At 38.6% G+C, this 288,358-nt stretch overlaps 7 protein-coding genes and 1 long non-coding RNA gene across 15 annotated transcripts in view; 2 read left to right on the top strand and 6 right to left on the bottom strand.

Annotated features, from left to right (window-relative positions):
* Window positions 1-12,447: 12,447 nt before the first annotated feature.
* LOC128534462 (uncharacterized) lies at window positions 12,448-20,958 on the bottom strand. Its single transcript, XR_008361470.1, has 3 exons — window positions 20,842-20,958; window positions 13,341-13,445; window positions 12,448-12,507 (listed from the first exon to the last, which is right to left on the bottom strand). It is a non-coding gene; the product is annotated as an uncharacterized LOC128534462 (long non-coding RNA).
* A 7,135-nt stretch (window positions 20,959-28,093) lies between these two features.
* On the top strand, window positions 28,094-70,574 carry atp2b1a (ATPase plasma membrane Ca2+ transporting 1a). Of its 4 annotated transcripts, none has more exons than XM_053508322.1 (23): window positions 28,094-28,212; window positions 31,815-32,017; window positions 40,196-40,623; window positions 49,044-49,241; window positions 49,392-49,649; window positions 49,897-50,022; window positions 51,121-51,282; window positions 54,051-54,089; window positions 57,420-57,575; window positions 57,717-57,931; window positions 58,196-58,438; window positions 58,568-58,809; window positions 59,497-59,734; window positions 59,821-60,000; window positions 60,094-60,181; window positions 60,275-60,381; window positions 60,482-60,673; window positions 62,084-62,297; window positions 62,720-62,931; window positions 63,015-63,122; window positions 64,181-64,369; window positions 64,765-64,851; window positions 67,797-70,574. In XM_053508322.1, exons 3-23 carry the CDS (start codon window positions 40,431-40,433, stop codon window positions 68,130-68,132), a joined length of 3,783 nt encoding a protein of 1,260 aa, XP_053364297.1. In that variant the 5' UTR covers window positions 28,094-28,212; window positions 31,815-32,017; window positions 40,196-40,430; the 3' UTR covers window positions 68,133-70,574. The 4 variants fall into 4 exon arrangements, with proteins under 4 accessions (XP_053364297.1, XP_053364300.1, XP_053364298.1 ...); XM_053508323.1 differs by lacking the exon at window positions 28,094-28,212 and adding an exon at window positions 31,672-31,690; XM_053508325.1 differs by lacking the exon at window positions 64,765-64,851.
* A 3,590-nt stretch (window positions 70,575-74,164) lies between these two features.
* Window positions 74,165-85,682, top strand: mest (mesoderm specific transcript). Of its 3 annotated transcripts, XM_053508386.1 has the most exons (13): window positions 74,165-74,325; window positions 76,057-76,236; window positions 76,345-76,424; window positions 78,420-78,497; window positions 78,878-79,014; window positions 80,063-80,121; window positions 81,101-81,141; window positions 81,246-81,316; window positions 81,544-81,645; window positions 82,167-82,243; window positions 82,694-82,757; window positions 83,454-83,605; window positions 85,337-85,682. In XM_053508386.1, exons 2-12 carry the CDS (start codon window positions 76,086-76,088, stop codon window positions 83,569-83,571), a joined length of 978 nt encoding a protein of 325 aa, XP_053364361.1. In that variant the 5' UTR covers window positions 74,165-74,325; window positions 76,057-76,085; the 3' UTR covers window positions 83,572-83,605; window positions 85,337-85,682. The 3 variants fall into 3 exon arrangements, with proteins under 3 accessions (XP_053364361.1, XP_053364360.1, XP_053364362.1); XM_053508385.1 differs by lacking the exon at window positions 85,337-85,682 and having other exon boundaries at window positions 83,454-84,793; XM_053508387.1 differs by lacking the exons at window positions 74,165-74,325; window positions 85,337-85,682 and adding an exon at window positions 75,250-75,355 and having other exon boundaries at window positions 83,454-84,793.
* copg2 (COPI coat complex subunit gamma 2) lies at window positions 84,833-99,298 on the bottom strand. The gene is made up of 23 exons (XM_053508384.1): window positions 99,156-99,298; window positions 98,585-98,637; window positions 97,001-97,081; window positions 96,843-96,914; window positions 96,663-96,742; window positions 96,494-96,569; window positions 94,851-94,943; window positions 94,679-94,765; window positions 94,417-94,574; window positions 93,654-93,787; window positions 93,344-93,411; window positions 91,388-91,576; window positions 91,185-91,280; window positions 90,333-90,576; window positions 89,427-89,502; window positions 89,192-89,295; window positions 88,958-89,083; window positions 88,767-88,835; window positions 87,286-87,597; window positions 85,917-86,014; window positions 85,676-85,814; window positions 85,364-85,462; window positions 84,833-85,267 (listed from the first exon to the last, which is right to left on the bottom strand). The coding sequence occupies exons 1-23, from the start codon at window positions 99,190-99,192 to the stop codon at window positions 85,137-85,139; spliced, it is 2,622 nt and encodes an 873-aa protein (XP_053364359.1). The 5' UTR covers window positions 99,193-99,298; the 3' UTR covers window positions 84,833-85,136.
* Window positions 99,299-102,477: 3,179 nt separating this feature from the next.
* Window positions 102,478-110,402, bottom strand: ucn3l (urocortin 3, like). Of its 2 annotated transcripts, none has more exons than XM_053509046.1 (2): window positions 110,330-110,402; window positions 102,478-103,130 (listed from the first exon to the last, which is right to left on the bottom strand). In XM_053509046.1, the coding sequence occupies exons 1-2, from the start codon at window positions 110,330-110,332 to the stop codon at window positions 102,714-102,716; spliced, it is 420 nt and encodes a 139-aa protein (XP_053365021.1). In that variant the 5' UTR covers window positions 110,333-110,402; the 3' UTR covers window positions 102,478-102,713. The 2 variants fall into 2 exon arrangements, with proteins under 2 accessions (XP_053365021.1, XP_053365022.1); XM_053509047.1 differs by lacking the exon at window positions 110,330-110,402 and adding an exon at window positions 103,479-103,598.
* A 197-nt stretch (window positions 110,403-110,599) lies between these two features.
* On the bottom strand, window positions 110,600-222,796 carry col7a1l (collagen type VII alpha 1-like). Its single transcript, XM_053508693.1, has 109 exons — window positions 222,567-222,796; window positions 220,692-220,790; window positions 218,265-218,485; window positions 210,286-210,466; window positions 208,486-208,645; window positions 205,385-205,478; window positions 204,706-204,879; window positions 204,339-204,502; window positions 203,789-203,918; window positions 202,756-202,872; window positions 202,450-202,605; window positions 199,824-199,940; window positions 198,621-198,767; window positions 197,834-197,953; window positions 197,047-197,205; window positions 192,806-192,919; window positions 192,537-192,686; window positions 186,252-186,392; window positions 185,867-186,013; window positions 185,649-185,768; window positions 183,881-184,027; window positions 182,669-182,896; window positions 182,085-182,224; window positions 180,492-180,615; window positions 180,234-180,377; window positions 178,428-178,615; window positions 177,493-177,570; window positions 177,384-177,401; window positions 177,250-177,276; window positions 177,100-177,168; window positions 174,576-174,656; window positions 174,439-174,465; window positions 174,180-174,224; window positions 172,402-172,470; window positions 172,163-172,258; window positions 171,382-171,408; window positions 171,247-171,300; window positions 170,479-170,550; window positions 170,155-170,214; window positions 170,039-170,074; window positions 169,909-169,953; window positions 169,791-169,826; window positions 168,760-168,804; window positions 165,884-165,919; window positions 164,453-164,488; window positions 164,328-164,360; window positions 161,667-161,738; window positions 161,516-161,575; window positions 161,396-161,431; window positions 159,289-159,369; window positions 158,961-158,996; window positions 158,752-158,796; window positions 156,283-156,354; window positions 155,950-155,985; window positions 155,055-155,084; window positions 154,851-154,883; window positions 154,239-154,310; window positions 154,108-154,152; window positions 153,362-153,415; window positions 152,941-152,973; window positions 152,641-152,706; window positions 152,353-152,397; window positions 152,221-152,256; window positions 152,098-152,124; window positions 151,934-152,002; window positions 150,921-150,983; window positions 150,719-150,736; window positions 149,575-149,601; window positions 149,445-149,483; window positions 149,315-149,350; window positions 149,065-149,199; window positions 148,172-148,255; window positions 147,876-148,055; window positions 147,435-147,542; window positions 145,281-145,325; window positions 143,749-143,856; window positions 143,390-143,443; window positions 142,429-142,482; window positions 142,284-142,340; window positions 130,525-130,593; window positions 130,368-130,403; window positions 129,772-130,272; window positions 129,557-129,592; window positions 128,594-128,620; window positions 128,441-128,500; window positions 127,480-127,605; window positions 126,536-126,607; window positions 126,389-126,424; window positions 124,797-124,856; window positions 124,629-124,673; window positions 124,414-124,449; window positions 123,882-123,917; window positions 123,723-123,779; window positions 122,828-122,899; window positions 122,301-122,372; window positions 122,086-122,121; window positions 121,914-121,994; window positions 120,318-120,371; window positions 120,114-120,167; window positions 119,954-120,016; window positions 119,798-119,860; window positions 118,256-118,372; window positions 117,715-117,792; window positions 117,575-117,628; window positions 117,440-117,488; window positions 116,529-116,699; window positions 112,508-112,573; window positions 111,587-111,760; window positions 110,600-111,450 (listed from the first exon to the last, which is right to left on the bottom strand). The coding sequence occupies exons 3-109, from the start codon at window positions 218,341-218,343 to the stop codon at window positions 111,437-111,439; spliced, it is 8,802 nt and encodes a 2,933-aa protein (XP_053364668.1). The 5' UTR covers window positions 218,344-218,485; window positions 220,692-220,790; window positions 222,567-222,796; the 3' UTR covers window positions 110,600-111,436.
* A 28,205-nt stretch (window positions 222,797-251,001) lies between these two features.
* On the bottom strand, window positions 251,002-279,786 carry lrguk (leucine-rich repeats and guanylate kinase domain containing). 2 transcript variants are annotated; one of them, XM_053508828.1, is made up of 20 exons: window positions 279,562-279,786; window positions 278,141-278,239; window positions 277,014-277,095; window positions 276,757-276,857; window positions 274,425-274,506; window positions 272,371-272,495; window positions 267,163-267,252; window positions 266,991-267,071; window positions 264,750-264,836; window positions 264,221-264,327; window positions 262,439-262,558; window positions 262,171-262,267; window positions 260,466-260,579; window positions 258,574-258,775; window positions 258,295-258,417; window positions 256,008-256,132; window positions 255,787-255,875; window positions 253,322-253,390; window positions 252,076-252,233; window positions 251,002-251,771 (listed from the first exon to the last, which is right to left on the bottom strand). In XM_053508828.1, exons 1-20 carry the CDS (start codon window positions 279,715-279,717, stop codon window positions 251,569-251,571), a joined length of 2,310 nt encoding a protein of 769 aa, XP_053364803.1. In that variant the 5' UTR covers window positions 279,718-279,786; the 3' UTR covers window positions 251,002-251,568. The 2 variants fall into 2 exon arrangements, with proteins under 2 accessions (XP_053364803.1, XP_053364802.1); XM_053508827.1 differs by having other exon boundaries at window positions 264,750-264,881.
* Window positions 279,787-287,714: 7,928 nt separating this feature from the next.
* exoc4 (exocyst complex component 4) overlaps window positions 287,715-288,358 on the bottom strand; it is a 163,617-nt gene continuing 162,973 nt past the window's right edge. The window contains exon 18 of the mRNA XM_053508669.1: window positions 287,715-288,358. This exon is cut by the window's right edge and continues 878 nt beyond it. The gene's annotated coding sequence lies outside the window, so the exon portion shown is untranslated.

Consider the following 288,358-nt stretch of genomic DNA (forward strand, 5'->3'; position numbering starts at 1 on the left):
CACACAGCCTCACATATTCATATGTTTTATACAGTATACTTTAAGATATTTCTCCCATGTACTTTCATTACACACACACACACACGCACCATCAGTAGAGACACACACATACTATATGTACACTGAGTACGACTATACACTGTGTTTTTCCAGCATGCTGAGTTGACCCTACTCTCATTGCAGCATTTTATACTTATTAATATCTATTATTAATATCTGTTAGAAACATGAGTTAGTTCCTGAGTTATTTATAAACTTATTTTGTTCTCACTAGCATCACAAGCGATATATTTATTCTCACACCATCATCTTCCCTTTACTTGCTCTCTCTCTCTCTCTCTCTCTCTCTCTCTCACACACTCACACACACTCACACACAGCAGCTCGTTAATGGCTTTCACATGAAACATCCGCTTATTCAAACACGCTATCGTTTCTATAGTAACTCATTCACAAAGCCGCGCAGGCCAGACACTCCACATAAAATGTGTGATTGAACAAATAAAAACGAGTATTGATATGGTGAGGTTTTCTATTAGGAGATGTCTGTTTAGAAATTTATGGAAGGAGTCTCCAGTGTTATGGCTTGGACACGGGAATGTACGTTTAGTGGTTTCGCTGAAACATGGCATGTTATTTTTCTACAAAGGAAGTGGCTGCTGTTTATAGCTGCTGTAACGTAAATGTAAATTCAGTTCAATTCAATTCAATTTTATTTCTGATAAATTTTATTTCTGACAAACCTTGCATCCTTTTCATCTGAAACACACTTTAAGTTGAGTTTGGAGAGTTTGGAGACAGGGTCAGTGGTTAATGTCGGCGCTCCTTCAATTAACCACTACTGTAGAAATGCCCACAGTCTCCTCCCTCTGACCCATTTTTCGGCGGCAGGATCATCAGCGTGACGGAGGACTAGATGGCAATAACTATTCTCATCGGGCTATTATGTCGGAGCTAGTACATAAGTCTTACACATTAACGTCTTTCAAAGGGCCGCATTTTAATACTGTAGAGATATACTGATTCGATTTACATTTGATTCAGTTGTGACACACACACACACACACACAAAAAAAAATATGCCTGCTGGTGGAAAATTAAATTGACAGGGAAGATGAAGTGAACTATCCAAACAAATATTAGCTTTCAGAACAACTGACCTCACGATGCTACATCAGTGCTGAGCTAGCAGCAGATCAGGTGACCACGGCCACCAGCTTCTCGTGTGAACTTAATGTGAAGTCAATATGCAAGAGTAGTCTTACATGTGATTGTTTATAAAACAAAAAGTATTTTTTCCCACTTTGCTAAACAAAAAAAAAATAAATTGGGAATAAATTAGCAGGATACGCACTTCTCCAGGCACCACTGAGTAAACAGTACTACAGTATAAAGCTACGGTATATTGTATACTGTAAGGGTTTATAGAAGTTACATCATAGTCGTTACTATAAAGCTTCCATAAACTGTATTACACGTCATTCTCGAAACATTCTTGGTAACCTAAACCGTCTCATCACACCGCTTCACTCTTCCGCACATTTTGGCGCCATGGTGGCTCAGTGGTCAGCATTGTCACCCCGCACCTCCAGGATCTGGGTTCGATTCCCGCCTCAGGTCTGTGTGCATGGAGTTTGCATGTTCTCCTCATGCTGGGTGGGTTTCCTTCGGGTACTCCGGTTTCCTCCCACAGTCCAAAGACATATAGGTTAGACTAATTGATGTTTCCAAATTGCCCGTAGTGTGTGAATGTTGATCGGAGGTCCTACAACAATCCGACAAGATCAGAATAAATACGACGGTCACCTTTGGCCTCCACTGTCCCTAGTTAGACTACAGGTCTCACCCACAAGTTGATCATTGGTTTCATTAGGAACTGTGAAGTCAAACACACTATACACACTACAATACACCCCGGTCCTGTATGTAGTGTATATGCGGTGTACTTATAACACACTAGATCCTTTTCAATCAGTGTGTGTTTGCAGGAGACGGCTCTCTGTCCAAATCTACAACTCTCGCTTTCTGTCTGTGTGTGTGTGTGTGTGTGTGTGTTGCTGTTCACATTCACATTCACATTCACACATCGCCCCAGTGAGAAGAACAAATCACCACCGCGAGGATTACGGGAACACATCCCATCCCACTAGCAGTTATTAAGCAGCCAACCCCGGCGTTCTCAGCAGTAAGAAACCACTGATAGAGGATCATGAGTGACCGATTTAGAAAAGCGATTATTTCTTTCTTTCTTTTTTTTTTAATATAATTACACTGGTATGATCAAAACATATACTGTACTTTGAATCACCTTTGTTATATAATAAAAAAAATTTTTTTTTTGTCCAAAGTCAAGATTTGCCGGTGCTCAGGATCTGAACATTATTGTGTAGGTTTGAGATGATGTTCAATGCGAATTCAGTTCTTTCGGTGTAGTGGTTAGCACTGTCGACCTCTCCCCTCCAGGGTCCGGGTTCAGTTCCCTTCGTGGATCTGCGTGCATGGAGTGTGCATGTTCTCCCCGTGTTTGGTGGGTTTCCTCCGGGTACTCCGGTTTCCTCCCACAGTGCAGAGACATGCAGATTAGGCTGACTGGCGTTCCCAATTTGCCTGTAGTGTGTGAATGAGTGTTTGTGTGTGTCCTGTGATGGATTGGCACCCCGCCTCATGTCCCAAGTCTTCTGAGAGTCTTCTGAGTCTCCGTGTCCCTGTATACAGGATGAAGCAGAATAAACGATGAGTGAGTGAGATCTTTTGGTTGGAAAGTGATTATGATCACATTTGGAAATCTGCAGCTTTGAGTGTAACTATCACAGATCTGTCAGCACCCAAATGATTTCTAACACCTCCAGTACAGTACTGTGCAAAATCTTCAATCTCATTTCTGCATATTTTGCTTCTAAAGAGCCAGACTTTCTTGCATTTGGCGTTTCTTAGGTTTTTTTCGGTCCCTGTACTCCAGCAATTTTAGAGAAATGTTTTTAATGTTTGTTAAGCCGCACTGTGACCTAAAGATCATTCAAGCATGAACCCATCTAACTTAAGGCCTGAATCAGTGAGAAACAGGCGCGGATGATGACACATGATCAGGTGATTAGTATACTGCTGATGCTGAATGATGAGAGGGGAAATGAGGTTGCTGCTGTGGTTGTAACATAAAGAATGAATTTTAAAATTGTATATATATATAGTTAAAATCCATGATTTGAGTTAGTTCCTGCTATCACTTACATTATAGCAGCTATAAACAGTTATTTCTACAAGAGACATTTTAACACTAGAGACTCCTTCCTTTAGTTTTACATTTCTTTTTATAAAAAAAAAACACGCAGAAATAATTAAATAAATAATAGTGCTGTGTCCAAATAATTGTTTTAAGTAGCTGAATTAAAAACAAGATTTCATGTCCAGAATGAGTTTTTGTTTTGTTTTGTTTTGTTTTGTTTTTTGTCTTTGAAGTGGCCTCTTGTCAATCATTCTATAGACACGCCTCCAATCCACAACTACGTCCTCATAAAGAACTATAAGGAAAAGTTTCACGTTTATAGAGTTGTAACAGTTGAAGCCTGATTGCACTGATATCATGACAGTTGTTGCTAATGGTAACCCTGTTAGCCTGCTATCGCCAGTTAACCCCCCCAGTTAACCCCCTTTAACAATAGGTTTAGGGGCGGAGCTTTGTGAAGAATAAGCTAGGGCTCAGTGAGTAAAAAAAACATCAATTCAATTTATTAGAACTCGTGTCTTCTTAGGGAAAATGTTACTCTACCAGTCAAAAGTTTGTGCACCCTTTAAAGGTCTTCATTTTTACTATTCATGTATAATAAGGAAGAACACATCTTAAATCACGCAGTGACACAAAGTGACAAAAAAAATGTTTTGCATTGAGGAAAATCTTAACAGAATTTTTTTATGCTTTTGACCTAGAAGTGTTTTCTTAAATCTTCCCACACACACACTTCCCTGCTCCTAAACAAAATTTCGTTCGCATGAACATTACATTTCATTTCACTGTTTACAAATTTCTAACCAAAATGTCTTTTAGGTCTTGATAAGTATCTGTTCCCACAAGGTTGTGACCCGGTGGAGGATAATGATAGTCGTGAGAAAAATTAATGCTGTCCGTACTCAGTCTGTGTAGTCTAAGGAGACCCGTCATTCTGCTCAAATCCCTTATTTCAGGTTCAGGTTGCGGTGCTGACGCGTCTAACACTCTCAGGGTGGTGCCTAATTTATATTTTGGGTTCAGCATGTTGGTGAGGGCATGAATTAGAGCTCAGTGTGTAATTTTAATATTGTGTGTGTGTGTGTGTGTGTGTGTGTGTGTACAGAATCTTTAAAAGCAACATGTGTTAACGTATACAGTTCCGTGAAAAGGTATTTGCCCCTTCCTGATTAATTTTTGGCATATTTGTCACACTTAAAAGATTGAGATCACTCACTCATACCGCTATACCGCTTAGTCCTGTATTCAAGGTCGTGGTGGGCATGGAGCCTATCTCAGGAGGACAGGGTGCCAAGTCATCACTGGGCATGGATACTACAAGCAACTTTGGAACACCAATCAGCCTAGTCTTCATGTCTTTGGACTGTGGGAGGAAAACCACCAAGCATGGGGAGAAAATGCAAACTCTTCACTCACACACACACACACACACACACACACACACATGGGAATCGAACCTGGACCCTGGAGGTGCAAGGCAAGATCTATTCACCTTATCGCCAGTTTTTAAATGATGATTTCATGTTAAAAAAACAAACGGTCCCTGTAATTGCTCCTTAAACCTAATAACTGGTCACTGTGTCACTCTGGGCAGCAACAACTACAATTTTGTGCAGAATTTATATTTATGGTTCCATCAATTATGGCAAGTCATTCAGGTCCCAAAGCCCCAGACCATCACACTACCACCACCATGTCTGACTGATGGTCTGATGGTCTTTTTATGAAATGCTGCATTAGTTTTACACCATAGCTTCCAAAAAGTTCAACTTGTGTCTTATCAGTCCACAGAATATTTGCCCAAATGTTCAAGACTTTTTTTTGGTTAATGTGAGACGAGCCTTTGTGTTGTTTTTGGTCAGCGGTGGCTTTCACCTTCCCATGGACGCCTTTTTAGCCCCCCAGTCTCTTTCTAAGTGTTGAATCATGAACACTGACCCTAACTGGGGCGAGTGAGGCCTGCGGGTCTTTAGATGTTCTTCTGTCTTCTTTTATGAGCTCCTGGGTGAGATGCTGTTGTGTTCTCGAAGTAATTTTGCTAGGGCGCCCAATCCTGGGAAGGTTCACCACTGTTTTAAGTTTTCTCCATTTCTGGATTAATGGCTCTCACCGTGGCTCGCTGGAGTCCCAAAGCCTTAGAAATGTCTCTGTAACCCTTTCCAGGCTGACACTGTACATGTCAATCACATCTGTTTTTAAATTTCGGTGGATCCTGTTGCTTTTTGAGATATTTAGCGTGCTTCACTTCGTCAGACAGGTTCCATTTAAGTGACTTCTTGATTCAACAGGACTGTGAGTAATCAGGCCTGGGTGTGGAATTCAAATCAGCTTTTTAATAAATCATATTTCATTTTTGGTTTATTAAGGGGGGCAATTACATTTTCACGTAGGATCAGGTAGATTTGTACAGGTTGTTTCCCCTGATAAATGAAATAATCATTTAAAAACTGTATTTTGTATTTCCCCGGGTTATCTTTGTGTAATATTAGAATTTGCGTAATGATCCCAATAATTTAAGTAGGACAAATATGCAGAAAAAAAAAAAAAACAGGAAGGAGCGAATACATTTTCACAGCACTGTAAATGATACAGTCTTTATTATAAAAGGAAAAAAATCTGATTTATTTTTTTATTACATCCTCAGGCTCGGTCAAGCGTGCCTGGTATTAGTTTTATGATACATTCTTACAATAATTCATATTTAACCTGTCGTTCACCCTGACACCGTGTCGAGCACTAAGAGACGACAAATGACAAATCATCCTTCATGTGTTTCTGCCTCCGGCTCACCGCAGCCTCCTCTATCCCAGGGTGTGTCTGTGATTTAATTTTAAAGTCATCAAACCCAAGGGCGATGTCTCATCAGTCAATGTCACGGCCCGAACGTCCAATCAGGGGGAGACCTCGCTCACGTCATGCCTGTATGGATTAATCTGTGAAGCGTGCTTCGTACAGTGAGATTCATCTCACTCAGCAGGACCGCACAGCAACATCACTCTGGGCCGACACACGGGGCGAGAGTACAGTCGGTGCAAAAATGTCTTCCCGTACAGGATAAGCAGCAGAGAGGATGAATGAATGGATTAATGGAAATACTGTAAATATTTATACTGTACATAATTTAAGGGTGTGCAAACTTTTGCACTCAACTTTCACTTTGAAGTTTCATCAAATCCGATGGAAAAATCTGCCCTTTTTTACTCCAGATTTGATTCATTTATAAAAGTCAGCAATCTGAACTTTGAAATGCTGTTATTCTTAGTGGTGTGTATCGAATCAGTGACTCTTCCCACCATGGAGCCATGAGGTGATGTGTGTGTGTGTGTGTGTGTGTGTCTATCCAAAGCGAGTGAGAGAGTTGGCACGGGAGGCACGGGCGTCCTGCAGAGGAGACTTGCCACTGCTTCTTCCTCTGACCTTTCTCTTAATCCCTCCTCCATCCTTCTGTCACTCCACTGCTCTTCCTCCGCCGCTAGCCGCCTCTCGCAGCCAGTCCGCTGGGTCACGCTGTTTGAAGTCGGACATCAGAGGCTCTGAAAGCACCGTCTCATCCTGCATTGTTCATCCGCTGCTGCTTCATTATGCATTTCATCGCCGAACACTTAGCTGATCACGCAAGGCCAACGCGTATTAATATACACACACTTACACACACACACACACATCTTCTCATTCCTCTGGGAAGTCTTCAGTAGTCCATGTCCTAGTCTTACACTTTATACAGTAGCATGCACAAAACCCGATGTCAGTTACAAACATTTACAAACATGCTTTAGTATAAATGATATACTTGTAATATCTGGTCTCATAATAATGCCTGATCAATCATGTTTACATCTAGAATAGTTATTAAGATATGATTGTTCAGTACATACTCTGTGTTGACACTGTATTTTCTTTTAATCAATAATTAAAGCCCAGTGTGTGGCCCCAGCGTGACTCCTAATGAATACACTGTGGCAGTGTGGAAAACTCACTATATCATACATAATGCATGGTTTATATATTAGGAGCTAGTCAGCATAATGCAAATGAGAGTGCTGCTTTGGGTTTAGGTGAAATATTCCTTTAAGGCCACCCAGACTCGGGCGCCTGCTGAAGCTCATCCGCCGCTAACTCCTTCTGTTTTATTGCTCCTTTTCCACTACATTAAGCCCGGTTCAAAATATTTGAATTCGATAAATATTTATTTGTACTGTTTGCACAGGACGCGCTCTAATCAGAGGACGGAGAGACCGGCAAATAAACTGGAACCGCAGTCTGTCAAAGCCAAGGTATCTTTTAGAAGTCAGGACGTTTGGACCCTAGACGTGAGCCACTAATAAAAAATAAATAAATGAATATAAAAGGATTAAAGGAATTTAATTCGGGGATTGAAATTAAAATGTTTATAGGTGCTAACATTCTGCATATGTGTTATACGTTCTCAAGATGTGTGGCACAATAACACTCACTCTGTCACTCATCATCTATACCACTTCATCCTGTGTGCAGGGCCGCAGGGGGATACAGGGGTATACGGAGATAGAGATAACGATAATTATAAAAAAAATAAAATGACCACTAGCATCTTTATCAAGGGTCTGATCACCAGGTTTATATATATATATGTGTTTATATATGTTTAGTGTGTATATATAAAATATGCAATATGCAGTGAAATTGATTGATAGTGACCCTAAAAGTGAAAACCTATTTATAAGAAATAAATATAAATGAATAAAAAATAAATACAGTAAAAAAAAAATTAGCTAGGTAAAAATAGAGTAAAAATATATATAAAATTACTCAGCAAAAAAAGAAACGCCCCTTTTTCAGGATTGTGTATTTCAAGAATAATGTTGTAAAAATCCAAATAACTTTACAGATCTTCATTGTAAAGGGTTTAAACAATGTTTACCATGCATGTTCAATTAACCATAATCAGTTAATTAACATGCACCTGTGGAATGGTCGTTAAGACCTTACCAGCTTACAGAAAGTAGGCATTTAAGGTCACAGTTCTAAAAACGCAGGACACTAAAGAGACTTGTCTACCGACTGTGAAAAACACCCACAGAAAGATGCCCAGGGTCCCTGCTCATCTGCGTGAACGTGCATTAGGCATGCTGCAGGGAGGCATGAGGACTGCTGATGTGTCACACCAGGAACACACAATCCCTCCATCAGTGCTCAGACTGTCCGCAATAGGCAGTCCATGAGGAGGAGATGCACTGCAGTACTTCAGGCAGCTGGTGGCCACACCAGATACTGACTGGTACTTTTGATTTTGAGCCTCCCTTCATTCAGGGACACATTGTGAAACATTTTTAGTTTATGTCTTATGGTGTTGACTCTTTCAGGTTTGTTTAGGCTTCCCATGTTTTCCAACAAATCTGAGCGGTTTTTCAGTCTCAATGGCTGGTTACAGACGTGTGGAATGCAAGCCGATCAGTGCTTCCTCCTCTGCCAGAGACCCAATGGATAAGAGTCTAACAAGACTTCTTTCTCCTCACTGAGTTCACTGATTAGGAATGGAAACAAAAGGTTCCTCCCGGAAACTTGTTACGTCATTGTTACTAATTACACATACATTACATAATTCACTTTATTCCAAGGAATGTTTACATGGCTAATATTTATTTATTGAACAGGTTATCGAAGATGTACACCGCCCTTCTCGATCAGGCCAAAATGTTCAGACTGAAGTGTTTACATGATGCCTTTTTATACCGATTGGTCTGTTACATCATTATGATTATTAGAGGGATATACAGTAATAGTCCATGTATGTAATGCAGGCTTGTGAATGGCAAATTAGTTTTAGAAATGGAGGATTTGATATAAAAAAAACATTTGCCTGGTCATGTAGTTTTTACCCCACGCTCAATCAGAGACCGCTCCCTCTTATTTTCCTCTCTCCTTCTCTTTCCACTCCTCCCTGATATTGATGTGGCCTGTCATAAAGGCACCGTTATTCACTTCAGTTTATAGTTGCTGGCTCTTCATCACTTGTCTGCTTTCAGACCCTCTGGCCTGTTTCGTTTGAGGAGAGGTTGTTGTTGTTGTTGTTGTTGTTGACTTTGACAGAAGTCAAATATGAGCTAAAAGGTAAAAAGCATGATTAAGTAAGGTTAAGATGGTTAATAAGGATGGTTGAATAAAGGAGATAAAATAAGGCTGGGAATTAATTAGGTCAAGGAGAGAAACAAACAAACAAACAAATAAATGAATTGTTTTTATTTACCTGATATAAAGCATATAGGCTTTATGTTGTTTTAATAAATCTCATTGTTCCTTAAAGTGGAGTAGGACGTCACGGTGTAAGGCAATATGTTTTCAGAAGTTGCACTTCTACTCGAGTGGAAATTTTTTCAGTACTCTTTCCATCATTTGTCCGACCACATCCTCAGGTTACTCACCGGCCTCATGTATTATTTGTAGGCTTCTCCATAATGGATGAACAGGTACAATGCACACTGCTCCAGAAGCCCCCTTCAGCCCAGCCTCCTGACCCGTTCCACCCACAGATAGACACGACAGTTCCACTACACACCCTGAGCGATGCGCTGCAGAGATATAACCATGATTCATCTAGTAACAGCCGTTTGAAGAACCGTTCTACAGTCATGACATCAAATGTCTGGCCTCGGGTTAGCGGCGGACGCGCATGACATTTAATGAAATGCAACTATTTCCTGTTCGGCTCCTCTGAATTACTCATAACCGCATCTCGATTTCTCCCATTATGTTTTTAACTCTAACATCTGGAAAAATTAGGGCCGTGTATTTATTATTTATTTATTTATTTATTTATTTATTTTAAGACAGTAGAATTACTCATGCATGCTGGTCAAGACCGAACATTAGTTCCACAATGAGTGGAATAATTGAGTCACATAACTCTGAAAAGTTTTTTCTGAAATGCCACTGGGGTCATCTCAATCATTTCTAGCATTTGCCTTTTTATCTACAAAGGAGAAAATCCCATTCTGTGCCACGCCCACGTCTATGTTTGTAGCCTAATCTCGTGATGGAGAAAACAAGAAAGCTGCTTCTTCTTTTTTTTTTTTTTTCCGGTTTCCAGATCAGCATCACTCTACATCAGACTGTCTCATCACCCGGGGTTAAAGTGACTCACAGAGTTTAAACACGCGCCTCATTGTTGTCTCTCCCTTCTCTGCTAATCTCTGTCCATGCTAATATCAGTGGGAAAGAAACAATTACTGATTTGTTCTATCACTTCCAGTCCAAGTGTTTCGTTGGATCAGTTTAGCAAAGTGTGTTAAGTAAAAAAAAAAAAAAAAAAGGTTTATATGGCATCGTTGCTGGTGTGTGTTAACAAGGAGGCTTCAGACTTCAAAGTCTTGTTTTCGGACGTGTGCGTCAGGTAGAACAAAAGTTATCATTACTTTTATAAAGGGTCAATTTGACCACTACAGGAATATGGGAATGACATCGCAAAAATGTAGAGCTCTATTAGCTCTGATGATTATTATTATTATTATTATTATTATTATTATTATTATGATGCCCTGTATATGTTTATTTAAAAAACAACACGACAAATAATGGCTAAATAACGAATGCTCTGAGCTTTAAGGCCTACACGTTGTCAAGTTTAATGTCAATGATTATTTAACTAAAATAAATTACATGTTTAATCTACTTATCCTTATTTTATTAGTTTAACCTAAACATATATATTTTAACCACAGTTTTCTTTCTGATTTAATTCTGCTCTTAATTTAAATATGTTGATAAATGTGTCATTTTGTTTTTAGTTTTTTTTTAAGAATGTGCACATCCTACCAGATACATAATCTTTCATGTTTTGTTTGTAATAATGATGATGAGGAGGAGGAGGAAGAGGAGGAGGAGGAGGGTGCCCATTTTATCTGCTTTCTTATATTATGTGCAACATTAGAAAGTGATCTAAATCATTTTTAGTTCAATTCTGTCAATAATAACAATCTTTTCTTAAAATGTAGATGCCAATGTATATTATATTATTATGTATATTACATTAATACTGTTTGGTTTGTTTCCAGATGGCACAGTGGTGGAGTAATTAGCACTGTCGCCTTGCACCTCCAGGGTCTGGGTTCAATTCCCACTTGAGTGCATGAAGTTTGCGTGTTCTCCCTGTGCTTTGTGGGTTTCTTCCTGCAGTTCAAAGACATGGCGATTAGAATAATTGGTGTTTGCATAGTGTGAGTGTGTCCAACCTGTCTTGTCCAGGATGTAGCTAGCTTGTGCCTTAAGTCTCCTGGGATTGGCTCTAGGCCCCAGTGGCCCTGTATATACAGGATAAAGCGGTATAGAAGAAGATGAATGAATGGATGGTTTCTGTTTTTAGACAGAAAAAAAAATCCATATTCATACAACCATGGTTTACTTTAGTAAAATAAACATAATGTCAATATGTAAAAGCTACACAAGGACAGTCTTATTTATTTATTTATTTATTTATTTATTTATTTATTTATTTATTTATTTGTTTGTTTGTTTGTTTGTTTGTTTTAGTGTAGTTTTTTTCTGTTTGTTTTTTTAGTTTAGCTGCCACTCTCTGAATGTTACCTGCTCGGTCGGAGGATAAATAAAGCTGTTAAGTGTATTTTGTTCATCTGAAACTGTTTCAGACAAGATGAAACCAAATCTACATGCAAGTGCACTTTGTACAGCCGACTCTGGAAGAAGCCTTTGTTTTTTGTTTAGTTTTTTTCCCCCCTTGCTTTAATGGAAAATGCATGCAGGATTTCTTCCCACAGTTAATTTTGTTGTCCTTTGAAAAAGGAAATGAAATTCGGTGTTTTCGGACACGAGCTTGCATGCTGAGCGCTCTCACGTTCGCTCGGCTCGTCCACATGAGTGCGTTTTAAGAGCTGGTGCATCCTTAATTAGTGTAAGCAAAGTAAATATGATATGATGTAAGTAGTGCAGAGTAAATATGATACGGATTTTACATATTTATTGCACTGATTTGTAGCAATATCCTGGATGAACAAAAGAAAGAACTGGGTAGTGATAAAGAAAGGGGTAGTGATAAAGAAAGGGGTAGTGGTAGCTCAGGTGGTTGATGTTATGGGATGCTGATCGGAGGTTCTCGCCTCGCCAGGTTGTCACCGTTGGGCCCCTGGGGAAGGCCCTTAACCCAGTGCCTACTGTATGTAAGCATCACAAGAGGAAACGGGACCCACTGACGTAAAGGATGATCCACGAGAACAGAGTAGAGTGATCTTCTAGGGATTCCTAGAAAGCTGACCATTTAAATCATGGCCTAGTCTTTATTTGATGAGGATGGCCTAACAAAAAAAAAGAGAAAGAAGGAAAAGAAATGACACCAACAGTATGTAAGTGTTGATGTTTTTAATTACTAGGTGAAAGTAAAAGATACCAGTCATGCAACCCTTAATACACACACACACACTCCTTGTTACAGTATGCTTTAAACCAAACATGGCATGGATCAGTTTATACATTTTAAGCAGCTGTGCTTAAGGAAAATAAAACATCCAAGAACCCGTTGTTGAGAAGGGTAACTGTCAGGTGTCCACTGACACCAAATACTAACTAAATATAGTCATGTTTTTCTTTACAGCCAAAACCTTCAGCTGCTGATGATGAGCAGCTCTCAAGGCACCTCCAAGCTCCTCTCATCGTTCCTGCCCTTATTTAGCAAAGACCGTTTTCTCAGCCAGGGTTCTGGGGAGTGTACTGTCGCTTCTGCCACCTCTTCACAACATCTGACAGCTCTGAGGCGCTTGTTTGACAGCAGGAGGCAAACAATTGTTAGATTCCAGCCGAACTGCGTCACAGGATCCAGGAACTGGCATTTCAAGGCGGCCCGGCTCGGAGCGTTTACGTTTGCTGTTGCTGTTACACTGATATAGGAGAAGGTACGCTGGTATAGACGAGCCATAGTAACGTTTCAGTGTAATATGAGCCCTGGGATTCATAGGCTAAAAGTAAGGGTGCGCTTAAATATGGAACAATCACACTGTTGTCCAAGAGCGAGGTCGGTTCAGTCTGCCTTCAGCCAACTCGACTCCATGATGTAAATCAAACAGTCCTAATAGAAAATCAAATAACAAAAATTTTCGCTCGGATTTGGACTAAAAAAAAAAAACAATGATACCTAATAGGTGTGGGAATCAAACGTCCATGCGTTTTCATATCTCTTTCCTTCAGATCATGTGAATCTTCTTGGCGTGAACCCAGCACCTTCTGACATTCGTCCCGACTGAAAGGAAGCACAGAAATAAACAGATTTTTGGCAATCCCTGCTTTCTTTATCTTCCTTCCCAGCTTAATCCATCCATCAATCGCCATCAAAGAAGTCTGTTTGAAAGCTGTGCTGATGAAGAGACGTAAGTGGGAAAAAGAAAAAAAAAAAGACTTTAAAAAAAACCTGCTAAAAATAATCAGAAGTTCATCATAATTCAGAGAACATGCGATGGTGGAAATCATTTCCATTGCGTACTAATTGTTTGACCTGCTTTAGCTCTTGAGGTACGTGACGCAATTTCAGCTTTTCCTCGGCCTTGCTAAACTTAGAGTCACCTATCTTTAGGCTTTCTCACTTACTGCAGACTTGCTTGCTGCTGTAGCGCACTGAAGCATCCAGACAGATACTACGCCCTAAATAGGTTTTGATTAATGGATGTATGTCGAGATGTGCGGCTACGATAAACAGGTAGTCGTGACTATGAAATGCATTCCACCTTGAACTATACGGGATCAGGTGGAAGATAGTAGTGAAAGTATACCAACACATGAAGCGATTATTCTTCCCCTGGCTTTTCTGTAAGTCTCGCATGTGGCTGTCCTCAATTCACTTCATGTACATTAACAGGTCAGTTTGTGTGTGTAAGGTGTAATAAGATCTAAGGACGTCTTTATTGTCTACTTTTCTCATCCTCAATCAAAGGGCTTTCATTGTCCCAGAGGGAGTGTGTGCTGAGGTTTGTTGATAACTTTGTGTGGTGTGATATGTGTTTAGCTCCACTATATGGACGACGGTATTTCCCTAAACCTGCACTGACATTGTATCCGAATACATACACTCTTATATGGAGTCGGCCTCCCTTTTGCAGCTGTAACAGCTTCCACTCTTCTTGGAAAGCCGTCCACAAGATGTTGGAGTGTTTCTGTGAGAATCCGTGCCAATCATTCTGTAGAGCGTTTATAAGGTCAGGCACTGATGTTGGACGAGAAGGTCTGGCTCACAATCTCCGTTCCAGATCCTCCCAAAGGTGCTCGATGGGGTTGAGGTCACAGGGCTCTGTGTTGGGGCCATTCAAGTTCTTCCACACCGAACTCATCAAACCATGTCTTTATAGTCCATATATATATAAAAAATCTCCACAGTCCTGGCTCCATTCCCGTCTCTGTGTGCATGGAGTTTTTGGTGCTTGGTGCGTTTCCTCCGGGTACTCCGGTTTCCTCCCACAGTCCAAAGACATGTAGATTAAGCTAATTGGCATTTCCGAATTGCCCGTAGTGTGTGAATGAGCGTGTTTGTGAGTGTGCCCTGCGATGGATTGGCACCCTGTCCAGGGTGTACCCTGCCTCGTGCCCTAAGCCTCCTGGGGTAGGCTCCAGGTTCTGGATGAGTGAGTGTCTCTTTCTTTCATGTTGCACCATGTTAAATTTGACTGCAATAAATAAAGCTGCCTTTTCAGTCCTTATTTTTTATACCTTTTCTTAGACTTAAAGGAAAGGGCTTGTGTTACACAGTAGTAATTTAGACATTATTAAAAAACACACACACACATACACCGGAGACTTCCGTTTAAGACAAATCCAGGAACCTCAGAGGCATAATTTGCCCACGGGTCATTTTTACCGCCTGAATGAAGCACTTTAGAAAACGTATTCTCTGCATAAATGCAAACTTTTCCAAACTAAATATTATTGTACTGTAACTTAGGACCCTACATACAGTACAGCCCAATGTGAATGTTTTTCAGCTTTCTTGTTCTCTTAGTTAGAAGTAGGAAAAAGTTGCTTGTGACAGGGTTGTGGTTAAACTTCTTCCTAGGGTTATTTTTCAATTGGTTTTCCTTCTCGTCATACCTTTTCCTACAGCCTTTCCGCTGGTTGTTGACTACATGCTCACTTAATGCTGCACTCATAGTTATGTAGCTGTAAGTGTTGTGGTCTGCTAAACCCAGACAAGCCACATTGTGGTCAAAAAGATGATGAAATAAATTCTAGGTAAAGTGCACACAGGCAGATACAGTAGATTATTCTAGACAGTAGATAGACAGTACTGACTATCAACTGGTTTTATATTTATATATACAGTATATATATTGTCATCTGCGACCATATGCAGGATTACAGTATGTATATCTAAAGAAGATGGCATAAAGTAAAATTTGATTCTGCATGTATATTAAAACTATATATTTATTTTGTAAATTTGCTCCCCTGGACATAATTAACCTTTTGTTGTACACAATATGTCCATTATTCTAGTATTCTACAATTCCGGGATATGCCTTTATCAGCTTTGAACATCTGGATTCTGATATTGTTTTGTCTGTTTTTCTTGGCTCAGTTCCTATAGCTTTACATGATTGCTTGGAGGCTTTTACACGTAGCTGACACTTTTAAGTCTTGCCACAGATACTCAATCAGATTGAAGGCTGGGTTTTGACTGGACAGTTCCATCATATTCAGATTCCCTCTTGAAACCTTGAGCAAGTTTTCTTCTAGGCTCTGTGTTTGGCTTCATCCATCTTTCCCTCGACTCCAGTGATGTCCATCGGTGGCTTTCCTACAAACCTAGCATTATGTATAAAATTTCTGGTCAGGATCCAGGTCCAAGTTTTCTCCTTAACAGCTTCTCCAATCTGAGCTGCAGATCTGCCCTTGGTGTATGGTCTACATTTCTGAAGTTCCCCTCCTTAAACACTTGCTGATCCTTGGTGGATGGCTTTCTTTTGGCAACCTTTTAGAATGTGTGCTACATTGTGTTTATTTTTAAAAGTCAGTTTAATGATGGTTTCTAGGATGTTCACACTAAACACTGATTATTGAGGCTGATTAATACGTCCACAATATTGACTTGTTTTTTTTCTTGATTTGGATCAGGTGTATTAATAATGAGATCACATGACACTTTAATTCCACATAGGTTGACCCCATGAAACTAACCATATGGTGTCTGATTAAAACTTTACCATTTCAGTGTCATGGGTTCGTGTGTAGACTTATGGAATATAATTTCCACTGAAGTCAGTTTCAGTTCTGGGTTTGGAACACTACACAATGTGGAAGTGTTCAGTAGGGGTTAATAATGCACATATGCAAAAAAAAACAAACACTGTAGATCATTCAGTTGAGTTTTTACAACCGAGTTATTAAGCAGACTTCTTCTGCCCTTTCAGTCGGGATGTGTGCTCTCTGAAAAGTAGGCTGGCCTGTTTTTAAAGATCTTGTCAGCGGGTTAAAAAGAGCCATGTGAATGTTTTTCTCTTATATTGAGGCAGGAAATTAATGATTTGCCACCACATATGAAACATCATGGCCAGAACGTGTGTAACTTGAGCTCGCCCCTAATATGCTGTCACAACTTCATACTTAATACATGGCCACCAGAATTCACTTACTGCGACATGAACTAATGGTATATCCATGCTGCTGCTTGAGTGTAATATAATATTACCATCATCTCCATTGCTCAACTGTTTGACTTGGTTGCTGTCTCTGTGTCTCACTCAAATTAAATTCAGTTACCACAAGTTAAGTAATTTGAGGCTGACGATATAGATTTTGAGAAACATGGCCTTGATGCATAAACCCATGGTTATGCTTTGTAAAAAATAGGATTTGAACATTTGAGGGCATTGTGTTATAGAGAAATAATCAATGACTGGGTTGTTTGACACTTATTATGTTACTGAGAATCATTACAAAACAAGAATATTAAAAAGACATTGGAGTCTCGTTACAGGACAACAGCTATACACTTTTCTTTTTAAATATGACGATGCTTTTAAAAAAAAAATTACAAAAAAATTCCTGGCTCAGTGTGTAATGATTCAATCTACTTTTGGAAAAGCTGTCAGTTCAAATCCCAGCCGTGTTGATGTCTTGAGCAAAGCCTTTCTCCCTCTCTGCCCCAGGGGTGCTGTATCATGTCTGACCCTGAGCTCTGACCTCAGCTTCTTAACACGGAAAAGAATTTTACTACACTGTACGCATGAGGCTGTCTGGATGACTCTGGGTCCTCATGAATGTTCTTGTCTACATCATTTTTTTTTCACCTTTTTCACCACTGGCTTGTTTATTGGGGCTCCATGTCTGCATTCAGCTTTCTGTAAAGCAGCTGTTGGGAAATGTCAATTGTTAAAAGAACTATGCAAAAAAAAGTTATTGAATTGCATTTTCCCCAAATCAGGAAAGGGGCACCTACTAAAGTGTTTCCTCTTCCTTTGTGTACTCTGTGAACCTGTGTGAAATAGTTAAGATATGGGAACTAGGAACTGCTGTGGAAACTTTAAATAGTGCCGTTTTCGCCAAACTGCTTATTGTTGCTAGATACTGTATATAATTTCTCAGGCCTTTTGCCTTAGTCCTTATGGCATCTTATATCATTCTGAAAAGGAGGGACACCGATTTTTATACTATTCTAAACACTATCCTACTCTATACACTATGCTATCCACCATATTACTATATACCATACTCTACAGCATTCTATACTACACACTACATCATTCTGTACACTATATACAATATCATTCTATACACTATACTACTCTATACCATACTCTATACCATTCTATATAGAATGCACTATATTATTCTGTATACTATACACTGTCATTTTATACACTATAATTTTCTATACTATTTTATACTATACACTATATCATTCTACACACTGTACTACTCTATACAATAGTATATAACATTCTAATTTATTCACTATATCATTATATACACTATACACTGTCATTCTATACACTATACTACTCTAAAAAAATATACTCTATACCATTCTATACTATGCACTATATCGTTCTATACTACTACATATCTGTACTACTATATACATTACTCTATACCATTCTTTACATTTACGTTATCCTTCCAAACATAGTCCATACCATACATTGTACTATAATATCATCTGATATACAACACACTCTACCATTCTGTATGCTCTTTTATACACATATTCACTACACTACACTACATTACACTACACTATATTGTACTATACTACACTACATAACACTACTGTGTACTACACTACATGACTGTATACTATGATATACAATACCATACTACACTACACTACACTATACTATACTACATTATATTATACTATACTGCACTGCACTATACTACACTAAACTATACTACTGTATACTATGACATACCATATCATACAACACTACTGTATACTACACTACATTACTGTATACTATAATATACAATACCATACTACACTATACTATACTATACTATACTATACTATACTATACTATACAATATTATACAATACTGCACTACACTACACTATACTAATGTATATTATGACATACCCTATAATACTACACTACACTACATTACATTATGCTGTACTATACTATATACTATACTACACTACACTACTGTATACTACACTACATGACTGTATACTATGATATACAATACCATACTGTACTATACTATACTACACTATACTACACTGTACTACACTACACCATACTACACTGTACTATACTATACTACACTATACTAAACTACACTATACTAAACTACACTATACTGTACTGTAATAAACTATGATATACTATATCATACTATACTACACTACACTTTACTATGCTATACTATACTGTACTATACTATACCATACTACACTATGCTACACTACACTGTACTGTACTAAACTATACTAAACCATAATATACTACACTATACATTATGTCATTCTTTATACTAGACTATGGTATAAAATAGTATAGTGTAGCATTCTATACACTATACTACTCTGTACTGTACATGTCACTATTATGTACACTATACTATCTACTGTATAGTGCATATACTATATTACTGTATACACTATGCCATTCTATACACTATACTATACACTATGTTACATTCTCCTATGTGATCCATTGCTTTATACACTATACTACACTACAGACTATATTTAACACTATACTGTCCCCAACACTAACACAATGCATTTTATACTAAATGTGTTAAAACTCTTTGGAGTGCTGATACATAAAATTAATCAACAACTGGGTGGTGTGGTGAGACGGTGACCAGAGCTACTGTCACCATCTCAAAGTCTAAACACATGAACTTGCAAAGTGTTATTTATTAAAGAACATCCCGTCATACTTCATACCTGTTTATAGTTACATTCCATGAGGCGCTTTAGTTCCTTTTAACACATGCAGTTAGAAGTAGTTGTTTCCCCAGCAGAAGCTGAACCATTCCCACTAATCAGGTGGGAGAATGCAGAAGCGCTGCTGTGTAATGAAGTATAGCGGCACTTGTTTATGAATTGCTAACTTTAGCCATGAAAGATATGAAAGATACAAGACGTATGGTGTAATTTATGAAATGATTAAACCTAGCAGCAAATATTTGTCCAGGTCCATCAACAGAAAGACCAGGGTTTTTTTTCCCAGTGAGACGCACAGTCATGTGACACAGAGAGAAATTCGCTTGATAAACAAAAATGAAAGAGAGGATCCAGTAGTTATTATATTATTATAAAAAAGATCTATTTTTTTCTTTGCTGTCACGCCTGTCTCTCTATTGCTGCTGGATATCTGGAATTTCCTTCAGGATCAATAAAGTATCCATTTATCTAATGATTATCCCTGCTATGTGTGACGTGTGACGTGTGCCCTTTTGCGTTCACGCTCTCTGTTTGAGAAACCTGACAGTGCCTTTAGGAGCAGAGACACTGTTTCCTAAAAATGTGTTGCAAATGAACACACACCGTGTGTAATCAACTGAGATTACAGCTCATGGTGGGAGAACCTGGTGACGTGGTGTAATAGATGATTAATTACAATAAGTGATGCGGTACAGTGTGTGTGTGTGTGTGTGTGTGTGTGTGTGTGTGTGTGTGATGGGGAGGGGAGGGTGGCATGTTGGCGGTGGTGTTGCTTTACTGGGCCAAACGTTCTGCCTAGATGAACAGCTAAACAGTGAAAAAGCGATCTGTAATTATAACAGTTACAGCCCATTTAAAGGTGTCACCTCTGCTAACCTGCGAACAGCACACACACCACACACACACACACACACACAACCACAGACACACTGTGTATATGCATGTGTGTACATACTGTAGTGTTTGTGGGTGGCTAGACAGACAGACAGACAGACAGACAGACAGACGGACAGACAGACAGACGGACAGACAGACAGACAGACAGACGGACAGACGGACGGACAGACAGACAGACAGACAGACCAAAGACCAAAAGACGAATCGTAACATGATGCACCTTCATAATTACAAACAATATATTTCAGAATGCCTTGTTGTCTGTCTTTTCTTTCCAATGTCTTCTCCTTTTCACACACACACACACACACACACACTGCATGACGAGTTTTCATAAATAGCATGCAGGTACACTGACCTTCACAAAGAGGCGAGTCTCCTCCGTCAACACACACTCGGTGAGTGTAAACAGTAACGTCGGGATGGAAAACATAGTGTGGAAACAGAGGATGCTGTTGGGCGGAGTGCAGCGGTCAGGGTGCGAGTCGTCCTTAAACACATATACACACCCACCCACACACACGCATATGCACATACACACACATACACACACACACAAGCCCAAGCACACACATGAGCACACACATATAAGCACACTGGCCACTTCAGGTGAATTATTACTGGCGAGTGGAAACTTGGCCTGTCGAATTGAGCACTGAGTAAGAGCACGTCTGTGTTTCTGCGTCTCAGGCTTTAAACACACTCACAGGCTGTGATACAGTGAGAGAGAGAGAGAGAGAGAGAGAGAGAGAGAGAGAGAGAGGCTGTCTGCTGCACTCCGTCTCTTGAGCTGGTCTTGGCGAGCTTTGGCTATAAATTCCAGGAGGAGATGGAAACACAAACATGCCCTTACACAACTCAGTCCAGTGCTCTCTCTCTCTCTCTCTCCATCTCTCTCTCTCTCTCTCTCTCTCTCATTCTTTTCTTTTCATTTTCTCTCTAGCTTACTAGTCCTCCTCCTCTCAGTTCATATCTCTCAGTTTCCTCCACAGTAACGCTTTCTCGGTATCATGATCAGCCCTGCCCCATCCATCCTTTATCTTGTTTTTTTTGTTGTTTTTTTCTCACCCAAACCTCGGCCCCACCCGGTTATCTTTTCGCTCAAAGCTCATGATGTGTCAAAGCTTATGACAACCCATTTTCACTCTTCACGTGACTATCACTTCTTATTTTTTCTCCCCCCTCTATCGGCAAGACAGCCATTAAAGGAGATCTATTTCCCAGAATTCACTTTGTAGTCATTTTTAGACATTCAGAAGGGTCTACAGTGTGAGTGTACAAACAAAACAAAGAGAGAGAGAGAGAGAGAGAGAGAAAACATTCATTTTTCCACACTAGGCAGCTGAATTCCTTCCTAATGCGACCTCATATAAGAAGAACCCCCCAGCAGGTTGTTGCTAGGTTTTGCTGTTCTTTGGAGACTTCTTCTGGCTCATTTACATAAACACTGAAACAGCATATTTGGAGAAGGAGTGAAATAAAGGAATGAACAAATGCCTCATCTGATGAGTATTTCAGCTGGAGCATCAACACACATACTCTGGACATAATATTATCGTAATTACGCTTGTCCAATGGGGCTGTTGAAGTAATTTTTTTTTTAGGTTGGGTTGGGTGGTGTCAAAATCCCGCGCCCAAACTGTTCATTGTGTTGTAAGAGGAAGAAAAGACTTTGAGTTCGCTTTTTGGGGCGGTGAGAGTAACATTGCATTTCCTCAATTTACATCACACCAATGTGTTGTTATTAATGAAAATGGTTTTTTTTGTAATATAAAAAAATCCAGTTGTTTTATTCCTCTTATACCACAGCTTTTTGTCAATGCAAACAACATTTTAGATAGATAGGTCGTCTGTCCTCCTTTTGCAGCTATAACAGTTTCCTTTTTTTTTGTAAGGCCGTCCACATAATTTTGGTGTGTTTCTGTGAGAATTCATGTCCATTCATTCTGTAGAGCATTTATAAGGTCAGGCACTGATGTTGGACGAGAAGGCCTGGCTCGCAATCTCCGTTCCAGTTCATCCCAAAGGTGTTTTAATGGGGTGAGGGTCAGGGCTCTGTGTTAGGACTAGTCAAGTTCTTCTACAACAAACTCATCAAACCATGTCTTTATAGTTCTTGCTATGTGCCCTGGGACACAGTCATGTTGGAATAGAAAAGAGTCTTCCACAAACTGTTAAGCATAGCATTGTCCAAGATGTCTTGGTGTCCTGAAGCATGAAGATTGTCCTTCACTGGGGATAAGGGGCCGGATTGATTGAAACACCTGAATTCAATAATTAACAGGTTTAGCCTAATACATTTATCCGTATAGTGTAGATGGATGGACGGATGGACGGACGGACAGAAAGATAGAACTTAAAATACTGCAGGAGTAGAAATATAAATAATAATCAGATATGTATCTGTACCTAAGATTAATAACTCAAACATGGACGCATAACGGTCAGCACTGTGGTCCTTCCCCAGTCCAAAGCCATGCAGATTAGGCTGATTGGCGTTCCCAAATTGCTCAAATAGTTTGAATGAGAGTGTGTGCCCTGCAATCTATTGGCACCCCGTTGTATCAGCTTGTACCCTACTGTACCTGCTCCTGTCCTCCACAGCCCTGTATACAGAATAAAATGGTATAAAGAATAAATAAATTAATGAACTTAAATTTGAGTATTTTTTTTTTTTTTTTACAAAGACGGTGTAAAATTGCATGAAACAATATAGATGATGATGATGAGGAGGATGAGGAAGAGATTAGTATTTGGTTTAGTTTTTGACGTAGTTGATGTGATGATGGAGTTACATCTCACAATGATAGATCTAGTATAACTATAGTAGAACCTGAAAATAATTCTCTCTCTATTCTCTATACTGTCCTCTTTCTCTCTTATGTCTCACTTCCTCTCTCTCTGTCTCTCTCTCTCTCTTTCTCTCTCTCTCTCTCTCTCTCTCTCTCTCTCTCTCTTTCCACAGCCATTCTTTTCTAAGCTTTTCTCGAATAAAGGAAGTCCTGTGCTGACATGCTGAGCTGGTGGAAAACTAGCTGAGTGACCAGAGGAAGCAATAATGCAGCATGTCCTGCCTGATATGGCCCCTTTGTCTTGCGTAAGCTTGTGTAGCCGTGTTCACAAGTGTGGTGTGTTAGCGCTTCCTCGTCGCTTGCTCAGTAATAATCTCCACTTCACGTGATCAATAGACATACCACGACACTCAGCGACGTCGACCCCAGAGAGCACAATGTGTCCACTGAGTCCGGGGTCACATGGTGTCGGAATGTGAAACCAGCTCTATTCTTGTCACAGAACGCTCATTCAGACGTCGCCCACCCCGAAATCGTTCGCTAAATAAACACCGCTATCTTCGATCTTGATAAGACACGTCACGAGGCTGTGGCCGACGTCTCTGACTTACTGTAAGAGGGAGTGAACGTGTCACAATGCGCCAGGGCACGAGCAAGCGTTAGGGTTTTTTTTTTTTCTTTTTTCTTCCATATTTAATTTATGGTGATGAAGATATGAAGAGAAAACTTTTATTCATTCATGAGAAAAAGGATTTTTGAGAGCGTGATTAGATCTTCATTATGCACGCTATTTAACCTTTGTAACCCGGTTTTATAACACTGAATCTAAGATAAACTTAATCATTTAATCATTTGAAGATGTAATTATTCTAGATCAAATAAACGCTTTCTTTGTTGCGTTTTGTTCTTCGCTGGCTGATAGCGTTGAGGGGTTTTTTTCTTTTAAAGATAGGATTATCAGATACACAAAGCGTGATTAGCTAGCATCCGTGCTAATCACATCAGCAGATTAGCCTCATTGTAATGTCTGACTGAAAAAATGTTTCTCTTAAATGTCTTTTTAAAATGAATGATTTACGATGAATTTCACTCGTCGTCTATACCGCTTTATCCTGTATACAGGGTGGCTGGAGCCTATCCCAGGAGACACCCTGGACAGGGCACCAATCCATCACAGGGCACACACACACACACACACACACACACACACACACTCTCTATGGGCAGTAGGACGTCTGGATCTGTGGATGTTTTTTCTTGAATTATCTTTTTTCTTTTTTCTTTAAAAACCGAAGATGATTTTTAAACCAACAACACAACAAGACCTAAGACCACTGGAGTTCTTTATGGGAATCGACCTGGAACCATCTGAAGCATTTACATTTACATCATTTGGTAGATGCCTTACCCAGCACAGTTTATATTTTATCTCGTTATACCTCTGAGCAGTTTTGGGTTAAGGGCCCAACCGTAGTAACTTTGTTGGTGCTGGGGTTTGAACCTGGGACCTTTTGATCAGTAGTCCAGCACTTAGGGAGGAAATCACTTAAGCATGGAATGATAACATTTCTGACACAATAAGAAATCTTCTATTCAGTATATACACACAAGACTGTCAGAAACCGTCAAATAGTGCATTTTGTTCTACTTTATACTCTTGAATAGATTTTTCCTATGTGTCCAGACTTTTGGGTCACACTGTACAGTACAGCGATGGCCGAGAGTCTTAACGCAGCAGATCAAATGTACTGTATTATACAACAGCTGGTTTTGACCAAGCAATCTGATTGACATTTTATCTCATTATACAGTACATCTGGGCAGTTGAGTGTTGAGGGTTGAGGGTTGTCCAGTCATTAATTACTCTAACAGTCGGTCTCAGCGTGGGTGAGAGTAGGTCTGTACAGGCCACAGTACGGAGAGGGAAGCAGCTGCCTGACAAAACTCACATTCACATTCATAGTCACAAAAGCACTTCCAGCAAGAACACACAACTAATGTGACTGATTATGTCATCTTAAACAGCATACTGTCTGCGTACGTAGTAATCACTCGTGATAATCGTTCCGAATAGACCCTGAACCGTCCATGATCTTTTAGTACAGCAATGCTGATATACATCACTACAGCACTCCATGTCGTGTGATATTGCTTAATCATAACTCTCCCTCTCTTCTTCTCTCTCTCTCTCTCTCTCTCTCTCTCTCTCTCTCGCTCTCTCTAGGCACAAAGCAGGTGATGTCACTTATCAGTTCTCACATTTCTAGCTAAACAGTTAATTATCTAATTTGAATCATTTCATTTTAATTAATGGATGGAACGAATATATGGCAGGACTTTTACTTTCTGAAGCCGGGGTGTCCATCTCCGCTCAAAAATTCGCACAAAAATCAGGAATTTTTAATGGAATTCTGGACTTCTGGGGCAAATTCCTGTACATGATCTTCAGGAAGCGATGGAGCTGGCATGGACTGAGAGAGGGATGAAGGAATTTCATTGCATAAAATAGCAGATCATTCTTATTATCTTGAATATCATGACTTTAACAATTTGAGAATGTTGCTTAAAAAATAAATTTCCCTTTTGTGAAGAAGTTCTTTATTGATTATTTGATTGAAGATGGTTATTATCAAATATGTCACATATTGTTAGAATGGCTTCGACTGGACAAATGTGCTGTTTTTTTTTTTTCCAGAACCTGTTGGATATTTTGTTTCGATTTTGATAAAGTTCCAGGTGATTTATCTGGAGCACACGCATACCTATGTGCTTGCTTTACTTCACTCAACTTAATTCGCTTATTATAATGTCAGTAAGTCACACATGGTGTGTCAATCACAGAATCACACACACTTGGGTTGAATTTATGGATGTGTAGGAATGTTCTGAACTGCAAAATAAAACACTCCCAGAAATGTTTCCACCATAACATTTATGGTGGAATAAATGGTGGGAAATGATTATTCAGCTGGAAGAAGGGAAAAAAGATTCATCTTTAACGAGCCTTAAATTGTGCTATAAAGGATGTTGCATTTTTTTATCTTTTTATTATAGAGCTATCACGTCTACAAGGTAAACCGCATCTTCGTTCGTAAAAAAAAAATAACCTCAGAGAACAGCCTGCCGGTGCTCGTCTCACTTCCCCGAGATACGGCTTTTATTTGAACCGCTTCTCCATAAACATGATCGAGAAGGTCGGTGGACTTTGGTTTTTAGTTACTCTGCTTGAAATGAGATTAGGACCAAAGGCGTGAACCATAAAGCACTTTGTCGCTCGCTTGATGCGCGTAATCCTCTCAGTTTGTCACTGACGAAGTGTCCGTGTGTGCTCATGTCCATGTGTTAGCTCTATAACGCCACTCAACACCCAGATTAAGGAGGAGCCCCTTACACGGGCAAAGCGCCAGCTGGAATATTGGATGATGGTGATTACATTTATGTGAACTGGCAAAGCCGTCCCAGATGAGTGAGGGGAAAAAAAGAATAAAATAAGCAGCCTGATGAGTGAGGCGCTCTTTTTAAATAGCAAGTGCATAGACTGTGACGAGTGATGTCCACTGACACGTCATATTAAACGTCTTTTTAAAATTTGTGTGGGTTTTTTTTTTTCTTTTTCTTTTTTCTTTTTTTTGCACAGATTATGAAAGTGACTCAGGGTATTTTCCGTTGATGATGCGGAAAGAAAAACCCGCCGAGCTCGGGTACAATCAGGCATGGTCTCCTGAAGTGCCCGTGATTCTGGCTGTCATGAAACGTTCGTGTCAAACCCCAGAGAGACTTGAGGTTGTGGTAAACTCTAACACGTGGGGAAATGTCAGAGGACCAGCCGTGTCATGCAGGAACTCCAGAATGTGTAATGGGTTTCTCTTAGAAATCAGTAAAATGAGTAGGGTGGTGTTGTTGTTGTTGGGTTTTTTTTGTTTTTTTTTTCTTTTAAGTGATTCAGTGTTTCCTGACTAAACGCAAGCAAACACTGTACAGTACAGAAAAATTCTGGTATGGGTGTGTGTTTGTCTGTAGGGTGGCACAGTGGTTAGCATTGTCACCTTGCACCTCCAGGGTCTGGGTTCGATTCCCACCTTAAGGTCTGTGTGCATGGAGTTTGCATGTTCTCCCCGTGCTTGGTGGGTTTCCTCTGGGTTCTCCGGTTTCCTCCCAAAGACATGCAGGTTGGCATACGCAACTTGTCTGTAGTGTGTGCCCTGTGATGGATTGGCACCCCATCCAATGTGGGTGTACTAAGTCTCCTGGGATGGGCTCCAGGCCCCTGGGACACAGCATACAGGATAAGGCAGTATAGACAATAAGTGAGTGTGTGCGTGTGTGCTTTTTTTGTTTAATTTTTTCTTCTGTTCAGCACTTACAGAGCATGAAATAATCTTACAGACTCAACATGCTCTCTGATTAGGCAACATTCTTATCTCTTCTTATCTTAAAGCCCTTAAAGCCTCTTTTTTATGCATTACATTACCTCATTCGGTTTCCTATGACCTTTATGTATAGGAATAAGTTCCCCCTTTATACTCCACTGGAGCATTTATTATTTATTATCACACACACACCCGTGTTTTTCCATACTTTATCCATTTATAGCTGCATCCGATGTCCATGTGGAACGACAAGTTACTTACATTATAGCAGCTATAAACAGATGTTTCCTCGCCTTTGGACGGAGAAAACACAACCTACTGTACAAACTACCTTTGTCCTGAAGCCTTTCCTGGCCAATCAGAATGAAGAATTTAACAGTGCTATGGCGTACATAGTTATAATGTGCGATCACAGCTCTGGAAGGCAATGCTATGTGTAAGACTCATAGTAACGATCCTAAAACAGATCGGACGAGACGCGTGCGGCTAAAACCCAGCCCTCTACACCTGAAGCATTCGCTTAAATACAGCTGGCTGGAGATTTGCCTGTGGATCGTCCTAACGAAGGTATGCTGGTTTGTTAATTCAAACTTTTTTTTACTTTGTGATGTTACTCTGTGTGTGTGTGTGTGTGTGTGTGTGTGTGTGTGTGTGTGTGTGTGTGTGTGTGTGTGAGTGTGGTGCACTTCTGTGCAGTCGCTCTCCTGGCTCGCTGCTTTGCATGAACATCTGCTTGAGCTCTAAAAGCTCCCAATAAAAGCATCAAAAGGAGAAAGTGGCACAAGTAAAAATAGCTCCCTGATGCTTTAGAGATTTTTTGGCAACTTGGCGGACGGGCTTTTGTGGCTCAGGAAGGCCTACTTTGGACTTTTAGATGAATGTGGTGCTAAGGAGGAGGTTTAAAAGCTACCGACATGTGCACCGCGTTCCAGCCAGGCCTGTGTACTGTATCCTATGTGCTACATTTACATGATGCTTACTGTATATTCAGACTCACTGGCACTTGATTGCAGCTTCTCTGTTAAAAATCCGAAATCTGTTTGGCTAGAAGGTGTTGATTAATTCTCATTAACGGCAGCTGTGAGAGTGGAGCAGCTGCAGATCACAGGTTTATACAGAATTTAACATACAGTGGCATGATGGCAGAGCGGTTGGCACTGTGGCCTTTAGCACCTTCAGGGTCTGGGTTTGATTCCCACTTCGGGGTCTGTGTGCATGGAGTTTGCATGTTCTCCCCTTGCTCGGTGGCTTTCCTCTCACAGTTCAGGAAGGTTAGGCTAATCGGCGTTCGCAAATTGCCCTGTAGAATAACAGTCAGACGTCAAGCTGGCAACCCTGCCCCTTAAGTAACGGCCACATAGATATGAAAAATTGTAATGAAATAGTTTTTTGAAGAATATCTTTGTTTTCTTATGTAACGTTTAGGTAAGGAGTCTCCACTGTCAGCGGTTTGTAATAGTCAGCAGTAAAGCTTTATTTTTAAGGTTTGCGTCCTGTGTTGTGTTCTCGTCTGTTTAACACACACAAAGAAAGAGGTGAAGTGTTTAATCCTAACTGTAGGAATTTTTCACATTTTTTAAAAGTTTGACATGGTGTTGTTTAATGATATAAACATAAATAAAAGCAATAAAGTTCAGTGGTGCAGTAGGAATAAAAAACTTTCTGTGATAGGAAAATACTCACACCACCTTGTTGTTGTTGTTGTTGTTGTTGTTTTCCTATTTGCCAGGTGCAGATGAAAAATGGAAAAATGTGGGTTTTTAAATGCAATGACCTACTTATGTGCCGCTCTCTGACTGTTTGCTGGTGATACTTGAGACAGTAGACCACTTCACGCTTAGTGTGTGTGTGTTTGTGTGTGTGTGTGTGTGTGTGTGTGTGAGTGTGTGTGTGTGTCAGACCAAAAAAAGATGAGTTAGCCCTGACCAACATGTGCCCGCCTTTGTAGTCATCAACTTAAGAGCCCAGAAGAGACGGGAAAACCCCCATTTGCGTTTTCACTTTCAAGTGCATACCACAGCGCCTACACTCTCAGTCCTAACTCATAAGCTCCAGTTATAATAACTTTCTATTACTTTCCAGACTATAGGGTTAAAGCCTAAACTCTTAAATATTTTGGATTTACTTACATACTTACATACAGACTTGCTGTTTATAACCGTGTTAGGTTTGTTCAGATAATCTTTAAATTTATTGGCCTCATGTCTAATTACTGACTGTGGGCCGCTGTGTATGTAGGCCAACATGTCAGTCAATCCATTTGTGGGAAGAAAAGAGGCCACAAGATATCATTTGGTGGTGGAAAACTCTCAGCACCGCAGTGATGCTACTAATGATATTTAAAGACTTTTGTGTCAATGCAGGTATATCTAATAGCAAGAGTTTCCAATGCGTCTATATTAATATATATAAACCCGGTAGAAACATGCAAACTCCATGCACACAGACCCCAAGGCATGCACCGAACCCTGACCCTGGAGGTGCCAGTTGACGGTGCTAACCACTAAGCCCCCACTGTGCCACCATGCTATGCTGAAGTTAACACTTTATGATCGCTCTCATAATATCAAAGCTCTGTTTAATTCTTGTTGTTTCTATAATCACACGTGAAGAGACAGTTATTTAACCTGTATAGAGGGCTTTAAACTTTCTGCTTTCTTTGTAACCTGATAAGCTTAAGGAAGAAAATAAAAAAAGAGATTGGTGAGGGACCTACTTTTTATAGCTGTTAAAATGTCTAAGTGATAACTGAAACTGAAATGTTTTATTTAAGAATGACAAACATAAAAACACAATGGAGTATGTAGAATAAAACAGTTCAGGGCACAAGCCCCTTAAATATTAAAACTGTTAAAATTCATGATAGTGACACTAGCTCAAGAAGCTTAGAAATAAAAAATTTAGTCAAAAGTATGTGCGCCCTGAATGTCATACTTTTATATGTTGTTTTTTTAAATCTGTTGAACAAAGTTTAAAGCAAACAGTTGCATAGAATAATTTGGTATACTGTAGTATTTACAATTTCCATGGGCATCAGTGGCACATTGGTAGTTGAGTCACCTACTATATGGAAGGCCTGGGTTCAATTCCCACCAAATGCACAAACCTCAGTTGCTGCAGTGCCAGTCCCGTGGCCGGATAAAATGGGAGGGTTGTGTTAGAAAGGGCATGTGGCAAAAAACCCGTGCCAGGTTGTTGTATGGATCGGTCTGCTGTGATGACTCCTCGATAGGGGAGCAGCAGAAAGTAAGATCAAGCTTCGTGAAAACAGGGCGTGTTATGGCTGGACTGAAAGAACTGGAGTGTTGTGCACAGAACCCTGATCTCTACCCCACTGATGTTAAGTTCTTATTTGTCACACATACATTACTGCACAGTGGAATCCTTTCTTCACATATTGCAGCATAGCTGGGGGCAGAGCACAGAGTCAGCCATGATACAGAGTTCCTACAGAAGACAAGGATAAGGGCCTTGCTCAAGGCTCCAACAATGGCAACCTGAGCTGCCATTTGGGTATTCAGGCATCCTGAATACCTTTAGGATGAACTGGAACACTAGGCCTCCTTGGCCAAGATCATTGTGTGACATCACTGTTCCTCATGGCCATGTTTCCCAAATGGAGTGAAAAGTCTCCACACAAGAATGGAGCTTATCATAAGAGAACAGAGAACAGTGTGACTAAATCTGGGGTGGGACCTTAAACCAACCTGACCGCTGATAGTTGAATGTCCAAATACTTTTGACCAGATAATGCATGTGCAATGTAGGTATAAATGATTCCCTGTGCATGTACAAGGTGCAGTGTATTTATAGCTAAGTAGAAATTTGCACAGTATGTTTCAGCATAACGTATTAAAATAAGTGTTACTTGTGTGTGTGTGTGTGTGTGTGTGGTTCTGCCTGCACAGCGCCATCGAATCAAGATAGAAAATCTCTACGTCATGGAAAGAGTGACGTCGGCTTTAATTAGCCGCTGGGGAAGACTTGTCCCAGACTGTGGGCGGGGCTTAGAGAGCCGGCGCTGACTAGTGCACGAGCTTCATTTGTATATACATTTTTTTCCATTTTTTTTTTTTAGTAAATAATAAAACAGCATTTTACGAATAAGGTTTAACTGCGTAAATATTAAAATAAAAATATATATATCCTTATAATTCTATGTGTTCCAGAGAATAAGGGGTGACGTCACGGTTTCCAGCAGCGACAGATATCTCGGCTGAGCCAATAGGGAGCCGTCCTCCTTGACGTGGGTCACGTGTTCCACCGCGACGTTCAGCGGTGGGCGGGGCCTCGCTGCAGATTGAAGGAGGAGGTTGGTGGTGGACAGGCTGCCTGATTGCGGCTCACGGAGACTTGGGCGAACGCCGCTTTGGTGAGTGTCTTATTATATAAATATCTAGCTATTATAATTTATTTTTAATCATTGTCCATCGTTTACATTTTTGTACTGCTGCGTTGGAAAATATTTCTCTATGCAGCTTTCATTTATGAGCAGTTGGTTAAGGTTTATTCTTTATTTTCCTCTATCTCTTTCTGTGTACATACTGTATATATATATCCACCTCAGGAACTGTTTCAGCCCTTTCTTTAACGTTAGCTAGCCAAATTGGCTAGCACTGGGAACTAGCTCATAGTAACGACCAGGCAAATAAAGTGAAGTGAATAGGCTAATTGTGTTTAAAAGCAGAAAACAGCAACTACAAAAAACTATCCTCCGGGTAAATAATTTAAGAGGAAGGATTATTTTTCTTCTCATTGAATTAGTTTTTTTTAGCTAGGTTAGTTAAGTGCGGCTATTAGTATGAGAGGAACCGTTGGGAAGTAACCGTTAAGTCGTTGGGATTTAAATGTTTAAAAAAAATAATTAAGACAAAAAAAGAAGGCAACTGCACGCGATTCGAGTGCACGCGCGTGGCACACCAGGCTCGCGCAGCATGATGACAGGTCAGAGAGAGAGCTCGAGCTCATTGCATTGTTGCGTTTTAATTTTTTTAATGATACATATATGATCACATCTCTCTCTCTCTCTTTCACACACACACACACATTTCTTGCATATCGACAGCGACATATCTAGACCTGGGCTAGATACATACATAGGATAGGTGAGGCACCCCATACCCCCCCCACCCCACACACACACCTCCCTCCCCGCCTTGAATCTACTGTGTAACGGCGCGTGCGAGATAGATAGATAGATAGATAGATAGATAGATAGATAGATAGATAACGGGTCATTTCTTTCTTGTTTTCATTTAAAAGTATGAAAATGCATGAATAAACAGCAAAGCAGGAGTGTTGAGAACAGTGTGTGTGTGTGTGTGTGTGTGTAAGTAGATGTGTAAATTTGGACCGGCGAGCAACTCTTGAGATGAAGCTTCTTAATAGCAGTAAGGCAGGAAGGCCGATCACCTTAATTATGATCATCAGAAGAGCTTTTACATGTCTAGTCTTCATAACTTGCATGATGACTGTTTTTAGGGTTCTGCAGCAATATAAGGTGTTAGCTTAGCTGGCTGTCATTTGCTGTGCTGTTTCTCTCTCTCTCTCTCTCTCTCTCTCTCTCTCTCTCATTCTTTCCTTCCTTGCTTTTTCTTGGGCATTTTAGCTTGTGAACAAGCAAGAGATTAAAAACTGCTTCAATGCCAGATGAAAGCTGGTGAAAATGACATTAGAAAGAAGTTCTAGACCTCGTGCATCATGTTGTTCTTGATCAAGCTCATGCGGTGGGCTTGCACAAGGTTTAAGGTCTTCGGTGTGTGGAATATAGCACAAAACCTCGTTTTGGTTTTGCATGCTGCTCCTGATACTAGAGTTGACTGTTACAGTGTATACACATGGTCTAAGTGTGTTAATGTATAAGAGATAACGCAAACATGTCCACTGTCTGACTCTTATGTTATTCATTATCAATTCAGTTGTCAGCTTCGGTAATATTCCTTAGTTTTATACTGTGATGTATGTGCGAGAAGACTCATCATCTAGCACACCTGATCGAACTTTTTTTTTTGCGCCGATTGAGTTCATGCAGAAATAAAATGCTGTGCAGACTCCTCATGAGCAATCTACATTGATATGGGTTGTAGTTCAGTAAGTAGATCTTTTCCTCTCAGGGTTTTTTTTTTTTCCTTTTTCCCCCCATTTATTCCCTAATGATGAAGCTGAATCCCTTGACTTTCAGCCACATGATGAAACGTTGCCGTTTTAATAACCGCAGGTTTGCACCAGCGTTATGAAATAAACTTCACAAGAACCTACAGTCTTTAGACTTTTCCCTTTCTGTCACTTCGCCTTATAAATGAAAGACCGCCTCCGTGCAAGTCTGATTAGATAACTGTGTAATGCAGTAATGGATTCCGTGTTGGTTGTCCTTGGAAATGGCAATTTGAAAAAAGAGTGAAATTTTGGAATGTCGCTAAATATTTTATAAAGAGTTTTTATTTTTCCTTGTTGGTGGTTCATGGAAACAGCGTCACCAGCAGAGAAGTGCTCCGTGCTATGTTGATTAACAGGCCAGGTCTGCGGACTTTGTGAAATTCAAGTATCACTGTACGTGAGGAGCTGCGCACCGATGGAGACTGCGTCACCGCGACTGAGGGCATAGGTTCAAAACAGAAACGCATCTGGTCAAAGTTCAGGAGCAGTGTGACAACACCGCTTTTCCACTTTCTTGTAGATGTCAGTTTAATCAGGGACACAAAAGAAAGTCAAAATGCTTCGGGCAAAAAAAGATACTAGAATATTTTGCTTTAGGATTAAATCAGATGCTTATTAACGTGCATCATGGTGTGTATGTTCTTTCATCAGCTCTGTGGTGTAGTGAAATACACAAGGTAACTTTTCCACTGCAGAAGGATTCGTAAACTAATACACAACTCCATCTTAGCTCGCATCACATTACTGCATAAAGGATGATTTGTAAGGGATGATGTATACCTGATGGATAAAGGTGCAGCTTACTCGTATTCCAGCCACTGTTATTTTAGTAGCGTTAAGGAAAGTGTGCTGCGTTTATACTCGACATGCTTTAACATAGTATTACTGTTATGATATATTAAATGCACGGAATGTTAACATTTATTTTATAAGTCTGGTCCATCTTACTTTTTTTTTACATGAGGAAGACCTCACATGAATTGCCAATTTCAGCCTATAGAATTTGCTCTTCTATTTTTTTCTTTGTTTACTATTTTGGGTTAAGTAAACATTGCAACTTAGGGTCAGAGGTCAAATCGAAATCTAAGAGATTCTGCATGCCCTTTCCTTATAATATGCATAATTTGTTTTGCTTTTCTTAGATGTCTGTATGTTATTCATTCTCGTGGAACTAACGAGCGCCGACTGGTCGGTCATAGCTTACTCGAGAGGCATTAGTAAGCTTTTCAGAGTCATCGTGTTAGCCATGAACTCTCAGGTCACGATTTTGATTATGTCAGTATGTTGGATAAACACACTTAAACACACATGTATCATGACAGGCGTTCTGCTAAGGTGATGTAGGTTCAGGAGACGGTAATGCTCAGGGGGGCTTGTGAAGTGTATACCTGCTGTGTTTTTGTGAATGAATGTCGGAATGAATCCGTTTAACTCTGGAGTGATGTTTGAAGTGGAATAGAAAGAACTAGTAATGCAGCAGGTGTTACAGGAGTGTGTTACTGTTACACTGATGTAGTAGCTAATGACATAACCCCTGACATTTTACCCAACCTTTTTCTAGTTGTTAGTTTGGTGTTAGTTTGACACAAATGAAAATAATCACATTTTTAAAGTAAAATTATTATTGTTATTATTTTTTTATTTCAAGGGCGTTCATGCTATCTTTGCACAAACATCTCTTTTGACATCAATGTATATATTAAAGCATTACATCAGGAAAGATGGTGAGCATATTAAAAACTTGTGAGCATGTTAACAAACTAAAAATCATAACCTCAAGAATCAAGTGTTTTATTGCACATCCTTATTAATTACAGCAAAACAATTCCGGGAGGTTAGGGGGTTTGCTTGCATACACATACCCAATAGCTAATCCTGTAATTGACTGATAAAATGTAAAAAGATTTGGTTTGGGGGAGCTTAAGATAATCTGGCAGGCGAACTACATGAATAACATATCAGCTAGCACATTAAATAAGTGTTAAAAAAACAAAATGCATGAAGGTCTGTCTCGGGGGGCTAAGCTTTCAGTCTGTCTCCACCCCTTTTATTGCTAATTGCTGTGTCGTGAACAGGGAGGTTAGTGATCAAGCTAGCTCAGTTGTTATATCTACAGTAACGTCAGTATTGGAAGCTCTACTGTACAGTAACGTAACCGTTGTAAACCACAAAGACGTGCTTTAACAATTCTTTTTAGTTGTATTTCTTGTAAACGTTATGTCATGGTCACTGTGCATAACTTTTAATAAATTAAGCTAGCTGGCACATTTTAGCTAATCATCCACAAACAAAACAAACAAAACGCTTTTTCAACCAAAAGCCATTTAATCCTGATTACTGTGTTCTCATTCCAGTTTAATCTAGATGTCCGACCATGCAGAAACGTTCAGCTTTCAGGTGCACATTTATTGTCCCAACATCATTTGATTACAATCCTCCTAACGTTGCTCATGCATCACCAAACTCTTGTCTTTGCTGTATAACATATAAGGTAATGCTGCGTTGTGAAGAAGCAGCAACCTCCATGCACCTCAGTCAGCCAGGCTCTGCACTGTATTTTCCTAAATGCGATCATAGGAGTAATCCCATGAAAGAAGCAGACTGTGTGTGCGTGTGTGCGTGTGTGCGTGTGTGCGTGTGTGCGTGTGTAGAATAAAATGGCGATGAAGCACATTTTCAGTAATTATTATCAGGAAAGAAAGAAAGGCGCAGTTCAAAGTGTCTATCTTTAACAACTTCTTTTTTTCTCTTAATTTCTAATTGAAATGTCAGACATGAAAATGCTCCAAGGTTGTTTGATGATTAAGACCAACAGTTCTTTCTCTTCCTCTCGGTATGAAATCTTCTCCATCCATCATCATTACCTTTCTGATTCCTGCTTCGTTGGTCTGCTGATTCGTTATACACAGTATATTTCTGTTTTCTTTTTTGGAGTCATGTTTTTTCCCCCTCAGCACTCCAGTGTGTGGATTTATTTATAATTGCTTGTAACGTTTGTTTCGAATGACAAAAACAGCCAGGCCTGAAGTGTTCACTTTGAGTGTCCTTAACGCTTCTCTATTGTCAAAGGAACACAGATAAAAGGTGGAAAAGCAGTGACTCGCCCATCACCACAGTGAGGAAGCACCCTTATGTTATCTCGCTTTGAAATTAATTTGACGTTAAATCCATTTGTCCATGTCTCACCGTTAAGCAAACGCATAAAGAAAAATTCGGGACAAATATACATTACGAGATTAGTGTAGAAGCTGGAACTAATTGTATGTTTCTTCTTCACTAAATGCCTCGTTTTTGTGCACAGCACTGTGTCAGATCCCATTTTGTCACAGCAGTGTTCATGCAGAAACGTTCTTGCTTCTGTTGACAAGAACAAGGTGTAGATGGTCCCCCCAAGTTAATTCACATTTTTCACTCCCCTTTTGCTGAATACCTGTTGCAGGTGTGTTCAGGAGAAATCTACGTGTTGAGTTAGGGTTTCAGAGGGAAAGAGCTGCACACTGTGAGAGTTGCACGAGTAAGTGTGAGAGCGCTCTGGTCTTACTTGTAAAACACATGCAGGCTACATGAGTGCAAGTGGGAATCATGTAAAGGTTTGGTTGATGGAGGAAAACTAAAGCTGGTGATCAGAAAAGGAAGTAATTGATTAATCAAACACATTAGCTGTAATAATGCAATAAATCTGATCAGGATGGATTCTAGTGCATTAGAGGTGCCTAATTTGATGTTCTGGACTTGAATGTTTGCATGTTGGCACCGATGGTCCACAAAGACCATGGTTTGCAAAGCTCTATGTTTTTATCTGGAAAGGTTTATGCGATGCTTGGCAGTTATGTTCATCCCAAGGGTTAATCTCCTTGCACTCGAAGTTTTAAACTTGAGAAACAAGTGGTGTTTTATCTAACCGGTCAGTTAAGCTGGTCTGCTGCCCGTCCCTGCATTTGCTTGTAGTTCAGTGTGTTGAGGGGTCCTGTGGGCGTGTCCTATCTTTCCAGGTTTACTACAGCATACTGATTGATTTCCTTCCAACGGTACATTTTAACGACTAAGTACTGTTAGTTCCTGTTCCTGTTTTTTTTTTTAATGCAAAATTAACAGCTTCATAGTGAATACATTTGTGACACATTGTGTGTGAGTGTGTGTGTGTGTGTGTGTGTTTGTGTGTGTAACAAACAGGTTGGTTTAGCTGTATATCTAAACCAGTGCTTTATGTTTTCCTTCACTTGTCCTACCAGTTAAAATCTCTAAAACTGTGCCTACATTGAGATTTCCCTGCTCCCTCTGGAAGCAGTGGAGCATGTTCATGTACGTACACGGGTACATACACGGGTGCATGCACGCACACACACACACACACACTCTTGTTAAGCAAATGACACTCACTCCAAGGGGTTTCTAAAGCATACAGCACAATTAGAACAGACACCTCTGCTTTGCAGATAGATCGTGCCATGACTTGCTTTAGCTGCAGCCTCAGTTGGGGTCAGTGACGGGGAGGGGGGCGACGAAGGGGTCGACTAGGTGCTGCTAAAAATATATCACTGCCTGTGACTCCAGTGCAGAGGGATCCCTGGAATCGCTGTCCTTGACTTGCATACACAGAGCTGGCACACACGCACTGTGGGTTCATTTGCTAAGCCAGGATGCGTGGGGGGTTTTTCCGAACATTTTCTTGCACCAGCTCTGACGAATCCGAATCGAAATGTGGCACAACATGCGGGATTACAGGTTATATTTTATGAGTCCTTTCGTGTACTTGTTAAAGCTTCCTAGTCCAGCGAGGAAAGGGTAAACCCTAGCATGCTGTTGCTCAGCCACGTACCATCCCAGCTGTTCTTTAGCTGTCCAGTCACAATGATTTTCTGCTGTTGTGACATCTGACCTGCCTTGCAACTTGAAACTGTTAGCGTGGAGCAAATGTTGGCACCGCATTCACTTTGGCTGAGCTCAATCTCTTGTCCAAGTTTCCCTGTTGGCACATCCAGCACAAAGTTTGCTTTGATTTACACCATTTAATCAAAGATGCAGCCTTTTTTAAATTTTATTGGTTTGTTTGTTTGTTTGTTTTTAAAGTAGGTTTACTATGTTATTGCTTACTGCAGCCTGGCTCATTTAATTATGATGAGACAGTCGCATAGACAGGAAGCAAAGTAGGTTGTTTGTCTGATGCATGCCACTTTTGCCACACAAGGAAGTGTGTTTCTTTAGCAATGGACCTGAGAAGTGCTTTCAGCTTATCTGTGAAAAAAGGCAGGACACCTTCATCAGGCGACAGCGCTTTATGTTCGGGTCCTGAGATGCCATGAGAAGGATGAATGAAAGCGTTTGAAGTATTTATTTTATCATTCTTTTTTTTTAGGTAAAGAAGATGTAGCCAGATGACTAATAATAAGCGAAAGTTATCAATGAGGTCTCTGTACTCATCCAACATGTGGGCGCTTCAAGCTGCCTTCTCATTTGGATTTTAGCTACATGGCTTGCGCAAGACCTCTCTGGTAAACAAAATGCACAGATAAGATAATACTCAGATTCATGGCACATGTATGACGCTTGTTATCATGAGTGGGGGGAATACTAGCAATACTTGTGTCAAATATGTAAAATATCCTGCATTGCTGCATCAGTAGTCGTTTTTCATTTTGATCGTGAAAGACGTTAACATTCTGGTTTACTGAACTCTCTCGCACAGGCTTCTCTTTCTGGGCAAGAAGCAGAGTGAGGGTCATCAAGTTAATCACATTAACCATTGTTTCTGCTTCTTTTCCACTCTTTCCGAGGCAAATGAAAATGATGGTTCAGTCAGGATTACTACATAATAATGAGCAGGATGCAGGATTCATTCCAGCTGTTATTCTTATAGACTTAAATAATTAATCATGCTTACAGGATCCATGGACAAGTAAGAAATAAAACACATGACTGTACTGTTATATGAACCTGATTGCTACTGGGGTGGGGTGTGATAAGGCACTACGTGCAAGCAGAGTGCTGCTACCTAGTTCCAGTATAACTCTGATAACTGCATTGTTTAAAGTTCAGGGACACTTTAGATACCTAAAAGGTTTCTTTATTGGAATGTAAGCTCAGTAGAAATAGCACACGGAGGTTGTTTTTGTTGTTTGTTAATGTTGAATTGGTTGCACAAAAGTTAAACTAAAAAAACAACTTGATAGTGTATAGGGTTTTTTCCTCCTGTGCAAGAGTAGGTAGTGTGTCATGTTGAACCTTAGCCAGTGACCTGGTGTTCCTACATTGTATTTATTTTTAGGTGTAATGGAATCTTTCTGAACTTTAGGTGTTCAGTGTTTCACTTCATAACAACCTTGTGTGGTTCTACACACTGTCCAGTTGCAATGCATTGTTCTAACCTCTGCTCTCTCCCTCTCTCCCTCTGCAGATTTGTATGGAGTGTGTTCTGCGAGGCTCCTGTCAGCATGAACGAATGAGCTTATGCAACAAGCTGGGGGGAAATGGCTTTTGAATTGTCCCAGTCCTGCCACGTACAGTCAGTCCTCCTCCTCCTCCTCCTTTCCTAAAGGACGTCAGCTGTTTATGGGAACTACTGGCATCGGTCTCCTGAGGATTTAGCTCTCCTTTCGGGACTCCTTTTTTTCTACCCCCTCCACAGCGACATGGCTAACAACTCGTACAGCGGTGTGAAAAACTCCGTAGCGGAGCCCAATCACGATGCAGAATTCGGGTGCTCGCTTAAAGAGCTGCGCTCGCTCATGGAATTGCGGGGGGCCGAGGGATTACACAAAATCCAGGATACTTACGGGGACGTTAACGGACTCTGCAGCAGACTGAAAACTTCACCTATAGATGGTACATAAGCTCTTCTTACCTAATGTTAGATATAAGTGAAAAAATTGTAAAGCAACGAGGGTTATATTGAGTCTGCAAAAGGGTAAGTGAAGCTTTTATTTGTGGAGTGGAACAAACCGGGAAGTACAGCATTCAGTAATGAGAGTGCCAATAGTTTTGGATTTTAATCACTAAGATCAAGATAGAATAAACTATTACATACGCTCAGTCATGCAGCAGCAGTAAGTTACAGCTGTGACAGCATGGTTTAAGAGTGTGTGATGTCCTAAGTAACATAACCCCCCACACACACACTGCTTGTCTCCGCCCCCTCGGTGTACCTGCTGAGATGCTGAGAGAGTGAAACAGTAATAAGCACATAAGCATCCACCCGCGGCAGTTTATTCTCTTCTCATAGACATTGTGCTTAATCATAGGCATGACCTCCACTGAACTGTGGCGGGGGGAGGAGGGATTTTCGGTTTGATCCTAGATTAAAAAAAATAATAATAATCATCCATCACTTCCACAGCTGCTTGATGTGCAGGCTTCATTGACATCACACTCCTGCACGGCCTTGTCAGTGATTTTTGGATTTTCGATAAATATAATAGAAGACAGGAAACCCCTCAAACCAATCCAGCACTTTTTTTTTTTATAGTAACAGGATGAATAGAAATGCATCCTATGCAGGTGTTAATAAAGAACAATTAATAATGTTCTTTACACAGCCTACTGTTTAACATTTTCAGAATATTTTTTTTTTTCTGTGAGGTACCTTTTAAACGTATATGTTTTTTGCTGAATCCTAGAAAAAAATACTTCCATCACAGATTTGTATTTTATTGCATCCCTCCAACGTTGAAAACCTGGCTATAGGGAATATCCGACGTGCCTTCGTGTAGCTGGGTTCATTGCAATTTTAAGCAGAATACATGCGCTATAGCTTCAGAGCTACTTTAGATTGCTGGAACAGTGCAAGTGCAATCAATCTCTTTATTACCTTCACTTTGGGTGAATTTGCAAAAATTAAATGGTATACAATTCCTAAATTGTGTTAAAATATTCCTTAGCTTTTGAGGTTTTTGTGTGTGGTTTATTGCAGTACTTCGACTTATTGGACTGACAATTGGCAGAACAGAAATGTTATCTCTTTGTACGAGACATAACATTTAAACAATCAAGTACACAATTATGAAATACTTTCAGTAGTTTTTAATACTTTTAAACCTTTAAAAAAAATGTGTCTGCTTGAAATAAATCACAGTAAACGGCAGTGCCCAGACATTTGATGATTCAGAGCTCGGCTTCTTACTTTCTTACGAGTAACCTGGAGGATATGTAGAGCATGACAAAAAGCAATGACATAAGCTGTGGGTTTAGCGAAAGTGCATTACAGTAAGTCACTGAGAAAACCTGTTTGGAAAACACACTACCGATCCATCCAAAATGCTTGTTTGTGTTTGGATGCGCCTCCTGTTGGTTATTTTGTAGACACACTGAAGGTCACCGTATTTCCTGTAGAGCAGTGGACTGTGTGTGGGAGTGGACTCGAGGAGTAATAAATCGATGAAGGAATGATTTAAATGTCAAACACAATTAATAATTAGAGACTTAACAAAAAACAACTAATCCTTCCTAAGCCATCTTTACAATAAGACAGCGCCGGAAGTGGTCAAATTAATTTATTTTGTCATCACCCGATTGCTAGCATGGTTTTATTTTGCCGTCATAAACATTAAACGCCACAATGTTTATTCTGTTTATACAGAACATAAAGAACCACGTGTTTTGATTTGTTTGCCCTTTTCCTTTTTTGTAAACGTTGTATTAGGTTTTAAAAATATATACATGCATATATGTAGTAGGATGTGAAGATTGCAGTGAGCCAGATCCCAGCGTCCCATGCTGCTCCCTTTCCCTCGCCCAAGAGCATACTTATGAGAATATATTCTCAGTGCACTTCTCTTGTTAACTAAAGGTAACCTTAATTACGCGACAGTCCATGACAACATGCAACACTTGTGATTTAAAGTCCCAGTTATTAAGCCTGGAAACCTGTACACTAGAAAGTCATGTGAACTTGGGCTTGTTCTGTCACTTTAGCACTACGGCTGCACAAGAGCCAACCCCCCCAAACAAAAAAACAGCAGCATCATTATTATAATAATAATATTAATTAAAATATCCTTTAGTTAAAAAAAATATATATATTAAATCAGCATGTGATAACCAATTACATCCCCTTTCAACAAAACCCTAAATGTAAAACTGTTTTACAGCAGTGTTGTCATGGTAACCTGTTTCTCAACCATCTCATGCTGATTTCCTCTTTTTATTTTTCTCTCTTTTTTTTTTCCCCGCACCACTTTCATTCTCATTTCCCACACATTTCAATAGATAGTCCCAGGCGATTTTCATGATTATTAGTTAAATTTAAAAAATGTTTCAAGTGAGATTGTACGTTTTGATTTATACATATTTATTATTTTAATTAAAACATCAATAAAATTTATTTAAAAAAATCAATAAAGCAATCAAGCTATTTAAAAGTTTAAATCAATACAAAGAATCATTCTTAATCTGATACATGGCTTATACACCTTGCACTAATCTCAAACCCCCTCCTCTCCTTCTAATGATGATGCTGTTAGTATTTTTGCACTGTACTTTTAAATTTATCTGGCCTTAGCAGATAGTATAAAATAAAATATTGACAAGAAGTACATTTTCCTTTTATCATCTTCTGGTCAAGACTTTAGAATTAGTTAAAAAAAATTTTTTTTTTTTTTTTTTAGAATATAAAAGATTTCTAGATTTGTAATAGAATTGGAATATTTATCTTTTCCTTAAATTATTTTAAATAATTTGAAACTAGTTAAATCTTAAAGTTGAAACTTACTGTTCAAAATGTTTTTTCTGTCTTACTTTTTTCCCCCCGAAGCATCTGTTTAAGATAAGAGTCGATTTATACTTAAGACATTGCCAGTACCTGCTTGGATTCCGGTGATTATGTAACCGATTCTGTCGTTCCATCCCCTGCCCTAGCAGTGCTCTGTCTGGGTAATTGAGCTTATTTTAAAACACTCAATCATTTATTAGGTTTTTATCTTTCTCAAAACTTCCCAAAAGAAGCCTTCCCTGAGCACTGACCTGACCCGACGTCAGGATGACTGGTACAATTTGCACTGATGCTTGTAAAGATCGTCTAATTTGCATAGGAGTATTTTAACTTGCAAATGCGAGCAAAGCGCTCATACTGTACAGCTCCCGCTTGTGCCTGGGCTCCCGGGGTGTGATGTGTCCTTATGAATAGATGGTCTAAACTTAGACGTTGAGTCAGAACCGAGTTCTGTAGAAGGAGAAGCGTTCTGCAGGGATGAGACATCTGTCCTGCTCTGCTATGTCACGCTGAAGGAGAGCCCGATTTGAATGCACTGCTGGGATTAAACAGATCATAGGAAATAAAGCAGAGCTTCTTGCTAGACAATTAAAAAGGGATTTCTGCACAAGTATGTTGGTTCTAAGTTTTATACCAGGCTTTTCTCCGTAAATTGTGGGACTGTTTAAAAATCACGGTCAGTGTTAGGACTTTCAACCACTAATTATTAAAGGTGATGCTTTACCTGCAAAAATAAAAGCCTTATCTTTTTGTTTTTCTGTTCATTTCTAAGTTATAAGAGCAGACCACATGATTGAAACGTTTTTGAACAGCCTGTACAGGTATATGACCAACCACGATTCAATTCGATTCACGTTCACAAATTAATTTAATTTGGTTCTCCGAATATTATTATATTATAACACAGACATATTAATGATAGAAACCACTTTTCAGTGAATTAAAAGTGGTGTCCGATCTGGGCACAATGATGAGTTCTGTAGCACCATCTGAGGTGTCATTGTAACTGCAGATAATGCTCCAACATCGGATAGAATGTCCACCTTCTGTGGTGTTTCTCAGGTGCTGGGGATTTACCTGTAACACATGTTCGTTGGTGTTATCCAGAGCTATCCGTCACTTCACAAAAGCAGAATATTCCCGGTAACGGTGCAGGTCCTGTGTATTTTAACACTGTGTGTTGTGCAGATTGGGATTCTATGTCTACAAGATGAATCGCACATTACATGCTGTAGGCTGAACATGTGCAAATCAACAGACATGCCACACCCATAAGCATTACACAAACTACTACACCCTCAGGTTATGGGCTTCAAGCCTCGGGTTATATCATTTTAATCCAAACAGTGGTGTCCAATCTGTGGTGGTAATGTTGACCAGTTTAATAAATTTAATATCCAAAGATCCACACTGTTTAGTAGTTTCTCTTAAGGTGATTGATGGAAAGAAGAAAGAGGTGAAGGAGTAGAAAGACAGATTGTGAGAATGATGGGGGGGGGGGGGGGTAGGGAGAGAGAGTGAGGGAGAGTTTTGACCCAAAATCTGTCCCTGGACTTCTGGGAAAGTAGGTGGACACCAGTAGAGTGATCCAGCGGGGTTTTCTGCAATCAGGCCACAATATGTGTATACTTTGTATATACACACATGCAAACGAACGCACAACACCGAGACAGCATGAAAAAAGAGACAATAACAGGCTATAGAGCCGAAAATGTATGTAAGAATACAGACTTGTCTCTCAAATGTTCCACAACATTATATTAACCAACCGTTATTAGTTCAAATGCAGAGGTGTCGGTCACTAATAAATTTGGCCCCAAGCACTATGACATCAGCCCTATGTCGTCAAATATGTGTTAGGTCTCTTTTGTTCCTATAAGGGTTTATATTTTCTCATCCACCATCCGGGGCTTTTGGGCGTCTTAAGCTTTAAAACTCATGGAAATTGGCGGACAGATTGGAATCTACTGCTATTAGGATTCCTAAGAGACTGGGCCCCGGGCGTGGCACGTCATAATGTTATTGGTATGTACCGTTTAAATGTGTGTGCCCACTGTCTTTCTGGTGCTCCCGGGTGGCAATCACCCAGAGTGCATGGGCCCGCTCATCGTTGCTTGCAACTATGTTAACACATTGTAATCTCCGGCGTACTGTTATATGATGTAATGCATGCTCAGGGGTGTGTTATTCTTTCCTTATACCACATTCCTACATCTCTGGCACTAGTGCTGCATGTGAATCAAATGAGTTGGGTGTATATTAATGCATTTGTCCAGATCTGGCGGATCGTCGACATAATATTGTATGTAAGGAGTCTCAAGTGTCGGTGGTATGAAACAGTCAGGGAAGTCTTGAGGACTGAGACGTTTGCAGCTTATCGTACAATAATGCACGACTTGCATGAATGTTACTTCTATCAAAAACATAAACATGTAACAGAAGGTTAGTGTTTAATTTTTATGCTTGGTTCTTGTGTACAGAAAAAGATCTCTTGAAGCTGATAGTTTTGTACTGAATAAGGCAAAAGTCGAGCTCTTCTTGGGCTTCTTCTGCATGCTTTGTAGCACGGGGCTGGATCTCCGCCTGAATCGAATCTATTTGCAGGACCTATCAGTGATTTGAATTACTAGCAGTCCGGGTTGTCTGTCACCTTGCTTTTTAAACCATAATTACTGCCTCTTTCACCCTAGCGGGAATGAAAATATCCTCTAGGGTACACTGCGAGAGTCCTGTATGCAAATCTGACTAAATGGCACGGAAACACAAACGCGTCGACATGCCTGGGGTAGGTTTGTAGGTTTTCAGTCTTGTCGTTTGCTGGGCTTTAATCTCTCCCGTCGCTGATGCAAAAACATTAACGGAAACATCTATCACATCTTTCAACTTCTTGTGGCAAGTGCAGATTGATGTTATTGTGATTAGTGCAGCGTAAAAGGGATAACTTCATTACCTCTGAAGTTAAAGCTGCACTGGCACCCCCGGTTTAGCTTCTGGAAATTTATTGATTTAGGGGGAAAAAATAATCCTTCTCTCCCTGCCTTTTCTGGCTTGTCAGTCTTTTTACACATCTGCACTTTCCTGGTTGTGAAAAGGTCATATGTCGTCGGTGCAAGCTAATTAATCCGACTAGTAAATGTTTGTGTGTTGATAGATTGATTATTATATTGATTGATTGATCCCAGGGGGAATCTCCCATGTGCATCACACCACAGTAAAATACGCAAATACTTCTTTTAAATATAAGATTTTTTTGTAAACACCGTAACATTACAATGATGATCTTTCATTAACATTTAATAACATACAGGGACATTTAAGAACGGAGTTTTCACATCACATCATGTCATGTCAGTCAATTTTTGCCTGAGCAACATCGTTCTGTTACTCACACAATCTCTCTCTCACACAGAACAAAACCTGTGTGAGAGAGAGAATGAGCACATGACAAGTGAAACCATTCTGTCACTTGTCATGTGCTCATATAAAAGACAGTGTCTAAATATGTAGTAAAAGTGTGTGTGAGAGCATGGAATGAGTTTGTGTTTACTGAGTAATGAGAAGTATCATCATCCTCCTCCTTATGACAATGGACTGTGCTGACTCCACCGCCAATCTGTCTAACATGCACGCTAAAGTGCACACACACACACACACACACACACACACAGACATTGTGATTGATCAGCACCAATGACTCATCTGTGTTAGAGCTGCTGGAAAGTGTGAATAGTGCAAAATCTCCACCTGGTCAACACTTCCTAGTACACGTCTCATCCAAATAGTGAGGGTTTAAATTTTTTATTTTAACATCAATTAGAATAATAAAGTAAAAAAAAAAGGACATTTCACAAATCTATCTCAGAAAAGTCTGTTATATTGACGAATCATCCAGCCCAAGGTAGAACACAGGTGGAGCAAACAAAGGTGACTGAATCACATGACCATGCTTCATTCACAACTTGGTGGTCAAAGAAGAACCAAACGTCCCCAAAGGGTTTTTAGTTTAGTGAAAAGGAAGTGTTTAATATCTTGTGAGGGTCGTGACTAAGTACTAAGTGGCAGCAAAAAATAAAAAATAAAATCTGTATAGAAAAACATCACCAGTGTATGTATCTGGACTCCAGTGATAAGTGGATAAGAGTGTGGGGTTTGGTGAGAACCAGAAGGATAGAGAATTACAGACATCCAGATGAAAATCAAAGCCAACTGTAAAATAGTAAATTATCCCAGTACCTTATGTACGTTTCATCCTGTCTGAATACCGCTTACAGTCAGTTTATTAGCTCTAATTCGATTCTGAGTACTAAGACCACGATATGAACAAAAAGCTAAACACAAAAGGTGTCGAATAAGGTGTTAAAAACCAGCTTAATATTGTTTTTGTTATGCTTTTTTTTTATATAACAGTGGATAATAGTAATACAAATATTTCTCCTCTTAAAGCACAGTGCAAATAGGTGAGTTCATAGGCCACATTTATTAAGATTTAAACACAGGAGGAAAAAAAAAATAGAGAAAGAATGTACTAAGAATCTACTACTTCAAGAGGACCACAACTGGCTGACGTTTTGTCCTAAACCTCACAGTGAGACAGATGTGTTGTTTAAAAAAACAAACAAACAAAAAAAATGCTTTTTTCTGGTTGCATCCTTGTGGCTCCTCTTTTTTCAGTGTAATAGCTGAGAATGTTTGGTTTGGCTGTGTGTGTGTGAAGCGTGTGGTTCTAGCCTAATGATCCCAATCGTGTGGTGTCATATACACAAGTCTGCAGCATGCCGTCCTCAGGCTTCATTTCCAATTGTTACATTAAAGTGTCTGTTTATTGCATAAGTTAATTTAGTTATGCATAACAGTCCAATAAAAAAACAAAAAAAACAAATCTAGTCTCCCCTCTAGGCAGTGATGCGAGTCGACACCACGTGCCTGGCTGTCTGTTCTGCAGATGAGTTGTACGTACTAAAGATGTCGAATTTCTCCTCGCTGACGTTTGCTGACTGCGGCCACATTTTATCAACCGATTTTTGTAACCATACAAAATGTGTCCTATACATTTTAAACAAAAGTACTCTAGTATGTATATATATGTGTGTATATATATATATATATATATATATATATATATATATATATATATATATATATATATATATATATATATATATATATATATATATATATATATATATATACTGACGCAAATTGTAGGCCGTAGGCAAGTCTGACCCGCAGTCAACAAACAGTGGAAGTGATGCGCAAACTCGTTAGCTGAGTGCAATATGTAAATTAAAGCATCTGAGCCATGATATATATATATTTTTTTTAACAGAAACACTTGAACCAAAAGGAAATTTGACTAAATAAAAAGTCTCTAGCGATGTATGAAGGCAGTGGCTCTCCAATGACGCCAGATGTTAATCAAACTTAGCCTTGGTCTTTGCTGTTTTTTTTTTTTTAGTTATTGTACTTTAATTCCATACCTATCCATCTGATATCACTGAAAATGTAATGATTTTTATTTCTTGTCTTTCTTTTTTTTCAGGTTTAAGCGGGAACCCTGCCGACATCGAAAGCAGAAAATTAGCATTTGGACAGAACTTTATACCTCCGAAAAAGCCAAAAACCTTTCTTCAATTAGTATGGGAAGCATTACAAGACGTAACGTTGATTATTCTAGAAGTTGCAGCCATAATTTCATTAGGCCTTTCTTTTTATAGACCTCCAGAATCAAGTGATAATAGTAAGTACCTTTTTTTTTTTTTTATAAGTTTCAGTGTAACATTTTGTAATGTTTTAGGTTTTATTTCTAATATAATGTAGAAAGCAGTGTTTTTTTTTTTTTTGTTAGTTTTTTTTTTTTTTTTGCTAAAACTGTTTTGTGTGTGTATAGACTGTGGGGAAGTAACAGGAGGCGTGGAAGACGAGGGCGAGTCAGAAGCAGGATGGATCGAGGGAGCAGCTATCCTCCTTTCTGTTATCTGTGTGGTGCTTGTGACTGCCTTTAACGATTGGAGTAAAGAGAAGCAGTTCCGTGGCCTACAGAGCCGCATTGAACAAGAGCAGAAGTTTACAGTGGTGCGCTCCGGGCAAGTCATTCAGATCCCTGTGGCTGAGATCGTAGTCGGGGATATTGCACAAATCAAATACGGTATGTGCACACATTGCACAGCTGTGATGTAAATATTTATTGTAATGTAACGCAACCGAAAGCTGCCGTACGCTTTATTATGGGACATGAGTGGTGACACGGCAAGATTAGCCAATCATGGGCATCTGCGAGTTCATGTATGTGAAAGGGGTGCGTTGAATGTGTTATGCCACATCGTGATGCAGAAATCACCCTCTGTATGACCGGTGAACTTCTATACAGTTTGTTTGTTTTTGTTTTCGTGCAGGTGACCTCTTACCTGCCGATGGCGTTCTCATCCAAGGGAACGATCTTAAAATCGATGAGAGCTCTCTGACGGGTGAATCGGACCATGTGAAGAAACTGCTGGATAAAGATCCTATGCTGTTATCAGGTACAAATTACTGCTGCTTCTACAAAATGTAGATGACTTTGGAATCATCAGTGTGTTATTTATAGACCAACACTTGTGTTAATAAGTTTAAAAAAATGGTGTCGTATAGTTTTCTGTTCTGTCACACCATCACTGGATAAATCTAACAGGCCTGTGACACTTTACGTAATGTCTAAGGTTTTTCCATTTTAAAACCACAGGATTACAACATCCACAGGTTGAGATATCTGTTGCCGAAAAACGCCTTTGTGTTTATGAAACTTAGTTTGGTCATTTTGGATGTTCAAGGTTGCCGTCTTATTAGGGGTTTCTTTTTAATTATTACTCGGCAAATGGTTCAATTATCAATTTAAATATGCTCTAATCATTCTCTTCATTTATATTCCAATGCTCTGTGTACAACATTTATTTTGTTAACACAGGCATGCTGAGTGTCTATACATCAAGTGGTTATCTGATGTAAGTCATAGTCAGAGAAAAGGGGAGATTTTGCCACTTAATGCAACCTAAAATGTTCTCAATGCCGTTTACCCAATCAGCCATAAAGTTAAACTCATTGTCTGGGTATTACAGTGGCACTTGTTGAGGGGAGGGATATATTATTATTTAGCAAGTGAACAGTCAGTTCTTGAAAGTGATGTGATGGAAGCAGGGAAATGTTCAAGCATAAGAATCTAAGTGACACCAAACATTGATGATGAGACAATGGTTGAAAATTATTTTAACTGTTGTTAAAATGATGAAATAGGAATGATGCTAACATGTGCTAGCTAAATGGGAATTGCTTCTATATGGGAAAGTACACTTTCTTTACAATCCTCCGAGTATTTTTCTATCACTTTGCTTTGATCCACGCTGTGAGCCTCTGTCAGACTTTGCTTTTAATCAACAAAGTGAACACTTTCGAATCCCAGATCAGTCCAGTGCTTCATAAATAGCCACTTCTTTGCGTTGTACAGTCCAACAGACAACCCATATTTAGATGCCACTTACGCAGAAATCGAACACTGCGTGTTTGTTTGTGTGTGCAAACATTTTTTGTTTATCGTACTTGCGACCAAATGGCATGCCCTCACCCATGCGTCGTCTTGTGTACAGGTACCCATGTCATGGAGGGCTCTGGAAAAATGGTCGTCACTGCCATCGGTGTCAACTCCCAGACCGGAATCATCTTCACATTACTGGGGGCAGGAGAGGACGACGACGACGACGAGAAGGAGGAGAAGAAAAAAGAGAAGGAGAGGAAGAAGGAGAAGAAAAGTATGCTAGCGCTATTCTTTGGTGTCCTTCCAGCCTCTCTGGCAGTCTGACCTGTTTTAAAATAGATCGGCCATGTTAGTCTGTGGCCTTTCAGTGTGGCGGGGCAGCAGCAGTGTTGTTATCCAAAGAAAAACTGTTATCTAATTTGGGCGTGTCAGCTGTGTAAGGGGGAGAATACACAATCTCTATCATGCACACACACACACATAATCACACACATACACACAGAGCTAACAGGACTGCACTAATGCCTGACTTACTGTGGGTTAGAGTCATGTTTGTTTTATTTCCTGCTCAGTCAGGCTCACTCGCCATAGACAAACACTCTGGCGCCGAGTCTCTGGCCATCCTGATTTAAGGCCGTATCGGTGAAGTGCTAGACGCTAGGGTTGCCAGAACATATATTACTGTTTGAATTTGCATAAAATTTGCAAGTTTAAAAAAAGGCAAACAGTGCAAGAGCTTTTTTACATTTGAATAGTTAAGTTTAAGACAAGGTAAATTTGCCTTAAATACTACAATACAGGCGGTTAAGAAATAACATTTTGACCAGTTACTTATATTTATGCACATTAGGCAAGATGAGTTAAAAAAACACATTTAGCCAAAGCAAAAATTTAGTCGGTCGATTAATTTCTTTGTTTAATCAAGAAAATGAGATTTATTTATTTATTTATTTATTTATTTTTAAGAGTATGAAATAGAAAACCATGAATCCAGCAGTAATCAAGTAATTTCCTCTGTAATATCTTCCAAATCAGCGCTAGGGTTGAACATGCACGTTTTTATTATGGAGGAAAAAAAGTTTTTCAGAACAAAATTGGCATGGTGTATGATGTTTATAAACAAACAAATTGACGTGTAACTTGACACGTGCATCAGAAAACCAGTGAAGTGGGTGGAGTTTGTTACAAGTCTTGTTACAGCTTGCATGTTGCAGACAATACGGAGGTTGAGAATGGAGAAATAGTAAAACATTTAGTGAATATTTTTGTTATTACAGAGGTTACTCTAACCAAAACTTTGTGTCTCCCTGTAGTTTCAACTTAATGCATGATGAAATTACATTATAGTCATGATGATCAAGTGAATGATCCTGAATCATAAAGTTTGTTTAGTAGGGAAGGGCAATTCCTGTGTCACCACACTGACTCCAAAATCAGTAAATAAATAAAAATGTTGCTGTTACATCTATAATCCTGCATTCTTAATTATTCACACAATGTCAGGCAGCACAGTATCCTGTGTGGTAGGAGCTAATTATTTTGCTAAGTTTGTTTAGAATTGCAACAAATTGGGATATATTATGACATAATTGGAATGCAGTACAGAAATAATCTGCAACTCGGTATTACAATATCGTATTGGGTAGTCCCTGGTGATTTCCATCCCTGGTATCTAGCATTTTCTGTTTTCATATTTCCAAATATAAGATTTTAAACCTATTACTAGACATTTATTTCACAGTCTGTTAGCCGGTGACTTTCTAGGAAATTTTAAACTAGTGAAAAAAAAAAGTTTGTTTTATTGTAATGTGTATATCTAATAGTTACTATAACTTGCTCAGTATCAAAATCAAAAGGCTTTTTAAGGGAATAGGCTGCACAGTTAATCGCATAAAAACCTAAATCACGATGTCGAACCATACAATTATTTGATTACAAAAGGCTACAGTTTATTACAGATAAAATATGCTTTTGTCAAGTTTTATATAATAACAATAAATTTTATTTTTATACTGTATATATTTTGCTGTAAATCCTAAATGGTGCATTCAATAGCTGCCCATCACAGTTTAAAACAAAATTGCAATATGTGAAAATAATTGCAGTGTGATTTATTGATCAACTCATGCAGCTCTATAAGGAAGTATGACGGCACTACCAGACACCAAGCAGTGCATAAATGGAACGTTATCATTTGATACGCAATGTTCTCAGCGTAAGCCGTCATTCATTCATTCAACACCACAAAGAAGATCACATCAGTTACTTGTAAACGCTACTAATAAACATTGTTATTTGGGTTCGTCTTTATTTAGATGCTTAAATGAACTATTAATTTCTTGTATAATTTAATGCTTCGGATTGTTTTTTTTTCTTTCTCTCGCTTGCTACAGCAATAGAGGTTTATAATGAACTTCCTTAGTTTGTTTTTTACCACTGCTAATCAGCAGGGACCAAATGGAGCTGAAGTGTTTCTCTTTGTGTTTCTCTTTGTGTTTTTTTTTTTTTTTTTGGTTTTGTTTTACTTTTGTTTTACTTTCCCCGTGCCCTCCCCTCTCTCTTTCTCTCTCTGTTCATCATATCCCCAGTTTAACATGTGGCAAGGATTTCTGCTCCATTAGCCAGCAGCTTTTGTAATGAATTTCAGCAGGATTGTGTCCTCACGTGTTTGCTGTTTCACTGAATGCCCCTGGACCTTGTTTTTGTTCATCGAACGCACATATCACTGCTGCTGCATGTGTGCACACAGGCGTGTCTGTGGCCTGGCCAAAGATTTTCATCCTGCATTAAGGCTCCAACCGTTATATAACCCCCCCCCCCCCCCCCCACACACACACACACACATACACCAAACACAAACACACACACAATGTTTTTTATATATATAAAACCCTAAGTACTGCCTCTCAGTCTATTAAATCAAAGATAGCATTTGCATAATTGGAAATAGGTTTAAATGGATGCGGCAGAATAATCTCAGGCACAGCGTGGGACTGTTAAATAAGTTTGAGAATGTTCCTGATGTGCTCTTTCTCTCGGCAGACAAAAAGCAAGATGGCTCGGTGGACAACAGAAAGAAAGGTGAGTAACCTTATTGACTTAACTGCATAATGAGCTTCATATTGGCTTAGCTGGCAATCTCTGAGGTGCTGCAGCTTGTGTTAAAACCATTGCCTTAACCCATTACTTCTATCAGATAGTCATTAAAGCTGTCCTGCGTGTGTGTGCAAGTGTGTGTCTGTGTGTTGCTTTGTGAGGTACAGCATGCATACGATTGAGTTGAGCTTTAATGATATGCTGCGTTTCACAAAGCAGGCACCTTTGACAGATGAAACAAGGAACCTCTCCTCCTCCTCCTCCTCCTCCTCCTTCTTTTCTGCGCAGACTATAATGGGATTTTAGGCATGATCAGAGTTCACATTTAAGTAGCTTTTTGAGCTGCTCAAGCTATGATGGATTAACTATAAAGAGCTGATGAGCATAAGAAAGAAAAAGTAGAAAGTTCTCTCATGATCGGACTCACTCTTTGTGTCTAGCTTTGTGCCGTCATGTTCAGAATTCTCTATCGGCGGAACATTTACAGGAGACTTCAAGTCTCCTCGAGTTCAACGATGAGTCTCTTAGCCGCAGTAAAACATTTAAATGGTGCAAATGTTTTAAAGAAGTATCCTCGCCGAGGTGGCTCAGTCATTCCTGTAAAACATTTAGCAAGTGGGACACCTGACCCTTAAATATCAACAGATGACTTGTCACCAACTTGCCAAAGAGATGCCTCTGTCTGTGGGAACTGTACTGTACACACAATCATTCACCATCACCACTTGCACATTATTGTCCTGACTTCGCTCCACGACATTTCCACATGTTTGGGCCATTAACGGAGCTCCTGGTGGGCCAGCGTTTCAGGCATGAAGCAGGCAGTCCGATCATAAGGGAACTTCCTACCTTGATGGTATCCGAGTACTTGTGAAACAGTAGGATGTGGGAGTTCTGTTATTATGTACAATCAAAAGTCCCAGCTTGACTTAAACGCCACTTGTATGAATATCTTAATGATGTAACCACCGTGACACTGACTGGGGGAAAAGCAGTAACTAAAGATGGACTCAAGAAGCAAAGAGGGAAGGACGGTATGTAGAAAGGAATGAATGTTGGAAGGAAGACAGATGAACGATGGAAGAAATGATTAACTGAAGGAGGCAGTGGGGCAAGGAACGAACGAATGAAGGACGGAAAGGAAGGAATGAAAGATGGATGGGCGAAGGGACAAAAAAGGAAAGGATAAAGGAAGAAAGAAATGAATAGAGAAAAGGGATATAGGAAAAAGAACTGAAGGATGAAGGTGGGAAGGAAGGAAAGAAATGAAGGACAGGAACAAGGAGCGATGAAGGAAGAAGGGAACAAAAAGAGATGAAGGGGAGAAAAGAAATGAAAGGCTGAATAAAGAATGGAAGAGATGAAAAGGGAAAGAGGGGCAGGAGGAAAAATATAAATAAAGTAAAGGAGCCAATTTTGTAAAGAAGAAGGGAGGACTGAAGGAAGGAAGGAAAATATGAATGAATAAAAGAAGGACGTGATGAAGTGAAGGAAAGGAATGAATGAATGAATGATTGCCGTAAATGGCCAGTGAGGAGCTTTACCACGGCCATGTTAGTGACAGTGCGCGTCAGTTGTCCCTCAGCAGTTAAACCAGAGCGCTCGGCTTCCTTCTGTGAAATATCCTGCCTAGCTTCATGTGATTGTAAACTGAAATGGAGGCTCTGCTGCAGGAGCCGTGCTGGTTCATGTTTCCAGCTGGACAGAGTCACTGATTTACAGCGCAGCATTCAGTCCGTGCCTGCATTCAGCAAAGCTCGGTCACATGCTTACATACCCTACACCACCTGGAACACCTCGAGAGCGAGGCAGTGCTATTGTCTAACCTGAAGTACATACAGCCAAACGCTCGTTTCCCCTTCATTACATTGTACACGCACGGTTTATTCTCCATCATGAGCTTGTAATAATCAGCTGCCTTAAATGCATAATCAGTCACAGGGGAGAGTCGTGCTAGAGCAAACGGACGCTAGTGCCAATTCAGATAACAGCCAGTCTGTCGTGTGTTATTTGTCTGGATTTGATATCGACGCAAGACCGTGCTGTGTAGGCTGCTGAGCCTCTCTCACTTCCACGCTTGCCAGGAGTGAAGTCTAATGCCTCAGACTAGGATTGCATGGAGTAGAGAAGCGTTCTGCCACAGCAGCAGACGCACACACATGCACGCGCCAGCATTTCACCTTGCATATCTTTAGACTGCAGCCACTGTGCTTGAATATGTACGTTACACAGGGGTTACTGATATCACTGACGTATATTTATATATATATATATATATATATATATAAGGGTGTGTCCATAACACTTTGAGCTTGTATTCAGGCCTGAGACGTTTGCTTTGCGCAGATTACTGTTTGACGTGTGTAGTTATAATGATGCATATTCCCGCGCTCTTTTTTTTTTGTTTGTTTGTTTTTTAAAGGAAAACTTTCATTTTTAGAAAGCGATAAAAGACCGCCCTAGTTTCTCTGCACCTTTTGTGAGCGCAGCCTGTCTGCTAGTACCGAGCACAGAGGGACCCTGCAGTCATTCTCTCCCACACAGAGGCGAGACCCATTATACCCGGTGGTCCCGAGATGCACAAAAGCATGCTGCACAGCTGGACCTGAACCTAAAGCCCTTTTGAGTAGCCAGCCACACAAATGGAATAAAAGTAGCTCTTTAAACAAAAGAAAGGGAAGTGGAAAGGAAAGTAAAATGCAAGTTGCAGTCGTCTAGCAGGAGCATGAGGTTGTAGATATGTGCTGTATGGAGGTGCAAAAAAAAAAAAAAAAAGTTGCACCCTCATGATCTTTATCATTACGAACAGGGAAATAAACTCGCTCTGTTCTACTCTAATGTCAATACAGAGAGGGTTTAACTAGCTCGAGGCACTCATTTGTTTTTGTACGAGTAGTGAAGACGCGGCTCGTTTCACTGATATTGAAGGTATAGACAATATATCGATGACTGCATACAATCTAACTCACTAATTAACTGTGTTAGACAATTATGAGAGTATGGGTTCACACACACACCATGATGACATTTCTTCTTCTCCTTCGGAGCCTATTTTTAATTTAAAGAAAAGATTTTATGCACACTTTAGGTTTAAACTAAAACACAAGTATGAACACGAGTTGAAACACTTGACAGATAATGACAAAAAAGATTTACCGCTCCATGTAGATAAAGTGATAGTCGTGAGATTAAGTACAAAGTGCCAAGATAAAACCGTGCCTGTGACTTTTACAGTGATGGTTTTTATTATATTGTTTTTCAAATACATTTTAAGCCTGCCTCTCTCTCTTTTTTTTTCCCCCACCCTATCCTCAGCTAAAGCCCAAGACGGAGCTGCAATGGAAATGCAGCCCCTGAACAGTGACGAAGGGGCCGATGCAGACGAGAAACGCAAAGCCAACTTGCCCAAAAAAGAGAAATCAGTCCTCCAAGGGAAGCTGACTAAACTAGCAGTCCAAATCGGCAAAGCAGGTCAGAGCATTTTAGTTCTCGTCCTAATTACCAAATTTCATCCTTCTCTTCTTTGCTGTGCCTGTTTTATTATTATCCTTTTTTTATTTGAGGGGATGGCACTGGTTTAAAGGTGTGCTTTTCTCATCTCTCTCTGTGCAGGTCTGGTGATGTCTGCCATCACCGTCATAATCCTGGTGGTGTTGTTTATAGTGAATACCTTTTGGGTGCAAGGCCTTCCGTGGGAGAAAAGCTGCACACCCATATACATCCAGTATTTTGTCAAGTTCTTCATCATAGGCGTGACCGTCCTGGTGGTGGCTGTCCCAGAGGGTCTGCCTCTCGCCGTCACTATTTCACTGGCTTACTCTGTCAAAGTATGTCCCGTTATGTAGCTATTTGGCCGATTTATAATATATGTTGCAGACCACATTCTACAGCACACGTTTGTTATGATATTTTGTGTTTGTTTGTTTTTTTGAGAATAGCTTGCCATAACGGTTATAGTGACTGTTCATGCAAGCCTGTTACATGCCAACAGATTTTAGGATTTTAGGATTTCTCTTAGTTAATCTGGTCCTTGCCCTGTCTAATCCTGTTCCTTCCCCACCTCCCACTATCTTTTTATCTATTTTTTTTAGAAAATGATGAAGGACAACAATTTGGTAAGGCATTTAGATGCCTGCGAGACCATGGGCAATGCTACTGCCATCTGTTCAGATAAGACAGGCACTCTGACCATGAACAGGATGACCGTGGTGCAGGCTTACATCGCAGAGCAGCACTACAGGAAGGTCCCTGAGCCGGAAGTAATTCCTGCCAGCACCATGGACCTGCTCGTCCTGGGCATCAGCATCAACAGCGCTTATACCACCAAGATCATGGTGAGTACACCTGCATCCATTGTGTAAATGACTGATTTCGGTTATTCTTTACTCCTCTTGGACAGGAATTGGGGTTGACCAGTCATTTAATCTTTTCTCTTTGTGGTTTTTGACCCCCCCTCCCCGTAGCCTCCTGAAAAAGAGGGAGGTTTATGTCGTCAGGTGGGCAACAAAACCGAATGTGCCTTGCTCGGCTTTGTGTTGGACCTCAAAAAAGACTACCAGGCAATCCGAAACGAGATCCCAGAGGAGAAGCTCTATAAAGTTTACACTTTCAACTCTGTCAGGAAATCCATGAGCACCGTGCTGAAGAACGCTGACGGAAGCTTCCGTATGTTCAGCAAAGGAGCGTCGGAAATTTTACTCAAGAAGTAGGCATTTCTTTACCTTAAAGCATCTTGTCATTTTTTTAAAAGAAAAAAAAAAAGAGAGGGGTTAGGGAGATAACGATTTGTTATTATTAGGGATGCACCGAAATGAAAATTCTGGGTCGAAAACGAAACCGAAATTTTTGGATGCACTTGGCCGAAAACCGATACCGAAACCGAAAATGGCTTCATTAAAAAACGTTTAAAATATTTTCTTTTTGTTTGTATTGAAAAAACTACAAATTAATTAAGCAATCAAACTTTTACTGATAATAAATAACAGTAATAAGGCTGTTTAACAATAACAAAACTAAATAAAATTTCTTTCTGTAACATATTGCAACTTTGCTGTCCTCATCTGAAACTTTGAAGTGCTTCCAAACCGCCGACATACTCCGTGTTTGATGCGTAATGACAGCGCGAACGAGACAGGAGGATGGGAGAGGCGTGGCGACAATTTCGGCTTTTATTTTCGGCGCTTTCTTACATTTCGGCGGCCGAAATTTCAGTGCATCCCTAGTTATTATGCTTACTAAGCAGGTCAGATGCTTTTCCTTTCGCTTTAAAAAATTTTTTTTTAACCCATGGGCCATGCTATTAATCATTTCCCCAGATAAATTATCTACATGATGCCTCTTATCCTGCTGTTTCATAACTATTTTTCCCCTGTACTGCTCTTTCCCTATTTAGATGTTATAAGATCCTTACAGCCAGTGGCGAGACCAAAGTGTTCCGTCCCAGAGACAGAGATGACATGGTGAAAAAAGTGATCGAGCCCATGGCCTCTGAAGGCCTGAGGACGATATGCCTGGCCTACAGAGACTTCCCCGCCTCAGAAGGAGAACCGGACTGGGAAAACGAGGCCGATATACTCACCAGACTCACCTGCGTGTGTGTGGTGGGCATCGAGGACCCCGTCAGACCAGAAGTAAGACCCTCTGGTGTTTGTTAGATTTTTCCTTTTAGCGCTAGTTTAAGTCTGCGTCCCGTCTGACCCGGGTTCCTCTCGATCAGGTCCCTGATGCTATTAAAAAGTGCCAGCGTGCCGGGATCACCGTACGCATGGTCACCGGCGACAACATCAACACAGCACGTGCCATAGCAACCAAATGCGGCATCCTGCAGCCCGGAGATGATTTCCTCTGTCTGGAAGGTAAAGAATTCAACAGGAGGATACGCAATGAGAAAGGAGAGGTGAGATAAACCGCTGCTTTTGTGCTGCACACAGAGAGAGATTTTAAGGATTTCTTGTAAAATCCTGACAGACATGACATGCTCATTTTATAGATAGAACAGGAGCGGATTGATAAAATATGGCCTAAACTTCGAGTCCTGGCGAGATCTTCTCCAACAGACAAGCACACATTAGTTAAAGGTACTTTTTTTTTTTTGTTTTTGTAAAAAAAAGAACCAGGATAAACCAATGATATTGTACAGAAGTGTGAACTTCCATATGTTTTATTTTTAGGTATCATCGATAGCACGGTTATAGAACAGAGACAAGTAGTAGCAGTAACAGGAGACGGTACGAACGATGGCCCTGCTTTGAAAAAGGCTGATGTTGGATTTGCTATGGTACAGCAAACACTTAAAACGTATAACACAGACCTACTTCACAAAAATGTAATGCTGATCCAGACTTTTTTTGGTTTGTTTGTTTGTTTTGTTCTCTCAGGGCATTGCTGGGACAGATGTAGCTAAAGAGGCTTCTGATATCATCCTCACTGATGACAATTTTTCCAGCATTGTTAAAGCGGTCATGTGGGGCCGCAACGTCTACGACAGCATCTCCAAATTTCTGCAGTTTCAGCTCACCGTCAACGTAGTGGCCGTGATCGTGGCCTTCACTGGAGCTTGCATCACACAGGTACTGTTTGAAACCAGCATGAAAGAGGATGCCATGTGGGATAAATACATAGATACAAACAGGTTTAACAGATGAAGTATCGAAGAAAGTTTGTAAGGCTTATCTGAGCAACTCTAAAATAATAGGTTAGTAGAATGAGACTGAAACAGAGGCTTTCAACTCACCTGGGAGTGAACTCGTTTCCAACTGGAGCAGACTAAATTAGCAGTAAGCTGATGGCATGTCATTATTTTGCTGGTTTGTGTTGCTGTCAAAACTGTATACAATTCCAGAAATTGTATTTAGACCACGAGTGTACAGTCTTATTTGGAATGGTCCGGTGAACAGGTCCAAGTAAGGAACCAAACCTAAACCAAGACAAAGATTTGCTCCTGTGTAATTGTAATAAAGAGCTTACTGGATAAGATTAGACTTTAGAGTGAAAGTAAAAAAATTAATGTATATTTTATACACATAGTAAAACCGAAAGTGTCTGTACATTAAAGATATTTTTCAGAAAAATAATTTGGGGAACGTAGTATGAGTAATAGGACAGATGGTTTATGGAATTTTTGTCTGTCTCTGTGCTTGTGCATGCATTACGTAAAAGCTATTGAATGAATTTTGCTACTTTGAAGTGTAAATAGATACATCATAAAAAATCAACCTTGAGAAGACTCATTGGTTCATCACAAAATCCAACAAATGGCGCTGTACTTTAAAAAAAAAAATTATACACGCTCATGAATGTGCACTTGAAATGTACTTATTAAACGTGATCTTACAATTTCATTCTGCACACTTTATAGTAACACATGAGAATATAAGTTCATTACAAAAATTCAACAGATGGCGCTGTACATTGTTTAATCTGTGCTTATGAGTGTGCAATTACATTCCTAGTACATTTCTTCTACTCTCTAAAGGGGTCTTTCTTTCATTTCTCATTTTATTGTTAGAACATTTCATGTCTTAGAAGGGTGAAACCCATTTCCCCACATGAGTCTTTATAGTCTTCATCTAGATTTTATTCCTGATACCCAGCTAGTTGTTGTTCTTGCGGGGCATTATCATCCAAGTCACTCTGAAGTATTTTTATTTTTGCTGCTTCGTTGTTTAGACTAGTAATGTTTTTATCCATTTGGTATTGCATGTTTTTTTATTATTATGAAGTCTTTTCTATAAAATAGTTTCCTCTTGATTCTTTTGTAGGTCTCAAAAAAAGTTAGTTCTTTTTTGCATATCTTTTCATTCTGTACCCAAAAGTTCCCATATGTTTCTAGAAAATATTGCAAGACAATAGTTTGATCACTTCAATGAATGATTGTTAATTACCAACTAGCAATTATGTCTTTGATCTACTGAGTTTTTACCGTACTTATTACTTTATTTTTTTTGTTTGTTTGTTTTTGTTTTTTCCTCGTCCCTCAGGATTCTCCACTGAAAGCCGTACAGATGTTGTGGGTAAACCTGATTATGGACACCTTTGCCTCACTTGCTCTGGCCACCGAGCCTCCCACGGAGTCTCTGCTGCTGAGGAAGCCCTACGGCCGTAATAAACCCCTCATCTCCAGAACCATGATGAAGAACATCCTGGGCCATGCTGTTTACCAGCTTGTAGTTATTTTCACTCTGTTGTTTGCAGGTGAGGACTAACGTAAAGGACAGAAAAGCACTGTTGTTACTGGGGTACGTTTTTAACCGAAAAAGTGAACACAAGCTTACCTGTGCTTCCTCAGGGACATGTAAAAACATATAAATTTAAATCGCTGCACTATAATACATTGGCTTCATGTGTCTCTGTGCATGCGCGCACACACACACACACACACACACACACACACACAGGGAAAACACCTGTGTATCACAAAATGACAATTATCACAACTCTTGTTAAGATTTAAGTAAGATTAAGATTATTGTGTTGACTTTGGGAACACTTCTGTTGTTAACACTTTGGCTAAAGCTTGAGTTTGTAGTATCTTTATTTTTTATTTTTTTTTTTCAAAGATTTATACAAAGCCTAAGTCAACCTTACCTTTTTTTGTTTGTTTGTTTTTCTCCTAGGTGAAAAGCTGTTCGATATAGACAGCGGACGCAACGCCCCTCTCCACGCGCCGCCCTCAGAACACTACACCATCGTCTTCAACACCTTCGTGTTAATGCAGCTCTTCAATGAAATTAATGCTCGCAAAATCCACGGTGAGCGGAACGTCTTTGAGGGGATCTTCAATAACCTCATCTTCTGCTCTATCGTCTTCGGCACGTTCGTCATCCAGGTGAGTGTGACTAACCAGACGTAGACAACACGAGCAGTTTAAGGAAACGTTGACTCGGCTAACACTATCCATTTCTTTTCTAGATCATCATCGTACAGTTCGGAGGCAAGCCCTTCAGCTGTGTGGGTCTTACCATTGACCAGTGGCTCTGGTGCGTTTTCTTAGGCTGTGGCTCTCTGCTCTGGGGTCAGGTAAGACCACAGGTTTTAAAAAATGCATCACTCTGTGATTAACATGTGAAATTTCGAGTAAGAACGTCAGACAGGCATGATTTTTGAGCAGTTTGGCGTTTCCCTGTCATGCATGTGGATCAGGTATGTTTGAATCCTGCAGTAGTGGATCACTGCACTCTTGTGGCCAACCCCTAGAATGAAATCAGGCGAAAAACCAAAGTGGATGATGGGAAAACTAACTGAAGTTAAATAAACAAATGTTTTGTGTCCGAGCCAGAAATTCACCCTTTATCTGTATTTATGTTCTGGTGTGTGTTTATAGTGTCACTTTGGGTTGGAGCAGTAGTTCATATTCTGCAGAAATAATCATCTTACGGATAAAAGGCTACACAGAACACTTATTTCAGCTCACTGACTACAGCTTTGGAGCCAGGGTATTTTTTTTTCAGAACAAAGCTGCCAAATGGCAAGCATTTATCTTTTTAGGACATGAAAATTTACCTGATAGGTCATCAAAGAAATTAGCTATTGCTATGATTAGCTTTATTACTCAAACCTGTTTAGTGTTTTTGATTGCTTATTTAGTCTGTTTAATCTTTTTTTAATCTGTTTTCTGTCAGTTGCTAAAATAATCCACCTTGTTAGGTTTATTCAGCAGAGTCAACTTCACACGTTCATTTGTCAAGTCTACATTGGAGGGTTGTTTGGTTCGATTTCATCTCGCACTTTAAAAGCAAGACTGTTTTGGCTGAGCGGCGTGTGAGGCGTGTAACGTCCTGATTAAACGTATTTGTCAGAATTGCACAATAAAAAAATTAGTAAAACAATGAAAGTAAACAAATTGTGCATAGAGATCACAAAACCACAGCATCAGCACTCAGCGAATCATTGATGATCATAAAAAGAGGAAGTCGAAAGCGTTCCATAGTGTGTGTGTGTGTGTGTGTGTGTGTGTGTGTGTGTGTGTGTGTGTGTGTGTAACTGAGCTAAAAAAATAAAAGACTTTAAGGTGAAGCTTACTCACATCATCTCTGTCGAATTGATTTGGTTCATTGGCTTTCTCTGCCCTCGTGCAGATGATCTCCACCATCCCGACCAGTCGCCTGAAGTTCCTGAAGACGGCCGGTCACGGAACGCAGAAGGAGGAGATCCCAGACGAGGAGCTGGAGGAACTGGAGGACCTGGACGAGATTGATCACGCCGAGCGCGAGCTCCGCAGGGGACAAATCCTCTGGTTCCGAGGCCTCAACAGGATACAAACTCAGGTAATTTTACCCGAGATGTCTGCGTACACACCCTATGTGGAGGAAAAAGCAGGATAGGTCCCAGTACACTCTATGCTTTCTCGACAGTTGATTAGCCTTTTCTTACTGAGAACTTTACAGCTCTGTTTGATTTCTGGTGAAGTAGCTCTTCTGATTTAACCCATCAGGATAAAAGTCAGCAAGCTTATAACACTGTCTTCCATACAGTGCCTTTTTTTTTCTTCATGCTGCTACTACCTGTCTTCTCTTTATATGGGTGCCCTTCTTTTTCTGTCCTCCCTCCCCACATTTCTTATTCTCTCTTTCTCTTGCTGTTCTCTCTCTCTTTTTCTCTCTCTCTGTCTCTCCTTATGCGTTCTTTGGGCCTTCCTGTCATGCTGTGTGGTTCCTTGCAGATGGATGTAGTGAGTGCGTTCCAGAGCGGCACTTCCTTTCAGGGGGCCCTCAGGCGTCACCCCTCGAGCTCCAGCCAACAGCACGATGTAACCAATGTTTCTAGCCCTACACATGTAGCGTTTTCTCCTGCCACTGCCTCCTCCAACAAAGCTTCTGCCACTGTGGGGTGTGAGTGCGTGTTTCTTAGTGCATGACAATTAACATTTCCTCCTTCACTCGCCTAACGTTCTACATTCTTCTACAAACGTCCCTCTTTTTTCGAAAAAAAAAAAAGAAAACAAAGAGAAACGTAAACAATGCGTTTACTGTCCACTACATTGCTTCTAAATCTGAATGCTAATATTTATGGAGATATATCTGTGTGTACTGTTCTGAGGCCAGTGGGGCTGAGGTCTCTGTCTCATTGTTCTGTTTGATGGCTTTGGCTGTTTTTTTTTGTTTTTTAAATAAACAGTGTGTTTACATTCTAACAGATCAACATTGTGTGTGTTGCGTCTGCGGCCGCTGCTGTGCCTCGGTGCCTCTGCTGGGCTCTGTGACAGCTATGTTTGTAAATATTTTGAGTATATGCCCATGGTCACACACACACACACCGACATCCAGCTCAGTCACAGTACTGCAAAAAAAATTGGCCTTGCTTAGAGGCTGCGTGGGATTGTTTTGAACTTATTGTGCTAAACAGTGTTTTTCTTCTTCCACTGGAGGTCTGAAGCAGGTCCAGGTTCATCTCTTGCCGCAGACGGGCACATGTTCAGTAATCCATTTCTCACCAAGACTCCAGGGGGAGTACGGGTGTCTGCTTCTCCAGGAATCAACGTCCTGTGTTGTCTTCTTCACTTATATCTCTCTCCTGCCATCCTGCCTCTTCTGTTTCTCATTCTGTCTGTCTTTTTTTTCTTTTGAGAGATCATATCAGTGATTAACAGATCAGATCAGTTTATAACATTTTGGTTTTAGTATTATCTTTTATATATATATATATATATATATATATATATATATATATAGATAGATAGATAGATAGATAGATAGATAGATAGATATACACACAGGAATATACTGTACAGAAATGACATGCACGTGACAAATGCCATACGTTTTACACACATACAAAGATGACCGCCTCTCGATTTAGTACCACCATTAATTTATTTATTTTTTTTTGAGCCGGAACAAATATGTAACAAAATAAGCATCATACACTTTCAACTATGTCACTGCTGCCCAGAAATCTTGTTGTATTTGTGGGAATTTTAACAGCACCCCCTTTCGGTACTAGAGAGATTGCAAAATACATCCCACACAGATGTTGTCTTCTCATTACGTACGCTAAGGTATTCACATACACCCGTATACAGTATGTACTAAACTACACTAGCGCCACTCGCTCCCGGTTTTACATAAATCTAATTGTTATCACTTTCACTCTTTCTGACTCTTATGCCATTTTATCCTGCAAATCATTCACAGCTTTTTCACAGGCCATCAGGAACTTCTCCTGGCTCCCCAGCGACCACACTAACACTGTCTGTCTCTTAGGTTTCCCCCTGGATCGTCGGATGTGGGATCTGAACGCTGATTCCTGTTAAAGCCATCTAACGTGTAGATTCTTTATAGGCAAACAGTCCCTTAAATAACTCCAAAGTGATGCAAAAAAAACAACAACAAAAAACAACCAAACCTGACTCTGACATGTTCCTCCTTTAGATTTTGTGAAATGTGTCATGGGCTATACTCAAAGGTTTACTTCTGTTAAACAAAAAGGTAGCACTGCTGAGCATGGGTCCAGTCTCTCTTGTCTGTTTGTGAAATTTATTTGTGTTGTACAGCTTAGACCTGCTTGGCTGCTCAAAGTTTCCGTATCGAAACATAATCAGTGATTTAATGATCAGTAACCTTCCCCCCCAACACCTCCACCCTGCCCCTTTCACCCCATCCTACTCACCCAAGCATGTCCAGATCAATTAACCTCTCAAGTTTAATGTAAATTACTCTCTGTCTCTCTCTCTCTCTCCATTTGTCATATTTCTCTCTTTTGCTCATTCTGTCTTTTCTTTCCATCTCTTTCTCCGTTTCTCTCTCACTTGCATTTTGAATAATTGCACACTAGCTATGCGAGATTTCCGACACTACTATTACCACTACTGAGAGAAGATGTTTTGAACATTTGTTTTTCTGACCTTTGTTTGTTTTTACACTTTTGACTGACTTAAGAGTAAAAAGAAAGAGACAGTTTGTCTGTCTTTCTCTCTCTCTCTCTCTCTCTCTCTCTCTTTCTTGTCATTTGAGCTTGCAGTAATCTGACAATCCGGTTTGACTCACCACAGCCTGTGTGTCTCGTCCCACCCTTTTACAATGAAAGCCGGGTTTACACTGTATGGGTTTATAAAAATGGGAATAAAAAATGCCACGTCGTGAAAAATAAATCTTCACCCATTTGGGAGTGATGATCAGCTGACATCCAGTTATTGTAACATGCTCAGGGATTCAGCACCATTCGGACCAGCTCATGCGTCTCAAAGTCAGCAATAGGACGACAGAGTGTAAGAAATTTATTTAAGTGAGCTTCAGATCTCCCACACATGCTAACAGACTAAAAGATTGTTCTAGACAGATATTGAAAATAAAAGTCCTGAACATTTTTTTTTTTTTTTCTTTTTTGCTTGTTTTTTTTTTTTTTTTCAAGCAAAATTTCATTCATAATCTGGCCTAGAAAACACGTTATCTGACAAAAAAATAAATAAAAGAGCATGCTGAAGATATTTGGATCTGACTGTACAGTGAGACAAGTAACAGACGGAGGATTCTTTCTGCCCGCAGTGTAAAACCGGTTTAAGTTCACCTCAGTAGCACGCAGATTAGATTATTTGGCCGCCTGTATTTAAAATGCAAAGTGTGAGCGTGTTTTTTGTGATTTGTGCCTGACTTGTGTGGTTTGCACCATTTCTGTATAAAGCATCGAATCTGACTGTGTGTGTGTGTGTGTGTGTGTGTGTGTGTGTGTTTTGTATGCCCCGTGCTTCCCCCACAGATCCGAGTAGTGAATGCATTCCGCAGCTCCCTGTCACCTTATGAGGGGCTGGAGAAGCCCGAGTCGCGCAGCTCAATCCACAACTTCATGACCCACCCAGAGTTCCGGATAGAGGACTCGGAGCCCCACATCCCCCTCATAGACGACACGGACGCCGAGGACGACGCCCCCACCAAGAGAAACGCCACCCCCACGCCCCCTCCTCCTCCCTCTCCATCGCCAAACCAGAACAATAACGCGGTGGACAGCGGCGCCCACCTCTTCTTAGACAGCAGCAAGCCAGCCACGCCCTCGGCCCCGGCGAGCCCCATGCACAGCGTGGAGACGTCCCTCTGATCGGCTCCGCCCTCTTTCCTCCCTCCCTCCCTCCCTCCACACCCACCCGCCGTCTCTACAGAGACCTGCGCTCGCTCGGCAGACTCACAGGCGAAACGGCCGTGTGTTATCTGTGAGCTCGACTCGAGCTTGACTGAAACGAGAGCCAGCGTTCACCAGAATGTAGGGTGTGGTTGTGATGATTTATTACCATTTCTTCTTCTTTTTTTTTTCTTTTGTTGATGTCTTATGTTGTGCTCAGCATCCTCTCGGAGAGGGAAGGACTCCACATGTTTCCACCTCTGCGTATAAAATATTCGTCCCCTTTGTGATAAACTGAGGGATTGTTAATTAAGATTGAAAGTGACCTGTTTTTTTGTTTTTTTTACCGTTGTTCTATTATTATAATTATTATAACTATTTAATTATTAATTCTCAAATACAGCAGAGACGATCTGTCTCTCCATGACTTGCAGATGATTAGCTGTAAGATTTTTATTTTTCCTAAATCGTGGTGTACATTTCTTTCTTCGGCCCTAGATCACACCCAGGTTAATTTCTGCTCCGTTTTGGCTGTTCATATTTCTTAATATTTATGTTTTTGTTTTTTGTTTTTTTTCTTGAAAAAGGCAGGTCTGTTTACATAGTTTGTAGATACTTTTTTTTCTCTCTTTCTCTTTGTTGGTGAAGGAGCTTCCTGATGCAGAAAACTGGGGACAAATTGAAAAAAGAAATGACAAAAAGAGAGTAATATTTCAGATACTGCTGTATTTTCAGGAAAAAAAGGGTGTTTCTATGGAAACCAAACTATTTTTGCCTGCAAGTTTTATTTGTTATATATTTGTGGATATATTATAGAAATCTTCTAGCCAAAATAGATAACACTAAGGCTTGTATAGCAGCGAAGAGGAGCGTTGAGGTCCGGAAAGCTAGCGCGACCGAGGACAAAAAGGGCGCGCAGGCCAGCCGGTACCTCCTCCTCCGTCAGTACATTTCCTTAGGCATTTACTACTGCGTTTCTTCAGTTTTAAAGCTAGTTTATCAACGCTTTACAAGGGACTGCGTCGCGTTTCCAGTTCATCACGATCACTCAAGAGTCGCCGTCATGGTTTTAGAGACTCTAGGTTTTAGATTACATCAGCTCGAATTGGGAATAGAATTTATTGCTAAGACCAAGAGAGAGTGACTATTCATCAGAGTTATTGTCCAGATTGTAATTATTATTATTATTATTTAATTTTTTTGTAAGTCCACTGGTGACATTTTTGTCCCTGAGATTTGGTGTAATATCACAGATCTCAGGCTTAGAGGGGAAAATAATGAACTAATAACCATAAAGGATACAACGAACGCAAAACACTCATCATTATAAGTGAAGAATCTTTTTTGTTTGTTTGTTTTGAAGTAAATGATTTGTTTCACAATTAACATTTTAAATCCTCATCTAATTTTTTTTTCCACTTACGGGGGGGAAAAAACTACAACTACAACAACATCAACAGCAGATTGTATTCTTTCTTCATCTTATTCCAGAAATATTCTCATCATTCAGAAATATTGCTGCGTGTGACTTGGCTGTGGAGTGTCAGGATCTGTCACCTGAAATACTGGAACGTAAAGGAAAAAAAGGATTTTTAAGGGAAAAAGAAAAAAACACTTGGACATAACGGGGTCTCTGCACAGGGTACACTTACCTATTTCTCAACTCCCTTTGGAAATTTTGATACCTAACATACGAATAAAGATTTCCTCTGTATTTTTATGGGACATAAACATCTTTTGACCTGCTGAAGCAGACCTTGAGGAATTTTACACAGTAATACACAGTGCAGCAGCAGCTTTTCAGACAAAGGCTAATGAATCCGGTTCTGCTAGGAATCTTATATTTCTCAGGGTGGCGCTAATAGTACGAACCAGGCTTTAAGAAAAACACCTACAGTCAAATACTAACACTTTTTTATGTTCTAGATGATTAGATTTTTTTTTTTGTTTTTTTTTGGCTGTTGGTTTTCTCCTGTAAGGGAAGAAGGATGGAGAAAATCCAAAGAAGGAAAAGGATGTGCTCTTTAAGTCAGCGCATCCACATTTCTTCTTTTTTTTTTTTTCTAATTTATTATTATTAATTTGTTCCTTGTGTTTAACAAATAAATAAAAGCAGCTTGAGTTTGCAATTTAGTGAAGAGATGTGGAAAGAAAAGAATCCATGAGTTTATTCTGTAGCTTCTTCCTGTAACAGGGATGAATGTTTTTTCCATCTGTTTTATGGAGTTTATTATTATTATTATTATTATTATTATTATTATATATTTTTTTTTATTTAACATTTGGAAATAAAAGTAATTCATGTCTGTTTATCTGGAGAAATGTAAATGGTTATTGTGATTTCAATTTACATTTGAAACTTGTTGAGTAACGTGTATGGTTTTTAAGAATTAAAAGCGACAAGTGAATATTTAGTCCTAATCTAAAGGCCATGTTTTTCTTCATATCCAGCTCGGATCAGCTGACTGACTAACCAGCTCTTTTGAAGCTTAGATTTATGATCATGCAGATGAAATAAAGATCTTTTTTTTTCCCCTGTATCTTTGGAGATATAGAGAAACACAGTGTTTGTTAGACCTGAATGTATGCATCTACACATAACATCCACGACACTAAAAAAAGTGTCTCCCCTAGGTGAAAAAGTGAATTTTCAGATAGGATCGTAACACTATTTTTTATAACACTTAATGCTTCTCATCTTCTAATCTATGCTTTGTTTTTTTGGTAAATATTCATACAGATATTATCAGATAAAAAGAAACACATTTGCTTAATACATGTCCTTTTATGTCTGTAGTGTCGGAACTTTTTTAATTAAAATGTTTCAACGGTCTTAACTGTCATTCAGATGAAACTTGGCCGATAATTTTACACTGAATACTTTAATTTAAGCAACAGTTTTTACAGGTCATATGCTTCAAGAAGCTCACACCAATTTTAATATCAATACTCAAAGAAATATGAATAATGTGCATTTTAAATGATTATTGTTTGAAGTGGGACACTATAACGCTGAAAAATGGCTATTTTGGGAGCACATATAAAATCATCTCTCCAAAACATCTTTCTCACGTCCATGTTGCATAAACTTCAGTAGTAGCTCCTTTGGTAACACACATTTTTTGTATTATATGCATAACATCAACAAAAAAAAAAAAAATAGCACCAATACTGTGTTTTATCCAACATGAAAATTATAGATTTAATTTTTTTTAAACAAACATTGTGTTTTTGTTTTTTTCACTTGATCAGGTAAGAAAAAAAAAACCCTCAATGTCGCAGTTTTATACTTGTGTATGAAACACATGACCGAGCAACAAGAATTTGGAAAGGTTAAATAAACTGTGAAAAGGATTTTACACAAAAATGGAGAAAGAGGACAAAGAAGACAGTATTTCATGTGTCTGGTAATGAATACAGGACAAGAGAACAGGATTTAAACTCGACAGAAGAGAAGGGAGATGACCAGAAGGTGGCAGTAATGCAATGTAGTGGATGCCAACCGCCGGTAAACACCAAGAAGACAAGACGAGAAGAAACCCAGGACCTGTGAATGGCTTCGACACAGAGCAGCTGTCCGGTGCCGTCCAGTCGGACAGGCCGGGACGGGCCGGGCCAGACTCCACTCCGCACACATACAGTATCACTGAGTCTTGGGCCCCGTGACCCTGTCTCCAGGTCACCGGTTCTACTTCTTTGAAGCGTCTTTGGTAGGTACAGTACCGACCGCTGCATACAGGAACACGTCCCAGAAGACCTGCTGGTTTCTACTTGCTCTGACCCAGTTGTCTAGACATCACAATCTGGTCCCTGTGACGTGACTCAGATCCATACACTTGCCCAGTTTTCCTGCTTTCAACACATCAACTTCAAGGAGTGCTTCACAGGCACCACTGTACTGAAATACAGTAATCACTGCTTTATCCCTACAGCTGACTGGAACGGATGGAACCGCCGATTGGTCAGTAGCTGTTGATTGATTAAACCGGTCCTGAGTGCATTAGGCCACTGCCCCGCCTCCATGAAGGGGTGTAACTCGGCCTCAACAATGTTTAGGTGGGTGATGTGTGTGTTAAAGTTACATCATCATGAATGGCATACTAAAGCAAAACACATTTGTGTATAATCAGCACGGTGACGTTGTGGCCCCAGGGTCGAGGATTCCATTTCTTCCCAACTCAGGTCTGTGTATGTGTGTGTGTGTGTGTGTGTGTGTGGAGTTTGCATGTTCTCCCCGTGCTTGGTGGGTTTTCTTCTGGTTTCCCCCCACAGTCCAAAGACATGCAAATTAGGCTGATTGGCGTTTCCAAACTGGCTGTAGTGTGTGTGTGTGTGTGTGTGTGTGTGCCCTGTGATGGATGATCACCTTGTCCAGGGTATACCCCGCCTCGTGCCTCCTGGGATATGCTCCAGGTCCCCCACGACCCTGAATACAGGATAAAGTAATTTAATATTACCACATTATTATCAAAATATTATCAGATATATCAATATAACATATAGCAATACATGCTTAAAAGTTTAGTGTGTATACATTTTTTGGGTAACTATATATATATATAAATCATATCACAATACTCCAGATACTTTGAAGGTATGTCTTCAAATAAAAGATACATAATACATAAACTGAGTTGGTAAAGCTACATAAAGAAAAAAAAACATTGAAAGTTTAGATTTTTTACATCCATACCTCACTTCTACGCAGGATCAATAAAAAAAAGATTAAAAAAAAAGATGTGTACTTTAAATATTAATATAATTATATTAATATAATATATAATTTTAGCTTCAGCTGCAACACTGCAATCTCTCTCTCTCTCTCTTTCTCTCTTCATGTTGTCTGTGATTTAGTTGCTCAAACTATAAAGTTGCACTTTGATGTCCTACCCTGGCCTGGAGTTAGGAGTCAATCCAAAGAAGAGTCGATTCCTTGCCTCCATCTGAGGGAGAAGAGTCGACTCCGAAGCTTTGGACTGGGATTGGGTTATTAATGATCACACCTGATTCCACTCAGCTACTGAACTGATCTCCAGGTTTGTTGGTTCAGTGTTTGAGCTGGAGAATCACTAACCTGTCCAGAACACACACCCTGAGGACAGCACAGGCTGAGTGATCACTTTAATTGCAATATCATGATGACTTTATTATTATTATTATTTTAATTATTGGTGAGAGTAATCTTCTGAAATGTTGCCTGGTGATGGGAGTCTCTTCTGTTCACTAGACCACAGTGTCATGTTTCCACTAACATGTTAAACAGATTAGTTTATATAGATACATATACGCTTTTATAGACAGACAGATACATACAGTACATACTTCATTTACCCTGGGCCACATTCCAGATAGAAGCGATGATGTGAAGTAGATGTGATTACAGACTGTATATCTTACATGTGGTCAGTATTACTGTACACAGGGGAATGTGAGAGCTGACCAGAAGTTACTACTGCAATGCTAAGAACACAAACACTGCAAGATATAAGAGAAGCATAGAAATATTTTTATAAGGAACAATCATTTTGATTTGAATATTTTAAACATAAAACAATATAACAAATAAAACATAATAATAAAATAAACAAGCAGACAAATATGTTTGAAAAGGAGTAGGAAAGAGTATAAACTTATTTAATCCTACCCCTTTTGACTGCTTGACAATTTCAGTTAATTTATGCCGCACATAGTACACACACACACACACACAAATATGTGTATATATATATATATATATATATATATATATATATATATATATATATATATAAATAATTTCACTTGTATTAAGTAAAATTAAATTAACTGCAATGCAAACTAGATGTGCAATTTAATGTAAGACAATAGTGCAAATAGTGCTCATGTAGTGTCCTAGTCTAGGCCCTGTGGAGTGATTGAGGGCTGGACCCACACTGCATGTGCAGGATTATTGTGTAATGCGGCATCCGCTCCAGCAGGGGGCAGCGGACAGCTGTGTGCGCTCAGGGACAGTCGAAGTGAACTCGAGAGCAAAAACAACAACAAAAAGCGTTACATGTGAGGAAGGACGGACAGGAGGAAGAGCGCGAGAGAGAGCGCGCGTGAGACTGAGTGAGTGAGTGAGTGAGTGAGTGAGTCTGCTCGTGCAGCGCGACTGGAGGAACTCAGGGTCATGACCCGGAACTCTTCACCTGTACGTACTCTACATCCCACCTGTATATACTGTACACTAATAATGTATAAATACACAAATCTATGTGCATATTTATGTAGACATGCGTGTGCATACACATACATATATATGTGTGTGTGTATGTATGTATAAATATATATATATATATATATATATCATATTCATGTATGTACAAAGTCAATGAAAGTTAATACAGAAAACCTGGTGACCTGAGTGTTTGGGTCTGTAGGCAACAGTGCATGTGAGTGATGAGTGCTGGTGTTTGTTTAGTCTTTTATTACTTTCGAAGAGATAATAATAACAATAACAATATTAAATTCCTTATATGGACAAAGTCCTATAGATCCAGACTCTATAACTGCACCGTCACACTGATATCAGGTATATCTCAATAATATTTCCTACTATGAAATGACTAGAAATCAACTAGAAATATCATGATTCAGATTGTTTGGCGATACATTTATTCATGTAAAGAGTTACAGTATGTAATTCCACTAACTAATGATAAATGTGATTTGTTTTTAGACATGAATTCTTTAAAAAGTTGATCTGAGTAAGATGTGTCTAGAAATGGGATTAATAATCAATCCTGCTATAAATCTAAATAAAGATTGTTATATACTGTAATAGGAAGGTATGTACAAGTGTATTGTCATTGCATAGTACAAGTAATCAGCACCAGATGCAGTTTAGCATCATTATATATATACAGTATATTCATATACGTCAAAAAGACGCTAGATTTTCCCAGATTGTATTAAAGAGAGTTTCTATACAAATGTGCAGTTGTTCATCATTTCATGTCTGCACTCTTAAAAGCTGCTTACGTTAATCCTGGCACTTAGGAGACATACCAAATCCCAACAGCACCCTACAGAAGTGCACTACATGAGCCGTTACTCAACAGCTTCAGATTAAGTAGAGCGCTTCTGAGTAGCGATGTCGGGATGTTCAGTTCAGCCAAGCCTTTATTCGTTACACTGCACAGGCGAAAAAAGTCACCATGTGGACTGAACTAAAGAAAAAGGTAAGAGCCTTCCATTAGATAAATACTGCAGTGATTAATATAGATCAGCTTCAACACATTGTTTAATCCTAACTGACGCAGTACGGAGCTTTTCATTTCTTAAACAGCCATATCAGAAGATATATCCTGTGGTCTTGGCAGTGATGTTCCTCTGTTTCAGAAGGATTAAATTATTGTCCTGCATCAAGCAAAGAAAACAACTAAGGAGGTTGCTGAAACTATTAAAATTGTGTTAAGAGCTGATGCACATTATTAAAACCTAGACAGATAGTGGTGACCCATCATCTTTGAGGAAGAACTGTGGACGGATTTTTTCCCCCCAAATAAATGTGAATAGAGATCAGTTAAATGCTTAGAGAAATAAAATCATAAAAAAAAAAAAACGATCCGTGTTTAATAGTGAGAGTACCAGCACTTCCACACGTACGATGCAGACAGAACTCAAGGGATCGGGACCAAACATTCCATAGTGTTTTATAACTCCGATACCGCGGCTACTTTGCAGACTATAACACATTTTTATTTATTTATTTTATTTTATTGTTATAAAGCAGCAGGTTATTTAAACACCTGTTGCTATAGAAACGCTACTGCACTGTGCAGTATTGTCGGAGCTGCTCGATACCTCGTCCATCAGTGTTGTGTGGTAAAGATGACCCGTGATCTAAGCAGTGTTGTGTGTATGTGTGTGTGTTCGACAGAAGCGGAGTGTGTATCTGCCTGTGCTGTGATGAGGGAGTGGTGGCAGTGTGCATTGCTCCTCGTCCCTCTTCTCGCCGTCTACCTGCACGTCCCACAGCCTCCGCTTTCACCCGCGCTGCACACCTGGCGTTCGTCCGGGAGCTTCTTCAGCTTCAGAGGACACCGAATCTTTTACAGAGGTGAACTCGGCTCGCGTGGCGTAGTGCTGCTGTTCGGTCACACTAAACACTGTCCACTGTACCATCGCTGTTAGACTATAACGAGGCGCTGTGGTTCTATGGTGACAGAGTCAAAGGGTGCTGTTGGGAGCGCGGATGTGGTGCTGCTGCTTCATGGGTTTCCCACCTCGAGCTACGACTGGCACAAGGTAAGGACTGTACACTGTCTCACTTTCAGTTCGCTTTAGTCTCCATGTTAGTATTATTATTATTCTTATTATTATTATAATATCTAGGGACAAAAATTGTCCCAGGTGAAGTCAGTATTACTGGGAGTCTGGTGCTGATTCGATCTGTATTGTGGTTCTATAAGTATCATATATATAAATTATATGTACACACACTTCGGGAAAAAAAAATAGTATGATATATATTTATTAATACAACATTAATAATATTATCATAATCATGTATATTAATATATAACGTACAGTTAGTCCCCTACTTACAAACGGGTTTTGCTTCAAGAGCAGGTTTGTAAGTCTGATTTGTTCTTAAGTCCGACAAAGTGAGTCTTATACGCCTTTGACACGAATATACAATGTAAAGCATAACAATCCACTCGAAACAATCCCTGTCCCCTTTCCCCACACATGTGTAAAGAAACAGTATTGCCTTTGCGCCCTTAAATCACGAGAGGGAATCCTGGACATCATTTTGTCTCGGAGCTGTTTTCCACTGTATTGGACTGTGAACTCTGTTTTGATTATTTTCAGAAATTATGATTACTTACCATCAGGACAGCTTTATAGCACAGACATTTTCTATCCATACACGTACAGTGTATCGAACTTTTTATTCATTCACTTACACGCTGAAAATATTGTATGTAATTGTAAATGTTGGTATCTGGTGCACAGTTTTTCTTTTCCTGAAGTGTGTATACATTTTCTTTTGGCTGACTCTGTATATATAAAATTATCTTGTATATAATTATGTAATATATACAATTCTAAACAATCTTCACAAATAATTTACTCCTACCACACCGGAGGGCACCGTGCTTCCCGCCAATGTCTGAATAGTTTAGGATATTAGAAGAACTGCAACATTTAACTACATCAAGTGCAAACATATTAAAAAAAAAAAAAACTATTTGGGACTCAGTGTGGCCGTTTGTGAATTGGCCCACAAAAGAATTGCAATATCATCTGATCTAGGATTCATCTTTCTCCCTGAAAATTCACCTGTCCTTCCATCCATTCGAGCAGATGACGCTCGGAGATGCGTCCCTAAAGGTGCCAGTGAGTCACTGTGCTGGAAATTTCCTGCTTGAAAAAGCGTGACGAGGCTCTGAACAGCTTCTTTATGACCGAGCACAACATCTTCCCAAGTTAACTGTTAGCTTCACTGCTTCCTTCTTGGATAATTGTAGCTTTGTCATTATACAAGGGCCGTTCGAGTCAAACCGGGATTAGTGATAATGTTCCTGGTGAATGAAGGCGTAAAAGTGATTTGACTTTTACATAAGACTTTGTGAACGATACAGCGATGAGACTCTGAAACATTTGAACGGCGCAAACATCATAAAGGACGCCGTCTGTCTGTGAACATTTAGCGAGTGGGAACGTCTGATCCCTGAGAATCGACACGGAGGAGATGCGTCTGTCTGTGTGAACCGTAAACACACACACACACTCGCTCACCATCACCACTTGCACTTTGTTTGGGTCATTAAAGGAGTTCCTGGGTGGCCAGCGTTTCAGAAACGTATCAGGCAGTCTGGTACTGAGAGAACGCTCTACCTTGTCATCAGGTTTAAAGTTGTAACACTGAGGTTTTCCTCTCAACCACCAACTCTATGATAGAAGTGTTTCCACGTCTCCTCTTGAGCCTTTCGAGCACACAATAGTAAATAATGATATAAATAACATGATGATCAGCAGTAATGTGATTATGATAATCATAATTATGTAATTATGATAAACAGTAATGATCTAAATGTGAGCTGTGTCCTAGTCCTGAGATTTGTCCTCTCTCTGTCTCTCTCGGCTATTGAGTCAAATAAAGGTCCCCAGGACACGTCTAGTGAACACTGGATGTATGTGAAGGAGTAAACAGATTGTGATGTGTAATGATGAAGTGTTTGTGTATGAGTGCATCAGTAGTGTCCCTCCTTAACATCATCACCTGTTGTTTTGTAGATTTGGGAGCCTCTGAGTCAGCGGTTTAACAGAGTCATCGCGCTCGACTTCCTCGGCTTCGGCTTCTCGGACAAACCTGTAAGCTTCGTGTCCTCATCTCCAGTGTTCCTGTTTAATGACAGTTTTGATGCCGTGTGATGATGAAATGCTGTTCAGTGTAAATACAGCGAATGATTTTCAAACGTGGGTCTGTGGATTAATAGTAGATGCAGAAATGAGTCGTTTATCTGATGTCTCCAAAGAGCCACGTGGTAGAGGATACAAATATCAGAAATATAATATAGTTAAAGTCTTGATTTAATTTACAATAATACAAAAGCAAAAAATGTAAAATGAAGCATCACCGTGCTACCTGAGACAAAAAAATTGAACACCGAATGAAATGAGTTTTTTCAATATATTTGATCTGAAACACACGGCCACATGACGTGACATCTCGGCTCGTCTGTCCGTTCCAGAGGCCACATCGGTACTCGGTCTTCGAGCAGGCCGGTGTAGTGGAGGCTTTAATCTCACACCTGGGCCTCACTGAGCAGAAGATCAACCTCCTGTCACATGACTATGGAGACACTGTGGCACTCGAGCTCCTCTACAGGTGAGCGGACGTGTTCTCGCATCACACACTCGGCCTCACAACATAACGTACGAGGTGGTGTCAAAAGGTTTCAAGATAAGCTTTGGTTATAAGCTCTGTTTCAGCACCGTACGTCCTCCATGAGACGCCTTAATACCCGGCAGTAGAATCTGGAGGCCCTGGGGACGAATTCTCAAAGCATAATGCGGTTAATGTCGAGAGAGATTATGAGCGTGCACTCGGTCGAGCTGCGGACCTGCCTTGAGTTTTCCAGTCGTGGACTCGTTGCAGCATCGCCACAAACTTGCCGAATCTGGTCAAACGTCTCTGTGGCGGATTTCGTACAGAACTTCACGTTGGCTCTTTGTTCTAACTTGCTGTACATAATAAATTAGCAGACATGGTAACGTCAAAATATCACCAGTCACACAGCTCCTGATATACACAGGACGATGTCTTTTGGCACGCTGACTCATGAAGCTCGGTGCTCCCTGTGACTGTGTGTGCAGCCTGTTGCTGCCACCTGTTGGCGTGTTACAGAACTACTAGTCTCAAAACTTTTTGATACCACCTCGTATCAGACTCCATTTAATGGGAAATGAATGTTTCGGTGATCAACCACAACGACCCTGATGGCTAGTAGACAACTGCTGGGTTGCCAGATTGTTTCAATGGTTTTCAGACAAAAAAAAAAACATCTGATAAAGATGAACAGAACTCATACACACACAAAAAAAACAGCTCAATATTTAAAATAACACAGCATTTACACTTACATGATCTTAATAATAAAACATAATGAAAGGAAGGAAATGAAAATATCATGAATGAAATGAAAAATAAAAGGATACTTAAAAAAAAACTAACTGAATAAATGGAATATTTTGGATCAATAAATATCTGCCAAATACATGAATATGACCTGCAGGCCGTGTCTCAGAGTGGAGGTGAGGGTTATACTGTATAAGATGCTGTGAAGAAGCTGCAGGTGTGTGTGTGTGTGTGTGTGTGTGTGTGTGTGTGTGTGTGTGGGGGCTTCAGTGATCTTACCTGCGGTTTTAACACACAGGAGTGACAACAATCGAACTGGACACCTGGCCATAAACAGCCTCTGCCTTTCAAACGGAGGTACAGTACGTTTCTCTCACTAACGTGTCCCTATCATTTCATCCGGCTTCTCTCCACACGTTCCTCTCATGTTGACTGAAGGTTCTGTTGTGATCCCATTCTCAGGGGGGTTTAGTTTATTTAACAGTCATTAACGCTAACACACCTTACAGATACAGTGATTAAACATTATGATCTCGCATGTTTTTTTTTCCCGCCTCAAAATTTGCAAAAACAAACCAAAGAGATACAGTACCAGTCAAAAGTTTGGACACCCCTTCTAATCCAATGTTCTTTGTTTAGTGATTTATTTTCTACATTCTAGAGCAATACTGGATTTTTTTTTTTTAATTATGATAAAACACACATGGCATTATGAGGAGCTTTACAGAGCAGAAGTAGCAGATACATCTCTGTCCAGCGGAGATTGTTGTGTATTTGGGATTAACGCCTTCAGACTTGTTATACAGTGTAGAAAGAAAAAAAAAACAGGGGGAAAAAAAAGGTGTGTCCAAACTTTTGACTGGTGGTGTACAGTATATGGAAATAGAGTTAATGGCTCAAGACGTCCTCCTGTGTCTTGGTGTAAACTGTAGATACAAAAACGATTGTGTAACGCCAGTCAGTGCATTTAATCCAAGAGACTTTAAAGTGTCTGTAAAGAAAATCCATGTCTTCATTATGATTCAATGTTAGAAGATGTTTAATAGAGAATCCACAGATGTTTCTCCTGAGCAGTGGTTCCCAACCCTGGACCCGGAGGACACTCTGTCCCGCACGTCCTACCGTTTCCTGCTCGGTCTCTCTCACTTCACATCATGCGTATTTGTTTTGTTTACTCACTTTATAAAGCTCATGTCAAGACTTGTATTGAGATAAACCTCTTTACTGCTGTGAGGAAACACATTCGACCTTCTAATCAACATCAGGACTTGAACAGCACTAAAGTGAAATGTGTGTGTGTATATATAATGCTATATGTTTCACACGGTCGCTGCAGGTGTGTTCCCTGAGACGCATTACCCGAGGTTTCTACAGAAAGTGAGTCCCAGTTCACAGCACTGTTTGTACAATGTTACTGTTTTTATTTGATTTATTTATTAATGAATAACTAGTTTGTTTGTCCACGTCCCTGACGTTCACAGGTCCTGAAGGATTCTGGTTTCATCTCTCCTCTGCTAACCAGACTTGTAAACTTCTACCTCTTCTCTAAAGGGTAAGTGGATTAGACGACTCGTTTCCCCGCCAGGTGTTAAAAAAAAGAAAAGAAAAAAGTTTGTTCCTTTAAAAAAAAAAGAAAAAGTTTTTACATTTTTTTTGCTGAAAAAAAGGACATATTACTCTATACTGAGCTCTTAATGTTTATTAAAAACAAATAATAATGGCTTAAATAATGCTCTGAGCTTTAAAGGCTACTGAAAGTGTTTTGTCTGCGTCTGGCAGGATCGGGGATGTCTTCGGGCCGCACACGCAGCCGACCGAGGCCGAGCTCTGGGACATGTGGACGGCAATCCGCTTTAACGACGGAAACCTGGTCATAGACAGGTGATGATGTTAAACGAGTAGAGACACGACGGGACGTGGTTTATATGGACAAACAGTCAACAACGATGAGACGAAGCAGAATTTGTGAAGCTGACGATTATGTATTTTTTTTCTTTACAGCAGGTGCTAAAGTGATTTCTAAAACTTGTACAATATTTTAATCTTTATTAAAGAATGATTCCCTCAACAGCTTGACGTGTTCCTGAGAGGTCGACACTCCTCTATCATGAGGACGTCAGAAATGTGACGGCTTTAAATCTCAAAGCTCTGACACTGGAGACTCCTTCCCTAAACGTCTAGTTAACGAAAATGTCATGTCAGTGATGTGAACTTTATCTTCGTCAAACAGCAACATTTGGATTTTTTTAATCAGTTTTTGGTTGTAGAGAATCTGCTAACCCTGCAGTAGAGGTCCGAGTAGGTCAGACTGTCTCGCTCTGGTTTTTTTCCCCTCCTTTTTTCCCCTCCTTTTTTGTCCTAATGTTTTTTTCTTCCTTTCCTTCCTCGCGTGTCTCCTGCAGCATCCTGCAGTATATTAATCAGAGGCTGGAGCACCGGGAGCGATGGGTCGGAGCCCTCACCTCGACATTAACCCCACGTGAGTGTCTATAGAAATAAACAAACCTGCACACCCGGGAATCAATCGCCTTATATGGTGTTTTATGGGTGGAGCTAATTTTTTTTTTTTTGCATAAGTGCTTAAATATGGAAAAAGAGTTTTTAGTTCAAACACTACTTTACTAAAATACTGAAAATTATCCTTCTTTAAGTTAGCATTTATTAATAATAATAATAATAATAATTTAGAGATCAGGCTAAGCTGCAGTCGTCACATTACTCTTATTTAATACGCGCAGGACGTTAACACAGGTGACGCTCTGGATTGCCAAAGTGAGACGAACCCAAGTGTTATTTCCTGCTAGACTCTTTGAGGGTCCTCCTGCACGAACACTGTCCCTTTATACACTGTGGAATGTGACCTGTTAGTGTTTCGTGATGTGTGTGTGTGTGTGAGATCTATAGCTCTTTCTGCTTTGGACTCTTTCAGTGCACATGATCTATGGGCCGCTTGATCCAGTCAATCCTCACCCCCAGTTTATTCATCTCTACCAGTAAGTCAACTATCATTTTCTCGAAAAAAAAAAAATAGTGCAGCTGCAGATTACAGGTGTTTATTATTTGCTCCAGATCTAATGCATTATTGTGTGTATTAGGGATGTTTATATTTAAATAATTAATATTAATTGCTGTTAGGAAACTTAACTGATGAAAAGCATGTTAACTGCTTTTTTTCTCATCATATTTCTCTTTGTTACACCACAATATACTGTATGTGTGTATATACTGTATACACTGCCCTGCTAAAAAAAAAAAAAAAAGTCGCACACACTTAAGTTTTTGATTCAGTCACCTTTATCACACCAGGACGTGTGTGTCCCAATCCTGTGAGTTCTCATCACATTGCGTGTGTGTGGACATGCTCTTATTTTCACTATTAAACATGCTTCTGTTTTTTTTTTTTTTTTTACTGTTGATTTATATTACTATGTTCCATGTAAGTTAAGGTTCAGCTCTGTCCTTCCAGGGTTTAATACTATGGTATGTTGGACAGCGCTTAAACCAATTCCAGTCGTTTCAAATCTCCTTAATTTCTATTAGTACCTGATGAGGACCAATATTTTGACCCTTCTGAAGTTGTAACTTTTTTTTTTTTTTTGGCCAGGCAGTATATATGTATTTGGGTGTTGTATGTATGTATATATGTATATAAAGGTGTACACAATGTGTGTATTTTTCTTTTTTTAAAGAAAACTAGTCCCGAGGTCCACAGTGACGATTCTGGACGAGCACATCAGCCATTACCCACAGCTGGAGGATCCTACGGGCTTCGCAAACGCCTACCTCGGCTTTATCAACTCTTTCTGAACGGAGCGCTCGGACATCCTGCGCTGGAGAAGAGGTGAAGGGGAGTCACGGCTCAGGGTCGTCTTTAGGGTCGGAGATTTAGGAGGCTTAGCAAATGTACTGCTCGATAGAATGAAGAGAAGACTTAGTCTCGGTTTGATTTGAACTCGTATTTCCAACTCAAACCGTGACCAAGTGTTCCCTTAATGTTAGTGGAGAAGTGTACATGAACGGATTTAGTTTTGTGTTATTGATTAGCAGCTTTTATAATATTGATTCTAAACTTTGGTTACTGAACACGTCGTTCAGCCTGGAACCAAAAAAGATTTCTACACTGATTATAGTAAACTAGAATGCATTATTGGAAAGAATCGCTTTAGAAAGATGCACTATATTGCCAAAAGTATTCGCTCCCCTGCCTTCACATGCATATGAACTTGAGTAACATCCAATTCCTTATCTATAGTGTTAAATATGATGTGGGCCCCGCCCCTTTGCAGCCATAACAGCCTTAACTCTTCTGTGAAGGCTTTTCACAAGGTTTAGGAGTGTGTTTAGGGAAATTTGTTCACTCCTACCAGGCTGTATCTTTTTAATAAGATGTAGGGTGTAATGTGTTCAGGGAATCAGCTAAGTGTTTTACATTTCAGTGTTTGAGTTTTTATTGTCGAACTCTCAAACATAAAAGGATTTAGTTCACCTTCAGACAAGATGAGGTGGGAAAACAAACAGAAATAAAATGCATGTATGAGATGAGAATCTCATCAAATTTAAATCTGTTTCAGATAGCATCATATACTCTGGATACTGTAACACACAAACGCTCTTCCAAGTCACAGCTTCGCTACCTCAGATGTGAGGGCTCGCTTTATTGAAAGCTATTTTCTGACTGTTGTAGTGCTCCAACAAGAGCTGAATTAAAATATTAAAGTAAAAAAAAAAAAAATATATATATATATATCCTGAATTGCACCAGCTAAAGGAGAGTATGAAAGTGATTATTTTTATGAAAGTACACTTGTAATGAATTACTGCGGAACCTTGGAATACGAAAGCCCTGCTTTATTTTTTATCTTGTGTGTAAAAAAAATAAAAAGTTAAATCAGAATTCCCGATTAGCTAAACCTGTTTAAAAAGAGTCAACCCCGGGTACCGACGTTGCCCCCCAATTTTTTTTTCTTTACCTTATATCACAATATTGAATCAGGTTTTATTTGCATGCCGAGGTTCTGCTGTAAAATGAACAAGTATTGAATGAGCAGGGAAATAAACAACAACAATGTGCATCAATGTTTTTCTTGTTTATTAATTATTGTAAATCTCATTGTGGATTAAATCATGTTGCCCATGATCTGAACGTGACCGAGACAAAAGAAGAGAATATTTAATATTTAAACACAGTCACAGCTAACGTTCTTAACGCCAAGTAGTTTAAACTGTACTTTTATTTTATTTACTTAATTTCCCCATACGTCAGGTTTTAAACAACGAAAGATAAAGCTGAATGACGAGCGAGAGATGTGCAAGGTATACAAGTGTCATAACATATAAGAACTGGTACAGACTGGCGTGTGACCCTCATCACCTCAACCAACAGAGGCCAGGATGACGTCGACGACGTTCTCGTCCGTGCTTCGCACCGTCACCTGCATGGTGACTCCGTCGGCCAGGGCGAGCCGCGCCCGCACCAGGACGTCGTAGCCTCCCCGGAACACGCCTGCACAACGTGATGAGTGTTTATTACAGAGTCTAAACAACAGATCTCAACTTTTACATTTCATTTCAGAGGCGTGATGATGAAATGAGGACGTACCGGCGAGGAAGAGGACGTGAGAGTTCTTGTTTTCGGGGACCTTGTCTGAACGCTCGCACGGCTGCATGCCCAGGAAGCTGATGATGTTGTTGACGGCTTCTGTGGAATCACACACAGCAAAGTGGGTGTTAAACTGTAGCGAAACGAATGCTTACATCATGATTTTTTTTTGTTGCTCAAGATGTCTGATTAAATTACCGCCAACAAAACAAACATGATGGACAACCAACAGCGCAGAGCTTTTCTTTTTATCCACTAGCTAGAGAAAGTGGCAGCAGCAGTCTGTTCATGTCCCCAAACCCCTGACGTTACCTTCCAGAGTCCTGACTGACGCCAGAGCGAACGTCTCCTCCTTCTCAAAGTCGGCTCCCACCTCCTCCCACGCTGCCCCGAAGTTGGGTTTCAGGACTTTCTGGATGTGGTCTGCTACCGTCACTTCTAGATCCTCTAACTAAAAACAACAGAGAGAGCAAAGTCAGGAATACACACGGTGTACACGTGAACAGCTTTCACACGGGTACGATACAGCACATGTTCAGCGTAATGAACGTACCACATATTCGTCATCGTAACCGTCGTCGTCGGGCTCGCCGGTGTTTGGATCGCAGTCACGCACCAGGTATTTCATCGTACAGCTGAACGTGCAGGACACTGAGGGGAGAAAGAGAAGGTCAGGACACGGTTCATATTGAAGGTTTAGAGTAGCTGGAGTTAAGATTTTTATAATTAATTTCAATTCCATTTAATTTATATTCAGCCAAAACATGGTATCGGTGCTAAACAGCGTCCCAGTGTCTCACCCAGGTTAAAAAAGTTAATTTTCAGACATCATACTACAACATTTTTCATTATACTTAATGTTTATACATATTTACAAAAAGAAAAAAAGATGAGAAGCATTAATATTTTTATCAGATAAAAAGAAACACATTTTCTAAATACAGTTTCAAGCCCTTTTATGTTTTAGTGTCCGAAACTTTTTTGAATTTAAATTTTACAACGATCTTAACTGTCATTCAGATGAAACTTGGCCAGTTTAGATTTTACATTAAAAGATGTAAACCTAAAAAAGCGTATTATTGTAAAATGTCAAATTGTTAAGATATTGCAACATGAATTTGACATGGTTACGGACACTATGGATTTTTTGGGAGAAAATAATTCCTTAATTTTACGTAAGTGCTTTGATTTAAGAATTTTTTACAGGTCATTTGCTTTTAGAAGCTTACACCAATTTCAATACTCGAAAAATATGAATAGTTTACATTTTAAATGATTTGAAGTGGTTTAAACGATTTGTTTTAAGTGAAACAGTATAACGCTGAAAAAGAGCCATTTTTGGGGCTCATTAAATCATCTCTCCTTAACGGCTGACGTTAACAACTTGAAGCAAGATTGGTCACTTCCATGTTGTATAAACTTTAAAATTCGCTTCTTTGGCTCACACACATTTTCTGTATTATATGTATAACATATAAAATAGTTTTTAAGCCGATTGCGCTTTTAACAAATGATCACCGTCACAAAGCAGCTTTACAGAATCGGATCAGATCAGAAAATGATGGTAAAACTCTGAGATAAAACTAGTCCTGTAGGGAGAGTGAGATTAAAAGCGTAGCGACAGCTCTCCTGTGGATAAAGTAATTCTCTCACTGCAGCAGGTAAGAAGTAAACAACTGCTGTGGGGTGATTACAAAACAGTCTTGACATTTATCTCTAGGATACCGAACATGACAAAATAGGAACTTTAAAACAGACATTTAAACTCATGTCCTCTGATTCAGCCGGTTTTCTAAGCTGCTGTTGAGTGTAACTCAGGGTTTTTTTTTTTGAGAATACTGCATGTGTACTGTACGTAATGTTGTGAGAATAAAAACTAATGCTGCATCACTAGATGTTACACTAACACACAGCGCACACACCTGCTGTGGGGTCGTCGTCTGGCAGACGGACGAGTGTGTAGGAGGAGCCGGGCTGGTTGTAAGGCAGGCTGGGAGCCGGGACGTGATGCACCACTTCGTAAGCCTCGGACGGTTCCATCTGCACCAGGACGCGCTGCAGGAGCTGGTCGTTCAGCGTGTTGGTGCAGTCGAACTGGAACACCATGTGACCTGCGAACGTGTGCTTGATGCAGCGGACCACGTACTCCGTCTCGGCCTCGGTCAGCTGCACCGGTTCGGACGACTTGAACAGAGGACCGAGACCCTGGAACTCGGGAATGGTGGAGAGTTGCTCTAAGAGAGAGAGAGAGGGATGAAGAGTCTACATAATGGGACATAAGACTAACTATATGTATGAATGAAATATTTCTATTCCAAGATGAGTAATAAATAAAGATTTTGTTTAAACATATACACAGCAGTTGGTTTACACTTTCTGCCGGTTGCCTGCATTATACCGGTGTATTAGACAGGCTACTTTTCCGTGACCCACCCTGTATTTATTACATCACTTTAGAATCCTAAAAAGCTTTTTGTGTGTCTTACTTCAACAGTTTAGAGAGTAAAAAAAAAACTTGAAGCCACACACATCTGTATCCAAAGTGCCACATCATTAACCAAGTGTCCAAAATTTTTACTTACGCATGAAATAATCATGTGATCATATCTGTTTCTTCAGTAATTAAACTGATGGTACCTAGTTAGTAACCCAGCGTCATTATCTTTTCAATAATGGAAACTACAAGACGGGCGTAGCCGAAAGACCAACAACAACAAAGCATGTTCAAAGGTCACTGCCAAATGCTTAAATGTAATTAAAATCATCTTTTTTTCTTCATGGGATTGTACACTTATGGAATACATACCACAGACAAAATAAGTTTGGTTTTTTTTTTCTCCCTTAAACGTGCATAACTTCCAGCCTTACACAAAACCTGTAGTACTGAAAGATTCATCAGGTGATCTGGTCCATCTTTCACACTTACGAACTCTACTTAGATTAAAAAGTGTTTGGAGCCACCTTAACGTCACCTCCTTGCACAATCTCTCTCCCTCTGCTTATGTCTCTTTCTTTTAAACTCTTGGTCAGCTGACGTCCATAAAATCAAATCAGCTGCTGTTGCATGACTAAACACAAATTTTGGAAATATTCGCAAATGAAGATTTTTATTTATTTATTTTGGCATCATACAAATAGTTCTGACTAACTAAATAATTATTTAACTCACTATTTAAACATCAAGTTCGAATCTGCGGAAATTTGTAACTCAAATGTTTTTCCTTGTTCATGTTTTTTTTTCTTTCTTTTAAACACCTTATATTAACAAGCGCGATTAGCTCGTTGTACTTTTCAGTTGATTTATTTGTTCGCAACACTGAAACCTGGAGGTCTAAAACGCAGAGAACTCTAACGCTAATTAACGAACTTCTAATTAGTTCACCGTCAGGACGTGTCTGCTTACCTTGGTAAATGTCTTGCCGAGACGGTGCCAGTTTTTCAGGAGCTTTACTTGTAGCCACTGGTGCGATTTCTATTTAAAAAAAAAAAAAAATACACATTTGTGAATTAAGAGATATACACAACGAGTGTGAGACGCTAAATATCTAGAACAGATCTGTCTGAAGGTAAATCAGGGAAACGGGGGGGGGACACCTGTCTTCTGCTCTGTGATCGGTGCAGTAGCCAGAGGAACCGACTTCATGTCGAACGGCTTCTCTGTAGGCTCCAGCGTGTACTGATGGAGAGACTTCTCCAGGCCGGGAATGGACACGGACAAACCTGAGCACAAATGCAAAACAGTTATGTTTAAAAAAAAAATTTTTTTTAATAAATTAAAAAGTTCTAAAAAGCGATAAACTCATGGCTGAGTGAGAACCCGGCTCGTACCGTTAAAGATGTAAGCAGCATTCAGAGCCTTCTGTTTCTGCTGCAGGACGTTCATGTAGAACGTGGCTCTGTCTCTCACCTCATCATCGCTGTCCATCATACACCTACACCCCACACACACACGTAAAACAGTATCAGCGACAACATACTGCTAATTATGGATATTATACATGAATGAACCAAAAAAAAACATTAAAATAAATATAATAAGAGCAGGTGTGAGTGTTGTTCTCACCTCTGCATTAGGACCAGGACGCTGGGCAGCAGGTCATCGTTCTGGGCCCCGAACTTGGCCAGAGCGCTCACAGCAGCTACACAGTGAAGAAAAAAAAAATAGTTTGTTTAATGTTCATGTGCGGAGTCTCCGGTGTCGGTGCTTTGTAACAATCTGAGGTAACTTTCAAACAGCAAAAACTCTAACATGACAAGATGCACGAAGATAATTTTTTTTGTAAACTTTAACACACAAAACAAAAGGAGAAGCTGGCGGAAACGTGACTGTGTGTATAAAAATAAAGGTGAAAACAAGAGCAACAAAGTGATAACAGGAACTGGATGTTTCACAATATTACATGTAACGGTTACATGATTAAAAACCAGGACATTTCTTTAATAATAATAATTCAATAATAATAAAAATAAATAAAAATTGCTGTGGTGTAAGAAGCGTGAAATAATAATCGAGTTCAGGGTCTTAACAGAAAGTTTGCGTCATCGCGCCGTCACGCTGTCAGTGATAAGTTTTCTGTAACAGCACTGCTCTGAGTGTTTTATACATTCATAACATACAAGCGTACGTTCTTAAACTTCACACGTGCTTTTATATGGGAATGATCGAATCCGATGTGGCCTCAGTGACGTCACGTCAAGTGCTTTATTCCTCAATTGATTATGGATTAATCCTTGTGTAACCAATTTTCTCAAAACTTTTACCACAGTCACTGCTAATTATAAAAAAAAAAAAATATATATATATATATATTTATGAAAAAAACAAGTTTGAACCCTCCCCATCTCAGTCCACGAGTGTGTATTGATGGTGGAAGACAGGTCGAACCACTTGCCCCTATCTGATCCTGTTTACCTTTTCAAAGACACGACAGTTTATTATTTTAATATTCTCCCCTTTCCTGCGGCTCACCTGCACGGACCGCCTCGCTCTCCAGCACCACGCGGTTGAATATGAAGCGGATGTATTTGGAAGGCGATGGGGTGCGAGGGCCTTCTTTCCCCAGCAGGTGCAGGATCTTGGTGGCCAGGACCGTGTGCTCGCAGTCCTCAATAAACTCACACAGGTGAGCCAGGCCCGTCTCCTTACTCTCAGGATTCTCCTCGATGATGCTGATGATGCAGTCCACGATGGCGCGCTTGTACTCGAAGCCACCCTGTACGAAAAATAAAAGAATCGGCAAGTTTGCAACGCCCATCTGGACTTTTATATCTGTCGTAGTTTATTTGTTGGCCAAATCAGGTCAGGATATATAAAATATTTACCATAAATAACTAGTATTTTTTTACTGCTAGTTAAAATAAATTAAGCTAGTTTTACTGATTTCTAGTACTTCAATAAATAATAATATTAATACCAAGCAAAAATTATATTTAAAAATATATATTTTTATTAATTATTAAAAATATATAAATAGTAAAAATGTATAATAAATATTTGTAAAAATACACTCATAAATAATAAATACATTTATCTAAAAAAAAAAAATTAATCACTATTGAATTTGAACAATGAGGGCTGCTGAAGCAAAAGTTTGTGCACCCCCCGCCCACAAAATAATATATACCTTTTACAATGTAAATATGTTGAAAAAAAAACTTAAAAAAAAAAAAAAAAGTGGCTGTATTGTGCATTAAGACAATCCAATAAGCATCAGTTTTTCATCTTGTTAATATCATACCATTTGTAAACCCAGCGTACAAAGGGTGCACAAATATTTGCATAAAACCCTTTCTGGCACATAATCCCTTGCACGTGACTCACATCATCTCTGAGCATGTTAGACAGGAAGTTCATCATCACACTGTGTTTTCTGGGGTACTTCTGGCACAGGGCACTAATGGCCTGAACCACCACCACCTGGGGAAAAAAAAAAAAAAAAAAAAACACACACACACGCACATTAGACACCTTGTTAAGACGTTACACCACACTGACACAGGTTTATGATTTCCCAGCTTATGGACCTTGAACTCGTCGGAGATCTCTGAGACGAAGGAGGAGATCTGTTTCATGAGCCGGTCTACACTGCTCTCGCTGCCCGTCTTTAGCAGCGTGGTGATGGCCAGGGTAGCGATGCTGCGGTTCGAGTCAGTGATCAGGTTCTCCAGGTCCAGGTTACAAGCCGTCACTGCAGATGGGTGCTTCATCGCCACCTGATGGACAAAGAGAGAGAGAGAGAGAGAGAGAGAGAGAGAGAGAGAGACAGCAATCATTAAAAAGGGAATGTAGTTAACATACTGCTATACATATTTTATCCACTAGAGGAGGCCATTTAAATGGTGGAACAAATTCCATATAAATACTTGTGTGTAGTTCTGTTGTTTATCTCTATATTTATTAATTATGTTTAACTTATTGCATCTGTTTTGTTTTCAAGAATAATTTAACAGTTTGCTTGCATTTTACCATATTTGGTCAAGTATCAAATTCAGATTTTTATATATATATAAATCTGAATTTGATACTTGACCAAATATGGTAAACATAGTGTGCAAGTTCCCCCCACAGATAAGAGGCCTGTAATTTTTATCATAGGTACGTATACCTCTAAGATAAAGTAAAAAAAACCCAGAAAATCACATTGTAGGACTTTTAAAGAATTTATTTGCAAATTAAAATAAGTGGAAAATAAGTATTTGGTCAATAACAAAATTTCATCTTGATACTTTGGTATAAACCCTTTATTGGCAATGACAGGTCAAACGTGTTCTGTAAGTCTTCACCAGGTTTTCACACACTGTTGCTGGTATTTTGGCCCATTCCTCCATGCAGATCTCATCTAGAGCAGTGATGTTTTGGGGCTGTCGCTGGGCAACACGGACTTTCAACTTCCTCCAAAGATTTTCTATGGGGTTGAGATCTGGAGACTGGCTAGGCCACTCCAGGACCTTGAAATGTTTCTTACGAAGCCACTCCTTCGTTGCCCTTGTGGAGTGATTGGGATCATTGTCATGCTGAAAGACCCAGCCATGTTTCATCTTCAATGCCCTCGCTGAGGGAAGGAGGTTTTCACTCAAAATCTCACAATAACATGGCCCTATTCATTCTTTTCTTTACACGGATCAGTCGTCCTGGTGCCTTTGCAGAAAAACAGCCCCAGAGCATAATGTTTCCACCCCTATGCTTCACAGTAGGTATGGTGTTCTTTGGATGCAACTCGGCATTCTTTCCATCGTGTGTTACTTTGGTCCCAGCTCTCTGCAGGTCATTCACTAGGTCCCCCCGTGTGGTTCTGGGATTTTTGCTCACAGTTCTTGTGATCATTTTGACCCCACAGGGTGAGATCTTGCGTGGAGCCCCAGATCGAGGGAGATTATCAGTGGTCTTGTACGTCTTACATTTTCTAATAATTGCTCTCACAGTTGATTTCTTCACACCAAGCTGCTTACCTACTGCAGATTCAGTCTTCCCAGCCTGGTGCAGGTCTACAAGTTTGTTTCTGGTGTCCTTTGACAGCTGTTCGGTGTGACTGTTTGAGGTTGTGGACGGGTGTCTTTTATACTGATAACTGATGCCATTAATACAGGTAACGTGTGGAGGACAGAGTAGCCTCTTAAAGAAGAAGATTTTGTCTGTGAGCCAGAAATCTTGCTTGTTTGTAGGTGACAAAATACTTATTTTACAGAGGAATTTACCAGTTCTTACAGTGTGATTTTCTTGATTTTTCTTTTCTTATTTTGTCTCTCATAGAAATTTCAGGCCTCTATTATCTTTTTAAGTGGAAGAACTTGCACAATTCGTGGCTGACTACTTTTTTGCCCCACTGTATACATCATGGTTAAAAATTATGAAACTGTCTAAATAGTTAATACATTATTTGTTTTACTTTTTAAAACTATATAAATTAAACATCCAAGTCCAAAATATGGTCCTGACCTGATGAACATTGTTCTATATATTTAAAAAAATAACAGACTCACTTTATTGAGGGTCCTCACGGCTGCGTAACGCAGTGCTGCTTTTGGGGAACTGCAGAAAAGCTGAAGCACTGAAGAAAAAAAAACAATAGCATTTACATGCATCAGCAATTAGTCATGAAAACAAACAAACTAAAACACTGAGTTATGGAAAAAGTTTAGGGATTTATGGATGCAGTGAGAGAGGACATGAAGTGTGAGAGAAGAGGATGCAGGGATAGGGTTAGATGGAGGCAGATGATTCGCTTTGGCGACCCCTGAAAGGGAACAGCCGAAAGACAAAGAAGAGGATGGAAAAAGTTTAGACACTGACCAGACACGGCGGGGGCGAGCTCTCGGGCGGTGCAGTTGGGCATGTGGACGATGGCCGAAGCGGCTTCATACACCACCATCTCGTGCTTATTCCTCAAACAGCTCTCGATGAAGTCAAACAGTGGGCTGTCGTGTCTGTGAGAGAACACACAGGTGTGTAGAATCATGGAAAGGGAAAAAAATAAAACTTGATTCAGTGAATCTTTTGTGTGGCGATTCATGTATCATGACACTGACTTCAAGTATAAAAAAGGAATGTTCATAATTTCTTAAACGATATACAGTATATGTTTGCATTTTGGGCAGTAAAATGTTGCAGTTCCTCTGTGATCCTGCAGGTGGTGCTCTAAACTATTCATACATGAGCAGTACAGTATCTCCTGTGAAGTACTTTTATACAAATAATTGTTTTTTAGAATTATAAAAACAAAACTAAAAACATGTGCTTAAAAAACATCCTTGCTTCTTTTTTTTCCAGTTTTGTATTGCCCAGGGTTAAAACAAGCCATTTAGATTTTTCCCCCCAAATGTGACCTCATATAAGAAGAGCTCCTTCCCTGGTTTGTTGCTCACCCGTTCTATGACTTAGGAGTAGCAGACATTGAAATACTGCATTTGAAAGAGTGAAATAAAGTAAGACTGTGTGGAGCATTAACACACACACCGAGGGCGCTCTGAGACTTGTGTTAGCTGGTTAAAGTAATTTTAAAACATGCTGATCTTTAAACAGCAGTGTGTGTGTATTGAGATTAACTGTGCCGTACCCTCCCTCGGTCTCCTCCAGCAGTCTGCTGGCGATGCGGATCAGCATGCAGTACGCAAACGGAGACTTCAGGCCCGACTTGGTGAATTTGTTGAGCATCTTGGTGACGGCCAGGCGGTCGTTCTTCCTCAGGTGGTAGAGCAGGCCCAGGGCGTGGTACTGTGAGGCAAAATGCAAAGTGTAAGGGTATTTTTTTATTTATTTGTTTGTTTATTTTTAATTAATAAAAATAAAAAGAAAAAAGTAGAAGCCGCTCGCCCGACCTGCACCATGATGTTCTCGCTGGACGCCGCCTCCTGAGCTTCATTCACCCAGCGCTTCACCACATCATAACTCATCTTCACCATGTGCTAAAAGAAAACACAAACACACGCCCACAGTGAGCTCATCATTCAGACATCATGACTTAAATCAGGAGTCTGTCCTCCGTCTTACCAGAGACGAGACGAGAGCAGAGCTGGACACGCTGGGCACTTTGTCCACGATGGCCTGCTTCATGTAGCGCTCGATGGCCTGCAGCATGGTGGTCTACAAGACAACGGAATACATCCCATACACGTCATGGCAACAACGACAGACATTTTAAAACAAACTTTTATTCGTCATCTAGAAAATGAGCTCAGCTACGGCTCCGGCTCCGGGGGCTGTTAGCTCATAGCATTACAATTATGACAAAATTTTTAATTTAAGTAAATTAGTACTTTTCTATTAATGTAAAAATGTCTATAGAGACATAATGTGTGTGTGAGTAATGTGTAAAATCATGTTCTCAAAAGTTTCATATAACAGGATGGTGTTTTTAATTTAAAATGAAGTACAAGGGTGAGTCAAAAACCATTTGCACTCTGGCTGTAGAATTAATTTTAATTAACTTTTAGAAAAGACAAACGCATCATTTTTCTTGCCTTGTTTTTTTTTCCTTCTACGGCTATAGTCATGTTTTGTTTTTTTCAATATTAAAGTTAGATAAGATGTTTAAGACTATTTTTTTCTAAGAACTTTAAAACTAAATTTAGATTTACTTGTTTAAACACTTATTCAAGAGTCAAAAATAAAACAAGTCTCAATATATAAACAACAAATAAAATATGTTTAATGGACTTAAGGGTTGTACATAATGATGAACACTGTGGTGAATTTTCTTTTACAGTAAAAATGTGTGTGTAGCTTTTCAGTGTCCTTTTCTGCATCTTATATACATTATTTGATCCCTTAATTATTAAACAGAAATGTATGTTTTGTTCCAACATCAGGATTTATTTTTTTTGTAGTTTGTTATTTAGACATTGATCCTGTTCTGACTGCTAATTATTTCTGATGTATATATTTATATTATAAGTTGTTTTTCAATACACTTTGTCCGTCTGTCCACAAGCTTTCGTTTTCCCTCATTAAAAATGTTTACAGCTGAGCTGCGAGACACGAATGCACCACTGTCTTCATTTTTCATCAGAGGTGAATCTTTGTCCTTGTAGTTCTGCTTTAAGGGGACGTGAACAGGTGAAAGTCTGATCAAGAGAGATCAGGACTATAGGAAGGACGATTTAACACCTCAAAATGAAACTGAAGTTTAGTCTTCAGCTCTTCAATAAGCGTCTGACTGTAATGAGCACCGTTGATTGTTGAACTTTTTTCCTGATGCTGTTCCAATACTTCTGGCCCTCAAGAATCACAGAAAACTGTAAGCGTTGATGAATTTCCCAGCTAATGGTTTTGACTTTTGATTATTTTTTCTTGTTCGAGTATCGCTTTAGATTGTGTTTGCAGGAATCCAAACACTGCGGTTCTTTCATGTAAATCACTAGTGGGAGGTCCATTTTTGCTCACACTGCAGTTACAAATGAACTGATGTAACACGTTCACATCTGCACATCAGTGACTGGAGAGACAGCGGCCTTAAACTAAAAGCTCTGATGAGACAGTGCAGCTAACAGAAGTTTTAATATAACCGGAGTGAGGATCATTTTTTATGTATTTAAAAATAAATAAGCAAATTAAACAAACTAAAACTTTAAACTGAAGAAAGTGAGAGAAAGCGCTGATGTATTAAACATGTAACGAAGACACGTTGGACTCACGTCAGTGATCCTGCAGAGAGCTCTGATTGCAGGACCTCTGTACACATCCTCTTTACCGGTCATGTCTTTGGTAAGACTAAATACACACATAAAAACAGGTTTGGTAAGGTTAAAGCTTCTCAACAGTCAACACACACACAGACATCATGTGACCGTGAGAGACAGCAACCTGCTCGTAACGATGATGACGTCCTCTGAGATGTTAGCCATCTCCTTGATGGTCAGGTAGCACATCCTTCTCAGGGTTTGCTACACAAACAAGGAAAGAAAGGTTAAAATATATTATTTATAATAATAATTATTATTATTATAATAAATGTGAGTGAAAATTTAACACAGCGACATATACATCATTCGACTGGAAGAGCCTGGTCATGGCGAAGAAGGCCTCAGTCGCCTCTGTGGTTCCAAAGTGCTCACCCTGCGCAGAGACGGAGAGACACAAACACCTTAGAGAGCACGAAACACACGCTGAGGGAAACGTAGTAGTCAGCTGAGATCACTCACCTGGTTGAGCAGGTAGATGATTTTTGTCAGGATGTGGAGACATCTCCGTGGGTTGATGGGAGTCTCGTTGAAAATGCGAGCCTTGTGAGAAAACACACACACTGATCACTAACACTGCTCTGACACACACCACACATACACACAGCAGACTCAGTGACTGCCTAAAAGCTGCTGTTAGCTCTGTTATGTTTGAAAAAAATAACCCTAGCTGACCAAACAATACAAAGATGTACAAAGTATTACAACACCGTACCATGTGGTCCGTCACAAAGCTACTCGACTTAAATAACTGATATAACTGATATAATAAATGAAAAAAGAAAAAAACACTAATCCACCAAATCCACCCACCCAAGATTTCCCAAAACCCAGAAGTACCTATTGAAATACCTTGGAATTTCTTTCAATATATTTTTTTTTTTTTACAACTCACAAACCCAGACTCAACAACTTTAAAAAGGCAATATAACCCAAAATCACCACAGAATACCAAATCCAAAAATCCAACAACTCAAGGACCTTTAAATGATTACAATATACAAATAAAATTGAATTTAAAAAAAGGTCTATATTTTGAAAATGCAAGGACTTTAAATTCTAAACTACACAACTTTATAATTAAAAAACTAAACGTAACAAACAAAACAAATCTGATAACTCAAAAAATGCAATACATGTTAGAATACCAACTCCAAACAACTACAAACTCAACAACTCAAAAACATGTTTCAAAACCAACTCAAAAATCACCTCAGGTTACAAGTCAAAAACCTGAACTTGACAACTTAATACCTATTTTAATAGTAAACTATTTCAACAGCTTCAACATCAATCTACCTAAACAAAACTTAACCTGTCTAAAAACAAATTTAAACAATGCAAAAACCTAAGCATAACACCTAAAACACCATAAAATTAATCCAAACAACTAAAAATAAACTTAATATAACAAACAAAATAAATAAAACAACTCAAAAAATGTAATATAGCTCAAAAATCCCATCTCCAAAACTTGCAAAACATCAAACTAAAAAAAGAAAAAAGTAAAATAAAACTACAGATGCACCTGCACAAAACTCTGATGCAACAGTTCAAACACACCAAATTTAAACTTATCATTCAAATACTTAATTACAAACGAAATAACAACAACTCAAACGAACAGATCCAAATCACACTTTGTATAAAAACACTTTGTGTAAAAACTAAAAAAAAAAAAAAAAAACACCTACACAAAACTCATACAACTCAAAAACACTAAAAATGAATAGGGTCAAAAACTACAATACACAAAAAATTCCAACTTAAAAAAATAATGCAATATACTTTAACTCGAAAATCCAACTTCAAACACTGAAAACACCAAACCCAGCAAGTAAATAAATAAATCTAAATCACATTTTATTAGAAAAAAAAAAAAAAAAACCTTAATAGAACAACTCAAACACCAGAGTCACATAATAAAAAACACCAACTCAAATCCTAACCCAAAACCCCGAGCAGTCAAAGACACAACATTAGACTGATCTAAGGGATAGAAGTGTGTCGGGTCTTTCTGTTCGGATCGGACCCGTGTCTCCTCACCTCCTGCAGGACAGCGCTCTTCTCCAGGTGCTGAAACGGGTTCGAGCCACTTCCTGTGAAAACACACACACACACACACACACACACACAATAAGTGATGATCAGTGTGAGGTTAGACTGGTAATAGTTTACTGTAGAGTCTGTGATGTGTCACATGATCAAGCAGAAATAAAATCACACTTCATGCACTTTATTAATTAATTAATTAATATTATTATTATTATTACAATCATCATCATCATAATGTCAGATTAATAATGTACAGGTTAGTTAGACAGTTGACTCAGTTAAAAGCATATGATAAATAAGTTAGCTGGTTGTGACAATGCTGGTTAGTTAGATATAGAATATATACTATAGAAGAGCATTTATTTGTTTGTACTAAAGCGCATGAGACATTAATATCGTTTATATTAACAGCCTGAAGAAGGTTTACTAAAGAGAAATCTTAGCTAATTAGCTGAACTAGCATCGCACTGAGCTAAGCTAACGTCTAAAACACTTCATACCGATTTGTCTCAACCAACAACGCAGAATAAAACGAGCAAAACGAATTAAAACGAGTTCTCACCCGCCTCCTCGTCCTTCTTATCAAATTTCTTGATCATTTTAAGGAATGTTGAGGATAATAAGTGTGAGAACTCAGCGCCTCGGTCTCCCTCTCACTCTCACTCTCTCCGAGTCTCAGCTCCACGTCAGCTGCTGCAGTCAAAGCTCCCGGAGATCCAAGATGGCGGCCGGCGGGAGGTCTTTCAAAATAAAAGTCTCAAATAAGAGTTTGTGAGTGTACAATAAAATAGAGGCAGAGCTGCACTTCCTGACTGAGGGTCCAGATTGTCTTATCTTATCTTATCTTATCTTATCTTATCTTATCTTATCTTATCTTATCTTAAGTCTTATTAAGTCTTATGTCTTATTATCTTATGTCGTGAACAAATTCAATAAAATCATTCCTGACTTTAACTGCCCCACCTACTGGGGGAGCACAGAGAGAGCACATTACACACACACACAACAAGTGAGGGACAGTGACACCTTATATGACACACACACACAAACACACACACACACAACAAGTGAGGGACAATGACACATTATATGACAAACACACACACACACAACAACAACAACAAGAAGTAAGGGACAGTGATATTATATGACAGCCCCCGCCCCCCCGCCCCCTCCCCCCCCCCCGTATTATTATTTTGTTGATAATAACTTTTTATTGAAAATAAAATTATGAAAGCAAACAAATGCAAGGCTTCAAGAGTTGGGAAAAAAATCAATTCAATTTTATTTGTATAGCACTTAAAAAAAAAAATTCATTGCCGCAAAGCAGCTTTACACAATCAAAAGAATTGTTTAAGTTCGTATGGAATGTGAATATGTATGAATCAGAATAGTCAGTTTGTCCCTGGTGAGCAAGCCGAGGGCGACAGTGGCAAAGAAAAACTCCCTGAGATGGTAATAGGAAGAAACCTTGAGAGGAACCAGACTCAACAGGGAACCCATCCTCATTTGGGTAAAACAGAGAGCAGGAATTGATCTGCAGTCATACAGTGTGTTAGTTGGAAGGCAGTTCAGCATAACAGTTGATGTTAATTGATGTTAATATGGAGTCCAGTTAGTTATTGGAGGCTCTATGTATGTATTATTATGTATGTATAATGTAAAGTATGTATAATGTAAAGTATGTATAATGTAAAGTAAGGGACAATGACACATTGTATGTATTATTATAAATAAAACGATTAATATTATTTGACGTTTAGTTAGTTTACATTAAGTTTACAAAGAGTTAACTTTTGCTTTACCTATGGTAACATAAAATTATAAAATTAAATATTAAATTATATGCAGTGTTATGTAAGCTAATAAAGGTGAATTAACATAAGTGCTATACTCACTAATTTTACTGCATACATAATATTAAAAAGAGATAACACCTACAGTACAAACCTTCATCTCTTTCTGTTTCTAAACTAACACCCTTGACCTTTTCTTCTTCTGTAGGTTAGTTAGCCAGTTTACTTAGTTAAAAGTTATATAGTTTAGAAAAAAATGCAGTATTATTCTAGAAAGTAGAAAATAAATAATTATACAAAAAAACTGACTTTAAAGGTGTGTACAAACTTTTGACTGGTACTGTAAATTGACCCTAGCTTGTTTATTAGGGATAAACTTAAAAATGTCAAATTCATAGCTGGACTTTATATCTTTCTGTATATCTTGCTGCTTTGTAACAATGTTTGTTGTTTAACATGCTATACAAATAAAATTAAACTGATGTATATCATGAAACACTTGCTAGTTTGCAAATGAACAATGTGTGCAGTTTTACAAGCTTTCTAACATTCTTGTATTACTTTCAAGGAATTATCAAGATTTGCTTAAAGATCTTATTTGAAGATCATTAAAACATGACTTGCACATGACTGAAGCTTACTAAAACTTTTATTCGCTCATGCTCAGAATTGCACCATTTTCAGGTTATGACCTCCTCCTATTGAAGGGTCACCATAATATAGCGGACCATTTAATCTGCACACAACTTGGCACAGGTTTTCATACCAGATGTCCTTCCTGATGAAACTCGCCATTTTATCCATGCTTAGGACCGGCAGTGCATCCAGTGGCTGGGGTTTGGGCATTGTGTGGGAACAGTACATGTCCATCTCATGTCTCTCAATTCTCTCTCAACTCTCTGCTTATTTTTTTTTTAATGTTGAAATGCATCACAGCTCACGAATGCAGCAAAACCAATGCTAGTTCAAAGCTTCTAACTGAAGAACATATCATAATTTTAATAAGTTTTATTATAGACAACCTTGTCCGTCTGGTAACAGTAATTTGCCCAAAATGAGTGAAAGTCTTGTTATTGCTCTCAAACTGTCCATTTTTTACCTGTGAAAAGTGCATGTGGTGAGTACCTATAAAGTATTAATCTACTTAAAAGTGCACCAGTGAACCATATTTTCTAATTAAGGCTGATTAATACACTTTATTTTTCAATTCCTAAAAAACTTCAATATAACATCATAAAATTATATCCAGGTTTCCCTGTACTGTTGGCAAGAAAGGATGTGCACTTGTGGCACCAGCACAGTAACAGGTTTTAGTATGTGCATATATATATATGCATGAAAGGGTTAATGTTATATATTATATGTATACTGTTTTTATCAATGAAATAATATATATATATATATATATATATATATATATATATATATATATATATATATATATATATATATACAATTTCATCATTTCATTGATAAAAACAGTATACATATAATAGCACGACATATATATATATATATATATATATATATATATATATATATATATATATATATATATATAATTATACATTACTGGGTTTTTTTATCAATGAAGTATTTAGGTGAGTGTGTGAGACTTGTGCCATCACCTGGTCACTTTGTTTACAAACATTAACCCTTTCATGCATATGTTTACAGTGATAGATGTTTTATTTAAGAAAATATTCAATGTAAATCAACTCAAAAACGTTTGTGCTCTCTCTCTCTCTCTCTGTTCATTTATCTTTATCTAGTTCTAGATAGACACTGGAACTTTGTAAACTCTTTAATACCAGCTTCTGTATAGGAATGTCAAGAATGTTGCTTTATCTATATAATTAAGGAAGTTAAACATATATATATATATATATATATATATATATATATATATATATATATATTAAAAAAACCATCTGGATTATTATTAGTATTTATTTATTTATTTATTCCTTGTAAATACTGTTTTGCTGCACTGTATTCCTACACAAGAACAGATCAGTTATCTTTATCGTCTTATTAAGGGAGACACAGACAACATATTTATATATACAAACCATATAGAGATTCTGGTGATGTTTTAAAAAATAATTTATTCACGAAGAGCCACGTAAAGCGTTCCAGAATGTCCTCGGATCAGATTTATACACTCACTCGACATGTCCGTGCTGTGCTTATTGCTAATACGTGAGGCCACAAAATAATGTTAATTAACACACACACACACAGGTAATAAATAAATAAATAAACAAACAAACAAACCGATAAGTAAATGAATAAGTAAAAAGGCCGTGGAGCGCGCAGGAGGTTCACCTCTTCCTGCCGATTTGCGCCATGAGGCGCGCGTTGTGCGCAGCTTTGGCGCGCAGGCTTTTGGCTCTGGCGATGTCGAAGAGCGCGTTCATCAGGTTGGTGGGCACGTCCAGGGACAGGGTCACCCTGCTGCGCCGGTCACTCCTCGCGCCGTGGCCGTACAGCTTGCTCCTGAGCAGGGTGTGGCTCAGAAACTTGTAGCTGGAGCCGGGTAAAGTCCGCCGCTCCCGGGACTCCTCCGACCGCGACTCGTCCTCGGGCGCGTTCACGACGCGCTCCCTGTCCAGCTCGCCGTCGTCGCAGAGCAAACCCGAGTCGTAGGCGTCGCGCAGGCAGAGGCTGGAGACCGGAGTGCAGAGCACGGCCAGTACGAGGAGGAGCGTCCTTAGCGGCTGCATCTTCCTTCTGCTCTCCTGTCGGGCACAAACACACACGTGTCGATCAGGAAATGATGCTATACAACACTGGAGATTCATCCACAAACCTGACCACGACCATAAAGACAAAATCGTATGATATACAAAAATACATTAAAACAATAAACTGCTCCGCTTTACCATCATGTCACTAAAGACAAAAACAATCTTAACTGAGGATTTCAAACCATAAACTACTGCTAACAAACTTTATAATGCACCACTTTAATTATGTACAGTCTGGTAGAGGCAAACTACAACACATCCTTCTGTCTGTCTGTCCTGAAGTTAAATAGAGACACGGCAAACTAGTTACTAATAAAATCATCATTATTATAAATGTACCTGCTTCTGCGGTTTGATAAGCCTCCAAAATCTGATCAGCTGAAGAATAAAACAAAAACAAGAAGAACAGAAGAAAGATCTGAAGGCGCTAAAGTCAGTGTCGCGCGCAGCACAAAGTTCCTTTTGGTTAATGCGCAGCGCGCGCTCCCTCCGCTCAACACTAAAGCAGATGGCGCACGGACGGAGAGTGCACGCGGCGGGGTGCCATTATTTAGCACAGCCCGATTACACCAGCAGTAACGTCACACACGTCCCAAATTGCTGTAAATATTCAAGCGCGGTGTCCAGGAATGTGCACAGTTCATGACGTAATGACGGAGTTAATGGAGTTTTACTATTTCCCCCTTCTTGCTTAGTCACATAATCAAGTCTGAGGTATCTATCTATCTATCTATCTATCTATCTATCTATCTATCTATTTACCTATCTACCTATTTTAATTTTATATATTAATTAAACTTTATTCATAGGATTGTTTTTATTTTTAATTTACAGTCTTAATTCTGTGCAATGCTTTTGATAACATGCTCAAATATATATATATATATATATATATATATATATATATATATATATATATATATGTATGTATATATATATATGGACATGTCACTCCATCATACACTGCATGGGCAAAAATCTCCATTGCCATTTCAGGAGGTTCAGATTATTGGGCTGCATGTACAATGACTGTATCTGGATTAAGAACACTTCAACACATTACGAAAGCCTGGAAGGATATTGTTGAGCCGTCAACTTCGTAGAAGAAATGTGGTCAAAAAACAATCATGAATGGAAATCACTTAAACACTTGATGAAGTTGCATGGTCAAAAATTAACAGTAAAAAACAGAAGCATTGGATTTGGACTAAACAGCTGTGTGTCCATAAGAAAATCACTTGTTAGTGAGACTCATCAGAAGATAAAAAGGCTTGGCTTTGTTAAAGAGCATAATGAATGGAGCAATGGAAGAAGGTCATGTGATCTGATGAGTCCAGATTGAGTCTATTCCAGAGTGATGGGCGTGTCAGGGTAAGAAGGGAAGCTCATGAAGTGATGCACCATCATGCATAGTGTCCACTGTACAAGCCTCTATAGACAGTGTTATGATCTGGAGTTGCTTCAGTTGCTCAGGTCTAGACTCAGCAACGTTATGTGGCAATAAAATGAAGTCTGCTGACCACCTGAATGTACTGAATGACCAGATTATTACATTTATGGAAGTTTTCGTCCCTGATGGCAAAGAAACTCCAGTGGTTTTGGAAGCATAAGGAATCAATCATGAACTGGCCACTACATTGTGTGCTGTTAACAAAGCTAAAGTTGACTGAATTAAATCTTAGAAAGCATGTCTTTTTTGCCAGGCAGTGTATATTTTTCCACGTGAGTAAGAAATATGTGAATATGTGCATTTAACAATGCTTTGGCATCAAATTGAACACGTGATAAGGGATATGTGATGAAAATTAAAATCACATGATAGAAATCCTTTCAGAAATTGTATAAAAATAAAATAAAATGCGCTATATGATAAAATAGGGGATTCAGAAGCAAAAACGATATACTAATAAAAACATAAAACACACAAACATGAAAAATCCACTGAATGTGAAAGATGTGTGAAGTGTCTCAGGTCAGTGAAGTAAAATATTTTGAATCAGAAGAGAATCAAGTGCAAAAAAAAAGCAGCTGAAAGAGACAAGATTAACCTAAACTACTCTGACTGTAAAACAACAAAATATAATGTTAACAGGGATTTAACAATAAATATATATATATATATATATATATATATAAAACATCATTATTATTATTTCCCCATTAAAAAAAACAAGTACTAGCTAAGATGTATTACATTAAGTATTAAAAGAATAAACTCTTTGGCTTGAAAGCATGTAAAAACTTTATTTAATTAATTTATTTTTATAACTTTATTATATTTTTTTTTAAACATTATCAGCTTTCCTGAAGCAACAGTCTCCATCTTTTTACAGCCTACATGAGTCACTAACCGATACCGTGAGCATGGTGACATTTTAGTTTGGGAAATTAATTTAACACATCAGTAACAACGTCAAAAACAAGTTTGCTAACCTTTCCTTCTTCATTAAAAATAGGAAGCAGACTGATGTCCATTTAGTAAACAGAGCCGGGGTCTATGATGGAAACATGGTTTTTGACAAAGGGTAAGTTTGCTGGATGAGCTTCGGGTGCAAGGGTAAGCCTTGTTTTACTTGTGTATAGTTGAAAATCAATGTTAATGCGTTAATATTATGGCTGATCAGGATATACAGTGATGTGAAAAAGTGTTTGCCCCCTTACTGATTTCTTATTTTTTTGCATGTTTGTCACACTTTAATGTTTCAGATCATCAAACAAATTTAAATATTAGTCAAAGATAACACAAGTAAACACATCATGCAGTTTTTAAATAAAGATTTTTAGTATTAAGGGGAAAACAAAATCCAAAACTACATAGCCCTGTGTAAAAAAGTGTTTGCCCCCTAAACCTAATAACTGGTTGTGCCACCCTTAGCAGCAACAACTGCAATCAAGTGTTTTTGAGAAACTTTCAATGAGTCTGTTACAGCGCTGTGGAGGAGTTTTGGTCCACTCATCTTTGCAGAATTGTTGTAATTCAGCCCCACTGGTGGGTTTTCGACCATGAACCGACTTTTTAAGGTCATGCCACAGCATCTCAATTGGATTCAGGTCAGGACTTTGACTCCAAAATCTTCATTTTGTTTAACTTTAGCCAAACAGATGGCCAGACATTTTTTTCAGGATATTTTGGTACACAGCAGAATTCATGGTTTCAATTATCACAGTAAATCTTTCAGGTCCTGATGCAGCAAAACAGACCCAGACCATTACACTACCACCACCACCACTGTTCTTTTTCTGAAATGCGGTATTACTTTTATGCCCACATAATGGGACACACATCTTCCAAAAAGTTCAACTATTGTTCCATCAGTCCACAGAGTTTTTTCCCAAAAGTCTTGCCGATCATCAAAATGTTTTCTGGCAAAACTGAGATGATCCTTTATGTTCTTTTTGCTCAGCAGTGGTTTTGATCTGGGAGGGAGGGGTTTAAACATTTTTTCACACAGGGCTATGTAGTTTTTGGATTTTGTTTTCCCTTAATAATAAAAAAAATCTTCATTTAAAAACTACATGATGTGTTTTCTTTTATTATCTTTGACTAATGTTTAAATTTGTTTAATTATCTGAAACATTAAAGTGTGACAAACATGCAAAAAAAAAAAAAAATCAAGAAGAGGACTTTTTCACACGACTGTACATAAAGGGTCCATGCAATTCCTGAGTGATCCCTCGGGACCTGTCTGACTCATCCTGGTGGCCTGCTTCTGGTTGAAGATCTCGTCACATGGATGACTTGTGTGGTCTGTTTGGGATGCGTGTGGTGACTGGGGACGTTTCCACTTTACCATGAAGAGGATTCGTGACTGCAGTCACTCGTACAGTCTATCTGAGCCTTTAATCACAAACTGGACTCCATATTAACTTAAACACATCTCCTGTTATACTGAACTTCCAGCCTCCTAACATACAGTATGATGCAGATCAATTCCTGCCATCCATTATCACCCAGATGAGGATGGGTTCCTTTCTGAGTCTGATTCCTCTCAACATTTCTTGCTATTGCTATCTCAGGGAGTTTTACCCTCAGCCCCGTTGCCTTTGGCTCGCTCATCAGGGACAATTTGATTCATACAGATTTTTCACATTTAATACACATTCCCATAATTTTCTTTTGTTTCTCTAAAGCTGCTTTGCAACAATGACAACTGCTTAAAGCGCCATACAAATAAAATTTCAAATAAATCATTGAATTAAACAGGCGAGACTGTTATTGTAAATAAAAAAAGCGATTGCGCCTCTGCCGAGTAAAAGAGGAAAAACCCTGTGTATGGACGTCCATGGATGTCTATTCACTTCTGTTCTATTATCATTCAGCAAAAACTAAAAAGTAACTGACGACCACAATACGTCATAACCACTGTGTCATTAATGTGTCCCGATATTTTGAAATTCCAATACATTTTCACATTCCTAGTATCGAATCATGTCCTCATTCAAATTTAGATTATTTTACTTTCAATCATTAAAAACCAATAAATGCTTCACATTTAATGACAGAAATTAGGAATAGTATATAAAAAGCACTTGTTAAGCGCAGTTTAATCGTTTAGAACCTCTAAGGTCTATTTGCTTTGTAGTCCATCAGCATGAACAGCAATTAAGGGGTTTTGTAATTAAAGCACATCCAAAAGAAGACTCGTTAGGTCAAAAGGCTGTTTTAATGATCACCCATGGGCATGGTGGTCCCTGTACGGTCACTCTACGGTCAAACAGTTCACAACTCTACAGCTCTCTCATTAAGATGTGTGGTGTCTACACACAAGACACGTTTTCATACATACACACAATGTAAAGGTTCCCATAAAAGGGTGAATTAACACTTTTTAAATCCTTCTGATGGCTGGATCGGGAAGCTGTCTCAAGTTTGTGAAGGACTTTTTAACCAGGAAACGTGGCAGGCACATCACAAACAACACCGATGTCTTATTACTTAATTAGAAATATCAAAGTGTTGTGGAGCAACTGAGAAATGAAAATTTATAAAAATCCACTGACAAAGGCACAACCAACCTTCATTTCCTCCACTTCTTCATCAGAAGTCAATCTCCGTCCTTGTAGGGCTGCTTTCAGGGGACCAAACAGGTGAAAGTCAAACGCAGCGAGATTAGGACTATAGGGAGGATGCTTTAACATCGACATCAATTTTTCAGCTGATGGTTGACTTTTGAACTTTTTCTCAGTCTGTGATTGTTTCTGTTCTGTACTCTGCTGTTTACTCTCAGGCTCGTAGTGAGAAATCTGTGTCTCGTTAGAGTATCGCTCCAAATTGTGTTTATGTAAATCTTCTGTTGAAGCTCACCCTCAAACCCCAAAAAACGAATCACAAATTACTGTGTGCTGCTCCAGATCACAAGCAGGGTGTCCGCTTTTGCTCGCATCGCAGTTACAAAGGAACTGATGTTACACATTCACACCTGCACAGCAGTGACCAGGAGACAGCAGGCTTGAATGGAAAGCACTGATAAGACAGTGTGACAGTGTGTCCAGTATAAAACTTTTTGCCTCTTTTGGGCGACTCTGTATATAAAATGCCTACCATCTGCACGCTTACCAAGGAAACTCTTTACTTCAGTATTTTGAGGGCTTAAACTGACAATTTGTGGTTGTATTGCAGCATTCAAAAAAGATTAACGGTGTGAAAAAATATATATTGTCAACTAGTGAGTGGACACCTCTGCCAGGAGGTTAAGAGTGATCTAAAGATTATAAAGCAGTTCTATATTGAGACCCTTCCTGAGTGAGTTATCTCACTCATCAAAAACTTCACCAAATATTACTAGTGGGGGCGCTGATGATTTTAAAATCAAAAAGATTTACACAATACAAGAAAAAAAAAAAAAATTATATCTCATATACAGTAGCTCCACGGTGTGTGATCACACTCTTTAAGTCCATACGCGTTCCAAATACATGCTAGTAGATGAACTAGTCTCTAAATTGAAATAAGTTTATGTATATGTGTATGATTCACCGCATTAAATCTGCAGTGTATCCTACTCAGACCCTGACCAAAATGTGATCCACAATGCGCACGGCCGATTGAGTTCTAAGGTCCAGGTCTTTCATCAGACTCGTTAAACGTAAGTGTTGTACTAAAACATAGGAGTGTGTGCTCTGACTCAAGCCCAAATGGCAAATATTATGCGGATTTGTCACTTTGTTGCAGGAATTTGACAAATGTTTTATTCTAGTTAGCAAACAAATTCCATACTATAGGATTAAGATTTGGTTATTTGTTACATGTAGCTTACAGCTTTTTTTTTTTTTTTTACATATTCCAGTTAGGAAGTTGAGGTCAGTATAGGATACAGCGCCCCCTGGAGCAGATAGGGAGCTTGGCTGATATCTTTCCCTCTCACCCTCTTCATCTATTTCTTGATTCCTCTTTCTGTCCACCCCTCTCTTTCTATTTTAGCCAAAACATGGTATCTGTGCTAAAAAGTGTCTCACCTGGGTGAAAGTGATTTTTTAGATCTGATCATATAACACCATTTTTCTTTATAACACGTAACTCTCTTTATCTCCTGATCCATGCTTTGTTTTTTTTGTAAATACGCAAACACATTTAATATTTGTGTCAGATAAAAAGAAACAAATTTGCTAAATACAGTTTCATGGCCTTTTATGTTTTAGTGTCCGGAACCTTTTTTGAATTCAAATCTTTCAACGATCTTAACTGTCAATCAGATTACACTTGGCCTGTTTAGATTTCACATGAAAAGACATAAACCTGAAAAAGTGTATTATTCTAAAATGCAAAGTTGTGAAGATATTGCAACATGAATTGGACGTGGTTACAGACACTACAGATTTTTTTTGGCGAACCCCTTATTGTACACAGAGTGCTTTAATTTAAGCAAAGGTTTTTACAGGTCATACTGTAGAAGCTTACATTAATTTTAGTTTCAATACTGATAAAGAAATATGAATAATTAGCATTTTAAATAATTACTGTTTGAAGCGAGACAATGTAATGCTGAAAAATGTTGGGGCTCATATAAAATCATCTCTCCAAAACTGATAAAGTTAGCAACTTGAATTTTTTAGGGAAGCGAATTGGTCACTTCCACGTCACATAACCTTCAGAAGTAGCTTCTTTTACACACACATTTTCTGTATTATATGTACAACATACATATCAGCACCGGTACTGTGTTTTGGCTGTTTGTATATGTATCTCTCACCATCTCTACATGTCTCTGTCTCTCTCCCTTGCTTTCTGTCTCTCGATTTCCCTGTACTCTCTCTCTCTCTCTCTCTCTCTCCCTCTCATGGCCATGTTTAGCTTTGGGAATCACCTAAAACACTTGGAGACTTTCTCGTCTTGTTGTGCCTTCATCTGGAGTGCTGGCCCACACTGCATTAACAAAACACACACGAGACAAGAAACAAAGAAAACACTGTAAAATATTCATATATTATAAATGAAGGTTAAAAGTTAGGATGGAATTCAAAATGTGTGCTTTATACCTCACAGAAGAACCTCAGGCTAGAAAAGTGTATAAACTAATGAGAGAAATTGGTAGGACATTGATGGGTGGGATATCCATAGTCCATTGGAACTTGCACACACACACACACAGACTAAAAATGTCCAGTTCTCTGAGGATTCTCTGTCTGGGCCCCAGGAGACTCTCTCCAGACACGACTCAACAAATTGAGTTGAAGCAAAGCCAATATGGCAGAGTTTATACACAGGCGTGAGAGGTCACGATGTAAACCCACGCATTTACACTCAAACACGTATATATACACACCCATGCATGCACACACACACAAGCACACGCACACTGAGCATCATAACTTTTCAACAATGTCTCTGTGAAGCCATTTTAATATGCTTAGAAATTGAAAAAAGAACTAGCTGAAGTGAAATCATTAAAAAAAAACACTAAAGTGTTTAGTGCAAAATGACCAGAACGTGTTAATAATCATGGCTGTGTGATTTAAAACACGTATAAATGTATTGAAAATGTGCAGTAAACATTTAGATAAGGACTTCTATGATCACATAGCAGAGGGAGTAATTGCATCCTGATGCCACAGTGCAATAAAATATGGCTCTTAATAAGCAGATATGATGTACAGTGTTCACAAATGAGAAGTTAAATACATTCAAAAAACTTTCAACTATAGAAAAACTAATCATGTACAGCAGTGACCATAAATTCACACTTTAAAAACAAAATAATAACTAACAAGTCATGAAAGTAACACAATATACAAAATGACATCATTAATCATGGGATTAAATGGCTCCTATAGTTGTGGCCCATCAGCAGGTGCTGTCATCAGGACCGAGGATCTGAGTAAATGAGACACACACACACACACACACACACGTTTTAACAAGGCAGAGTGATACTGCAGTAAATCTGCATACAGTGTTTGATATTCTGATTGCTCTGTATTAGTGTATTATTTGGGGGGTGATGCGTTACCCCTCCGCCCCGGGCTGCAGTAAGTCTGACAGTCGTGCTTCGTGCTGAATCGGTTTCCGTTTCCTCCACAGCCGCTGTAGACGAAGGGCCGACATGCTCCAGAGCTCGGGTGAAAGTACCAGAGCAACACGTATTCTGAGCAGTGGCCCTCGGACATCGGCTCAAGACATGAATCTGCACAGGAGGGCAACAATACATTGTGTCATTTGACCTATTTTGTACTAAAAAGTTAAAAAATAATCAATAGACGACTGTAGACAAATACATTTTCTAAAGAAAATGTGAGTGGTGCTTGCTGTGGCAAAACTCAGGCATCTGGACCTTTAATAATGACAGTCCATGGAGCTGCTCTAAAGAGTCCATGGAGGTGCTCACAGATCCGGAGAGACTTATTGGTTCCCTGAATAAAATGAGCCCACACCCCCATGTCTCTATGACAATTAGGTTTAGTTTCAAAGTTTCTATGGAAGTTACTTTAGCGGGAAATGCTGTGAGCACTTCCTGTTTCAGTGGAGGGTACCTTCACCATTATATGTCAATGGGGCAAATTTGGGCACCTCTTGCGCCCCAAGGGTAAAACTTTTACTTTCTAGTGGGGCGTGTTCCGACACAGCTTACAAGCCTCTTCAAATGTGATAAATTTAATATTTCATCAAAGTTTTTGCTTTGTGGTAGAATCCATCAATGCTAAGCCTATGGGATTTTTTAGGTGGTAAATTTACTGCCCACAATCATATACACCACAATCATACACACCACAATCATACACACCACAATCATATACTGTACACCACAATCATATACACCACTCACATGTAGTATGTTTACAATCAGTTTATCACTGTGTTTTTAAGAAACCTATTTACTAGAAGGCCTTCACCTGACCTAATGGATTGATATTATACCCATTATTTTAAATACCTGGTGCCACCTTGAGGGCATGTCTTCGATCTCTCTGAGTCTGCATCCACTTTTGGTTTTCAGCTTCTGTAAGGTAAAAATATTGATCATCAATATATTAATCATATGTGCAGTTGGTACAGCTGATGGTTCTATTTACTCAACTCAAGATTTAAACATTAGCAGTGGCCTTTTTACAGTCTAATATTGGAAAGGCCAGCATCTTAAATGCTAGTGAGTATGTGTGTGTATGTGACATTTTACACTGACAAAACTCGGACACCACTTATAATTCAATGGTTGTTTTAATTTTAAACCCAAGATATGTTTCTTAAGTCGTCTTTTAAAGATTGCCAGACACTCTAGAGGAGGTTTATTCCACCACCTAGGTGCCAGAACAGAAAATAGTCTTCCTCGATCCCTGAGAGATGGTGGGACTGCAGAGCAGTGTGGACAAATGATGGACAGAGGCAGGCCTGCTAGGTGTAAGCTGCAGTAGTCCAGTTTTGAAATATCAAGGGACTGAACAAGCCTGTGAAGAAAGAAATGGTCGAATTGTTGTAAAGAAGAAATCGACCATAGCGAGTAAAGTTGATAAAGTATGGGGAAAATGACAGTTGATTGTCCGAAGTTATCCCAAGATTGTGGGCAGTGGCTGAAGAAGTGATCTGATTGTTGTCCAGGGAGATCAGTGCTGCTCTAAAATGTAGAAAATAAATCACTAATCAAAAAAAGTGAGTCCAAACTATTGACTGGTACTGTATATATTCTTACTCTTTTAACAAATTTTGATTTCATTTATGATTTTGCCTTTTAAGCTGAATATCCTAAATAGCATTACTTAACAGCACAGAGATAAAACACTGCTAAGTCCTGTCTTAATGAAAGCCAGCATGTTAGTTTAAGGCTGATTTGCCACTGCCAGTCCTGAGGGCTGTTTATTCACTGATCCATGCAGAAACTTCTCGTTCACGCTCTATCACTGCTTCCTGTTTCCCTGGGACATTAATGGAAGAGCACAGCATGAACATTTTCTGGATGATTAGCCTAGACTTAAAGCTCCTGTAAATGTACTGTCAAAACTATATTTAGTCTCTGTGGTGAATTTAACATGAAGGAGAAAACCGCTAAATTTCTTTGATCTTTTTCAACTTTCCCTTTGCTGGTTTTTAAGGAGACTGAGGTCATAGTGGAAGTGTGTGACATCAATTGTAACATCACTGTGTTCAAATCAGAAAAAACACAATTTCTTTATAGCAGATACTCTTCTACATACATGGAATTACCTGTTTAGGTAACAGGTTTATGTTACCTGTTTAGTCACCTTCTCTGTGTTGAAAACTGATAAAAATCTTAGCATCCATGACAAAAAGAAAGAAAGAAATAAACACAATATTTTTTTTTTATCTGTCATCTCACTTTCTCCTATGTGGGAAGACAATAAAGCACATAATTTGATTAGGCCTATTTTTAAATGCAGTGGAGATATTTTTTCTAAAATTCAGGATATGTCTCATTTTCTCACATGTAAGGCACACTATAGCCCACATAATCTCATTCTTCTACATGTAGTGAAGATCATAGAGCACTGCATCTTATTTCTAACATGTAGATAACACTATAGGGCACTTCATCTTATAGTTAATGTGCCAGGAACACGATAGGACTCCTTATTTCTTACGTGTAGGAGAGAACGTACATTAGGGCATTTTATCCTATTTCTAGCATGTAAATGAGATTGTAGGGCACATCAACCCATTTGTGACATGCAAATGTCTTTTTAAAATCTTTTTCTGACTTGATTGGGAGCAATCAAGTCAGGCATTTCATCTGGCGTTTCATGTTTTTTCCAAAATGTAGGTGAGACTATTAGGCCATTCATCTTATAGGTACATGCAAGGGAGACTATAGGGGATTTTATTTTATAGCTACCATGCAGGGGAGACTATAGGGCACTTTTTTTTTTTTTAATAAGGGAAGATTATAAGGCACTTCATCTCACAGCTAACATACGGTAGAGACTATAGGGCACTTCATCTTTTTTTAAATTTAATGTAGAGGACTATATGGCACTGCATCTTATGGCTTACAATTAGGGCAGGCTATACAACACTTCATCTTTTTTTAAATAGAGGTGAGACTACAGGGCACTTCATCTTGTTATAAATAGAGGGGAGACTATAGGACACTTCAACTTATACAGTAGCTAACATGTCGGGGAGACTATTGGGCACTTCATCTTTTTTTAATGTAGGCAAAATTATAAGGCACTTCATTTCACAGCTAACATCTAGGGGAGACATGTAGGGCACTTCATCTTTTTTTTAAATGTAGGGAAGATTATAAGGCACTTCATCTTATAGCTTACATTTAGGAGAGACTATAGGGCACTTCATCTTTTTTTAAATGGAGGGGAGACTATAGGGCACTTTATCTCATAGCTAACATGCAGGGGAGACTATAGGGCACGTTGTCTTTTTTAATGTAGGGGAGATTATAAGGCACTTCATTTTATAGCTAACATGTAGGGGAGACTATAGGGCACTTCATTTTTTTTAAATGTAGGGGAGATTATAAGGCACTTCATCTTATAGCTTACATTTAGGAGAGACTATACGGCACTTCATCTTTTTTTAAATAGAGGGGAGACTATAGGGCACATTTATCTTGTTTTGAATAGAGGGGAGACTATAGGGCACTTCAACTTTTTTTAAGTAGGCGAGATCATAAGGCACTTTATCTTATAGCTAACATGTAGGGGAGACTATAGGGCACTTCATCTTTTTTTAAATGGAAAGGAGACTATAGGGCATTTTATCTTATACAGTAGCTAACATGTTGGGGAGATTATAGGGCACTTCATCTTTTTTTTAAATGGAAGGGAGACTATAGGGCACTATCTTATACAGTAGCTAACATGTTGGGGCACTTCATCTTATAGCTAACATGTAGGGGAGACTATAGGGCACTTCATTTTTTTTTTAAATGGAAGGGAAACTATAGGGCACTATCTTATACAGTAGCTAACATGTTGGGGAGACTATAGGGCACTTCATCTTATAGCTAACATGTAGGGGAGACTATAGGGCACTTCATCTTTTTTTAAATGTAGAGGAGATTATAAGGCACTTCATCTTATAGCTTACATTTAGGGGAGACTATACGGCACTTAATCTTTTTTTAAATAAAGGGGAGACTATAGGGCACTTCAACTTATACAGTAGCTAACATGTTGGGGAAACTATTGGGCACTTTAACTTTTTTTTTTAATGTAGGGGAGATTATAAGTCACTTCATTTTATAGCTAACATGTAGGGGAGACTGTAGGGCACTTCATCTTATACAGTAGCTAACATGTTGGGGAGACTATAGGGCACTTCATCTTAAAGCTAAAATGCAGGGGAGACTATAGGGCATTTTTATTTTCGTGACTTGGAGGGCACTCTGACTCTGGCAGGCACTTTATCATGGTTCCTTACATGTTTCTTTACATGTTTTTTTTTTTTTTGGGGGGGGGGGGATTTGGAGAGAATTAGCTCGGCCAACTCCCACAAACCTGCCACTGAGGCTGCCAAAGGTGAATACAATACTCTTAATTCACAGTGAAAGTCAAAAGAACAGATTGGCAGCATCCACCAGGGAACATCATTAACCAAGAAACTTTAAGCACAATATGTAATAGACTAGTGACAGCACAGGGGCAGAGACAGGACCAAGATGAAGCACAAAGGCATTCGCAGCTTCCTCTTTACTCTGATATGTGCCATACAATGGGAGGGACAATTTGTGACACCTAAATTAATAGGAATGTAATTTAAATCTTTATACTGGATGTCTCAAAGCTTCCTGAAAATGACGATAGTAAAAAGAAACTACAACCTAATAAAGAGGCTGTAAAGATTACACTACATGAAACATCTAATCATCACTTTATGAGTTTTAAGCCTTTAAAAAACCTCCAGCATTGTTTAGTTCACTGATTGTGAATGTGTTATGAATATCAAAAGCTTAAAATGACTTCCCTGATGATCAGAATGCTCACCTGTGATGTTATCATACACAAAGTTTAACTCGGTGTGTGAAACCACCGGTGAAGCAGTGGTTTGCTCCATGTGGATGAGAGGGGACTCCTCCGTTCCCTTGTCCTCTTTCAGGACACTCTCTTCTTCTTGATCTTTGGTGTTCATCACAGGAGGGTACACTTGATCTTTCCCTTGATCGAACAGAAGACAGAAATGTCATCACACACTGTATCATTTGTTCGATTCGCTGGATGTTCTTAGAACCTCATTCTCATTTCAGACTCTTTTAATGATGAAACATAAAAAAGTGTCACATGTTTCATGTGTGTTAATGAATTTTTTTTCTCTCGTTCTTTTAAGGTCGTTTGTGAATGACTCCTGAAGCCGGTTAGTTCAGCAGTCTGTTTCACTGAGAACACTGTGGAACATGACAGATGGTGGAACCCATGGGGTCCTCATACTACAACAGCAGGAGTTTTAGAGCAAATAACTGTATAGAGAAAAAACACATGGGGGAAAGAGTGCACATAATGAACCACCCACACATTGACCACACGGTAAGTGGCCAATTTATTAGGTATAGCTTTACTATAGAGGGGTACTGTACTATATGAGTGCAAAAGTTTGTATACTGTTTAAACAGAATGAACACAACAAGACATGATGTTCTGAGCTGTTAGTAGTTTGAGTGTTTGAGTGTTGTGTGTGGACCTTGGTATATAATTTATTAGACATGGCCAGTTTTAGACATGATTTTGTCCTCTTCTCAAAATAGATATAAGTAAATGTCATGCACATTGTGTAGAGTTATTTTAAGAGTTGCAAAGTTGTCCCATAAAATGAAGAATCCTTTTAGCCATGTTTTTTTTTAATAAATATATATAGCACCCCAAGTATTATATTTCTTATAAACAGATTTCCGTTGACTCACCACACTTTTCCACTACTTCTTTGGTCACCAGGTTCTTCACCTCTGTCACCTGTATGATTGATAAAAATGTTCCAATCAAATTTAAATCCTTTACACAGTCGCCAGCCATTATTAGAGACAGGGACTATAACTCACAGTCAGGCCCGGATCACCTTTCTCTCCTTTCTGTCCTTCCGGTCCCGCCTCGCCCTTGACAAAACATAAACACAGATTATAACATACATGTTTTAACTTTGTGTACTCTAGAACAGATCACAAGCTTATGGAATGCTTACATCCAGGCCTTTATGTCCAGGAATTCCTGGGAGACCTCTCTGACAAGTTTTGCTTCTGCCTCTCCTTCCCTTCTCTCCCTGAGGAAAGTGATTAAAACATGAGACTGAGTGAACAGATGTCTACAAGCTTCATTTGAATTCACCACTTTTCTTTATACTTAAAAAAAAAAAGGGGGATGGAACTGATAGTAGTGCTGGATCCTGAGGCGGAGCTAAGTTCTCACCAATATTTAAATCAAAATATTACTATTACATATATATATATATATATATATATAAATATATATTTAAATTAGATAAAAAAAAATTTTCCCAAAGAGACCTACTGGTGAGAAGCCCGACAACTTAAAACAAGAGAATATGTGTCTTTAAAATAATATATCCGGTACAACACCACATACAGCACCTGTAAACCATACTTCAACCCACAGTCGGAACACACACATTAAATTAAGCACTGTCATTACTTTCCTGGTTATTTTATCATTTCTATACATACAGTACAGTTGAGTTATGCATTCAGTTTTAGGCACACCAATACCTTAGGTCCTACTTCTCCTTTAGGTCCGACCGGACCGGGTCGGCCAGGAACTCCGGTGGGTCCCGGTGCACCTGGGGCTCCTTTAAAACCTGAGAATCCTGGAAAACCTGGAGGTCCCTGTAGATGAGCAGAAACTGTCAGGAGTTACACCAAAACCCTGATTTAAAGGCTTGTGTGTATAAAAATAATAAAAAGCACCTAAGACTAAATAAAAAAGTGTAACTAAAAATAAATACAACTTATAAAAAAAGGTTACAATTTTACTAAAACGGTGCTGTACTGTTGTGCAAAATATACTGTATATTTTTGTTTATTTCTATAGATGCATAATTTAAACAATTAAGGATGCTTGAGCTAAAGCGTCTAAAGCAGAGACTTGCACATGAGACAAGAAACAGTATCTGATTTTTCTAAAAGTGATATTTAAAAAAAATTATTAATTAAAATTAAAAACAGGCTATAAATAGTGATCAACAACAATAAAAACAAGTGCGGTTCTACCTAAAAGTGCAAATGCAGAGTGAAATCATTGAAAATAGAGAAAATTAGCAGTCATAATGTGAGATACTAGTTTGTACCTGACTGATGGCATTTTTGTGGCATTTAAAAAAGTTTTTATGAAACCTTATTATAAATAAATAAATAATAAAAAAAACTTGCATATTGCATTGATCTTTTTACCACTTTTGTCACTTAACTGCAGGCTCCAGTGATGAACCCTCTTCCAAAGTCACATTGATTCACATTTCTTCCTCATTTTCATCCAAAATCGTGGTCAGTACAAATAATAATGCTTGGTATTTTTAAACACACCACAGAACATGCAGGACGATCGTTTTTCTCAACTGAAGAAAAAAATTAATTAATTCATTCATTCTTTGGGAGCCTGGAGGCTATTCCAGGGGACTCTGAGGAATAGGCAGGGTACATCCTGAACGGGGTGCCAATCCATCGCAAGGAACACGCACACACATCCACTTACTCACTCACACACACACTCACACACACACACACTACAATACAGGCAATCTGAAAACAACAATTAGCCTAATCTGCATTTCTTCGGACCTTGAGACCTTTGGAAGGAAAACATGCAAACTCCACTACAACACTGTGTTCATGCAATTTTTTATCCAAGGTCTGTTTTATTCTGTCAGAAACTGGTAGTGTAGGAGGATGCAATAAAATAAATATGGTAAGAAGGTAAAGTCAAGATGAACAAATAGTAAAAAAATATATATATATATGTATTATTAATATGAGCTACGGATACAAGGAAAGAAACACACACAACAAACATCTACAGCCCAAGCCTAAAAAAACCCGAGAACATAGTGCTAACGAGGCATAACGAGGCGCAGGTGAGAGTGATTAGTGAGACATGTGCTGCTCCCTTTGCACCACCCCTACAGATACTGTATAATGTTAAAACTGGATTTAAAGTAGGTACGGATGCCAACATTATTCATTAACTGTTTAAGATCTAACTAAAGAACAGACCTTTAAAAAAAATCTAGTCTTAAACATCATTTCAAACCTGACCTTCTCGCCCCTTTTCCCTGGTTCACCATCAAGTCCATATAGACCTCCATCACCCTTTTCTCCCTAAACAATAAAAAACCATACACTTACACAATACACTTTAATGAACATGTTGACTTAATGCTATGATTTCTTTCCAAGATTCTGAAGACTCACTTTTCGTCCCGGCGGTCCGTTAAGTCCAGGAATGCCCGGGGCGCCGGGGTCTCCAATGCTGCCCTGTATTTAATATTAAACGGACACTACTCATTACATACATAACATAACATTATAAGATGTCAGGTGTGGAGAAACATAAATTAATATAAATGATTACCGGTTCGCCGTCTATTCCTGGGAGGCCCATCCTGCCTGGCATACCTCGAAAACCCTAAAGATGCGAAGAAACAAAAAAATATATTTATGCACTTCTGGAATATATACAAGACAAAGTTTATTGACTTTCTGCACATACAGTACTTTGCACAGTGAAGATAAAACTGAATCTAATCTAATGTACAACATATAAATAATAAGAAACCTGTTCTCCTTTGTTGCCTTTGTCTCCTTGTAATCCGAGCTCTCCGTGCTCACCCTGTATAAAAGAAAAGCTTTTACATTCTCATTTAAGTGGAGAACATCTTCTCCTCTAGTTTTCTTTACTCTACTGTTACATGCAGTATAATAAAATACAGAATCATTTCCCATGATGGAGGTATAAAGACAGACAGTCTATGCATCACCAAGTGAACTAATTAAAAAAAAAACATGGAACAAGTAGAGATGGCTCTGAACATAATGTCGTCCACATGAAGACACAAGAGGGCTTTAATAGACAAACTAATCATGGATGGAAATTTCATGGAACCTATTTTCATTATCATGTTTGTTAGAACTGTAACAGATTTTGAAAATAAGTCTTATGGGACTATAACTTTTAAAATGATCCTGCTGATGATTTCTGTATTCGGTATCTTGCCACAGGAAAAACGTCCATTCATTCAAACAGATGTTTAATTTTCCATTTAAAACAAGTGAGGGGATGCAAACTTTTGCACTGCATTCAGTTTCCTGAGGTCTTCATTGTCGTCTAACAACAGCAGAACCGCAGGGTCCAGTGATGAACCCTTTTCCAAAATAACTTTGATCTTTTCCAAAATCGAGGTCGGTCCAAAATGCATTACAAAACATGGATGATTGTTTATTGCTTAATTGTATTATCCAGCACATCTGTCTGAAGGCATCTGTATACTCATTACATTTCTCCACTCGTTTAATCAGTTGTTGCCTTTAATTTTGTCAATAGGGCCTAATTAGGTTTAATTAGATTAATGAGAGCTTAATAAAAGCCAAAAGTTAAAAAGACCTTCCAGACATTCCAAGTAGGAATTCAAAATATATATACCTTTATGCCACCTTAAACAACATGCTAAGTATTATTTTATTTACACTAAGGCAAGCTACAAAGCTTCCAACACGAGGATGATTCCCAAATCCCTCTCTATCTCCTGATCAAGGGCTCTACTTGGTGTGTGGAACAATGATTGTACATATAACAACATAATGTAGTGCACTAGCTTTCTATTTAATACTATTTTGGATTTAACTCCAGAACCCAAATGGTAATGGAGGGAGATGATATGCTAAAGCAGAACAAGTGGGAATCCAAATAGAAACTTATGATATTTACAGGACTGCACATCCCCTCCATGGCTTATTCTCTACACCTTTTGGCTACATAGTACAGGTAGGAATTTAAAATCACAGGAGTGCTGATATCCAGCACAACAGTACCACCTTGAGTGTGATATTGCTTAATTATAAGACCAGCTGTTTCAAAAACACCATATAAACACTTGATGATTTTTAGAGTTTTAAATGTTTAGATTTTTAGTTTTTAGAGGCACCTCGATTGGGTAAGGGTCAGCTATGTGGCAGGCCGATCCCATGACAACAATACTCATGTGTTCCTTTTTAAAAGATCTCCTTCACAGCTGTGGAGTCGCCTATTGCTGTAAAGACATCCCTGAGCTTCTGACTAGCGCTCTGTAAAACCCAAATCATCTTCTCCTGAAATACCCAGGGTATCTTATGTATCTTATGTTAAAGTGAGTTTTTATCCGTTAATGTTTCTTACCTCTTCACCCTTTTGTCCTCGCAGTCCCATGTCTCCCTTGTCGCCTTTTTCCCCCTGCAGCCCATTCTGTCCGTTACGACCCTATACCAGCCCAGGCATATAATGATGAACACTGCAGTTCGATATGCATGGAATATTTTTATTACCTCTTTGATCATGCATTATGATTTACCGCTTCTCCATTTGTGCCTGGTTCTCCTGCCTCTCCCTGTAAGTATAATGATACAAATGAAATGTTAGTTTTGGTTAAATATTATGACAAAGATTTATGCAAAGTTGTAAACCAGTGTGAGTGCATCCTGTTCAGTCAACAATATACTGTATGATGTTGAAGGAGGAAAAAAAAAAACTGAGAGCCATTTGTGTGTCAAGAGTGTTGAATTTAACCTTTTGTCCTACTGGTCCTCGTGCTCCAAAGGGCCCTACAATTCCTTTGATTCCAGCTTCTCCCTTTACACCCTGCATTATAGTAGCACAGGGACAGATCACTTAGTCATACTGGGAATTCTTCAAAACATGTCATTTAGGGTACCACAGAGTGAAATCTATTAATGCTGCATGTGCTTTATAAACTCTTTCTGGAATAGTATAGATCATCATTAAATACCTTTTACTGGTCTTAGTAATTTGGTTAGGAATAATCTGTTATCTCTGTGGTACTATACAAAACAAGACAAAAATATTTGTTGAGTCTGGTTCCTCTCAAGGTTTCTCCCTATTGCCATCTCTGGGAGTTTTTCCTTGCCACTGTCGACATCAACCTTGGCTTGCTCATCAGAGACTTTTTTTTTTAATTGAAAAAAAATTAATTTCTTTCATTTTTGTGAAGCTGCTTTGAGACAATGACCATTGGTAAAAGCGCTATATAAATAAAATTGAATTGAATTGAATTGAAAAATAACCATCCAGCTCACCTTGACCCCTGGAGGTCCATCCTCTCCTTTCTCCCCTTTATCACCATCAAATCCTGGAGACCCTCGTTCACCCTAATATGAAGGAAAATTGTAAAAAATAATCAAATGCTTAAATTGTTTTTACACCCCTTAAAACCCTGCAGTCCAGATGTTGTTGAATTCTCTATTCTGATTGGTCAGATGCTCCTGATACCGGTCTGATTGAGGGCCAGGTGCAATATTATTATTAAGATTTTAAGCTCTGGGTTACTAATCAGAAGGTTGGCAGTTCAAGTCCCAGCTGCACCAAGTACATTTAAGCAAAGCCTGTAACCATGCCTGCTCCAGGACCGCCATATCATGGCTGACCCTGCGCTCTGCCCCCTAACACGCTGGGCTATATGAAAGACAAGAAGTTCACTGTGCAGTAATGTATATGTGACCAATAAAGGCTTTGCTTAACTTGCATGGCGAAAACTCAAGATAATCTAAACCTAATATCATACATAAAAACATGATGTTTTTTAACAACAGAAATGTATAATCCTTGCTTTGGTGAAGTTTTCTGTAACAGTTGGAGTTAATGCTTTACAGCTGCGGTATTTGTCAAGTTATCTAAACAAAATTTGGGTGTGTTTTGTAATCAACCCTAAATAAGTGATTTTCTATTATGTAGAGCTATGACATCCATATCGAAAAATGTTCAGCTCAAATATGTTTTAAACGTGTACTGGGTAGCTCCTACAGTATATGGTGTCCTACAGTATATGGTGTCCTAGCTCCTTATGCTTGGACCCTAATTTATGTGACTGGACCCTTTTCTGATTATTTTCCCATAACAGCACACCAGCAGGTGCTTTATTCTGTACCATGCACTAGAAAGCCCAGATAAAACAGATTTCCCTAACATGCATACCGCTTCTCCTTTTGTTCCTTTATATCCACGTGGCCCAGGCATGGACAGAGGACTCCCCTGTGCACAGAGCAAACAGAAAGTGACGTTTAAAAAAATAAGCAGTCCAGGTGAAAGGTGATAATCATGATGTGATTTTTTAGGAATGTAGCTGGCTCTTACTTTTTCGCCTCGGTTGCCTTGTAACCCTTTATCACCCTAGTACAGATATTAAAAAAAAAAAAAAAAAAAAAAAAGAATGTTGATGATTGTCACAGTCTTAATATAAAACAAATTGCAAAGGATTGTAGAAAAAAAAGACAGAATCTGGTTGGATTATTTCATGCTAGCTATATATAGTGTACATCAGTTACAACTCAGGTAAGCTCTCGATCAGGTCAAGAAACCAAATGGAATTCAGGGCCCAGTTCTAGTCATGTTACACAATTACCTCATACAAGCCTATGATTGACAGCTAACAACTACCTGTATGTGATGGATAACACATGCTTTCTTAGAAATCTGTACATTAAATAACAATGTGAAACCACATACTGAATGTAGCTGATAATAAGTGTCCTTATCTCTATACATGGTCTCTTTTAAGACGCACACAAAAACAGGAACTGATGAGCCTTTAATTAACCCCTTAAAATAACAGAACAAAAATAATTCTTTTTTATTTCAATTTAAGTTTAACTTAAGGTCATTTTACCTTCTCTCCTTTTATGCCAGTAAAGCCTTTGGGACCCTTGGACAAGGAAAACATCCATAATATGTTGTGTTAGCATTAATCGTCTATAATAAAATTTAATTAAAATATTTTAGAAATTAAAGGTTTTAGAATTTAAGGAATTATAAAAAATGAATAGACATTCATGCTTTAATTAGAGAAACCAAAGTTTATAAATAAATGCCCCAACTTTTTACCATGGGTCCTGGTGGCCCTCGAACCCCCAGAGTGCCCTTGGGGCCCTAAAAAAAACAACTATGAATTAAAATGCACCTAAAATCAGTACAAAAGCATCTAACCCTGTGCCAAAGAATACTATTTCGCTTTTAATTAAAATTTTCTTTCCCCATCCCATCCCATGTTACCCTGCGGCCTGGAAGTCCGGCCATGCCTCTCTCTCCTGGCTCCCCTGGGATGCTGTCGCCCTGGTAACAGATAACAGATGACATAACTGACAGATAACTGACTTTTTAATACAAGAACATCTCACAGGCTGCAATCCACCTCACACTTTAAGGAGGATGAGGATGAGGAGGAAGGTCGGGGAAGCAAAGAAGACTTGAACATAGTAACAAAATGTTACATTGAAGAAGTTTTTACAGAGGTGCAAGCCATATGCTTGGACATACTTTTAGACGACCTTAGACACTTTTCCTTCTTTTAGAAGTTCGAGAAATCACCAGAGTAAAAAAGGAATACACTATATTGACAAATGTATTCGCTTGCCTGCCTTCACATGCGTGTGAACTTGAGTAACAGCCGGTTCTTAATTAATAGGGTTTAATATGATGTTGGCCCTGCCCCTTTAGCAGTTATAACAGCTTCAAGTCTTCTGTGAAGGCTTTCTGCAAGGTTTAGGAGTGTGTTAATGGGGATTTTTGACCATTCTTCCAGCAGCGTACTTGTGAGGTCAGACAGTGATGTTGGACAAGAAGAACTGGCTTGCAGTCTCTGCTCTAATTCATCCCAAAGGTGTTCTATAGGGTCAGGACTCTGTACAGGCCAGTCAAGTTCTTCCACACCAAATTCACTCATTCATTGAGACTTTGTGGACCTTGCTTTGTGCACTGGTGTTGCTCAAGTTCATATACATTTAAAGGCAGGCAAGCGAATACTTTTGGCAGTATAGTGTATGGTCAAATTTTTAAAAATGTATTTGCTGACAAAAAACAAAACAAAACACTGTAGCGGTTCTTAAGTCATTCACAAGAGGATTGCAGCAATTTGTAGATTGTTCTTAGACTTTGTAGGCAGTTCGTACCACTTAACAACAGATCGTAAAGTAAAGGTTCTAGGGTCTAAATTTCTTGTTTAGTGGGGACACTGATAGCAGTGTGCTTTCAATACTGGAGATCTGGAAAAAACTTAAATACATGGGTTAAGCAAATCTTCAAAAATGGCCCGAACACTAACTACTAAATGATATTCTTTATTAGTTATAACACTGCATATGGTGTTGCTGATTACGTCAGTATATCACAGACTTCAGTCTGGACAGAAAGCAACAAGTAGATGTAGAGTAACACATCTCATACCCCCTCCAAACTGCCACAACCTAAAAATATGGCGAAGAACCTTTTAGAATTGTAATTAAGGACAATTTCATGCACTCTAGCAAAACATTAAGGTGTCTGAGAAAGCCCCTTGAGTCTCAATTTCTTTACAAAACGAACATGTTTTTGGGCTAAACCTTAACAGAAGTCATAACGTCAATCAATGTCCCAAAATCATAAATAATGAATCAGAAAGTCTCAGAGACCACTTACAAGGAAAAGTCCCTCAAACCACCTGTAAAGTCTATATGGATGATTAATACTGTGGCGCTGCCTTGAAACTGGTATTCCAGGAGCTCTGGAATCCTTTAGCTTAATAATCTTCATAAAAGGAGTGTATTTTCTGTGATCCTTGCTACTTTTCATAAATGATGTCAATATATAAATAAAAATAAACGTCTTACCTTGTCGCCTTTTGGTCCTGGTGGACCCAAAGTCCCCTGTAAAAAAACAAAACTGTATATATATATATATATATTCTACATATAGTCTGTGTTATTTTCTCATGTAAAGTAATGTAATTTCTTATGTAAATATGTTTGTTACTATACTTCTTTTCCTGGAGGGCCAGGTGTACCAGGAGGGCCAGGTGAACCATTTTTTCCTCGCCTTCCTCTGTCACCCTACATATGATGAAAAATTACTCTTTAAAATACAGTAACTAGTTATTCAATTCAAAACATATTATTCCATTGTGACTATAATTACTTCTACAGTAAAATTAATATAAAAATATGTAGCTACAGAAGTGAGGAATGTAAGCCTTTTTTCTTCAGGACTAAATCTTTACCAGAATTAGGTTCAAGGCCAAGTAGGTTTTACACACAAGAGATCTGAAAACCTTGAAATAGACAACTGGATAATTGCACTGCTCACATATAAAGAAAATGAAGAGAAATAATAAAAAAATAGAAAAAGAGAAAAGACAGCACAGTGCTTCAGGATGGAGAGAGACAGAGTCTGGTCCAGCTGCTTTGTGTGGATCCTATCCTTTGACCATCCTGTTGACACCCCTCTCCTGGAAGGTGAGAGTACTGACAACTGAGTACTGACAGGGCCCCAGTTATAGTACTGTATGTCAGGGAAGTAGGACCTAGACAGCTGATGTAGATGGAAAGGTTCAGAGGGATGGTGTCATAACTGTCACGACTGGCCTTCAAATTGATAGAACACTTTATTGCAAAATGATTTCGACATTCCTCAAAAAAAAAAAAAAAAAAAACCATTTCAAACAGTAATAGAGTAGAAAGACCTCATCTTTGTAGTCAAAGAAGTGCACTGCATTGGCACCTAGCTCTATGGCCAGAAGCAAGGGCACCTTTTACAAAAACATCAAATTAAACCAGGAATGGGCTGAGAAAAGTGGGGAAAAAGTCCTCAGCAGGTCTTTCCTTGACGTTTAGAAGCTCTTCTCTTGTGTACAAAATTAAGTAACTAAAGCAACTGGACAGCCATCCACTGCGTCATCCAGGTCAAGCTGAATTAGGACACTTACCTCTTTACCTGGCTCCCCGGGGTTTCCTGCTTCACCTCTTTGACCTGGTGTTCCTGGGATCCCAGGGTTGCCCCGGATGCCCTGAATGCCCTGGGCTCCAGAAGGTCCCGGTTCTCCAGGCTCACCCTGGAGTTACAAGATAGAGCAGAAACCAGAATAAAAACAGCAGGGAAAAAAACCTGCACCATTGCTTGTCCACATCTGATTAATCTTATTAGGGAGTTGAAGTGAGTGTGTTATGGTTAAAAAAAATGAAAAGAAAAAAAAAGTGCTGGGCAGTGAGATGCAGGACCAGGGTTGGGAACTAGACCTTGAGTTTTAAGGAAAGATTGACCTGAAGAGTTTGAAGGTTTCCTATACTGCTGATGCACATGATCAAACTGATTGTAGATTTAATTTTCTCTTTCAATTTGTAATACGTTTTTATAAAGTAAGGTTGTTGTCGGTCTTTCGGCTACTCCCGGAAAGGGGCCGCCACAGCGGAATACCCAGTCCGCAGTACAACTTGGCACAGGTTTTACGCCGGATGCCCTTCCTGACGCAACCCTCCCCATTTTATCCGGGCTTGGGACCGGCACTGCATCCAGTGGCTGGGGTTTGGGCACTGGCTGGGAATCGAACCCGGGCCTTCCCACAAATTTGGAAAGAAGTCATTTTTTTTTCTTTTAGAACACAACCTACTGGAGCAACTGATGGATGAAACATGCATTTGTCCTTAAAAAGCATTTGATGGTTTTAGTTTCGGGCCCCGGCTTAACTCTCATTTGGGACTTGACAAAATCAAGAACACTAATCAAGGAGTTCTTGATTATATCCATATTCTACACTGATCAGCTCATAATCGGAGAAGTCTTATATGTTGTATGTATGGAAATTTTTAGATTGTGCGGGACATGAGTTGGGAATGCTCCTTCCTTGACAGACTTTTAGTGTAAACAAATGGATGATAGAAGTGTTTAACCTTTTGACCAGGTGAACCAGCCTGACCAACCGGACCACGGTGTCCTATTCCAGGCTCGCCCTTGAAGAACACAACAGTATTTCAATCAAAAGTCTAAAACGTTTAATTTTGTAAATATTAGCTGTTTTTCATTATCAGCTTTAAAATAGTTACCTTTTGTCCTTTTTCCCCAATCTCACCCTGTACAAACACGGAAAGCAAAAAAAAAAAAACATACTTACTGGCTAGAATAATAGCTAGAATAATATTTTATCTAATTTTTTAGTTAGTAATACGTAAGTACTGTATGTCCTGATCAGTCACTCTGGATAAGGGGGTCTGCCAAATGCCATTATGCCATTTTAAATGCAGAATGGTAAAAGATCCCAGGCTGAATTCTGAATATCCACTGAAGGAAGCACCTACAATAGGCCTGTGGACCATGTAAAAATGAAAGAAGGTGGCCTGGTCTGACACACCAAACATTGCCGCTGACCAAGTACACCCCTTCATGGAAACAATATCTCCTGACGGCTTTGGCGTCATTCAGCAGGATAATTTGCCCTGACACACTGCACATAATGTTTCGGAACTGTGGTGAAGAACATGACAAAGAGATTAAGGTGATGACTTGGCCTCTAAATTCTCCAAATCTCAATCCAGAGGATAGGTGGAATGTGATGAGTCCAGGCCACAACGGGTCAGATATGCTTTTGTTTGACAAGTGGGGCCCAGACAATATGATGGAGGAAGATTAAGTGTTATGTCCAATAAAATATATGCGGTCATGAGAGTAAGAAAAGTGAATCGACTGAATTTAAGGGGTTAACTGGGAGGAAAGGAGACAGAAAAGTTTTTCAAGAACATTGCTTGCTATCAGCAAAGGAAAACGAGAGAGTGAGGAAAATTATAAATATTCTGATGAAACGCTCCCGGTAGTGATAACATAAAAATAGCACTATGAGGACATCAAAGCTAATGGAGTGAGGATGCTGTTCAAGCCACCCAGTTTGATTGACAGTAATAATTTTCCAACATGGCAAACAGGGGGTGGATGATGTCACATGTGTGGGTGGAATTAAACTGAATAATAAAACAAGAAATATATTACTATGAGATTATTATAATCATAATCACCTTAGGTCCTGGTAGACCATTTTCACCAGGAGGTCCCTTGAGAAGAAAATAATGATTTCCACTTAATAGTCATACTGTTTAACATAAAACTGTATACAAACAGATTTTACTGGTTTTGTGATTCTAAATTATGGTAATTTAACGGTTTAATTTGTTTGTTTTTAATGTATTTCGGTGTAGTGCTCATCACATGACCTTTGTGATGAACTTATTACCTTGAGAAGTTCATACTGAGAGATGTGTGCTCTCATGTCTTCCTCTCTGTCCACCTCTCCCATCCTCTCCCTCTCCATCATCTCCCACTCCATCCTTTGTCTATCCACTATCTCCTCTCTCTCCATCTCCCTCCCTTGTTTCCTCGACATGACACTCTCCCTTTCCAACTCCTCCTCTCTCTCCCTTTCCAACTCCTCCTCTCTCTCACGTTCAAGCTCCATCCTCTCTCTCTCCATCTCCATCCTGTCTCTCTCTCTCTCTTCATCCCAGTCCCAGTCCTCCTTCTCATCGCTCCTCTCCTCGTCTCTGTCTCCTGAGCTCTGGTCATTCTCCGGCTGGTCCTGTATCCCTTGTTTCTCTTCCTCCTCCATGTCCCATTCTGTCATCTCTCTTTCTATTTTAGCCTGTCTCTCCACTCCTCTTTCTGCTTCAGCAGCTAGATCTGTTTCCTTGTACACTTCAGCCGCAGATACTGGATCTTTGTATTTCGGCTTCTTTTTCTAAAACGAGAGTAAAGAATGCAGTAGCGGTCACGTTGCCTGTACAAATCCTTGTTTATTAATTCCTAACTAAAAAACAAACCCACTTCACTTACCTTTTGTGTATTTCTCTTTCTTGCATTATTTGAAGGCTGTACACAGACAGAAATGTGAGGAAGGAGCTTATAAAAACATTGTTGCTTTTTATAAAACTATATTTTATTTTACATTGTGAGTTATTTGATAGCCTTACAAAAACATAGGCTGTATTACCTCATAATCAGGCAAGGGGGCGCTCCTCTTCACTTTAGGCATTGTTCCATTTGCACTAGAAGTGAAAACCTGAAAATATCCACATAATGACAAACTCCCTTTACTGTATAATCTGTTTAACGACAATGTTTTTTTTTAATGCTAAATACCAAGCCACTTCTGCAATCAAATCAAATCTCTATACCAGCATTTTTAAATATATTTATACGAGTGTTCTCATTTTAATACATTATTCACATAGACTTTTACAACAATCTAAGTGTGATAATTGTCCTTGTCTCCAGTGTAAGTATAACACACAGAAAGCTTTCCACGACTTGGACACATGAAGTTAGACTTGGAATCAGCAGAAAAACAGGAACAAACTTTTTCCACTAAATTAATTTTTTTTAATGGTATTGATTAAATTAATCTCATTAGCATAAAATAGAAATATTTTTTTTACGACTACACGGAGCAGAAATTTACAGTACATGAAATTACAGAACTTTTATCACTGGAAGTACACTTCATATTCACTCCACTGTATAACATTGCACCTTTGATCTTCACTTGCAAGTTCAACAAGTTCCGTTCGAGGCACATATTCATAAGTCTGATTTGCTCTTAAGTCCGACAAAAAGAGTCTTATACACCTCTGACACGAATATACAATGTAAAGCATACCAATCCACTTGGCTAAATTTAAGCGGTGCACTTGTGCCCTTTGCCAAACACTTCCACCATGTGTTTAAAAACCATAACCATAACCATTTAAGCCCTTTTAAACATGCCTAACAAGTCAGCCGACCTTATTTAAATTAACATTGGGAGGATGGGACAGCTGTTTTGTTGAGGATTTTCTGAAATTCTAATTATTCACCATCGAGACCGCTTTACAGGACAGACATTTTCTATCCTCATGTTCCCGGACTGATTCATTAAGACCGATCAGGCCGACTCCTTTCTCCCAGACACACACACAAATATAATATACTGTTTTTTAAAACATTTTTAACATTCACTTACTGTAGAGACTAAAAATATCATATATAATTATAAATATCGGTTTCTAGTGCACTGCAGTGTTTTTTTTTTGTACAATACACGTAAGCTACTTCTGCGATTTGTTCATGTCTATGAATGTTCGTAGATCTGCGAGAAATCGGTAACTTGAATGTTCGTAAGTTGGGGACTTATTGTATTGAAATTTTAAAGGTGCAGCTCATTCATGCTCACTAAAATAAGGTGCTGCTCAGTTTTATAAACACCACACCATGCCATACCATAGACTGTATGAGAAACTGACAAACCCTCCATTATGTGATGAGGTGATGAGGGAAATCTCGCTATGGAGACCAAAACCGTATCAAACTGTACATTTTTAACATGGCGGTGTGTGGAGATTCACTTCTGGAGCCAGTTTCTAGTGATCATTCAAGGAACTGCACCTTTTGGAACTTTCGCACTCGACTCATTTTTCACCCCTTGGGTAAAACAGAATAACATTCCCCCATTATTATTATTATTATTATTATTATTATTATTATTCCTCCCAGTCATTGTTATTTCCAAATATCAGAAAGTGTAAATGCGAGACTTATCTATAAGGAACAAACTTTATACACTAGCGTGGATCAGCTCAGAATGTTACTTCATATGAAACATGGCAAATGCCATCCTAAAGACAGCTGAAACTCTTTTGAGTTAACCTTTGTAGATGTCTTACGAACACCACTCTTCTGTATAAAGTGTTTGGTTTAGCAGAGTTGGAAGATAATGAAGTACATTTTCCTTGTTACCGTATTTAAGTACATATTGTGGCGTGGGTGGGGTTTGACAGACGACCATCATGCTTTGCGGGAGGGGTTATGATGTGTTCACCGTGTTGGGGAAAGGTGTTTGGGGTAGTGGCTTCGGCCAGGTTGTGTGTGTGTGGAGATAGATGTCTGTTTAGTGACTGTGGAATGTGATATTGCTCAATAAAGTACTCCCAGCCATTTGCATTGGGCAGCCAGGAAGCTCACTTGTCTCTCCAAGTTCTGCTTAGCGGTAAAAACGCTACATTTGGTGTCAGAAGTGGGATGGAGAGTAACGGCTTAGAGCGCACCCCAGAGCAAGCTACAGCTCCGTGCGCCGTCAGCCGGCGAGGCGACCTGCAGCTGCACCTGCCGTCCTACAACGGCGCTGTCGAGCCCCACGCATTCACCGCCCAGGTGGAGCTAGCCGCTGACTTCGCGGGCTGGTCTCCGGCGGAAACAGCCGTCCGGGTGGCCCTCTCGCTGGAGGGCGAAGCTCTCCGGGCGTTGGAAGACCTCCGGCCAGATGAGCGGAAGGACTGGGCGAAGTTGCGGGAGTCGCTACACTTCCGGTTCGGCGCGAATGACCGTAACGAGGCCACGTGCGAGGAGCTGGCAACCCGCGTGCGAAGCGCCTCCGAGCCACTAGGGGCGTTCGCCATGGACCTGAGATCTCTCGCACGCCGGGGCTACCCGGAATTCGGGCCCGTCCAGCAGGAAGAGCTAGCACGGCGTGCGTTCCTGCGGGGAATTCGGCCGTCGCGGCTTCGCAAGCACATCCGGTTGGCGGCACCGGCTTCCCTGTTCGAGGCCGAGCGCGCAGAGCCCATCATGGCAGACCACCACGGCGAAAGAGCCGAGCGGTTTCCCGTGGCTCGGGGCCGCTCGGTAGGTGAACCTAGCCGGGGACAGGGCTACCCGTCGCGGCTAGGCCTCGACTCAGCCTCCGAGATTCCGCGACCACGCCGAGGCCAGGGACTGACGGATTACCGCTGCGACGCTATCAGGCCTGAGGACAACGTACTTCAGCAGCCGTTAAAACTAGCCGAGGAGAAGCCGCCTCCTACAGCCGTCTTTGCTTCCCCAACGGCCGGGTTCAACTTCCGGTCAGGACGCGTAGGAAATCGCGCGGGTGTCTACGTGAACTGTGGCCTGGACAACGTTTCGCTACGGGCGCTCGTGGACACTGGCTCTACGGTTTTGCTGCTGCGCTGGGGAGTATTAGATCAAGGCGAGCGCGGTTGTATGCTGCCGGACCCGGCTTTGAGCATTCGCACCGTATCGGGAAGTTATTTGAAGATACGGGCCTGTCGCACGGTGCTAATACAAGTAGGTGCAATCATTCTTTCCCATCCGTTCTCTGTGGCAGACATCGAGGATGATTGTATCTTGGGTTTAGACATTTTGGAAAGGTGGGGTGCGGTACTGAATCTCGTGGACGGAACTCTGCGCGGTAACTTCGGGTTAGCCAGGTTGCTAGTGCCCAAAGCGCAGCCGGACGGGTTAGAAGCACGCACCAGGGGGGCGGAACTTCTGGTGGACGCGCCATGTAAACATCCGGTAGCCGACCGAGCTAGGATAATGGCCAAGCTAATGCAGCGTAGCAGTGTAGGGCTTAGCCAGTCACAGGCCGACACCGTGAAGTCCCTTTTGCACGAGTTCGCGGATATTTTCGCGGTAGATGAGCGCGAGTGCACACATACCAATCTGGTGCAGCACACGATTGATACGGGTAACGCAGCGCCTGTTCGGCTACATCCGAGACGCCTCCCATTAGCTAAACGAGCTATCGCCGAGCAGAAGCTGCGCGAGATGGCCGACTCGGGCGTCATAGAGCCAGCGTCCGGACCGTGGTCTTCACCCGTTGTGCTCGTGCGTAAAAAGGACGAATCGTGGCGGTTTTGTGTGGACTACCGGCGGTTAAACGAGGTAACGCGTAAAGATTCTTATCCGTTACCGCGGATAGATGACGCGCTGGAGCACCTTGCGGGCTCGGCGTGGTTTAGCTCGTTGGATTTGCGTAGCGGGTATTGGCAAGTAGAGCTCGCCCCGGAAGCACGACCAAAAACCGCGTTCTCGATCGGCCAAGGGTTATGGCAATTTCGGCGCATGCCGTTCGGCCTCTGTAACGCGCCAGCGACGTTCGAACGGTTGATGGAGAAAGTGTTGACGGATATTCCTCGCAACCGTTGCGTCGTTTACCTGGACGATTTATTGGTGCACGGCAAGGAGTTTGAGGTCGCGCTAGCTAACTTGCGGGAAGTATTTTCGGCTATCCGGCGGGCGAATTTGCGGCTCAACCCCAAAAAGTGCCAGCTGTTGCGGCGGGAGACGGGTTTTCTAGGACACGTAATTAGTGCTAGAGGTATTGCCACCGATCCAGCAAAAATTGCGGCAGTGCAGAATTGGCCTGAACCGCTAAATGTGTCACAACTGCGCACCTTCCTCGGGTTAGCCTCTTACTATCGCCGGTTTGTGAAGGATTTTGCCACGATCGCCAGTCCGCTGCACGGGCTCACAAGAAAGAATCAGCCGTTTCGCTGGGACAGGGTGCACGCGCGTGCTTTTACTCGGTTACGGAAAGCTTTGGTCACGTCGCCCGTTCTCGGATATCCTGATACATCTCGTATGTTTATCCTCGACACGGACGCAAGCGATGTAGGGCTGGGGGCCGTCCTGTCTCAGGTTTCTGAGGGTAAAGAGCATGCTATAGCTTACTTCAGCCGCGCGTTGTCAGGACCGTAGAGGAACTACTGTGTCACCCGGCGCGAGCTGCTAGCGGTCGTCGCGGCCCTTAAACATTTTAGGCCGTATTTATACGGGCAATCCTTCCTGCTGCGGACCGATCACGCTTCACTGATGTGGCTGCTTAGTTTTAAAGAGCCCGAGGGGCAGTTAGCGCGATGGCTCGAGCGGTTGCAGGACTACCATTTTACCGTTCAGCACCGAGCGGGAAAACTGCATGCCAACGCCGATGCCTTATCCCGCCGGCCGTGCAGCAAAGAGCGTTGTCGGCACTGCGAGCGGGTGGAGGAGCGCGTGGGTGATCGCGACATCGAACACTCTCTGACCCCCGTGAAGCCGAATGTTCTCCCTGCGCAGTCCTCCGGAGCCCCCATCGGTAATCAGCCGTCCGATCCGGTGTGCAGCCGAGTTATCGCGTCACGTAAACCATCGCCTGTAGCCGTTTCGCCTGTGCTCCAGATGGACTGTGATCAGCTAACTGCCGAGCAGGAGAAGGATCCGGCGCTGCAGCGGGTGCTGGGGTGGGTTAACGCGGGCCGGAGACCGGATTATGCCGCGGTTGCTCACCTGGGGCCCGAGGAAAAAGCTCTCCACTCGCAGTTCAACCGACTAGTGTTGCGGGGAGGTTTACTCTACCGTCACTGGGAACAACCGTGCGGCGCTGGCGAATCTTTTCAGCTGCTGGTGCCGCGGAATCTGCGGTCACGAGTGTTGGGAATGGTACACGGGCATGCGGGTGCGGGACACTTCGGAGTCACTAAAACGCTGCGGCGGTTGCGCGCTCGCTTCTACTGGCCGGGCTGCCACACGGATAGTGAACTCTTTGTGCACAGATGCGACATCTGCATGGCAAAGAAGGGACCTACCCAGCGCTCGCGGGCACCCCTGCAAGACTTTCGGGTGGGGGCACCCATGGAGCGTATGGGAGTGGACATTCTTGGGCCGTTTCCTATCTCCGATCGCGGGAACCGGTATGTGCTGGTGGCCATGGATTATTTCACCAAGTGGCCGGAGGCGTTTGCTGTCCCTGACCAGAGCGCTTCCACCACGGCTCGAGTGCTGGTGGATGAGGTGTTCTGCCGATTCGGCGCCCCGGAGGAGTTGCACAGCGATCAGGGGCGTACCTTCGAGGCGGAGGTGTTTGCGGCGGTGTGCGAGCGCCTAGGGGTGAAAAAGACCCGCACCACGCCCCTTCATCCGCAGAGTGACGGCCTCGTGGAACGCTTCAATCGCACGCTCACCACCCAACTCGCCGTGCTTACCAGCGACCGTCAAAAGGATTGGGACGAACATTTGCCTCTCGTGCTTTGGGCTTATCGCACAGCAGTGCAGGAGTCCTCACAGCTGACGCCAGCTGCGTTAATGTTCGGTCGCGAGTTGCGCACGCCCGTGGACCTTGTGTTCGGGTCCCCCCCACAAGTGGATTTACCCACGCAGCCGGGGTTGGATTATTTTTTTGTACTGAAAGACAAACTGTTCCGTGTCCACGAGTTGGCACGTAGACACTTGGCGGACGCCGGTGTTAAACAGCGCCGCATGTATGACACTCACAGCCAGGGGCGAGACTTTGCTGCTGGGGAGCAGGTGTGGGTGTATTCCCCTGGAAGGAAAAGGGGGCTTTCGCCTAAGCTCATGTCTCACTGGGTGGGCCTCTGCAGGGTCATTGCCCAGCTCTCCGATGTAGTCTACCGGGTGCGGTTGACGGGGCGGTCGTGAGTGGTTGTGCTCCACCGAGACCGTCTCGCCCCCTATCGGCCCAACGCCAGTGAAACATTGAACTCTGTGGAGGCCGGTCCACCTCGGGAGGGGGGCTGCACCCCTCCTTCCCCCGCGGAGGGACTCCGGCGTTCACAACGCCAGCGCCGGCCACCGTCACGCCTCCAGGACTGAGTTCGCCATGGTGACCGGGGACGGTCACAGCTCGGGTGGGGGCAGTGTGGCGTGGGTGGGGTTTGACAGACGACCATCATGCTTTGCGGGAGGGGTTATGATGTGTTCACCGTGTTGGGGAAAGGTGTTTGGGGTAGTGGCTTCGGCCAGGTTGTGTGTGTGTGGAGATAGATGTCTGTTTAGTGACTGTGGAATGTGATATTGCTCAATAAAGTACTCCCAGCCATTTGCATTGGGCAGCCAGGAAGCTCACTTGTCTCTCCAAGTTCTGCTTAGCGGTAAAAACGCTACAATATTATACGCACCTGTATGTAGTTTTATTAAAGCATACATTTTCTTTTTACATTTTCTATGTTAACTACATCATACAACAAATATCCTAACCTTTTACTTCACCAAATTTCTGCATGAGTGGTGCATATTATTGGAAGGAGAAATAAACTGCTGACTATTATGGCTAATTACATGATTTGCCTTCCCTCCACTAAACGCTTAACAGTGTAGCAGGTGTTTAAAATCAGAAGATAAAAACACACTTGCAGAGAGAAAGAGAGAGAGAGAGAGAGAGAGATTTATGATAGTGAGATAATTCACATTTGATACTTTGAAATTATGTTTTTTTGTACTTTTACTCGAGTAGAAAGGTAAATAAAGGACTTCTAATTTTACTGTAGTAACATTTTACTGAGCTATCTCTAAGTTAACTCAAGTACAGGAATTGTGTACTTTGTCCACCATTGTACTTTCACATTTTTTAAATAGCTACGAAGGCTCAAGGTTAGTGTAGTTACACACACACACACACACACACACACACACACACACACACACACACACACACACACAGTACATGAATAAATAAAGACACACCAAGACGTGTTTAGGAAACGTGAACACATTTACTGACACACATGCATGACAAGATTAAACACAAATAATTGAATTTCACCAGTGAAAACATTTTGTAAAACATTCATAAAAAGGAATACATTTCCATCTTTTTTGTGTGTGTAACTGGAACAAATAAGCAAACAAATTCTAGCAATCCATTTATTCATCCCTTAATGTATTCTTAATAAATAAACCAGTGATAAAACTGTCAAGTCTTCACAATCTTATATGAATTTTTCACTTTTTCTGTTACAATAAAGTAATAATGAGAGTTTGGCATTTGTGTCAGTAAATAAATAATAATAATGCACAACACTAATAGCAAGAATTAACAAACCAGGGCGGATTTGTTTTTCAGATTTGAATGTATGTACATAAAAATCTCAATTTTATTAAACTCCATTCTGGAGATGAAGAACGTGGAGCATGACATCATCACTGCACGACGAACGCTGGCCAGTCAGATCTTCCCAAGCTTTAACTCTTCCCGTTTTTTTTTTAAACACACACACACACACACACACACACACACACACACACACACATACATACAGTACAACCACACACAGGCACACTCTTACAGTTTAGGTGATCTCCTGCATTGAGAGTCCAAAGAGAGAACGGATTAAATGAGGCTAAGCCAGCTGTGCAGCAGATGTGTAGCCGACATGTAGCTGCATTCTGCTTGCCATAGCCATGAACCGATCGGCCGTGTGCCAAGTGCATGCTGGGAAGTTGCATTCATAACGCTCTCACGAATAGGTTTATGTTATGTTTATTATAAGGCATTTAAGTGTAGCGGTTTCTCTTTTTATGTATGTTTTATACTGTGTTAATGTTAACACTGGTGAAATTCTCAGATGTTTAGAGCAAGTCAAGCGAAAATATCTACGTAAGGGTATAAAAGCAATATTTCACCCTGGAACAAAATCAGAATTAGAAACACAAATATATACTGTATATATTACAATTAACAGAACTTGAAATATTTTATATTTAGTACTGAGCAGCAGTATTAGGTAGGTGTGAAAAAAATGCTGTAAATTGTTTATAAGTATAATTGTTTATCTTCAGCAGTTAACTAAATGGAAAGTAAATCAACAGAAGAGAAATCTAAATCAAATCAGGATTTGGTGTGACCACCTTTTCCCTGCAAAACCAGAGTTGCCTTCAATTCTTCTACACAGTTTTTGGAGGAACTCAGCAGGGAGGTTGTTCCGTACAGTACATCTTGAAGAACTTGACCACAGATCTTCTGTGGATGTAAGCTACCTCCAATCCTTCTGTCACGTCACGTAATCCCAGACAGACTCGACAGGCTCTGCGCGGGCCGAAACATCACCTCCTGGACTCCTTGTTTTTCTTTACTTGAAGATAATTCTTCTACATCGGCTGTATGTTTGGGGAAGAATAAATTTAGGTCCAATTAGACGCCTCTCTGATGGTATTGCATGATGAAAAGACACCATCAATCCAGACCAAATCTCTTACTTTATTTGCAACAACTTGCAAGGAAGCTCCACCATGCCTACAGACACTTATTATTGTACCACTCTCCAGCTCTTTCTGCAAACACCCTGCCTCCTGCTACAGCCACTTTGTTCAAATCTTGACTCATTAGTCCAAAACACCTGCTTCCATTGTTCTTCACCCTAGTCCCTATGTTTTCTGAGTCACTTGACCTTGTCTCCTTATCCAAGGTATGGTTTTTAAGCTGCAATTCTTCCATGAAGACCACTTCTGATCTGACTTCTCCAGACAGGAGACGAGCGTATCTGAGTCCCAGTAGTTTCTGACAGTTCTTTGCCAAAGGCACTGCTGGACATCTTCCAGTGTTGAATGTAAGTAAGAAAGGTGTGTCTTTTTGTGCTCAGTTCTGCCATGTTGAATAACCTGTGACATGAAACCTTCTTCCACAACCTCACCTCAGCAGCAGCTTGGTGGTTCCTCATCCAGTAGTTTAAGCCTTCTATACAGCTGTTTATGTTTCAGTTCATGACTGTATTTCAACCTACCTGCTTGGTATAATTGGTTAATCACACACTTGACTCTGATACTAAAAAAATCATGTCTTTGTGCAAGTGTGCAAGTATCTGTAACTGATAAGTAACCAAAGCCAACGGGTAGTCACACCAAATATTGATTTGTTGTAGATTTTTCTTCTGTTTGCTCACTTTGCACTCTAAAAACACCTAAAATAAATATCTTTAACAGCATTTTTTTTCTTACCTGCCTAAAACATCTGCACAGTACTGTAGATGCATATTTTTGACAGTTTTAATCAGATGTTTCTTATTAAAACTCCTGAAATTCCTGATCGAGATTGTTGTTTTAGGGTGAAATATTAATCTTACCGAGCAAGCAAAATATCTACAAGGAAAATGTGTATCAAACAAACGTCATTCCGAAGACAAGATATTAGTTCATGCCACATGCGAAAGCGTCATGCATAATCACTCAAATCAGATGCAGTACTAAACTAATGCAGGCCATAGAAAGTCTACATACCCCTTTATACATCCTTATCTCATGATACAATATAATCTAATTTAATTTCTGATTTTTTTATACCACTGCAGGTCTCCTGTGCCCAAAAACACGAGAGACACAAACTTGTTGAGTTCTTGAAAGAACCCTGTCAATGGCATGGGGGACATGGGGGACACACGCAAGACCAGGCAAAATACTGTAAGAGCACCAACTCCAGACTGGAGGACATTTTAGTCAAAACGGAAGAGACTTATTGGAAAAAAAAGGGATAAAAATCCTGTCTGAATGAATAATTCAGGAATGCAATTTGATCATAAGATCTAGATGAGCTCAGTCAAAAGTATCAGGATGTGAATTTGAAAATGTATTTGGCTTATCTTGGCTTAAGATTTTGGCACGAACAGAAAATGCTTTTTGGAAATGTAGAAATAAATATTTGGTTTTATGCTTTTCCAGATTTATGCAAAAATCAGGCAACACTGTGGCTTAGTGGTTAGCACTGTCCTGGATCTGGGTTCGATTCTCACCTCGGGGTCATGAAGTGTGCATGGAGTTTCCATGTTCTCCTTGTGCCTGGTGGGTTTCCTCCAGGTACTCCAGTTTCCTTCCACAGTCCAAAGACATGCAGATTAGGCTGATTGGCGTTTCCAAATTGCCCGTAGTGTGTAAATGAATGTGTGAGTGTGTGTTTGTGTGTTCCCTGCGATGGATTGGCACCCTGTCCAGAGTGTATCCTGCCTTATGCCCTAAGTCTCCGGGGGTGGGCCCTAGGCCCCCGGTGACCCTGAATACAGGATAAATGGTATAGTTTAGTTTGGCCCATAATCTGTTAACTACTAATACCCCTATCTCACCTACGCGGATTTGCGCGGTGGCTGTCATTATGATTCACCGTGAGTTTTGGCGTAAAATAGGGGTATAACAGCAGGAATAACAGAGGGGGGCGGGTTATGAGGGGCGGAGCTTGTAGGACGACTTTCTCACACATACACTAAGGGATTGAGAATGATTGCTGTCTGGCTCACAGATTACATAAATTGTCTGAATAACGGATTACATTTTTAAAAAAATAACTAAATAACTGAGTACTTAAATGGCGGACCTAACGCGTTAGATTACACATTACTGTATATCAAAAAAGTAATCCAAGTACTGAAATACTTACTTTGTATGTCCAACGTAGTTACTTTGGACTACGTTACTTTGTAATGCCTTACACCCAGCACTGGTCTTAACCTTTTGACCTGCTGTCCAGTATAAACTTTAATTTTAAAAGTGTCACTTTGCTGAATCTTTCATAGCGTTTGCTTGTGTCTCTTTTATTTAATCTCTGTCTCAGCATTATTTTTTGCTCTATTATTATAATGAGCACTAGTCATGTGATTAAGAATGCTGTTGGGAAGCATTAGGAAATCACCATGGGGTACACCTTGGACGGGGTGCCGAACCACCGCAGAGCACACACACATACAAACACTAAGGGCAATTTGGGAAACTGGAGAACCCGTAGGTAACCAACCAAGCACGGAGAGAAAATGCAACGTTCATGCATACAGACCCGAGGGGGGACTCGAACCCAGACCCATGAGGTTCAAGGTGACAGTGCGAAACACTGAGCTACTGTGTCACCCAGATTTGGAAATGTTTTGAAAAATTTTGCTTATTATAAAAATAAAACTTCCATCATTTGTTTGTTTGTTTGTTTTTTTACACATTCAATTTTGGGGGAATTTGTCATGTTATACAAGTTGTTTTTACTAAATAAATACTAAAGATAATTTTTTACATTCTCTCCATTCTCAAATTTTTCCACTGTTATATATTCCTTATATTTAACCTTTTAAATGTGTTCAACGCAAGATCCTAATAAGAGTAAACATATTCATGTAATTATTGCAAAATGACTTTTACAGGATAAGTAGACTTTCTATAGGTGCTACATTTAAAACAGAACATTTTCGCTACTCTTACCTTTTCTGCAGTCTCTGTATCGAGCTCTGGTGATATCGTGCTTACATTCGGCTTAAAAAAAACCACAAACTGTATACTTTAGTTCCACCTTTTCACACATGGTCATGGTGGAGATGGTGAGAGAGCGTCAGTGCCGTACCTGCTGTGTGACTGCTGATATCGAGGTGAAAGCCTCTGTGGTTGTGTAGATCACCTGAGAAACACAAGCACAAGTTTATCTCAACATCTACAGCAGCTTTGCTGATGAGGGTGCATTATCCCATCTCACGGTGGTCTTAATTCATTAATAATTCTTAACTAATTGCTGAAGGACACTCTTAAAGCAAAACCCGCTTTGAGATGCATAAATAAATTCATTATTATAAAAATAAAAAAATGCAATACACAATGTCAGTGAGTTTTTCATTAGGCATTTAAGAAGCTGTGCCTGGAGATCTGTGTGTGTGAGAAGAAAAGAGTATGTAGTGATTAGGCTTTTCAGAAAAATATCAACATTAATCCTCAGTCTTATTTATTCACACTTTTGACAGTGAAGGACTCTGCATCGTGATCTAACGTCCAAATAAAATGATTAGTTTGAGATGTATCGAATCAGCATCAGTGCAGGAGACGAATAAACGGATAAACGACTGAATAGACAGACAGAGAGACAGATAGATTGGTAGAGTGATAGTATGATAGACAGCGAGACAAGCGGATAGATTTTAATTAATTTTATTAGGATCAGTGCAGGAGAAAAAGAGATAAAGATTTTGCTAGACAGACAGACAGATGAACAAATGGACAGACAAACAGATGGATAGGCAGTTAGACAGTCTAATAGACAGAGAGACAGACAGACTGGCAGACAGATAAACAAAGGGGCAGACAGATAGATGGCCAGCCAGATAGATAGATAGATAGATAGATAGATAGATAGATGGATAGATAGATAGATAGATAGATAGATAGATAGATAGATAGATAGATAGATAGATAGATAGATAGATAGATAGATAGATAGAGACAGTCAGACAAATGGTTAATCAGTCAGACAGACAGACAGACTTACATTTTAGATAGAAAAACAAATAGCTAGATGAACAGACAGATGGTCAGACCTGCTCTTTTTCTTCCTCGTGAGAAAGAACAGTCCCTTCTGTAACCTGCTCGTCCTGTGGTAGTAGAAATGTTCTGTAAGACGTTTACTTCTAAAAACACTCAACACTTAAGGTGCTTTTTTAAAAAAAAAAAAAAAAAAAATATATATATATATATATATATATATATATATATATATATATATATTTTTTTTTTTTTTTAAAGACAGGCCAGAAATAAGTTAAACATAATAACATACAAAGGAATTAAAGCTCAATCCTATGAGATGACCCCTAGGTCTAAGTTTGTGTTAAAATTCTGGATTATGTCAGATTTGATACTGTGGTCATATTTGTACCAAAAAAGCAAAATCACCAACCTCATATTCATAATCTTCACCACCACCACCACCATCATCATTATCTCCATCATCTCCATCATCATGAACCTCGTCACCATCCTCCTCTTGATCAGGGTTCAGCTCTCCCTTTTAGTTTGGAGTTTATAATTACACAATTATAATCATGTTAATAAACATTGTGCCTCATTACAGAAGTCATTCTCCAGAGTTAGTAAAAGGCATTACTGATTAAAAATTAATAAAAATTAATAAATCAAAAAGAGGCTAAATGCAAGACAGTTGAACCTTGGATTGCGAGCATAATTTGTGCCAAAGCGTGCTTGTATATTAAAGCAAACTTTCACATAAGAAGAAAATGGAACCTTAGGCGATTCTTTCCACAACCCAAAAATATTCATATAAAAATAATTAATACAAAATATTAGATAAAAAAATTAAAACTAATTAACCTGCACCATACCTTTAAAAAAGAATCATCCCTGAAGTAAGATGAGAAAGGAGAGGAGGAGGGAGGGGGCTACTGTGTAGGATAACATACACACACAAACATGCGTACACACACACTAATGGAATGTTCTCTCTGACAGGGTCTTTGTTGGCAAACTTATTTAACAAAGAATCTCTCTAATGACACTTGCTTTTGCCTCCTTTTAAGGATTTCGCAGAAATGAAAATGTATTTAAGTTACTTGCAATCCAAAGTTCAATTGTATTATACTTGAAATAAAATCATAATGTGAAGTAAGACGTTTGGGTTAAGGCTAGTTTGTTACAGTTCATGCACTTTTTAGATTGCTTTAATTATTTTCTGACTATAATCAGGAAGTTTTGAGTAATACAGTACATATTTTTATAATCAGTGTAAAAAGGAATTATTTTTTCACGTTACTTTCTTCAAAACATAGTGTGAAATTATGTAAAATTATTAATTACATTATTTAAATGTTTTTTTATTTAATATTATATAAGTATTTAGTGTGTTTTAGGTTGCAAAGATGATTGTTTATTACTTTAAGACTGATTTAAAACTGATTATTATTAAAATGTTTAGAGAAAAATAATAAAGAGCAGTTATTTGTAAAGAATGTGAACATATATTAAGTAAGAGATTAGTCACCTGATACAAGAGAATGTAATTACTAAATTCAAAATAAATTAAATATAAGAACTTATTTGATGTATTATTATTATTATTATTATTATTATTATTATTATATTTTATATATATAATACATTAAATAAGTTCTTATATTTAATTTATTTTGAATTTAGTAATATATAAAACAAAGTTTACTACTACTACTACTAATAAAAAAACGTGTTGTTTAGTAGTCAAGGATTTAAAATATTATACAAACTGTTCTAAGCAATAATTTCACAAAAACTGTTTGTGAACACTCAATCTTTTACTTATGCACAATGAACATAAAGTAGATGTAGTTTTTGAAATATTTAGACAGACATTTGGACAGAGATGTTTAAATTGGGAAAATCAGTATTAGATGGTTTAGACAGGTGTTAGATTATGACATTTTTAAACGGGGCATTTACCAATTGCTTCCTTTGTCGTTTATGTCGTCCTTTATTCCCCTTCCCCTGGTTAGGAGTGTTACAATCACAAAAGGTTATAACATGTAATCACTTTCTAATTAGTGATACAGTAAATTAAATGAATCTAATCATCAGTCTCTGATTACACAGGTGAATCTTTAACATATAAGGTGGAATACATCATTAGTGATAAACAATTGCTCTTATAAGGGCCGTATTCAGAGTTGGCGCTTAAGTTACATTCATATTTATACTTAGACAAATTTGACATACGCACACTTGCCTCATGTGGGTATATACATATTTATTTATTTATTTTTTTTTTCTGCGTTCCCAATTTGGATTTTTTCTTTTCAGTAGAAACATCAGAGATTTTTTTTTATCTAGCCAGCACATAGGTGACAAGATAGTTTAGTGATTAGCACTAGTCGTCTCACTCCTCTAGGTCCTCTAGGGACATTGTAATACATGAGTGTGTGTGCATGTGTACAACCTTTGCACACAAGCATTTCCTTAGGCGGTATGGATGGATAGATGTCTACAACTGCAAAGAGCAGCTGTATTCTAAAAGCTAGAGATATAAAAAAAATATATATTTTTTAAAGTATTACAGAAAGGCATTCGCTTAGAGATCTTAGGCTTGAACCCCAATATTTTTCAATCAGTGGCTAAAAGTCCCTAAGAACTGAACTGTCTGTGCTTTTAGGGTGGGAGGGGCATACTCTCTATAATTTCCTGTCAATCACAGTGTCACTAGCTGAAACAGGAGTTAGCTATTGGATGGAAAATTTATGTAGATAAAGTACCTCTCTTGTATTTATATAACTTACTGTATTCATTAATAAATACTATAAATTAATGAAAATTGCCATAATTACATATTAATAATTAGGCTCACATGGTAAGCACATTAATTTCTCATGACCTAGTGCTGTTCAGAATGGTGCGTTACTAAGGCAGCGCTTAAGTCTGTAGTTACGCCTGAGGTCTGAATACTGATGTGTAAACATTCGGAATTAAATTCTCACTGCGCACGCTGAACTCAACTCTGAACACGACCCAAACGCATAAAATTAGATCTAATTAGTTTCAGTTTGTTCGAGTTATTCAAGTGTTAATCATATTTTAGTTACAGGTTATATTAACATGTTTTTACAGGTTTTATACTAATTAATGCTTTAAATGTTCATCAGTTATTCATTAAACAGTGCCGGTTACTTTAGAACGGCGGTTATTAAACCTAGGCCTGAGGGCTACATTAACACGTGCAGAGAACACGTGATTTAGGATTTATCATATTACACTCTTAAAAGAAAAACCACCAGGGTTAATCATTTAGATTAATTAATAGAATATTAAATGCTGTGAGTGTTATTTTAGGCTATTTAATGAAAATTAGTGGATATTATAAACCTTATGAAAGTTTTTAAGTTCTTTGAAATGCTAATATACATACTGTATAGATAGTGTTGTGCAAAAGCCCTGAGACACTCATCAATCCTTCATATTTAATAAATAAAAAATAAATGATGTAGATTAAATTGAAGAAATAGGAACAAATGTTTTTGGGCTGAAAAAAGCATGCCTGAACATACAATTAAAAACTGGTTGTTTATGTAACAGCCTCAGCAGCGACCTCATTTCCCCTCTCGTCTGTTCCAAACACTCAGCATACTAATCACCGGCCTGATCATCTCTCATCATCTACACCTGTTTCTCAATGTTTCTTTTTTTATGCTTGAATGATTTATATGTCTAACAAATAAAAACATTTTTCTGAAACCGCCCAGGTACAGCAACTGGAGTAAAAATATATGAGGGACAAAAAAGTCCATGTGGAACTATTCCTTAAGACTACATTAAAAATACAAAAAAATAAAAAATAAAGTCTGCCTCTTCATGAGGCAAAATATGAAAAAATGAGGGAGGTCAAGACTTTTGCACATTACTGCATACAGTATGTTAAAGATCCACATAGAGAACCCTTTTCTTATAAGAGTGTAGATATTACATAGTGATCACTGTATAACATCTGTGCTGTCATCATTAAAAAATATTGATTAATAGCTCTGCTAATAAATGAACTTCACAAAACGGCGACAATTAGTTTTGTAGTATCTAATTGGTTTGTAATAAATTCGAGCTTTGGCGCACCTTTCCTCTTTCTCTGCCCTTCTTCTTCTCAACAGAAGTCTTCTTTACTGTGTTGTCCTGACCGAGGAGGACGTCCTCTATACTTACCTCTGCGTTTGTTGTATTAATCTGTGTATTAAAAATGCACACACAGAGTACATAAATATACAGAAATATATAAAGGAAATAAAATTCCATTTTATTTTTAATATTCTTCTTGGGCAGGTGACACCTCAAAGTTCATTTTGTTCTGAGTGTGAAGGACGTTACTATGAAGGATAGAGCTTATGATTTAAATCATCCACTCATGCAATCAGACTGGGTATAGGGGTGGAGTCAACTTGGAAAAGACCACGCCCATCATGACAGCAACAGTGTAACAGAGTTTAAACAGCAAAACAGCGCAATGGCCTTGTTTTTCCTTTAATTTGTCTCGTGTCTGTGTGAAACGATGACATTTACCGTCTCTAAAGAGGAGTTGATCTGAGTCATGAGAATAGATGGTGCTTCTGTGAAGGATTCTAGCAGAGCCTCTCCTTCTTCTTCTACTTCAATCCTGCTCTCTGTTCTGTTCAGATCTGCGTTCCTATGCATAGTGGTGTTCCAGAGGGTGCCACCATCTTCTGTGTCATTAAGCAAAACCTAAAAAAAAAGAAGAAGAAAAAGAAAAGTTTAGTCATGTTACATAACATCATAGATATTTTTATTACAATAACAAACTGACTTTTCCTTCTTTTTTACAAAACAATTCTCTTAACTGTGTACGGTTCATTTCGATCCACTTCTTCAGGCAGGAGTCCATCAGTCTGTGGCTCACTGGAAAGATCGTACTTCACTGAGTTCTACAAATAAAAATGGTTTGCATTACTTATTAATCGTCACATTAATTCTTAATAAAAAAATGACAATATTTACACCAGAGTGTAATCGAGTGTAATTCTCGATTATGACTGGTCTTAAAGTATTGAGTCATTAAAAGAAAACAAAGTGCGGTGTTACAGTATGTACTGTAGCAAAGGAAAACGTATTACAATGCCTTGCAAAAGCATTTATACCCCTTTAAATTTTCCACATTTTGTCACGTTACAAACACAAATGTAAATGTGTTTTATTGGGATTTTATGTGACAGACCAACACAAAGTTGCACATCATTGTGAATTGGAAAGAGAATGACAAATGGTATAAAGTATTGATTTTGCTGGGGGGCTGCATACAAATGCAGGCCACACTTTTCAGATTTTTATTTGTAAAAAATAACAATTCTCAATCCATATATCATTTTCCTTTCACTTCACAGTGCCACTTTGTGTTGGTCTATCATATAAAACACCAAAAAAAATCCCATTAACGTTTGTGGTTGTAACCGGACAAAATGTGAAAAAAGTTCAAAGGGGGATGTATACCTCTGCAAAGGAAAATTGTTAATAATTGTTCATACGCTCTCTTTATAGAAGGAGTCTCCAGTATCAGAGCTCAGAAGCGAAAGCTTTAAATTTGAGTCAGAGGTGGTGCATTTTCTGTCTTGTTACACTTGAAAGACGGTCAGCGAATCACATACAGATGCTCTAACGAATGGAAATAGAGAACCTACTGTAAGAGCAAATTAAAGAACTTTATGTAGTGAAATAATGAGAATACTTTAAGCCTTACAGTGTATTCAGTGATGATGTTGGAGTCGGGGTGTATCGTCTGTCCTTTGGTTCTTTTCTTGGTACTGATCTCATGTAATAGTTCCTCCATTCCATCTTGCAGAAGTCTATCAATTAAAGCCTTCAGTAGGGAAAGCTAAGAAAGAAAATACATTTTTAAAGAAATACTGCTACTGCATACTGCTTTTGGAAAACTAAAAAGGACAAATGATTTGTTTAAACATAACTAGATTTTGATAACAGAAGCTCACCTTAATGCCGTATGATTCAAATAAAGCCTCGATGTCCTGAAATGTAAATTTTGATTTATCTTTATCTGAATACACTCATGCACAAACATATACACACACAGAGTAGTGTGCAGTCAAATCTATAGTGTACCTTCATTTCAACACCTCTTCCTGGCAATCCAGTGTCCCCCTGAGCAAAATTAATAAACACCACAATTATCGAAAAAAACAACAACTTTTTTTGTCAAAATTTGTTTGTCCATATAGTGTAGTGTACGTACCTTCTCTCCTGAATCTCCTTTTTCTCCCTGTTAACACAAAAAACAGGTGATAATATACAACTTAGGAAAGATAACATATGTAGAGTACCGAGAGTCTAAGCCCATGCAAAGAAATGATATAAAGCCTTCAAAAATAACAAAAGTAAACATTTGTACATGTAAAAAATTTATAAGGGAAGGTAAGAAACAGTATCAAAATAAACATAAACAAAAGTGTAAAATGCTTTGCTGTTTAAAAATGCATCAGGTACACTTTGTGCAGTTTCATAAGGAAATGTTTTATAACACACACACACACACACACACACACACACACACACACACACACACACACACACACACACACACACACACACACACAGAGACCCATACAGTAGCAGCTGAAGGCTGAAGAAAGCAACAGTCTAATCTATCTTATACATTCACCTTTTAGTTTTTTTCCCCCTACATTGCTGCCAATGCACTGTACGCTCAGGGAAGTAAATACTATTATTATAATTTGTGCAATACCTGTTAGCACTGTTATGTATTCCATTGTATATGTTCTTATATTTATATTTTTATCATGTTGTTGTTGGTCTTTCGGCTGCTCCCGGCAAGGGTTTCAGTCCGCACAACAACTTGGCACAGGTTTTACGCCGGATGCCCTTCCTGACGCAACCCTCCATTTTATCCGGGCTTGGGACCGGCACTGCATCCAGTGGCTGGGGTTTGGGCACTGCCTGGGAATCGAACCCAGGCCTAATCTTAGATTCTCTTTATTGCTGCCAGTCTCCGAGAGCACATTTCTTTGTAATGTTACAATGAGAATAAAGTCTCTTTATGAGCTTCTATGTTTTTCTAAGCATGGTGATGAATCTGCCTCAGCCCTAATAAAGACTCTAATAAAGATAGACTAAAGATAGACTTTGTTATAGAAAGAAATGGCGTATTATGTAATTGGTGGCTTTCCTTGTTGCCATAAAAACATTTTTTGTTGTTGGAAAAGTACTGTTTGAAATCTATGTTTATTGACTCTATAATGCAAAAGTCATAAATTAAACAATTTTAAAAAATTGTACTCTTTAAAAAAATGAGGGTCTCTAAGACTTCTATAATAATATAATAATTATAATACTGTAATTATTCATAAATCATGTCCTACCTTCATGCCAGGAGAACCCTGTGCACACACACACACACACACACACACACACAATAGTAGAAAGAAGAGATGATGGAAATGATTGTAAAATTCAAACATTTTATCAATTAGATATACAGTACAACATATTTGACCCTAGATACCTCTTCACATTTATTAATTTATATTTCATTGTGTTTGGAGAACACACTACTGCTCTCACCGTTGCTCCAGGAGGACCCATTGAAACTGGAAGAGATTTCTGAAAATCATCTATTGAGACACCCTTTAAACAAAAACACAACATGCAGTCTAATTAACACCAGTGTTGAAATAAATCAGCTAGCAGGTGATAAATTCGCGCCTAATGTTTTAATGCCTAATGCATTATTACACACTGGACAGTCATAAGTTAGACACTTAAGTCCAAAAGTTATATCAATATTGACACAAGGAAATGTTTCTCTTAGTTATGCAAGTTATCAAAGTAAGTAGATTTTCTGTTTGCTGTCCACACCTTTGTGTTTTCTGTTAATTCTTGTAAATTATAGGTTGGGATTTAAAGAAAAAAAACCTGCTAATATACAATATTACTGCATAAAAAAATTGTAATAGGCACATAAAGCATTAAAAATTAGGTGAATTAATCTTCCACTCTCATTGTTCTACTGATTCCGAAATAACCACTTTATGCAACACTTCCTCGTATTTTGTAACTGTTTGTTTGATTGTTTGTTTGTTTGTTTGTTTAATAGGTGCCGAAAATGTTTTTACTTTATGGCATTTTTAAGTCACTATTTCTATTGGTCAAATTAATAAAATAATGCAGTTTTCTTCCCTACTTAAGTGTAGAAAGACCTCTCCTATTGAGCGACAGCTACCAACGAAGAAAGCTACTTTCTCATGTGAATCCAAACAACTATCTTTTCGAACGGCTGTTCACGCGACATTAGGTGGTGAAGTAAGAAACATGAAGAAAAGCACTATCCACCCTCTTCTGCCTGATTGGCTAGAGTTCCTATCCCCAGCTTTGACATCAGCAAAAACTTGCGATCAAGATGATGATAAGGCAAATGCTTTTCTGTTGTATACATTTATTGAATTCAAAGTATAGAATTTAAGCTCTGTGTGAAAACCAATTTGTGTGTGTGTGTGTTTTTTTTTTTTTTTTTTATTAATTCCTCACTCTGACTTATACACTCACTAATAAATAAATGGTATATAAGCGTTCTGTACCTCAGGCATTACCACAGGAAGTCCAGGCAATCCCGGAGGACCTACATCCCCCTTCTGCCCATCTCTACCCTGAGAAGACACACCAGTTCCCAAATTAAATCTGAACAGAATTAAACAGCTTTATATAATTTAATAAAGATTCCTGGGGCTTTTACAAGTCTTACATCAACACCAGCTTCTCCTTTCTCCCCCTGTAACCATACAAACGTACTTAAATGTGATAATCATCTTAAACAACATTTTTTAAAAAAATGAATAGTAATAGAGTCAGGCTCTTGACTGCAAACCTTTTTCCCATCACTACCCCTGAGTCCTTGTTGCCCCTGAAGTGAGGAAATACAGAGTTTTAGGTAGAATCAGAATAAAAATTATATCTACAGTATCTAGTATGTATAATTAGACAGGATGAAAGCTCTTACATCTTTTCCTGCTAGTCCTCGCTTGCCATCCACCCCAGGTTTACCCTAAAAACAGAGCATTTTTGGACAGCAGTTCCATGGCAGAATAGCAAAACTACAAACGATAATCTGGTGGACTTTATATAACTGTTAAAAGGTTTACGTAATTGTTACACTTCGCATCCTGTGTTCTTTGCAACCGTATGTTGGTTGGGTTGCTTTTGAACTTTGTCACGTGGCACAATTAGACAGGTTATTAGTCTATGATAACAGCATATATTACAGTGTTTAATAACTATATTTACTCACAGGAACACCGGGTAAACCTGGCATTCCAGAAACTCCAACTCGCCCAGGATCTCCTTTGTCTCCTTTCTATTAAAACACATGCAGAACTTAAATGCACTCAAACATTCCAACAATAATCTTACTGCTTTTACTGTATATGCATTTACTGTATTATGAGTGACGTGCACTTCTTCTTCCTCTTCTCAAATATCTCCCATCATACATCACACTAACTACAGCTCATTACAAATCTAATTATACACATAATATGGTTGTGTTGCATTTAAGCTATGAGTCATGCTTTTCTGAATTATTACTCACGGCTCCGGGTTCTCCTTTCTTTCCAGGTTCACCCTAAATAAATGAAAATAATTAAAAAAATCAGGATTGTAATCACTGCATTAATTTTCATAGCTTAAACCTAGATGTCAACTAGGAAAAAAAAGGAAAGGATGTGTTAAAAAATGTATTTCAACAATTTAATGCGTTATACACCAAAATATAGAGTACTGAAACATGCGCATCTGGAATCTGTGATTGTCGATGGGACATAGTTTAGGACACACGTGTTCCCTGTAGCAAAAAGTAAGTTGTCGTTGAAAATGAGTCTCTCTCCATTCTGCTTCGAGGTTAATAAACTCACGGATGACGGCAAGGTACAGTAATATTGTTCATCTAGTCATTTTAGTACTGTATATTTTGGCCGCATATTAAATATATATGAGTTATTTTAAAGAATAACCTTTGGTCCATGCATTCCTTTTAAACCGTCCAATCCGTCTCTGTCAGATACGCCCTAAAGAGAAAGTATTAAAAAAAAAAAAAAAGAAATCATGTATGATCAGCCAATCATGTGGCAGCAAGAATAATCTTCTACAGTTGTAACTCATCCTACGTATATTCTGATATGTTGAGAATTCTACAATTGCTTTTCTGTCGAATCTGATCTCAAACCAGTCTATTCATTCTTCTCTGACGTGCCCACATCAACCACCATGTGTCTCTGGCTTTTTTTTTTTTCTTTGGTGGTGAAGATGGTGTTTTCTCACCAACAACAGTTTGTAAATTGTAATATTCTGTCTGGCACCAACAGTTATGCTTCTAGGATCACATTATGATAACATAAACAATAACTGAAGCTCATCACCCGTATATCTCATGATGCATCACACTGCTGCCACACGATTGGTTGTTAAATGCATGAATTAGCATGAATACAGATGTTCTTATTAAGCCACACTACATGAAACAATTTAAAGATTTTTAAATGACAAAAACAGCATATAAAAACAGCTATTATTCAACCCCAAATGTAAAAATATTCAAATTATTATAACATCTGGAAGGTGATCCATACGTAATTACATTCAACATTAAATAGATAAATAGGTAGGTCCAACTCATCACAGTGCACACACACCCACACACACACACACACAGTTATTGAATTAACCTAAATTATTGACTAAATGCTCTTCAAGGACTCACTGCAATTTCCATGACTCCTGAAGGTCCAGGTTTTCCAGGTGGACCCTGAAGAAAGAGGAACATGTTGGAGAATGCTACAGCTATTACCGTACTCAGCTACAGTATGTCTTGTCTAGTGTTTGTGTTCTTACTGGTGGCCCAGGTAGTCCAGTATCTCCTCGCTGACCTGGGAGGCCACGCTCACCTGGATCACCTGGCTCACCCTGGAAACACACAAAATACATATTGTACCATGGCCGGATAAAGTTTAAAAGTACACTTAATTATTCAATAGATTTTTCTATTTGGTTGCTATTTGTGTTGCAGATCCTTTACACATAGATTCGAAACTTTGGCTATTTTGAGAGACAGTGTTAGTAATTTTAATATCACTATTGAATGATGTTGTGTGGTTTTTAACTGGCAGCATGCTCGACTGTGGTTCCCAATGGAATTTAGTTTAGCACGTTGTTTAAAACTGAAAACCTACTGTATTATAGTCAGTTAGCTACTTGTGATAATTCACGCCATTAACAATATCCCAGTGGAGACTCAGTGTTTAAGGCTGCCTTTAAACCTATTTGCTCCATGAGTGCACAATCATGTCTGACCCCGACCTTATGTAATAAATAAAGGTGTCTTTTCCATCTTCTTTTTCATTTTTTTTTACTTGAAGTTTTTCAACTTGAAAGAAATAAAAAAAATACAACAAACAAACAAATGAAAAAAAGCAAAAAGAATAGGTGTACTGTATATAGACATACCTTGACAATTTTGATGTTGTCTGACGTGGACAACTAAGAAGCAAGAGAAACACACAAAGAAATGCATAATACGTAGTAAAATCTTGCATTGTGTTGTGATATAAAGTTGATAAACACAAAAAGAATGTAGCAATGATAAGTCTTAATAAGAAATGTCTCTGACTGTGTGATTGTCTGATGGTTTGAAATAAGCGAAAATCTCACCTCAAAATTTCCAGGTGGACCAGGTTTCCCCTAGAGAGAAAGTAAAAAGGAGAAAATAATTATAATTTATGTTCACTGCTGTAGTTTTTATTTACTAACCACTGTTACAGTCATTCAGCATCAACCTCATATTATTGAATTATTGAATTGAATTACTAAATTATTACTTCAACTATGCAAAGAATCTGTGCAGTTTGTCTATCACCTCACATGTGTGACGTGTGTAAGACATTTACAGAACATAACCATCATCTCGTAATGCCCTGATCGGAGAGCGAATCACAGATGAGAAATGGAAAAAGTAGATCGAATAAAGATGAAGTTTTGTCTTAAAACGACTCCGGCGTGTTAAAATTCACTTCTATCACTTCAGCGCTGTTTTTTTCAGCCAAAGCGAAAATACGAACTAATCCCAATAAAAATATTCAGTTTAGCTTTTCTAATTAATATTTATTGGTGCAGGTGTTCGTTTACATTGAGCGAGTAGCGCATTAGTAGATTATTCTAAAGTAGATTATTAAATCCAACACATAACTTTTATTCAACATTTAGATTTCACTTATGGTGCAGGTTAAACTTCAGGCAGAGATCTAAAGACTGCAACAGTTTCATTACATTTAGTCCAGACAGTTTTGCGTCTGGCTGGACAGACATACAGACGAACGGACAAAAACGTTCGTTTTATTATTGAAAAATCCAAATTTAAGTGCTATAAATTATGTTTAGTAGACATGCACATTTTATAGCAGCCAAACTTAAACTGATAAGTTGTATATTGGCCTTGTTGTAAAAAATGCTTTTCTGAATGTAACAAAAGCCGTTAAAACATCAAATGATCCTCATTAAAACACACACACACACTTCTAAATAATATAAATCATAACACAGAACATACCTGCTCGCCTTTCTCTCCTTTCGTCCCTTCAGGACCCTGTGAAGGACATACACAAGACATTTAATCTAAAATTGTGTGAATCTACTTTGCATAAGATTACTTCTGTGTAATACAGTAAAATGATCATGTACATATCATTATAAGCAAACAGCACGCTTTAAAAACCATCAGAGTTTAAACGCCTTAAACTCCATGGAACAGTGGCACATTTCTGTTATGATTACTCTATTCATAGTTCATAGCAGTTAATAAATAATATACTTTCAAATCTTTAAAAACTAAATAATGAGCCAGGATGTAAATATTGATTAAAAAAAGATTGCAGATGCTTACAGGAAGCCCAAGTTTCCCAGAATCTCCTTTCTCACCAGTGCTTCCTGGTTGTCCGGGGAAACCAAGAGGGCCCTGAGGCAGAAATAGAAATAGAAATTAATTAAGTAAGGGATTAGACACAACATCACATTACAGTATGAAGTCTTTTTTATTCCTATACAGTGAAAATATGGATATGCTAATGATCTTCTGTTCATTTAAGCATGCAGTGCATCATACTTTTTATAAGATAAAACTTTAATAATCCCGGAGAAAATTCTTGTGCCAAATATAAGAAAGCAATGAAATGAAGTAAAAAAAAAAACATCTACAAAAAAGATGAACAAAAGGATAAACAAAAGTAGAAGCAACAACCAGTACCAATTGGAATAACAGAACCAGATTCAGATCTATTAGCACCAGTGACGAGTAATATTGCACATGATACTGCACGTGACATTATTAATAGGTAAAATATTTAGTTCAATTTGATTTGCATTGCCCTCTTATAGTCCTTTTCCCTGATGTGCGAGTCAAGGACGATGGCGACAGTGGTAAGGAAAAACTCCCTGAGATGGCAATAGGAAGAAACCTTGAGAGAAACCGGACTCAACAGGGAACCCATCCTCATCTGGGTGATAACGGATAGCAGGGATTGATCAGCAGTCATACTGTGTGTTAGGAGACTGGAAGCTCAGTATAACAGGAGATGTGTTTAAGTAAATATGGAGTCTAGTTCATTATTGGAGGCTCAGATAGACTGTAGGAAACTCCAGTCCTAAACTATCGAGCGACTACAGTCATGAGTCCTCAGAGAACAGCTGTTAGAATCAGCCAAATATTTGTATATAGTTACATTAATGTGGAAAAACATCAACAAGACATGAATGAATCCCCATCTTGGCTCCCAGTGTGAACAGTGCTATAGGTGGTATCAAAAAGTTTCAAGACTAGTTTTATAACACACCAACAGATGGCAGCACAAGGCTGCAGGTAGCACTGATCTTTATACTGTAAGTCAGTGTGTCAAAAGACATTGTCTGGTGTACATCGGGAGCCGTGTGACTGATGCTACATACGTCTGCTCTTTCATTATGGACAGTAAAAGCGAAAGTAAAATTCTGCATGAAACTGGGCAAATCTGGGCAAAGTTTACGGCGATGCTGCAATGAGACGTTCGAGGTGTTTTGAGTGGCCCACAAACTTCAAGCGAAGAAAGAACATCACTGGAAGACGACGAGAGATCAGGAAGACCTTCAACGAGCTCAATCCCCGAAAATGTTGAAATCATTTGGCAACTTGTGCATGACGATCATCTGAGAACAATTTCGACCATTATCAATGTGTCATACGAAACAGTCCAGGCAATCATCACATGAAAATTGAACATGCACCCCCATCGTCTTTTTTGACTTCCACGGCATTGTGGATCAAGAATTTGTCCCCAGGGACAAATTCTTAATCTTAAAACCTTTTGATACCACCTCATATGTTCAAACCAATGAAATTTTATTTTATTTGTATAGTGCTTTTAACAATGGTCACTGTCGTAAAGCAGCTTTACACAATCAAGATGTGTGTATTCACTTCTTCAATTCGATTTGAGTCTTATCTACACCTCATTATTTCTCTCCCTAGTCTTTTTACCTGATTTCAATGACTACCCTAATTAATTTGCACCTTCTTGTCTCTCTGTCTCGTGTTTGTATTGATTTCTCAGATTTTTGAATTTCTCCTGGTTTTGATCTGTGCTCATGTGGTCGCGATTACGATTATGTATTATTGCAGGTTGTTATTGCCTATTATAGGCTTTGATAAGGCATTTTAAAATTTGCTTTAATAAGCATACGGTAATGTAAAGATCAGTAATTTTCTGTTTATCACTTCTGACAATAAGCCATAGCATTACTGTACATTCACCCGCATCATATTGAGTATGTCCCTACCTTTCTATCAGAATGAACCTTTTCCTCAATTTGATCTACACTAGCTCTTCGTTTGGAGCTGACCTTCACTCCCAATGTGCATCATTGAGCCTTGAATACCTATGACTCTGTCGCCATTTTTTTCCTTCCTTGAATCACTTTTGGTTTGTCCTGACCAGTGCAACTTGAAAACATCCCACAAGAGATGCAGTTTTGGAGTCCTCTAGCCATCGCTATCTAGCCCTTGTCAAAGTCACTTGAATCCTTATGCTTGCCCAATTTTTTTGCTTCCAACACATCAACAAAGGACAAAATGCTCATGTACAGTATTGTTTAAAATACCCCATGTATAATTGTTCCCTGCCTTTTTTCTCTTGCTTGAACACAATAAAAATAAAATTTTAGCTTGGAATATTACAGCAACACACACAAAGCGCAAAAACGTAAACTTCACACTAAAGAATTTCAACAGGACGGTAATATAAGGAGATTTAGTATTAGAATTAGTAAGAACGAAGAATGATATTATGTTACAGGATAGCAAAGATATACAGTATGAAGTTACCCTGATGCCTTTCTCTCCTGCCTGTCCTGGAGAACCAGGCTCTCCCTGTGGAAAAATAGCCCACCGCCATGAGTCAGATATAAGAATGAGTCACGTACATCAAGGATGTGATATAGATGTGCATGAGTAACTATATATACATATGCATTAGTGAGTGTTGTGTTGTTGTGTTTGTGTGTGCACTTGTATAGGGGTAAGTTTTCCCTCACCTTCACTCCAGCGTCTCCTTTTAAACCGGGCAAACCCTGAAATAACGTTTACAATTTTTAGCACCTTGGTTCCTGTCTGATCAATGTTGTAACACATTTCACTTTTGTCAGTTCTGTCTGAAGTCTGAATCATTAATACTTTATCAAAAATTTCAGGAGATTTATTCAACGGGACGTCAGTCCTGGTGCGAGATGTGCAACTTTAGATAAATCACATCATGCACGTCTAGAGAAAATTAAAGCAATATATAAATATAATCATAAGCCAGGAATGCTTTACACACAAGCACACGCACACACACACACATCTCATCCATGGTTTACTTACATCTTTACCTCTTAGTCCAGGAGGGCCAGGGTTTCCTGACAGACCCATGTTACCCTTTTCCCCTTTATAGCCATCGTTGCCCTAAAGACACAAACAGCCAGTTGGAGGTTTAAGCTATGACTTATTCAATAGAAAACTATTTCTAACGTACGTCCTGGAAAGCTCAAACAACTTTTTAAATACTTTATGATCCACAAAACACAACACTATGACCGTGATTTATCAAAGGCCTTAAATAAAGAGGTTAAATGGAGTGTGTAATCAACTAAATTGAGCGTGTGTGTGTGCATTTAATCCCCATGTTGTGCATAAATGATAATTGAATAATTATCCAGTCAGGTGCAAAGTATTTAAATTAGAGATATTTAAATGAATGTTGTAATTGTTTTTAAAGGCCGTAACGAGTTCAGATTTTAAGGAGACTCCTACAGGAGTAAAACTGGAACTTGACACGTGAATGTATAATTAAGAGTCGAGTATAATTTACATTTACCGCATTTGGCAGACACTCTCATTTAGTGGTTAAGGTTAAGGGCCTTGCTCAAGGGCCCAACGGTGGCAGCTTGGAGGTTCTGAGGTTTGAACCTGGGTCCTTCTGATTACCCCAACACCTTAACCACTGAAATACCCCGGACCCTATATAATGCAGAATAAAGGGGCTGGCAGTGTTAAAAGTGTACTCGTTTACAAGCTGTTGGTACCGGAATTGCTCTTTGATTAATGTAATATTATCGTTATTATTATTATTATCATTATTATTATTATTATTATTATTAACAATAACAAAAAAAAACAACAATAATAAGAATAATATGTGCAACAATAATATAGCTGGTGATAAGCAGTGATTAAGGGGCCAAGCACTTTTTGCCCAGACCTCTTAGTAACAGAGTAAAGTAAAGCAATGTTCCCAAGGAGTTATACCAAATTTTGAAGCCAATATTACAACTTATTTTTGAGATAATTCCTCACTTCCTGATTTTAGTGCCTCTCTGCAAATGCAATTAAGGCTAATTAATTTAAATAAAGTCATATTGATAAAGATGCAGTATGTAACAAGTTTGGCATGCCTACACTAACTGTTTGGCAACTTCAAGAATAAATTTGTATTCCTCTTATGGATGAAACCATCCATAATGGCTATCAAAAATCAGATACAAGTTTTGTTCCAGATAATCTCATAATGTTGTAATTAAATAGTTTTGCAACGATTAGACAAAATGTGTAGTAAAAAATTGTCTAGTAATAGTAAATAGTAATAGTAAATAAATTTTAACATACCCAATTTCTTTTTTAGCAAATAAAGTCTAACAAGGTCTTATCATGTTCAAAATAATTGAGATGAAGAAGAATGGCTTAATGATCATGTGTACACACCCATCTTTGGTAGATGCTAATTAATAATAATGAGTATGAAAATACAAAGGTCACATGAAAAGGTGTCAAAACAAACAAGATGTCAGGAAACCCAAACAAGTAAAGATGTTTCTTGGCAGATTCGTAAAAGTCTCGCGTCTTTTTGTGAGTTGGCTCTGTGTCCGCCATGATGGTTGTTGGAGGAAAATTGGTTGAGGTTGAAGGTCACGTGATCTTACTGCGATGAAAGGGAGCTTGGCCCTAATTGGCATACTAAAAGTAGAGACTGTACAAAACATTTTGTACAATTTTTTTTTTTTTTTTGTATAGATAGAGGTGCAACGGCCAAGACAATAACGGTATCACTTGTCATGTTTATGAATATTCTTCTTATTGTGTCCTTGTACAGTCTAAATCAAGTAAAATTAAATGTTGGAAAATCCAATATGGCAGACAATTAATAGGAACGAATTAAGATAACTAAACCTAGTGATCTGTTAGAGAAATGAAGTTTTTTTTTTTTTAACTATTTTTAAAAACTATAAATAATTATTCAAATATACAAGTAATTTTTGTATTTAATCTTCAGCAAAAAAAAAATAAAAAATCAGGACAAATCAGAAAATAATTCAGTTTTTTTTTAATTTTTTTACAGTACATACTTGATAAAATTTACCCGCCGGAGAAAAAATGATAAAAAATAAAGTAATCTATACCATAATAAGGTTACAGGTTACAAATCTTTACCTACCTTGGGTCCAGGTTTCCCTGATAATCCAACATTACCCTGCGCACAAATACAAAAAGTTTTGTCTATACAAGGTCAGTCTGCAGATTAAGCCTACAGGTTATTTATCTTAATTTCACTCACCCTCTCACCACTCTCACCCTTAGGACCTGGTGTTCCAGGAATCCCAAAGCCAGGACTCCCCTTTAATGATCACAGAAACAATAAGTCAATAATAAAACAGTGATGCATCTATCAATAAAGCAATTAGCTGTGTACAGAAATACAGATTTACCTTTTCACCTTTGTCTCCCTGGACACCTTTAATTCCCTGAAGCCCAGGTGGTCCGACCGGGCCGATGTCTCCCTATAGAGTGGTGGGAAAAACGTATTCAGAAATGTATTTGGTTTTGGTGAGCAGAGTGGCTTGCCACACAAACACTCAAATTACTTGAAATAAATGATTTAATGCTTTATATAGAAAATTATCCAATAACTAACCTTGTGTGTGCTCAGTAGTAATGAAAATACTTCAGAATGCTTTTCCATCTTTTATGTGTCAATGTGTCTGAATTTGTTTTCCTATCTACCGATGTGTAGCGCATTATATAGGTCAATATAGGACAGAATAGGTCACAATAGGGCAAAAAAGGGCAAAATAGGTCAAAGTAGGTCAACACTACGGTGTAATCTAAAATAAAAAGCAGCTAATGAAGCGGTAGTTAGACCTCTAATAATTAAAATCTAAACAAAAAATGGGAAATAATTTTGTTTAACTCTCGTAAAGTGTTTTAAATTTTAATCTATTAACTCTTGCCAACAAAACAGTATTGATAAAACTTTTATTTTATATATATGAAGATAAAAATACAATATAAATAAAAAGGGAGAAAGAAAATAGAAAGGGAAAATAATTCTGATTTTTTTTACTCTTGTAAAGACTAAAGTTTAAATGTACACAATATGGATACCTGTAGTATTTAACAAACACACCACCATATTGGTATCATATTATCATGTCTTATTGCCCAGTTACGGAGTTCTATTTAAAATGCATCTATTTTAACATAATAAACAAATTAACAGTTAAAAAGAATTTAACGGGTGTTCAAGACACACTGGGACTTGTGATTGTGCAGAATAACAAAACACAGTTCTGAGAATAAAAACTCCTTTTATTTCTCTACATAATCCCCTGATACACTAATGCACTTATCCCAGTGGTTCACTAGAGCTTGGACACCATCAAGTTTTCTCACTGGCCTCATTCTACGAGTAAATGAAATCACTATGCATTGTGAGATTTAGTTTATTGTGTTTACAGTGCATTCTGGGTAATTATATTATGTGTTAATAATGATTAGCGCATGTGAAAATGTTTTGGAGCAAGGTCAGGACTGTATGGGGGATATGGCGATAACTCCCAGCCGAGTTCCTGTATCCGTCATTTTTTACATTGCTCAGTGTTCACAGAAATGACTGCATTGGACTCCGGGATTGTCATCGGTTGGGATTGAACGTACAGACTTTTGCACCATTTAAAACTTTTTTCTGTGCCTTTATCAGTTTGATCCTTCGTATATTCCAAGAATAACGCAAAATATGATTACCCAGAATTTACTGTAAACCCAATGAACTAAATCTCACAATGCATAGTGATTTCTTTTACTCGTCAGGATAGATACGCCAGCATCCACTATGCGTATAAATAAAAATTCAAAAGCCAACATCTCCTTTAAATACTTTAAAACACTTTAATGCTAATGCGTTTCCATGAGTTCGGGTTGCTCAGCAATTTGTGCCACTCAAATTGTTTATCTAATAGTTGGTTACGAGAATGGGTTTCCAGAAGATTCGTTACACACAGAGCTGTCTGAATTCAGTCCTCCGTCTCCCTAAATAGTGCTCTATACAGTGTATATATATATATATATATATATATATATATATATATATATATATATATATATATATATATAATAAACAACTGAATGTGTGAACATGGGTGATTTCAGACATTGTGGCAGACCTGACACATACAGAGAGCTGTGCCGTTATAAAACAGCGTCTCTGTCTTTTCTCTTTACTTATCCTTTATAGAGCATGTTTAAAGGCGGAGTAATTAAAGGAGATAAAAATAGCTTCATACCTATTTTTGTAACATGGACAGGCAGTTAAAACTATGAGCTGTGTGTTAACTCTACTGTATTATTGTATATTTTTAAAAATGCAACTAAAACAGGAAACAGACGTCATGTAGAGAAATCTAATGCAGAATGATCATACCATTCTATCTCAGGTCAAAACATATATATAAAAAAAACAAAAAACAAAAAAAGCATTAAGTGTATTTGTAAATATAACAACAGTGAGACGCGGAAATGGCACCGGAAGCACGAATCCACAGTGTTATATTACAGGTATAGCGCTCTTACTCATCGCATCATTACTGGCAGTGTTGCTACATTACTGTCAGCCTCCTTCATGCTCGGAGTGTACAAGACGTCAAGTCAAACTTTTAATGAACATCACAAATCACACGCTGGAATAGCTGCAGCGAATTGAGACCTCGATCTAAACCCTGTATGGAGCGTGATTGCTGCCTTTTTTTGAGAGTCACGTTCGTGGGGGGAGTAGACCTCCGGGAGACTTTAGTTTCGCACGAATACTCTCTTCACAAATTAACAGTGGATGAATCATCACAGAGACGGCCATATTGCTCACTTTTATCAATGTAGATAAAGGCATCCCACAGGGGGCGAACCAACAAAAAAAAAAAAAAGCGAACGTGCCAGATTTGATAAAAAATACAGCAAAAACCAGCGCAGTGTGCGTGGGAGCCTCCTACAGATGGCCTACCTTTGCTTCAGAAGCTCCGTCATTGCTTGAGCATTTGTATCTCGTTAGGATTGTATACATATATTATTTATAACAATATATACAATATCTTTCTTACCCTCGCACCCTTTTTCCCAGGGGGTCCAAGGATCTGTGGACGAAAAGGAGAATAAGAATCTGTTGATATGAAAAATCTTAGATGTAAATCTGAGCAAGTGATTAAAGTGATTTGATAATGTTTACGCCTTTAGCTGGGTCTCCTGGTGCTCCCTGCTGTCCCTGTGAAACAGAATGAACTTTTCAATACACTCGTACATCTCATACACACTGAAATAAAACATCAGATACATTTCAGAGATGGACAAATCTAGTCTTTTAAACATGTCAAAGATGAGGTTCAGAAGCATGAAATCGATGTGCAGCATTGATATGCGTCACAACACCTCAAGTCAGTTAAGTTTACAGGCAGTTCAGTTTTTGCAGAATTGGGATTATTTTCTAATCCTTCAGGAAACCATAATTATATAAAATAACATAGCCTGTAAACATAATCTGTGTTGTTAATTTGTCCATCCCTGTACCTTCTGATCACATCCTACAATTAATATGAAATAGACTGAAGTCGTCAGGGCAGAACGGAAACGGAAAGGGCAAGATTTCATCATCAAGATATAAATTACTCACACTGGGCTCCAATTAAGTTGTGTGAAAATGTTAGCAATAATCATAATCAAAATTACAAAAGTTTGAGAAAAACTAATTTTCTTTGTATTAAAAAGTGTATGTTGATTTCCGAAACAACTAATTTGCATTTAGCAACACCCACGAATGAATGATCAGTGAAAAATCATGAAAGTGTACAAAAACAAGCAACTTACACTTGATAGTATATTTCAGATATTGTATAACAATGCCATATTCCATTCAGATTATGTTATTTGAAGTCAATTAAAGTGAGGTTTACACGAATAAGTGTTTTCATGCATACATTTTCACACACACTTAGGATCAGGAGTAGGATATAAACAAATTTTCTTTTTTACAAATAATAATATATATATTTTTTTCAAATAAAAAATCCATTCATATAGAGCTTGAAAGTTAGGTTACATTAAGATAAGATAAGATAAGATAAGATAAGATAAGATAAGATAAGATAGGTTTTGATAAGATAAAAGTTATGTTAAGATAGGACAAGTTAAGTGACATTACGTTAATTAAAGTTAATAATCGATAAGTTAAAGATAAGTTAAAGATAAGTGAAGTTAAGATAAGATGAGATAAGATACTGTCCAGTAAGATAAGTGACGTCAAGTGAAGTTAGGATAAGGTAAGTTAACGATAAGTGAAGATAAGTGAAGATAAAATATGCCTAAAAAAGATAAGATATATTTTTTGGCTCTAAGTATAAATTTGTTTTAGGAGCAATATTTGCACATTAAAAAACTTTAACACACTACCACATGCATATAAATACCAAGTTCATGGCATTGAGAATAAAAACAATTTTTTTATGCTTTATGCTATATGATATATAATCATATATCATTAAAAAACTGTTGTCTGATTATATGCCATATCATTATATAATTATGCATATTAAAACTATCTTTTAGTCATATGTGTTTGTCAAAAATGTTTGTTTGTTTTTATGAAACAAAATCTGACATTCACCTCCTCCCCCTTCGGCCCAACAGCTCCAGGCAGGCCCTAGTATTAGAACAAACAGAATGCATGATCCTTTAAACATGATTAGTATTCAGTAACTGCAAATGGCTTCAGGTGATTTTAGGCTTAATGTGATGCACATTCAACTTTTTCTCTCCTTTTTCTCTCCTACACCAAAGCCTCGTCTCTAGTCAGGAATTCTGGCTGTGTAAATATTAATGTAAGACCTGACAGCTAACCAATCCAGTCAAAGATGCAGTAAAAGTAAGTAAAGTTTCATATTAAACTGACTCAAAGTTGATTTATAGTGGTGACATCCATTAGCCCAGCTCAAAATGAAAGATTAATAATTGATCTCCCTAATCACGGTTACTGAAACATCTTCTCAGAGCCATGCCTTATCCGGTAACGGGAAGCATTTCAATTAATGCAGGTCCAATGCAGATCATGTAGTGGTTAAATCTATTGCTGACCAGAGAGAGAGAGAGAGAGAGAGAGAGAGAGAAAGAATCTTTCCCCTCACTAATCATCTTCTTTAATTTCCCCAGGGTGCCCCAACCCATTCTCTCCTAATAGCATGCTGTATAACTGAAATAGCATCGAGGAACAGACCGACTGTAGAGATGATTGCAGAGGAAACAAAAGAATTTAAAAAGGACATTATTGGTTGTCACAGATGTGTCCTAAATCATCTCTTTGCACATTTTTTTTTATTCACTGGAAAGAGTGAATTGTTTGAGACTTTTTGGGTTAGTGTATGTTACAGTCTGAGTAATCCTGACGTATTACTGTATGTGACAGACACATTTCAGACACATCCGCAGTGCTTCATGTGTACATCATTTTTTAGTATAAACAACTTTCTGCATCCACCCACCACTTGGGGAAAATATGAACCCATTGTTTTTATTGTTTTTTTTTTTGTTGATTTAAAGTTTGCAACCTTTCCTACCCTTGCATAAATCTAACAAATCCAGATCTATATATATAAAAAAAAATTCTGGATGAAGATTTATTAGTGCACTATTTACTTTACTTAATAATAATATTTTTTTCATGAAAGACAAACCTGCAGTATAGGTGCAATTTGGACATACAATGTTATATATCATGTTTTGTACACTAATGCAGTCTGAGAAAACATGGTATTGGTGCTAAAAAAGTGTTTCTAGGTGTAGTGTCCGTAACTTTTTGGAATTTAAATCTTCCAACTGTTTTAATTGTCATTCAGATAAGAGTTGGCCAATTTAGATTTTACATGAAAAGACATAAACCTGAAGACATGTATTATTCCAAAATGCTACATTGTTGTTAAGATATTGCAACATGAATTTGACACGATTACTTTTTTTTTTTTTTTGGCGTTCTCCTTAATTTTACATAGAGTGCTAATTTTAGTAGCAATACTCATTAAAAAATAAAGTATCAATTAGTTGCATTTTTAATTATTATACTTTAAAGCCAAACAATACTAAAAAAAAAAAAAAGCCTTCTTGAAGCTTAAATTTCATAAGTAATTTCTTTGGTCACACCCATCTTCTGTATTATATGTATATATAATATATTATTATATTATATGTAGACTCTCCTGGTGTTTTTTTTTTTTATTATTATTATTACAACATAGCATTCTTTTTACACTATCCTTTAACATGTTTCCAATATATTATTTTTGATTGTAATATTTGCATGACTATTACAACAACACCGTATCAGACAGTTTTCCACAATGGCTAAATTATGAGCAGCTTTCACCATCTCTATTTAATCTCTTCCTTTTAATCATATACCTGCTGCTTGGGAACCTGAAGTGGGAAAGTGCATTCAATCCCTCTAGAAGCAACAAGCATAGTATAGAGAGCTACCATAAGAGGCTTTATGACGATTCTCCATCTTAGGATCATATTATCTTGCTCTGCATTTCAATAGATAACCAGATTAAACAGAAAGAAGTTACGTGAAGCTAGTGTTTCTCCCCTGTGACAAGGAAGGCACAGATGGAGCTTATGGCATGCCTGATACGTGTTTCAAATTAAAAATTGCTTCACCAACATGAGGTCAAGTTTCAGGTTTCATACTGTACATGGAACTGAGCTTAGTGTTACACCATCAAGTTCCTGGTATTATCCAATGTCCATAAAGGAAACTGTAGAATGACACCTGAGGCTCCTGCTGCTGTACTGACCATGAAGAACTTCATATACTGTAAGAACTTCACTTTGTATAAGGTTAAACTGAAAGATGGACCTAATTAAGAGTGGAGGTGATACTGCATCTAGATTAGCTGAAACCCCAACATTTAAACCCAAGCCTTATTTGTATCCAGAAGTCGAAGTTGAACTCTGAATAACCTTCATACACTAAGAGTGTTTAGTCATTAGCTTTGGGACTGGTAAATTCCCTGCCTTTTGTTCCAGAAGTTCATTAATGAGCTCATTATAAGTCATCAGTGTCATCATACCCTGATCTGTTAAAATGTCCGTGAACAGACTGTCAAATTTAATATGAATTCTTCCCTAGCTTACATTCATTGCCGGAATGATTCATGTCTTGATGGAGACCCAACCCAGATGTAAAGTTCACAGAACGCTACATGAGCAACCAACATGACTCCACTTTCTAATGCCAACAAATATGGCTGATCATTTAGGGCAAATAGAGGAACGCCCCATAGCTCCAGAGGTATCAAGCTCAAGGTACTGAGGAAAAGCAGGAGAAGAGTTTGTAAATTAAAATTACATTTTTTTCTTGTTGATGTGACACGCTTTCCTGTCACAGTAAAGGCATTAAAGCTGTTTTCACCAGTAAACATGTCCAGTACATCATTACAGTACATGTTCTGCCAGGACACAAAAGAAATAATAGGTAAAGTATTTACTTACTGCTAATCCCAGTGGTCCCATCGGGCCTCTATCGCCACGATCACCCTGTGATGGGGTGTGAGTTAAAATCATTTATTTACACAATAGATAAGCTTTACAGTCAGATTCTTAGTGAAAGCAGAGATATATTCTTATTAAACATGTTGCATTAGTGCTTTAGTGTGTCAGTACAGTCTAGTTTATTGCAATATAACCTCATGGCTAAGACTTTATCCTGATCGGAAGCTAGACACTGAACTGACCAACAAGGTGTCCCAGAAATAATAGCACATTCCAATATGTTTACAGTAAGCAGGAAAACTATATCGCTAATGTACAAAACATAATATTTACACATTTACATTTAGTCATTTGGGAGACGCTCTTATCCAGAGCAACTTACAAAAGTGCTTTGAAGTTTTCTTAATTGGATAGATTCTTACACTGGCTACTGTACGTATGTACATTTGACTTTTTGCTTGTGAACCGTGGACTCATGCAGAAGAGTCACAGACTATCCACATGGTCGGTCTTGAGTAAGATTCACCTACTGTAAAGAGTAATCATGGCACCTCACAATTTGCTACAAATTGTCAAGAACAGCTACTATTTCTCTCAAACCACCTACAATCTGTCAAGACTTTTTTAAATATAGATTTTACCATATTGAAGGCAACTCATTTTTATTCATGTGTTTCAATCACAACCTGTCACATACTATAATGTCACATATCAGCATACTGTAGCTTGCAAAAAAATATTCATGTATCAAACAGTCTAAGGGTAGTCCACAAATCACCTCCCTATGTGTCTGCTCTAAACTGTTGGTGGATATAAAGCATTCATCCACCCTAAGTAGTGAACTACATGTCAACCTCTAACTATAGAAATAATACAGTTTTAGAAACAAGTGCATTCGCATAAGCTGGTGATACAACCATGCTATATTTAATTCAAATCCTGTACAGTATATATTTTTTAAAGAAGAAACTGACATGTACTGTAAATAAGGTAAATATAACCTTTTATTTAATGATGATTTTGTGCATTACCTTGACTCCTTGCTCGCCTTTCAAACCTCTTTTTCCCTAAACACACAAAAATGTAATCTGTAAGGAAACACATTCTGTGCCAGCTGCACATTTGAAGCAAAATGGTTACTGCACATACCCTGAAACCATTCGGTCCTGCCACTCCTTGAATTCCTTGCTCACCCTGTACACATGCCAAATTCTCTTTCAGAATATTGTTGATTCAACCGCAAAAATATTTGGCACTTATTTGATGGTTACGAGTTTACCTTTTGTCCAACTGGCCCTGGGAGCCCAGTGTTTCCCTGAAAGCAGTAGAAAGGAAGTTGTAAATCAACATTAACATTAACATGATGTGTTTACCTGAAACAAATGTAATGCAAACCTTTTCTCCAGGAGGACCCTGCACACCTTGGACACCAGGAATTCCAACACCATTTTCTCCCTAAATAACAGCCAAGAATGATCAGATAAACCTGCACTCTTCTTCAACCAGACAAACCCTGCATTAACGTGTCTAAGTGCCAACTCTGATGTGACATAAAGGTCTGAGAGGAAGGTAATGACCTGCTTTAAAATGGACCGATGAGGTGGAAGAAAGAAAAGTACTGGTTAACTACTGTGATTTTTATGTAACTCTAAAAAAGTATCTTAGGATTGATCCAGCTTGTCATTTGAACTGAACCTCTTCTAACCTATTTGTACTTACCCTGTCCCCTTTCTGTCCCGGAAGTCCAGAATTTCCATCCAGTCCAGGTGGTCCAGGTAGGCCTGCTTGACCCTTTTCCCAGCACATAAAAAAGTGATACAAATTACTTTTAAAAAATTCCATATACAATATTTCATGCATTGTATTTTTAAATAAATATATTTATTTTTCATCCTGGCCTGGGCTGATCACCAGAGAACATCTGCTGTGTATAGACACTATATAAGATTCACAATTTGCACTTGTGGACATTGTGAAATCTTACCACCACGTCAATGCAGGTTTTATATCTTATTTCTAGTCATGGCATGACTCCTGTCTTGTTATTCCCCCACTTGTCTACCCCAGTACCTCTCTACCCAACATCAGTCCCTGATCTATTACTATTACTTATGTGAGTAAATGACACATAATCGAATGAATGACAAATCCCCCAGTCACACTCCACAATCTAATGAAAAACCTGAGGGGAAAAATTGGGGCTCATTATATAACAGGGGATAAATGTAGAATGAATGACGGTTAGATGTCCATAAATACCTGCAAATTAGCAGACATTTAAATAATGGAGCGATATGGTTGGATTGCAATATAACCAAATACTGTATACACCAACTTTGTAGCTGTGCACTTCTTTAGAATTCTTTCTGAATAATAAACAGAAAGCTATGCTGTTAAATCTTCTAGAGCTCCACAGAATATACAGACTACACATTGAGTATTAAATGCTCACAAATTGTTGATAAACGTGAGGATTTAGGAACTAACATTTTCTCCAACTTCCCCCTTTTCTCCTTTGGGTCCTGGCTTCCCGCGGAGACCCTGAAGAAAAGACAAATTATTTAAAACAAACACATTTAACTCACTGTAATATGATAGTACTTTGTTGGGAAATTAACTTACTTTAGCACCAGTTTCTCCAGTCTCACCCTGAAATAGTAAAAAATAATAATAATAATAATAATAATAATAATAATGTTTTTCACTTATGCTTTAATTAATAAATAAATTAATAAATTTTTCCACATAATGTCCTCATAATGTTAATTTCATTTATACAACAGTTAGTTTCAATTGAGAAATCTGATCAGAAGAGAGGTTTTTCAACAGTGATGATAATAAACAGTAACATCACTGGGCTATTTAAGTCATGCTGATATCCACAACAACAGCACTCTTTTCTGATTTTTAAAACAAAAATCATTTTAAATGCTATCTATTAAACTATTTTATTCCGGAGGTCTCTATGTAAAAAAAATAGCTTAAAATGAATATAATTATATATAATTTCTTATAATTAAATTATTAAAACAAACTTTACAAAAAATTACAAAACAAAATAGATAGATTTACACATTTTAAGAATGTGAAAAGAATATCATCTCCCATTATAATAATAAAAATAATTATAATAATAATAATAATTATTATTATAATTATTAATAATAATAATAATAATAATAATAATAATAATAATAATAATAATAATAATATTAATAACAATAGTAATTTATTTCCTAAGATTCCTTATTCCCCATTCAGGGTTTTCATTTGTAATTATTTAATTCCTATAAATAAATTAATAAACAAATGCTTGCTTATACAAAATAAAAAGCTTCAGCCATCATTTTTAACATCATTAATCAACATTAATATCAACCTTTTTAGGGTTTAAACTATCTACCTTTATGGAAATACCAGGAATACCAGGTGGTCCAGGCTGCCCTGGGAGTCCTGGAGGTCCTGAGACCCCCGGTACACCAGCAGGTCCCTGAGGACCCTGTTACACAAAATATATTAATACATTTCCAAACCACGATAGATCAGCAATGATTACATTAATATAACCATGTAGACATGTGGAAGTACAAGAAATCCTGAAATCAGTGTAAAATGTAAATAAATTATTTGATATAAACCTACAGATGATCCTGGTTCTCCTTTTCGGCCCTGGCCAACATCCATGTTTGCCATTACATACCCAGGTTCTCCCTACAAGACAAACCATCAGAATCCCATCATCAGTCAGAGGTACATTTTTACCTCCAGGCTAGAAAACGCACAAGTGTGCTTGAATGCTGACTATATTCGTTATCAACATCTGAGGATGCTTTTAATGTATTACATGACCCCCCATAAAAGGAAACTCTCCTAACTGTAATGGGAAACGTGGTAATATAGCGGCCACTGCTGAGCCCTTAACCCTCTTTGCCCCAGGGGCCGCTCTATCATGACCGTCTGCTCTGACCCCAGCTTCCTAACAGCTTTGGATATGCAAAGAAAATAATTATCTGTGACAAATAAAGGCTTCTATCTTCTATTCTGTCAAGGAACTACTGTAATAGTAATTGGACAAACTAACTTAGTCATTAATTATGTATTAATTTTTAATAATTGAGTTTCTCTATGCTCAGTGGATCTTCATGTATTAGCTTTAGTAATGTTGTGTGCAGCGTGACCTCTGATTAAAACGCTGCCTCTACCAGGACTGCTTTCCACTTTTCTGCCTTGCATCGTCTTGATATTATTTATTGCGTTGCTCATAATTTGTTTCATAACGTCTCATGACATTTTTAATACCTTTAATATGCAACAGTCTCACACACACATTTGCTACAGCACGTCTTTTGTATTCTCTGCTTCCCACTGTTAACTTTACACCTTTGGTCTGTAGACATGACTAAATATCAGTCTGTAAATTAATTTGCAGGTAGAGTCTGAGAGGGGAAAAAAGCCTTTAGCTAACGTTCCCTCTGCATTCAGACCTGTGGTCAAACTTTAGTCTTCACTAATCTCTTTGCCTTTTCTTTTCATTATGTTTAGAGTGGGTTTAGAAATGGAAATGATTATGGTGCAATTAATTTTTTTTTTTACTTTCTTATCTTTATTGTTAGTCTAAAAGAGAGCATTGTAAAATTGTGCATGTCACGCCTGTCTGGAAGGGATTACTTGTGGTCTCATGAACTTTCCAATCACTTAATATTAAATCTTTGCTACGCCCCTTAAAGCTTCTTAACCTTTACAATGTGTGCAAACTGTTTACTGAAATAAATGTTGTTCTTAATGTTGCAGTAGTTTTACATCCAGCTCAGTGTCCATTGCTGTCTTTCTCTAGGTGGCGCAGCTGTCCTAGTGTTTAGCACTGTGACCTTACACCTCCAGGGTCTGGGGTCGATTCCCACATTGGGTCTGTATGCATGGAGTATGCATGTTCTCCTAGTGCATGGTGGGTTTCCTCTGGGTACTTTATTTTCCTTCCACAGTAAAAAGACATGCAGATTGGGCAAATTAACATTTCCAAATTGCCTGTAGTGTGTAAGCGATGACTGGAGGTCCAACCTCGGTCGTAAAAAGGGGAATAAACACAATGGTCACCATTGGCCTACACGATCCCTAGTTGGACTACGAATGTTCCCAGGTGTATGGATAAGGGAGCTGTTTTTCCATTTTGTTTGAGTTGATACTTATTGATCTTGGCAACTGATTGGTCAACACCTTGCACTGAATAAAAGTCAGTTACAAGAATAATGCACCAAAAAGTTAAATATTTCTGGTAAATCATTCATAAGTGTTCTGATTATGACTTGCTTAAATCACAGGTGTGACCAACCACTTAATACTGTATTAAAGCTTTGCTACTTCTCAGATTTGTCTTTCATTCCTGTTGAATTGGACAGATAAGAGTCTCGAGTTAAACTTACTCTTTCCCCTCGCTGACCTTTTGGTCCTGTAATCCCAGGTGGACCCTGTAAACACACCACAAGACACAACATGTATTCGGATTACACATAAGATAAAATATAATGATCTAAATTCAACAGAATTATTCCTTGCTTTAAGTTACAGTAATCACTATATATACTGTAGATCACAAGGAAGTGAATTACAAGATTACAATGATTCTAAAATATGTCTAGAACAGATATATATTTAAATAAAGGGATGTGATAAGGTATTTACCATATCACCAGGAACACCAGGAGGCCCCTGTGGAGCAATAATTCATAATATGTCATACATACATATATATAATATTTCTGTATTAGTAATTTTACAGCCATTTCACAATGAACTCATTTGACTGATCATTGCTTTACCCTCAGACCAGCAGAACCAGGGGGTCCAGTGCGACCCGGTCGTCCTGGTACACCGGGTATGCCATCTGCCCCAGGAAGACCCTAAAGACAGATTGAAAGGTGTTATACAATACAGTTTTAAAAATAATTCCCCCTGCTTATTTCTTTATTTTTTTATTTAAAAAAGCTTTGTTTAGCCTCATTAAAATATTTTGTATAGAAGTATTAAAGTATTTGAGTGTTTACATAGATTTTTGTTTTATAGATTTATATTTGAAAGGATCTGTAAAAAAATAATTCTGGAGGCGAGTTCTTAGGGCACAAATCTGTATTGTGGTGAAAATTCTTCCATAGGAAATAAGGTAAATGCAGATAATCCGTTCCAGTCACTCAAAAAAGGAAAGAATAATCATATAGCTTTTGAACACAATTCTTCTGTTTTCATGATTGAAAAAAAAAAAATCTGAAAAATTTTGAGACTCGTTTTGCTTGGCTTTTGATGGACGCAAACACATTTTGAATGACTCCAGGACGTACGTGCAACTTAGTTGTAGTGTAATTAGGGCTGTGCGATTAATTGAAATTGTATCGAAATCACGATGTGAATATGCACAATTTCCAAATCACCTTACAGCACGATTTTTTGCGTGCTCCTGACTTTTTCCACAGTATGCTATTAAACCAATCACAACGCAGCATGCCTAAACAGAGCGCAAGAACAGGAGACTGAGCTTAAAGGCAAATAGGTCAAATGGCCAAAAACAGGGACACACATGCACATACATACACACGCACACACACACTAGGGCTGAAACGATTACTCGAGTAATTCGATTACAAAAAATGATCGAGACAAAATCTTCTGCTTTGAAGCTTCTTTTAATTAATTTTAAAAGCTTGCATTATGTAAGCTTGCATTATGTATATGCATTATTTGCGCAATTATTTGTTTGGTGTGACACAGCGCGCTTCCGGGTGCAATCTGCCACTAAACACCGATGAAGAAGAAACGGAGACGCAAACAGTTAGCTGTGTATTGATTTAAGGGAGCGTTCTGTTGCGTCTGCAAAATGGAATCGAATGATAAAAAATATCAACGAGCCAAGAGATGAAGAAACCAGAAAGAGAAAACGACAGAAATTGTCAGTAAAGGCTTATGTTATGCCTGAGCTGTAAATTTTGAAACTTTAAGTTCTGAAAGTTTAGTTGCACAACGTAATGTTTTTGTACAATTATTTATTTTAATGTATGTGTTATGGATTCCCCCCCCCCCATCCCCACATAATCTCTATCAAATATATTAGGACACCACAATCAAAAATTCATATTATTATTATCAAATATATTATAATATTATTATTATCAAATATATTATTACTATTATAATTAACCCTTCAGCACGTGACAAATTAATGCAAAATTAATTAACAGAAAATTAAGACACGTGATACAAATTCTTCTATAATGTTTATTTTGTGGCACCGTAATTTTGCAGGGGTTTGTCATGTAATACAAAAATGTTTACACTTTTAAAAAAAAATCTTGTTTATGATAAAAATTACAAAAAACTATTTTTATTATAAATGAACAATATAAAATATACATGTTGTATATGAAAAATATATATAATTTATATATTTTTCCCTATACAACATGTCTTTTTTATATTGCTTATTTTATAATCAAATTCATTTGGTGCAATTTGTAATTTGTAAATCATAGACCTATGAATTTATGTTCTAATATAATAATTGATAGAAAATCGTGATTAAAATCGCAATATTGTTCAAGAACTACTTCATCTACTTCATATTCACTTGCACATTTCTTGCAAAATTAAAATTCATATGGTAAGAATTTGTAAGAGAGGGCTCTTAAGGGTTTTTATGACAAGGTACTGCTGTATTCATGGTTATAGTAAAGTGTTTGAGGAGACCATATTCATTTATGAAAGGAGTCCTCAGTGTACTGTGAAACAGGCAGAGGTAACTTTTTCCAACAACAACAAAAACAGAAAGGTTTTAAAACATTTTTTTAACTTCTGTTTAATTAGCTTTTTTTTTTTTTACTGGTCTCTTTAGTTTTAACTTTTAACATAAAGCAGAAAAAACATATTACACAGAACTAAATGCAATGCAAACTATATGCAAATTATTGTGGGATAAAAGTAATAAAAATGTTTAATAAGATTGCTTTCTTATAACGGACTGGCCATAAGGTTTTATTCCTCATTTACGAGTTAGATTTGATGCCCTTATGCTTGATAATGCACAGTGTGTTTCTAATTACAAAATATTTTTTACAAGCAATTTTTATTAGCCTCCACTTTATAAATAAATAAATAAACATGGGAACACAACATTGTGTCACATGATCAATATAAGTGAAACCTCAATAATAATTATAATAATAATAATAATAGCAATAGACCCTTTAACCAAATCAAACAGCAACAACAAAAAACTGCCACCAAATTCCACAATTAGAATGAAATAACTCACTAAATAAAGTGTTCAGTTCAAGTTTTGGCACCCGGTGTACTCACCCTCTCTCCTTTCTCCCCTTTAATCTTTAATGAGAACGGGTCGTAGTCGGTGCCGTCTACTTTGGGCCGCTGTGAACCAGATTTAAAGTCAAATTACAAGATCAGTAACACAACGAATCCTAATCATCTTACTAATCGTGTGTAGCATACCAGTCCACCGTGTCCGAACGCATTCCCCTGTGAGGATACAGACAGGTCTATACATTAGAATATATATACACTGTATTACGTTATACACAAATTATGAATTAATTAAGTATGATAGCATTGTGGGGAAACTCAACCTTATCTCCCTTTTGACCCTGTAAAAAAAAAATTGAGAAAAACTTAATGAGCTAGATATGAATGATTTGGGTTTAGAGTATTGAATTGGTGCAGTATTAAATATGACACCTTGCACTGGACTGGACAAGGACCCTCAGGCTTTGGAATAGATACCGGGTCACTGGTTGGTATGTCCAGTTGGTCCGGCTATGGACAAATAACGGTTAGAAAAACAAAATAAATATACACGTACAAACCTTCAAATAAGCTAAGCTAAGGAAAAAGTAATTAGAGGAATGTAAACATGAACTGCCTCATATTTTTGTGAGTAAAGCAAAATTTTATATAAATTTTAATAAAAAGTAATAATTTACTCAAAGGCTGAACGAAATATTCTTTTTTTTATAATTTGCTTATTTATCATTCTATTACTAATTATCTCTTTTGAGTGACCAATGATAAAAAAATATATTATTATTATTATTATTATTATTATTATTAAAACAGATTTTCCTTTAACTTGTAGAACAGGTTGCCAGATTGTGTTAATTTAATTTTTTCCACGATTTGGTTTATAATGATCGGTGATTGCAAAATTGTCACAAAATGTAAACAGTGGTTTATTATTAATCAAAGTATTTTTGTTGTAAGATATATTGCAAAGTTTAAAAGAGGATAATAATGTAAGGGTTATGACTAGAGGGTTATAAAATAATTTTTAGACTGGATAATGTCTTAAGATTAAAGATACAATTGAAAAACATTAAATTTCTTTATTAAAAGAGTGATGGAAAGAAAGAAAATAACTCCCATTTTAGTGGGACATTTAGTTTAGCCAGTTTCAGGTCTTTTGTTTAGTTTTTGCAATATAAAGTTTCTGAAAATGTTTTGGAAGACCGGTATCTTCATTCACAATCTGCAGACAGTCACACTAATGCCTTTAAACATCCTGGAGATCCATTTAGACTATTAGTTTCTAATTATCATTGTATTGATATATTATACAGTGTATAAATCTGCCCTACTGTAGGCCTAGTGTTCTCTCTGACTGATGCTAAAATTACCTCTTTATGGTGCTGAAACTCCGACATCAGAGGGTCGCTGCAGATGCTGCTGATCACCTCTCTCTCAACAGAAGGGAGATCATCAAAGTCAGCGGCGAAGAAGATGTTCTTATATGGTCGGGGTGAAGCTATTTTTTTAAGTTCATCAATGTCAGCGTTTGCGACACCGATGGCCAGCACGCTCACACCTAAAACAGAAGTCAAGAAAACACAGACTGAGAATCAAGCAGGGTTCAAACTAAAATTCAAATAAAATTCAAAATCAAATAAAGTTTATCATCAGACTTTATTCGATGGTGATTCACAATGCTTTTTGTTTAAACCCGGCATGATCACATGGCTAATAAAAAACTTCAAGCAGATCGTCTAGTCATTCCATGTGTTACTTTTATGTTTTCTGTAATTATACTATGCTAATATTTTCTCATAGCTCTCTCTGAGCACGAAAAACAGGTGATGTCACTAATTAGATCTCGCCTATTTGGATGAAATGTTAATTAGCTAATTAAAATAAGATGTTATAGTTGAAACAATTACAAGCTCATTCACACACTACAGGGAATTTGGAAGACGCTAGTTAGCCTAATCTGCATGTCTTTGGACTGTGGAAAGAAAACCAGAGGAAACCCACAAAGTACTCAGAGAGAATGCACACAGACCCAAAGCGGGAATCAAACCTGGACCCTGGAGGTGTAAGGCGACAGGTCTGACCACTACGCCACCACGCTACCTAAATATTGATTGTTTTATAGTAATCGTATTGCTATTTTTATGATAATTACATTATTACCATTCAAAAAACAATAAATTTTACTTTTTGTCTCATTTTTTTGAGGATCACTGTACAATGTAAATACTTCTGTGTTCCTGTTCAATTAATAAATAAAGTGCAATAAATTCACTAAAATCATCTAGGTCATTCTATGGTAAAATTTGTAGTTTTACACTATGTATGTTTTTTTTCCCAGTGTATGTTTTTTTTGTTTTTTTGTTTCACATTTCATGTTTCTTGCTATCCAGATTTTTTTGTAAGTTTAAACCTAATTACAAGACCTTTTCTCGCTGACACTGCCCAGCATCGCATTACATATTGCTTGCCATAGTTTGTTGTTGTTGTTATTAGTCTTTCGGCTGTTCCAGTTAAGGGGTCACCACAGCGGACCCTCCGACCCGCACAACGACATGGCACACGTTTTTTTGCCAGATGCCCTTCCTGATGCAACCATCCGGTATTGGGACCAGCACTGCATCCAGTGGCTGGGATTTGGTCATCTGGTGGGAATTGAACCCGGGCATTTCGCATGGTGGATGAGCTACCCATACCACTTTACCAATGCCCACTATATTGCTCGGCACAGAAAAGATTTAAATTCAAAATGTGAAGTACAGTTTCTACTGAATATTACTTTTGTACCATCATAAAGTTAAAAAATTGTAAGTTGAACCAGCATAATGTTGAGTATCATGTTTTATATATTGGCTTTTTATCCTGGCTGATTCCTTGTGTGATATATTACTCTATCACTTTACTCACTTCCTTGTTCCATGTGTTACATTCTACTCCTTTTAATTATTTTCTGAATACAAAATCCTTCCAGCTTTCATATGCATTCTGATTTTCATTTTTTTGGACTCCTCCTCATAAAATAATAGCACATCTAAACAGTCCCTGCATCAAAACACATTGCTCTGTAAGTTATACGGGCTACTTTCGGCATGCTTACGATTACATAACGTATCTGTGTTGGATAAAAAGTGTCCTGCAGGTTTAGGATCTTATAAAGACACACAGCATGTGAGATTGACCTAGAACATGTGCTACTCTGGAGGGTGGTTCCACATCATCCTGGGCTTTTCCATCTGTCACCAGGACCAGCACGTGAGGAACGCTCTGCCTCATCCCCAGAGACTCCCGGAACAGTTCCCTGAGGACATAACTGATCCCTCGACCTACATGCACAAAACAACACAACGGCATGCATCGTGTCTCATATATTATTTGTATTCTTAACCACATGATCTTCTCATTCATGAGTGCTTGTTTGCTTGTGTGCAGGGACTCACCTGTTTTGGTGTTTCCTCCTCCGTAGTGAACCTGCTTCAATGCTCTGAGCACTGAGCTGCGATCTCTGTGTGTGTTCAGGCTGAACTCGATCCTGGGCTGATCACTGTAGTGAACCACAGCTATCTGAGCAAAACAACAACAAATCCATAGCAATGCAATAATCAGCTTTTTTTTAAATTACTCAGTTCAATCATTTAATCAGTTAAACACAAAAAAATAAGTCTTTGAAGTCCCATCTTTATGCAATACCCTTGTTTTCACATTGCTGAGTTTTTGCATGAATTTATTTCAGGTCTTGAAATAAATTTTGCAATAAAAATAGTTTATACCCTCAAATTTGGGCGGCCTGGTTCAGAATCAATGTAGGATTATATTATGGTGAAAATGTCCTGTATAACAAAGCACTGTCTATTTTCTTATAATCAGTCAGAAAGATTTAATTTCTTTTCTATAAAAGGAAATCTGACACTAGTATGAATTAAAGTCACAAATTTATATCAATAAGCTTACTCTAAAATGTTAGCTTTTTTGACATGAACATAACAGATAGTTCTCCACCATACCACCAGAGGGCAACCTCCTCTGAGTTCAAGAGACTCTTTAATCATTTAGAAACATGACAGCCATTCAACATCAAGGGATGCTTTGTTTCTGGATTCCTCTCGTTTTAAATTACTATTAATAATAATAGTTACTAGATTACTATTAGACCTAATGACTTAATGACTTGTGACTGCAATCACTTAATCATTTAAATGATCTTGTGACCATTACACCCAATGATTATTGTTCATTTCTGCCTTATTCGCCGTAACACCTGGAATTGTTGTTATAACCAAGTATGCTTAGTGTACTAGAATCTGGATTAATTCTGCAGCAAAACATGGATCCTCACCACATTCCTGAGTTTCCTCTCTTACTCGTCTCTACTGCAATGACATTTTTGGCAGTTTGCTACAGTAAGATTTGCTGAGAATGAGCAGGTACAGGCACAAATTATTGTCCACACCTGTATGTCATTTTAACAGCAAAGTATTTGTTTTTCTTTGTCTCAGGGTTGGCAGACATCAGACTGAATAGATATGACCTCATCTGAGGTGAGCAGAATAGAAATTGGGTCGAATGCAATTGATGTGTTTTTTTGTTTTGTGCAATTTTTGACAAAAAGTTCAGCACTGAAAAGCATTTACATAAAAAAACTCCACTTTCTCCATCTCTCGTCTCTCTATTTAACCAGAAATAAAAGGTGAGCGCTACCATCAGTCCTGTGTCATGCCCACAATAAAGCCATGAGGCAAAAATGATAAATAAGTGGCTCTGGGAACAAAACATTGAATTTTAAGTCCATGGCCAGGAAACTCCCCAGACCTTAATCCCACTGAGAACTTGTGGTCAAGCTCAAACACACAAATGAAGCGATGCACCCATCATGCATAGTGTCCACTGTACAAGCCTCTGGAGACAGTGTGATGATCTGGGGTTGCTATATATACAGTATACAGTATATACATGATTTCCAAGACATGCTGTCATGTTTCACTTCATACTTACTAATTTCAGCCACGAGGTGACTGAGTGATTGATGGTCTTACCTGGGTGCCCTGTGGCCCAATTACAGGGAAATAAGTCACTATCCTAAACAGGAAGTCCTTCAGCTTGCCAAAGTTTTTCGAACCGATGCTCCAGGACTCGTCAACCAGAAACACAATGTCTGCCTTCACCCGGCCACACACTGAGACAGATATACAGTGTACAGATTATCAACAATCATCTCATACAGTACCTTATACAAAACAGTATACTTAAAAGAAATTCATTTATGCTCCTCAATCAGAGCAAACTTAATGGCATTTCTTTTTGTGTGTTAAAGAGCTGTGTGTATTTTGTACTTGCCAACTATCCAAACCATGCCACCACATATTTTTAAATAGTGCCATTTTTAAGTGCTCACAGTTCACTAAACAGGAAAGCACACACACACACACACACACACCTGAACGGGAAGTGGTGCAGCTGCTCTAGAGCTATTACATCAGCCGTTTTTGGATTGAGGGAACACATTGACTTCGATTTGCATTCACACACATATTTGCATAGCTGGTAATTAAACAGCTAAAGAGGCTCAAAGTTCGATGTGTATTTGCGTCAGCGAGAATCGTCATGTGAAAAATATTACCGGGTCCAGCCGAGGGTGTTCGAGCGAAGAGAGTGGTTGGGTCTCGATCTGCAGTCGTGAGCATGGTTATGGACTGGGACGTTTTAGTGACAACAGGTCTTTGAGTGGTGGTGGTGCTGGTGCTGGTGGTCTTGCTGGAGTTATTGATGTCTATAGTGCTGAAGTTTTTTCTGGTTGGAACGGGGGTCGATGTGGCAGGCTGGACAGGAACGAGGCGAGGGGTGCCCACTATAGTATCACACACATGCAGTAAAACAACATGTCAGTGGATTTATGTTTATTATAATATACAATACAATTCCTACTTGTGTGTTTCCTTACAATCAATTTACACAAACAACTGATATGACCTACTTCATCTACAAAAACTCAGACATATCGGACACCTTGTACGGTATATACAGTATAGTATATTGTGTATACAGTGTATTGTATGTTTATACACTCGGAATTAAAGGTCCCATACTGTTTTGATGTAGTTATTATTTATTGTAAATCTACTTTAACAGTTTTTTATTGGCTGTAAAAATAATTTTACGTATATTTCAAAGTTACATTTGTACCTAGGGTACTACACTACTAAGTAATGCTAATTAAAACCCACTACTTATTTAAGCTAATTAAGGGTGTGCCTTTAATTATACACCTATTCAGATAAATATATCTAGAAGAACAAGGAAATTTAGAAAAACGACAACGCAGCAGTGTTGTGGATTGCTCTCCGACGATCATCATGCATAAGTTGGTTTCAACCTTTTCAGGGCTGAACTCATTGAAGGTCTTCCTGTTGTCTTGTCGTTTTCCCAGTGATATTCTTCCGCTCTTGAAGTGTGCGTGCCGCTCAAAACACCTCAAATGTCTCATTGCAGCATCGCCACAAATTTGCTGAATCATATCAAACATTTCTGTGGCAGATTTGCCAACATTCTTTGTTCCAAATCGCTTTCCATGATGAAATAGCAGACATACGCACAATCTCTTTTGGCACACTGACTTATGAAGGTCGGTGCTCCCCGCGACTGTGTCCGCAGCCTGGTGCTGCCACCTATTGGCGTGTTACACACCTAGTCTCAAAACCTCTTGATAGGACCTCGTAATATGTTCAGGGCAATACTCTATACGTTTCATATCGAATACAGGTTATGTCTAATGTGTAATAAATTTTTATTTAATGTATTCCTTTTACTACCTTTAAGCATCATCAGCTCTTACCGATCCGTTTGGTAACGCTGGTGACAGGACCCTCTACCTCTCCATAAAGGGGTCGGATGGTGAAGATGTACGTTCTTCCATACTGCAGGTTTTTGATTTTAAATGAGGTGAAACCGGGGCCCAGTATTTCAGTGGTACTCTCCAGCTCTGTACGGGTCAGTGAAAACAATCTATTTAGAAACAATAACTTTGCAAATAATGTCAAAGACGTTAAACACATTTTTGGTTCTTTTTTAGTCTTCAATCAAATTCATTGACTAAGTTGAGTAGGCATTCCAAATCAGGGTTCGCCCTGGACTGGAATCAATCATTGAAACACTGGCTTAAAACACAAGATGGGAAAACATAGAAATTGGACGCCGTTTCATCACAAGGCTTCATTCACACACACAGGGGTTTATATGGTGCAGCCGATCAACACATTAGCATATTTTAATTAGGTGTGAGAACATACAAAAACTCCACACAGTCAGAATGAGACCAGGAATGGAGCCGTGAGGCATCGACCTTGCGCTTGCTAATTCTTTGGGGGGGATTTTTCCCTGATTTTCTCCCTAATTTAGTCGTGTCTAATTCCTCCCAGTCACTAGGGGGCTCCCACATTAAGCTTCTACTACCACTCAGTCAGGAGGGCCCGAAGACTGTCATGTGTTTCCTCCGAACCACGTGACGTCACCGACCGCATCTTTTCGAACTGCTTGCTCACGCCCCATTAGGGGCGGCGTAACACACTCGGAGGACAGCGCTATCCGCTCCTTCCGCTTGCGTAAGCTCACAGACGCCCCTGATTGGCTGTAGAGCCATGATTAATGTGAGAGCACGAAGTACCTCTCAACAGTGGGAGCCCAGCCAATCAGCTCTCTCTAGGTCTCCGGCTGCGAGAGGTTACAGCATCACCCGGGGATCGAACTCGCGTGTTAATTAAACACTTGTGCAATTACACCACCATTTTGGGGATTTATTTGATAAACGAATAAGAGTATTACAGCTGAGAGCCAGACTTAGCATACTCATACATAACAGAAATTTAACCCGAGTTATATTTAACAGAAAATCCTTTCTTCATGTACAGTATGTTAAGAATTTCATAGAGACATAATCACAATTACTATGAATGTAATATATACAGTAAATATGAACATTTAATTAGTCTGTCTCTCAGGGCTTTTGGCAGGCTTTTCCCATCCTTTCCTGTCTAGTTGCGAAAGCTGGTAGAAAAAAATTACTTTGAGGAAAAAAAAATAACTTTTACACCTTAAGAAAAACTGAGCATGAATACATCCACTGTTTACAGTAATTTATTGACAACAGTTGCCAAAAACGTGTCATGATAATATTACAGCAGGTGCTGACTGGTAATTCCCTTTCCTAGGATTATCTTACATGGTATAAATGACACATAATCCAGTATATTTGCTCTTTTGGCTTAATTAAAAAAAAACAGCTTTTGCTTAAGGACCCAAACACATGTTCCCCCTGTGGCTCTCCTCCACTCGCTCACTCTCCAATTTCCTCCCGCCTCTCAAAAACATGCGAGTATATGGACGGTCTGTGCTGAATTGCCCCTGTATGTGAATATGTGTGTTCCAGTTTGCCTGGAGTGAGCGCTTATTAAAGTTAATCAAATAAACATTCCCTGGAATGTAACCCTTCGAGCTTGAGCACAGACTCAGTCACTGTAATGTTGTGACTGATACTGTATACAGTACTAAAATGAGCAAGGATATCCGTGTGTATATTAAACCTAGCTTTAATGCAGAGATCGGACCTGATATGTGTTTCCAGGAGAGGAGATAACCGGAAGCTCCTGTGACTCTGGTCCAGTTCAGTGCAGTGCTATCATCAGTGATGTTCAGAGCACTGAACCCGGTTACTTTAGGCAGGTCCACTGTAAAACACACATATATGGAAAAAAAAAAACAAGGAAAATGACTAAATGATGTTCGTATACTTTTTAAAAATTTTTATTTAAAAATACGGACTCACATGTCCGTGCCGTGACCGTAGCAGAACTTCCTTCCCGATCCCTCACTAATGATGAGACCTGGATCTTGTAGGCAGAGCTGGCTGGCAGTCCGGTGATGCTGTATGATGTGATGGATGAGGAAACCATCACACTCTTCTCTTCTCCCCCTGGGAAAATGAGGGCTAGTAATGAGCAGTGAGAACAAACTGCATACTGTACAGTAGTAGTAGTACACACATAAATCAGAAATCTCAACAAACAAAGACAACAAAACTTGAAAACCTAACATTTGAAGATGAAGATCCTACTGGGAAAAAAAGGCACACTGCCATCTGCCAGCTGTGGGATTTGAACCTCATTACTGTAATCACTAGCTTAGACCCTTTCTCCAGTCCAAGTACCCACCATTAAAAGGGGTCCAGGTGATTTTGTAGCCAGTAACCCCAGGCGTTTTCCTCCAGGACAGGCTGAAAGAGTTTACTCCAATATCAACCACCTTCAGCTCCTTTACTGTCTCAATCTGCTCCGAATCGATCGAGGAAGACGCTGAAACACACACAAACACAAACAAACAACAACAAAAAAAAGTATATTTGTATAACATGTTCATCAATTAATTACCTAAGTAAGTAAATGTGATCAATCACATTTTGGGATGAACATCATATTAAAGTGTATGAATTTGGATAGAATGTCATTGCAGGTTTGGCCAAATACTTTTGCCCATATAGTGTATCTCTGTGTACATGTCTCCAACCAAACTTAGTCCTTTCAAGCAGCTTAGCAGTAGGTTCTTCTGGAATGTAAAGCGCTTTGCCTTGACACAAAGAGTCAACCTACCTAGCAACCCTCTTTCATTTCAGTTGTCTATACTGGAAAACCTATTAATTTCATCACTACCCATAGTAGTGATAATTGGTGTAAGGGTTAAAAATTGTTGCTTAAATTGTTTTTTGATAAAAGCTTAAAAAGCAAAACATCTGTAGTGTCCATAACCATGTCAAATTAATGTTGCAATATCTTAACAAGTTTGCATTTTAGAGTAATATACTCTTTCAGGTTGGTGTCTTTTCCTGTGAAATCTAAACAGGCCAAGTTTCATCTGAATGACAGTTATGATCGTTGGAAGATTTGAATTCAAAATGGAAACGGGACCTACACACATAAAAGGGAATGAAACTGTATGTAGCAAATGTGTTTCTTGTTATCTGATAAAAATATAAATGTGTACTGTTTTTACAAAAAACGAAGCATGGATCGGGAGATACTGTAAGAAGCATTAAGTATTGTAAAATAAATGGTCATACAGTATACAGTATAAACCTATCTGAAAATTTGGTGAAGCATTTTAGCACCAATACTATGTTTTTGCCAATATAACGACTTCTTTATTGGACGTCTGAGATTCTAATTCGGGGCACCAGTGGGAAAACTGAAGAATAATGTAGTGCTCAGACAAATATTAAAATCATAAAATGCATAAAAAACTAATATTTAATTAAAATTTAAATCCTATTACATTCACAAAGCACAAGTTCATCTCTTCAACTATTTTAAAAAAGTTTTAAAAAAAAGCACAGAAACACCCCATCGCATCCGGTTGGTTAAAAATAACGAGCGTCTTCTGGCGAGCATTCTAATAATGGACTTAACAGCAAGCCGACAGCATGCATCTGTGAAAATAAAATAGAAACTCCAGTCCAAAGTTATTCTGAATAAGTGTGTTGACGGGATAGGGAGGGTGGTGGTGTGTGTGGGGGCTCTCACAAATAAACTGTCTTGTTAAAAAATACCGCAGTAGAGATGCAACTAAAAATGTCTTGGATAGTTGGCTTTTTTTCCCCAGTGTGCAGCACATCCAACACATCAGCATAGGATGAGATGATAACAGTGATGCTGACAGACATCCCACACAAACACACACACACACACACACACACACACACACACACACACACACGCACACACACACAGAGGGAACTAAAGTTAAAACACATGCTGCCATAGACAGCTGCAGCTTGAACTAAAGGGACTAAAAATACAGGAGGTGTCAATCAATCAGCTGATTTCAGGGCATTTCTGCGGGAACAGCAGGCGTAACCTGTCCCGGTCCTTCCTGTCTGTGTGTGAAACCCACAATTAACCGATCAGCTATTTCCTCTTATGGCTTTGTTAAGTAAAAGCTGTCACCCAGTCATTCATAGTGCACTGATGCGCATGAAAACTGATCGGCATCCCGATATCCTGAGGCATCTATGAGCATACTGTAGTAGGATACGCTCTAGAAAAATGCTGGGTTGTTTCTGTAAACACATTGTGGGTTGTTTATGCTGGGTCAAAATCCTGGGTTATTTCGGGTACTTTAAACACATTGTTGGGTCAAATGAAATGCAGTGGGTCATTTACAAATGAACACCTGGTTGGGTTATTTTTGACCCAACAACTGGTTTAGTCTTTATTCTCCGGATTCTTCAAACGGCAGCCTGCAAAATGTTTGAAATATTACTGTTATTGTGTCACAAAGTGTAGTTTGAAGAGTTGTTTAAGCGAGAATGTCGGTGTTTACAGCTCAAAACCTCCATCGGTTATTAAAGATAGCATCTATTTAAAAAACTGCCTCAACGATTTTGGAGATGTAATGTCTCTGCAGTGGTTAGAACAGCAGATTTATTTCACTGGTATAATATATCACAGCTGTGTGACACATCCTGTACTCTGCGTTCCATTCCATATCTGGTGTCCTCAGACCCTCGAGTGTGCACTTCCAAGTCAAGGCTGTTTTTTAACGTTCTTGGAATTGAGAAATGGCATGACGAACTTTCTGAAGCGAGGGGTACGCCACTTATAACTGGCAGTATTTTATTGTAAGTTAATATGAATTTTTACCTAAATTTTAAATGTTTTTACCTAAATTTTAAATGTTGTAGTTGTAGTTGTTGTATTTATTTTTCCACCTTTTAAGTCCCACTTTGATATGGCGGTGTGGGGAGTTCATGTTTTTATATTCTGTGCCAATAGTCAGCTATACTGTACTGTATATTATGAGAAAGTGCTTTTGTGGTACACACAAATAAAAAAACCTAAATTTACTAAATGTAATTTTAAATGTAATCTTAGGTAAATTACTAGCAATCTTTATTAAAGCTGTGTGTGGAAAGTCTGTTGGCATATTTTATAATATTTTAAAGTTGTCAGAAGAAACAATTGGGGTGTTTAATAAATGTTCTTTGTCGAACTTTCTGGATTCTTCACTTCTGACTGGATCATACACAGAACACTCAGTATTTTATGGTAAGTTAATGTACATTTTTACTTATTTTTTTTAGTAATTTGTGGTAGGAGCATGCAAATTTTATTGTTCAAATTAAATGCTTTGGTATGGGAGTGTGCGGTAATGTTTGTTTTTTTTTCATTCTGATGCTTGACGTAAATGTTAGTAATATTGCAACACTAAGTGATGGTGTGTAATCCACAGGTGGGGACTAACATGATGGGAATGATATCTGCAAAATATAGAAATGACTGGAGCACTGTTCCATGTTTTGTGCCTTGGGGATGAGACAAGAGGAACCTGACAGACCTTTCCCATTGTTGGAGGCAATGCTATTGATACAGACTCTATGTTTGTTTTAAAGGTTTTTTTTTTTTTTTTGTCCTTGATGTAAACTACACAAAGAAGTGTCTTCACACCTGGGAGTTTCTCAGATGGACACTAGTACTCATCTGTTACATTTTTAAGGACAACAGTTTTTTCAATCACATTTAATTAATAATATCTTTTGAAAAAAATATCGTTTGAAAGAAATTAAATAGTAAAAGCTCCCGTTCCACCACATCCCAAAGATGCTCTATTGGGTTGAGATCTGGTGACTGTGGGGGCCATTTTAGTACAGTGAACTCATTGTCATGGTTAAGAAACCAATTTAAAATGATGTGAGCTTTGTGACATGGTGCATTATCCTGCTGGAAGTAGCCATCAGAGGATGGATACATAGTGGACATAAAGAGATGGACATGGTCAGAAACAATGCTCAGGTAGCCTGTGGCATTTAAACGATGCCCAATTGGCACTAGGGGCCTAAAGTGTGCCAAGAAAACATCCCCCACACCATTACACCACCACCACCAGCCTGCACAGTGGTAACAAGGCATGATGGATCCATGTTCTCATTCTGTTTATGCCAAATTCTGATTCTACCATTTGAATGTCTCAACAGAAATCGAGACTCATCAGACCAGGCAACATTTTTCCAGTCTTCAACTGTCCAATTTTGGTGAGCTTGTGCAAATTGTAGCCTCTTTTTCCTATTTGTAGTGGAGATGAGTGGTACCTGGTGGGGTCTTCTGCTGTTGTAGCCCATCCGCCTCAAGGTTGTGCGTGTTGTGGCTTTACAAATGCTTTGCTGCATACCTCGGTTGTAACGAGTGGTTATTTCAGTCAAAGTTGCTCTTCTATCAGCTTGAATCAGTCGGCCCATTCTCCTCTGACCTCTAGCATCAACAAGGCATTTTCGCCCACAGGACTGCCGCATACTGGATGTTTTTTCCTTTTCACACCATTCTTTGTAAACCCTAGAAATGGTTGTGCGTGAAAATCCCAGTAATTGAGCAGATTATGAAACACTCAGACCGGCCCGTCTGGCACCAACAACCATGCCACGCTCAAAATTGCTTGAATCACCTTTCTTTCCCATTCTAACATTCACTTTGGAGTTCAGGAGATTGTCTTAACCAGGACCACACCCCTAAATGCATTGAAGCAACTGCCATGTGATTGGTTGATTAGTTAATTGCATTAATGAGAAATTGAACAGGTGTTCCTAATAATCCTTTAGGTGAGTGTATGTGAAATTAAGTACATTTTGCGTCTTTTTGAGAAAAAAAAATCTAATGGAATGTGTCAACCCAGCAAGAGTGTTGATTTCCCCCACTGGTTAGGTCAAATAAAATAACCAGCGGCTGGCTTCTGGTTAGGTTGTTTTTTCACCCAGTGGTTTTGAGAGTATACAATCAGGTTTAATACTGTACGTTCACCTCCATCCACCATACAGGCCACAAGCTCAAACATATGCCATAAAAATGTACAGGTACAACATTTCTGTAGATGATATACTTCTATTAATCCTAGCTTTTTTGTTACATGTGAGGTGGTTCAAGAAAACCGTTATATTTCACTGTAGGAGGGTAGACTGGTGGCTGAGTGGTTAGCACTGTGGCCTCACACCTCTATGTTGAGGATTCTATTCAATCTCAGGTCTGTGTGCATGTTTTACTTCGTGCTTGGTGGGTTTCCTCTTTGTTCCTATGCTTACGAGGCTAACTGGTGTTTCCAAATTACTCACAGTGTGTATGTGTGAGTGTGCAATGAGATGGACCCTGCCTTGTTCCCTAAGTCTCCTGAAATTGGCTGTATGGTCTATAGGGAATGAATAAACATCAATGTGGTTGGATTCTGGAACAGACAACCAAAAAAAAAGTTTCTGGTCTGATTGATTTTTTTTCATGTATAGCCTGAGCAGGGCTTTGTTTTTTATTTGCATTTTTGGTAACATCTTACATGGTGCGAGTTGAAGAGGGCCTTAGGCTTCTGAGGGGGGTCAACTGAATATGAGTTTGGGAGAGTGCTTTAAAAAAGAATCGCATTGTGTGACATTCTTTCTCTCGCTGGTTTCTTGTGGGGACTAAAGCTGGGTCTTTGGCTTTGTTCGGGTCTTGTGCGCTTGTCTTCAGTCCTGAAACTTTACCGGTGCTACCTAAATGATCACACGACGTGCACAGGTATCAAGACCCTTAAATATGCTAGGGGCAGTTTGTTTGCACTGATTGTGCTTATGTTGCCGCTGTCTGGTAACTACGCGTCTGGGTGTGGTTAAGACTCTTGCTCAAGGCCTCAACAGTGACAACTTGTGGTGCTGGAGCTTGAACCCCTGACCAATCCAGTGACCCACAGCCTTAACCATTTGAGTCACCACTGCTCAAACAAGCAGCCTCCAGTGTCAGGTACAGTAGTCATAGTTCAGACAAACCTTCAGGACAGAGTTCCTTGTATTTTCCGGGTTTCTCTGTAACATGGAAAATCTTTTTGCTTTTGGACACTTTAACATTAAAATAGAGAGTGAGAGAGACTCTGGTGAGGGACGTAAGCAGTAACTTGTTATCCAGTGTCACACCAGAGCAGAGTGCAACCAGAACTCAACGTCCCAAAACTCAATGTCCCAGAACCCAGAACAACCGCTGCCATGGACCACAATCCCCAGTGCAACACTTCACCTGAATACTAACCATGCGCAGCTGTTCACAATCTGCATCTTTGCACCATTACGCTCAGTCCGCCTGAACCTACTAAGCCTTGTGTTCTGGTTTACAGATTCAAATTGCTGCCTGGTTTTTGGAAATTATATTCTGTTTGTTAATGGTGTCACCTCACATTTAACCTTTAAAAAGTCTCTACTGACACATGGACGATCCACAGCAGTAAATGTGATTTTAAATGGGTAATGTATAACATGTCATTCTTCTGTGAATAATTATATAGGCATGTACCCGAGGGTATAGTTCAGTTTTAATGTAATTTTACTTATAGTTAAAGATTCATACCAAAAAAACAATGTTTGTAATGTCTGCAACACATCTCCACATCTCATACATCATTCATCTTTCATGTGCAGTTTGTTAAGCACATGTTGGTACCTGTCAGTTGTGTCAGAGAGATTTCTGGCCCCTCCAGGTTTCCGTACAGGGCGTGGATGCTGACGGTGTACACCGTGTTTGGCTGGAGGCCGGTGATGTTGTGATGTAACACACTGTGGTCCACATACCGGCTTTGTGCACGTACTCCCTCTAAGACAGACAACACACACATACATTTCTGTAGACCAGAATATTTTACACGAATCATAAAAGAAAGCAAAATATCTGTCATGGTAAAAGATGGTGCAGGTAAGAGATTTTGGATTCACCTGAGGTCCAGGTCAGTTTATACTCCGTGGCGCCGACGATGGCGCTCCACTCTACATTAATGGAGGAACTGGTGTAAGATATCACCTTGAAATTCGATACATAACCAAGAGGAGCTGCGGACATTAAGAAACAGAGGGCAGAAATATCCCTATTACAATCTCAGGAAATAAACAAATAGGTTGTAGAAGCAGAATAACACACTTCAGATTATGTTATTATTATACAAAAAGTGTGCTCTTTAGAGTGTATGCTTTGCATCTTCTTTATTATCTGTGGAACTGCACAGTTTGTTGTGTTTTCTGACTGCAGTATTTTAATATAATAATAATAGCAACAAAAAAAAAAACTTGCCCACTCTAATATTTCTCTTGCTTTGATTATAGCTTATGCAATATTACAACATTTATTTCATTCCAGAGTCACATTTATTTCTCTTTCCAAGATCTTGTATTGATGATGGGAGGGTCGGACCGCTGCGTAATGGATGCATCATGTCATCCGCCTCTCTTCTTACCCTGACGCTTCCATCACCATGGACTCATCAGATCACATGACCTTTTTCCTTTGACCCACAGCCCAATCTTTATGCTCCTTAGCAAACTGAAGCGTTATCTGTTTAGTCCCAATCTCTTAAGTTCTCTCCATATTGTGTGCATGTGGAAATGCTCTTACTTTTACAAGTAAACAGATCAGTGAGTTCTACCGTTGTGTTTTTATAATGTGATTTCACTAAGTGCACTTTTACACTAAACACCATAATTTGTACCATGCCAAGGAACAATTGCTCCTGCCTCCCCACTCCCCCACTCGCCAGCATTTGCATTATTAATTTTTCTGTCTGTACTCAGCTATGCTTGATATTTACAGTACACTACCCGATACAGCAGGTAAATGAGAATGTCAATCGTCATACTATACATTAAGGCATTTGGCAGATGCCCTTATCCAGAGCGACTTACATTTTTATCTCATTATACATCTGAGCAGTTGAGGGTTAAGGGCCTTGCTCAAGGGCCCAACAGGGACAACTTGGTGGTTGTGGGATTTCACCCTAGGACCTTCCAAACCCTAGTGCAATCCCTTAACGTCTGAGCTACCCCTGACCCCCTATACACTTTACCTGCGTAGTATTAGTAATATTTTGGAACAAATGTCAAGGGCAACATGCTCGTGTGCCTTCCTACTTCATCAGCTAGGTCCGTTTGGTTGGCTCATGCTATGCATTCATAAAGAGAGATTTTCACATGCCACCTATGATGTCGTGTCCACTTCCATGTTCTGGTACAATTGGCATCTATACCTGATTCGATTATGTGCCTCACTGTGCCGTATTGTGGTCTCAAGAACGACACTCGGCAACAGTTCCCAAGTGCGGAATGCATGTGTTCTCACTGATCGAAATGAACCGGACTTTGGGGTAAAGTGTTTTCGGAAATGATCCTTATGTGAAAACACCCCGAGTGAACTCCCATCATGCTCATTCAGGACGTTTTTCCAACCACCTTTCTTTCTTGAAACACCACTATCCTTCCAGGTTTTAATAGTGCATTTTATGATGTTTAACCAAATTTTAGCAGTTTCAACAATCTCCTTAGTTGTTTAGTTTGCTTGATGCAGGTCAGAGTAATGTCTGCCATGACCGCAGGATTTGTGTTCTGACATGGTTGTTTAAGAAATGAGAAGTGACTCACTGCATCAGTTTTTGTCCAATGGAAGGAGCTTAACAATTTGCTTAGTTAAATCCAGATGGTGACTTTTTTTTCTTTTTTGGCCAGGCTAACCCCACATTATACTGTCCAGCGATCCTACATGTTGATATGGATGACAGCAATAACCACGGCTCAGAAATCCAAATGTATGCTGTTTAGAAGGAAAAAAGAAGTCCACAGAGTATATAAAGTGATAAACTGAATGCTAATGTGTTAATTATAAGAACTGGTGCAAGGCGAAAAAAATGATCATTTGGTGGAAAATAATGATAGCAATAATAAATAACACTTCCTTACACAGCTGCATCTTTCTATTTTGTTGCCAGAGTAAATACACCCTGCTGTGTGTGAAGGCCTTTTTTTTTCTCCACCTCTCCAACTTTAAGTTGTTTGCTGGTTGTGAGTCAGGCTACCAAATTTAGCTTTTTGTCATAATGGTGGCCTAAAAACTATTATTTCATGGCTGAAAATGTCCCACTGGCTTATCTCTGCTAAGAACAAACATGTCTTTCACTCCTCTGAAAACTGTTATTGCTCTCCATCAGCCTATTATTTTTTTTTTTTGTGGAATATATTTTCGTAGGTTGCCATACTGGTGACAAAAGTTCGAATGCGTCACAGGACGTATGTACTGTAGCTACCCTGTAGATAAAGTTGTGGCAGTGGGGAGTGTGGTTCTGTAGGACTTTGTGAATGGAGAAAAGAGGGGGCAGACTGTTCAATTCAGTTCAATTTTATCTGTATAGCGCTTTTTACAATTGTCATTGTCGCGGAGCAGCTTTACACAATCAAAAGAAAATTATGGAAATTGGTATGAAATGTGAAAAATGTGTATGACTGTGTGAGTGAGTGTCCACCTGTGGGTAAGTAACGAGAGCTGAATTCTTCCCTCTGTGTCACTCAGAGAGAGAGAGAGAGAGAGATAGCAGCATGGCTGTGGAATTTAACCCCCAAACATAAAAGCATCAGAAATTTAATAGTGAATTGTTTTTTATTTCATAAACACATTGTTTTCTTTTTTGAGGGTGTCTAATGGGAAGTGCATAATTTTCCGCTTTTTCCATGAACTCAATAAACTTCGTAGTTGAGTTTTAAGTTATCTTGCAGTTGCATCTCTATGCGATGCTCTTTTGTATAATATTGCCTCTCAGAGGTAGGGAACGCTGTTGATTCATGAGCTGAGATTTTGCTAATTGGATGCATGACCTTGTGGGGCAAAACTGTGCACAAACCTGTACTGTACGTGGCTTACTGCTTGTGTGGAAGAAGACTGGTAGGGATAAAACTGGATGAAATTTTGTATTTAGGAGCGTATTTATCTAGTGTAACTTGTAAACTTTGCATCTGTGTCCTATAAGCTGAATATCTGGCCTTGTGTTTAGGACAGGGTGGCACTGTACTGTAACTGTCAGGGAGCATGTACTGTGCATATTTGGGTGTGCATTGATCAGCTATAACGTCAACACAAAGTTAATTATCAGGTGTATACCAGGAAATAGGTGATGGAATCATGGGCACCAAAGGCTCATCTATGCCTTTAGGGACCAAAGTTCAGCCCGTCCAGTTCGATCCCACAGAAGAACCAATGCAGCACAAATCCAAAAAAAAGAAAAAAAAAAAAAGTCAATGCACACCACCAGAGGTCTTGTAAACTCATGCCCTAAGGGTCCAGAGCTGACAGCACAAGGGGAGCCCTAACACTCAGCACAATGTTTAGCATTATAAAGTTATGGATGATCAGTGTATGTTTGGGTGCAAGCTGCAAAATTCCCAATCAGAGGATTGAATTGAATTAACACCGTACAGTGTTTATACCACTTAGTGGTTAGCACTTGCACCTCCAGGGTCCGGGTTTTATTCCCCAGGTTTGATACAGAATAAAGTAGTATAGAGGATGTGTGAGCGTGTAAGTGTTTAAGTATGGTTTCTAGATATGCAAATGTTAAATAAAAGTGGATTTTGCTGCATATGTTTGCAATAGAAAGTAAATGATGGCGACCAACACATTAATGGGAAACCCCTCGCTGAGAAATCAAGCAGCAAAAGAAAATCTTTGTAACCGCCACTGGATCCCAGCCATGCATAGACTACTGACTATGTTTGCTTTTGATTTATTTGATCAGATAAACAGAGAGTTAATATAAAAGCCTAAAGAACTTCACATCCATCATGGTCACGACAGGCAGCGGTATCTTCAGTGGAAAGGTTTGAAACGATAATAAATTGCAATTCTGCCACCACTGCACGTCCTCCTGCCCGTTATTCTGAGCTCTGGAGGATTCCAAGGCTGCAAAAGTGTCTCAAAAGTCTCCAAAAATACTGGTTCCCAACCACTAACAAAACATAACAAATTATCTGTTTTTATGTAAGGTATACAAACTTTTGCACTGTACTGTATACTCCTATTAAAATTGAATCATACCCATATCTACTAAATACCCTGGTACGACTGAAGTGGTTTCTTTGCACCACTGTTTTGTGAATATCTCTGTATGTGACTGTGTGTATATATATATATAGTGTAAACTTACACGTCCTGAAAGTAGCGGTGATGCCCGGTCCCACCACGGAGCCAAACAGGACATAGAGGGAAATCACATACTCAGTGTCATGGACCAGATTTTTTAGTAAATACTCTGTAATGCTTTTATTCAGAGCCATCTGCCTGGGTCGATCTCTTCCAGTAAATTCTGTAACACACACACATAATCACTTCGACTTAACTAGGAGAAATAGGCTTAAACAGATAGAAAGAGTGTGTGAGAGAGGGATCTTCAGATTAAGGCATATTGGTATTTATATATGGTCATTTAAAAACAAAAAAAAGGAAAGACATGTCACAAGAACCCTGCCTCTAATCTTTCATCGTCTCTCCTCCACTTTCCTTTTCAATTCCACGTCTTCTCTCGTCTGTGATTTAAACTCATCCCTGTGTCTGCCCCGGAACTGTGAGTCATCTCGCTTCCCTTCATTACGCCTTTACGAGTCCGCAGGTTGCTCGTTTCATGTGCAGCCCAACTCGTTTTCCATCAGCCTCGTTCAAAGCCTCGGCGTTCAGAGAGGAATTCAAAGTGACATCCAGTTTCCGGTCCTACATTATCAGTACGCATGCATACGTTCATGTGTGGGCGCATACGCAAACTTTTTAGTACAATGACAGCATGAGTCACTAAACTTACCCAGTCGCAAAGAGATCAGTCGAGAAGAAGAAACAGTAGCACGATGAAAGATAGGGGTAAAGATGAAGAGATGGGAAAACAAAGTACTGTTGTTTGAGGTGTGTGTGTGTGTGTGTGTGTAACGTATATTGTACGTTACCTGCAGTGGGACCCCAGGCCAACCTGTATCCTGTGGCTCCTACGACAGCGTTCCATGAAGTCAAAGCGCTGTTGGTGCTCACCACGGTGGCCTTAAGAGTCTGTACAGCGCTGCTTTCCACTGACACACACACACAGACACACACACACACACACATTGTGTAACTCGGATGACTTCAATCAATCATTCATCTTCAGTAAACAGGTCAAGTGGGTCTATCCCAGGGAAGCTAGATGTGAAATGTAAAGCAATACACACCTTGAGGCAATCTATTGTAGCCGATCTACCTACATGCATGGTTTTAGGAGGAAACCGGAGAACTTAGAGAGAACCCATAAAGACACCCAAAGCATACAAGGTCAGGATCAAACCATCAAGCTGTCCTGATTTCTGATTCAACATATTTTTTAAATGAAATATTGCTATTGTCTAGACGGCACGGCGGCTTAGTGTCGCCTTGCACCTCCAGGGTCCTGGTTCGATTCCCGCCTCGGGGTCTGTGTGCATGAAGTTTGCAGGCTCTCCCCATGCTTGGTGGGTTTTTTCCGGGTACTCCGGTTTCCTCCCACTGTCCAAAAACCATGCAGATTAGGCAAACTGGCTACCCAAATTGCCTGTAGTGTGTGTGAATAAGTGTGTGTATATATGTATGAGTGCCCTGTTATGATTTGGGACCCTGTCCAGGATAAACCCAACCTTGTGCGCTAAGTCTCCTGTATACAGGATTTAGTGGTATATACAGTCTGATGAGTGAGTGAGTGAGTGTTTCTAGCGTTTAGTTCCTCACATGTCTTGACCTTGGCCGATGTCACCGGTCCTTCTACATCCACAAACACAGGGTTGATGCTGACAGTGTACTCTGTTCCAGAGTGGAGACCCTGCACCATGTAGAACTTATAGTTCCCTGCAAGGTTGACACTCTCAATGTGGCCATCTGGAAGCACACACAAAAAAACAAAACAGCCACGTTTAAAAGTATTACTATAAGATCAAAAAGAAAGACCCTGTTACCTTTATTTGGAAGGAAATTGGTTTTAGATGCTCAGAAACAAGCAAACTGCTGAAACACCAGAGGAACTGTTTACAGTCAAGCTACTGTAGTTTTACTTCTCCATGGACTGAATGGCAGCCATTGAAGAAAGAAGCCCCTGCTCGAAAATCCACATCTTCAAGCTCGGCTGAGGTTTCATACTTACAAAGATAAAGCCTTCTTCAAAAAATTTCAGAGTTAAGATGAAGAACATAGGCAGACTAGCCATCAGGAATACCATGGGCCGCAGGCATGGCATATTTACTTTTTTTGACTAGTAACACTGAATGAGTGCGATGGATTGACCCCCCTTCCAGGGTGTACCCCGCCTCATGCCCTGGGATAGGCTACAGGCCCTCTCTGACCCTGTAAACAGGATATAGATGATGAGTGCGTGAGTGAGCGTGACCTCTAGATGAACTTCTTCTCTGCAGCAGAGGTAAGGTCTTGCTGTCCAGGGAAGGTCTTCATGGGTTTTGCAAATGCACTTGACACAATACTGTTCTAGCAAAGAACTCTTCCAGATCTTTGTGTCTGTTAATGTTGTTTAATATCCCTAATGCCATATGATTTATTTTACAGTTTTGAAATTCCCAGTCCTACGAGGTGGAAAATAAATGCCTTTAGAACTGCATTTCTTCAGCTTTGTGCTTTGTATTTTGCACTATGACAGTAAAGTTGAATCTAATCATCTATTCAGATTCAGATTTTTTAGTTGAAAAAAAGTTCCGTATATGGAAGTCCCATATACCCTCTGTAGAACATGGTTGTGGATTATTAATGCTTTGTAGTGCTTTGTGAAGCTTAATGATAATGAATTGTAAAAATAAAAGATACTTTAGTTCAAAACCAGCTTGCTGTTGCATGAAGGATAAGAGACAGACATTCTTGCAGACATTAAAAGAAGATGCTTGGCGTTCTGTTACTTTGAGAAACCATCCAGAAAGACCTTGTGAGTACCTGAGGATGCCCAGGTGAGCCTGTAGCCCGACGCTCCTCTCACCGAGAGCCAGCGAGCCTGCACCGTGTCCGTGGTGGCGTTCTCTACCAACAGCTGCTGAACAGGGATCAGCTTCACTGTAACACGTCAGAGACATGAGTCATTACTGCTAATTGTTAAAACACTAAACAAACAAACAAAAATCCCTATAAAACAGGGTGAGGCATGACCTCTAATAAATTATTAAAGGTTAGCAAATTTGAGGAAGTGTTTGAGAAGGAGTTTCTCAGTTTCTCTGGGTCATGTTCATGAGCACAGTTTAAACCAACGGTCGGGTGTTTTTGGTAAAAGTTTATAAAGCAAAAGATCTGTAGTGTCCGTAACCATGTCAAATTAATGTTGCAATATCTTCACAATTTTGCATTTTAGAATAATACACTTTTTCAGGTTCATGTCTTTTATGTGAAATCTAAACAGGCCAAGTGGAATCTGATTGACAGTTAAGATCGTTGAAAGATTTGAATTCAAAAAAGGTTCCGGACACTAAAACATAAAAGGCCATGAAACTGTATTTAGCAAATGTGTTTCTTTATATCTGACACAAATATTAAATGTGTATGCGTATTTACAAAAAAACGAAGGATGGATCAGGAGATAAAGAGAGTTACGTATTATAAAGAAAAATGGTGTTATATGATCAGATCTGAAAATTCACTTTTTCACCCAGGTGAGACACTTTTTAGCACCTGTACCATGTTATGATCGTCTTTTTCTTTTCCCAATTAAAAACATGCAATTCCGATGTATATAATCACATACAGTTTGTAAATGTAGTGATATTTGTTCTTGTACACTCTTGTGGATACAGAAATGCCGCAGGATGACATCAGAGCCGTGATGATTTAGAGACCTGTTCAAGACGCATTAAAGACCTAGAAAATGTTAACACCCCAGATGTCTTCGAGGCTTTTCAGTTTCTTTATGGTGCATTCACTGAGCAATTAGTAATGTCTCGTGTTGGGGAAGACAACCTAATGACCTGTTAAGGAGTTTTGAGTTTAAGTGACTATTTAGAAACCACACCATTGACACATAAGGATAAGGTTACACTTATTTTTATTTTAAATAGCCTGTTTGTGCAGCGCCAGTCTGATTAGCCTGAGAGCAGAACTGAAATGATGATAAGTGTAGGGCAAGGAGTTACTTTATACACACCGGAGAAAGAGGAGGTCTGTGATTAAATCTATCCACAACTATAGCGTCATCTAGTGGTGAATGAGCAGACATCTTTATATGTACATTTACTTCATTCCAAGAGGGGGAAAACTAGATGGTAGATGGTTAGATGATATTATTAATCAAAATCTAGGCTGAAGTGAAGAGCCATAAAGTACAAGCAGAACTAAAAAAGATTGGACTAAAAAGTTAGTAACATTTTAGGTCTAATATAATTTTGATATCTGAAATAATAGAACGTTTGCATTTCTATACAGTTTCCTTTTAACAAATATAACTTTGCTGCTCAGCTCAGAATTGACCGAACGTCCTCTTAGAAAATATACATCTATGACTGGTGTTCGAGTCAAACTGGGATGAAATTTCTGGTGAATAAATGCGTAAAAGCCATTGACATTTATAGAAGACCTCAAGGACAGTACGGTAATGAGACTCTTAGCTGCAGTAAAACACGTGTGAATGACGATCCCGTTGGCCGAGATGGCTCAGAGCCCACTGCAGAGAACATTCGGTAAATGAAACGTCTGATCCTTGACAAATAACTTGTCACGGACTTGCGGAAGAAAGAGACTCATCTGTCTGTGGGAAATGTACACACAATCATTCACCAAGACCACTTGCGCGTTACAGAAACTTGTCTGGGAGTTATTGCCACATCCCCTGGTACAGTGCTGACCTCACTTTAAACCAATTCCACATGTTTGGGGCATCAAAGGAGTTCTTGGGGGGCCAGTGTTTTAGACATGAAGTGAAGCAGGTAGTCTGAGAAAACTTTCTACCCTGTTGGTGTCCAAGCACTAGTGAAACTCTGTGATAAGTGCATTAGTGTAGCAGTGTATTATATAAAGAAATAAACGGAGTTGTAATTTCTGGGTGTCTTACATTAGTGGCCAACATTGACTTTGTCTTTAATTTGTGCTGCACTGGATTTTTTGGCAGATCGGATCAGAAAGGAACCTGTACTTGATGTTATACTTATATTTATATGATGTTTCATATCACCAATCTTGCAGAAAGAGCTCATGCAGATCGTCTTTGTTTGTTTATCAGATTCACAGACTACCCACACAAATATGTCTTTTCTCTCTCTGGGTGTCGATGTTTTATCTAAGGCGGAGAACTGGAAAGCATTTAGTAGATCAAATCTCGATTTGGGAAAACCCCCAAGAGTACAGTGGATTGCAGCATAACACTGGTGAGACTATAAAGGTAATTTACAGCTTATATGAAGATAAAAACAGCCTTAAGTGTGTGATTTATAAAAGGTATAAATTATGAAGTAATGACATGAATCAAGGTATCAATTACAGGTATGTTAGGTTGGGTCATGATATTTTTTAAAAAAGTTATCAGATAACACGTAAACGGGCAGAAAGTCAAGACAAAGAAATAATAATAATAATTTTATACATGTTCTCCCGATGACGAAAACAGGCTCACTGGGTCCCTCTGGGTATATGGCGTAGATGCTAACTGTGTATATCTTATCCTCCTCCAAGCTATCAATCACATGAGAGGAGGCATCGCCCTGCAGCGTCTGCTCATAGATCATCCCGGGTCTGTCGGCTGGGATGATAAAAACAGAGAAAGGTTTGGACCTGATTTCAAACATCCATATAGTAAGTACGCACGTTATCAATAGTTATACAGTAGACTGAAGTGGGAAACTGGAATCGTTCTCTAACATAAAAAGCGATTTTAATGTCCGTTGCTCACATCTCGGGATGAAGATTTTGTACGTGTCCACGTGGCCGAGTGGGGACGTCCAGGCCGTGCGCAGAGAGAACAGCCCCTCCTCAATCACACGGAAGTTTGCTACAGGTGGAACAGGACCTGCAGTAAACAAGCAGAGCATGTGCATGCTGGAGTTTGGAACAAACTTGTACATTACTTCAACCTATAAGACAATCACAGATTCATTATACTGTGCTTGTTCGCAGAGTTCAAGTTGATCCTCATAATCCAATTCTAATGATAATTAAAAAAAAAAAAAAAAAAATTTTTAAACAGTGTTGTTATTTAACAAAGAGGAAAAAACATTTACAAGCCTTGATATGGTGGAGAAGTAAGGAGAAGTTTATTCAGCATTTATGGAAAGAGTGCTGTTTTTTTTTGTTGTTGTTGTTTGTTTGTTTTTTGAGTGACTCGAGTGAGACTTAAATTTTGGACAAGTAGTGCCACTATACAGTAAATGGTTAAAAAGCACAATGTATAGCAAAACTTCGGAATATTGTTGTGGCTTAAGAGGAATAAAACCCAAGGACATGCTGTGTTATAGGAAAGTATTCAACTTTATAAAGGTGATTTATGTCAGAAAGTACTGTATCATACTTAAGCAGGAGCGTTTGTGCTGTTGCGCTGATTATCAGCACGACTGTGATGCAGTTAGGAATCACAGGATAGGAAGCAGGTGGCAAAAGCTGAAAATGCTGCGATTTGCTTTGGGAGGGACAAGAATGCACAGGATTAGGACTGAATATATTAGAGGGACAGTGCAGGTTGGACCGTTTGAGAACAAGGTTAGAGAGGCCAAATTAATATGGTTTATCATGTGCAGGGGAGGGGTGAGGGGTGAGGGGTAAATCGGGAGGAGAATGTTAGAGATGGAGTTAAAGAGCAATGCCCGAAAAGTCGACATTATTGATTCCTTAAATTCAATTTAAATAAGCAGACAATAACTGCACATGTAGCTGCACTTATAAGTGCTGAAAGTGTTTTATTTGTGATTTTGTGCTCCGTTGATACTTACTCGTCTCAGCGTTTACAGAAGAGGATTCTCCTATGAGTCCCGGGTAGACGGCGTAGACAGTGAGAGAGTACTCGGTCTTTGGGGTCAACCCGGTTACTTTGGTATTTCCAACATCGCCCTTCAAATCAATCTGAGGCACAGGGATCAGGTTTAGGGTGCACGCATATGTGTTTGGGTCATACTTGAAAATTAAATGTGCAATGGAGTAAGACGTTCAAGTTTAGGCTTTAAATTTCCTTTCATTTCGATTGTTAATCTCGACAGGATAAACTCATGAGATAACTTAGGCGACTGCTAACAATTTAGGAATGTCAAGATTTAGAGTATAATTTTCATTAAAAGGAAGCATTCTATAAACAACAACATTAGGCCTCCTGTGAATCTACATTTGTGCTGCTAATTTTAACCTGAAATTACTGATTAACATTAACACATTTTCTTTTATTTTATTTCCCCATTATGTTGCTGTAACATTTTATCCCCCCGTGTGGGACTTGAATGTTGTGTTCATTTGTGTGTGCGCGTGGCTCTGTTGGCGTGTAGCTCTCACCTGTCGGGGTTTTATCGGGAGCAGATGGCCCTTTGGAGACACGGGAGCGATCAGCAGCCTGTAACCTGTCACGTCCCCAGTGGCCTGACTCCAGGAGAGCTGGAGAGAGTTGTAGCTCAACTCGCTGACCTGCAGGTCCTTGGGGCCGACCACCTTCTCCATCACTATCACACAGAGAGAGCAAGAGCGTGATCAGAGTGATACAGAGAGAGAGAGAGAGAGAGAGAGAGAGAGAGAGGCAGACAGAGTGAGAAGAGCTTAGACACAGGCTGACAGATGGTGTGAGATTCATTTCTACTCGAGTGAAGCCACGTTCAGGCTGTGTTCCCTCTCGTGAGCGTGTTCGGCTTCGTGCTGCGTGTCTCACCAGGACGTGTGTGTTTAACAGGTCGAGGAGGTTCGGAGGCGGTGAAACACACTCGGCGGGAGACTTTGGGCAGAAGGTTCTCTAGATGGGACGAATCAAGGCTGAGCATCAGGTGTTCCTCGTGAGGCTCGCTCACTATCCTCTTCAGCTCCTCCGGATCAGCGTTCCTTACACCTGAGGAACACACCAAATAAAATTATAATCTAATAGAACTCTAGTTAAATAAACCTCTGTTCTAACAAACATCATGAATATTCAAAACATCCAACATCAACTTCTAATGACTTTTCCAGCACGCCTTAGTTTCTTTTCACTAAAGAAAGTTTGCGACACTGTGTGGATGTGTGGTGCTCTGATGTTGGTGTACAGAGCCAAGATGATTTATTCACGCCTCTCCGGGGCTGACTGATTAGAGACTGTGTGTCAGAACATCAGAGAAGAAAAAGGAGACACGACTGATGAGAAATCACTGCAATTAGCTGGCCACTCTCTAATGAGCTGTAATTATTTCTGCGCTCTGGGCACCGAGATTGAGCCAAGAGTAAAGGAGCTAACCGCTGACAAATGCTGCACGCTGCAGCAACACCTCCTTATTTGCTGATATACTGTACAGTATGTTGACGGGTCTAATGACTAATTTGCCACAGCAGGAAGGAGCGGTGCACAGGATGTTGCTTACCTACTGCGAAAAGAGAGATGCCACTCTCCGCTATTGTTTTGACCGGGCCGTCGATCGCATCATCCGATCTGCCGTTAGTGATGAGCACCGCAATCTGTAATCAGACGGGGATAGGTTTCTTTGGGGTGTGTTTTTTAACTGAGCACTAGGAGATGCAAAATTAGTAAACTTTTTATAACTTAGTTAAATGTTAATCAATAATCGATTAATTAGTAATCTGTAATCTGTTTTATTTAAACAGGTCTAAAGACACAATCCCAACAAGTTAGTTAAGTAAGGTTCTGACCTTATTCTACAATCAGGCTGAAAAAGCATATCGCATAAACAGCAAGTGGTGTCCAAGTTAATAGAAATGTTAGCTCCTGAGAAATATGGTGCAAAACAAACATTACACATTCTATGCATTAATGGGCTACATTTTGAATTAGTTAAATCCTAAAATTAATTAACTGATTTATGATTATTCGTCAACATCACGACTTTAAACAGTAAAATACATCAAGTATAACAGGCTCCTGTAATTAGCATTGTCTATTGCATTATCAAACTAAAGTACTTTAGCATTAATATAACTTTAGTAATTGTTATGATAATAATAATAATAATAATAATAATAATAATAATAATTATTATTATTATTATTATTATTATTATTATTATTATTATTATTGTTATTATTATTATTTTTATGTCAGGACAAATTCTATAGAAATATAAAGCATTTAAGTGCCTGCATTAAACTACAATAAGGTCCATATATTTTGAAACAAATATTATTTTTTGTTGGGATTGTGACCCTAGACCTGCCATTTTGCCATTTGGCCACAACACTCAATTTAAAATGAAGTCCAGACTTTCAGCTTTAATACAAGGGATTTAGCAATAGTGTAGAAATACCAATTCTGGAAGTACAGCCATTTTTATACACACCCACCATATTCATAAATAATGGATCAAACTAACATAATTAAGAACACAAGTATTGCTCGTAATACTTGGATGAAAATGGACATGACAAAATGCTGAGTTTCCTCCCTTGAGATTCTTTGTCAGGGCTTTACTGCAGCTGTCTTCAGCGGTTGCTTATTTGAGGATCTTTCTGCTTTTAGTCTCGTCTTCAGTTAGTGAAAAGCATGGCTGAACTGACTTGGCCAGTAAAGAATGTCCCATTTCTTTGCCTTGAGTAGCTCTCACTGTATGTTTTTTAATATGTTTTACTATCCATCCTCAATATGAAGTGGCATCATGTTAGTTTTATAGCCCTATATACTTCAGAATTCATGATGCTCTGGATCACAAGCTGTTCCTTTATTTCTCCATTTTTTTATTTGTCCATTTTACTGCTACAAGTTAATTTTGGGCACATGGACAGGATTCTGTGGTCATCTACTTTAGTCTTATGGGGTCCTCCAGGCCTTTGTTAACTTGCCAGTTAACTCTTTTTTTTTTAAGAATATTTCAAACTGTTGTATTGGCCACTACCTTTGTTTTTGATATCTCTCTAATGTTTTTTTTTTAAGCCTAATGATGGCCTCATTCACTTGCACAGCCACCTCTTTGGATCTCATGTTGATTGTGCTGCCAGATGCAAATGTAACACTCAGATCCATGTCCAGGCCTTTTATCTGCTGGATTAGTCATGGAGTAATCAGGGAACAGGCCACACCTGACCATAACGATGTTTGTCAGGCGTTTGTTCCATTTTTTATGAACCCTAAAAATATGTGTGTGCGTTTGAACACATATAAAAAACAAATGTGTTAAACCAATTGAATTAAAGCTGAAAGTCTTGACTTCACTCACATTTTGAGTTTTTTATTTCACATTTCATGTGGTGGTCTACAGAGGCCAAATGGCAAAAAAATAAAAAATCTTTGTTCCAAAATGTATGAGCCTGGCAGCCTCAAGAACCAATATTTGTTCCCTAAGAATTCGAGAAATTTGGCTGATTATTAATATTACATTAAAGGCATTTGGCACACACCCTTATCATGAACTACTTTTGAGCAGTTGAGGATTAAGGGCTTTGCTTAATGTCCCATCATCTTGGTGATGGTTTTCCGATCAGTAGTCCAGCATCTTAACCACTGATCTACCCCTGTCCCAGTACAGCTACTGTAGTATGGTCATTGATCCATGGATCCATCCATCTAGGAACCTCTGTAGTCCAACTAGGGACTGTGGAGGCCAATGGTGACCCAAACTCATTTATTGGATGGGATTTATTACTATTTTGTACAACCATGGTTGGACCTCCAGTCAGCATTCACACGCTCATTCACACACTACTGGCAATTTGGGGACGCCACTTAGCCTAATCTGCATGTCTTTGGACTGTGGGAGAAACCCAGAGTACCATGAGGACACCCACCAAGCACGGGGAGAACATGCAAACTAATAACAGCACATCAACATGTTTAATCTTCATCTAACACAGTGACTAAGGTTATTTAGGTGAACCTTAACGTGACGCTCTAACATAGGAGTATTTCGTGCAAACTTAGAGATCATCTCATTCAATCCATAACAAGCTCGAGCAAATCGGAGCTGCCTCAGGCAGAAATGATTATTTGTCATTACACTAGTGCAGCTACTTTTTGTTTATAAAGTTTACCTGAAGCACAGGGTCGAGTTCATCAGCATTCACTAAACAGCATTATGCCTCAGCGTGCACATGTGTGTAAGTGAAAGTGTGTGTGTGTGTGTGTGAGCTGATTTTAAATAAAAGTCGATAACTCTGCAGTTAATTACAGCAAAGCTCTCCTTTGCCTGCTGCCTCATTTGCACATCAGGTGCTCGTCTCTGCAGGACAAGCAGCTGTACGCGCTCTGAAATCCTAATGAAGTCCTCGTTTCGATGCGGCGCTGTCCTAACATTACAGCTATTATATTAACATAACACCTCATGTGCTGGGTGCATGTCGGCTCCCGGGCTACAAAATACATGGAGGGGGAAAGAAATTATGATAAAAAACAAGGTTTCTTCTTCTCTGGTCATTTTAATGTGAAAAGTGATTACTCCAGTAGGTTAGCTATCCCGTCTCTTAGTACATCAGAGTTGGTGGGGTAAATAAAATGTACTTTTTTGATCTATCATCACACCTTTGGAGTGTTTTCCCGGACAATTGACGGGCTAAAGACGGACTCCACGAGGAACTCCAGGGCCACACCCGTGCGACTGCCTCCTCCTTCATATGGCAGCTCCTCCACCGCGTTTAATATCTCCTCCATGGTGGAGTAGTCTGTCAGAGCGATGCGCATCCTGGTAGCAGAAATACATCAACACATTTCCTGTTTATTACTTTATCCGAAACAAAAATCAACCTTCAAGCTTAACATTAACCCTGCCTACACTTATTTTATTGCTCAGTCCATTAAAGGTATAAAATTCAACAATGATAACAATATTTTTTTTCTTTTGCTTTTGTAAAGGATGCTTCACACTCATATAATGAAAATTAGAATTAACCATGGTTAATGTATCCTTCCATGAACCTGTGTAACCCATCTAGGGACCATAGAGGCCAGTGGATTTATTCCCATTTTGAAACAGTAGTAAGACTTCTGGTCAACAATTTTAGCTCATTTTACACCAATATACAGGTACATACAGTGCCTTGCAAAAGTATTTATACCCCTTAAACTTTTAAACCTGTTTTGAATCAAAACAGTGTGTCTTAACTTGTGATTTTACAATAACAAGCAAAGCCATTCAATAAAGTGTTTAATGCGTGTAAAATATCCCACACAGTGAACTGTTATGTCTCTGGGTTACTGATCAGAAGGTTGAAGGTTCAAGCACCAGGACTGTCAAGCTGCCACTGTCGGCCCTTGAGCAAGGCCCTTAACTCTCCATGCTCCAGCAGCACTGTACCAGGACTGACCCTGAGCTCTGACTTCAGCTTTCTAACAAGCTGGAATAAGTGGAAGAAAAAAAAAGAGAGGTTTGGGGTAGCTCAGTGGTTAAAGCATTGGCCTACAGAGCTGAAGGTCCCAGGTTCAAACCCCATAACCACTAAGTTGCCACTGTTGGGTGCTTGAACAAGAACTTTAACCCTCGATGTATAATAAGCTAAAAATGATCTAAGTTGCCAAATTCCATAAATGTAAGTTCACTGTGCTGTAGTGTACATGTGACAAATGCAGGCTTCTTCTGCTTATAATCCACCTGCAGAATTGTGCAAGATTGTGGTGGTTTGTTCTGGTTCTTTCAGCTTTTCAGCTGAAACTGTGCTTTCATTGTTATAATAAAAATAAACGTTTATACACGACTTGTCCATTATCCATCTGATCTGTTACCTTCCTTACCTTCTTGTTACAAATTCTAAACACATTTTTCCTTATTAAAGCCAGACTAGAGGATTTCAAATTGGCTGACCATGGACAACTATGAAAAGCCTTGGAGGCATCATACTTTTTGAATATTTTAAATGCAATAATATATTTTTTTTAAAGTTACCTCAATGGAATATCAAATCCTTCCATCCTAAACCCTTTCATGGGTAGAAGAGTTTATCAGGATAAAAAGTGGCATTTGAATGAAATGACCTTCAGCCGCCAGTGGAGCCAAAGCAGTTTTACAAATTCTTAAGAATTTATTTATCACATAAACAGTACATCACAAGACAGTAAAAATCATTATTTTTATTTTTATTTTTTTACATGAACCAGCTTGTCAGGAAGCCATGACGTGGCACTGTTGTAGCAGACAGGGTTCAGGGCCTTGCTCAAGAGCAGCCTGGTCTGGATAGGGATTGACCCCATGACCTTCTAAACCATAAGTCCCAGAGCACTACCTGTGGAATACTGGATATTTCAACTGTTGCTGAATGTGTCAGAGACTGAACCCAGTATCTCATGCCCGGTGCTGAGCTGAGAAGATGATGGAGTGATCTACTATACCGTGGGATGTCTGCGTATAAGGTGACTCCAAAGCGGACTCCCTCAGGTCCGATCACGCTGCTCTGGAAGGAGTGAATGATTTCAGCGATGAACTCTTTAATCTGACCGAAGCTGGAAGGACCCACTGACCACGACTCGTCCACCAAGAAAACAATGTCCGCAGGCAAAGCTGTGCGACACTCTGAGCGGGGACAAACACAGCCATGCGTCAATACATTTCACAAACAAAGCTAAAGACAAAAAAGGATGAAACAGGGACGTGCATTCAAATCCACAGTGAAAGACACAACACAATTCTCATATTTACTTCACATAGGAACTTTATCAGATCAACTTTTATGTCACAATGCTCATGTTGTGATGTCTTTAATGACTGTGGAAAATTATTTAAAACTCATTTGCAACAGGATGAAATGAAATTGTAGTATACTTCAACATTACCACTAGATGGCAGTGTGACCTCAGGAAAATTAGCACCACCTAAGTGGGCTTTTGGCTTTCAGAGATTTTAAAGAGTGGGTCAAGCTGTGGTGTGTGATAGGGAAAGGAGGGAAATATAGCACGCAGCTTTGATTAGAACCCAACCAAATGTTTATGAACAAGACTTATATTCTGTATAATCACCGTCAAAGCTCTGCAAAAGTTTGAAAAGAATTGGAGTAAATATATAAAATTGGGGTGTAGGAAAAATATTGTTTAGAAATCTAAAAGGAGAAAAGAGGAGCAAGAGAAGGATGAGAGGAAGGAGATAGAAGGAGAAGGAGACGAAGAAAATGCTTGAGGAGAGGAGAGATGAAGAAGATGGAGGAGGAGGAATATGAGAAGGAAAGGATGGAGGAGGATAAAAATGAGGAGAAAAGGAGAAAAAAAAATCAGAAAAAAACAATTATGACAATTGTGAGCATGCGAAAGGCCCGGGTTCGATTACCACCCAATGCCCAAACCCTATCCACTGGATGCAGTGCCGGTCCCAAGCCCTGTTTAAAATGTGAGGGTTGCATCAAGAAGAGCATCCAGCATAAAATGTGTGCCAAGTTGTTGTGCGGATCGGAGAGTTTACTGTGGCGACCCCACGATGGAAGCAGCTGAAAGACCAACAGCAACTGAAATATGTGATCACTGTGCTGAATAGTACAATTCAGTGAACCTCGCTTCATCTCTTTAAGCTTTTTTTTTTATTTCTGGCCCAGAAATAGGCTCCACCCCAGGTGAATCCGAGCTATCCAGTTACTGCATCTTATTCTTAAAATTCTTAAAACACACAAGGCATTCATCATTTTATCATGTGGTGTGATTCTTTAAGGGCTAGAGTATTAATTCATCATAAGATTGCAATGCACCTTACAGGCACCAGAGGGCTCTAGAATTACACAAACTGCTTCTTTAATACACATTTTTTTGTAAATAATTAATATAGTTCATGGAAAGTAATATCAGACTGTAGGTTAGTGTCAATTTTAAAAAGATGCTGGGCCTCTGAGTGGCACAGGGGTAAAAGCACCCGCCCTATCATCCGGAGATCACATGTTCGATTCCCAGGTGATGATGTAACCTCTCAGAGCTGGTGGTCTAGAGAGAGCTGATTGGCCGAGCTCTCCCAGAAGGGAGCGATGAGAGGTACTTAGTGCTCCCACAATAATCACGGCTGTACAGCCAATCAGGGGCGTCTGTGAGCTCAAGTGGAAAGAGCGGATAGCGCTGTCCCCCCGAGTGTGTTACATCGCCCCCAACAGTTCAAAAAGATGCAGTCGGCTGGCGGCATGTGGTTCGGAGGAAACTCGTGATAGTCTTCGGCCCTCCTGACTAAATGGTGGTGGTAGCTTAATGTGGGAGCCCCCTAGTGACGTGTAAGGAATTGGACGCGACTAAATTGGGGAGAAAATCGCGGGAAGGGGGGAAGAAATGCTAACATCTGGAATCTGATGTTTAGTGAGAACTTGACCTGCTTTACCATATAATCCATTTTCTATAAGTGCAGGCCAGAAGACCTTAGGCAAAACATAACCTGAGAGTATGAACACAAAACACTGCTGATATTACACACGGGTAGCAAGCCTGCTCTGATCAAGTGTGCTAAGACCTTTCAGGGAACTTATTACTATTCCTGGAAAGGTGTACTTAAGGTTTTCTAAAGGTCATCACCAGTCCACAATAAGTCCACAGTATTATCCTGCTTAAGATGATGAAAAGTCCTAATCACATGACAAACACACCTTCACTCAAAGACTAAGACTTTTTAAGCATCCTTTATTTAATGTAAAAAATGTATTATGATTTTAAAAAAACTTATTTCTCTGTGTATATACAGTGGTATAGTGAATAGAATGTAATGTGTGACAGCTAAAGTGTCTGAACAGCTTGAATTTCCTCAGGCACAAATGAATTCCAAGTTTTTCAGCAGAGTTTTAACAAAGTGTTACAAAGTGCTGACTCTTTAGATAAAAAAAAAGAACAAATAAACGCACACAAAACTTTATGCAATCATATTAACAATTACACGTTTTTTTTAAAGCCAGTTGAAAAATAAAGATATGTGGGGTTTTTTTGGTTTTTTTTTTTTGTCCATTTGGCATTTTTTTCAATCAAAACAACAAAAGATATTTTTTGGCCATTTGTCCAATTAAAACAACAAATGATCTGAGCAAAGTCAGGACTTTCAGCTTTAATTCAAGGTCTCTGACAAAGTGTGGCATGAACCATTCAGGAAATACAGCCATATTCATACACACACCTGCATTGTGAGGGATTATACATAACATTCCTTGCTTTAGGTAGCTTTGACTGTATGTTTTGAGTCATTATCCATCTTTAAAATAAAACTGCATCCTATCAGAGTTGGTATGCTTTGGCTCTTCAGCTGTTACTGTCTTTCTCCACACTGTTCTGGTACAAGCCCATTTTGGTTTCAAAAGTTTAAGTAAGTCCAAGTCTAATGTGTCCTTCCTGTTCTTGACTGTTCAGGATAAAGAATAAAGCCGTCTCTTGACTGTAGACTTTTGATAATGGCACACCGAGCTCGTTCTTGACTTGGATAGATGTTGAGAAAGGGTTCTTCTTCACCACAGACAGAATCCTGCTTTAGTTGTATTCTAGGCTTTTTGCTGTTCTTGAACTCACCAGTTAATTCCTTTTTTAATCAATGATCCAAACTGTTCCACTGGCCTTTTTTGCTATCTCTCTGATGGGTTTATTATTATTATTTTTATTATTATTATTATTATTATTTCAGCCTAATGATGGCCTCATTTACTTTCATAGACACCTCTTTGGACCACATGTTGAGAGTTTGAGTGAACAACTACCAAATGCAAATTCAGATCCACTCAGATCCATGTCCAAGCCTTTTATCTGCTTGATTAATCATGCATTAACAAGGTAACAGGCCACACCTGGCCATACAACTGCTTGTCAACCATTTGTTTCATTATTTATGAGCCCTCAAAATGTATGAAAATGTCTGTAATTCCTAAATAGTTAATGCCACACTTTTGTCAAACCCTTTGTCTAAAACTCACATATTGAGTGTTTCAGTGTAGTGGTGTGATGTTCCAAAATGTATGGGTCTGACTGTATAAGGGATCTCCGCTATACAGTACACATCTCTGTGAATGTTGTTACCATGGAAACAGCACCGTATTATAACAAGCGCGGTAATACAAACATTTTCATCTGCACCACTCTGAGCTGCTTTATTACATAATTAAAGAACAGTTTCTGCTCAGTGCAAATCAAGACTTCAGTAGTGATGTGGTATAATCTGCCATATAGATACAGTACTGCATGTAAGGAACAACAAGACAGACCATCTGCAGCGTGTTATACCACAAATGCCACCGCATTCCTCTTAAAGGCACTTCTGGTACAATTTGCCTCTCTATTTTCTTTTCATGTTCATCGAATGAACTTTCATATTTTACTGTATGTTGAAAGTTATATTCTTAAAAGATGTTGTATGATTCCACACTGACGATGCTGCTAATGCTACAGAGTGTTTTTGAACTGTTAGTGCTTGTTTAGCTTCCTTGAGGTCACTCATTCTCATAACAGTGTTGACCAAGACAGTATCAAGGCAGCGTGGTTTTGGACGGTCTCTTCTGCGCGTTCTTCTGCCCATTCCCAGCACGATAGATTTTTCCAGTGATGAATCGGCTCGCATGACATTTTCGAAGAAGGTTAACCGTTGTCTGGTGCTTTGTTCGGTCCATTACATTTTTAATGACTTGTAACTTTCAAAGGTCCATACCACGTCCATTCCAAGTGCCAATTTTTATTGGTTTGGTAGCGTGCAGACGGTTCTCTTTCATACTCCTGGCATCAGCAGTCAGCCGCCCTGGGGGGTTTGTCCAAACTGCGTCATAGCTGGCTGGTCTACTGGGAACACGTCTTTGCTTTGTTTAAGTCGCATTTTGAACATCGTCCGGACTGGAAGGTTCAATGTCTGATGCCATGTTCGAAGTCTTTCCATTAATTTTTTGGGCCGGAATATGAGGGTAGGTAAACCTCCCTGGTCTAAACTACAAATTGTTTACAAGGAGGGTCAGAAATGGGTGTTGAACTAGGAAGTTGAATTTTACGTGATGAACACAGATAAGTGGAGCAAAATTTCCCAGTCATGCATTTAAACGATTTATGTTTAGATTTAATGTTGTTGATTTAAATGTCTAAAAGGCAAGTTGGTTCCCCTATCAAAATTTTTAAGTTAAAATGGTTGTTATGGTTATTTTATTAACCTTAACTGTACTGTAGTACTGTACATACCATAATATCTCCATCTATTCATCTACAGTAGGAACCTTTGTAGTCCAACTAGGGACTGTGGAGGCCAAAGGTGACCACTGTAGTATTCTTTCCCATTTTTACAACTGTGGTAGGACCTCCAGTCAACACACATGTGCATTCACACACTACGGGCAATACCATAATATAACAAAGTATTACTGTAGTACTTCAGGCATTACCAATGTAGGCGCCATGGGACTTTATAAAGTACCACGTTAGGTACTAAGGCAGTTCAGTGGGTATCGTGGAAGTACTATATAATCATATTCACATACAATGGTATCCTACTACATAAATATCACCATTAACAATAATAGCATTGTAGTAGAGTATCATGTACCAGTTCCATAGTAAACTGTTTAACATAGTGTACTACTGTATATCAGCAAATAATTACTCAAATCAGATTTCAGAGTATTCAATCATACAGTGGTATAAATGTTCCTCACATTAATAACTGATTGTTTATATGCTTATGATTATTTATATACAATTAATCATCCCTAACATGAACAAAAATCCAGTAGGAGATTACAGACTGAAGTAGTTTCTGCATCATATCTGTAGGAGAATAGTTACATATTTACAGTGATGCTAGACTTGCTTTATTTCCCCCTATAGCACAAATCCTCACCTCCTCATTTCCTTCAAAAGGAACGCTACATTAAACACACGATTGTGTATCTTTCTGGCGGAGACATGGCCGCGCATCTATTCTCAACTGTAGCATTTAGATTAAGTGTGCAATCTCAAAAAATACATCACATTCTCAGTCTCGGTTAGCTGCTGATGTAATAGCTGTACTTTTAGATGTATGTTTGAAGAAGTTACAGAAGCGTGTGACTAATGTATGCGTGCTGAATATGAGGATCTGGTGTCACGCGGATAACGCTGCAGGCCGCGTTATAGATAGATTCAGACAGGTCCAGCCAGAGGCCGAGTTAAGAACAGACGAAGTGGAAAATCAGTTCATGCAGACAGATGTTATCTGCCTCTGACTGTCTGAGCATGCAGGTGAAAAGCAGATGCACCACAAGGATATGCAATCCAGTATCTTTCTCGTTCTCTCTTTTTCTCTCTCTCTCTCTTTTTTCTCTTCACACCAATAAATCTAACTACACATCCTTCTGCCCTTCCTTTCTCCCTGCATCCATCAACACAACCAGAAATACAAATACAATCGACCTTGTATCTCTCGAGCCATTGGTGCTGATGCTGGCCGTTGTATAATACAGAGGTGACAGAAGGTGAAGGCGGAGTCTTTATTCAACTGAACCCGGCTCAGAGTTGCGGTGTATGAGCTGGCTGTGTTGAGGAGAAGTCACTGTGACATGTACAGCACGGTGTATCGGATTGTGTGGGGATTACTGATGTTTAATTAACTCACGACGTACCTTCAGGAAAGATTAAATTCGATTGAAATCATTCAGCCTATAAGTAGTAGCTCAGTACACGGGATATGAAGCATAGCCGCACGCATTTGATAATGTAGTAGGAAATAACAGCGCAGAATATCATTGATTTAAAAAAAAAAAATCAATATGAATTTTTTTCTCTGCCCATTTTTCCCTCGTCCAATTTAGTCATTTTCTAATCCTCATCAACATACAACTCTTTTATCACAGACAAGTTTGTTGACACTGAAGACTCCTTCCAAAAACAGTTTTAAGGAACTTCTGCTTTAAAGAACCCTGTGCAAATTGTTATGAATTTGACTATTTTATAAATTATTACTACATTCATATTCATATTAGAAATCAGGTTCTTATACAGTAGATTACAGTTTTTGCTTTTTTCTGTAAATTTGGTCATTGAACAAAAAGTATGTACACCCTAGCTGCAAGCCATACATTTACTTTTTTATTTATTTATTTTTTTTTTGTGTTATGCTTGCAGATACCTTAGTATAAGGTACATTACTTTTACATTACTAGTCATAAACATAGACATAACTTATTCTGTCACCTTATTATTGTACCACTATAATTATAGCTGTTTTTTTTTTGTTTATATATAAACCTTACAGATAACAATAGCTAGCTGTCTAACTAGCGTTAGCTAACACTTGTAGTGCCACACTGTAATGCTCCACAAGGATGAGCAAAAATCTACATGATCTTGTTAAATAAAGAAAATGAAAAAAATAAACCCATAAACAAGTGTTTGGTTGCGGCAGAGGTAAAATTTCCATCCGCGAAACGGCAAAAATATAAAAATCGTGTTTGAAAAGAGCTTAGCCAGCTCTGCCCAATCACAAGACCACTAGCAACTGGCACAGTGTAAATACTAGCACATACTTCCTCAGAGTCATGTAAAGTCAAGAAAATGTTCAGCATGTTTTCCAAATGTTGCATATGCTACAGTACATCACAGGCTGGCTGATCACTCTTTGGAAAGCGCTATCCATCCTCTTCCTCATACATCTATGAATGGTTAGTGTCACTTAAAAGACTAACACTGTCTCTTTCCTCCAGAGAACACTGTAAAGTTTGCTCTCATGGACGAGACAGCTGCATCACCATGAAACAAACGTTCCTAATGATAAGGAGAATGCTTTGCGTCGCTCGGGCGCCCTGCCGCGATCTTTTCACATACCTGTCAGTCACGGTAAACTTTCAGAATCCTTCATATCACCTAGGTGTGTAAGAGTACTGTGCTTTAGGGTATGGGAAGCCGTTAATAATCTCACCTCATACCTCTTGTAATGAAGCACAGCGCGCGCGCACACACACACACACACACACACACACACAAATGCAAACCGTGCAGAATGAGGTAGAAACTTCAAAGTAGTTATTGGTGGGTCATAGGCATAATGTGAACTTTCTCCTACATTTTCTGCTTCGTCAGAGAGACAGGAGTGTGGAAAATTTACAGCAGAAATGGAATTCGGTTAGACGTACCAGACCTGTACAGGTGCAGAGGACATCCAGATGTTAAAAGTCAGACTTCACTCACCAACACTATGTCTGCCTGTGGAGTTCAGGTTGTGCTTCTTTCTCTTTTTACCCTAAATCCTCATATACAGTTGTTCACTTTATTAATATTAAACGCCTGGAATGACAGCCTGCTGCACTTTGCTAAACTAATTCGGTGTTTGTGGCTTCTTTGAAACTGTGTGTTGTCCTCTAGGTCTTATCTGTTAAACAAACGCAGTGCTTTGAGTAAACACAGAGAAGCACAAGAGCTAGGCCTCGTACCTTCAGCTTGCGCAGACACACTCTGATGTGAGAGGGAAAGAGACAAGAGGAAGATCCACAAATACGATTGATCCATCATCTCTCTCTCTCTTTCTCTCTTTTCTCTTCTATTGGTCGCTTTTCCTGCGTCTCTCCACTCTCTTATCTTCCCTCCAGCAGGCCCGATCTTCTGTGATGACGCTCCACTTTGCTTTATTCAGCCGTGACTTTTCCTCTTTTATCTGACACAGAGACAGAGCGTGTGTGTGAAAGGAAGAATATAGAAAGAGAAAGAAAGGGACAGAGAGAGAGAGAGAGAGAGAGAGAGAGAAAAATAGGTATTCATTATGTATATGTATACATTATAAGTGATGTTTTTTTTTTAAAAAGAGTCACAATGTAAACTGTGAATTTTATACAATGCCATTTTATTCTGTCTTCAATTTGGGTGAATCTTACTCCTGTGGGTGAGGCGTCAAAATACTGCACCGGAGTAACAAAGAGAAGAGACAAAAAGGTAAAAAAAAATTTAAAGAAGATTTTTAAGATAAAGATTTAAAAATAAAATAAAATACAAATAAAAAATAATAAGTAAAAGACATTACAAAAGACAAATTATATTGTTTTTTTAAGTCAAGAAAAAAAGAAAGGGTACAAGAAATAAAGTATCAATGCAGAGTAAAAAAAGTGAAAAGAGTACAAAAAAAGGCAAGAGGGAAAAAAAAGCCAAGAATAAAAGGACAAGACAAATGGATGGGAAAGGGCAAAAACGAAAAGACAAAAAGAATAAAAAATGACAAGCAAATGTTTAAAAGGACAAGAAAATACAAAAATGCAGGCCAGGGAAAAAAGGACAAGAGAACAAGTTAAGGCAAAGGAAAGAAAATAAAATTTGACAAGAAAATTGGGCTACAAGACAAAAGTACAAGCAAAAAAAGAATGAAAAGAAAAATCTTTAAAAAGAATACAAGAAGGACATGGGACAGGGAAAAATTGACAATAGAAGAAAAAAAGAAAAGAATATACAAGATAAGAAATAAAACAAAAAATATAATAATGATCTAAAATAAAATAAAAAAAGACATAAAACAACTTGTATTTTAAAAGCAGCTATCTAGCAGCAGTTAGTTAAAAGATACTTATCACTGAATAAAATCTAAATATATCTAATTCAGCAGTGGTGATAATGGTCAGTAACAGCACTGTGAAGTTTAACTACAGTACTATATATGTAGGACATTCACAACCAGTCACAGGCGCACTTTCAGCAACAACACATATCTGATAGCGTTGCTTCATTTTAAACAAATAAACACATTGTCTTCTTAATAACCTCTTCTACCTTGTTCAGAATCGTCTCTGAACCGTCCGTTTTGTTCTGTTCACGGCTAACACAAGCTACAGCGCTAACTAGTTTCTAAAACAAGGCTAAATCTTAAATTCCTCTCTAACCCCTGAACAAGGGCACTACTGGTTGTGTGGAAACACTGCACTAGATTCTCACTAAAAGGATAAGTGTGGCGAAGGTAATCAACTTGTTAAACAAATCATAATCTGTGAATAATAAATGGTGTTTGTTGTATAAAAGCAATATCACGCTCGAGGTCATGCTGCTGTGCTGAATATCGGCACGACAATGACACGTTCAATACCCAGGCTGTGGTTTTAGAGTTCTGCTCCATGGTCCAGTTCTGATGCTCACGTGCCCATTATGGAAGCTTTTAGTGGACCCACCATGTGTTCTGATTCCTTTCTATCAGAACCAGAAGTTTTTTGAGCTCCAGGAGAAATTCTACTGAATCGAACTACACAGGAAAGCCTTGGAAAACAATGAGCCTTGGTCACCCATGACCCTGTCGCAGGGTTCGCTGGCTTTCCTTGGACCACTTTTGTTAGATGTTGACCACCGCAGACCAGGAACATCCCACAAGAGCTGCTGTTTTCGAATTGCTCTGACCCAGTCGTCTAGACATCACAATTTGGCCCCTGTTAAAGTGACTCTAAGCCTTACGCTTGACCGTTTTTTTCTGCTTCCAACACCAAATATATCTCACCCATGTCCAGGCGCCATTGTACCGAGATAATCAATGTTATTCACTTCACCTGTCAGTGGTCAGATGAAAGTGTAATAGAAATGAATTGGGGACCAAAAAAAGAAACTCTGCAAGGTGCACACTCATTTTATTACAGCATACAAAACGGCAGCGTTTTAATCTGGCAGAGTTTGTCACTAAAATAGCTTTATATCTACTAGACCAATACTTTTTTTAAATATATATTTTTAAACAATAAAAGTATAATTTTCATCTCAGAATTGGATCCAAAATAAACCCAGCACGGTTTTTAAAGACTTCCCGTCTCCCATTCATTGATTTACAGAGCGGTGCTCCTGTCCAAAGTTGCCATGACATTTTAACAACAGAGAACTGAGGCTTGGTGTTCACATACCAATGAAAGTCAGTCCTGTTCCTGCATGTAAGGCCACATGTTCTTATCCAGCTGGCTCCATTCCAGGATTAACAACTCACTTCACACACACACAGATACCTAAAGCAGAAGATAAGGAGTAGATACATACAGTATCAGCACCGTGGTTCAATTATTTGGACTTGAACGTGCCTCCTTCTCTTGTATTGTGAAGATCTGGCCCTAAAGTTGCACAGTTACTCCACAGGCGCGACTGTAATCTATGTTTAACGGAGGAAAACTGCTTCATGATGTCTGTCTGTGGCTGTGAAGTGCAGTTTGACCCATGGTGTGCCGTGGCTCGGTTGGACGTGGGGTTTCTCTGATCTTCACCATGTCTCTGAATGTCAGCTGGTTCTACATAACAGCATTTCTCTACTTTATAAAGGATTATCCCTGTAGGTGTAAAATTGGTTGACACACACACAGACTTGAATGTGCAGGAGCTTAAATTTTGACACCAGCACATAGTACGTATATATTTATATATATCGTCAAAGTCTGTACCGCTTTATCATGTATACAGGGTCTTGGGGGGGTTTGGAGCCTATATTAGGAGACAAGGGGCGATGCAAATCGATCACAGGACACAGCCAAATACACACGCTCATTGACACACTACGGGCAATTTGGGAACGCCTATTAGCCTAATCTGCATGTCTTTGGACTGTGGGAGGAAACCGGAGTACCCAGAGGAAACATACCAAGCACAAAGAGAACATGCAAACTCCATGCACACAGACCCCGAGGTGGGAATCGAACCCGCACCCTGGAGGTGCTAACCACTAAGTCACTGTGCTGCTGTTTACTGTATTTATAGCTTGAGATAAGGCTACTCTTATTAAATGCTATTAGCACACACATTAAATTCACACATATTACCATGACCGTTAACAGCTGGGATGTCATCATTAAAATGATGAACTGTCTTTGCTTTGTGCACTTAAGGTCAAAAGCCTGGCGGATTCACTGAGTGGAGTGGGGAGCGCGGGGGGTTGGGGGGGGATGGGGGGTTTGGAGAGAAAAAAAGAAGTGTACATTGTTTGGCAACTCAGATAAAGTTCTCAAATGAAAGACAGCACAGATTTAATTTAATGCTTTATTTTCTCTTCATATCCAGCATACAGAATCTCGTCACGGCAAAGTCGAACATTAAATTTGCATTATTATTATTATCATTATCATAGAGATGCACAGTCTGCACTATTACTAATGCACTTTATATCACAATGTATGAAACAAATGAACAAAATGAGATTTGTGTCTTATGATTTAAAAGTAATATGTACGAATGAGGATGTGCATCCTTAAATCATAACAAATATAAACATTAAGTGGAAAGGGAACGTGATAAGCAGCTTGAACAGATTTTCTTCTATTGTCAAAAAAAATATATGCATAAAAATGTTTCGGAATAACCGAGCAACTCCAGCATCCTCTCAGTGATACTCATGACTATCATTATTTCTTATTAATTTTTGCCCCTTTAGTTCTTGTAAAACCCTGATTGATAAACGTTCCACATCAAGTTAGTGCTGGAGACTGTGACATCGTCTTCTTTTCGGTTCAACTCCATTCATATTTCCAATAATTTTTCAGTTTTTTTTTTTTTTTTTGCATGATCCTTCATTTATAACTATTTGTACTCATAAAAGGTATAAATAGTTTCATTCAGTGTCACTAAGGCATTATGACTGGTCAACATTTAAATAAAGAGAAAAAACTTGGCAGAAGTGATGCAAATGCCAAGTGCAAAGTGAGAGTAAAAATAGAAAGAAAGAAATAATAATAATAAAAAGAAAGGAAGGAAGAAAGAATAAAACATGCATATTGCCATCCATTTTTATTCCAACTCACCTTTGCCATCCAGCTATACAGTCCCACCAAAACACATCCACACACCCACGGCTCTCCTGGACATATACACACACGACATCCACTGGAAATCCTGCACCCAGCTTTTCTATAACAGCCTGTGAAACTCCAAAAGTCTCGGGGAAAAAGTCTCAGTATGGATGAATAAGTGAATGAATGAAGCACACACCTCTCAGAGTGCAAGATCAGGGGGTGTGTGGATGTGCAGCAACAGGTCGGGCCGTCAAAAGCGACTGAAAGAGAGAGAAAGTATGAAAAGTAGGTGAGTGGGGTGGGGTGGGGGTGTTAAGAGCAAGAGGCTGGAGGGCACTGACTCGCTCCCTGTCTCCTTCTAGAAAATATTTGTCGTTCCCCCAAAACACACACACACACACACACCATCCGTCTTCTGGTTTCTGCAGTAAAGTGAGCTGGAATGTATCTTCTGTTGCTGGTATGTCGAGCGGAAGACTTCACAACGCTCAGCAAACTGTAATGTAACATAAATACTGCTGATTGTGTTCCAGCCCAGCATCGTTTCTATAGTAACAGTTCGTTCAGGCTTTATGTATTATAAAAATACTTCATTTACAGTATATGGTGAAGTTTTCTGCAATGAGGATGTTTTTTACGGAAGGAGTCTCCAGTGTAACAATGAGTGAGATTCACGCCAATGGGAAAGCCCTATGATTTCTCAATAACATGATACATTGGATTATCGTCTTAATGTTAAAATGGACAGAGGGAAAGAGAGAGAGAGACCAGGTCCTACAGCTGCTATGACATATGTGAAAACAGGAATCAACTCGTCTTTTTTAGTTCCACACCATTTAATGTAACCATGAATAAAAAAAAATGTAATATGAGGATCGTTCAAGGTAATATAGATCATGTATTTGGGAGAATAGGTAATTTCCTCAAATGAGTACATTCGGGTCTCAAGACGTCAAGGCAAAACTATTGTATAGACAAACCACACCCCTTACATTAAAAACTACAACTTTCATTAATAACCCTTGTACAGTAAATGCTTACAAACATCTGTAGCACAAATGGAATAGTTTGTGCTGTTGTAGGACAAATTCTTTAAACTTTTGGGAAGTTTTTCATTAGCATGGTGGCGTAGTGGTTAGCATTGTGGCCTCCCACCTCCAGTGTCTAGGGTTCGATTTCCGCCTCAGCTTTGTGTTCATGGAGGGTGTTTGTACCCTTCCTTGTGCTCAAAGTCTCCTGGCATAGGCTCTAGGCCCTGCATGACCCTGTATACAGGATAAGCGCTATAGGAGATGAATGAATTTGGTTATAATTCAGTATCATAATTAATTTTCAAGAAAGAATAAAAACACAACCATCATTAACACCAACTCCCAGGTTACATGCTTGAGTTGAGTCAATAACCGATGGGCCAAATCTCCACCACACTACATAAGCACGCTCCCAATACAAACCCTTGGCCAAGTACGGTATTCGTTAAGCTCTTTTCATCTGACATGCCAAGCCTCTGTTCATGCCTGCCAGCTTTAACCCACCTTCGCTTTCTAGTTTTGTAAATCAAAGTCTTGTTCTTTGACACCATGTTTGTTGAGAAATTAAATAATAACCAGAAATACTGTTACATTTTACAATCCTGCACAACTTAATCTCATCACACATTACAGATCTGAATAATATTAAATAGTAAAGTGTGTGTTTGTGTCTCTCTCCTCACAAACAAGTCAACTTTATTCAATACACTATAAGGTCTAACCTGACTTCATCAAGAAACTGAGACTTTAAATTTGAGGTCTCAAACTCTACAGTAATCTTTTCTGATTATTAGCTCATGTCAAGAGATTTTAAGGCCAAGACAATATTCAACAGTATTCTCCTGGCTTCATATAAACTAAACTAAATTCGCATTAAACATTAACTTCTGGCTTACCCTCATATCCGCCTTTAAACATATTATTCAGCATCCACTATGAATTATTCAGGAACCACAGTTAAACTTAGGTATGTGAGGAACTTCAGCGTGGACCAGGTGGGAGTTTAAGGGGTTAAGCTTCAGCTACTAATCACAGCGTTTTCAAAAGGATCAGATCAGCCAGATCCAAGAGCTTATATTGTGCTTAAGTTGAATTTAACCCGGACACCTACAGTAGCACAAAAACACATTAACGTTACAACGCTAAGCGTTATTCCAAGACCGAGGTTGGGATTTACAATTTGAGATCCTAAACAAGACAAGAGGATGAGTTGTGTGCTGCAAAAAAACAACAACAACACATATTGTACTGTACATGTACTGTAGGGGTTGGTGTACCATATCTCTACATCTCTAAGAGACTCCTTGTGGAGTTACAGTATACTATAAAACTTGGCCCATGCAGATATAATTGCACACTGCGAATAAAAGGTTACTAAACTGTACTTTATAGAAGCAGATACCCTCAAGGCTACACCTTTTGTACTTTAATGTCTATCTATTACATGGTATTGTGAATGTAGTTCACCTTTAAATTATTTAAGGAATATAATTGGATCTTAAAGAGCACTTTTGTGCCTTTAACCAGCTTTCAGAATAAAGCTAAAATCACATTTCCAGGTAAATACTACCTACTGAAGAGAGAAAGGATGAAGCCTTGAGGGTACCACCCCAACTATAATGAAAAGTACCGCTTAGTGAACATTTACATTAGTCTAGATAAAGGAAGATTCAAAAAAGGAAGAAGCTGCTTTGCCACTATATGACCATTGTCGAAAGCACTACGCAAATAAAATTAAATAGAATTGAATAATAATTAATGTAATCAGTGTACATCATTGTTCTTAGAAACTTTTGGCTCATTGTTTTGGTCATTTAATAAAGCTTGATAAACTATTAAAAAAAATCTATTTTTAGATTTTTTTTGTTTGTAGATTTTATTTATTTTGTCTTAAAGTGTTTACTTGTGCATAAGTACATAATTTGTGCATGTACAGTAATTGTCATTCCCAACTTGACTTTACATTTACAGTATTTGGCAGACCACCTTATCCAGAACGACAGTACTAGTTTTGATTATCCTGGCATTTTAACTTTTTCAGTCCAACATCTTAACCACTGAGCTACTCCTGTTCATTACTTACAACATGTTACATGCATTATATCTGTATTAGTATTGCTTCAAATTATATCATCTCTAACTCACCAAACTGTGCGCTATATCACTTATACCAAAAGGTTTTCATGTTATGTTGTTGGTGCTATCAAGACGGTACATGTATTTACCACACCGTCAATTTTAACATGTTAACGTACAGTATGTAATTTTTTTAGAAATTTTAACACGTTACTACTTTTATTTAATGCAAATTACATAATGATAAGACTGAGCCTAATCGCAGTGCGCTTACCCGGATGTTTGTTATAATGGAACATTTAACGCAGGTAATAGGATGACTGGGGAAACATCACCAGGTGTTAAACAGCCAGTTCCATTAGAAAACACTTGTAGATGGAAGTTTGGATAAAACCAAATTTGTAGGCTCAAGCTACCTTCAATGGGAGAGATTTTTACATTAAATGTAAGATGTGGAAGTGGTGTCTCTGCTGGCTAAGGCACATATATAACATTTGGTATTATAAAAATACATAATCTGTTTTCTTTACCCAGTTTGTCCTGCAGTTCTTTATTTCAACGTTGCACATTTACTGTATAATACAGATAAATCAGAGTATTTTTAAATGGTCATTAATTGTGATTAATCACAGACCATGACTGTGATTAACTAGAGTAGATTACATTTTTTAATCCATTGACAGCACTAGTATTTACCTTCTCAAACCGCTAGAACATCAGGATCTGGCTTGTTTTTTTTTTTTTGGTTTTGTTTTGTTTTAAAGTGAATGTGTTACCTGAGGTCAACTTTAACAGCCCATCACTGGAATGCAGAGAAGGTTTTATTGGTGGTTTCCAGCTGTCACTCATGACACACCATAACTCAGCAAGGCCAGGTCACAAATAGGGACATGCCCTGTAAGGGGGGGAACTGTCCTGACCCCAAAATATGCGCAGGACACACAAGACCACGCAAAAAAATAAATAAATAAATAAAATTAAACTTCAAGCATTTTCTGAAACAATCCAAGGTGCATAATCAGAATCACATAATTCGGACAAAATGTTTAACATTTGACATTATTATTGACCTATTAGGGAGAAATTATAAAAAGTTAGGACCATGTGTCATAATAGCGTCAGTGTAATGCTGCTGTAACCACAATAAACAATAATAGCAATTAAATTAAATTAAATAACATCTGTATAGCACTTTTAACAAGTGACATTGTTGCAAATTAGCTTTACACAATCAAATTAATTATTTAAGTTTGTTTAAAACATGAATGTGTATGAATCAAAATGATAAGACTGTCCCTGATGAGCAAGCCAAGGACGACGGCAAGGTGGCAAGGAAAAATCTCTGAGATGGGGATAGAAAGAAACCTTGAGAGGAACCAGACTCAACAGGGAACCCATCCTCATGAAAAAGAATTATGTGTGTCAAAAATATATAACCATACCGTGCAGCATGACACCGGTGTAAACACAACGTGCAGTATGTTATTATATAACCATGACGTGCAGCATGACACCGGTGTAAACACAACTTGCAGTATGTTATTATATAACCATGACGTGCAGCATGACACCGGTGTAAACACAACGTGCAGTATGTTATTATATAACCATAACGTGCAGCATGACACCGGTGTAAACACAACGTGCAGTATGTTATTATATAACCATAACGTGCAGCATGACACCGGTGTAAACACAACGTGCAGCATGTTAGTATATAACCATACCGTGCAGCATGACACCGGTGTAAACACAACGTGCAGCATGTTAGTATATAACCATACCGTGCAGCATGACACCGGTGTAAACACAACGTGCAGCATGTTATTATATAACCATAACGTGCAGCATGACACCGGTGTAAACACAACGTGCAGCATGTTATTATATAACCATAACGTGCAGCATGACACCGGTGTAAACACAACGTGCAGCATGTTATTATATAACCATAACGTGCAGCATGACACCGGTGTAAACACTACGTGCAGCATGTTAGTATATAACCATAACGTGCAGCATGACACCGGTGTAAACACAACGTGCAGCATGTTAGTATATAACCATGACGTGCAGCATGACACCGGTGTAAACACAACGTGCAGCATGTTATTATATAACCATGACGTGCAGCATGACACCGGTGTAAACACAACGTGCAGCATGTTATTATATAACCATAACGTGCAGCATGACACCGGTGTAAACACAACGTGCAGCATGTTATTATATAACCATAACGTGCAGCATGACACCGGTGTAAACACAACGTGCAGCATGTTATTATATAACCATAACGTGCAGCATGACACCGGTGTAAACACAACGTGCAGTATGTTATTATATAACCATACCGTGCAGCATGACACCGGTGTAAACACAACATGCAGTATGTTATTATATAACCATAACGTGCAGCATGACACCGGTGTAAACACAACGTGCAGTATGTTATTATATAACCATAACGTGCAGCATGACACCGGTGTAAACACTACGTGCAGTATGTTATTATATAACCATAACGTGCAGCATGACACCGGTGTAAACACAACGTGCAGTATGTTATTATATAACCATAACGTGCAGCATGACACCGGTGTAAACACAACGTGCAGCATGTTAGTATATAACCATAACGTGCAGCATGACACCGGTGTAAACACAACGTGCAGCATGTTAGTATATAACCATACCGTGCAGCATGACACCGGTGTAAACACAACGTGCAGCATGTTATTATATAACCATAACGTGCAGCATGACACCGGTGTAAACACAACGTGCAGCATGTTATTATATAACCATAACGTGCAGCATGACACCGGTGTAAACACAACGTGCAGCATGTTATTATATAACCATAACGTGCAGCATGACACCGGTGTAAACACAACGTGCAGCATGTTAGTATATAACCATAACGTGCAGCATGACACCGGTGTAAACACAACGTGCAGCATGTTAGTATATAACCATGACGTGCAGCATGACACCGGTGTAAACACAACGTGCAGCATGTTATTATATAACCATGACGTGCAGCATGACACCGGTGTAAACACAACGTGCAGTATGTTATTATATAACCATAACGTGCAGCATGACACCGGTGTAAACACAACGTGCAGCATGTTATTATATAACCATAACGTGCAGCATGACACCGGTGTAAACACAACGTGCAGCATGTTATTATATAACCATAACGTGCAGCATGACACCGGTGTAAACACAACGTGCAGCATGTTATTATATAACCATAACGTGCAGCATGACACCGGTGTAAACACAACGTGCAGTATGTTATTATATAACCATAACGTGCAGCATGACACCGGTGTAAACACAACGTGCAGTATGTTATTATATAACCATAACGTGCAGCATGACACCGGTGTAAACACAACGTGCAGTATGTTATTATATAACCATAACGTGCAGCATGACACCGGTGTAAACACAACGTGCAGTATGTTATTATATAACCATAACGTGCAGCATGACACCGGTGTAAACACAACGTGCAGTATGTTATTATATAACCATAACGTGCAGCATGACACCGGTGTAAACACAACGTGCAGTATGTTATTATATAACCATAACGTGCAGCATGACACCGGTGTAAACACAACGTGCAGTATGTTATTATATAACCATAACGTGCAGCATGACACCGGTGTAAACACTACGTGCAGTATGTTATTATATAACCATACCGTGCAGCATGACACCGGTGTAAACACAACGTGCAGCATGTTAGTATATAACCATAACGTGCAGCATGATGTATGCAACTATATAATTATAATGTGCAGCATGACACTGGTGTAACTACAGCATGCAGTACGTCACTATTTTGCAGTATCTTTTTTCGCCTTTGCAGTATGTCATTCCTGTAACTACAACTACTGCATAAATCATAACATGCAGTATATTGCTACTGTAGGAGAACCAATGACATACAGCGTGCATTGCTCTGACTTTTATCCTGATCTTTAAACCCATGCGTAATGTCAGTGAGAAGGTAATATTTTTATACTGTACGTGCAGTAATCTGAAGCCTTGCTTTTAACCTATTGCTCAAACTAAATGAATCATTAAAATAAAAACATTGCAGTCACCTCCACTCAGAGAGCTTACTACCCCCTGCAGGCTCTGCAGGCAAAACCACAATAAATGAGCTCGCTGTAAAACTAGGAGACTATAAAATTCTCATTTTCTACCAAATGTTCACGAGTCTACATCCAGTTAAAAAATCACGCATATACCAGCGTTTTGCAAAACATAACTATAAAAAAAAAATCATTTATTTTAAAGACTTTAAAGCATCTGTTGGAACCCTATAAATAGCAAAAACCTCTGATGAGATGGAGAAAAGATAAAACAGTCTGCTGCCGCTAAAGACTACTGCATGAATCCAGGGTCCCAAACATTGTCTTCGGAAAGAAACCACACTCGAGCCAAACCACATATTACGGCTTTTACAAGCTAAAGCATAACCCTGTGTTAACATTTTCTTTTTTTTTAAGTAAAGAGGTTAGTAAAGAGGTGTAAGTGAGAGACAAGTAAACAGTCATATAGAGAGAAGAAGGACGGCTGAGGAGGTTATAAGAGGAAGGAAGACAGATCAGACTGGCCCACAGGTGTGTGTGTGTGTGTGTGTGTATGTGTATGGAAGCCTTCTAGGCATTGCAGAGTCCCTCTTTCATGTTGCATGGCCTCTAGGTTAGCAGCTCCACATGGTGCCAGAAAGGTCATAAATCCTACTGGATGTGTGGTTTGTAGATAGGCAGAATGTTGGCTCTCTTGTGGTAGGAACGGTGCACAGTGTAGCTGGAGGACATGGCACTGAAAGTGTGTTGAGAAATCTTTTCTGCTCCTGTCTTCATTCTGCAACGATTTGTACTGATTTTGAAACCCTGGAGATATTTTCTGCATGCTATTTTCTGTTTAATATTCACAGAACAAACTGCTGACATCCATCCAGTTTTCAGGATGTGTGTCCGGATGTCCTGTTTTAACTGTCGTTTGGTTGTTGTTGTTTATTTTATTAATGTCCTCACATTTCTAGAACAGTCAAAGCATGTTGTTCAGTTCAATTGGGCAACTGTAGAGATCTGCCACAAGTCGCAGTATGCATCGAGATGGATATGGGGGAATTCCATAAAATATAATTAACAGGAAATAAAAACGTCAAAGAGAATTGTAAAGACGGGAAATTGGCAATTGATTTATTTTCAGACGTCCAGCTGACGTCTATTAGCTTTTTATTTTCATGAAAAATAAACATAACTGTAAGGTGAAAGCCAAGGTACAGCTGGAAGCAATAATAAAGTGAAAAGGTGTCTGGTTTGTTAAATATACTGTAAAAAGACTAGAAGAAACCTAGGAGCGCAATAATACTCCGGGTACACTCAGAGAACAAATAGAGAGGGGTGTCATTAGCGCTCATACATATTCCTATAACAGTTTTCATTCAGACATGCATTCATTTATTCATGCTCTATCCTGCTTCTCCTGATTTAGGGTCACATGATCCTGAAGCCTATCCCAGGAAACTTAAGGCACCAGGAAAGGTTCACCCTGGAAAGCATACCCTGGCATAAGCGCACACACTCAACCATATACTGTAAACAATTCTGGAATGCCAATCAGCATACCTGTATGTCTTTGGAATGTGTGAGGAAACCAAAAAACCTGGAAAACACCCACCAACACATGTGGAGAACATGCAAACTCCACACACACAGTCCAAAGTGTAGTCCGAAGAAATTCAAACCCATGATCCTGGAGGTACAAGGCAACAGTGCTAACCACTACGCCACCGTGCCACCTTCTATGACATTCTTCTTACAAATTTAATAAAATGGAACAACCTCAGCAGCGACCTCATCTCTTCTTTCGTCTGTTCCAACAACTCAGCATTCAGCATCAGCAGTATACTAATCACCTAATCATCTGTCATCATCTGTACCTGTTTCTCACTGGTTCATGCCTTACGTTAGATGAGTTTTATGCTTAAATGATTCATAGATCACTGTGTGGCTTAACAAACAACAAACCTTCTTCTGAAACTGCTCAGGTACAGGACTGGACTAAAAATGAGAGACAAAAAAGTTCAGGAATCTGGAGAACTATTCATCAAGCAAAATATGAAGAAGGGCACATTCAAAAATATGGCATAGGCAAAAGATGCTTTTGAAAACATTTCTGCATAAAAGAAACTTCTATAAAGAGCAATAACATAAATAGTCAATATTTGGAGTAAAAACTCATTGCTTAAAATCAGGCGTTTTAGACACAGATTTGTGCAGTTTTATAAGAAAAAAAACAGCTGTTAGGTTTTTTTGTTAGGCTTGCTGGAGAATATGAGTTCTTCTGCTAACTTTGTCACACTCGCTCCTTTCTATTTTAATGCAAATCCCAGGAGCGTACATTAGGTTTTTTGTTTCCATCTGAAAACTGGTCTGTCCTGTACTATATATTTTTTTTCTTTACAGCTGTGCATATATTCTCCAGTAATGTTATTTATTTATTAATTTTTAAGGTATATATGGAAATACTGAATGATTTTGTACATTTACAATTGCAGACATGTGCATGTGCAAAGATCTAACATGACATCTAACATATATATATATACAGTATATAGTGTGTGTGTGTGTAAACATGTATAACAAAATTGGTACATATATATAAATATATGTTAGATGTCATGTTAGATATTTGTAAGCAAGGAAATTTGTATAAAATTTTAGTGCACTATATCAGTTAAGTCTTCACTTAATATGACTGAAAAATAAAGCTTAAAAGCAAAGACACTTTGTAGTTTGGAAAAAAACGATCAGCACTTTAAATGAGAATACAATACAGTAAGTGCAACAATAGGAATATGATAAGCAGCTGGGTTCAGGTATACGCCTTAAAAAAAAAAGTAGGAGAAAAAAATAAGAAAAACAGCATCTGTTAATGACACTATTATAAAACGATTGACTAGCTAACTCTGGAATAAAGCTGATAATCACTTATCATCATGAGAATATGAATAGGGCATGCCCTTATAAACCACTGGCTAATTACTCTTTTTAGTGCCTCAGAGTCCCCAAAGCCATTCGTTCTATTGTTAAACTGTGATTTGATTAAATTTAAGTTTAATGTGAAGGGGAGGGAGAGGATTCTTGCATACTGGGATTAACACATTTGCAAGGCCAGTGAACTACTTTTCTATTCAGACCTCTCACTTGCCATGCATTAGGCTGCTGAGATGCAGAGAAGCTATGGAGTTAGAATAACAACTGCAGTATAAATGACATTTCCATCTCAAGGTATGAGCGTCTTGTTTTAACAGGTAGTTTGGCCCTGGATTCCATTTACTGCTATACACCATTTCATCGCTTAATACAGTATATCAATTCCTTTCTTAACTATTTTCCCCTCTCAGTGACCTTTTTCTACTCTCTAAATGCGTTTTTTTTTCTTAAGTACAATAAACTATATAATTATTATAACCCTGCGTAATTTTTATTCTACAAGTCTGTCACTTTATAGACCCCTATAAATAATAAAAAATCCACCCTTGCAGGAAGTCACCTCATTATGCAATTATGCATCGCTTAATCTGGAGCAACTGTCCTGTTTATTAATCGGCACATCGATTGCTTTTATTCACATGAGATAAAGTCTCATTAAGTATGCATAAGGGTGCATATTAATGATACTGTATCAGTCCAGTGGTGAGCCTTAGTTTGTCAATGTTAAGCATGAAAGGAACAAAACACTTAATATTGTGCTGTTAAGGAAAATAGTCAAGTGATCAACATAGTGGTGTGATGAGTTACTGTATTACATTAATGCTGCAGGATGTCATCTACCCAAAATATAGCTTGGCACCAAAGTCAAGATTTTGGAGTGTTTCTGTGGGAATTTGTGTCCATTCATTCTGTAGAGCATTTATGAGGTTAGGCACTGATGTTGGACCGTTCCAGTTTATCCCAAAGGTGCTCGATAGGGTTGAGGTCATGGCTGTATGTTAGGGCCGGTCGAGTTCTTCCACACCGTACTCATCAAACCATGTCTTTATAGTCTTTGCTTTGTGCACTGGGACACAGTCATGTTGAAATAGAAAAGGGCCTTCCGCAAACTGTTAAGCATAGCATTGTCCAAGATGTCTTGGTGTGCTGAATCATTTTACTGGAGATAAGAAGCTTGATTGATTGAAATACCTGAATTAAAAAATTACCAGGTTTAGCCAAATACTTTTGTCCATAATGTATAGTGTAACACTGAATAAATGCACAATGTTGCAAACACAACCTCAAAACAGCAAAATATCAGCATTTTCTACAGCATTCATGCAGCTTAAACTCTTTATGTACAACATCCTACTGTATACAGTATATTTTAACATCTATAGTCCATTAAGTATAGAAGAGTTCAGAAACCCCAAGTTTGGCCTGGTTATCAGTCAGTAGTTTGCAGTATACAACTTAATGCTAATGGTTTAACTAGCAAGCTTAAGCTCTTAAAATGAGCTAGGTTAGCTGTTAACAGTTAGCAGCTAACAGCAATCTAGCTTAGGCTTATTTACTGTACCATGGAGTCAGAGAATAGTGTATGAGGTCACAATAGGGGGAAATCTAATTAGCTAATTTTAAGATTTGGTCAATATGGAAACAGAAAAATGACAGAAGGCAATTCTTATGTTTTCTCTTAAGCTCCTTAATGTAAATGAATTTTGAATAAGGCATTGGACTATGGTTCAGAAGATCCCAGGTTTAAATCCCATGACCACCAACTTGTCCCTGATGAGCCCTTGAGCAAAGCTCTTAACCTTCAACTGCTCAGATGTATGTATAATGAGATAAAAAATTTAAGTCACTCTGAATAAGGGTGTCTGCCAAATGCCTAGGTGTAAGTTTAGTAATAATGATAATAATAAAAATAATAACAGTGTTGTCCATATTTTGCTTTTAAAGAGCCAGAATTTATTGGATTTTTTATGCATTCTTGAGGAATAGTCCTCCAGGCTCAAGTTCAGTCCAGTCCCTGTACCTGGGCAGTTTCAGATGAATGTTTTTTGTTTGTTAACCCACACAGTGACCTATGAATCATTCAAGCATAATGCACATCTAACTTGGCATGACCCAGTGAGAAACAGGTGCAGATGATGAGAGATGATCAGGCCAGTGATTAGTATACTGTACTGTACTGCTGATCGCTGAGTGGTTGGAACAGACGAGAGGGGAAATGAGGTCGCTGCTGAGGCTGTTACATAAACAACCCATTTTTTAAGTGTATCTTTAAACACTGTGCAGCCTGTTGCAGTAAAAAAAAATTCTTCCCTATTCTTTAATTAAATCCACAGCATTAATTTTTATTTTATATGAAGTAATAAGTGTTTGCACAAGACTTTTTGCACAATCACCTTTAATATGTATTTATTTCCTTGGCTAGCTATAACAGCTCAGCATATGGTGTTATGTTAGGAACTACTCTTTTTTATTATTATTATTATTCTAGTTATACAACCCAGCAAATGAGAAAGATATACCAAAGTAGAAATTGTAGGTTTAAAGAGGTTAATATCCTGCTTGCGAGATTGTGTTCATAATCATTCAGAACATGACTCTCTGACTTCTCGGGGGGAAAAAAAGAAAAAAAGAAATGGTTTAATTTTATGAGGTGTAGTTTTAATGTAACGGCATCCTTAATTACGCATTAATTTTCTTTGCTCCACTGGCTCTATCGCTTCGCATACAAGTCAGATATTATTCTGGCCTCGAGTTCTCTTCTCATCTTCAGCTCGTAACGGTGTGTTTAAATAATTCAGAGATACAGTACATGTTCGCTCTTGGGCAAAACGTACAATCTGATATTACATAAACATTTAAAGTTTGGAGTATATACTGTACAGTGCCTTGCAAAAATATTCATACCCCTTGAACTTTTCCACATTTTGTCACTTTACGACCACAGACAATAATGTATTTTATTGGGATTTTATGTGACAGATAAACACAAAGTGTAATTGTGAAGAGGAAGAAAAATGATAAATTGTTTTCACAATTTTGTTCAAACATTTTGGACAACTATAAGTCGTTCACTTGGAAGAGTGGCAAGAAGAAAGCCATAAGAAGTCCCGTGTGCAGTTCCACAGTCCTGTAGTCCATAGATGTCCTGTGGACAGCTTCTCGCACCTGCGCTGTGGATCTCTGCAGCTCCTCCAGAGTTACCATGGGACTTTTGGCTGCTTCTCTGATTAATGCTCTCCTTGCCTGGTGTGTGTCAGTTCAGTAGGATGGCCATGTCTTGATGGGTTTGCAGGCGTGCCATACTCATTCCATTTTCAGATTAAGGATTGAACAGTGCTCAGTGAGATGTTTAAAGTTTGGGATATTTTTTTTTATAACCCAACCCTGCTTTAAACTTCTCCACAACTTTATTCCTGACACACAGGTGGACTCTACTAATGAGGTGACTTCTGAATGCGGTCAGGGTTCAATTCCCGGCCAGGCTCGATTCCCGTCTCTGTGTGCATGGAGTGTGCATGTTCTCCCCGTGCCTGGTGGGTTTCCTCCGGGTACCCCGGTTTCCTCCCACAGTCCAAAAACATGTAGGTTAGGTTAATTGGTGTTTACAAATTGGCCGTAGTGTGTGTGTATGTGTATGTGCCCTGTGATGGATTGGTACCAGGGTGTACCCTACCTCATGCCCTAAGCCCCCCGGGATAGGCTCTAGGGTCCCACGACCCTGAATACAGGATAAAGCGGTATAAAAGATGAGTGAGTGAGTGAGTGAGTGACTTCTGAAGTCGACTGGTTCCACTGGATTTTAGTTAGAGGTATCAAAGTAAAGGGAGCTGACCACAAATGCACGGCTCACTTTTCAGATTTTGATTTGTCAAAAAATATAATTTTTTTTCCACTTTACAATCATGTGCCACTTTGTGATGGTCTATCAAAAATAAAAATACAATTACGTTTGTTGTAGTAACGTGACAACATGTGGAAAAATCCAAGAGGGGTGAACACATTTGCAAGGCACTGTACAGTGGGAATAGAAAAGAATCACCTGCTTTAATAAATAGTTCAGCAAAAATGTCCACACAGTGATCTAAGGAGAAAAAGATAAATGTATGGCAGAGTCAAAGCCCAGATTATACCCCTATTAAAATCTGTGGAATGACTTGAAGATTGCAGTTCATGAACACGTCCTGATCAAATTGAACTCAACTGGGAAGGTGTTCCTTTTCCAAATTAGTGATTCAGTCTTTTATTCTGACCTATTGTTACTTGGATAAAACAAAAAACGTTTCCGTCTTCAAGGAACAAAATGTGATTATTTTAAAGAGATTGATTCTTTTCTATACCCACTGTACGTATGTGTGCGCTGTGTAAACCTCACCCTGTTAGAGTATAAGCCACCACACTTGCTATAACTGATGGCAATAATATAGTAGATACAGAGCTGGGTTATGGATTAAGAGGCAGGCTGAACATTTGACTGCTACAAGTGTGGACTTTTGGTCTTCAGATATGGATGCGCCAACAGACCGAGCATCAGGGGTGTATATCTGCCTATAAGGAGATGATCAACTGCTCTCGTTGTCACTTCTGCTTTTCCATCGTCGATCAGTATATACAGTACATGTTTTATTAAATTATTATTATTTTTACGTTTTTATTATTCATAGTGGAAATAAATAGCTTGTTTGCTCTCGCGTGTGCACATGACAAAGCATAAAATGGAATTATTTCCGATATTACAGACATCTTGGCTCGTGTCTACACAAACAGTTTACTGTGTAAAGTGCAGAGAACTAGAAAGTTAGAATTGTTATTTTGTTTGTTTGTTTGTGTGTGTGTGTGTGTGTGTGTGTGTGTGTGTGTGTGTGTGTTACCGTGCCACACCTGGCAGATTGTCTCTCTCTCTCTCTCTCTGGAGCTCTGTGGAACCTGGGGATCCGGATTCTGAAACACATCCACCGTAGCCATGTGAGTGCCCAGGGCACAGTCGCTATGCCAAGCCACAGCAAAAAGCCCAAACTCAGCCAAGAGCATCGTCACCTGTACACACACACACACACACACACACACACACTGCCAAATGTACAGGTGCACATAAGCAAACCCACACTGCCTAAAGTACACCGCGACAGGCCCGTCTACACTGTTTAATCTCAACCATTCACAATCAATACAGCTAAGCATGCAAAAGTATGTGCACCCCTCACCAAACAACATATTTCTCAACCTCCGCGGGACACATTTAAAACAACATAATAGTAAATAAATAAATAAATAAATAAATAAGTCAGTAATTTCTGCGCCGTTAATTATTAAAATTTAACAAAATTACTAAGAAATTTAAGTACTGTAACTGTGTGCATAAGTTTATACACCCTTGTTGTTTAGCAGGCATCAAAGCTTGCAAATGCTTTCGACCAAAACACAGTACTGGTGCTGATTTAAAAAAAAAAAAAAAAGCTTATTTTATGTTGTACATGTAACTCAGAAAATGTGTGTGAAGCAAAGAAGCTTTTTCTGAAGTTTATACAACATGGGAGTGACCAATCTTGCTTCCCTAAAAATGTCAACTTCAGTTGTTTTGGAGAGATGATTTTACAGTATATGTGCTTAAAAAATGGCCATTTTTTAGTGTCTCACTTTAAACAATAATCATTTAAAATGCAGATCACAGTTACGTGGCCATAATCCATAAAAAAAACGATAGTTTATTTAGTTAAAATAACTTTTTTGTAATCTGCCTAATAATTACCTGTTACACATACAGTATACCAAAATTCCAGGGCGACCTCAATGCTTTGCATATAAGATGGTTTTTGCTAGAAGCTTCAAAAGCAAAATATCTGTAGTGTCCGTAACCATGTCAATGTCATGTTGCAATATATAAACAATTTTGTCTAAACCTCTAAACCTTTGTATGAAAATCTAAACTAGCCAAGTTTCATCTGAATTACAGTTAAGACCGTTGAAAGATTTGAATTTTAAAAAAGTTACAGACACCACATAAAAGGGATGAAATTGTATTTAGCAAATGTGTTTCTTTTTATCTAAATGTGCATGTACACATGTTTTTTTCTGCATGGTTTATTAAAGAACGTCTGATCCCAGCTTCAGTCAGTCTTCTTAATGTCTTCTCGCAGGATCCCCAGTCCCTAGGTCCAAGCAAGCTTTCTGTGTGGCTCAAGTGTTTGGCACACTTCTGTAACATTATCTGCTTATTCTGGAACATATATTCATATTCAGTTACATGCCTACATGATGATCAATTCAATATTAAATTGTGATCCTTAATGTTGCTTAAATAATAATAATAATAATAATAATAATAATAATAATAATAATAATAATAAATAACACAGAGTTGGTTGATGTGTTAAAAGTTTGTTTAAGTATGAAAGAAAAAAATCTGTTGAACAAAAAGAGAAGGAGAAACCAGACAGATTCTGACTGACAGAACCTAAAGAAGGGTAGGAGAAAATGTCAACCTGTAAATCCCATCCATCCGCACTGTTACAGCTCATGTTCTGCGCTCGCTGTATTGTGTGTACCGTATAAAGCCTTTAACACCGTTTTATATTTTGCATGAACACATTCATACATAGTATATGCACAGAACGTTGTTCTGATTCGTTTGTACTCGTAAGAAGACCTGAAAGCGCGTGACCTCTCCTGACTTGGCGGATCAAACAGGAATATGCAGTTTGATTAGAGAAGGAATGCAGTGTGCTCATTCTCTGACCACAAGCAGGAACAAGTCCCAGCGTTCCCTAAGGTGAGAGGGATAGACAGCGAGTACCTACACTACACTACATTTATACTCATACTTATACTACACTACGACTACCTAGAGATAAAGGTCAGTACCTTAAAAAAGGTTGTAATAAAAAAAAAAAATCTAGAAAATAGGAATTCCAATCAGAACTCAGAGTCTAACAAATGACTGAACAGTATAAAAAGGTACTGGGACCGTCAGAACCAAACCCAGTCCACATTACACCACATTACACCACATTACACAGCTGTCCTGTCGGAGTATCTGTGAACTGCCAGAGACAAAAAGCAGAGATAGCTCTCGACAAAGTATAGGCTGAATGAGAGCTGGTAAACAGGAGAAACTAGCACAAGGAGAACCTGGAACTCAGGAGATTCTGATATACGGATGAAACTTAAAATGTGGGAGAACCTGGTTCAGAGAACAGCTCAAAAGCACAGTACAACCTGGAACACAGAACACCTAAGACATAGGAGAACCTGTAACATGGAAAAACCTTATAAACTGGCACACGTTCCACTGTGTCCCAGGTTGTGCTGTGTCCAGAGTTTTCTCATGCTGTAGGTTTTCTTGTGTTTCAGGTTCTTTCATGCTCAGGGTTCTTCCATGTTCAGGTTCCCCTGTGTTCTAAGTTCTTCCATGTTCCAGGTTCCACTGTGTCCCGAGTTGTCCTGTGTCCAATGTTTTTCTGTGTTCCAGGTTCTCCCATGTTTAAGGTTCTTACATGTTTAAGGTTGAACATAGCAGAACGTAGAAAAACCTTGAACAAAAGGAAACCGGGAACACATGATTACCATGTACATGGGAGAACCATAAAAATTGGGAGAACCTGGTACGTAGGAGAACCTTAAACATGGAAGAACCTTGAACACAGGAGAACCTAGAACACGGGAGAACCTGGAACACAAGAGAACCTGGAACACAGTAGAACATGGGACACAGGACAACACACACCCTGAATGTCCACTTACTGACCCGTCAGGTTTGTTTAATGTTTACATTATTTTTCTCATGTTTATGCTTAAATGTATATACATAATGTATATTATTTTACATAATGCTTAGTTCAATAAAACTATATAATATGCCTAAATATACAGTACAGCTGAACTGAACTAAGAAACAAAGAGACAGGAGTCAAGACAGAGAGATGGAAAAATAGAGAGATGGAGACACACATACACACAAGCTCTGGTTTGTAAATGTGTTTTCCCATTAAAACAAAAATGGAAGGTTGCAAACAGCAAAACCCTGAACACGGGCGACGCCATAATCTCCATATGGTTTCACGCTGCACCTGCAAAAAGCCTTCGTACTGCCAAGCGCTCCTTTGACCTTGCCATATCGTCTCATTTTATTTCTGCCACAGACCCTGGAAGCTGCATTCCTCTCACTTAGCAGGGCTTTCAAAATACGCTCTTGGCCTCGTTTCATATGCACCGCTCAGTATGAGCTTCAGGAAGCCTGCCATCAAGCCCTGCAGGGGAATGTGAGACAACGAGACAAAGATCCAGTAAAAGGAGGAAAGGAATACAGAGGACGCTACTAGACACAGTGTTAGACTATAGGTAATGTTAAAAGAAATAAGATAAAAATTTGTGCATTTTCCACATTTTTTACGGCACATACTGTAATAAAGGGTTGAACATCAGCATGCAGGAAACAATCCAACCCTAATGATGATGCTTAAAGCAAGACAGAGTGATGCGTGTGTGTGGATGCTGCAGACAGGTGTTGAATGATGGAAGCAAATGAAAGGGCTGAGAATTTTTTTTTTTTTAAGTTGAGAAACGAAGTCAGTGTGATCAGAGGATAGGTCGGTGGGGTTCCTCAGCAGGGTTAAGCAGATTAAGTGCTGGGTAGGAAGTGTTTCTGCATCTGTTTAGTGCTTCAAATATTCATATCCACATTTGGATTGAGACACAAAGTTTCACACTAATCAGTATACATTATTTCTTCTTTAAATAATATTAAACCTATTACTATAGTGTAGATGCTCCAGGAAACACTGAAATGTATACCCAGATGTATAAAATGGCAGCAGTGTCAGCATGGTGTGTGGCTGTGTGCCCAGAATATACTGTAGTAAATACATATTTATAAAGTGTCTGGTAATACAGCTCACCTCTTTGAGATATGCATCACCTGTATCGTCACAAAATAAGCACATAGGGTCACACTGAGCCGCGTGATCGCAGTATGAACTTGTACAGCTTGGCAGGAACACGGTAGAAACCGATGGAGGATGTGATCGAAGCAAGATGCAGGAAAAACTTAATAAAGACATAATAATGACAGAATTTACCAGTTAACAGAGTAAATACAGTATTCCACTTCACTTACATTCTACAAGCCTGTTCTTACTCAGTTGTCGTTGGCGTTATAAGTGAAAAGAGTTCTCACAACACCTTCTTCAGACTTATGCCATGACCATGGTAGTTTCATTCCACATTGTAGAAGACCAAATTAAGTTACCACATTTTTGGCATTCATTCAAAAGATTATCAATGTGTCTATGTCATGTTTAGAGAACTGAGGATTAATACTAAATCCAATTTCTCACTTTGTGATGAAAAGCATTGTCACTGTGTCACGGTATTTATATACCAACCCACTGGAACATTATTACAATTTACTGTAGCAAGCATGTGATGAGCGTGTGAAAGTATGCGGTGCAATCTGATCGGACATAAGAATAATAACTCAGTTGTATCTAATCAGACATGGAGAGCATGTGACACTATTAAGTAGTCTGCTTAAGCTCCAATAAAAAATGGATTTCATGTTGTTTATCTTCGATATAAAAAATGTACCTTTCAAACAGCAGTTTAAGTTGTGACAACCTTTATTTTTGTTAATGTTCACTATAAATCACCAGATCCTCATTTTCTTCCTATGCAGTTTGAACTTTACACTTTGACTTGGTTCTGGATGACTTGATTCTTCCAACTGCATATCATGAAGAGCTTTAGGTTTATCACCTTATATCCTTACTGCTGGTGTCCCTCAGGGGGCAGTCCTTGGTCTGCTTCTGCTCTTCCTCTAGACTAACCAGCTCAGGGTTCAGATCTCACGGTTGTGTATGGCTGTGATGATTTCATACCGACTCACAGATTCTAAGAATTTCTTTTACATATCATTAGATAAACATGGTGCATTTCTGCCCAACCTCACATGCAAGCTCTGGTTATTTACAGATTTTACCAACTTTAACTTTTTTTAGCGTTTATTCATATCGGACATTTCATCTACAGAAAATTCAGTATGATGCTGCTCAGCTGGTTCACAAATTTCTCACATTATCGCCCTTCTTACTTAGGTCACGGTGCTGACTTCCTGTTGGAGCAAGAATCAACCTCAAACTTTTGTATTTGCATTCCAGGCATTGAAGGTATTACATACCGACAAGCCAGCTCAGGTCTTCAACCTCAGGGGTCCTGACTTGTCCTTCTCTAGGACTAAGGTCTAAGCATGCTCAGCAAGATTGTGCTCTAAGGGTGGTGAGTAAAATTAGCTTCTATTTTTACTCTGACTGACCCTTCCACAAATACTTAAACGTAGCTCAAGGTGTTGGATAATTGATTGGAAGGTCCCAGGTTCAAACCCCAGCACCCCCCAAGTTGTCACTGTTGGGCCCTTGAGTAAGGCTCTTAACCCTCAACTGCTCACATGTATAAAATAAAAAAAAAATGAAAGAAAAATGCTGTAAATGTACAATGTCTAAAGCCTTACCTCTTCCAAGAGTTTTTAAGATAGCATTTACTCCGCACTGACCATCCTTTATATATCTTCATGGTTTGTTATAACACTATAACATTATACAAAAATTAACTAAATTATATTCCAGTAAACTGGCAACAGGTTCACATGGGCCACGATAGAAAGGCACCAGAACACCCAGAGAATCAAAGTCCGCCACACACTGAGCCCAGCAAGTAAAGAGCCCAAGACGTCCCGTCCTCAAACTCTCCAGATCACAATTCAATTATGCACCCTTGGTATGCGTTGGAGAAACAATTCTAATCCATGGAGGTCCCAGTGCACCCACAGGATCCGCCCAGACACCACATCAACTACCCTTGAGATGCCACCAGAGGGCATCTATCTATCTGTCCTGTATGTGTATATATATATATATATATATATATATATATATATATATATATATATATATATATTGTGGCGTGGGCGGGGCGGCGGCTGACGACCAGCATGCCTTGCGGGGATGTCGGTGTGTGTTCACCATGTTGGGGAAAGGTGTTTGGGTTGGTGGCTTCGGCCCTGTTTGTGTGAGGGGTGTGTGACGTGTGAAATGTGCTCCAGTTCAAGCTAGTGCTGAATTGGATGTAGGCTCCTGAGTGAAGGTGCTGCTCATGCCTTTCATGCTGTGTGCTTAATAAAGTACTCCCAGCTATTGCATTGGGTAGCAAATAAGCTCACTCGTCTCTCCAGCATTCTTCCCGGCGTAAAAACGCTACAATATATATATATATATATTTAAAAGCTATATAAATATTTGAAACTATTTAAAAGCCATCTGAACAGCGTACAAATAAGGATAATATTGTACTATTCAGACATGATGTAATCTTGTAAGTAGCTACTTATTATACTTAAGTATGACCTAAAACATCACACATCTCGCGGTGTTCAAGCAAAAAGATTTTTTGTTTAACCAATCCAATATAACATTCCCAACATTTCTACTCATCAGCTGTGTATCATTACTGCTTTGTTGAAACAGGATTCTTATTTTTCTTTTTTTTTTTGATGGTGAAAATACTGGGGTTGTGATGTCCCAAATACTTGTACACATTACATCAGGAGTTCTGACAGTCTGTCAACATGTCCTGAGGCCATACATCTGTTCACTTATTATGAGTGCTCCATTATGAGTGAGATGGAAGGAGCTGAACTTCCATATGCAGGTATATAGCTTATTATTTAAAAAAATTAATTACATGCTGTTTTGTTGCTATTTAATTACAAGCTGTTTTAATAATAACACATAAGTTAGGCTGCAGACATCTTATCAGTATTAATGGGCTGACTATACAAACAGCCTTTAGGTCATTAGATTCTACATTTAAAGGTTTGAACTTTTGGATAATACAATTAAGGCGTAATCTCAGAATGCAGAAATTTGAAATTTCAGTGGCCACCAGAGAAGGGATAGAAGGGAATCCGGAGTGTGATTCTGGATCACTGGATATAATGACACATTTACAGGCATGCTTTTGGGCAGAAGAAGGAAAACAGGGGACCTGAAGGAAACCTACAGGAACCTAGAGACCAGCATAGCTACACCCTGCATCAGGGTTTCACCCATGTGTAAAATAAATGTAGTTTTAAATTTCTGTAATATAAACCATAACCATATTCATATTTATTTAAGAAAGAATATAAGATTTGAAGATATGAATTGAGAAAAAAGGAAGAATTAAACTGATAGATAATCCATCATTGAATGTGATGAACTACAGTATAACTAGGTAAATATTGATGTGCTTATTATTACACTGAAAATAATGAATATAAGATATAAAGTAAAGCAAAGTAAAGTGAGCAACAGTCACAGCCAACCAAAATGCATCAGTATCAATCATCTGAGGGCCTCCCTTCAATATAAGTGCTTTAATTTCTCTGTGCTATTCGTATATTAAAGTGTATGAGGATGATGTTTTGTGTGTCGTGCACTATTCCAGCTGCGGCGAGATATTGCTCAACATGTGCAGTATATTAATCACCGCAGTTACATTCCATTAACGCTTCATTATTCAAAGTGATACTTTTAATTAAAGGAGTCACAACACCCACGCAATTTAAAGAAGGCATTCCTGAATTAAAAACAGAAAAAGCTCAACTAATTCACAGCCAAGTCTGACAGGTGATTCATCTCTCCAAGTACTTCATCATAACATCTTTTCTTTTTCTTTTTTTTTACTTAAAAAGTAAGACCAATCAATCTGATGTAGATGTAAACCATGACTGTAGCTTTACAGTATAATAAGGTTTATTACAGCCTGGCCAAAGGATGTTTTTGGCTGAATCAAGCAAAGAAAACAACTAAAGAGATTTTATAAATAATTCTAAAAAAAAATAGTGCTGAACTGTCAACTTTGAGGAGGAAACCTGGTCAGAAAAAAAAAAAAACTTGGTTAAGTAACAATAAATAAATAAATAAATCAACAGGTAAAAAAAAAAAAAAAAGCTAAGTTCATTATTGAAAGTAAGAACATTTCTATACACACACACACACACACAAACACACACAATGTCATAAGAACTTACAGGATTAGGACTAACAGGTGTGTGTCTATGAGAAAACCACTTGTTATTAAGACTCATTAGAAAAAAAGGCTTCAGTTTGCTGGGGAGAATAAAGACTGGATTTTGGAATGATGGAAAAAGGTCATGTGACCTGAGTGATGGGCGTGTCAGGGTAAGAAGGGAAGTGTATGAAACGATGCACCCATCATGCATAGTGTCCACTGTACAAGCCTCTGGAGACAGTGTTATGATCTGGGGTTGCTTCAGTCGCTCAGGTCTAGACTCAGTAATGATATGGTATGTGGAAATAAAATAAAGTCAGCTGACCATCTGAATGTACTGAATGACCAGATTATCACATCTCTGGAAGTTTTCTTGCCTGATGGTACAGGAAATATTCCAGTACTTCACATTGTGTGTGTGATCAAAGCTAAATTTGATTGAATTAATTTTTATTTTGGCCAGGTAGTGTAATTACTTTGTAAATCCAGGTTATATATTTTACAATAATTCCATTGGTATAGAGTTGAAAGCAAATCAGTTTTTTTTTTGTCTAAACATTTTAGATCTGTATTTACTACACCACTGTTTTATTCTGTGCTACAGATTTTATATAATATAATTATAATTCATGATCAAATAATTTTGTAAAAATTCAGCAAAAATTAAGTTAGTGCTTTTTCCTAATTTGTATTTAAAAACAACTTCGGTGAAAGAGGAATATTATTTCGAGAGGAATGACAGTGTTGGAAAAGCAATGGACTACACTAATAGGTAAAAGTTTGGTCTGTAAGTTTATTGAGATGTCCAGTATCTGCTATTTCTGCTCTGTAAAGCTTCGTAACGGCTCTAATCTAAGGTGCAGTTTGTTAATTGGTGATTCCTAAGGCTGGTGACTCTAAATAAACTTCTCCTCTGCAGCAGAGGTAAGTTTTGGTCTTGATCTCCTGGGAAGGTCTTCATGAGAGTCAGTTTCATCAGGGTGCTTGACCAGTATTGTTCTTGAATGTAGAAAATAAATCCAAACTTGTGTCTAAACATTTGACTAGTACCGTACATTACGCATCATATGTATATACAGTATCATATATTCATACATCATATTTAATGCGTGGTTAAGCACCATTATTTAACCTTCTGTTTTTGCACCATGTCTTTCTCTAGTGTCTGTTAACGTTATGCGTGCTTCTCTTATTCCTTTATATCGCTTTTAGTCATAGTCTTCCTCGCCTAGTAACCAGAGCTCTTCACTGTCAAGTGTTTGTGTTTCAGGGAAGTAAAAAGTCTGCACTTTATTCGCCTCAAACCCATAACACTAAAAGATTATGGCATTAAATAATATAGTATCTAATTTATAGGCCCCAAAGATCCAGATCTCCTCTAAGTTTTAATGAATGCTATGCAAATAATTTGCCTGAGGCAACGTATTCATACGAGCTGAGCACTCTGAGAAAATTAAACACTGTAATGAATCCTCTGAAACTTGTACAAAGAGTGAACAAGTTGAAGCTGAACGCCTGTGTATAAGAACTCAGATACAGAGCAGCCTGGCTGAGGGGCGATGTATAGTAGAGTGAATGAAGATCACAGTGTTCGAGTGTGTGAATAACATCGGAGTTTATGTTTGATGCGTTTCAGTATCAACTGAGAATGATGGATTTTTGCATTTTGTTGTAAACATTTATTTAGAAATCAGTGTTTTTGTTAATCCTGTGAGAATTTAGTGGTTGAATCTGACAACGCTGTTTAAAAGGAATTTAAAAAGGTTTTGCCGTTAGCGCCTAAAAAAAAAAGAGCAAGGACTTTCGTTTTTAACTCAGCTTTTCACAGACCTTCAGAAACAGATTAATGAGAGATGCAATGAAGAAACAGTCAAAGAACTAACGACTTAGAATGCAATGCTGCTATACGAGTTACGTCTCCGCTCATTAGAGATGAAAGTGGTGCTAACGATGGAGTTACAGTAGAATGATAGCTGACACAATCAAGCGCTAATGCTGCATTGGACTAGAAATTGTAACTCGTACTTTTCTGACTTGCAACTAGGAAAAACAAAACCCTTAATTTAATTTGTACTCTGAAAGCATTTCTACTCTGAGTTGTACCGGTCTGTGGTTCATAAGTATTTGGACAGTGAAACATACAGTATGGCTCTGGTTTCAAGCAGTCATTAGGTATCAGTATTAGCCAAGTGCCCCATTAGCCAACTGCCTCATGCCCCAAGTCTCCTGGATACCAGGATATGCAGTATAGAAGACAAATGAATAAATGAATAAATGGCATTCAAGGTGAATTTTTATTTCAATAAAATTCACCAAATGCTCCCCATTATACTGTATATATCTTTATTTAGCTTTTTATGAAACCACAGGGAAAATAATGCCCCCTGCTGAGGTGTTTAATCCAAGTGCAGGTGAAGACAGACATAAGGAAGGTTATGCCTGCGAGCCACATTCTCCTGCATTGTTGGCTTGTCTTGTCTGAAACTGCCTCTGAATTATGAGATTATTATAACATCTGCCGTTTGGGGCTATGTCACTGACAGATGGCCAAGTGTGTGAATGTGTGCAAGCACACACACAGACAAATCCTCACTCTAATACTGCACATAGATTCCAGTGAATGATTCTCGAACGGCAAGCTTTTGACAAAGTTAATCCATCACCAATTACCAGCTGTGTGTCTTATTGAATTGTTGCATACAAAACAAAATAAATCATACAATAAAGTTTGTGTCCTTATAAACAAATACATACCCTGTTTGGCCAAAGCTGTTAATTATTGAATTCAGGTACTTCAATCAATCAGGCCCCTTTTCCCCAGTGAAGGACGACCTTAATGCTTCAGCATACCAAGACATCTTGGACATCTGGGCATCTTTTATGCAACTTTGTGGCAACAGTTTGTTAAAGGCCCTTTTCTATTCCAACATGACTGAGCTCCATTTCACTAAGCAATGGTTTGATAAGTTCAGTGTATAAGAACTTGACCGGCCCTAACACAGAGCCCTGACCTCAACCCCATTAAGCACCTTTGCGGTGAACCTCATAAATGCTCTACCGGCCAAATTCTTTTGTCCATCTGAATTTGGTAAAACAGATCAAACTTGTAGTGCCCTTTTGTTATGATTAGATGATGGGAGGACACAAGGGTAGGTCAAAGACAAGTCTTTATTGCATAAACTTTAGAAAAAAGACAAATCAATCATGGGTATCGAAAACGGCATTAAGTCACGGGCAATGGTCGGCGATCAGCAAACAGAGTGTCTGTCAGTCTGTATAGACCCGCTGACAGATAGCTAAATGGCAGTGAAATGGGAAGTTGGTGTGACTGCTGACTGAGAAATAGAACAAAGATAAGACTTATTCTACTGAATGATGACTCTGGTCTCTGTTGTTAGACAATGAATTGTGAAGATGTGACATGTCCAGAAGTAACTTGAACATGTGAAACGGTAAACAAAGGAAAAACGTCTCTGAACAATGTTATATATAAAGTTGTTACAAGAACCCAAACAGTAAAACACAGTGAGTAAGTTGTAGTTATACATGTTCCCGGCACTAGCATAACAGCGGTGATTAGCACCCACTTGCATATATCAACAAAATAGGAGTGCTAGCATAACAGTGGTGATTAGCACAAGTTTACATATATTAGCATGATTCTAACATCATTGTACCAGTGTTATGAAACAACTAAATATAAACACACTGCAGTCTAGCTGGCTCGTGTATGGCAGAACTGCTAATTCACTAACAGACTTAAACCTTGGTCACACGACCTAGCTAAGAAGTATTACAAGGCGCATTACTGGCTTAATCGTTGCATTCTAACACTCAGGATCCATAACAGGAAGTTAGATCAAAACCTATTCGAAAAAAAAATGATTTACGAGTCCGGAGTGAACTTAAGAGTGTATACTTCGCAGTGATCTGCAGGTAGAGAGCGTTATTTACAGTTCACTAGTGCAGAGATTGGCATCAGGTGTGTGTCATTATTACTTCGGCGGTCTGGAGCGTGCAAGCTGGGAATTGCAGTCTGTTCTGCTTGTCTGCTTGTCGCCCTTGATTCTGCTGCAGGTGGTGAGACACCCATCATCATGAGAATGACTTCAGGAATGTCTGGAAGTTGTGCAGTTAATTTTGTTATCAGATTATACGCTATTTAAAAGGAATTAATTTAAAACGGTGTTACAGTGCTGTTATAAACGTTATCCGTTATGAGCTGCACATGATATTACACGTTCTTTCTTTTCAGGGCTTTTAGTACTAAATAATCTGCTTAAATATATGTTAAATTAAAAAGTAATAATAATAAATAAATAAATAAATAAAGATGGCATTTATATATTGCCCTGGATCAGTAGCAGGCCGGATAAATTTGTTCTGATCTTGTGTGTGTGTGTATATATATATATACAACGACTACAAGACAGGATATACGTTCTTTTACATCTTGTAGTCGTTGTTCTCACCATTACCCTGTGTATACTAACTATATGTAAGATATACAGTGTGCAATCACATCTACAAACCTGTCTTTGTGTCATTCGGGATCAATAATTAATCAATCAATCAATCAATCAATCAATCAATCAATCAATCTATCTATCTATCTATCTATCTATCTATCTATCTATCTATCTATCTATCTCATTCTCTTAACAGGGTGACAGATGGGAGTCTGTAGATTTTCAACTCAAAACTGACTTATTTAAGAGATCAAGATATGACATTTAAGTTACTTATTCATTTATGAAAAATAATGTCATTTAGATGACAACCATCCTCTTTAACGCAGTTTTTAATCCTCGTCGGTCACCCTGTATATAAAACCTAGTGACTTGTATACTTTTTTAATTGTTAAAATTATTGTTAATGGCATCATTATTTTTTTAAAAGAAAAATCACTTAAAATGATAAACCAAATGTGTTTCAGACTGACACTGAGATTTAATTATTATTTATATTTATATTCATATTCATGAAATTGTGCTAAACCCTGCTAACAAAGCCCATTATGTTCAAGTCATTCTTAGCTCCTTCATTCTCTAAGAAAGTTTTTTTTTCACCCAGTTTTATACTATACTATACTATACTATACTATACTATACTATACTACTTTATAACCAGTCATAATGCAGAATGTGGGATTTGTTAAAAATAAATGGAAAGTACTCTATAACAAATCTAACCAAAATCTAACCAAACATACTGTAAGCTTGCTAGTGTAAAAGATTCAACTTCTTTTTTGGTAAGGAAATAAACGAAAATGAAGCATACTTCAAAAACAACACATTTATAGAGGTGACTTTAGAAATTGTCTAGCAGTCACTGTTGTTACAATGACCCAATTATACAGTGCTCTCATCCATCTCTCAAAGACAGGGCAAACCATTGTCTCTCCTACCTTGTTCCTTTGGGGTCTCAGTAAGTAACAAACAAAAAAGACTAGAACGGGACATCTTGTTCAAAATGTTTAAAATTCTTTTTAAACAAATGTTTGGAGAGTTTATGCATGTGTTTGAATTTTTTAATTATTACCTTAATAACATATCTAAGACTATATAAATAGTATTTATTTTTATTTTTTGTGGCTGCTCACTACACTGATCTTAGTTAGCTTTCAAACTCTTCAGGACATCAGACAAGTAAGATATACTGTAGCTTTTAGGTTTTAATCACTACTCTCAAGATGATCTGCCTACAGACGACCACAGGCTTTACCTCTGACCTTACAGTAAATCTAACATACTGTACAGATCCATGACTCTATTAGCAATATGTATTACCTACTACAATCCCATTCTTATTGCTCTCTCTCTCTCTTAGCTATCCCTCCTCCTCCACCTGTCCTGCCTGCCCTGTCAGCTGCTGCTTAGATCCAGATTCAGTGGCTTTGCGCCCCAGTGGGATGGGCGGAAGAATGGGTTTGGCTTTGGAGCCTGGACGTCCTGGAGAGGAGACTACAGTTGGGGATGTTCTCTCGGGAGCTGAGCTTGAAGAATCTGGGCTCAGACCCGGCTCCATGCGATCTGCAAGGAGAGAACAGTCAGACAACTAACTTGATTTACAAACTTTCCAAAACATTAAGCGATTTAAAAAAACAATATAAAAAACACTGTTGACAAATTTCAGTCTTATATGAGAAATGAAACGGAAATGTGCTTTTAAAACAGTCCTTTTCTCCTATTAAAAGATGGAGATTATGAAAACAGTCAAGAATCTCATAGAATTCCTCTGAGCCTTAAAAAAAACAGCTGAATGTCATTAATGCTAATTTTAAAACCATTAATTCTAAGCAGTAATCTGAGAGGTTACTGTAGGTGTAGAGCTTGCCTCTGAGTGCTTCCAGGTTTTGCCCCAACAGGAAGACATCCAGAGACTCCGCTTTTGGCCGTGACCCGGCATCCAAACCCTCGGCTGGGCTTCCGACAGAGCGAACTCCTGCTGAGCTGTTCATGCTCAGGCCAGAACTGGTGCAGGATTCCTCTGAGCTGAGCCAGAGAGGGAGGAAAAAAGGGAAACGAGATTTTACTGTACTCATATACTGTAAAGACTCCTATTAATCAATTAAATCGGTCTGTCTTTAAAAGAGCTTTGGACACTCCATCGAAAAGTAGAAGCGAAACATGTGAGAATTTTGGTTTTAAACATGACAGACATTAATTTGTCTGGTTTATCTCGTATTTGCTTTATGCTACCATATTTAGATTTCTCAAGCAGACTTTTTTGTAACATAATATTCTCATTTCATTTTTTTACATTCTGCTTTTAATTCTATGTTTGATATACATCCTTTTTTATAATACCTATTTTTTATACTTATATTGTATTTATTCAATTTTATTCAATTTTATACCTATTTATTACTTTTTTTAGTGGCATTTGTTAGGGAATGGCAAGGGAAGAATTTTAATGTACGGGGAAACATGTTTCTTTACTGTGCATATGACGATAAAACTTGAAACTTTAAACTTCACTGTGCTGTAATGTGAATGTGACAAAAGAACCCTCTGTGGCCTTCATATTTGTCTTCACATCTTTCTTTTTGACGGAAAAAGAAAAGAAAAGAAAGGAAAGTTGCAGCAGGCTGCCTCGGCAAGTCGTTGTCACCCCCAGGACTCTTCTTAACAGTCTAAATTAGCACATGTTTAAATATCTTGGAGCTACAGTAGGCATATTTCACACATATATCTGTGAATTCTCAGTTTCTACAAGAGGACCCAGAAGACTGATGCAAACACAGACAGCTATACACTAGATGCGCATTTACGTAGGGTATATTTCAGATATACTGTATATCACCACCGCCCCCTCCCCTCCCCTCCAGCCCCTTGTGAAAGGTACCTCAACTCTGCAGATTATTTCTTTAAGATTGGATGAATAAACATATGGGCGAAATTACACCCAAAAAATCTGTGATTTATTGCGGAAAAAAATACTTACTTATGTGTGTGTGTGTGTGTGTGTGTGTGAGTACATAATAAAAAACACACTTTTCAATTTAAAAGAATGTACACTGGGTGCACAAGGTTTTGAGGTAAATGGGGTAAGGGCAGGTCACAGGTTAAAGGTCGGTCACCTGCTGTGCTCATTATGGTCCGCGGACAGGGGATGTGGGGTCAGTAAGGACGGAGCTGTATGAACGTATCTGCAACATGCAAACACACATACACACACGTAATAATATAAATAAAATCATTTGGTGGATTTATCACATTTGAAAGTACAGCATGGTAACTTATTTCTGCTGCCTTGATTGATGCCATCTGTCCCACTAATGCTATAAATACAGTCATCCTGACAGACAGCAAGGAATTATTTTAATGAGAAGAAAATTAATAACAGTAATAATGATTAAAAAGAGATAAACATTTCCTTGTTAACAGAAAGAGCTTCGGGGTTTTGCTGCATAAAAAGGGTGTGACAAGGTCCTCAGAAGGACTGTGATTGGTTCTGCAGGATGTTTGATAAAACTAAGCCTTATATAACCTTATAAAACTGCACAAATTGTACCTAACCCTATATTTTAAGCAAAAGCTTATCACACCAATGACAGTGGTACCTCAATGTAGGAGCGACCGAACCAAGTTGAACCGAACGCCAGCTTGTGCCTAAATGTGCGGGCGTACAAAACCTTTTTGCGTCAGTGGAAAGCCAAGTGAAGCGAGTTACACATTTTTTGGGCGATTTTCTTTTTGCAGTTTGTGCAAGAAGCAAGGATGGGAGCACGAAGAAAACAGGGCCACTTTTAGGTCAATTTTTCAAGCAGCCGGTGCAAGAAGGAATCGTACAGTTTAGGTTAAGTAAGGTTTAATATTAATTTATTTCATATTTAACATGTCTTGTTTAAATGTTTTAAATGCTTTTATATGCAAAAATATGAGTACAGCAAGTTCTCCCACTTAAAAAGATGAGACAGGCCTGTAATATTTATCATAGGTATACCTCAACTATGAGAGACAAAACTAAAAAAAAAAAAAATCCAGAAAATCACATTGTAGGGTTTTAATGAATTAATTGGTAAATTCCTCAGTAAAATAAGTATTTGGTCACCTACAAACAAGCAGGATTTCTGACCCTAACAGACCTGTAACAACTTCTCCTCTGTCCTCCACACATTACCTGTATTAATGGCATCTGTTATCAGTATAAAAGACACCCGTAAACAACCTCAAACAGTCACGCTCCAAACTCCACTATGGCCAAGACCAAAGAGCTGTCAAAGGACACCAGAAACAAAGTTGCAGACTGAATCTGCAATAGGTAAGCAGCTTGGTGTGAAGAAATCAACTGTGAGAGCAATTGTTAGAAAATGGAAGACATACAAGACCACTGATAATCTCCCTCGATCTGGGGCTCCACGCAAGATCTCACCCCGTGGGGTCAAAATGATCACAAGAACTGTGAGCATAATCCCAGAACCACACAGGGGGACCGAGTGAATGACCTGCAGAGAGCTGGGACCAAAGTAACAAAGGCTACCATCAGTAACACACTGCACCGCCAGGGACTCAAATCCTGCAGTGCCAGACGTGTCCCCCTGCTTAAGCCAGTACATGTCCAGGCCCGTCGGAAGTTTCCTAGAGAGCATTTGAATGATCTATAAGAGGACTGGGAGAATGTCATATGGTCAGATGAAACCAAAATAGAACTTTGTGTTTGGAAAAGAAAGAATGTTGAGTTGCACCCAAAGAACACCATACCTACTGTGAAGCATGGGGGTGGAAACATCATGCTTTGGGGCTGTTTTTCTGCAAAGGGACAAGTAGGACTGATCTGTGTAATGGAAAGAATGAATGGGGCTGTGAATCGTGAGATTTTGAGTAAAAACCTCCTTCTATCAGCGAGGGCATTAAAGATGAAACATAGCTGGATCTTTCAGCATAACAGTAATCCCAAACACACCACCCGGGAAACAAAGGAGTGGCTTTGCTGGAGTGACCTAGCCAGTCTCCAGATCTCAACCTCATAGAAAATCTTTGGAGGGAGTTGAAAGTTGTTGCCCAGTGACAGCCCCAAAACATCACTGCTCTAGAGGAGATCTGCATGGAGGAATGAAGACTTACAGAACACGTTTGATCCCCGTCATTGCCAATAAAGGGTATACAGCAAAGTATTGAGATGAAATTTTGTTATTGACCAAATACTTATTTTAAAGCATAATTTGCTTTAATATAAATTTATATATATATAAGCTGCCTAAGGATACTAAGCTTATATATATATATATATATACTGACTTTGTTTAATTAAATACTGATTACTGAGATTTATATATATTTTCCAAAGACCTCCGTGCTTTACAGCCTTTATTTGCATGTGCCTAAGACTTTTGCCCAGCGCTGAGTGTTCTCAGTAAACTAAAAACACTGGACCAGGCATCAGTCTGCTGTATGGCACCGCACACACACACACACACACACACACACACACACACACACACACTCTGTAGGCATCGATTTAAGTTCTTAAAGATCTTATAACCTTACCCAAAATGTTCTAGTGGTATTAGCCAATATTTACATTTTAACTACACCACTGTACCGTTTAAAGAGCTGTGTGTAAGCCCTGGGAATCTTTCCCACCAGGGCTTCTCGAACCATCTGCTGCCTCCTCTGGATAGACGCCAGTTCCTACAACACAGGCACACAGAGAGCCAACCGCTTCAAGCGCTGAAATTTATCCAGACATAATTATGATTTCTAAAGCAGTTTTCTTTTTGCACCGTGTACTTATTAGTCGTTTGTTCATTCTCTCTGACTCACTGCTGAGGTTTTGGGAGGCAGCAGCAGCATCAGCCTGGCTTGGTCTTTGCTGGAGTCGTTTTGGCTGTAGGCGTCTGTAGGTTTGGCTTCTAGCTTCTTATATGCTGTAGATTCACCACACTCATCTGACAAACATACACACACACTCACGCAACCATCATATAAAACAAAACACTTAGACGCTTAGCGAGTCTACTAAATAACAAAAGAGAGAAAACTAACATACAGTATGAGTAAGTTTACATAAAAAGATTGCTATGACTATTTACTGTTTTTAAAAAGCTGTTTTGCTTTTAACTGCACTTTGAGATGAAATGAGTTTCTTATAATAAACATCAGCAGTTCTGCTCAGGGTTTAGGCTGTTTTAGTTCATATGTACCAGGAAATCAGTCACTCAAAACATAGACCAGCCATGGGCATTCTCTAGGAAAAAATAGGTTCCATAAAGTCTGGTAATACAATAAAGTATGTATTACAATAAATTATCAAAAGGAACATCGAAAGGACAATTATCCTTTTTGACCGGCCAGAAAAAAATGTGCATTCATTTTATACAGTATATATAACATCCCACAAGATCAATTTATCGTTTTCCCTCTCCGAAGGAATCCTAAATTAGGATTTTCTCCCTAATTTAGTCGTGTCCAATTCCTCCCCGTCACCACCACTCAGTCGGGAAGACCGAAGAACCACGTGCCGTGATTAATGCACCAAGTACTGTACCTCTCATCCCTACCCTCTAAGAGAGCTCGGCCAATCACCCCCCTTTAGACCTCCGGCTCGGAGAGGTTACAACATCACCTGGGAATTGAACTTGCGATCTCTGGATGATAGGGCGAGCACTTTACCACTGCGCCACTTGGAGGGCCTAAGATGTATATACATTAGGCTGCAAGTGAACAGTCTTAAAGTTGATGTGCTGAAAGCAGGAAAAATGGGCAAGCCTAAGGATTTCAGTTCATTTGAAATCCTCCAAAACACCTCACATCCCCTCCACAACTCTTTTTTTTTTTTTTTTTGAAAAAGATACTTCAGCCATGACAAAGAACGCTACATAAAGTCCTTTCTGCCAACTTCTGGCAAATAGACTTTTACGATATCTCTGTTCATTTTCAGAAGATAAATCTCCTCCTCTGACATCACTATAAACAGGCTCATATATATTCTGTTTGCATAACATTGATGTGATCCTGCCCTTACTTTCTTAACATTATTAATATTACAACTTACGTGTGCATCTTATGAGCAGTTACAGTACTTTGGTTCCCATTCTTTTTGTTTGTTTGTTTGTTTGTTTTATATTTTACCTCTTAAAAGCAACTTAATGAACGGATTTTCAGATTCCCACCTGTTTTGTTTTTTCAATATTTTGACACTTTTCTCGATATGATTTTTTTATTTTAATCTGGCCTCAATATTCTTCTTTACCTTGTTACTTGTATGCTGCTGTATAATCTGTGAACTGACTGCTGGAATGTTACAATTTCCCTTTGGGATCAGTCAAACAAATCCATCCATCCATCCATCCATCTGTCTATCCATTTATCTATTTATCTATCTGTCCATCCATCTATCTATCTAACTGTCCATCCATCTATCTATCTATCTATCTATCTATCTATCTATCTATCTATCTATCTATCTATCTATCTATCTACAGTATCAGTCTGTCTGTCTGTTCATCCATTCATCTATCCATTCCATCCATATGTCTGTCTATCTATCTATCTATCTATCTATCTATCTATCTATCTATCTATCTATCTATCTATCCACCCATCCACCTGTCACTCCATCTATTTATTTATGGTGATAAGCAAGACGGCTGGGTCAGAGGATCTCCAAAAAACAGCAGGTCTTGTGGGATGTTCTCTACCAAAACTGCTCCAAACAAGGACAACTGATGAACCAGACTCATTGATGAGCTTAGAGAACCAACATTAGATCCCAGTAAAGAGATGCTTCAGGAGAAAATGCTAAAAAAAGTGAATGATGGCTCTGATAGAAAGCTGGCACACACACAGTGCATTGCAGCTTGCTGTGTGAGGGTCTGTGTAGCTGATGACCGAAAGGTACACAACCAAAAGATTGGCATGTGAGCATCAGAACTGGACCTTGGGGCAAGGTGGAAGAAGGTGGACTGGTCTGATGAATAATTTTTTCTTCTACATCATGTTGACAGTAAGGGATATGTGTTGCTAAACCGCAAAAAAGATGGCACCGGCCGCAGCTCTGGGCAACGATCAGTATTGTGCAGTGTGCAACAACAGACTGACCGAGTTTTACCTGAGGGGGTATTTTGCGGTGTATCTCTGGTGCTCGGTCCTTCATCTCCTTTCTCCTGCTCCTCCAGACCCAGGTATTCCTTTATAATCTGCCTCAGAGCACTGTAAGCCTCTTTTCGATCATCTATTAATAAAACAAAAGATGTTTTGAAATGGGTATGTTCACTTGTAATATTATCCAAAAAAAAGTCACACATTTAATCATGCTACATCAAACTTCTATTAAATGTAACTTCAATATTAAAGATAACTTTATTTATTAAACGTTAATGATCCCCACCGCAGACGATCACGCTGTCAAAAAAGCCAGGCCGCTCCCTGTGGATTTTGGTGTAGAGTTCGATCCGTGATACAGCTTTCTCTATCTGGCTGTTCGTGTAGAAGCCTCGGGCCTTCATGCGTGAAATGTAGTCCTCGGTTCTGGTCGGGATCAGCAAGATGTACCTCGGTTCAAAGTACGAGGTTTTCAAACTAAACACACCCTGTGGACGAGAATTAGAGACACATGAAATTTACAAAAAATAGGTATAATTAACCGTTTACTTTTTAATAAATGAGTGTTGTTTTTTAAACACTATACATGTGGAACACCCAATAATGCTTTTCTTATCATAAGTAAATATTTAAATGTACATTTATATACATTGTAGATTAAAGAACATGGTGTCTGTCTCGAATAGTATAATGATTAGTTACTGTTTTATCTACAAATGCATTAGAATTGGAGCAACGTTGATTGATTTCCCATAATAGCAGCTCATTACTACAGTACCAGACTAAAGTTTTGACACACCTTCTAATTCAGTGTTGTTTTGTTTTGTAATTTATTTTCTACGTTTTAGGGAAATACTGTAAAACTGTGAAATGAATAAAGTAATTAAGTACCAACACTAACAGTCAGTTCTTTTAAGACTTTAAGGTCAGCTGTTCTGGATCATTTCTCACAAGAACAGTATTATGTCAAGTGCATTTGCAAAACCCATCAAGCTCCATGATGAAACTGTCTCTCACGAAGACCTTCACAGGAAAGCAAGAACAAAACTGAAAAAAGTTCATTTAGAGTCACCAGTTACCTTAGAAATCACCAATTAATAAACAGAACTTCAGATTAGAGCCATTTTGAAGGATTTACAGAGCAGAAGTAGCAGATACATCTCAATATCAACTGTTCAAAGGAGATTGTTTTTGAATAAACGCCTTCAGGATCGTTTTACAGTGTAGAAAGAAAAAAATCAGGAAACAACATGAAATTAGAAGGTGTGTCCAAAGACTTTTGACCCAATGAGTATATATACTAAATATATATCACTGTCACATAACCTAAGACTAATGAGACTAAGGAATTGAAAAAGTGCTATTTATTAAAGAAAAACATGTGTAACGATGCACTGTGAAGCACGCTGAGTCAGCCAGAGTCAGCCAAAACATCAGTCAGCCAAAGTACATCATATGTTATAAAATATACATTATATATTAATAGATGATAATATTATGATAACAATATGATAATAATATTATTATTATTTTAATATAATTTTCATCATACAATTTTTCTTTCCCTGAAGTGTGTATAAATTTTTTTATGCGGCTCTGTACGGTAAATGTTTTCTACCAACCTCTTTAAGGTTGAGAAAGTTTAAACAGTGTTTTTTTTTTTTTTACTTAAAAACTTTGGGAGAGAGAATAAAGATGAAACGACTGATTAGAGCTACAATAATAGAATAGGAACAAAAACTTGTCTCCATAAAGTCAGCTATAAATTCTAAATGCATAACCTGTTAATTACAAAAATAATTCAGTTGTTGGAAAATGGCTGTCATATGAGGGAGATTAATAAAACCATTTCTGTTCATTGTGATGTAAGATATTGTGGATTATGTTCATGGTACACCATGTGAGATTGGATTGTATACTTTAATTATATTACATATATCAGGCTTTATATTGTATAATAATGTTTATTGGAAAACTTTACAAGAAAACAATGCATAAATGAAAATAAGAAAAAGCTTCTTGTTCTTGTCTTCATGATTTGTCATTTTTCATGGCTGACAAAACAACAGTTCGTATAAACTGATTTATTACAAAACTCTATCTACCCAGGCAGTGGCTGTATGCTTTCCTAAGCAGAACTGGTTTCTACCGGAAAGGCCACTAAACCCCGTACTGTACCTCCAGCTCCATATGAACACAGCAGGCAAGCCCATCTCGGGCGACGCTCTCGACGGCCTCTCGAGACAGCCCATACCAATGTCCTCCATACTGCATCGTCTGCACAAAGCTGCCCTAAAAGAGAAGAGATAACGAGTCGTACTTTAAGCCTGCTTTATGTCTCGAATTCATCTGCTAAACAGATCCTGTCTTGGATGTCCCAGTGCTCTCAAATCTTTAAACGGAAGAAACCCCTGCTTGCAATTTTCACACCGCTAACCTTTGACCCTGAGGACTAGCATCTGGATCTGGGTAAAACATTGACTGTGAAGCTTTCTCTCCGTCCTTTACAAGATGATGGTTCAGTGCCGTTCTCTGGATGATTTGCTATTTCAACACAAAACCAGATTACAAGCATATGCTAATCCTTCTGATTATTTCATTTAAACAGAGCCTGAAATAAGCATTAGCCGAGCTTCGGGAAAATTGCCAAATGAGATTAATTTTCCAGAATGCCAGCTGGCTGCGAGGGCGAGTGCGAGGGCGAGTGCCATGTCTGCGTGCACATCTGCGCCTGAGTGATACAAGGTCAGGCTGGTCTGTAATCCTCACCTCAGATTTTCTCCTCTGTCTTTGTTACATATGCTTACGATCATGCTTCAAAGGAGTTCGGCATTAAATCAGCCTGCGACCTCGATTTATCAAAGCCGCTGGAGTTTTGAAAAAGGAACCCTTAACAGGCAACGCTTTAAGATACTGCAGCAGTGGAGAAACAGATCATGTGTGGCGTTCTGCCTGTCATCTCTTCCAAACGTTTAGCAAGTCGTGACTTTTACAGTGCAAGTTCAAAGCAGGCGTGAATGCTGGCGTCTTACTGGTCTGCTGGACACCGTTGTAGAAGAACTATATTCTCTAGGCATCGCGACTACTGTTGGACAAGGTTAAAAGGAACACATCAGTATCATTTTTTCAAGATGTAAAACCAGTTGACATTTACAGAAGACTTCAAGCTCAGCGCAGCAATGAGACTCTTAGCCGCAGTAAAACATATGAACGGCGCAACTGTTTTAAAGAAGGCCGTACGTCCGTGCATGATGATCCCAGCCGAAGTAGTTTGGAGCCCACTGCAGTCGTACCTGTTCGAGTGGAACACCTGATCTTTGAAAATCGACAGATAAATTGTTGCCTATTTGTGGAAGAGATGCATCTGTCTGTGGGAACTGTACACACAATCATTCTTAAAGCACATTACAGGGATTCGGCTGGGAGTTATCACTACATCCCCCGTACAGTCCTGACCTCGCTCGCTGATGCCCGGTTTGACTTGAACACCAGGTAATCGTGAAATACACCAAGACCAGAGTCATTTTGTGCTGCCTGATCATCACTACACTAAATTTAGTAGACACTAGTGGACCCTTTATCATGTCCAATATCAGAAACCAGTAATGGTATTGGTGCTGCATCCAGATTTGAGATTGAAATGAAATCATTTGATAAGGACATGAAGCCACAGTAGCTGCCTGAAATATTTAGATTCAAGCACTTTGTGTGCCAAACTATCTTTTACTGATATTTCCCTTAATATTTCAAAAATATTTGATGTTTTCATATTACTAAACATTAATTCAGCTTGAATAGTGATGGATATTTAATGGACATCAGTGTCCTAAAAGACACTTTCAGTGTCTAAAAAGAAATCTTTCCCTTATGTTTTGAGACACACCATACAAATCATGTTTTGAAATTCTTCATCCTGAACAAAGTGGTAGTCACACCCATCTTCCTCCCCAAAATAGGGCCCCCTGGTGGTGTGGCAAGCCCTAAAACAGACAGAACACACAGTATATTAGTCCTACCTGTACTGTATAAGAGAATCTAACATAAGCTGCATGAGATCTTTTCCATAGCAGGCAAAGGATGTTTTACAGCACATCAGTGTGTCTATTCATAAACATGAAAAAATAAATAATTCGGAGACAACAAGCACTTACCCATAACCAAAGTAGTCGCTAAACTCGTGACAGAGTTTATGGGCCAGCTCTCGCTTCCCACATGCCTGTGGACCTGTCAGGACCAACATGGGGTATGGAGTGTCCAGACTGGGCAGGGTGCTGGATGTTTAGAACAGAAAGAAATAAAAATTAAACATTCAGTACAAAATAAGTAAAAGATTTGGAGCAGCGTTCTTCTTTCTAAACTAAATCCGTCACATGGTTTCCTAAAAACAAGTGTTTTTATGATCAGAATTCAGTATTGTGTTGCTCCATAATAATCACAATTACCCCTTTTGCCCTGGTTTTCATGGCAATCCATTTGTTTTGGTTCTGTCTCCTCTCTTTATCTCGTCAGTGATTTATTTCACAATTATGTACACCTATACTGCATTTAATATAAAAGTAGTTCCCCGTTTTCTTTCCTGCTGTGACTTGAAATTTTACTACATTGTACTACAATGGTAGCTAGTTCAGTGTGTTAAGGCTGTGAGTTACTGATCAGAAGGTCAGGAGTTTAAGCCCTAGCTCCACCACTGTTGAGCCCTTGAGCAAGGCCCTTAATCCTGTCTGCTCCTGGGATGCTACGTATATCATAGATGACCCTGCGCTCTGACCCCAGCGTCCTAACATGCCAGGAAAAAAAGAATTTCATTGGGTGGTAATGTATCCGGTGCAGCACAGTGGCGTTAGCACTGTCACTTAGCACCTCCGGTTTCCTCCCACAGCCCAAAGATTGCAGATTAGGCTAACTGGTGTTCTCAAATTGCCCGTAGTGTGTAAATGAGCGTGAGTGTGCCTATGTGTGTGTGCACTGCGATGGATTGGCATCCCATCTCCGGTGTACCCCGCCTCGAGCCCTAAGTGTCCTGGGATAGGCTCCAGGTGCACCACAATCCTGTATACAGGATGAAGCAGTATAGATGATGAAAGAGAAAGAGAGAATAATGTACAGTACAATACAGCCCTCTTGTTTTATTATTATTATTTTTTTTTACAGATTTAGAAGTATTAAAGGCTACTAAAATATCTACAGCACTGAAATACTGTATAACTTGTGCTGTTGATTGTTTACTTATCATGTCCCATATTAAGTTACAAGCTTTCTCTGACAGATTTCTGCTCCACACTCCAGTCCAGCAGATTGCAACACTGCACTCAAAAGAACAAGTTATACTATCACTAAATGTGGGTATTTGAGGAAGATGAAAGTGGTTTGTATTTTCTGCAAAAGCTGTTGTACATATTTAGGGATTCCGTCAATTTTAGACTAACTAACAGTCGCAAGTTCATCTAAATATTGGTAAAATTGCTAAATAACCCACTGCTCAATTAAATAAATCAACCAATAAATGATTGATTAAATTGCTAAATTATTTAAATCATACAGCTCTAGTCTACATGTGGTTTGGATTTCTCCAAATAAATATCACACAGATAGTGTTGTGTTTAATAACTGCACTAATGTAGCTACTATATAAATATTTTTAATTATTTAGTAAGTAAATCTTATTTAATACCCCAGTAAGCATAAATGTGGAAATGTATGCTTTGCCAAGTGTAATAAAAGATTTTGTAAGAGTCTAGGTTGGTACATTTAAAGATCAGAACTTTCCAAAAATATATTAATAAGTAGTATCAAAAATAAATAAATAATTAAATGATTTAATCATTCAAATAATTAATTGGATGATTGATTGGTTGATCAATAAATCAATTAATCAAATACAATACATCAGGCTAATACGCAGGCGATTGTAAAATGAATTGAACCAATACCACCTGTCAAAAATGCATTGCGGCTGCATTTGCTGGTACATCATGTGGGTCATGTGATCTCTTGCTGCCACAACCTCTAGAGACGGATCATACTTGTTCACAGCCCAAACCTAATATGAACAAAACCGAGGTTAACAAAAAACCACGAGGCAAGAAAATCAACCCTTAATAATTTATAGCCATCCATATTCAAACCTTGAATGCAAATAAAATGTGGTAGAGCAAGGATGACATCAAAAAAATAGTAATTTAAAAAACCTATAAATCTCAGCAAACAGCAATCAATGCAAAAAAGTCCATATTTGGTGTAATTTTTAATATGGTGCTAGAATGATGATGTTTAGAAATCAGAAATGTTTTTGTACCAAAACAAAAATAACGTCATAGAATATTCAACTATTCAAACTCTATAACAATATATGTATTAAGAGCACTGGGTGCCTAAGACTTTTGCACCCTTAGTGCCCTTACCGTTATTAATCAATCACAGAACATTCACATTATCTGATGATATAAAGTGTACTACACTAACCTTTTCCTCAACAGTCACTGGTCGCTCATCCAGAACAGTAAGTTGACCGAGAATGAAAATCACTGCCAGTTTGTAGTCGGGCTGTTCCTTTAGCAAACAAGAATAAAACTTGGTATTAAAATGATCATTAGCCTGAAAAAAAAAAATAACTACAAACAAAGTTGAAAATGAAAAATTGTCTGTATTTAAACACCGCCCAACAATGTACAGGAGATGTGGTGAACAATGCAGGAAGTACAAAAACATATCAGGATCAGGTGGAAAAAACTAAATTCAGCAGCATCAGTGTGCCTGATACATTTATACCAGCACAATACAGAGATTCATGTCATGACCGTGTCACTGCTGTACTGTCTCTAATAACAGTGGTTCACATACTGTACACACACCCTGATCAGTCATGACAATAACAAAACATTTAATTTACAAATTTAACATTGATTGTCCATTAAATTTCAGTAACCTGCCAACAGAACGATGAGCAACCATGGCTCACACATGCCTGCAAGGACCAAAGGCCAGCCCGCCCAGTTTGATCCCACGAAAAAGCCCTCGCAGCACAAATCACTGAAAACAGTCAATACTGGTCATGATAGAAAGGCACCAGAACACCCAGTGTACCACAGCCTGCTGAGGGACAAAAACTTCCATCCTGTCTCCAAACTTGAATGTTCATAATGTCAGCATAGTCAGGGGGTCAATCAGAAAAGAAACCAAGAGAGGTCTGAAAACATCTACTTCTCAGATGAGAGAAGCTGCTCGCATGCCTACCATAGCTCAGACACTGCCAAATATTATACGCGATACCATTTAGAGTCTGCCAAAAGATATGTTCAGGCTCAGACAACACGTGGAAATACTGTAGGTTCTCTGGTCTGAACATTTTGAATTTGGCACAAAGCATTCCAACACTGCTTGACACATGTTCACCAAAGCACACAGTAAATCAGACTATAACCATAGTTTATAACATCTGGTTATGTACTTGCTGCATTCAAGAAAGCAAGGGTGATTCCCATTCTGAAGAACCCACACTAGATCTGGCAGACTTTTGCAACTCCTAACTAGTATTACTCCCCTCTTTCATTTCTGATATACTAGAAGGTACTTTCTAGACTCAACTGTCTCTTTATCTCTCACAGCACAATCTTCAAGAGCCTAACCGCTCTTTGGCCGTCACTGAGAAGCTACATACTGCCAGATCAACCAAGCTGTTATTTGTCCTCATCCTTCCATTTCACAATCAACCATAAGACTGCTGGAATTTGTGGCACGGCATGGCACATAATGCTTTGTGCAGACTCTCTCTCCACAGGTGTCCCACAAGGCCCAATACTTGGTCCCATTCTGTTCCCGCTCTACTTGTACAATTAATCTCTTGGTAAAGTTAAATCATCACATGACGTGTCATATCACAGCTATCCAAATGACACTCATGTCCATCATCTCCTCTTCCCCTCTCTCTCAGACGCTCATGTTTGTGCTCAAATCTCAGCATGTCTGGCAGACATCTCATCAGCTGAAAATTAATCAAATCATAACCAAACTGCTGTTTATCCCAGATGATGTATGCCCTGTCAGGATCTTATGATCTCCCTGAACAACTCTATGATCTCACCTCTACACAACCTTGGAATAACCATGTCCTTTTCCTCCCACCTTGATAACCTTACTTGCTCTGTAAGTCGATTTCTTCTTACAGACGGATTTGTCCATTTCTCTCCACACAGGCCACTCAGGTGCTTGTCCAGGCCCTTGTCATTTTGAGACTGAACTACTGCACCTCGCTCCTGGCAGGTCTGCTGCTGTGTGTGTGATATTTGACCTTTGCAGCTGATTCAGAAGGCAGCTGCACAACATGTTTTCATTTCTCCTAAATTCTCGCACACCAGCCCATTACTCTGCTCCCTATAGTTTGCCACGTCAGATTTAAAACTCTGAACACGAGAGTGCCAATTAAGACTCCTCTATTCTGGCACCTTGGTGGTGGAATGAACTTCCTCTAGATATCCGAATAGTTGAGTCACCCAACAGTGAGGTTTCTCTTAGTCATTAACCTAGTGAACCAGATAAAGATGTATTTATGGATAGAAATAGAAGTTGCTTTGGATAGGTTTGCCAAATGCCATAAATGTCAATGTTAATGTAAACATGATGGTGGTGGAGAAACATTAAGTATTGGCTTTGGGAACAAGGTTGCTTTTCAGTGATGCAGTTGTGCAAAAATATGATATCACTTACTTGTATTGGGTTTCTTTTGAGATTCAGTTTTCTCACTAGTTGAAGGTATTGCACATGTGTACACTCTTTGATCTCACCGATCTACAATATGTTAAAAAAAAAAAAAACATTAGAGAAGTCACTGATAAGCTATTAAGTTCGCATAAGCTATTAGAGGGTCATTTTCATTTACCATATTGCTTTCAAGATTGATGTTTTCCAGGAGGTGGAGGTCCTGAAGACCGGAAAGGCTTTGAATTCTGTTAGAAGACAAGTCCAAAATCTGCAGACCCCGGAGTGTTTGTAAATTTTCTATTCTCTTTATCAGATTTCCCTTCTGTACACAGAAAGTATTACGTCAAATCAGATCGAGGACTTCTATTAAATTTATTTTACTATGAAATTAAACCATCATGAAATGGCACAGAAGGATGTGGGTGCATGGTGTTACATGAGAACACACCAAGGATATACAGTAATGATGATCCTATGACAGCCAAGAGCTCTAGAAAGAATTCTTTATAAATGCTTATGCAGGAGTATGTCCATAAACCACATTATGTATGCTGTGATATTTGACTATAAGAACTGTCATGACACAGTCTGACGTCACCAAAAATCAGTAACTTGAAGGCAGCATTAGTCGACTTTCAACTCGGTTGACATGCACAGTGACAGTAACATGACAACGAACCTACATAAACCTTTATATACTTTTTTTCTGACAGTCATAAAAGCCGCACTTGTCTACTTTGATGTGACGCTAACATAAAATTTACCCCGAGTAACAAACATTTGGTGACTGATCCTAAATAAATGACATACAGTAAACCTATACCGAAATTTATACAGTAAATGCTTATTCCAATAGGCATCAGTTACCATTAAAGCAGATTTTTTTTAAAGCAACATCTTCCAAAGCAACATACCACCTCTAATCTTACAATACATTGTTGTTGTTGTTGTTGTTAGTCTATCCACACACAACTTGGCACAGTTTTTTTGCCGGATGCCCTTCCTGACGCAACCCACTCATTTTATCCAGGCTTGTATCAGGCACTGCATCTAGTAACTGGGGTCTGGGCATCGGGTAGGAATTGAACCCTGGCTTTCCATGGCAGATGAAAAAAATGTACCACTGTGCAATGCCCTTGAGCTAACCCTACATAAACATTTATAATCACTGTTTCTAACAGCTACAAATTATCATAAAAGTTGTTTTCAGCAATTTTTATGCAAATCTAAAATTAAACCTGTTGTAGGTCGAGTGAGATTTTTAGAGACATTAATCTCTCAAATTTGATCATTATTCTTGTTAGATTGACATACTGTATTATGATCATGATGATATAACAGCTGAGACCTATTGTAAAGAACATATTTATTTAGATTTCTTTCAGTTCTTACAAAGGGCTTATATAGTTGTCGTACACCTCCCTGTACACTGCCCTTCAGTAAAGTGTTCCCACTTCTCAGACAATGCCTGTGTGCAATGTTAGCGATTCCTGTATCATATCCAGGGAACAGCTGGTACAGCATGCTAATAATCCAGGGGCTTTCCAAACCTCTCTCTCACCCCTCTCCTCCTGTCATCCCAGTCCCCATAACTCCTACAGCAGCTCAGAAGCCATTTTGCCAAATGCCGCCCTTATGCCCTAGCCTTCACGAGCCCTGCCTGGCAGAGAAGCGCAGATAGCAGGGTAGACACTGACCACAAGGCAGTCCGGATGCTCTGGTGCCAGGGTGTGATGAGGTGAGAAAAAAGTTACCTGACAGGAGCACGCTGTTCAGTGATTCATGCTAGCACAAAGGCCAGCAGGTTTAGCTAGTGACTGTGTGTGTACAGTATGTGAGTGTTTGTGCGCATCAGTGTATATGTTTGTGTCTGTGTGTGTGTGTGTGTGCAATTGAATGCAGTCCAGACTTGCTCAAAACCAGCAGCTGGGCTCCAGAGGGGAAAACGGACGGCAGAGAGCACGACGATGAAGGATCACTTTGATTAAGGACACCACAAACACCCTTCAGAGAAGTGGCGAAGGGTCCTAGGGCACATCGGTATGCCATCTGGTGGATTTTAACACAAGGCTCCTTGTTCTCGTTTTTCAATGTAAAAAAAAAAATACAACATTGCTGTCAACTGTATTGAAAGCGAAAAGGAAACGAGCTACACTATGATCTAAAATACACCAAGTGCCTTTCCAAAAAACAACAGACACAGAGACGATGAAGTGGGTTCCAGAGTTCATTCCATTTTGGGCAACACATTTCCATGACGTTGTCGTTGTTTTTCCATGAATTCAGGCTAACTATTTTCCCCATACTTTCAGGAAAAGTTAATGAAGGTGTTATGTGATTATCACTGCATAACGCCATGACAAACATCCACCTTGTGTAGAGCGACCAGCTGTTACACTCTCAGTTATCCTCTGGATAAAGATGGAAAAATCTTTCACTGCTTATCATTTTGCAGATATTTCTGCTGCTTTTCTATCTTGTTTAGACACAGACACTATTAAAAAAGGTGCACGGTTTACTGTTTGTCTGGTTGAGTCATGCTAACCTGAACAACATACTGTATTAACCACACTAAATTATCTGTTTTGGCTTTCACTAGATTGTCATTCAAATATATCTTACTTTAAAGAGCAAATACTTAATTCAACAGTACTGTATGTATGAGAGAGATTTTGATAGTGAATGAAAGTGTTTGATAGTGCATGTGAAAGGTGTGATAGTGCTTGAGAAAGGCTTTCATAATGTTTGATAGCACATAGAAGAGATTAGATGGAGCATGTGAAAGGGTTTGATAGTGCGTGTGAGAGGTTACATACTGTTTGGAAGGGGGTTTGAAACCATGTGAGTTTTTAATAGTGCATGTGAGAAAGGGTTTGATGGAGCATGTGAAAGGTTTCATTGTGCGTGTGAGAGGTTTCATAGTGTGTGTGAGAGTTTGACAGTGCATGAGAAAGTGTGTGAGAGGTTTGATAATACAGTACGTGTGAGAGTTTTAATAGTTCGTGTGAGATGTTTCATAGTATGTGTAAGAGTTTTAATAGTGCGTGTGAGAGTTTTCATAGTGTGTGTGCGAGAGGTTTCATAAAGAGCCTTTGTGTGTGGGAGTTTGACAGTGTATGAGAAAGGGATTAATAGTGTGTGAAAGGTTTGACAGTGCATATGAGAGGTTTGATGGTACATGTAAGAGATTTGATGGTACGTGTGAGAGATTTGATGGTACGTGTGAGAGATTTGATGGTACATGTGAGAGGCTTACTAGCATGTGAGAAAGGGTTTAATAGTGCCTGTGAGAGTTTGATACCATGTGAGTTTTTAATAGTGCATGTGAGAAAGAGTTTGATAATGCATGTGAGAGATTTAATATTGCGTGTATGAGTATAGCTGAGAATTATGGTCTATACAGCCTCTCATACAGTACATGTGAGTGCTCCCATGCACAGACAAAGTAGGTGTGAACGCCTTTGAAAAGCGTGGCTTTAGTTACAAAAAAGCAGCAAACTCTCAGACAGACAGATGTCTCTTGCAACACTACTCGAAACATATGAGCAGGTTTTCTTAGACATTTGTTGGTAGGGATAGAGTATGTTTATGTCACTTTTTATTAAATCATTTCCACTCAGTATATAATTACTATCCTTTGGTGGAAAGCCATTATTGTTGGATGGTTAGAGGCCAAAATGGCTGCAAAGTGCACTTAAAGAGCCCTACAATTTTTTTTAAATACTGACTGAATTGTTTTACATTAGAAATGTAGAAATATTAGAGTTTTTTTTTTTGTATTTGTGTGTGTAGTAGGATCTATTTATGTATGCTGCATAAGATCTGTCATAACATTTACATTAACCAGAGTTACTGGCCTTTCTTGGGTATAAACTGCCAGAACATAGTCTAGCGGTAAGATTAATAGCTTACATTATCTCTTATAATAACATATAACACCAGTAATTATAAATAATGTATTGTAAATACTGAGGTTATTAATTATGCTCATTTTTATTCATAAATAGGAAAAATTACAGCGTCTGTCCTTTATGTTGTGACCGGCTAATGAAAGAATAAACAAGTGCTAAGACATTACTGTGTCACTCTGGAACTAATGCACCTACTACAAACTCACTCACTTACTCACTCACTCATTGTCTGTCTGTCTGTCTCGGTTTATTCTGTACAGGGTCATGGGGGGTGGGGTCTGGGGTCTATCCTGGACTGGGTACCAATCCATCTCAGGACACATTCACATACACTACGGGCAATTTGGGAACACCAATTAGTCTAATCTGCATGTCTTTGGACTGTGGGAGGAAACCAGAGTGCATGGAGGAAACCCACCAAGCACAGGGAGAACATACAAACTCCAGTGGGGAAATCAAACACAAAATAAATGTAAATATACGTCATGATTTTTGTAAAATATTCCAGAAATTGTATTATGTCATGGTATGAACCAATTTCAGATAAATAAATAGCTTATTGTTGTGCAGTAAAGTGCAATGAAATAGAAATTAAATTTCATTCAGATGGCAGTAAATAATATCTCGTGGTAAATAATATGTGTGTGGTTATTTATCTCGCTGTGTAAAATATAGAACATTTAAAAGGTGAGAGGTTATACAGTTATGATATTGTTCATTGTATCACTGTATACGTTAAATTATCACAGTATTGGTTTATACTGTAATACAATTATTACCATTGGCATCCACGGTCCCTAGTTGTGATTACAAAGGTTCCTAGATAGCCGGATGGATAAACCATTACTATAATCATTTATAGTATACAGTCAAAGACGTGGAGTTCACTCTTTCTAAACAATATTATTACTTTAACACTGCTCGAGCTCTCACCCTCTGAGTGTCCTATATTTTACACACCGAAGAAAAATAACCACGCAGCCTTGGCGAGATATTATTTACTGCTCTCTGGATGGAATTTTATTTCTAACTCGTTGCGCTTAACTGCACAACAATAAGCTATTTATTTCTCTGAAATGCTGCCAATTTGAACATGTTTGTCACAGGCTACAAAATACTGGCTTTCACTGAATGACTACTACGCAGTGAAATGGGTGGAATTACTGAAATGAGAAATGCACACTGGTATATAATCATACTTCCATATCTTCGGGGTCATCTGATCATGTGTTTACTGCGCAGGTTTATTTGCCACAATGGACCGTCTGGTTTGATTACGTGACTCATGCTGACGACCAAATTGCTGATATAAAAAAAAAAACACTGTCTCAGTCACTAACTAATCCCATGATCATTAAATATATTTTCTATAAAATGTTTTCCGTACTGACTCCCACTCCAGGCTGCCACCATATACAGTAGAGTCTGGGGCTCGTAAGCTCGGATCAGGGACCTTTTGAAAGAACAGATATTACCAGGCAGAGCTGTCTGAGTGGTAGATTTCTGAGACCGCTGATACGTAAGATCTTGTTGTGCGCCATGCTAAGGTGAGTCAGGCTGCTGCACTTCTCCAGCCCCCGGATTTCGCTGATGGAGTTATCTATCCGGCAAGAAAACCTGGTCAAGGAAACAACTTCAGAAGACGGTTTACTGTTCTGAGAGATCGAAGTGTCCATGTGCACTTAAACATCTCTGTGTAAAATCACATTCAGCTTGTGCTGTGTTCAAAGTCGAGGATTTACAGTAACACCTCCATTTAGACCTCAGATCTACGGTATTTACAGACTTCTCAGCAGTTCCGTGAGACTGACACAGGGGTTCAAGGCTTGGTATTAACTAACTGAAACGTTTGGCAGCCGAAACAGACGGCCGAGTTATCGCCTGTGATTACAATTCATACATCGTCGCTTGCGTTTATTATGTTTTTGTTTTCAGGCAGATAATTTCTCATGCGTTGTTTTAAACGCTTCGACCGCACAGTCTGCTAATGAAACTTAAACGTGACCTTGATAAAGAAATTCGAATGATAGATGTTGAGATTGTGCTACAGTGGAACGCTTTTGTATGAACACTATAAATGTTTGGTCGCGTGCATCCTGGAATATCTGAAAAGGTGGTTTGAGGGCTCTGAGGGTACTTAATATTGTTATTTATTGAATTAATTGTATTTTAATATGTTATGATACCTCAAGTGAGGAGTGGTGTTAAGTGTGACAGTATGATGCGACCAAAGTACAGGATTGGTCGAAAGTTTGGACACAGGTTTGGATTTATTTTCTACATTCTAGAACAATGCTGAAATTTTTCTAAACTCTAAAATAACAGACATGGCATTAGGGTAATCAATTAACAACTACAACTACCTTGAGTTTCAAGGTTGGCTGTTCTGAAACAGTTCTAGCAAGAACAGTATTGTGTCAAGTGCATTTGCAATCCCATCAAGCTTCATGATGAAACTGTCTCACATGAAGACCTTCACAGCAAAGCAAGACCAAAACTTACCTCTGCTACAGAGAAGTTCATTAAGAGATAGCAGTTACCTCAGAAATCACCAATTAACAACAAACAGCACCTCAGATTAGAGTTGTTATGAAGCTTTATAGAGCAGAAGTAGCAGATATACATCTCAATATCAACTGTTCAAAGGAAATTATTGTGTATTTTGGACGCCTCAAAGAGAGCTGGTCAGGTTGTTCTCCAGACCCTGTGATGGTCTTTGTGTGACAGAAAATTCCCAGGTTCCCAGGTAGGTAACCCAAATCTGACGAAATTCCTTTGTGTAAGTAACTTTTTTTTACTTTCCATTTCATTTACCTTTATTTTACCAGGACGTACCACTGAGATCAAGAATATCTTGTACAAGGGAAACCTGGTTCGATGTAGCATCCATAATAAAGTCACTGAATCATGTGATATTTTACTTTTACCCACAAGTGCAAATCCACTCTTATTACTAAGTTCTGCTTTTATTTCCTTTCCTTGCAGCAGTTGACCATGAAATTAAGTGCCAGCTGCTGTTTTGAGTGGTTGTGTTGTTGCTGATGTCACTTTGGGACATTCTCTAAAAGAATCCTCCAACTATATATATATATAGTTGGGGGATTCTTTTGATATATACTGTATGTATTTTAGCCCTAAGTTTATTTCACACGTAATAAAAAACAAACCTAATTAAAATAAAATATTGTGAAAAGTAAAATTATCATTTAATTTCTCTTTGCCCTAATGATATGTAATATGAATCAACACCAATATAAAAAAAATCAGGCGATTTTACAATATACAGTAAGAACCTTTTATATATTATGAGGCACATATGGCTTTTTATTGAGCATTAAGAATTCTAAGTATGTAAATTATAACAGAAAGAGAGTGCTTTAGTTGTTATATAGGACTGTTTAGAGCATGTAGTGGTGGAGGCATCACCTGGGATGAGAACAATTCTTCAGTATCACATCACAGCCTGACATGCTTGGATGCAATTATGGATGGAGGTGAAAAGAAATAAAACTAAATATAAAAAGGATACAGTCTAGACTGAGCTTGTGGAGAGAAGCATAGGCCGACAAATCCTTCATTAAAGAAATGTGGTTGTGAGAGAAATCCACTTCCTGTAGGTAAGACAGATTGAAGGTGGTGTTATTATTCATATACGTATGTAAAAGTTTGTAAGGGAAAAAAAGGAAAGCTTTTTACACTTGACATTACAGTAAATGACAGTTAATGGGTTTTGAATTTCAAACACCAGTTTTGTGTTAACCCTTGACTTCATTTCTATTTGACAGAACACTAGATCATCATTTGGATGGAGAAAGAACGGGAATGGACTGCACCAGTAAGTCAAGCATGCCTGAGTTCACTGCAGGAGAAATGTAGCCTGATGCCAACGCCAAACAACCAAACAGAGCTAACATGTTCTTTTGGCAGTGCCAGTTTCTTGAAGAAGGATCCTGAGTCATGGGAATGGGATTGGATTTGTCTCGTTTTTTTCTGGTTCTGCGGCTCAGCATGCTAGTGGCAATGATCTTTTTTTTTTTCTTAAAAATGTGATGCTACAAATCTTACAGAACATCCCAGAAATGGTTAGAGAGAGAGAGAGAGAGAGAGAGAGAGAGAGAGAGAGAAACACATGTAAGGGCATACTGATTCGTTTCTCTTTGTACTAAGTGAACCTATCACTTTTCTTAGTGGGAAGGGCTTTAGATTTAACCTTTCTCGCAATTGTTCTTACACATACAGTAATCTCTCTCTCTCTCTCTCCATCAGACCAGTTTAGGGATCTGCAGAAGAGTAAAAAAAAAAAAGTAAAAAAAAAAAAAACAATACAAAAGAACACTTTTAACACCAGGTTTAAGGGTAGTAAAAGACGTTAAGGTGATCCTCAAGAATCACTATGAAATTAGTTTTTTTGGGTGGGACATCTGTAATTAGAGTGACAAAATGAAATTTCGACTGACATATTTGCAGACGAGACGGAGATGGAGATGGAAAATAAGGCCGATAAAGCCCCCAGCTGCAGAAGAAGTTCAGGATTGATGAGTGAAATTTTAACATGCTGTGCCAGAGAACCTTCTAATGGCTCGTTTAAGAGGACAACCTCATGTGGTGCAGGTACTGCATATGGCAGAAGAAAGCGGGAAACATGGGCTGCGTTCCATTCCAAAGTGTACTTCACAGGGTGCTCCCTATTCCCTGCTCCTTTTGCAGGTAATATCAGTGAAGGTAAGTTCCTTGGACAAAACTTAACCATTCAGAACACCCTGAGAAGTCACCAGCACTGGGGTCACTTTCTTCGTGCGTTACCATGGTAACATAAGCACCTCAGATACCTGTCGCTGCTGCTGTGGAAATTTCACACTATGGACATCAAATATTAAATATTTATTAAAACAAAACCTGTTTTACCTACTATTAGAAAACATAATATTTAAACATGTATAACTTTGAATAATTGATTATTAATAATAATTTATTAAAGACTAGCCTATGTGTTTAATACCACAGATTTCTTGATTAAATAAAAAATTTTAATGATTGTGTCATATTGATATGATGTCACCCTTGATAATAATAATAATAATAATAATAATAATAATAATAATAATAATAATAATAAATACATAAATCCTTTTTTGAGCTCCATTTTTTTCACGATTAAGCGAGACGGGTAATGTTTTGTTCCCTTTTCTGGTGAAGTGAAGAACCCTTGTTCACTCGTCCCCTACAACAAGTTCCCCTTAAACTGAACGTTTTCGCTCCCTGAGGTTTGGAATCACAATTACCATGGCTGACCACACTGTGCAGTGTACGTCAGGCTAATCAGAACATACCTATGGCCTTTCTTATGAAAATCATTACTTTAAACCTGCCTTTAATACCGTAGAAAAACAGTAAAACATGGATGCATGCACTGTCATCACAGGAGAAAATAAAAACAGACCTTGAGACAGTTGCTTATCTGTGAAGAAGAAACCATGTTTAATATCATACCTTTGTAATCAAATCATATTGCTTATAAATGTATATAAACAGATAATTAAAATATTTTCATTGCACCCCTAAAGTACTTTATGCACCCTTTTAGTAGCACATGCACTACTTGTGGAAAAAAACATTTAGAGTTAAGCAGTGTAGTTTTTTTTTTTTTTTGTACAGAAAAGGAACCATGGCTTCAGTGAGCGCAGTGAGGATCAAGCGCTAAATCTGTTCCTTTGTAAGCTGTATGAAAGTTTAAGAATCTCCACATGTTCCAAAACTTTTGACTGCCAGTGTATATGACACAACAACCTTGAGCTCATATAAGAACTAAAACTTTCTTCTTTTTTTTTTATTCTCTTCCCTCGGCTGACGTAAGGCCTCACCTTGAGATTTTTAGGCGGTTGGAATCCAAAGAAGTCCGAGATCTCATTGTGGGAAGCGTCGAGGATGATGAGGTATGGCATGTGGCTGACGCAGGATAAATCTACCGGTCACAAAACATTAAGCACAGAAAGCACAGGAGAGGGATGGATTAACAACCTGTTTTTTTTTTATCCAGGTTTGTAAGAGGAAGGACATTTCCATCCTGGGGATATAAAGCACATGACTGACAAACAACGTGTAAAAAGTATAAATGTACCTTTTATTTTGTTGTTGGGAAGTTCAAGTTTTTGAAGATGGACATAACTGGACAAAATGGACACGTTTTTCAAGCTTTTCCTCTAAAAACAAAGTAATTCAGACATACATTTTAATATGGAAACAACTTAGTTCAGGAGCATCCTGTTTCCTTTGATCATCCTTGAGATGTTTCTGCAGCTTAATTGGAGTCCAGCTGTGGTAAATTCAGTTGATTGGACATGATTTGAAAAGGCACACACCTGTCTATATAAGGTCTTACAGTTGACAGTTCATGTCAGAGCACAAACCAAGCATGAAGTCAAAGGAATTGTCTGTGAACCTCCGAGACAGGATTGTCTTGAGGCACAAATCTGGGGAAGGTTACAGAAAAACTTCTGCTACAGTGGCCTCCATCATCTGTAAGTGGAAGAAGTTAGAAACCACCAGGACTCTTTCTAGAACTCAGGGAGATGACCAAGAACCTGATGGTCACACTGTCAGAGCTCCAGAGAGGAGAACCTTCCAGAAGGACAACCATCTCTGCAGCAATCCACCAATCAGGCCTATATGGTAGAGTGGCCAGAGAGTCTTATCAGACCTGAGAATTTTGTTTCTCATGGTCTAAGACACCTTTAGGTGCCCTTCGTATATGTCCTTATAAGGTATAAACAGGTTTGTGCCATTTTAAATCATGTCCAATCAACTGAATTTACCACAGCTGTTATTTTCTCCTTCTAGATCAGTGCTTCTCCACACCTGTCCTGGAGGACTCCCTGCCTTGCACATTTTAATGTTTTCTCAATTCTGAATTAAAGTAGATGTAACTGAACAGGGACAACACTAACACGTGCAGGGCCTCCAGAACCAGGGTTGAGACCCACTGGTGCAGTATAGAGTGTTTCCCTCTGGTATACAGTGTCTTTCCTCTGTTTATAAAATGACATTGCAATGTTTAATTTATGAATGTTAAAAGTAAAACTCCCATTTGAGGAACCACTTTTCTTCACAGTTTCTTCTACAATTTCACATTCTTGTTTTTACAAAAGGTTTTGTTTATTTTTTCGAGAGTAGGTCTTTGGTCTTTACAATAATAGAACATGTGTGAGTGTGAATGTGTATGTGTGCGTGCGTGCGTGCGGCACTAACAGGTATAGAGAGGGACAGGTAGACATGCTGTTGTCCTGTAGCCGAGCGACCCAGATTGGAGAGATGTTCACACACTTCATCTTCAGTCAGTTTACCATCCTTCATTACAGCAAACAAACAAACAGACAGACACATGTTATAAATATTACAATTATTATTACTATTATCGTTCATAGTGATAGTAGGAATTGTAGAGATATAATAATATTATTATTATTACTATTATTAATCAGAGGAAGAAGAATATCTAGCGTAAGTACACTTTGTTGAAGGTAAAGAGTTGTTGAAATAGAAATAGTTACAATGTTAAAGCTAAAAATAATTTAATGATTTTTAATGAAATCAGTGATATTATTATTATTTCAGGTTAAATCCCACATACTGTCTGTCTTTCTGTACAGCAGACCTCTCTGTCTAACCTATTAATACAAAGAAATCACATTCTGTAAGGTTGAGTATCTTACGCCTTGTTTACACTAAGATGTCCTTCTTTTTTTGTCAGACAAATACACTCCCTGTTCGGTAATCGGAGAGTGAATCACAGATAAGAAATGGAAAAAGTAGATCGGTTAAAGGTAACGTTTTACCTTTAAGTGACTCCAGTGTGTTAAAATTCAATTATATCACGTCAGCGCTGTTATTTCAGCCAAAGTGAAAATATGAACTAATCCCAGTAAAAATATTCATTTTAGCTTTTCTAATTAATATCTATTGGTGCAGGTGTTTGTTTACATTGAGCGAGTAGCGCATTAGTAGCTTATTTTAAAGTAGATTATTAATCCAACACATAGCTGGTTATAACATCGCTTTTACATTTAACATTTAACATTTTGATTTCACTTTCAAGTTTCAATTTTTAAGTTTCACTTATGGTGCAGGGTAAACTACAGGCGGATCGATATCTACTGTAAGTAGTGCAAAAGTTTAAATAAATTCTGGACATAAATAGAGATATACAGGCAGAGAGACAGACAGAGAGACAGACAAGCATACAGACAGAGAGACAGACAGGCATACAGACATACATACATACATAGGGACATAAATAGAGACATACAATACAGACAGAGAGACAGATAGACATACAGAAAGAGATACAGACAGAGAGACATAGGGACATAAATAGAGACATAGAGACACAAAAACATACAGACAGAGTCTTTTTAGTCTGGTTTAAGATATTGAAAGAGCGAGTTTTGACCAATTTACAGACAATAATCTTTTTATTTACAACAACAACAACAATAATAATAGCTGAAAGATTTTGTCTGTACATTGGTCAAAACTATCTACTATCTACAGTAAATATCTACTAATTCTTAAAAAAAATAATAATAATAAATAAATAGTTTCTAAAATAGTAACTAAAGAACTGAAATGTGTACATATGATATAAAGGTCAGATGACCTTGTTCTTATACCTCCATGTCGTGTGTGTGCTCTTCCTCCTTCTCCTCCTCAGGACTTTCTGCCCCTGGTGTTGTGTTTCTGTTGCCCTGGTCACATGACTCAGGGGGATTTGTTGCCCCGGGGCAGGCGGAACCACCCTCAGGCTGCTGCTCCACACACACAGACATGCTGCTGAATACACCGAGTCCACTTCCTCAGGGGTTATCCGCCCCAAAAAGCGCGTTAATGGGTCAGAACCGGACATTAGCACCAATGCTAACAGACGAACCGCGACATTCGTTAGGACGCGAAACCGTTTCCTAGCAACCGCGCTGACAGAAGGCGCGCAAAGGGGGCGCGAGAGGCCACGCGCGTGCACACGCGAGACCTGCTCTGCTCTGTATACTGTATAATAAACCCAGTTAAACTCTGTAGGAATATTTTAACAATTGAATACTACAGGTTATATTAATCATCTTATTACATCTGTTAATACAGCTTTAAATTGTGAATTTTATTCTAGTGCTTAACTTAAACCTCATACTGAACTTGAATATAAATTTGATACACTCCACCAGGTGAGAGGTAGACTGACCACACACACACACACATATCTACACAAAGCACTGATTATTATTATTATTATTATTATTATTATTATTATCACCCTTGCTTTCCTTCTCAATAATATTAGTATAATAATAAGTATAGTATTGTACAATTTATATATTCTATTTATACTATACTATTCTATTTTTTTTTCTATTTCTCTATTTAAGACTTTTTTAATTACTCCTTTTTTTAACCGTCTATTCCTATTCTTTTAGGAAACTTTTGGAAACTGTACACACAATCAATCACCAACACCTCTCGGCATCTGGGATTCTGGGAGTTATCACCACCTCCCCAGTTTAGTCCTCACCTCACTCCACATGTGACAATTCCACATGTGAAGGAGTTCCTGGGAGGCCAGTATTTTAGGTGATCATGGCACCAGTGTACGAAAGAAAACTTTCTACCCTTGATGGTGTCCAAGCACTGGTGAAACACTGGGATGAGTGCATTAGTGGAGCAGGGGGATTATATAAAGAAATAAAGAGAGTTTTTACTCTTAGAACTGTGTTGTTATTGTACACAATTGAGAGTCTCGGTTTTACTTGAACACCTCTCAAATACACACACACCACACACACATACACACACAGGACTTTATAATGTGATTGGATTATGTTAATATTATGTGAATTAATAATGCTCACTTTACATAATTTAAACTAGTAGATTAGATACTTAATTTAAATTCAGCTTAAGAAATTAAATAAATTGGCAAGGTCAATTAAATATGAGAAAATAGATAAATTGATATATAAAAATCAATTACATTTATACATTTAATTATTTTTTCAAAATACAATAATTTGAAGTCACATTCGGAATATTTTTATTAAACTCCAACCCCGATGTAAATCTTCCCTTTTTTTATAGTATACAATGCACTTCAGTTCTTCCTAGAAGAAATTATGCATTTAATTTTCCAGAGAAATAGACAAACCACATCTGAAGCTGGACTTGCTGGGTTTCACCTCTTACACCTTCAGAAAAACTTGTACAAGCCAGACAAGGTCTGAGCGTGAGGTCTCCACAAAAAAACTTAAGGGTCAGAAATGTCATTGTTCATCATGAGGAGGGCTGCATCATTTGCTTTAAAAAAAACCTGCTTTTTAAAAAAAACAAATTGTGATTTTAACAGTGTTATGTAACTATTAAATGTACCATATTCTATTCAAACATATACTGCCTGGACAAAAAAAAAAAAAACGAAGTCAAGTACACTAAGAATTTCTACAGTCACCTTTAACTTTGATTACAGCACAATGTGGTGTCCAGCTCGTGCTCCCAGAACAACCATAGTTCACAATTTGAGTCCTGAAATATTTCCTGTACCATCAGGGAACAAAACCTTTATAGGTGCAATAACCTACTGTATGTACATTCAATACATTCAGGTCGTCAGCTGACTTCATTTTATTTCCACATAACGTTACTGAGTCTAGACCTGAGAAACTGATCAACCCCAGATCATCACACTGTCTTCAGAGGCTTGTACAGTGGACATTATGCATGATGTGTGCATCGCTTCATGTGCTTCCCTTCTTACACGCCTGAACGCCTACCACCCAGGAATAGGGACTCATCAGACTGCATGACCTTTATACATCACTCCAAAGTCCAATCTTTATTCTCCCTAGCAAACTTAAGCCTTTTTCTGTTGAGTCTTAATAACAAGTGGTTTTCTCATGGACACACAGCTGTTTATCATGTGAGTTCTCATCACACTGTGTATGTATGGAAATTATCTTACTTTCCATTTTAAACATACTGTAGCTCTGTTCTTTACTGTTGATATATTTATTTTATTACCATGCAACATCACAGAGTATTTAAGTGATCTCTGTCCATGATTATTTTACGACCACATTTCTTCCACAGAGTTGACGGTTCAGGACTATCCTTCCAGGTTTTTGATAATGTGTTGAGAGGTTTTTACCCCACATACTGTAGTAATTGTAAATCTCCTTAGTTGTTTTCTTTGCTTAATGCAGCACCAATAATTTGACCCTTCTAAAATTGCGAGTTTTTTTTTTTTTTTTTTTTTTTTTGGCCAGGCAGAGTGCATACCGTATCTAGGCAAATAATGGATGTTGGTCAATACTAATGTAGCACCTCAAAAGTTATTTCAAAACAAACAAACAAACAAATGATTAAATTATTAATAAACTCTACATATATTAACTGTAATGAATTGCAGACTTTTCCTTATAAATAATTGCATTGGTCCATATCTCAATTTCGATTTTTATTTAATCAATTGTGCAGCTCTAATCAACCAAACAAACAAATTAATCACACTTAAGTGTTTTATATATACAGTACAAGCCCCTTATAAAGCTACCTTCACTTGGCTTTAGGAGAGTGATCACATTTACGTAGGTCATTAGAGACATAGCCTGTAAGCCAAATATGTCAAATAAAGTGGTGATTTAGTGTAGTGATTTTAACATCGAGCCTAATGAGCTGCTGATTTATACGCATCCAACAGACAGCCAGAGGTGGTGCGAAGCAGAGTGAACGATCCTCACGTACAGTACAGTACCTGCTCATAGAATATACAGTAGTCTGTCCTCCTTTTATTTATATTACTCTTAACATACAACCATCAGAATAAGCAAATTAATAAAAACTAGTGATTTTAATACCAAAATGATTATCCATTATCAAAATGAATGATAGAACACTAGTAACCCAGTAACAATCTATCCAATGATGGAAACTACAAAGCACTTTTGTAAGTCACTCTGGATAAGAGCGTCGTCTGGCAAATGCCTAAATGTAAATATAGAACACAATGTGATTAAGATTAGAAAACCTAAAGTAGACTCATAGATTTTTTTTTTTATGAAAACAGAAAGACAGATACCAGGCGAACTCATTCTCCAACACACTCAGTAAAACCTAACACCTGTTTCATTTATATAAAACTGTACATATCTGTATCTGTATCTAACACTACTGATCATTTTCAAGCAAAGATTTTTCACACAAAAATGAAGAAATAAATGTGTTAATTTTAATTACTCTTTAGTGCTCTTTAAAGATGTCTATTATACAGAAATGTTTTTAAAAGCAGATTTTCTTGTGTTTTTTTTTTTGTCATTTGTTTCACTGCCATCTGAAAACTGGTTAGTCATTTAATATGTTACTTTTTTTACAGGCATGAGGATTTTTAAGGTATGTTTGAAAATAATAAATAGTTTTGTACATCATAATGCAGACAGGATAAACATATATACCTACATTTGTACAAAAGATAATGTGGTGCCTAAGACTTTTGCACAGTACCATATTCATAATGCAACAACTTTATGGATAATTAATTGCAAAATGCTTTCAACCCTTTTCAGCAGATTAATGTTTATGTTTACTAAATTTAACTTTGTAGTAATGATTAATGTTAATTATATTCCAAATATCAATCAATGGTAGGAATACTTACTCACTCATCATCTATACTGCTTTATCCTGTATTAAGGGTCGCAGGGGGCCTGGAGCCTATCCCAGGAGACTTAGGGCAGGAGGCGGGGTACACCCTGGATGGGGTGCCAATCCATCGCAGGGCACACACACATTTACACAAGCTCAATCACACACTACAGGCAATTTGAGAACGACAATCAGCCTAATCTGCATGTCTTTGGACTGTGGGATGAAACCGGAGTACCTGGAGGTAACCCACCAAGAACGGGAAGAACATGCAAACTCCATGCACACAGACCCCGAGGCGGGAATCAAATATGAGCTGGAGGTGCAAAGCGCTATGGCTTAGTGCTCACCACAAAGCCATCATGCCATCACCAATGTTGAGAAATTATATGTTGCAATTATATAAGAATTGTATACTCTTATAGACCTCTTTATTATTAGGACTGTACATCCACTCGCTCTTGTACTGTAATTATATAATCAGTTAATCATGTGGCTGCAGTAAGATACATAAAATCATGCAGATACCAGTTTGCAGCTTCATATCAACTACAGAGTAAAAACAAACAAACAAACATTCCATCTTAAATGCCTTGTTGTTTAATGGACGTCATTGGGCTAGAAAGGAGATAACCCCTATGTACAATTGTGGTGAGCAGAAAAGCCTGGCAGAATGCATAACACAATTTGTTGAACCTCAAAGTGGATGGGCTACAACAGGAGAACACCATGCCAGATTCCACTTCTGTCAGGATGAAGCACAGATGTAGGACCCAGAGATGAACCAAAAATGGATTTCTGCTGAGGCATGCAGCAGAATCGTACAGTAAGGTCAGAATTTGGCACCAACAGCACCTTGTGTGCAAACAGTCCATGCTGGTGGGGGTAGTGTAATGGTGTGGGGGATGGTAATACCAATCCATCATGGCCTCAATGCCACAGATTATTTGGTCATTGTTGCTGACCATGTGCATCCCTTCATGGGCATTATTTCTCATGTTCTAATGGCTACATCCAACATAATAATGCACCATGTCCCAGATAGGACAAAGTTGTCTCAAACTGGTTTCACGAACATGACAATGCACCTACACATCTAAATCTAGTAGAACTATGTGGTAAAACAGGAGATTTGATGAAAGTGCACCTGAAAAATCTACAGAATTTAGAACTGTTTTGAGAATAATGAGAGACAACACCCAGTATCATTCATACTATTTGTGCTCTTAATAAAGAGTACCGTAAAAATAAAAGTACAGCATGGACACACACAATTACATTTATTAAATAAATTAGAAACCATTCCTCTTAAATTCTGCTGGAATAAAACGGCAGATTAAAATCGTATTAGGAGGGTTACATAACAGGTAACCCGCTGACTCTTATCACATGAAACTGTTTGATTATTTAAAAAAAGTTTTTACAGTCTTTACTGCTGTACAGTACATTCTGGCATCATAATGAGTTTGGTTCATTCTCAGTCCTGAGCACACTGCTGGATGTGAATCCTGCTGAGTTCCCAGCCAAGTACCAAGACAATCTAGTTATATTGAACTAATGAGCATTCTGGCTGGGATTTTTCTTCATTAACTGCAGAGCTAATCACTGAACCTCTATCCTCAGGGTTTAGCTTGGCTTTCCATCACAGCTTCACAAGCCTTAACAAGAAAGTTCTTGAGATCCTTTACATCAGACTGATACTTTTTCACTCACTTACCTTCCGTTGGATCTCCTGCAGCTGTGTCGTACATCTGGATCTTGCACACACATCAGGCAGAGTTTGTAGCATCAGTTCTCTATGTAGTGGGGTGGTTTTTTAACTAGTGCATGAGTAAGGCTTAACCTAAAGAGAAAGATACTGAAACAATGACACTTTCTACACACTGTTAATTTTTTATTTAAATTTATAGCTTTGGATCGCCACATCCCCATTTGGGCATTATAATTTTTTTTTCTTTATTTATTTTTGACAGTTGTTTGCTTTGTGTGATGCATCTAAGGTGAATTCAGGAAGGGCTAGAAGCCACGCTGTGGTACAAAATTGTACATCTCCCACAAGGGCTATCCTGTCCAGACATGACAGGCGTCTGTAAACTCCCCTGTCCACACATCTTCAGGCACTGTTGTACTGTATATTAACTGCAAGAAAGGATTGCAGCACCGGCTTTTAAACTGAACGTGGCTCTATTTGACATCCCAGAAACGTAGCTTTAATGCTTGCTTAGCTTTATAATTTATACTGTATGTTAACATTACTTTGGATTTGATTGAATTCCATCATCCGTACCCAACATGCTGTTAGCAAACGATTTCATCTCGGCAATGCAGCTGTCAGTCAAATCAGCCACACCCCCTAATTATGTTTAATTGTATCGCATAATATAATCATAGCTAGATTTGCCTATGTATGGCAAATATGGAGACCAAACCTGTTTTTTTTTTTTTTTGTACCAGGCTGTTAACATGTATTCATCTTTCTGTTAGTTGTAAAGTTTATTGTAACATGGGGCTCTATGGGGTTTGATTCACTTTTGGACCCTAGTGGTTATTCCAAGAACTGCATAATTTCAGACATAAAGACACCAAACTAGACTTTTCCCCTCACATTTTGGAACTGATCATCTTTTACCTCAGACTGGGTGAATGGTTTAGTTTTTATATAATCTGAGGCTGTTAAGGTTTAATTATGCACATTAAAGGCAGACTTATATTTAAACTAACAATTAAAAAAAAAAGATACAAAATATTTATCCTTGACAATACTACTGTACCTTAGCTACAATAAAAGGTACTTTTGAAAACCTTTCCAGAAGAGTCCAAGTTATATTATATTACAACAGCAAATAAGATTAAGTCTGGAATGGGATGTTCAACAAGGGCATCTGAATGTGATGATCAGCTGTAGCCAAACCTTTACCATATAGTGCATCGAATCAAGGTTTGTTGTGGTGGAAAATCAATAGAGAACAGTAGAACGCAAGATAACAATGTTTATTAAGCAGCATAAATCTTCTGACATGATGAACATTCCAGTATTCCAGGCACGTACTGTTATACACTTACATTATGAACCATTTTGTTCAGCTACACATACTGTAGCATACTGCCTTAAAGAATAAAACACTACCCAAAATATAGCTTGGATCAGGATCTCTTTTTAAATCCTTTCACTGGCTTCCAGTATGTGACAGAACTGACTTCTGGGTACTAGTCTATAAATATGCATGCGGTTTAGGGTCAGCGTATCTGTCTGATACAGTTAAGCAATAAAAGCAGAGCAGATAACTCAGACTCTTACATAAATGTTCAGAGCGCACAGAGAAGCAGATTTTGAACAGAACAAAGTAAAGATTGGTGAAAAGTTGAAATCCTTAAGTCAAGTTTGTTAGGTTTGAGTCACTCTCAGTGTGTGAACGTAGCATGGCTGTTCATTAAATACTTATCAGGATCTCGTATTTATCTAACAATCAGCATTCGTGTTGTGTTATTCACATGGTTGTCTGTTATCAGTCATCCTGGACTTGCTATCGTGTGTATTAATGTATTAAGTTTTAAAATCCTCATTCAAATTGCTGTTGTAAAAACTAAAACCATCCAGCCTATGCCTGATGTTATTGATATTTCGAAGAGCGACGATCTTGCGTGATTTTGGTCAGAGGATGAGATCAGTGCATGCTACATACACACAGAGATTTCGGAGGAGACAATGGCACTTACAGTATAACGTCGTGTCTAGACAGCGGTCGACTTCCGTCCTAGAAACGACTAGCTTCCGTTTCTGATTCTGATCCATATGCCTTGAGTACATTGTGTTGTTCTTTTCAAGCGGACTTGGGTACGGTTTCCGAGCAGGAAATGATTGCTTTCTCATTGATTAAAATGAACCAGACGTTGCTGTCGAGTGTTCTCAGAAAACGATACTGGGGCACTAATGTGGAAAAAAAAAGAGGACGTTTTCTTTAGAAATGAATATATACAAGGTAGATGTGTCTATTAAGTCATCTGCTTTAATAAACTTAACAGCACTTGGATCCATATTTTTTTTTTTTTCTTTTTTTTACTCTCTCAAACAAGCTGTTATTGTGGATTCTTCTTGCATCTTTACCATGTTTTTAAAAACATTGAATTGTTTAACACACACAGAGCCAAACGAGTTGGATTTTATTGATTTATTTCATGTTATGTTACAGAATTGAAATGTTAAATACATTCAGTACATTGAAAAGTTAAACAGTGGACACATTCGAAGCAAAATAAATCAATAACCTTACAAAGCATCAGTGAAAACCCACAAAACTAATGCATTTCTATAAAATAAAAGCTTAATAATATTTTCTTGGCACCGTGCTGATAAATTGAAAAAGAAAAAACGAAACCCAAATCCCTAAATCCATGAAGTTAAGGTCAAGCGCATCAGGTTGATCTAAATCTTTCGGCTTCACTCCACGTAGCTTTGTTCCTGCAAACTTCCTGTCGCCCGCTCTCCGCACTCACATCATCGTTCAAATAAAGTCGGAATATTAAAGACGTTTCTTTTCTTTCCCCCTCACTCGCGTTAATACGTTGCGCAGCGCCCGTGGGCCGTTATTGATTCCTGACACTGAGTCATAATGATGTATCGCTGCGCTGGCTTCAGGGAGCGCCGTTTGCCTGGTGCCCGTGTTTCTGTATCGACAGCGCTTTCTTTCTCCTTCTCTTGTTAAGCACTTTTCTTCCGAGTTAATGAACTAAAAGCACCATGGGGCAGAAAGAATGAATGATTTGTGGCATTCCGTGTATGTGAGAGAG

The sequence above is a fragment of the Clarias gariepinus genome, chromosome 12, assembly GCF_024256425.1.
Source record: "Clarias gariepinus isolate MV-2021 ecotype Netherlands chromosome 12, CGAR_prim_01v2, whole genome shotgun sequence".
Lineage (NCBI taxonomy): Eukaryota > Metazoa > Chordata > Actinopteri > Siluriformes > Clariidae > Clarias > Clarias gariepinus.

Coding starts and splice junctions, on each gene's coding strand:
- atp2b1a (XM_053508322.1), top strand. CDS start 40,431: ATGGCTAACAACTCGTACAGCGGTGTGAAAAACTCCGTAGCGGAGCCC. Junction 50,023..51,120: donor AGATCCTATGCTGTTATCAG/GTACAAATTACT, acceptor TCTTGTGTACAG/GTACCCATGTCATGGAGGGC. Junction 59,735..59,820: donor AGGACCCCGTCAGACCAGAA/GTAAGACCCTCT, acceptor CCTCTCGATCAG/GTCCCTGATGCTATTAAAAA.
- mest (XM_053508386.1), top strand. CDS start 76,086: ATGAGGGAGTGGTGGCAGTGTGCATTGCTCCTCGTCCCTCTTCTCGCC. Junction 81,317..81,543: donor TTCTACCTCTTCTCTAAAGG/GTAAGTGGATTA, acceptor TGCGTCTGGCAG/GATCGGGGATGTCTTCGGGC. Junction 82,244..82,693: donor CACCTCGACATTAACCCCAC/GTGAGTGTCTAT, acceptor GGACTCTTTCAG/TGCACATGATCTATGGGCCG.
- copg2 (XM_053508384.1), bottom strand. CDS start 99,192: ATGATCAAGAAATTTGATAAGAAGGACGAGGAGGCGG. Junction 90,577..91,184: donor CTAACATGCTCAGAGATGAT/GTGAGTCACGTG, acceptor TTTTTCGTACAG/GGTGGCTTCGAGTACAAGCG. Junction 85,463..85,675: donor GTCAGTCAGGACTCTGGAAG/GTAACGTCAGGG, acceptor GTGATTCCACAG/AAGCCGTCAACAACATCATC.
- col7a1l (XM_053508693.1), bottom strand. CDS start 218,343: ATGATGGATCAATCGTATTTGTGGATCTTCCTCTTGTCTCTTTCCCTC. Junction 172,259..172,401: donor AAGGAGAACCAGGATCATCT/GTAGGTTTATAT, acceptor TTTGTGTAACAG/GGTCCTCAGGGACCTGCTGG. Junction 117,793..118,255: donor AAGGAGAAGTAGGACCTAAG/GTATTGGTGTGC, acceptor CACTTTCCTCAG/GGAGAGAAGGGAAGGAGAGG.
- lrguk (XM_053508827.1), bottom strand. CDS start 279,717: ATGTCTGTGTGTGTGGAGCAGCAGCCTGAGGGTGGTTCCGCCTGCCCC. Junction 274,507..276,756: donor AACCGCCTAAAAATCTCAAG/GTGAGGCCTTAC, acceptor TCTTACCTACAG/GAAGTGGATTTCTCTCACAA. Junction 267,253..272,370: donor CACTCAGACAGCTCTGCCTG/GTAATATCTGTT, acceptor CGGGGTCTGCAG/ATTTTGGACTTGTCTTCTAA.